At 41.1% G+C, this 288,358-nt stretch overlaps 3 protein-coding genes and 1 pseudogene across 9 annotated transcripts; 1 reads left to right on the plus strand and 3 right to left on the minus strand.

Annotated features, from left to right (window-relative positions):
* Window positions 1–54,354: 54,354 nt before the first annotated feature.
* On the minus strand, window positions 54,355–76,119 carry DIRAS3 (DIRAS family GTPase 3). Of its 2 annotated transcripts, XM_063624025.1 has the most exons (4): window positions 75,999–76,119; window positions 74,420–74,468; window positions 58,906–59,239; window positions 54,355–55,766 (listed from the first exon to the last, which is right to left on the minus strand). In XM_063624025.1, exon 4 carries the CDS (start codon window positions 55,699–55,701, stop codon window positions 55,012–55,014), a length of 690 nt encoding a protein of 229 aa, XP_063480095.1. In that variant the 5' UTR covers window positions 55,702–55,766; window positions 58,906–59,239; window positions 74,420–74,468; window positions 75,999–76,119; the 3' UTR covers window positions 54,355–55,011. The 2 variants fall into 2 exon arrangements, with proteins under 2 accessions (XP_063480095.1, XP_063480094.1); XM_063624024.1 differs by lacking the exons at window positions 74,420–74,468; window positions 75,999–76,119 and having other exon boundaries at window positions 58,906–60,371.
* A 31,012-nt stretch (window positions 76,120–107,131) lies between these two features.
* Window positions 107,132–239,322, minus strand: WLS (Wnt ligand secretion mediator). Of its 6 annotated transcripts, none has more exons than XM_063625285.1 (12): window positions 239,303–239,322; window positions 200,431–200,703; window positions 167,439–167,563; window positions 162,815–162,976; window positions 161,231–161,367; window positions 157,850–158,018; window positions 156,245–156,342; window positions 155,817–155,880; window positions 153,541–153,684; window positions 152,243–152,326; window positions 145,480–145,633; window positions 107,132–107,418 (listed from the first exon to the last, which is right to left on the minus strand). In XM_063625285.1, the coding sequence occupies exons 2-12, from the start codon at window positions 200,672–200,674 to the stop codon at window positions 107,297–107,299; spliced, it is 1,503 nt and encodes a 500-aa protein (XP_063481355.1). In that variant the 5' UTR covers window positions 200,675–200,703; window positions 239,303–239,322; the 3' UTR covers window positions 107,132–107,296. The 6 variants fall into 6 exon arrangements, with proteins under 6 accessions (XP_063481355.1, XP_063481352.1, XP_063481353.1 ...); XM_063625282.1 differs by lacking the exon at window positions 239,303–239,322 and adding an exon at window positions 238,439–238,783; XM_063625283.1 differs by lacking the exon at window positions 239,303–239,322 and adding an exon at window positions 238,439–238,767 and having other exon boundaries at window positions 200,431–200,697.
* On the minus strand, window positions 168,707–171,559 carry LOC129482829 (C-terminal-binding protein 2-like; annotated as a pseudogene).
* A 35,899-nt stretch (window positions 239,323–275,221) lies between the features above and the next one.
* On the plus strand, window positions 275,222–275,859 carry LOC134734605 (cytochrome c oxidase subunit 5A, mitochondrial-like). The gene has a single exon (XM_063628006.1). The coding sequence runs from the start codon at window positions 275,237–275,239 to the stop codon at window positions 275,687–275,689; it is 453 nt and encodes a 150-aa protein (XP_063484076.1). The 5' UTR covers window positions 275,222–275,236; the 3' UTR covers window positions 275,690–275,859.
* Window positions 275,860–288,358: the final 12,499 nt, after the last annotated feature.

Consider the following 288,358-nt stretch of genomic DNA (forward strand, 5'->3'; position numbering starts at 1 on the left):
AATTATAGTAATTAATATTATATGATAATTTATATACATATACATTTATATACATATTAAATTATAATATCATATAATAATTATATGCATATTATATAATAATTTATATACATAGGTATAATTATAATATAATACAATATAATATAATTATAATATAATTATAATTATAATACCTATGTATATAAATGCTATGTATATAAGTGAATATTGATGAATATATTGATGAACATAGATGCAAACATCTTCAACAACATACTAGCAAACCAAATTCAACATCACATTAAAAGGATCATATACCATGATCAAGTGAGATTTATCTTTGAGAGAAAAGGATAATTTAACATTTGTAAATCAATAGATACGAATACATCACATTAACAGAATGATCCTCTCAACAGATACAGAAAAAATTTTGACAAAATTCAACATCCTTTCATGATAAAAAGTCATATCAAATTAGGTATGGAAGAAATATACTTCAACATAATAAGGGCCATATGCGATGAAGCCACAGTCAACATCACTCTCAATGGTGACAACTGAAATCTTTCCCTCTTAGATCAGAAACAAGACAAGGATGCCGATTCTTGTCACTTCTATTTAACATACTACTGGAAGTCTTAGCCTGAGCAATTAGACAAGAAAAAGAAATAAAAGGCATTCAAATTGGAAAGAAAGACGTTAAATTGTCTGTTTACAGATGATATAATCTTATGTAAAGAAAACCCTAAAGACTCCACCATAAACTCTTAGAACTAATACATTCAATAAAGGTGCAGGATACAAAGTCAACATGTGAAAATTAGTTGTGTTTCTGTACACTAAGAACAAATTAGCTGAAAATGAAATTAAGATATCAATCCCATTTGCAATAATATCAAAAAGAATAATGTTTATGAATAAATTTAACAAAAGAGGTAAAAAAATCTGTGTACTAAAAACTATAAGATATTGAAGAAATAAATTGTAGAAGTCACAAATAAATGGAAAGATATTTCATGTTCATGAATCAGAAGAATTTATATTGTTAAAATGTCCATACTACCCAAAGTGATCTACAGATGCAATGTAATTATTATCAAGATTACAATAGCATTTTTCACAGAAATGGAATAATAAATCCTAAAATTTGTGTAGAACCACAAAAGACCTTAAATAGCTAGTGCAACCTTGAGAAAAAAGAAAAAAGTGGGAGGTATCACACTCCCTGATTTCAAAATATATTACAAAGCTGTAGTAATCAAAACAGTATGGTAATGACTTAGACCAATGGAACAGATTAGAGAGCCCCAAAATAAACTCATATATATATGGTCAACCAATCTTTGACAAGTGAACCAATGATACACAATGAGGAAAGGAAAATCTCTTCAATAAGTGATGTTGAGAAAACTAGATATCCACCTTCAAAAGAATGAAATTGGACCCCTTTTACAAGGCTGTTTTTATTTAAAAGAAAAGAAGAAATTGGACCCTTGCCTTTCACCATATGCAAAAATTAAGTCAAAATGCATTAAAGGCTTAATCCATTAATCTTAAAATCTGAAACCATAAACTCTCAGAAGAAAGTATAGGGAAAAACTTTCTTGACATTGGTCTTGGCACTGATTTTTGGATCTGACACCAGCAGCACAGACATCAAAAGAAAATTAAACAAGCTGGATTACATTAAACTAAAAAGCTTTTGCACAGCAAAGGAAACAATCAACAAAATGAAAAGGCAATCTATTAGAATGGGAAAAAATATTTGCGAATCATATATCTTACAAGGGACTAATATCCAAAATGTAGAAGGAGCTCAAACAACTCAATAGCAAAAACGACCAAAAAACTTAATTAAGAAATGGGCAAAGCACCTAGATAGACATTTTTCCAAAGAAGACATACCAATGACCAAGTATATGAAAAAGTGCTCAATATCACTAATCATCAGAGAAATGAAAATCAAAACCACAATGAGATATCACTTCACACCTGTTATGATGGGTATTATCAAAAAGTTAAAAACCCCAGGCATGGTGGCTCACAACTGTAATCTCAGCATTCTGGAAGGCAGACGTGGGTGGATCACCTGAGGTCAGGAGTTCAAGACCAGCCTGATGGTGAAACCATGTGTCTACCAAAAATATATATAAAAAAAAATATATAGCTGGGCATGGTGGCGCACGTCTGTAATCCCAGCTACTCGGGAGGCTGAGGCAGGCGGAGGTTGCAGTGAGCCGAGATCACGCCACTGCACTCCAGCCTGGGCGACAGAGCAAGACTCTGTCTCCAAAAAAAAAAAAAAGATTAAAAAGTAACAAGTGTTAGTGTATGGAGAAAAGGGAGCCCTTATACACTATTCGTGGCAATTGGTACAATCATTGTGGAAAACAGTATGGAGGTTTCTTTTAAAAAAAATAGAACTACCATATGATCCAGCAACCCCACTTTTGAATATGCACCCAAAGGAAGTGAAATCAGTATCTGAAAAAGATATCTGCACCCTCATGTTCATTGCAGCATTATTCACAATAGCGAAGATATTGAAACAACCTAAATGACTATCAGCAGATAGATTTTAAAAACGTGATTACACAGGCACATGCACAAACACATACACACTGGAATATTATTCAGCCATAAAAAAGTAAGGAAATTCTGCCATTTGGGACAACATGGATGAACCTGGAGGACGTTATGCTAAGTGACAAAGCTAGATGCAGAAAGACAAATACTATATGATTTTACTTATATGTAGAATCCAAAAAATGTCTAACTCATAGAAACAGAGAGTAGCACAGTGGTTAACAGGGGTTTGGGGGTGGGGAAAATGAGGAGATGTCGGTCAGAAGGTAAAAAGTTGTAAGTTGTAAGATGAGCAAGGTTTGGGAATCTAATATACAGCATGGATGGTGATGGATGTTTTAATTAATTTAATTCATTTGGTTGTGGTAATCATTGCACAATGTATCCATGTATCGAATAATCACATTGTACACCTTGAATATATACAATTTTGTCAATTAACATATTTAAATAAATAAATAAATAAATAAAATGTGACTACCAGAAAGTTAGGGAAAAAAAAAAAAAAAGAAGGGCCAAGGAAAACTGTCAATTCTGTCTGCGTCTGGGCTGGGCCAGGATCACCGTATGGAGTCCAAGTAAGCTGCAGGGGCCACTTCGAGGGAAACCTCTTTCATCAATTTTTTTCAAGTTTCAGCTTTGCACCCATACTTCCATCAGAACTAAAACATTTTGATTTCCTGGAGGCCACCCTAAGAGTCATGAGAATAACAAGGTCACATGGCCTAGTCTGCACTGCTTATGATTGGGACGACAGTGCAGGTATCTGATCTCTATAGGTATCTGATCAAACCTCTGACGAAATTTCCTCTTTGATGAAGGAAAACATTCTTGGCAAATGTTTTCCTCTGGTTCTTCTGGGCTACAAGAATTTCACCTCTGGCTGCACCATGCCAGGCATCCCCAACTGTCCCTCTAAGCATGGCTCCAGTTTTGAAAACCAGTGAAACAGAGCTGCAGTCTTATCACTTAATTGTGAGCCTTGGTATCCATGTGGTGTGAGACTGCCTTGAATATTCTTTTGTTTCCTATTTGTTTTTAACAATAAACACTCTGGGCCCCATGAGACACTCAGCTAAGTACATTAAAAAGGTCAAAAGGATTTTGAAGAGTCAGGAGGTGGAAACAGTATGTTTTTGAGCTTCATCCATGTTGTAGCATGTACCAGTATTTCATTAAGTTCTATTGCTCAGCAATGTTCTATTATATGTCTGTGCCACAATTTAATTATCCTTTCACCAATTGACATTGTAATTACTCATTCACCATTTGGCGGGTATTCGAATTGTCTCCCCTTTTGGTTATTGTGAATAAAGCTGCTATGAACATCCATGTCTAAGTCTTTGTGTGAATACATATATGTCACATTTCTCTTGAATATATACCTGGAAATACAATTACTGGATCATATGGTTTAAGTTTATGTTTAATTAAAAAAAAATTCCAAACGTTTTCAGTGTATTTGTACTATCTTAAATTCCCCCTAACAATGTCTGAATAATTCAGTTTCTCTACATCCTCCCAGCATTTGCTATTATTATTGTTTTTTATTGGAGGCATTTTTAGGGGTGTAGTAATATTTCATTGTAGTTTTAATTTGTGTTTCTCCAATGACTAATGATGCCGAACATCTTTTCATATGATTATCAGCCATCCGTACATCTTCTTTAATAAGTGTCTGTTTAGGAATTTGCCCATTTCCTAAGCAGACTTTTTAAAGTACTGAGTTGTGAGAGTTCTTTATATATTCTAGATAGAAGTACTTGTCAAGTGATTTACAAGTATTTTCTTCAAGCCCATAATTTGTCTTTTATGCTTTAGCAGAGGGTAGTTCATAGAGCAAGAGTTTCACATTTTGATTATCACTGATAAAAACATATTCATTTTTCCTTTAATAGATCAGGCACTTAGTGTCAGATCTAAAGACTCTTCACTCATTTCTAGGTCCCAAAGATTTTCCCCTATGTTTCTTTCTAAAAGGTTTATAGTTTTGCATTTCTCATTTAAATCCATGATATATTTTGTGTTAATCTTTGTATAAGGTGTGGAGTTTAGGTTGAGGTTTTGTTTTTTGTTGTTGTTGTTGTTGTTTTTTGCCAATACATGCCTACGTTAGTCAGCTTGGGCTGCCATAATAAAATATTGTACAGTGAGTGGTTTAAACAACAAAAGTTTATTTTCTAGCAGTTCTGGAGGCTGACAGTTTGAGATCAGGCTGCCAGCATGGTCAGGTTCTGGTGAGAGCTCTCTTCCTTGGCTTGCAGATGGTCTTCTCATTGTGTCATGACACCCTGAGGAGTAAGACATAGGAGAGAGAGGGCGCAGGGAGGGAGACAGCACTCCCTTTCCTTATAAGGCCATTAATCTTATTGGATTAGGATTCCACCCTTATAATCACATTTAACCTTAATTACCTCCTAAAAGCCTATCTCAAAATACAGTCACATTGTGAGTTAGAGCTTCAACATACAGATACGGGGAAAATAAAATTCAGACCATAGCAATGTCCATTGTTTACTCCTGCTCCACGTAGAAAAGGCTATCCCTCTTACATTGAATTGCTTTCAAATCTTTGTTAAAAATCACTTGAGCATATTTGTATGGGCCTATTTCTGATTCTCTATGCTGTTTCATTGATCTATGTGCCTTTCTGCCAGGACTACATATTGATTACTGCAGCTATATGTTAAGCTTTAACATGGAGAAGACTGATTCGTCATAATTTTCTTTATCAAAATAATTCTGGGCCGGGCACGGTGGCTCACGCCTCTAATCCCAGCACTTTGGGATGCCGAGGCGGGCAGATCACCTGAGGTCAGGAGTTCGAGACCAGCCTGACCAACATGGTGAAAACCCCGTCTCTACTAAAAATACAAAATTAGCCAGGCGTGTTGGTGCATGCCTGTAATCCCAGCTACTCAGGAGGCAGAGGCAGGAGACTTGCCTGAACCCGGGAGGTGGAGGTTGCAGTGAGCCGAGATCGCACCATTGCACTCCAGCCTGGGGAACAAGAGTGAAACTCTGTCTCAATAATAATAATATATTATTATTATTATATAATTGTATATATATTTTTATATATTATATATATTATAATAGTACAATAATAATAATAATAATAATAATATTATTTTGGGCATTCTAGGGCCTTTTTATTTTTATGTAAATTTTAAGAAAAGCTTGTGTCTACAACACCATGTTGGGGTTTTTATAAGAATTGCATTAAATCTATAGATCAATTTGCAGAGAATTGACAGCTTTATCTTGTTCAGTTTTCCAGTCCATGAACACGGTTAAGTGTCTCTTAGGCTTCCTTAGGCTTGCTTTGATTTCTTTCATCAGCATTTTGTAATTTTGAGCATATAGCTCCTATACATGTTTTGTTAGACTTATACTTAAGTATTTAAGTTTCTTTGGAGCAATTATAAATAGTATGCTTTTGATTTCAGTTCTATGTTGGCATATAGAAATGTAATTTATTTTCTTGTTAATCCTATGACCTTGCTAAATTCACTTATTAGTTCCAGGAAGGGGTTTTTTTGGTGGATTTCTTGGGATTTTTGATTTAGAAAATTATGTCATATTTAGACAGAGAAAGTTTAATCCTTCCTTTTCAATCTGATTGCCATTTTTTTCTTGTCTGTTGTGCTGCCTGGAACTTCTAGTACCACATTGTATGAGAATAGTGATACTGAATATCCTTGCCTTGTTCTACATCATAGAGGGAAAGTATTCAGTTTTTTTACTATTAAATATGATGTTAGCTGATATTGATATGATTATATAATCTGTCTTCATTAGCCTATTAATATGGTGAATTACATTTATTGATTTTAAATATTGAACCAGCCTTGCACAAGTGGAATAAATCCCACTTAGTTGTGATGTATTATTCTTATTACATGTTGCTGGACCTGATTTGCTAGTTTTTTTTTGAGACAGTCTTGCTCTGCCACCCAGGCTGGAGTGCAGTGGCACAATCTCGGCTCACTGCAACCTCTGCCTCCTGGGTTCAAGCGAATCTTGTGCTTCAGCCTCCCAAGTAGCTGGGACTACAGGTGCCTGCCACCATGTGTGGCTAACTTTTTGATATTTTTAGTAAAGATGGGTTTTCACCATGTTGGCCAGGCTGCTCTCGAACCCTTGACCTGAAGTGATCCGCCTGCCTCGGCCTCCCAAAGTGCTGGGATTACAGGCATGAGCCACTGTGCCCAGCCCTGATTTGCTAAATTTTTAATGGGGTTTTTGCATATAAGTTAATAAGAATTATTGGTTCATAGTTTTTTTTTTTTTTTTGGTGCTGTATTTGCCTGGTTTCATCTCAGGGTGGCATCAAACTCATAAAATGACCAGGGGAGTGCTTCCTCCTCTTTTATTTTCTGTAACAAATTGTATAAAATTGTGTTAACTCTTTAAATGCTTGATAGAATTCTCCAGTAAAACCATATGGGCCTGAGAATTTTCTTTATGGAAGCTTTTTAATTACAAATACATTTCTTTAGTTGTATAGGGCTAGTCAGGTTATCCTGTCTATCTTGGTATATTTTGTAATTTTTGGGATTTTGAATATTTGGTCCATTTCTTCTAAGTCGTCATATTTATGATGAAAAATTATTCATAATATTTTCTTATTGTTTTTTAATGGCTGCAGGGTCTGTAGTCATAGCCCCTATTTCATTCCTGATATTGATGATTCACGATTTTTTGATCATTGTATCTTTTTCAGTCTTGCTAAAAGTTTTTCAGTTTTGTTGATTATTTTCAAAGAACCAGTTTCTTGTTTCATTTATTTTTTCCACCGTTTTCTTGTTTACAATTTCATTTATTGCTTCTCTTCATGATTTTCTTCCTTTTGATCTTCTCTGGGTTTATTTTGCTCTTCTAGTGTCTTGAGATAGAATGATATCGCTTGAATATGTGTTCCTGCCAATGCCAAATCTCATGTTGAAGGGTAATCTCCAATGTTAGGGGTGGGGCCTGTGGGAGGTGATTGGATAATGGGGGTGGATTTCTCATGAATGGTTTAGCACCATCTCCTTGGTGCTGTTCTGATAACAGTGAGTGTGTTCTCACAAGATTTGGTCATTTAAAAGTGTGTAGCTCCTCTCTCCGCCTCTCTTTCTTGCTCATGTTTTTACCACACGATATGCCTGCTCCACCTTTTCCTTCTGCTGTGATTATAAGCTTCCTGAGGCATCCCCAGAAGCAGACACCGCCATGCTTCTCATACAGCCTGCAGAACCGTGAACCAATTAAACTACGTTTTTTTTTTAATAAATTACCCAGTCTCAGGTATTTCTTTATAGTAGTGCTAGAATGACCTAGGTATTGAATTGAGATCTTTCCCCTTGACTATGATAAATACTTAGTGCTATAAATTTTCCTGTCAGCACTGCTTTGACTGCATCCCCCAAATTTTCATGTCTTATCATTTTCATTCAGTTCTACTTTTTAATTTCCTTTTAGATTTCCTCTTTGAAACATGAAGTAGTTGTTTAATTTTCATAGATTTGAATAATTGGCTGTTGTCTTTCGGTAAGTGATTTCTAGTTTGATTTTACTATGATCAGAGAAGTATATCCCTTCTTATTTCCCTCCACCTCTCCTCTCCCTCCCATACTCCTTCCTTTATTCCAGGTTACAGGCTTCTCCAATGCCTGGAAAAAAACCAAGAAACTTACTTCAAGAAATATCTACCTTTTTTTTTTTTTTTTTTTTTTAGACGGAGTCTTACTCTGTCACCAGGCTGAAGTGCAGTGGCATGACCTCAGCTCACTGCAACCTCCGCCTCCTGGGTTCAAGCGATTCTTCTGCCTCAGCCTCCTGAGTAGCTTTGACTACAGTCATGTGACACCACGCCCAGCTAATTTTTTGTAGATTTAGAGATGGGATTTCGCCATGTTGGCCAGGCTGGTCTGGAACTCCTGACTTCAGGACTACCGGCGCTTGCCACCATGCCTGGCTAATTTTTTGTATTTTTAGTAGAGATGGGGTTTCACATATTAGCCAGGATAGTCTCCATCTCTTGACCTCATGATCAGCCTGCCTAGGCCTCCCAAAGTGCTGGGATTACAGGTGTGAGCCACTGCACCCAGCTCAGTCTACCTTCTTTTTTACACCTTTCAGAGACCTTTCATGATTGCCTGCTGAATTATTTTAAGGGTAGTTAATTGTATTTAAAGAGGAGGAACAGGGAAAAGTGTGTTTGTGCCATCTTTACAATTGATTTTTGTGTATTGATTTTCTCCCTCTCCTGGGACTTTTACTATCTATGTTTGGATGCATGAGGACTTTCAAATGTCTCTGAGGCTCTATCCTTTCTCCTCCTCCTTCTCCTCCTTCTTCTCTCTCTTTTTTTTTTTGCTATTGAGATTGGATAATTTCTACTGATTTATCTTCAAGTTTGCTGATTTTTTTATAAGCACAAATCTGCCATTAAACCTTCTTTCATAAATTTTTTATTTCAGTTATTGTACTTTTCAACTGTAGAATTTTCATTTTATGTTTTTAAAATAATTTTTATTTATTGACATTCTCTATTTGGTGAGTCATTATTGTTATACTTTTAAGTCTTTAAAGATGGTTTCCTTTAGTTCTGTGTAAACATTTATAAGTACTGCTTTCTTGGCTAAGTCCAAAATCTGGACACTCAGAGATGGAGTCTTTTTTCTGCTTTTTTTTCCTGTTAATGGAACACACTTTTCTATTTCTTTAGTTTTTTTTTTAGTGGATAACTTGATATTTTGAAAATATATTGTAACAATTCGGAATTCTGATTCCCCCAGGGTATCTGTTGTTGTTGTTTTTTTTATGAAGAAAGAGGTTTAATTGACTCACAGTTCCACAAGCTGTACAGAAGCATGGCTGGGTGGCCTTAGGAAACTTACAATCATGTGGCAGGTGAACGGGAAGCAAGCACATCTTACCGTGGCAGAGCAGGAGAGAGAACATGCAAAGGGAGAAGTGCCATTCACTTTTAAACCATCAGATCTCGTGAGAACTCACTCAATATCACAAGAATAGCAAAGGGAAAATCTGCACCCATGATTTAATCACCTCCCACCAAGCCCCTCCTCCGACACGTGGGGATCACAGTTTGAGATGAGATTTGGATGGGGACATAGGGCCAAGCTTTATCAACCACACTGCAGTTGGCAGTGTTCAGCAGATAACAAGACACCTGAGAGGTGGAGGCATGAGAGGCGTCTTGTCTCCTCTAGCTCCTCACACCTTACACACCAGGAGAGCCCAGTGTGTTTCACATTAAGGAAGAAAACATGGGAAAAGCTACTAAATAAATGATTAAAAACTGAAATCAAGACAGCCGCCATTACAAGCCATTTGAAAGCCCCCAGAGTTGTTAAATCTCAGGCTGGGAAAGAAGTTCTGTTCACCATCACTTCCCACATTGCCTCACGAAATTTTCTGTGTTTTTTTTTTTTAATACTTTTTAAATTCTAGGGTACATGTGCACAACGTGTGCAGGTTTGTTACATAGGTATACATGTGCCCTGTTGGTTTGCTGCACCCATTAACTCGTCATTTACATTAGGTATTTCTCCTAATGCTATCCCTTCCCTGAACCCCCCCAACAACAGGACCCGGGGTGTGATGTTCCCCACCCTGTGTCCAAGTGTTCTCATTGTTGAATTCCCACCTATGAGTGAGAACATGCGGTGTTTGGTTTTCTGTCCTTGTGATAGTTTGCTCAGAATAATGGTTTCCAGCTGCATCCATGTCCCTGCAAAGGACATGAACTCATCGTTTTTTATGGCTGCATAGTATTCCATGGTGTATATGTGCCACATTGTCTTAATCCAGTCTATCATTGATGGACATTTGAGTTCGTTCCAAGTCTTTGCTATTGTGAATAGTGCTGCAATAAACATACATGTGCATGTGTCTTTATAGTAGCATGATTTATAATCCTTTGAGTATATACCCAGTAATGGAATCGCTGGGTCAAATGGTATTTCTAGTTTTAGATCCTTGAGGAATCGCCACACTGTCTTCCACAATGGTTGAACTAGTTTACACTCCCACGAACAGTGTAAAAGCTTTCCTATTTCTCCACAGCCTCTCCAGCATCTGTTTCCTGATGTTTTAATGATCGCCATTCTAACTCATGTGAGATGGTATCTCATTGTGGTTTTGATTTGCATTTCTCTGATGACCAGTGATGATGAGCATTTTTTTATGTGTTTGTTGGCTGCATAAATGTCTTCTTTTGAGAAGTGTCTATTCATATCCTTTGCCCACTTTTTGATGGGGTTGTTTTTTTCTTGTAAATTTGTTTAAGTTCTTTCTAGATTCTGGATATTAGCCCTTTGTCAGATGGGTAGATTGCAAAAATTTTCTCCCATTCTGTAGGTTGCCTATTTGCTCTGATGGTGGTTTCTTTTGCTGTACAGAAGCTCTTTAGTTTAATTAGATCCCATTTGTCTATTTTGGCTTTTGTTGCCATTGCTTTTAGTGTTTTAGTCATGAAGTCCTTGCCCATGCCTATGTCCTGAATGGTATTGCCTAGGTTTTCTTCTAGGATTTTTATGGTTTTAGGTCTAACATTTAAGTCTTTAATCCATCTTGAATTAATTTTTGTATAAGATGTAAGGAAGGGATCCAGTTTCAGCTTTCTACATATGGCTAGCCAGTTTTCCCTGTTAGCCATATGTAGGGATTTATTAAATAGGAATCCTTTCCCCATTTCTTGTTTTTGTCGGATTTGTCAAAGATCAGATGGTTGTAGATGTGTGGTGTTATTTCTGAGGGCTCTGTTCTGTTCCATTGGTATATATGTCTGTTTTGGTACCAGTACCATGATGTTTTGGTTGCTGTAGCCTTGTAGTATAGTTTGAAGTCAGGTAGCATGAAGCCTCCAGCTTTGTTCTTTTTGCTTAGGATTGTCTTGGCAATGCGGGCTCTTTTTTGATTCCATATGAACTTTAACATAGTTTTTTCGAATTCTGTGAAGAAAGTCATTGGTAGCTTGATGGGGATGGCATTGAATCCATAAATTACCTCGGGCAGTATAGCCATTTTCATGATTTTGGTTCTTCCTATCCATGAGCATGGAATGTTCTTCCATTTGTTTGTGTCCTCTTTTATTTCGTTGAGCAGTGGTTTGTAGTTCTCCTTGAAGAGGCCCTTCACATCCCTTGTAAGTTGGATTCCTAGGTATTTTATTCTCTTTGAAGCAATTGTGAATGGGAGTTCATTCATGATTTGGCTCTCTGTTTGTCTGTTACTGGTGTACAAGAATGCTTGTGACTTTTGCACATTGATTTTGTATCCTGAGACTTTGCTGAAGTTGCTAATCAGGTTAAGGAGATTTTGGGCAAACAGGGACAATTTGACTTCCTCTTTTCCTAATTGAATACCCTTTATTTCTTTCTCTTGCCTGATTGCCCTGGCCAGAACTTCCAACACTGTGTTGAATAGGAGTGGTGAGAGAAGGCATCCCTGTCTTGTGCCAGTTTTCAAAGGGAATGCTTCCAGTTTTTGCCCATTCAGTATGATATTGGCTGTGGGTTTGTCATAGATAGCTCTTATTATTTTGAGATATGTCCCATCAATACCTAATTTATTGAGAGTTTATAGCATGAAGTGTTGTTGAATTTTGTCAAAGGCCTTTTCTGCATCTATTGAGATAATCATGTGGTTTTTATCATTGGTTCTGTTTATATGCTGGATTACATTTATTGATTTGCATATGTTGAACCAGCCTTGCATCCCAGGGATGAAGCCCACTTGATCATGGTGGATAAGCTTTTTGATGTGCTGCTGGATTTGGTTTGCCAGTATTTTATTGAGGATTTTTGCATCAATATTCATCAAGGATATTGGTCTAAAACTCTCTTTTTTGGTTGTGTCTCTGCCAGGCTTTGGTATCAGGACGATGCTGGCCTCATAAAATGAGTTAGGGAGGATTCCCTCTTTTTCTATCGATTGGAATAGTTTCAGAAGGAATGGTACCAGCTCCTCCTTGTACCTCTGGTAGAATTCAGCTGTGAATCCATCTGGTCCTGGACTTTTTTTGGTTAGTAAGCTATTGATTATTGCCTCAATTTCAGAGCCTGTTATTGGTCTATTCAGAGACTCAGCTTCTTCCTGGTTTAGTCTTGGGAGGATGTATGTGTCGAGGAATTTATCCATTTCTTCTAGATTTTCTAGTTGATTTGCATAGAGTTGTTTATACTATTCTCTGATGGTAGTTTGTATTTCTGTGGGATCAGTGGTGATATCCCTTTATCATTTTTTATTGCGTCTCTTTGATTCTTCTCTCATTTCTTCTTTAAATTCTTTTCTTTAAGAATGTTGAATATTGGCCCCCACTCTCTTCTGGCTTGTAGAGTTTCTGCCCAGAGATCCGCTGTTAGTCTGATGGGCTTCCCTTTGTGAGTAACCCGACCTTTCTCTCTGGCTGCCCTTAACATTTTTTTCCTTGATTTCAACCTTGGTAAATCTGACAATTAAATGTCTTGGGGTTGCTCTTCTTGAAGAATATCTTTATGGTGTTCTCTGTATTTCCTGAATTTGAATGTTGGCCTGCCTTTCTAGGTTCAGAAAGTTCTCCTGAATAATATCCTGAAGAGTGTTTTCCAACTTGGTTCCATTCTCCTCGTCACTTTCAGGTACACCAATCAAACATAGATTTAGTCTTTTCACATAGTGCCATATTTCTTGGAGCCTTTGTTCATTTCTGTTTCCTTTTTTTTTCTCTAAACTTCTCTTCTCGCTTTATTTCATTCATTTGATCTTCAATCACCGATACCCTTTCTTCCACTTGATCGAATCAGCTATTGAAGCTTGTGCATGTGTCATGTAGCTCTTGTGTCACGGTTTTCAGCTCCATCAGGTCATTTAAGGTCTTCTCTGCACTGTTTATTCTAGTTAGCCATTCATCTAACCTTTTTTCAAGGTTTTTAGCTTCCTTGCGATGGGTTCGAACATCCTCCTTTAGCTCGGAGAAGTTTGTTATTGCCGACCTTCTGAAGCCTACTTCTGTCAGCTCATCAAAGTCATTCTCTGTCCAGCTTTGTTCCATTGCTGGTGAGGAGCCGAGATCCTTTGGAGGAGAAGAGGTGCTCTGGTTTTTAGAATTTTTCAACTTTTCTGCTCTGGTTTCTCCCCACCTTTGTGGTTTTATCTGCCTTTGGTGTTTGATGCTGGTGATCTACAGATGGGGTTTTGGTGTAGATGTCCTTTTTGTTGATGTTGATGCTATTCCTTTCTGTTTATTAGTTTTCTTTCTAACAGTCAGATCCTCTAGCTGCAGGTCTATTGGAGTTTGCTGGAAGTCCACTCCAGATGCTGTTTGCCTGGGTATCACCAGTGGAGGCTGCAGAACGGCAAATATTGCTGCCTGATCCTTCCTCTAGAAGCTTCATCCCAGAGGGGTACCTGCCTGTATGAGGTGTCAGTCAGCCCCTACTGGGAGGTGTCTCCCAGTTAGGCTACAGGGGGACCAGGGACCCACTTGAGGAGGCAGTCTGACCATTCTCTGAGCTCAAACACCGTGCTGGGGGAACTACTGCTCTCTTCAGAGCTGTCAGGCAGATATTTTTAAGTCTGCAGAAGTTTCTGCTGCCTTTTGTTCAGGTATGCCCTGCCCCCAGAGGTGGAGTCTACAGAGGCAGTAGGCTTTGTGGAGCTGCAGTGGGCTCTGCCCAGTTCAAGCTTCCCCAGCCTCTTTGTTTACCTATTCAAGCCTCAGCAATGGCGGTTGCCCCCTCCCTTCCAGGCTGCTGGCTAATCTCAGACTGCTGTGCTAGCAGTGAGCAAGGCTCCATGGGTGTGGGACCTGCCAATTCAGGCACCAGATATAATCTTCTGGTGTGCCATTTGCTAAGACCATTGGAAAAGTGCAGTATTTGGGTGGAAGTGTCCTGTTTTTCTATGTACCGTCTGTCACAACTTCCCTTGGCTAGGAAAGGAAAATCCCCTGACCCCTTGTGCCTCCCAGGTGAGGCAACACCCCACCCTGCTTCAGCTCACCCTCCTTGGGCTGCACCCACTGTCCAACCAGTCCCAATGAGATAAACCAGGTACCTCAGTTGGAAATGCAGAAATCACCCACCTTCTGCGTTGATCATGCTGGGAGCTGCAGACCAGAGCTGTTCCTATTTGGCCATCTTGTAATGGAATCTGTTTGTTGTTGTTTTTATTTGTTTCCTTATTTTTTGAATTAATTTTTTTTTTTTGGAAGCGTTGTTTTGCTTTTGTTACCCACTCTGGAGTGCAGTGGCATGATCTCGGCTCACTGCAACCTCTGCCTCCCAGGTTCAAGCAATTCCTGCCTCAGCTTTCTGAGTAGCTGGAATTATAGGTGTACAACACCGCGCATGACTAATTTTTGTATTTTTAGTAGAGACGGGGTTTCATCGTGTTGGCCAGGCTGGTCTTGAACTCCTGACCTCAAGTGATCCACCTGCCTCAGCTTCCCAAAGTGCTGGGATTACAGGCGTAAGCAACTGTGCCCAGACATTTTTTGAATTAATTCTCTGGAGTCTGTTTCTCTCCTAGTATAGTCTCTTCTGGCTGCTCAGCTGCTCTCTAAAAAATTGTTTAAAAAATTTTACATCTGGCTTTCATGGGTTCACCCCTGAGTTGGCATAGCTTAGTGGCCAGCCAGTAATTCATCAGAAGTTTTGCTTAAACACCTTTGCCAGGGTCAAAAAGGCCTCTACCCTTTGAATCTCATCTTATGAGTTATGATGAGTGTATAAATCAGTGTTCAATCACAGAAACAGAACCAGTAAGATATATCTATCTATCTCAATAAATACATTTATATATATATATATATTTTTTTTTTTTTTTTTTGAGACGGAGTCTCGCTTTGTCGCCCAGGCTGGAGTGCAGTGGCACAATCTCGGCTCACTGCAAGCTCCGCCTCCCGGGTTCACGCCATTCTCCTGCCTCAGCCTCTCCGAGTAGCTGGGAAGCCAACTGCTTGCATTAAATCTCTCAATAAATATATTAAGAGATTTAATGCAAGCAGTTGGCTTAAGTGATCGTAGGGGCAGGCTAGACAAGTCAAAACCTTGGTCTTGATCCAAATCAGTACTTTAGTGCTCCATAGAGATGGAGTCGGGGCGATGGAGGTGGTAGTCTTGGCCTCTCTCTAGAGGCTGCCTTTCCCCCAAGCCCGCTCTAACTGTAACTAAATCTGTTTGCTTGTATTAGTGGAGAAATTGAGCTTCATAAAGGACAGGCCATGATAAGAGAAGCCTGGAAATCTAGGGAATGAGCTAAAGCTTCTGTACATAGGCAGAGTTTCTTCTTCATCAGGGAAGCCCCAGTTCTGTTCTTACAGCCTTTCAGCTGATTGAATCAGGCCCACTCAGAAGAGCTGGGATAATCTCCCTGATTCAAAGTCAACTGATTATGGACTTTAATCCTATGTATAAAATACCTTCCACAGCAACACCTAGATTCGTGTTTAATTGAATAACTGGGGAGTATAGGCTAGTCAAATAGGTAAAAGAGAATCACAGGGAGCCATTGAATGGTTTAAGCAAGGTAGTAATATGATCATGCTTGCTTTAGATAAACACACCCTGTGGTGGCTAGGTAGAGGAGGAAGGAGCTGGAGGTTCTTGTAATAGACAAATTAAAGAGATATTAATTGCCTAAATTAGCACTATAGCACTGAGTTTGAAGAGAAGGGTTGAATTATTTTGAAAGTAAATATTTATAAATGTATTTATATATAATTGTGGGTTCAGTTACACAGACAGTGCAGGGTTGGTATATAGAGTAAGAGTAATACTCTGCCTCACATTTTACATTACATCCTGTCTGCCGATCATCTATTAACCTTTCGGAGTTTCCATTTTCTTATCTGTACCTTTTTCCCATCAACAAATACGTTTTTTTCCAAGTTCTGACAGTAAGCCCCATGCTGAAAGCCCTGGTTATCTGAATTGCTTTCCATTTATCCTTGTATCTCCTGCACAAAACAAAGACCACAGGAAGTGAGTTAGAATACTCTGGAAGATGAGCATATCTCATTTCCTTAGGAGTATATTGCAAAAACCTGTCTACAGAAAAGTGACACTTATGGACTGACTAAATGCATGCCCAAGCTTACAGAAGCTGCAAGAACATGCTAAGCAATGCAAGAGGCCCAGGTGGCCTAGAATGCATTAATTTGCATTTATCAGTAGGAGCTCTGCTCCTGGATGAATGCAGGAGTTGAAGCTGACTCTGCTTCCCTGCCCGTGCTTCTAGAGCCTTTTGTGGGCTCCTGTGTTAGCAGTGCCAAAGTCCCAGAGAAATCAATCACAAGACCTGAATTTGAGTCCTCCTGTTTCTTTATGTGGTCCTGGGAGGTGGAAACTCTAAACTTTGGGACAAAGGACAATCTCCAACTACCACTGACTTTGGACTGCTAAGTTTCAAGGGCAAGATACATAGAAAATGAACCTGAACGAATGGTTTCTTTTCATTATCAGCTGTGATTTGAACCTAATTTCTCTATAGAGCTCTTAGTCCCAACGAGCAGAACTGGGAAAATGTTAAGGACTCTCTTTGCACTTTTAGCTTAATGTCTAGGCTAGGAAATGCCTCAGCAGACAAATGAAGCCTCCCTTCCCCTGATCTCCTATATTGTGGTACCCTTGTGGTGTCTACTTGACCTTCCCAGGACATGGATACCCCTTCCTTAGCCTCGTGAGAGAAGAGATATTTCCAAAGCCAAATGTAGAAGACAAAAAAGGGAAAGCTGAAGATCTAACATTCAGATTCCAGGGTTGTTTTTTTTTAATCATTTTCCTTATCACACTGAAAGCTCTGCTCCAGCACTGAGCCTCTATCCTCCTTGGTCTTCATCCAAATCAGTACTTTAGTGCTCCATAGAGATGGAGTCGGGGCGATGGAGGTGGTAGTCTTGGCCTCTCTCTAGAGGCTGCCTTTCCCCCAAGCCCTCTCTAACTGTAACTAAATCTGTTTGCTTGTATTAGTGGAGAAATTGAGCTTCATAAATCATTATGCAGTTCATGTGGGTGCTAACATTTAGGTAAGCTGCCTGACAGCTGAGCTACAACAAATCATTGCTTATTGCTATGCTGCTCCTTGGAGTCCTGAGAGAAAGAGTCTATAGGCTGCTGTGTGTCTTTGGGGCAGCCAGAGCCACAGCTTCTGCCTTTCAGTGGCTTTGTGCGGGTTGCCGTCAATTTTTTTAGAGGGACCCCTCTGTTCACCACCAAACCCAGCCCAACCCCCTTCTGTGAAGTCTTCACCGCCCCCATTGCTGCTCCCCCAGCAAAAATATAATGAATCACCTCCCTCCTCTGCCATTGCTCTAATAGCACTTTTATTATTGTGCTTCAAGCATGATTGCTTTCATTCTTTACCGAGCTACTGTCTACTTCATACTAGACAGGTTATTTAAGCCTTAAAAGAGATTCTCTCTGCCCTCACAAAAGTCCACAGTCTTTAGCATGACTCATCTGCCAGCCTCATCTTGTACCATGCCTCCCTCACTCTCTGTTAACTTCAGGCAGTGGGGAGCCAGGGAATGCTTCAAAGCGGAGGAGAAACCCAATCATGTTTGTGCTTTTTCCAGATGACTCTGGTGGTAATGGAGGATGCAATAGTTGGGAGGAAGAGCAGAGTCTAAGTTACTGTAAAGTGGTTCTTATCATGTGAAAGATGATGAGGTTGGATCCAGCACAGGGGCTGTCGGAATAGAGAATACATATACTTTGATTCTAATATGTTTAGTATTTTTAATGTAAAAACTGCCACTTAGATCTCTTCATCAGCAAAACAGAAAAGGAATTGCTGTGTATGGATGAAATGAGATAGGGCATGAACAGCACCTGGCATGAAGCCTGGCACACAGTCAGTGCCCAGGAACTGCTTTTTGTCTGCTCCCTTCAACCTGCAGCAGGCACAGCTCTGGGCTCTCATCCTTCTTCTGGAGGAGAGAAGAAGGGAGAAAAGCGACGTGGCAGCAAACCAGGGCAGTGACCTCATCAGTTACAGGTGAAAAAGATGGACCTAAATTGTTCGAGCAAATGAATGAATGGCCTTACTACTTTCACAGACCAGTGGTGTAATATATCTATTCATCCAAGATTCCGATTTTAACTAGGAGCAGCAGGAGGACAAGTTTCTACAGTAAAGACAGTTAGAATTCGCAGAGCAGAGAAGCTCTTTAAGAGACAAGATTCCTGATAGTCTTTTCACAGGGAAGAAGAATATTGATTACAAGAGAAGCTTCTACGTGTGTTAGGCCCTATGCCCTCCTGCCTCAGGAGAGGAGAGGGTGCCCTGTGAGCAACAGTTCCATTTGGTGATCTCTTTCATTTCTCACTGTTTCCTTCATTCATGGCTGCTTCAAGCCAGGACAAGGCAAAATAAAGAAATTCTGACCTTCAGCAACTTCTTTATGCTCTCAGAATCTGCTTTTTCAATCTGTAGTTTAGAAATAATCATATTTGCCCCACAAAGTTTTTGTTAGAATTGAGGCAGAAGAAAAGAAGCTATGCGACGTTATGTATCCACCTTAAATCCATGCATTGGCTACAGAGGTTCCTCCAAAAACACTAAACGGGTTGCTTAGCTTAAAGTATAATAAAATATATATATATATAAAATATATCTATAAAAAAGGAAATTGCTAAATCAAAATGAAAAAAAAGGGCTTCTCACTGCCCTTACAAAAGTCAACAGTCTAGAGCATAACTCATCTGCCAGCCTCATCTTGCACCATGCCTCCCTGGCTCTCTGTGCTTTGGCTGTATTGGCCTTTGTCGTTTGTGAGAGATGCCATGCTCTTGCCAGCCTAGGCCTTTGCTCATACTGTACCCCTGCCTGGCACATTCTTGCCTCTCCTCTCCACGTGACCATCTCTCGTCCCTCTTTTAGAGTTGATATGGTTTGGCTTTGTGTCCCCACCCAAATCTCATCTCAAATTGTAATCCCCAGGCGTTGAGAGAGAGACCTAGTGGGAGGTGGTCGGATCATGGGGGCGGTTTCCCCCATGCTGTTATTGTGATAGTGAGTGGGTGAGTTCTCATGAGATCTCACCTCCACTTCACTCTCTCTTTTGACTGCTGCGTGTAAGATATGCCTGCTTCCCCTTGTGCCATGATTGTAAGTTTCCTGAGGCCTCCCCAGCCATGCAGAACTGTGAGTCAGTTAAACCTCCTTTCTTTATAAATTACCCAGTCTCTGGCAGTTCTCTATAGCAGTGTGAAAATGGGCTAATGCAAGGATCCAGGTTAAATTCACTTTAGTCATTCAAATCACAAATATTTATTGAGTGCCTGCTATGTGCCAGGCACTTTTCTAGACAATGGGGAAAGTAGCAAATAGGAAGGCAAAGTCCTATGAATCTCATATTCTAGCACTGGGGAGACAGAGGGAAAACAAGCAAGCAATGAAAGAACAAGATAATGTTTTAATGGTAGTATTGAGAGGCAATACAAGGGCAATCAGATGGGGCAGGCCAGGCTCTCTTGAGGGTGGTGGTTGGGTGGGAGAGGGTGGTATACATTAGATTAGATCACTTCTTTTATTTTTAATTTTTAAATTTAATTTTATTTTATTTAATTTTTTTATTATACTTTAAGTTTTAGGGTACATGTGCACAATGTGCAGGTTTGTTACATATGTACACATGTGCCATGTTGGTGTGCTGCACCCATTAAATCGTCATTTAGCATTAGGTATATCTCCTAATGCTATCCCTCCCCCCTCCCCCCACCCCACAACAGTCCCCGGAGTGTGATGTTCCCCTTCCTGTGTCCATGTGTTCTCATTGTTCAATTCCCACCTATGAGTGAGAACATGCGGTGTTTGGTTTTTTGTCCTTGCGATAGTTTGCTGAGAATGATGGTTTCCAGCTTCATCCATGTCCCTACAAAGGACATGAACTCATCATTCTTTATGGCTGCATAGTATTCCATGGTGTATATCTGCCACATTGTCTTAATCCAGTCTATCATTGTTGGACATTTGGGTTGGTTCCAAGTCTTTGCTATTGGGAATAGTGCCACAATAAACATACATGTGCATGTGTCTTTATAGCAGCATGATTTATAATCTTTTGGGTATATACCCAGTAATGGGATGGCTGGGTCAAATGGTATTTCTAGTTCTAGATCCCTGAGGAATCGCCACACTGACTTCCACAATGGTTGAACTAGTTTACAGTCCCACCAACAGTGTAAAAGTGTTCCTATTTCTCCACATCCTCTCCAACACCTGTTGTTTCCTGACTTTTTAATGATGGCCATTCTAACTGGTGTGAGATGGTATCTCATTGTGGTTTTGATTTGCATTTCTCTGATGGCCAGTGATGATGAGCATTTTTTCATGTGTTTTTTGGCTGCATAAATGTCTTCTTTTGAGACGTGTCTGTTCATATCCTTCACACACTTTTTGATGGGGTTGTTTGTTTTTTTCTTGTAACTTTGTTTGAGTTCATTGTAGATTCTGGGCATTAGCCCTTTGTCAGATGAGTAGGTTGCAAAAATTTTCTCCCATTTTGTAGGTTGCCTGTTCACTCTGATGGTAGTTTCTTTTGCTGTGCAGAAGCTCTTTAGTTTAATTAGATCCCATTTGTCAATTTTGACTTTTGTTGCCATTGCTTTTGGTGTTTTAGACATGAAGTCCTTGCCCATGCCTGTGTCCTGAATGGTATTGCCTAGGTTTTCTTCTAGGGTTTTTATTGTTTTAGGTCTAACATGTAAATCTTTAATCCACCTTGAATTAATTTTTGTGTAAGGTGTAAGGCAGGGATCCAGTTTCAGCTTTCTACATATGGCTAGCCAGTTTTCCCAGCACCATTTATTAAATAGGGTCTCCTTTCCCCATGTCTTGTTTTTGTCAGGTTTGTCAAAGATCTGATGGTTGTAGATATGCGGCATTATTTCTGAGGGCTCTGTTCTGTTCCATTGATCAATATTTCTGTTTTGGTACCAGTACCATGCTGTTTTGGTTACTGTAGCCAGGTTAGATCACTTCTTAGTGATATGAGCTGTGAGCTGAAAGATTAAAAAAGGATACTCCCGAGAGAGATAGCAGCAAGTACAATGGCCTGAGGCAGAGATGAGCTTTGTACAGTCAAAGGGAAAAAAGGCCAAGTTTCCTAGAACACTGTGATAGAGTTAGAGAAGCATAAGATAAATCAAAGAGGTGGGTGGGGCAGAAATCTAGGGCCTTCTAGGCCATGGTCAGGGCTCAGATATTAAGTCTAAATGGAAGCCGTTGGAACATTTTAATTTACACTTACATTTAAAAAATATTACCCTGCATGCTAAATGGAGAATGCCTAGTAGAAATGACAGAGATAAATCACCGGGTGGCAGGGAGAGGGAGTTACGAGGGGTGGCAGAACCTTTTGGATGATCTGTACAGGATGCAATGTGGAGATATTGGTGACTCAGATGATACTACCCTTGAGGGGGTAATATCAATATCTTCTTCTGGTAGATAAGGGAATGGAAGAGAAGTGGGGTACACTTTGGAATTAAATCCTATAGATCTTGTTCATGGATTGGGTGGTAAAGGTGAAGAAAGGAGATGAGACAATAGGAAGAGCAAGGAAGGAAAACACTCTGGGGAGAAATGAAGATTTTGGCATCTGCTATATTAAATTACTTTCTTATGGAAGACTTCCCTGATCCCCAGTCCTGGTTAGAGCTTTATATTGGTTGCTCCCAGAGCAGCGTGTAGCTCTCCTTTGTAACACTCCAAACATTTTATCATTTGTCATTATTTGTTCCTTCACTAGACCTGAGGGGAGGAACCCACCTTTCTTGTTTAATGCTGTCTCTCCAGTGCTTTGCATAGTACCTGGCATAGTACCTGCATAGTACCTGCGTAGTACCTGCATAGTACCTGGCATATAATTATAATATAACATAACAAAACATATTATTATAATAATCTGACATCTAATATAATAGTATTAATAACAACACTTAAAGAGTAGTTTCTCTGTGTCAGGTCCTATTCTGAGTGCTTTACAGGTGATTTTCACAGCAGTTCCCTGAAATGGGTACTGATATGTTTGACAGATATTCAAACTGAGGCACAGAGAGAGTAAGTAAACTTGACCAAGGTCACACAGCTAGTAAATGCCAATAAGTGAATATTTTACAAATGATACATTGTTTATACGTCACAGCACCACAGTGAGGCATGTTTTTGTGTTCCTATTTTAGGTTTGAGCAAAGTGAGACATAAATCTGTTTGAGGTGTTGATACTGGGAAGTAGGGTTGGCAGGATTTGAACTGTCCACAAGCTGAGTGAGACAGGCTCACTCAGTTTGAGAATGTTGAGAGCATTCACTGTGGGGCCAAGGTGACAGTCTGAAATGTGTCCCTACCACTTACTAGCTAGGCTTGTGAGACTTTGGCTGAATTAAATGCTTTGTACTTCAGTTTCTTTATCTGTAAATTGACACTACTAATAGTGCTTGTCTTCATGAGGACTGGATGTAATATTTGAAGAGCCCTTAGAGTACATGTAGACTTTATGGAAAGGACCTATAGTTTGCCTATAGAAAAAGCCAAGGAAGGAAGGTCCGCTGCTCCCCAAGTCTTCTCCATGGGTCATTCATCCTGGATTAAGATGTTAGAACTAAACAATCACTGTGGTTACGGTTGACAGTCATCTAATTCACTGCCTCCGTTCATTATATGGATAAATAAGCTGAGGCGTGCTATGAGGGTAAGTGAATGAGATGGGGCAAGATCCTGGGGAGCCTCCTGAAAATCCTGGTACTTTCTGTATGTCCAAGGTTTTATAAAGATGAGTTATATAATCTCCAGAGCTAGAAAATCAGGCAGGCCCTTTTTGTGATTGAAAGAAAAACCTTCCTAATCATTTCTAAGACAAGCTCTCAATTTTCTTTGATTTGGGAATCAAAGAGAACAGGGAATATTATGCTCTTCACTGATGTTCTATTTTTTTCCTTCTGCCAATCAAAAAGGAGGCCTAGGCAGCGTTGATTTTTTTTTTCTTTTACTCTTTCTTCCAGACCTCTGGTGGAGGTGTTAATAAAAAGTGAATCGGTCAAATCCCAGCTTATCAGGAGGAGACAGAAAAGGGATAAAAATTCAGGGTAGTCAAGCTCCACATAATAGGGATTACCTGTTTTGAAGGTAATTTGACAATAAGGTGTCTGAAAAGTCAGTCTTCCATTTCTTTAAAGCGCTTTCTCTGAGTTGTATGCCTTTCTGTCAGGCAGTGAACTAACTCAATGACGTCAGACTTCGTTTCTACTTCCAAAACATAAGTGGTAACTTACCCAGTCCCTGGTCCACTGAGCAAATCTGGCTTCAAAAAGAAACTGTCCTGATCTGACACAATCCAAGTCAAAATATTTGAAACCCAATCTGAAACTGTGGTCTGGCGTAATCCACATGATTCAGGGCTAGGTTCTCAGAAACTGACTCAAAAAACATGCAATCTTCTGGTAGAACTTTTGCCCAGGGCTGGTAGACATGCAAATTATTGCAGTCTTTCCAGAAAGCAATTTGGAAAAACATATCAAGAAGCTTTAAAAGGCTCATATCTTTTAACCCAGGCTTGAGAAAATATTCAGAGACAGGACTAAGTTTTATACACAGTTTCTTCCTTGAAGCACTATTTGCAACTACAAAAACAAAACAGGAATCAAAGAAAATATCCAATAATTAACAAATTGCTTACATCATATTTCAATCATTCCAATATGTGTTTTCTTAAAAGAAATGTTTAATGGCATGTGGAAAACATTCCCAACATGAACAAAGAGAGAGAAAACCCAGGGTTACAAATTACAAATAATGTGATTTTAATTTTGTAAATCAATCCCATCCATGCATCCATCCATCCATCCATGCATCCATCCATCCATCCATCCATCCATCCATCCATCCATGCATTTGTCCATTCTTTATCTCTTTATCTATCTTGGGGATATAGGTCTAGAAAAATAACTGAAAATAAATAAATATGTTAACAGTAATTATCCCAGTATATTGGCCTCTTGAGTATTTTTCATCTTTGCACTTTTCCATATTTTCCAAATTTCCTGTGGTGACCATGTCCTACTTTATAATAAGGAAAAGAATTATAAAGACTATCATTTACAGGAAGAAGACAGCTCTCATCTCTTCTCTGAACTGCAAAAACACCTAACAACATACTCTCCTTCTCCTTCAATGTGTGCTACACCAGCTGCCATATTGATTTTTCCGAACCATTCTTTTTATTATAACATCCTTTCCCTTAAAGATTCTCTGGCTCCTCATTGCTTATATAAATAACTGTTAAACTACTTAACCTGGCTTTCCAGGCCTTCAGAAATCTGGCCCTGTTATACCATCTGTGGATTTTTATTAGTATTTTTTCTCCTTAAATCTCCATTCAACAGGTATTTATGAAGCACCAGATCTGTACCAGGCTGGCTTTTCTCCTCACCTCCCAAATTCTCCACAAGTGGCCTCTTCCCTGGCCCAGCCTCGTGTGCTCCCACCTGTAAGTCTCTGTTCCTTGGCATGCTCCTTACTGGATCCATTGCAAAAGATGCAGTGTGTGTGCACCATTCTCCCAGAGACTTCTGTTTATCCACCCGACTGTGGCACATGCTCTAGGGACTTAGGCAAGTGCCTTCATCCCTCATTGCCTTCATCTTCCCATTTGTATAATGGAAACCATAGTCGCAATGTGTAATCTATTCATTTGTTATGAAGATCCAAAGAGCTGATATGTGTAAAATGCTTAGGACAGTGTCTGGCACAAGGTAAGAGCTCAAGAAACATTTCTTATTTGTCTTGTCACTTCCTTCAAGGTAGGATCCTAGTCTCATTCCACTTTACAGCTCCCATGGAGCCTAAACACCTTGCTCTATCTCTAGCTGGATACTGAAGAAATTGTTGTTGAGTAATGTATGAATGAATGGCAGCTGCTGTAGACTGAAGGTTTATGTCTCTCCCCACTATTTATATATTAACACCGAATCCCCTATGTGATGGTATTTAGAGTGGAGGCTTTGGGAGGTGATTGGGTCCTGAGGGTATAATCCCTCAAAATAGGATCAGTGTTCTATAGGAAACCCCTTCTACTGTGTGAGGACACAGCAAGATAGCCATCTATGAACCAGGAAGCAGGCCCTCACCGGACACTGAATCTGTCAGAGTCTTTTTTTTTTTTGAAACGGAGTCTCGCTCTGTCGCCCAGGCTGGGGTGCAGTGGCGCAATCTCGGCTCAGTGCAAGCTGCGCCTCCCGGGTTCATGCCATTCTCCTGCCTCAGCCTCTCCGAGTAGCTGGGACTACAGGCGCCCGCCACCACGCCCGGCTAATTTTTTGTATTTTTAGTAGAGACGGGGTTTCACCGTGGTCTCGATCTCCTGACCTCGTGATCCGCCCGCCTCACAAGGTCAGGAGATCATGGACTTCCCAGCCTCCAGAACTATGAGAAGTAAATTTCTGTTGTTTATAAGCCACCCTGTCTATGGTATTGTTATAGAAGCCTGGACAGACTAAGACAAAATTTATATGAACTTTTACTGACCATGTATATCCCTTCTCCTTTTGGACACCCTGTCCCTGACTATAAACCGTACCCATATCATTCATCACTTGTGTGGTCAATGTTGGTGCTATTCACTGTAATTATGGCCAAACCCTCTGCTGTAGCTGCACAACTTGGCATCAGATTTCTTCTGTTCCTGAAGCACTGTGGTGGTAGATGCTTAATAATCTTGTTCACGAATTTCTATACTGTTCCCATTTTTCCATAGCAAGTTGCAGAATAGCTACCTTATGTTTTCCAACCTTAATTTTCTTGGCCACAAGCCTGAAGGAAATTGCATTAAGTCTTTCACTTTAAGTCCATGCATTGCATTATCCCAGATGAATGTCACTAATTCATTTGAAAATTAGAGAAAAATAGACAAATGATGGTATAAAAAAAAAAGTAACTGACTTATTTAGGGACCACTACGCGCCAGGTTCTGCAATAATCCCTTTCATACATTTATCCTGTTAAAAATGTGAAACACATTTAGAAGCTGTGTGGCCACAGTCAAATCAATTTGTCCCTCTAAGCCTTGGCTTGAGCTTTCCCAGGCTATACTATTGCCTGCCCAAATACCACTCCTGTTTTCTGCCCCATCTGTCAACAGTCTTCTAGAAAATTCTATTTACATATAAAAAGTAGAGTTAATTATTTCCTGTTTCAAACCTATTCTTCCTTCTATGTCCCTGCCATCCATTCAGCTGCCCAAGTCAGAAACTTAGGAGTCACCCGCCCGCCTTTCCTACTCCCACATGACTGCCCTGACTGCAATTCAGGCCACTTTCATGTCTCATCTGCTTTAGGGCAACAACCTCCTAATTGGTCCCCCTTTCATAACCCCTTCTCGGCTGATCTAATCTACTTTTCTCATTATAGCCATGATCTTTGCAAAATAAAAAAGTGGCCCTGTCACTCTCTGGCTTTTAAGCCCTCAGCAGCTCTTCATGAACGCCCTAAGATATCATCTGGTCCCTGCTTCTCTCTCAAGTTTTACCTTTTCAACCCATCAGTTTTCCGGTTATATACTTTGAATTTTATGTGCTACGTGAGGTTCTCAAAGTGTGGTTCTAGGACCAATGGGGTCTCCGGGCCCTGTCAAGGAGGCTTAGGTCGAAACTATTTTCATAATAATACTAACACATCATTTGTTCTATTCACTTTCATTTTCTCCTGAGTTTATGTTGGCATTTTCCAGAAGCTACGTGATATGTGCTATTGTAACAGATGGAATGCAAAAGTAGATATGAGAACCCAGATAACTGTCTTTGATTGAGCCAGACATTACAGAGATTTGCAAAGATGTAAATCTATACCAGCTTCTCACTATTTTTTTTTGTTTTGAAAAATATACTTGTTTTTTATAAAGGATATTTTTGTTAGCACGTAATGCGTAATGGGTTTATTATTATTTTAAATTAATAAATATACAGATTTAAAAATGTTTACCATTTCAACATTTAATATGGTAAATACCAATAAATATATCCCACATGAACAAAATATTTTGAGGGTGCTTAATAATTTTTAATATTATAAAGGGGTCCCAAGATTAGAAAGTTTCAGAACCAATGCTCTAACAGTTGACCCATTCAGAGTACCCCAAAATATGTTCTCTCTCTTTCTCTCCCAGCCCACTTGGTGCTTCTCCATCAGCATAATCATTTCTCTCTGCTTCTTCTTTGTCTGCTTAATTCTCCTGCACAAGAGTCACCACTTAGTGAAAGCCTTCCTTTGAGCTTTACAAGAGTAGCTACAAGGCTGCCTTTTGCTGAAGGCCTCTTGTATGCTAAGCGAATAATTGCTTTACCTGCATTTTCTCCTCCTTTTTCTTTTTCGTTTTTTTTTTTTTTTTTTTTTTTTTTTTTTGAGACAGGGTCTCACTCTGCCTCCCGGACTGGAGTGCAGTGGCACAATCTCAGCTTACCACAACCTCCACCTCCCAGGCTCAAGCGATTCTCCTGCCTCAGCCTCCTGAGTAGCTGGGATTACAGGCACATGCCACTGTGACCGGCTAATTTTTGTATTTTTAGTAGAGACAGGGTTTCACCATGTTGGCCAGGCTGGTCTCATACTCCTGACCTCAAATGATCCACCCACCTTGACCTCCCAAAGTGTTGGGATTACAGGTGTAAACCACCATGCCTAGCCCATTTTCTCCTTTTTTTTTTTTTTTTTTTTCGAGATGGAGTCTCGCTCTGTCCCCCAGGCTAGAGTGCAGTGGTGCGATCTCGGCTCACTGCAACCTCTGTCTCCCGGGTTCAAGCAATTCTCCTGCCTCAGCCTCCCAAGTAGCTGGGATTACAGGCGCCCACCACCACACCTGACTAACTTTTTTGTTTTTGTTTTTTTGAGACGGAGTCTCGCTCTGTCGCCCAGGCTGGAGTGCAGTGGCGCGATCTCGGCTCCCTGCAAGATCTGCCTCCCGGGTTCACGCCATTCTCCTGCCTCAGCCTCCCGCATAGCTGGGACTACAGGCGCCCGCCACCACGCCCGGCTAATTTTTTGTATTTTTAGTAGAGACGGGGTTTCACTGTGTTAGCCAGGATGGTCTCGATCTCCTGACCTTGTGATCCACCCACCTCGGCCTCCCAAAGTGCTGGGATTACAGGCGTGAGCCACCGCGCCTGGCCTTCTCCTTTAAGTTAGGCTGAGGCAAGGCCAGGGAGGGTCAGGGAGGAGGAAAGATAACATCAGTTCTAGTCTAGACCTAAGAAAACTTAGGCTCAGAGAGGTTTAGAAGCTGCTCAGGTCACAGAGCTAGTGAGTGGCACAGCTGACTTGAATTCATCCTCTTCCCACTCAGTGGTTCTTATAGTTCAATGTACTAGTGGTGTGCTGGTGAATAATAAACAACTGGCTCCCCAGTGGGACAAAGCCCTAGTTAGTAGTGTTTGGCAATTTCCATGGTATAAATGCTCCTGCAGTGGCCAGTTTCAGGCTGCCAACATGACATCATTGAACAGAGAGACCAAAAGGGGTGTGCAGTCGTCCCCATCATAGAGCATTTTCACCACACACATACAAATGATGAAAAACTCAACAGCACAGGTAATAGTTAAGGGTGGTAAAATAATTAGGAATTACAGTGATGAATTCCGAGTATTTTGAATTTGAGCATATTTGTTTTCAATATAATTTCTGTAACTGTAAGTTGATCTAATCTACTTGTTTATAATTGTTAATAATTGCTGTGTTTAGCAACCAACTTGCATAATTCCCAAATATGTAACAAATGTCTCTTGTACCTCAGAATTAACTTTCACCCTTTGGACATCACAGATGTTCAAGCCCTCTTCCAAACCTACTGAAGCCACCTCTCCAGGCTGGGGTCCAGGCAGCTGTGTTTTCACCAAGCCCTCCAATCTCATCTCATCATGCACATACAGAGACTCATTTGTTCATTCTTCCTCATTCACCTAGGCAGCACACACTGACTAAAGGCCTACGTTACGTCAGATACTGTTTCAAGGTGCCTGCCTCATGGTCCACATTCCTACCAGACGATACCCTCCTTTAGAGCAGGGATGGAGCCTGTCTCCCAGAGCTTGGTGCAGAGTCTAATGCATCATACAAACTTAATAAATGTTTGTGCTGGAACAAAAGAATAACAAGCCAGGTTTTACCTGGCTCAGCTCTGATCAGCCCAAATCTCTGGGATTGGAGAGCATAAGCATCAAATATGGGTTGGCATGGGATAGGTTTGGATTTGAGTCTGATTCTTGGACAAGTAAGTTAGTCTACTACTTTTCCATTTCCTCTGCTGTAAAAATACTAATACCCACTTTAGAGGGTGGTTATAGGAATTACACATAATCATGTTTTTGTTGCATGCTTAGCAAAGTGTCCTGGTCACATTATCTGAGCATCCTTGGCCACTCTTGGTTCCTTCATCCTGTGTTATTTTTCTTCATTATGCTCATCATTGTGTGATGTTATAGTATGTATGTATGCATGTATGATATTTACGTATTTGATTATTGTGTCTCCTCCCCATACTACCCACCCACTAGAATGGTGTTGTATCAAGGGAAAGACCCAGTTTGTTACATTCATCTCTGTATCCTCAGCACCTAGAAAAGTCCCTAATACCCAGTAGGCTTCCAGTAAATATTTGACAGATAGATGAATGGATGGACAGAGAGCTCAGTATTTGTTGGTTATTAGTAAAAACATTATGTTTTTTAAAAATACCTCCCTCTGAGGCTACAGTGAGCTGAGATCATGCCACTGCACTTCAGCCTGGGTGACAGAGTGAGACTCTATCTCAAAAAAAAAATAAATAAATAAAATTAAATAATTAAATAAAAATAAATAAATAAAGTTTAAAAAATACCTCCCTCTGGATTTGGGACCCTGTTGTGTGTCTCACTCGTTCTCCAGGATCTAGAATCTGCTTCCTTCTTGTACATGTGGCACATGCCATGGCCTCCTCCAGCTCCTGGCCTGTCCTCATCCTTGCAGTTCCAAGTCTTATAGCGACATCATCTTTTCTCCTATTGTGTTCCGGTATTGTAAGAAAGTTACTTGTGAACTTTTCTTCCTGATTCTGCCAGGAAATTGCTTGGTCTCTTACTGGTATCTGATGCCCCTGGAAGCTTTTCTGCTTCAGACCTGATGAGGTCGACCACAAAGTGAGAAGTTTCCCTGCAACATGAGGGTCATTGCATTTCTAAGCATATGTTGAGTTCTTATTTTTGATATGCACAGAAAAGTCAGTTGATTATTCTAACTTAAAAATAAAATTCTACCTTCATATTGGCTTGCCTTTCCTCTCCTTTGGGACAGGTTGGGAACTTGGGAAGCGGAATATGGGTCTGTGCTCTTGGCTTATGGTGGTTCAGAGATCAGGGCTTTTGGAATTGGGCAAATCTAGGCTTCAATCCCAATTTTGCTCCTTCCTAGCTCTGTGCCCTGGGAAGACAGTTAACCTTTCTGAGTCTCAATTTCCTCTATAAAATGTGGCTTCCTTCATTAACATGTATTTGTTCAGCCCCTAGTGAGTTCATACATTGTTCTAGACATTAGGGATACACCAGTGAGCAAGCATCACACATGACCTCATACTCATGAGTTGTCTTCTCTATCTGGTTGGTAAACTATTAAACAAGCAATGCTGCAAAGGGGAAGGACAGGGTTTGATGGGAACTTACAATGGAGATATAACCCAGTCTGGACAATCAGAGAAGGTCTAACTGAGGCAGTGTTAACCTGAGTGGCAAAGAACAGATGTAGTTGAGTGGGCCGTAAGGAAGGAGGAATGAAGGTTGAGTCTTTATTGAGCTATGGTTTACAACTAGAGGTGAAGGCTCTGTATTCAAAACAGGTTTGGCGAGACAAATGGAATACAACTTGGAATATAACTCCTCATATACCGTCATTTAAACCCCTACTTGCCTGCTATGGACCTTGAGTTTAAAATTCTATCATTTTAAAGATGAAAAAACTGCAATCCACAGAAGTTTCCACAGGCCACCAGCTAGTTAAGCATGGCAGAGCTGATATTAAAGTTAGCACCTTAAAGTATATCCATACCATCAGGGCAGGGGGCATTTTCACTCTGGGGGGCATTTTCAAGCAACAATTCCAAATACGTGAAGAACTGCCTTGTCCTCAAATAGCCCAGCTTCACAGCATGGCTCATTTCACATTTAAATTGCACTGGGAGCAAATACATTTCACAATGTTCAGCCTCAGGTTGTGAAGAATAACATACTAATAGAGAGTTGCAGGTACCAGTCATTTTCCTCCAAATCAGTCTCTTTTGGTCCCACTCTGGATTAATGACTACCTTTACAAAGAGGCCACATGAGCTTTCAGAGAAAGGAGTCAACAGGAGGACATGCGTTAACATGGCAGGCTAGTCATGTCCCACGCCTGAATGTAGAGCTTTTAGAAATGGAATTGTTAAGATGTGCTTCTTTTACAGATTTCAGATAAACATAATCTCTGAGGGTCCAGAGGTAGTGGGTGTTGGGTAGAATGATATTTTAGCCATGGAGTAAATATCTAGGGCAAGTAAAAAGTGAAGGAGACATCTAATTCATGAAACGGGTGGAGGATTTACTAGGTGTCAGGCACTGTAAACAATGATTTCATAGATGTTTTATTTCATTTGCACAACTCACTAGGTCACACACCAAGAAAGAAAAGACGTGAGATTAAACCCACGTTTTCTAACTCTGGGCTCATTTTGGTGACGTCAGGTGATTTGGGTGAGAATCCCAGTTCCAGCAATCTCAGCATGACTGGTACCTGCAACTCTCTATTATAAGTAACCTTGGGTTACTTATTTAACTGTTCTGAGCTTCGTCTATTTCTCATCTGGTAAATGCCACGTGCAGATGTACAATACATTTACAGTTTGTTTGTTTTAATTAGACCATGTGGCTCCTCACTGGGATTACTTTAATATTAAATAAAATTAATAAATAACAATATAATAATAATAAATAAAATTAATATTAAATAATATTAAATAAAATTGAAAAGCACGTCGTGAGTGAAGAGACCACAAAGAAAAGACTGCATGGGCTATTTGCGGGACAGCTAATTTTCCAGGCTGGTTGGGGAAAGGGTATATGGAGTGATGTGCTCAGAGGGAACTATAAAGGAAGTCTTGAGGCAGGACATGGGGGACCCCAGTGCTGTTTTGAGTTTGGGAAATCTCTAGCCCATGGCCATTCACTTACAGGACAGAACAGATGGCATTTATGAACCTGCCCACATACACCCACAATACGTCAAATAGTTCAATTTATTGACTCATAGTTGGCAAAATTGTGTTCATCTCCACACTAGGTTTCTTTCCACCACTTCTCAATATCAAATGGATGGTAGCTTTGAGATTCAGTATCAGTACCCTGATACTGACTCTATATCAATGCAATGGAAATACTTTCAGTTTTCATTCATTTTCAACCTTACCAATGCCCTGGAATCACTAAATCTGACCTTTTTTTTTTCTAAGCTCTGGGCCTGTGAGCCCAGGTTTATAGATGTAGCTTATAGATATGCTATTCAAATTCATTTGTATGCAAACATACCTCAGTGGATTTTGTTATACTTCTGTTCATCTTGAAATTCGTGAAATTCCTCAGACATCTGACAATGCATAGAATTTTAAATATATGCTATCATTTTTCTAAGACACTTGATTTTTGATCCTGTCTAGTGTATTTAATCAAACTCAAATTCGAAATTGGTTCCAACAGCCAGTCTTACAGATCAGCACTGATCAGTAGGAACACAAAGTGGGTCACAAAGATGAGCCATGTATATAATTTTAAATTTCCTGATGGCCATATTAAAAAAAGTAAAAAGAAACATGAAAGTAATTTTAATAACATATTTCATTTAACCCACAGTACTCAAAATATTATCATTCAACATGTAATGAATATACAAAATGATGAGATATTCTACATTTATCCTTTTCATACTAAGGCCAGACTGTATTTTATACATACAACACATTTCACTTCAGCCACATTTCAAGTGTACAATAGTCACATAAGGCTAAGAGCTGTAGATTCTAGCTCCTTAGAACAGTTAGTTCCTTCAAAGAACCGGAAGAATGATTTATATCCCCCTTCCTCTTGCTCCCATCCAAGCAGTAATATTGCAACATTTCTCTCTCATCTATGGATTTTTGGGGAGCTAGACCTAAGAGATTATCTTGTCCCAAACTTTTGTATTATGGTCAATGAAGCTGAGATCCATGGAGAGAAAGAGTCTTGGCCAATTCAACCATATCTCCTCTTGTGTTGGTGCAGTCTCCACTCCATGAAGTATGTCCATAGTGATTAAAGAGATGAGATAGTCTGACTGAGAATTGTAATAAGGAATGGCTTCTTTGGTTAATAGAGTTTACAGAAGTACATAATGTAGATTTGGGTGGTGTCTTGTGACAGAAACCACCAACTGTATCCACATATATTCTCTTCTTCCATGGTAACAAAACCCTTAACTTGGCAGGGCACATATCTTCTTTGTCCTAAAAAGATAAAGGATATATGTGCCAACCTCTCTGAAGATATGTGCCCACTTCCCTGAAGCCTGAGGAGAAGGGCATGAACTAAATTCTGACAGTGGGACATTTAGGGGAAGTGATGAGTGCAACTAAAGGAAATGTGCATAAAGGGAAAGAACAGTGCTGTTCCATTCCTCCCCTTCTTACTGACTGGAATGTGTGAGTGATGTTACAGCTTCAGCAACCTTCTCGAATCGTGAAAAGAAGAGAAGCAAAGTGGGTGGAGAAAGAAGATAGGAGGAGTCTGATCCTTGACCCTTTGGAGCACCACGCGAGTCCTAGACTGACTAGCTACAGACTTTTTGCCTATGAAGAAGAAATAAACTTCTATTTCACCTAAGCCACTGTCATTTTAGATTTTTCCATTACTCATAGCTTAACCTATATAGCCTTCACCCTCAAAAGTTTTCCTTGATTTGCACTACATACCCCTCTGTCCTATTACCATATGTTGGGTTTGCTGCCCTTCCTCTGCTCTCATAGCCTGCTGTATTACCATCAAAATAACTTACCACACTGTATTGTAATTATTTATGCATGTCTATCATTTTATTCATTGCAAATGTACTGTGTATTTATTGATCACTTGTGGCAAATTATCCACAGAATCTCTACACACTTGGAAATGAAACAAAATACTTCTAAATAACCTATGAGTTGAAAAGGAAGTGTCGAAGGATGTTAAAAACATACATAGAACATAATAAAATTGAAAATATAATAGATATCAAAATATGTAAGATGCACCTATAACATTGCTGAGAGAAAATTTTATAGCACCAAATGCTTACATTAAAATAAAAGTCTCAAATAAAAAATTTACATTTTTACCTCAATAAATTAGAAAAAGAATAATAGAAACTGAAAGCAAGTTTAAGGAAGGAAATAATAATGAGCAGAAATTGAAGAAATTGAAAATAAGAACATAATTAAACCAATAGGTAGTTCTTCAAAAAATTCAATAAAATATATAAACCTATAATAATACTGACAAAGATAAAAAGAAAAAAATACACAAATCATCAATATTAGAAATAAAAAATGGCTTATCACTACAGACCCTATAGTGATTAAAAGGATCGTAAAGGAATAATATACACAGTTTATGCTCAAATCCAACAACTTAGAAGAAACATACAAATTTCTCAAAAAACACATACTGCCAAAAATCATCTAAGATGAAACATATGAATGGTCCTAAACCATTAAATACATTGAATTTGTAATTTAAAATTTCCCTCAAAATAAATCTGCGGGCCTAAATGATTTCCCTAGAGAATACTACCAAATATTTAAAGATGATTTAACACAATTTTCCACAGTCTACTCCAAAAAATGGAAAAAGAGGAAACACTTCCTAAGTCATTTTACATAAGACCAGTATTATCCTGATGCCACAACAAGACAAAAAAAGTACCAAAAAACCTCAAAAAACTCTCACGCAGTATCTCCAGTATATCTCATGAACTTAGACATAAATCTTCAACAAAATATTAGGAAATGGAATCCAGTAATATATGAAGAGAATTATACTCTGTTAACAAGTAGGATTTATTCCAGCTATACGTGGTTGGTTCAACACTTAAAAATCAATAATGTAATTCACTACATTAACAGGCTAAGGAAGGACAACATGATTATATCAATTGAAGCAGAAAAAGCACTTTATAAAGTCTGACATTCAGCAAGTTAGTAATGAAGGAGAACTACCTCAACATGATAAAGGGCATCTACAAAAACACTGCAGCTAACATCACACATAATGGTTAAAGACAATGCTTTCCACCTAAGATCAGGGCTAAGACAAGAATGTCTACTGTCACCATTCCTAGTCATCATAAATCTGGAATTTCTACCTACCAAAATAAAGCCAAAAAAAAGTCACAATAATTGGGAAAGAAATTAAACTACTACTATTTCTAGATAATATGACTATGTAGAAAATTCCAAAAAATATCCTAACACTAATAACTAAGTATATTAGTCCGTGCTCATGCTGCTATAAAGAACTTCCCCAAGACTGGGTAACATAAAGGAAAGAGGTTTAATTGACTCACAATTTTGCATGGCTGGGAAGGCCTCAGGAAACTTACAATCATGGTGGAAGGGGAAGGAAACACATCCCTTTTCATATGATGGCAGGAGAGGGAAGTGCCTAGCAAAGGGGGAAGAGCCCCTTATAAAATCATCAGATCTCATGAGACCTCACTCACTATTACAAGAACAGCATGGGGATAACTGCCCCTATGATTCAATTACCTCTCACCAGGTCCCTCCCACAACATGTGGGGATTATGGGAACTACAATTCAAGATGAGATTGGGTGGGGACATAGCCAAACCACATCACTGAATTTAGCAACCGCCACAAGATGTAACATCAACACACAAGAATCAATTGTATTTCTATATACTAACAACAAAAATTTGGAAGCCAAAATTTAAAACACAGTACTATTTACAATTGCTCTAAAGAAAATGAAATAATTATAAACACAATAAAAGACATGCAGGATTTGTATACTGAGTTACAAAATGCCTATGAAAGAAATTATAGATGACCTAAATAAGTGACACGACATATTATGCTCATGGATTGGAACACTTAACATAGTAAAGATGTCAGTTCTCTCAGAAATGAGCTATAGATTTAATGTAATTCCCATCAAAATCCCAGCAAGATTTTTTGTAAACATAGATGAACTGCTCTAAAATTTATATGGACAAACACAAAACCTAGAATAGTTCCAACAATCTTGAAAAAAGAAGAAGAAATTGTGTGTTAGTTTCCTGTGACTGATATAATAAGTTAACACAAACTTGGTGACTTAAAACAATGCACATTTATTATCTTACAATTCTGGAGGCCAGAAGTCCAAATTCTGTTTCACTGGACTAAAGTCCAGGTGTGACAGCAATGGTTCCTTCTGGAGGCCCCAGGAGAGAATCTTTTTCATGCTTCTTCCAGCTTCTAGATGCTGCTGGCCTCATTGGCTCATGGGAGCATTACTCCAATTCCGCTTTCATAGTCATATTGCCTTCTCCTCTTCTGTAGTAAAATCTTCCTTTGCCTCCCTTGTATACGGACATACATAATTCATTTATGACCCACACAGATAATAAAGAATAATTGTCCCATCTCTCAAGATCCTTAATCCCCTCTGCAAAGTCCCTTTTCCTATATAGTTGATGCTTGAACAATGTGAGGACTACTGGTGCTGACACCTTGCACAATAGAAAATCTGCATATAACATTTTTAAAATTATTTCAGTAGTTTTTGGGTGTTTGGTTACATGGATAAGTTCTTTAGTGATGACTTCTGAGATTTTGGTGCAGCCATCACTCAAGCAGTGTACATTGTACTTGTACACCTTTATCCCTCACCCCCCTCCCACACTTTCCTCTGAGTTCCCAAAGTCCATTGTATCATTCTTACGCCTTTGCATCCTCATAGCTTAGCTCCCACTTATGAGTAAGAACATACAAGGTTTGATTTTCCATTCCTGAATTACTTCACTTAGAATAATGGTCTTCAATTTCATCCAGATTGCTGCAAATGCCATTATTTCATTCCTTTTTATGGATGAGTAGTATTTCATGGTGTATATGTACCACATTTTCTTTATCCACTTGTTGACTGATGGGCATTTGGGCTGGTTCCATATTTTTGCAATTGTGAATTATGCTGCTACAAACATGCATGTGCAAGTATCTTTATTATGTAATGATTTATTTCCCTCTGAGTAGATACCCAGTAGTGGGATTGGTGGTTCAAATGGTAGATCTACTTTTAGTCTTTAAGGAATCTTCACACTATTTTTCCCAGTGGTTGTACTAGTTTACATTCCCACCAGCAGCATTAAAGTGTTCCCTTTTCACCACATCCATGCCAACATCTATTATTTTTTTTTTATTATAGTCATTCTTGCAGAGTAAGGAGGTATCGCGTTGTGGTTTTAATTTGCGTTTCCCTGATTATCAGTGATGTTGAGCATTTTTTTCATGTTTCTTGGCCATTTGTATATCTTCTTTTGAGAATTGTCTATTCATGTCCTTAGCCCACTTTTTGATAAGATTGTTTGTTTTTTTCTTGCTGCTTTGTTTGAGTTTCTTGTAGATTCTGCATATTAGTCCTTTGCCAGTAGCATAGTTTGTGAAGATTTTCCCCCACTCTGTGGGTTGTCTGTTTACTCTGCTGATTATTTCCGTTTTTTGCAGAAGCTTTTTAGTTTAATTAAGTCTCATCTATTTATCTTTGTTTTGATGCATTTGCTTTTGGGTTCTTGGTCAGGAAATATTTGCATATAGCCAATGTCTAGAAAGGTTTTTCCAATGTTATCTTCTATAATTAATTTTTATGGTTTCAGGTCTTAAAGTCTTTGATCTATCTTGAGTTGATTTTTGTATAAGGTGAGAGATAAGGATCCAGTTTCATTCTTCTATGTGTGGTTTACCAAGGATCTGAGCACTATTTGTTGAATAAGATGTCCTTTCCCCATTTTATGTTTTTATTTGCTTTGTTGAAGATCAGTTGGCTGGAAGTATTTGGCTTGATTTCTTGGTTCTGTATACTCTTCCATTGGTCTATGTGCCTGTTTTTATACCAGTACCATGCTATTTTGGTGACTATGGCCTTATAGCATAGTTTGAAGTAAGGCAGTGTGATGCCTCCAGATTTGTTCTTTTTGCTTAGTCTTGCTTTGGCTATGTGGGATCTTTTTTGGTTCCAAATGATTTTTAGGATTGTTTTTTTCTAGTTCTGTGAAGAATGATGGTGGTATTTTGATGGGAATTGCATTGAATCTGTAGATTGCTTTTGGCAGTATGGTCATTTTCACAATACTTATTCTACCCATCCATGAGCATGGGATGTGATTCCATTCGTTTGTGTCGCCTATAATTTCTTTCAGCAGTGTTTTGTAGTTTTCCTTGTAGAGGCCTTTCAGGGATTCAGGGATGGTTTAACATACGAAGTCAATAAATATGATACACCACACAAACAGAACTAAAAGCAAAAATCATGGTTATTTCAATAGACACAGAAAAAGCACATTTGAGAAAATCCAGCATCCCTTTATGATTAAAACCCTCAGCAAAATTGGCATAGAAGGAACATACCTTAAGGTAATAAAAGTCATCTATGACAAACCCACATCCAACATTATACTAAATGTGGAAAAGTTGAAAGCAGTCTCCCTGAGAACTGGAACAAGACAAGGATGACCACTCTCACTACTTCTATTCAACATAGTATTGGAAGTCCTAGCCAGAGCAGTCAGACAAGAGAAAGAAATAAAGGGCATCCAAATCCATAAAGAGGAAGTCAAACTGTTGCTGTTTGCTGATGATATGATCATATATCTAGAAAACACTAAAGATTCATCCAAAAACCTCCTAAAACTGATAAATGAATTCAGCAAAATTTTAGGATACAAAATTAATGTACACAAATCAGTAGTACTGCTATACACCAATTGCGACCAAGCTGAGAATTAAATCAAGAACTCAACTTCTTTTATAATAGCTGCAAAAATAAATAAACAAATGAAAATACTTAGGAATACACCTGCATATAACTGTTGACTCCCCCAAAACTTAACTAGTAATAGCCTACTCTTGATGGAGGCCTTACTGATAACATGAATAGTTGATTAACACGTATTTTGTACATTTTTATATATTTTGTTCTTACAATAAACTAGAAAAAAGAAAATGTTATTAAGAAATTATTTAAAAGAGAAAATATATTTACTATTAATTAAGTGGAAGTGGATCAACACAAAGGTTTTCATCCTCATTATCTTCATGCTAAGCAGGCTGAGGAGGAAGAAGAAAAGGAGCATTTGGACTTGCTGTCTCGGGAAGAAAAGGAGAAGTTTCACGTGCTGTCTCGGGTGTCAGAGGTGGAAAAACAAGAGGAAGTGGAAGGGAAGGCAAGAGGCAGGAGAGGCAGGCACAATCAGTGTAACTTTGTAGAAATACAACATAATTTCTGTCTGACTTTTTGCTTTTTTATGTCTCTGGTAACTTTGCAGAAATAGAACATAATTTCTTCCTGACTTTCGTGCTTTTTCATTTCTCTAGAAATGCTGCTATAATACCAATACTTCTTTCACCATTTGCTTTAGTTTTAATGCCCTTTAGAAGGATCTACATCACCAAAAAAAGTATCAAAAGAGGTCTTGAATAATCAGAACTGTTGTGGAAGATTGTTTAACGTCAATTTGTTTTCTGGCACTGCTTCTTCTACATCTTCTTCCTCGTAATCTGGCACCAGTTCAGAAGCACTCATCAAGTTATCATCTGTTAATCCCTTTAGTGTAGTGTCTGTTAGATCTTGAATTTCCCCAAGATCCGTATCTTGAAATTCTTCATCCTCTACCTTTTTAACCATATCCACAATCTGTTTCATGATTCCGTTGACTGCCTCTGTTGTAAATCCTGTGAAGTCATACACAACATCTGGACACAGTTTTCTCCAACAGGAATTTATCACTTTGGATTTGATGATATTCATGGCTTTTTCTGTAACAATGATGGCATGTTTAATGGTGTAATCTTTCCAGAGTTTCATGATGTTCTCTCTATTGGGGTTTTCCTCCATAGAGTTGACAATCCTTTCCATAGTATACCATGTATAATTGGCCTCAAAGGTCCTCATGACCCATCTGTGGAGAATGAGATAGGGATATTGTGTTTGGGAGTCAAGGAGACCATTTCACAACTTTCAGTGTTGAACTCGTGGGGTTCTAGTGGCCAAGGGCATTGTCCAGTATTAAAATAACTTTAAAAGGCAGTTTTTAACTGGTAAGGGACTTCTTGATTTCAGGGACAAAGCATCAATGGAACCAATCCAGAAAAAGGGCCTTTGTTGTCCAGGCCTTCTTGCTGTACAACAATAAGAAAACTGGCAACTGGTGTTTATCTTTTACTTTCAAGGTTTGGAGGTTAGCAGCTTTATAGAGAAGAGCAGTCATTATCATCAACCCAACTGCATTTCCACCTCATCCCTTCCTGCCAAAAATCCTGGTGTTCACTTCTTTTCCTTACTAATAAATGTCCTCTGTAGCATTTTTTTCCTCCAGAATAGAACACTTCTGTCTACATTGAAAAGTCGTTCAGGCAAATTTCCTTTCTTTTCTTTTAACGGCATCTGGAAACTTGTCTGCTGCCTCTTGGTCAGCAGGAGTTTCTTCTCCTGTAACCTTGACATTTTTAGAGCCAAATCTCTTTCTAAAATTATCAAATGGTTCTTTGCTGGCATGAAATTCTCCAACTTTAGGTCCTTCATCTTCTTTTTCCTTAAAGTTGTCATATAATGACTTCACTATTTCTCAAATCACATTAGAGTCTATAGGTATGCCTTTCTTATAGCAATCCTGCGCCCACATTAAAATTGGATTTTCAATATGAGAAAGACATTTTACAGAAAGTACAGGTTTTCACACTTGAAGCAATAGCTTCACAAGTGTACTTTTCTTTGTTTACAACAGATTTATTTATGCTGGATTTATTTATCTTGAAATGGCAGATTGAGGTCTCAGTTGCAGCCCTCAAGCTATGGTACATATCGAACAATTCAACTTACTTTTTGTAATGTCAAGACTTTTCTCTGCTTCTTAGGAGCTCTTCCAGCATCACTAGTGACACTTCATGTAGTTCCCATGGTGTTATTTATGGTATTGCACCAAACATGATAAAAAATACATGAGAACCCCAAGAGATCACTTTTTACTGTGATAGGCAATTTACTGGAAAGACACAAACTGCTCACAAGGAGATGCTTAGCATCATCAGCATTTTAAGTGGATGGGCGCAACACTTGAACTCACAACAATATCAACAGGAAGTGGCCACAAAATTATTAAAGTAATATGTACTATAGTTAATTTTATGCTATTACGATTGAATACTGTTGTATTAGTCCATTTTCATGCTGCTGATAAAGACATACTGGAGACTGGGGGGAAAAAAGAGGTTTAATTGGACTTACTGTCCCACATGGCTGGGGAGGCCTCAGAATCATGGTGGGAGGCAAAAAGCACTTCTTACACGGTGGCAGCAAGAGAAAATGAGGAAGATGCAAAAGTGGAATCCCCTGATAAAACCATCAGATCTCGTGAGACTTATTCACTACCAAGAGAACAGTATGGGAGAAACAACCTCCATGATTCAAGTTATCTCTCACCAGGTCCCTCCCACATCACGTGGGAATTATGGGAGTACAATTCCAGATGAGATGTGGGTGAGGACACAGAGCCAAACCATATCAACTCTATCTTCATGTTTGTTTACATTTCTCTCAACTGTAAGTTGTCTGTTTGTACAGATTTTGATAAATTTTAACTTTTTATAATAAATTTGTGTATATTTTATTGTAGCAAATAATCAAATAGACTAGCATTTATATGTTTTGTGCATTTAGTACATGCATGTTTCTTAATTTTTTTGATATTTCTAGGCTGTGTGGTTCATCTTCAATTTTTTTCAAGTTTTCAGAAACCCCCCAATTTTTTCAATGTTTATCTTGAAAAATCCACCTGTAAGTTGACCCACACAGTTCAAACTAATGTTATGTAAGGGCCAACTGTATAAGGAACATTCACAGGTTTCAGGTATTAGGACCTGGATAGTTTTAGGGCCATTATTCAGCCTCCCAAAAAAGTGGCAGAAATAACTCTACCTAATATTAAGGCTTACTATATAAGCTAAATAATCAAGACAATGTCAAATTGGTGGAGAGATAGACACATAGATCAATGGTACAGAACAGAGAACTCAGAAATAGACACACACAATTATGTTCAATTAACCGTGCAAAAGCATGCACTAGGTGCAAAAGCAGTTCACTGTAGGGAAAATAGTTGATATGCGTATTAGCCTGTTTTCATGCTATAAAAAAAAGCAGCCCAAGACTGGGTAATTTATAAAGGAAAGAGGTTTAATTGACTCATAGTTCAGCATGGCTGGGGAGGCCTCAGAAAACTTACAATCATGGCAGAAGGTGAAGGGGAAGCAAGGCACCTTCTTCATAAGGCAGTAGGAAGGAGAAGTGCTCAGTGAATGGGGAGGAGGCCCTTATAAAACCATCAGATCTCATGAGAACTCACTCACTGTCATGGGAACAGCATGGGGGAAACCACCCCATGATTCAATTACCTTTACCTGGGCTCTCCCTTGACACACGGAGATTATGAGGATTTACAATTCAAGATAAGATTCAAATCGCATCTTGAATTGTAATTCCCAGTGCTTGGGGAGGGACCTGGTAGGAGGTGATTGGATCATGGGGGCAGATTTCCCCCTTGCTGTTCTCATAACAGGAAGTGAGTTCTCATGAGATCTGATGGTTTAAAAGTGTGTGGCACTTCCCCCTTTATTCTCTGTCTCCTGTCACCATGTGAAGATGTGCTTGCTTTCCCTTTGCCTTCTGCCATGATTGTAAGTTTCCTGAGGCCACCCCAGCCATGCATCCTGTACAGTCCGCAGAACTGTGAGTTAATTAAACCTCTTTTCTTTATAAACTACCCAGTCTCAGGTAGTTCTTTATTGCTATGTGAGAATGGACTAATACAATAGTCTTTTAAATAAATGGTTTGGGAACAATTAAACATCCATAGGCAAAAAAACTTAAAAAAAAGCAAACTTAACCTAAACCTCACACCTTATATAAAATTAACTTAACATGGATCATCCACTTAAATATAAAGCATAAACTGTAAAACTTAACAAAAATAGGAGAAAATCTTCAAAATCTAGGTGACAAGTTCTTAGACTTGACACCGAAAGCATAATCCTTAAAGAAAAATTTGATAAATTGGACTTCATCAAATTTAAAACTTCTGTGAAAGACCCTGTTAAAGAATGAAAACAGAACCTACAAACTAGGAGAAGACATTTGAACATCAGATATCTGAAAAAGGAATAAAATATAGAGTGTTTAATGAATTCTAAAAACTCAGACATAAAAAACAAGCAATCCAATTAGAAAATGCGCAAAACCCCTAAATAAGCATTTTATTAAAGAGGGTATATACAGATGATAAATAAGCATGTGAAAAGATGTTCATCTTTATTAGCCATTAGGGAAACAAAAATTGAAACACAATAAGACGTAACTACACAATTATCAAAATAGCTAAAATTAAAAAAAATAATTACAACACCAAATGCTGGTCATCACAATGCAAAGAAATTAGATCACTTACACATTGTTTGTGGGAAAGTAAAATGATTTAGCTACTCTGGAAAACATTTGGCAGTTTGTTATAAAACTAAACATGCAACCACCATATGACCCAGCAACTGTTCTCTTGGGCACTTATTCCAGAGAAATGAATATTATTTTCTCACAAAAACCTGCATGTGGACACTTATAGCAGTATTATTTGTAGTAGCCAAAACTGAAGGCAATCCAGATGTCCTTCAATGGATGAATGAGTAAACAAATGACAGCACATCCACATCATTCAGTAATAATGAGGAATGAACTATTGATACACACAACTTGAGGGAATCTCGAGGGAATCTCAAGGGAATTATGCTAAGTGAAAAAAAACCAATCCCACAAGCTTACATACTTCATGATTCCATTTATATAACCTTCTTGATATGACAAAATTATAGATATACTAGAACTGATTAATAGTTGCCAGTGTTTAGGGCTCAAAGTGTAGGGGGAGGGAGATGAGTGTGATTACAAAAGAGTAGCACAAGAAATCGTTCTGTATCTTAACTGCGGTGGTAATTACATAAATTGTGACATATGATAAATTGCATAGAACTAAATACATACACATACACATACAGACACACACAAGGATATATAAAACTGGTGATAATCTGAATAAGATTGATAGGTTGTATTCATGTCAATTTCTGGGTTGTGATATTGTACTATAGTTATTCAAGATGTTACCATAAAAAATTTGGAAATAACTCTGGAGATAATATTTTAATAAGAGGCATAAGCACACCTTAACTATAAAATGTTTCATCTTCAGAAAACATTCTGAACTGTAATAGAAATTTAACAAATGTGGAAAGGAGAGAACATGCTGTGAAGTTATTATCAACTCCTGTACAAAAATGTTAGGGCTCTGGCCAAAATCTCAACTCAGAATTGCCAACTTTCATATAGTCTGCAAGTAGAAACTTGTCACATCCATAAATGTAAATAACACTTCTTTCTTTCACCTCACCTGATTTAAAATTATTTACTTGCACTTTTCTTATACTTTACAAAGTATTTTCACATGCAAATTCTATTCCATTTTCCTAGTCACATGATGTGCCAGACAGAGCAGAACTTTTATCCTCCATTATAAAGACGAGGAAATTGAGTCTGAGAGAAATGATTTGTTCTGACATGAGGCTAAAAAATTGTAAAGTTAGGAGCAAAATATGAAATGTGAATCTTTTGACTCCTGATTGATGATGCTACTTGAAGGCGAGGAATAAGTCTTATAATTCTTAGAGGGTTAGTCTGGTGTAGGGGCAAAACAACACTGGATTATTAGTCAAAAGACATTGTTTTAAGCTTCAGCATTGAGCCAGGTCCAAGCTAAAGTTCAATGTAAGTTAGAGGCATGTGGTGAGAGAGGTGCTACCAAGTTCCATTAAGGAAAGCAAGGAAGGCTTTCAACAGATTTGGCATTTGTTGAGTCCTGAAGAAGGCCTTGAATTTTAATATGTGACTTTATTAAGAGAAGGAAAAATCCACGCAGAGTGTAGTAAAGATAGGGGATGGGGGCAGTGAGCAGCAGTATGGGGAAAAGAAAGTGTAATTTTCTCCTCCATTACCTTGGTATCTGGGTATCCTTATTGTGTCCGTGTATCCTGGATAGGACACTGCAGAAACCCCCAGGCTAGAACCACCGATAGGTGTACACATGCATGAGCATGTGCACGTGTGCGCACACACACACACACACCCTCCATTACCCACCTCCACCTTGACAGCAGCTGTATTCCCCTGTAAATTGCTCCTCTCTCTTTCTTCTCTCTTTCTGGGACTCTGGTAATATGAATGTTGGCCCTTGTGACACTGTTAATTTTCTTTGTTCTACTTTCTCTCTCTTGTTCAGATTGGGTAAATTATATTCATCTGTCCTCAAGTTCACTGATGGTATTCTCTGTCATCTCCACTCTACTACTGAGTCCATCTAGCAAGATTTTTATTTTGGTTATTGTACTTTTCAGTGTTATAGTTTCCATTTGATTCTTTTTATAACTTCTACTTCTTTGTTAAGGTTTTCTCTTTTTTTGTTAAAGAGAATTCATAATTGCTGCTTTAAAATTGTCTTCAGATAATTCCAACACCTTGGAATTCATCTTGGTGTTGCCTGTTCATTTCCTTTCTCATTTAAGCTGTGATTTTTATTTACTTATTTATTTAGTTAGTTAGTTTTGGTTCATAGTTGACGAGTGATTTCCTGTGGTATTCTAGACATTTGGAAGACTCTAGATCCTATGTAATCTTTTTTACCAGGCATTATCTCCACTGACATGTAGTCTGAGGGCCGAGTAGGTGTGTATTTTCAATGGAAGTGGTGTGCTCACACTGCCTCTTTGCAGAAGGGTGGACTGAAAGTTGAACTTTCTTCTCAGTCCTATAGAACTCTTCCCAGAAAATGTGGGTGCAAACTCGTACTGCCTTGTTGGGGTATTAGCTCAGATCCTTAGTGAGCCATAGTGATGAGATGAGAGAGGGAGGGAAGTATTAACTAGCTCCAGCTTGCGTAGCCTCATTCATTTTCACTGATGCCACTGACACAAACCTGTAAAGGGATTCAGAGCATGAACTCCCTGATCAGCTCATTTCAGATATAAGGGTAAAAAATTGTAAAGTTAGGAATAAATTACGAAATGTGACTCTTCTGACTCCTGACTGATGATGCTACTTGAAGGTGAGGACTAAGTCTTACAATTCTTAGAGGGTTAGTCTGGTGTAGGGGCAAAAACAACACTGGATTATTAGTCAAAAGACATTGTTTTAAGGCTCAGCACTGAGCCAGGTCCAAGCTACCACACTACCACTTACCACCACACTACCCTACCAGCAAGGAAGGGATAGAAGGAATCTGAAATAGAAGATTAGCTCTGTTGGGGTACAGAAAATGATTTCCCAAAATATGGCAGTTGAGTATGTTGAGTGCTTTTAAGAATTGCAAGGACTCAAAAATAAACCCTAGAATCAAGGTCTCTCTAACTTGTCTCATTTCTCCCTCCCTTCAAATGCAAGGTGGGCCCCTGTCTCCTCCCTCCTCTATGACAAAGGGGTATATAAGCTTCTGTGCCCCATTCGGGGGTTGGAGTAATCACTCTGATATGGTTTGGCTGTGTCCCCACCCAAATCTCATCTTGAATTATAGCTCCCATATTTCCCATGTGTTGTGGGAGGGACCTAATGGGAGACAATTGAATCATGGGGTGGTTTTCCCCATACTATTCTCATAGTAGTGAATAAGTCTCACGATGTCTGATGGTTTTATAAGGGGTTTCCCTTTTCACTTATCTCTCATTCTCTCTTGCCTGCCACCAAGAAAGACGTGCCTTTTGCCTTCCACCATTATTGTGAGGACTCCCTGGCCACGTGGAACTAGGAGTCCATAAAACCTCTTTTTTCTTTAAAAATTACCCAGTCTCAGGTATATCTTTATCATCAGCATGAAAACAAACTAATAAACACTCTGTGATTCTCTCCCATGCACATTAATAAATATGTATGCATTTCTAGCTATTAGTCTGCCATTTGTCAACTGATTTTCAGGAAACTTTTAGAGGATAAGGTGGAAGTTTTTCCTTGGCCCTGCAAAAGTTGTCAGGGCCAAAATGGTGTCAGCAAAGTTAAGAGAACTCTGGCAAATAAGAGCTACAGAAGGCCATGAAGAGAGGGTTCTCATGCTTGTATGCTTGATAATAACAACAGAAAAAAATCTCTACAAAAAATACAACCTGGCACAAAGGCCATCACAATCACACAAAAAAATACTTCTGCAGGACATATGACCAGCACTGTCTGTCCAACCTCAGGCTGGTGTCATACTTGTCATTGATCTTTGCAGCCAAGGATAATTATTTCAAGATCAATTGTGTAATGCTCCTCATTTCTTTTTTCTTTAGAAACCTTTGTCTTCCTTTACTTCAAATATACAAATAGTTTACTATTGCATGTATATTCCCTTTGTAATGCTCTATTCCCAAATAAACATAATTTTCTTTTAGAAAGCCTCTCTCTGTCATTTAGGTTGACCACCTCTATAGTTTCCTATTCTGTCCTGCTGGTAACAGTACCAGAAGAGGAAATCAAATCATTAGCATCTGCGTCTTCAGGGAAGAGTATAGTGTGGTGGAAGACAATCTTCCTCTTGGTGGAGGAAGAATAGAAGAGGTTTTGCCATTGGTGTTTATCTGGAGTAGCACAGATATTGCCAAAAAGATTTCCTCTTGTTAATTTGTCCTTTCTTGGCCAGGGGAAACATGCTTTTGTCAGCCCTGTGTGTGTGTGTGTGCGCACGCGTGCACATGCTCATGCATGTGTATACCTATCGGTGGTTCTAGCCTGGGGGTTTCTGCAGTGTCCTATCCAGGATACACGGACACAATAAGGGTACCCAGAGAATTCACTATCATAGCATTCCTTACATCCCAGGGTTCCTAGATCACCCACATTTTCCCACCTTTAAGTATTTTCCTTTGCTTATCTGTTATGCTATTTCCAGCGTTGTTTTAGTTGTAGGACAGTATATGGGAGAAATGAGGCTTCTCTCTCTTGGCTGGGAACAGAAATCTCTGCTAAGTATGAACAAGACTTTCTAATCCTTATCTTGTTACTTTTTTGCTGTGATGGACTACATGCTTTTCTCTGAAACACGTTTCTTTCTCAGTATTTACTGCTGTACATTGTGAGTTTCCTCCTATCTTTTGGTCACTTCAAAGTGCCCTTCACTGTTTCCTCTTTGTCAGTAGCTAAGTGCTTCTGTTCTCCAAGATTCTGCCCTAAACACTTTCATCTTGCCTCCTCTTCTCTTCCTCCACAGCCTTACCATCACCATATGTTGAAAACTCACAAATCATGGTCTCTAGTCTCTAATCCCAGTCCAGTTTGCACTGGAAACCTTCACCTGGTTGTCTCATAAACACCTTGCAACTTTGTGATCTAGAATGTAATTTATTGTCCACATGTGCATGTGCAAATAGATTTTCTCCCAAAATGACCCTTCTTTGTGCATTTCTGGACTTGGTCAATGACCCCATGACCCACCCAGGAATCCCACTCAGAAACATGGCAGTCACCTTGTTTCTCCCTGTATTCTAAATTCCAACATACCACCAAGCTTTGGCCATTCTCCCTACTAAGTAATTCTCAAGTCCATCCCCTTGTCTCTGTTCCCTCTGGCAATGGCTAGAGCATTTGTTCAAAATCTTATTCCTGGATGATTCTAATAGTTTTCTAATTGGTCTACCTGTCTTTCTCCATTCCCACAGAGGGTCTAGAGTGATCTTTTCAAAATGCAAGTATGATCAAGTCTGCCTAAATCCCTTCCTAATTCCTCATTAGCTCTAAAGAATGAATTCTAAACTCTAATTTCTCCAGCTCATCTTCCACAATTTCCTCCATCCATTTCCGGAATCATGCTGTGATCTCTCCGACCCTACATTTTGTCTGTGATTTTGTTCACTGTCCTGTCTGCCTGAAGTATGAAATATCTTCCTCTCCTTCCCTCACCTGCACCCACCCTACCTAAACCAATCCTACTAGGCCTGCAAGATTCCAGTCATGTAATCTCTTCAGGGAAAAGATTTCCCACTCCTCATTAAAGGTGCTTATCTTCCCTGTTTCTAAAACACCTTATGCATGTTAAATTTTTGACTTGCTTCTTTGCCTCCCATCTGGGATTCGGGAGAAACTCTGAGGAAGGTTCATTTTCCACCTTAGCATAATATGAATAGAGAACAGAAAGCTGAGCTCCTCTGCCCTTTGACTAGTCATCTTGGAGAAGAAGTGTACTACAGGCCAGGCGCGGTGGCTCACGCCTATAATCCCAGCACTTTGGAAGGCCGAGGTGGGCGGATCACGAGGTCGAGAGATTGAGACCATCCTGGCTAACACGGTGAAACCCCGTCTCTACTAAAAATACAAAAAATTAGCCGGGCGTGGTGGCGGTGCCTGTAGTCCCAGCTATTTGGGAGGCTGAGGCATGAGAATGGCGTGAACCCGGGAGGCACAGCTTGCAGTGAGCCGAGATGGTGTCACTGCACTCCAGCCTGGGCGACAGAGCGAGACTCCGTCTCAAAAAAAAAAAAAAAGAAAAGAAATGTGCTACAGTGGTCAAGAGCACTGACCTGGAGCAGAACAGTTGGGTTCAAATCCTGGCTCTGCTACTTACTGGTTTTGTGACATTGATCAGTGTCCCCCCATCTGTAACATAGGCATAACAGTATCTTTTTTATTGGATAGTTTTGAGGATTAAAGTAAGAGCATGTCAACGTGTAGAAAGATTATATACGTTCTACAGTTCAGAAACATTGGCATGTAGATTATAAATATTTGCTATCTTAAAATATTTTTATTTGGGGGCAGGACTTTGAGCTGCTCCACCCCACCCCCACCTCCTGCTGCCCACGCAAGAATCAGAACCACTGCTGGGCAGAGTGGCTCACGCCTGGAATCCCAGCACTTGGGAGGCTGAGGCTGGCAGATTGCTTGAGCCCAGGAGTTCCAGACCAGCCTGGGCAACATGGAGAAACCCCATCTCTACAAAAAATACAAAAAGTAGCCAGGAATGGTGGCTGTCATCCCAGCGACTTGGGAGGCTGAGGTGGAAGGATTGCTTGAGCCTGGGAGGTGGAGGCTGCAGTGAGCCAAGACTGTGCCAGTGCACTTCAGCCTGGGCAACAAGATGAGACCCTGTCTCTGAATGAATGAATGAATGAATCAGAACTATAAGAAAACCTGCTGCCGGGCGCGGTGGCTCACGCTTGTAATCCCAGCACTTTGGGAGGCCGAGGCGGGTGGATCACGAGGTCAGGAGATCGAGACCACAGTGAAACCCCGTCTCTACTAAAAATACAAAAAAAAAATTAGCCGGGCGTGGTGGCGGGCGCCTGTAGTCCCAGCTACCGAGAGGCTGAGGCAGGAGAATGGCGTGAACCCAGGAGGCGGAGCTTGCAGTGAGCCGAGATCGGGCCACTGCACTCCAGCCTGGGTGATAGAGCAAGACTCCGTCTCAAAAAAAAAAAAAAAAAAAAAAGAAAACCTGCTAACCTCTCCACATTGTTCCGAGCCCATTAATTTCCCAGCTGTTTTGTGGCCTGAAGCCCGCAGCCACCACAGAAACCAAGATTTGCCAGACAATGGTTCCTCCCAGTTCAAGTATGGCAGATGTTCGGAAGTTTTTTGCAAAATCAAAGCACGTGGTCGTCATTTCAGGGGCTGATGTTATTGCAGTAAGAGGGGTTCCACCCTTCAGACAAGCCGGAGGTCATGGGGAAAATGTCAGCCCAGGCCCTGGCAGCTCCTCTGGCCTCTGCCCACGCTTTTCCGGGTGCGGGATCGCCCCACTGCGGGTGGGAGGTCGGGCCGAGCAGGAGCCCAGCCCCGCACCCCGCCACCACCGAATGTGACGGCCTGCTGGGCGGACAGGGCCGCCGGGGCACGATCGTGACAGAACATCCGTGGGCGGCACCCAAGGCTGGCGCCAGGAACCTTCTGGAAATCCACCGTAGCTTATGTTAAACTCCATGCACCTCTTGTGGAGTCGTGTCTGAGAATTATGAGAGTCGGCTGGTCCACCTTTATCAGGAGAAGGTGCTGCAGGACCTGGAACTCAAGATGCCGGAATCCCGGCTGAGAAGCTTGCCGGGTGTGAGAGGCAGAGAGCAGGGGCTTGCCGCAACCTCACGCCCTGTGGTTTGGCAAAAATTTGGATCCTGCCTTTCTGCAGGAGGTTGACAGACAGCTCACCCTTGTGACTATGTCTAGTGGCACATACTCCCCTGTGGTATACCCCGCAGCTGTGTTTGCCCACTAGATGTCTGCCAAGGCAGTGCCAGTGACCGAATTTAACATGGAGACCCCCCCAGCCATGAGCAGATTCAGGTTTCACTTCCAGGGATCCTGTGTTGGATGCTTCCTGAAGCCCTTGCTGGTCATGAAAATGAAACTGTTTCTTAAGAATCCCGGGAAGAAAGAAATTATAGTATATCTAAGTACATCTAGGTGGCGAGCTGCATATTGGATGATCCAAAAGTATTCTGATTCCCTGGCTGGAATCCAACCTGTTGATAAGTGTTTAGGGCTCAGAAGTAGCAAGAGCAAAGGTATTCAGAAGTCAGAGAACTGCAAAGTTAATGCATGTTATTTGATTTGAACTGAAACATAAAAGACCTTTGATGTATTTAGTTGGTTATGGGGAGGGAAAAATATTGTAATTAGATTGCCTTTAAAAATGTAATTATTCTGATTATATTTTTCCTATTTGGGCAAAGATAGAAGTAGAGGGGTAAAATCCTGTTATTTATCACAAGTTTTAATGGAAAATAAAATCATTCTCAACTACCTACTTATATAAAGATGTTACCCCAGGAACAAAAATTCTTTTCTTTTCTTTTTTTTTTTTTTTGAGACGGAGTCTCGCTCTTTCTCCCAGGCCAGAGTGCAGTGGCGCGATCTTGGCTCACTGCAAGCTCCGCCTCCCGGGTTCACGCCATTCTCCTGCCTCCGCCTCTCGCGTAGCTGGGACTACAGGCGCCCACCACCACGCCCGGCTAATTTTTTGTATTTTTTTTTAGTAGAGACGGGGTTTCACCGTGTTAGCCAAGATGGTCTCGATCTCCTGACCTCATGATCCGCCCACCTCGGCCTCCCAAAGTGCTGGGATTACAGGCGTGAGCCACCGCGCCCAGCCCAAAAATTCTTTTTTTAACTATTACTTGTAACATTAAAAACATGTTCTTCCCTTTCTCAAGGTTAGTATTTGCCACTTGAATTTTAATAATCTCTTTGCTCACCTATTAGGAGCAACAATAAATGCAATACATTTTGAAGGAGAATTATCCTGGAGAATAACCAAGGTAGAGTATTTTCTTTTAGAAGTAGATTTACTCCATTAGGTACTAAAGCAAAGAATTGGTTTTTAGGAACAGAAATCATAAAAAGCTATATGGTAGAACCATTTGGGTATTTTCCAAGTGGTTGAGAATAATTGCTATGAAAATGAATAGGAAAATTTTTAAATAATTATTTAAAAAGGAGCTACTGAATAGATTTTCTAAGCTTGAAACTGTCTATAGTACCATGAAATCATGTTTACGGCCAGGCGCGGTGGCTCACGCCTGTAATCCCAGCACTTTGGGAGGCCGAGGCGGGCAGATCATGAGGTCAGGAGATCGAGACCGTCCTGGCTAACACGGTGAAACCCTGTCTCTACTAAAAATACACAAAATTAGCCGGGCGTGGTGGCGGGTGCCTGTAGTCCCAGCTACTCGGAGGCTGAGACAGGAGAATGGCGTGAACCCGGGAGGCGGAGCTTGCAGTGAGCTGAGATCGCGCCACTGCACTCCAGCCCGGGTGACAGAGCGAGACTCCATCTCAAAAAAAAAAAAAAAAATCATGTTTACGATTCCTTCTCAACAATGTGCTTCCCTCTAGAAACACATACGTTGTTCAATAGATATTTGTTCAATAATATTTTGTGGTGAAAAAAAATCACTAGATTAAGAGCCTCCCCTGAACCTCTCCCAAGTTAAAAAAAAAAAAAAAACTCTCAAAAGCAAGGATATGTATACTTTATTCCCTTGCTCAAAAAATTATATTCAAATGTAAAATTAACCTCCTTAAAAACTCCCTTATGGGGGAGTCTCTCAAATATCATTCCTACCCTTGTCTTCCTTTCTGCTCCCTATTGCCTATATCCAGTATTTCAGAATATAGGAAGAGGCAGAAGGCAGAGGCTTGCTTTTCACCTGCTCCCTCTGAGACAGCAACACTGTGACCATCTTCCTCAAAGATGCCTGGAGTTCTTCTGGATGTCAGACCAGGAAAGACACCAAACAGCTCTGCATTGCAGAGGCCTCGCTAAAACACCTCCCTCCCATATTGGATAGTTTCAACATGGCAAGGACATCCATGTGTGAAGTTCTTACTGGAAACTTTTAAACCATATCTGTTAAATTTTAATACAATCGGCAATGTTTTGTTTTCCGGTGAGACAAATTCTTACAGCTGATTGCATGCAGGAAAAGCTTTATTAAGTCAAGAAGCTGTTACACTTTTACAAACTGCTATGCAGAATACTCAAACATTTTTAAATGACATGGGAAACTACTAACATCTTTAGTGAGAGTTCCACTTTCACAATTTTCTCTGCTCCCACACCCCTGATGATCAGCTATAGCATATTCATTTTTTTATTTGTATATGTCACGCAGCAATTTATCAAAAGCTTTTGTGGTGAAAACACTTTTCTTAATTAAATACACAATTAAAAGATATGATTAAACACTTACAGGATGTGAAATGTTTAAAGGTAATACACAGCAATGGGGTTACCAAAAGGACACCTTCCAATTTTTCTTTCTATTCATTTTGATGTTTGGTTCTTTTCAAAACATTTTCTCTCATTAAATTTATTACTGAAGGCCTCACTTTAAATACATCATGCTACTTTTTGTTCTCCTCTTCAAATGCCAATGTTTTCACAATTTGAGTTCTCTGGCCTGGGAAAAAGAAAAGTTATCCACTTACAAGGTATATTTATTGACAATATGGATGTCACAGTCCAAACGACAGCACAGAATCAACCATGTACATGTAACACAGTGAGATGAGTCCACGTTTTCTACACGCTACAGGATAGGAAGAGCTGGCTCTTAAGGCCCGGGGCTCACATGATTATGCACTTGTCAAGCAGCTTCTCAGTGGTGTTGGGCATCTGGGATTTCTTCTCGGGCTCCTGGAGGCCGGTGGTGGGCTTCTTCTTGTAATTCAGCAGCATGTGGAACAGCTCCTGCACATTCACATCCGTCTTGGCCGAGATCTCCATGAAGGCGCAATTCCACTCCATCGCACAGGTGGCACCATCATTCAGGGCCACCTCCCGGTGGGTGTCATCACTTTTATTGCCCACCAGCACGATGGGGAACTTGTGCAGGTTGTTACCTTTGATCTTGCGGATCAGCTCGTAGAAGGCCTTCAGCTCCTCCAGGGTTTCCTTCTTGGTGACCGAGTAGACCAGGACGAAGGCGTGGCCGCGGGCGATCACGTGGCGCTGCAGCGCGCGGTTGCCGTCGCCACTCTTGCTGTCGGTGATGTGCAGGGAGAGCACACCGTGGCTGCAGCCCAGCAGCTGGCAGTAGGTATTTTCGATGGTCGGCAGGTACTCATGACGGAAGTTGCCGCTCGCCCACTTGTGCAGCAGCGTACTTTTCCCCACGCCGGCGGTGCCGACCACCACGACGCGGTAATCTCTGATCTTCCTGTGGGGCTTGAAGGCGCGGAGGACGAGCAGGGCGGGCAGAAGCCGCAGCCGCTTCAGCAGCTGGTGTTCCTTGGAGCCAAAGCTGGCGTTACCCATCGCTGGGATTCGGAGGGGAGACACGTGCACACGTTCTCCCACACTTAGCTGGCGGCAGGAGACCCCTAGGAAGAAAGTGGGGCGGTGAGAGATGGTGGTGGTAACGCACAGGGTTGTCACATCAGTCAGCCTGGCCAGCTGCTCCGCGAGGACTCTGGAGAGTCCACCCCGTGACGTAACGCGGTGCACACAGCAAGAAAATTCCCAGGCACACGGTTCAGCCTGCTAGACCGAGGGACCAGCAGGTGGTATATATTAAACAGACCTGGTGGTTTGCTTTTTACCATCTAGAAAGTGCAACAATACTACCTTTTGTTTTCTTTCCTTAAACTGTTTTATTAAATTCTCACTACACCCCCACAAGAAACACTTACTCTCATTTCCTCGCTTGTAAAATTAAGATTTTAATTGAAGAGGACCGAACAGTCAAAGAGAAACAGGTGGGGGAATTTTCCCCACTCGATGGGGCTGAATGCCAAGGTGACATTTACAGTGACACCGCCGCCCTGGTTAAAGCTACAGAGTCGTCAGTACAGGGGAAAGGAGGGGGTTTTTGGCATCAGTGGTGTGGGATGTAGAGAGGGGAGGTACTTGCAGTCAGCGCAGCCCCAGAAGAAGCATGGGGAGCACCTTTGCTCTGAGCATGCTGTCACCATGTGCCACCAAGAGCTGAGGGAGGGGTCTTAGTTCATGAATCCTTAGTCACAATGACAGTGGAGTTAAAAAAAAAAATATATATATATATATATATATGAACCTTTCTTTTCAGGATCTCATCTCTGCTTAGAAAAGATTGTAAATATTGAATGAGTTTTTCTACAGAACAGTGGTTTTTCTTTTGCCATGGCTACTACCTTTAACAAAGTACTTTTAATTCAGCCTTATGGAAATAGAGGAAATTTCAGGATTTGAACAGTCAATGAACTTTTTGAGTTCAGGAATAAACATAGTAGATTAGGTTTGTAAGAAACTTTTCTCATAGGTATATCCTAAATACCAGACAGCTGCCCAGGGGGACTGCTTCAGAAGCATCCTAGGTCAGATGGAAAAAGTTCTAGGCACCATGCCGACAGACCACATAGCTGGCCTCTGGACAGAGGTAGGAATAGTACAAGGCAATGTCATTCCTGTGGCACTAAGTATAGAAATTTATACATGTTTCTAGGTGATGATGGTCCTTAAAATGCACTTCTCTTCAGGTACAGCTACAATTGTGTCGTGTACAATACCAGAAAGAGAAGAGAGGCCTTTTGTGAATAGCACACTCCCTACATAAACTAGCCTTTCTTGCTGGCTGCGGAGTTGAACACATACTCTCCCAGTACTGGGGAAAAGGACCCTTCTTAGAATGTGCAAGTCCCATGAGAGTAATATGTCCATATTAGAGTTTCGGTGGTGGTTTTTTTTTTTTTTTTTTTTTGAGTCAGGGTCTTGCTCTGTCCCTCAGATTGGAGTGCAGTCATGCCATCGTGGCTCACTGCAGCTTCAACCTCCTGGGATCAATCAATCCTCTCACCTCAGCCTCCCAAGTAGCTGGGACTACAGGCATGTGACACCATGCCCAGCTAATTTTCTTATTTTTTGTAGGGACAGGATTTTGCTATGTTGTCCAGGCTGGTCTTGAACTCCTGTGTTCAAGTGATCCTCCTGCATCAGCCTCCCAAAGTGTTGGGATTACAGGTGTGAGACAACATATCCACCCCATATTAGAGTTTTCATTTGAAAAAAAAAAATGTTGTTGCTGGTTGTTATATCTTCAGACTTACTTGCTTCTAATTCTAGTCTGGCTTCTTTAAGATAGTGTGATTCTAAGAGTGTTCTAAACTTAAGTGGCAAAATTTAAGTAGATGATTTTATATTCTTGATTAAAGGGGGCCAGTGAGGTTAATACAATAAATATTTGGAATTGATATAAAATAAATACATACATATATCTAAAGCATTAATTTTTGCAGCTTTCAGGTAAAATCTAGCACTTTATTCCAGTCTATGAGATGTGGTTAATTGATATCATCTAATATTAAGTAATGATATCAGCTATCCAAATCCTGGGCACAATTCCTTTAGCAATGATGACCTTTAATAGAATTTAGCTTTAAAAACTAGGAGATTTCTGCTACAGTGATGCAATCTTTCACATCTTATTTATTAACAAAAATCAACAATCCAGCTTTCCTTGGGTCCTCACGCACTACGAATTCTCTAGTCACAGAAATCCTAGCCCTGTCTGCACTGTCCACAACTATTATAAACTCCATGTTAGTATCAAGTGTTCCAGTAAAGACCAAGTATCTCTTGGCCACCAACATCCCACATTAGGAAATGTGCATTACTAATTATTCTGTTTTACATTACTTCCTGCTGTAGGGGATGTATGCACAAATTCATTCATAGAAAATTGGTAAAGCAGCCGGGCGCGGTGGCTCATGCCTGTAATTCCAGCACTTTGGGAAGTCAAGGTGGGAGGATCGCTTAAGCATGGGAGTTCAAGACCAGCCTGAGTAACATAGGGAGACCCCCGTCCCTATCAAAAAGAAAATAAAAGAAAAAGAAAATTGGTAAAGGACACACATGATAACTGAAGTTTCCAGATGTGAAGAGAATTCTCATTCTCAAGCAGTGGACCCCCCTCCCCTCCACACTCCTTCCACCTTCCCAGGCCACCTGGCCTCAGGCTGAGGGGGAGGTGAAAGCTTCCAGGAACCAGAGGGCGTCCAAACCCTGCGGCCGCGCGGAGCTCAAGGTCCCGCCGCTGCCGCTGCGGCACCAGCCTGGCTCGTGGGCATCGCCACGCACCTGCAGGCTCAGGTCTCTCTCTGGTGGCCGTGGCGGCAGCTACCCTCCTCGCCCATTTCAATCTTACTTTCACACCACATGACTCCACGATTACTTCCCGAACACTAGCTACCTAAGCAGCTGTAACAGTGGACACCGTGTCAACCTCTAAGCTCGCACACTTACCAAACCTCGTTCTTCTGTATTAAAAAGTGCTAGCTTCCCAACGGGACTGTCCAAAGTGCAGTTGCAGGACCTGCCAGGAGCCCGCAGGGCTGCGGGTGGCTCTTGCGTCATCGCGCCAAGAAAGACCTGGTGCCAGTTTCAGGGACAACTCGCCCATAAACTTCTACTGCGCAACAGCATCTGCTGCTTTGTCTGGCACTTGTGGTTTTCAAGTACCCCTAAAAAAGCGAAAGAAAGACTTACCTTTCTCGGAGGCACGAACCAGGCAGCCTAGAAGACAAATGCGTGCTCGCAGAGACTGCCGCGGCAACCGACTGGACACCCCGAGAGCTCACTCCTCCGCGGCTTTATATCCGACTTGCGCACAGGAGCGGGGTGCGGGGGCGCAGGGAGTGTGGGCAACAGGCACAGATTCCGCTTGCGCGATGCGTGGTGCGAAACCAGCCGCGAGGGGCCGGCCCAACGCACAGCGGCCCGAGGTCCGCTTGGCATCTACCACGATCGAGGGGCCAGTCCAGAAGTTCAAGGCGGGGTGACAGGTTGAGGAAGAACTGTTAAACTGTGGACTTTTTCTCACCTGTTGGAATAAGCTTCGGGCAAAACTTTGCCAACAAAAACTGGTCCAGCTGATTTTTGACGAAAGTCCAAAAGCAGTTTAATGCAGGAAAGATAATCTTTTCCACAAATGACAGTGAAAAGATAGGACATCTATAGATTCCCGCCCCCCGCCAAAAAAAAAAAAACCCTTAAATAAAAATTAAGTGGCTAGATATAACTGTGACGCGTAAAATTACAAAACGATTTTAAAAAACAACAAACTATTGTCTAAGGCTAGGCAAAAGGTTCTTAAATTGACATTAGTGGCATGACCAGTAAAAAGCAATTTTGATGAATTAGACCCCATAAATTTAAAACTTTTGCTTTGTGAAAGACCCTGTAACGATACTGAGAAGGTTTACCTAGGAGAAAATATTTACAAGCCACATATCTGGCATACAACCAGTATCTAGAATACGTAAATAACTCAAAAATCAATTATTTTAAAAAATCCAATTAGAAGATAGAAGACATGAACAGGCATTTCACTGAAGATATGCAGATGGCCAATAACCATATGAAAAGCTTTCATGTCATTAGCCATTAGAGAAATGGGAATACGAGGCTTTCGTTGTTCCTCGCCTCCCACCAGGGCGGGTTGAGGGTCTGGCTCCAGCAGCCCCGGGTGCCCCTCACTCCTTGGGCGCACCTGCTACTATCCTGGCAGAAGCCTCGCCGAACCCTCGCAGGACGCCCCATCGGGTCCGCCAGCGGCTAGGAAGCCCGCTTGTGTCGTTCCTTTTTCCCTCCGCGCCTCCCACCGCCAGTCCCTTTTCCAAATGCGCCTGCGTCTGCCCTCCACATCTCCGAGCTCCGGCTTCTTTCTCCCTTGCCTGGGAGCGCCTGGCGGATGCACTGGAAGCTGCGCACCACCGCCTACCGAGCGTTTTGGGGAGTGTGCGGGAGTTGTTGGCAGCAGCTTGTGACAGCAGTACCCTATGGGCCTAGTCGTTGGCGGCAGCACCTGGTTTTGTGTGCCCCAGCCAGCTGAGGCCAGGCTGTGTGGGGTGGGCCGCTGGCACTGCTCTTCCGCCACTGTAATCCCTCCCCTACCAGGTACCTGGTGCGCAGAAGTCTACAGACCTGTGAGGTCTAGCCTGGCGCCTGCAATCCTAGAGAATAAGGAGGTTGAGGCCAGGAGTTAGAGACCAGCCTGGGCAACATGGGGAGAACTTGTCTCTACTTTAAAAAACTTTAGCCCAGTGTGGTGGCGGCCGCCTGTAGTCCCAGCTATTTGGGAGGCTGATGTGGGAGGATCCCTTGAGCCTCCCACATCAAGGAGATCAAGGCTGCGGTGAACCGTGATCACAGCCACTGTACTCCAGTCTGAGCAACAAAGTGAAAACCTGTCTCAAAACAAACAAATTCCAACCTGATTCTGGTATAGCATCACATGACAGGTGGCAGCCCTAAAGGAGATCAAAGTATTTTACCCCAAAATATATTTCTGACATATTTTGGAATGGTCTTGTGCAAAGCTATCTTTTGCAAGGGAAATGTGCGTTCTGTGGAGAATCTCCTTCCCTTTCCAGGTCTTTCCCTGATCTGGGAGAGATTTAACTAAGAGTCTGACACCGTTTAAGGTCATTTACCTTTTGAGGTACATATGCCATCTATTCTTTCTGAAGCATATTACAGGCTTCACATATGTAACAAGAACCCCGGCCTCCACAACCTCCCTCCTGCCACCACTGGCCAAACCCTTCCTCCTCCAAAATGTACCGGCTTTCCAGGTCAAACCAATGTATACCTTACATGTATTGACTGATGTTTTTGCTTGTATCTTCTGTCTTCCTAAAATTTATAAGAGAAAACTATAGTCCAAACACCTTGGACACATGTTCTCAGGACCTCCTGGTGCTGTGTCACAGTTCCTGGTCACTCATATTTGGCTCAGAATAAACCTCTAAATATTTTACAGAGTTTGGCTTTTTTCATTGGGTTTCCCCACTCATTTTATTAGCATTAGCTCATCTGCTTTCCATCCAATCGTATTTCTACATGGCTGTCTATATTTTGTTAATCCTAAGTTAAAAATAGACAATTTCCTCTATATGCTTGGGTCATCATTCTGCGGGCTCCCATGTATACATATTAAATATATTTGTAAGCTTTTTCTCCAATTAATCTGCCTTTTGCAGGTTGATTTTTCGGTGAGCCTTCACTAAAGTTTCCCTTTGGCCCCTACACTGGTAATTAACTCAAACTGTTTTACCAAAATTTGATTCATTGCCTTTATCTCATTTTGCCAGAAAAATAATTTGGATCCAACTGTTTTCTATAAACCAGCAAGTTTATATGTTTTACTATCTCACAACTAAAATTCTAAAATAAAAGCTAGAAGACCTTTATATGTATATTTGTTTAAATATATTTACACATATGTACATGTATTATGTTGTATGTTATGTCTACATAATAAAATTCAGTGTAGTAGGCCAAAAATCCCTTAAGAAATGTTAATCTGATTGGTTTAAATAGATGGGCACTCATACAAAAATATAGTAATTAACATAATTTTTTTAGTTCATGTGACTTAATCTTTTTTTTTTTTTTTTTTTTTTTGAGACGGAGTCTCACTCTGTCACCCAGGCTGGAGTGGCACAATCTCGGCTCACTGCAAGCTCCGCCTCCCGGGTTCACGCCATTCTCCTGCCTCAGCCTCTCCGAGTAGCTGGGACTACAGGCGCCCGCCGCCACGCCCGGCTAATTTTTTTTTTGTATTTTTGGTAGAGACGGGGTTTCACCGTGGTCTCGATCTCCTGACCTCGTGATCCGCCCGCCTCGGCCTCCCGAAGTGCTGGGATTACAAGCGTGAGCCACCGCGCCCGGCCGACTTAATCTTTAAAAAAGTAATTGGTTTTAAAATTGTTGATAAAATAAAATTAAAAACGTCTTTCTAATTGTCAATATATGTTTTTGCCTGTGTTTACTAGTGTGGGGGCTGTGGCTCTCGGCTCCTCAAAGATTTGCTGGAAAATCACTGACATGGGCCGGATTGATTAGTGAGAGAAGAGACATACAAATGTATTTAATGTGTATACACAGGAGCTTTCAGAATAAAGACTCAACTTCTCAATGAGTTATAGAAGCTTATACACTAGTCTTGAAATTACAGAAAGGATGGGAGGCTTGGATTCTGGTAAAACAGATTATGGGAGGAGAAAAGGAATTTATTGAGGGGCAATTAATGATTGGTGAGAGAATGATTGGATTGAGGAACAGATATTAACTTGTAAATAGTTTTCTTTGGAATTTAAATAATCCTTGGAGGCAGTCATTGTACTTCTATAAAGGTCTGCTTGGGTGTGGTCACATCTTGGTCTTCTTTTCTTTAACAGATGAGATAACAGGAGGAGGAGAACCAACAATTGCTCTCCTTGGTGGGTCTGGTTGTTAGGCAGATAAAGGAACTTCAGCTTCTTTGGGAAGGATGGTGGGGGTGGAGGAAAAGTCAGAGAGACCTTGAGGCTTCTTTAGTTTAGCGTGTCAAATACCATGTTTTGGCGTATCAGTTTCTGAGCACCAGCACTTGTCAGTTTTATATTTGCCTATGCTATTAAGGTCATGAAGCTATAAACCAGGCCTAAAGCAAAGTGATATTTGTTTATGCAATTTTTTGATAAATAAGATTAATTTAATATTATTTAACAAAAACAGCTGTGGCTGGGTAGTGACTCCCACCTGTAATGCCAAAACTTGGAGAGGCCAAGGTGGGAGGATCACTTGAGCCCAGGAGTTTGAGACCAGCCTGGGCAACATAACAAGACCCCATCTTCATTAAAAAATTTAAAAATTAGCCAGGCATGTGCCTGTGATCCCAGCTACTCTTAAAGCTGAGGAGGGAGGATCCCTTGAGCCCAGAGTTCAAGGCTAGAGTGAGCTATGATCACACCACTGCACTCTAGCCTGGGCAACAGACTGAGCCTTTGCCTCTAAGGAAAAAAAGAAAAGTTGTATTTTCTGAGTTACCTACAGATACCCATGTATTTAACTTTTGGCTCTTATGTCTTATGTGGATAAATACCTCATGTTAACAGGCTATATAATTATTTAATAAAAAAAACTTGAAATAATGACCAGCTCCATCTAATATCTCAATTTTTGTAAGAAATCTAGGTATAATTGTTAAAAAATAAATTAGCTGTAAATGAAATAAATGTTTATAAATGAACTCATGTAATTTAAAGTCTTAAAATTTATGTTAAATCATATATACAAAATAAATGTCTGTATCATAGTCAGATAAGATAAAATGATTGATTATCCCACATTTTAAAAAAAAGAAAAATTATAGGACTAAGAGGTAGGGGTTAGGAAAATAAAAGGTCTAAAGTTGAAGAGGACTTATAAAGGATGAGCTAATAAAAGAAGTTTTATGTGTTATTGACTTGGTTGGAATTAAAAACAAATTGTTTGTGTGTTTTTCTAAAAATTAAATGTTGTCGGGTAGGGGCCGGGGGGACGGGCACTGATATAGAACCAGAGTCTGGTTCCTTATATTTAAAACAACAAGATTTCTTGAAGTATTGATCTGATTTTAATAAAATTTTAAGGGGTTTTGATTTTTAAATTTATAATCTGTTTTTAAACAGGTATCTTCTCCTTGACATCTATTTAATTTTCCTAGTTTTGGGTTAAAAATGTTGTCTTCTTGGTTTAAAGTGGTAATTTCATTCCTTGAGGTAAAGTTTTTTTGTTTTGTTTTTTAATTTCTCAAATTCATATTGCAGAAGTTCACCTTTTGCAGACATGATTTGCAGGTCGATATGTCATTTCCTTCAGTTTTTTCTCCCCTGGAGAAGGCCCAAGATGATCATTCTCCTCTTTGACTTTTTCTGGTTCTAACATTGCTGTTTTGGCCTGACATTGGAATATTTATGTTGAAGGCCTAGAAAAGCAGCGTTTTTCTCCAGTATAACTTAATTTTGTGCTCTTGGCTTTTCTTGATATGTCTGAATTTTTCCATATAACCAGAAAAATTACTGTGGTAAAGTAACAGCATGCTGTTACTAAGAACCAGGTATTTCCCTGCTCAAGGTACTAGTTTTCTTGTTTATATTCCTCTATAATATAGTGCATACTTATAACCTTGGACATATTCTTCCTGTGTTTCATGACATTCAAGTACCATTTTCATCAGGTTCAACTTCCAGGTTATCAGAATGAGCTTCCCATAATGAAAACCAATCACACCAAAGAGGGCTTTCTTTACGTTTTTGGTAGCCAGTCTAAGAAACAAAGATTTTATGTTTTAGCAAACTGACTTTCTATGTTACCTTTATTAGGCTTTTGATTACTTAGAAAAAACTGAGTTTTGAAAGGGTTAAGGTTTCTAAATCCATGTGACTTTCTTATTGCTTTTGAAGTCTTTTGATTATGACACTGGTTAAATGAATAACTTATTTCACAGCAACCCATGATTCTGTTTTGAACCTTTTAACATCTTTGACAAATGTCTCCCAGGTCAAATCCTATATTAAGTCTTTTTGACCTAAAATTACTTTGAGATTTTTCAGTTAGGCTTCTGGAAAACCTTAAAAGACATATTTCTCATTTTGTAGAGATGACTAGGCTTATTTGGTGAATTGTATAAAAACATCACCAAATAAGTGATACTAGATTTTCTTTTAGTTACATTTATGAACATGTTGACATGAATGTTTCAAAAATTATATAAATTCATAGAAATTGAGTATGTTATCAGTCACAAGTCTAACATAACCTTTTGTTCAAATTATACTCATCATCCCTTTTGTAGAGCTGGACATTCTCTGCTGTAATTCAACCCAGTCATAAAATGTTACTCAATGGCTACAACAGGACTCAAGACTCAACCAGTTTCCCACATGGCCTTTTGATTTCTTTAGTTGGTTACCTTCAAGAGTAGGTTCATGGTTTAGCACCAGTATTTAGACCAGACTGATTATATTAGTGGGTTTGTGTGTGTGTGTGTGTGTGTTATGATTTTTAAACTTTTTTCTTATTACTAGACTAGTCTTTGTAAAGCCAGCTCTGCCAACAAGATAATGTTAGCCCAGCAAGTTGATTGACTAGACATAGCCAGGTAGAACAGCTTCTAGCAAGGGACACAGACAGCTGGTATATTCCTAACAGATCTTCAGAGGGAAGGCTGTCCCTACCACTTCCCTCCAAAAGTGGATGTAGGGAAGACACAGAAGCTGGGCTGAAGTGGGGACAAACCTGGGAACACTCTATGGGGCTACCGTGCACCTGGACTCTTTCCTTGACCCCAGTGGCTCTGAGGGCATGGGTGAGTTGAACTTGCAAAGAGCAACCCGTTCCTGCCATAGGCCTCTGGAACCCCACCAGGAGGAGACCCCTCAACCACATGGACACTCGAGTTGGCAGGAAGGGCTACTTAGAGAAGTGGCAGGGGCAGCAAGCCAGCTGATGTGGAGCGTGGAGGGTTTGGAGCAGGAACATCTGTAGTGGAGCATGGCCAGGGACACCCATCCCCCTTGGATCAACTTACTTCCATAGGAGACTTTAGCCCCAGGGGAACTGTTGGTCCTGAACTCTGTAGGGCGATCTTGCCCATCAGTTGGGGCTGGTCCAACCTGAGCACCCCTTGCTCTGCTGGCCTCCCCCAAGGCCCTAGCCTAGTCACACCTGCTTGCAGGGCAACCTCAGGTGCGTGGGGGCCCACATCATAGTTTCTGTGCTGGCAGACTGTGCCTGACTGGTAGAGAGCTCTAGCTGGGTGGCCCTCACAGCCCACACACTCCCTCCCCACATTGCAGCTTCCGCGAGGCCCACAGCAAGTCCCAACATTGCTTCGCTGGTGCATATCTTTGCAGGCAGGTTTTGCTTTCCTTGCCCTGCCATCTCACCAGTGTGTGTGCACCTTACCCTGCCACTGCTACGCGAGAGTGCAGTCTGACCCTCTCTCACTGCTGACCATCATTGCAGATGGAGCCTTGATGAGCACAGAGCCAACTCCGTCCCAACAGTGCCCTGCCCTTGCACTAACACTGCTCTGGGAGTGAAACTAGGTGCAGAGAACAACAGATCTCTTCCTGGCCTGAGCAATTACTCCTGCTTGTGGGGCACAGAGAAAGCTCACAGACCTGCACCTGCCAGCATCCAGCCCCCAAGCCAACACCACAACCAGTGCAGCCATGCACACCCTCACCAGGAGGGGCCCCTGCTCCCCCTAGCTGCATTGCCTCCACCACTATGGTGAACAACCTCAGGGAGGCAGGCACCCTAGTACCCTGCCACAGTTGCCACTACCACTGCTGCTGGTACCTGTGAATGAGAATGGATCCCACTATCACTGCACTACAAATGCTTTGGCTGACACTGTGGGCGGCAAGCCACCCAGGTGCCGAGGCAAGAGACCGAGGGCACGAGCTGTTCCAGTATAATAAAATATATAAAATAAGAATAGTTATACTAGATATAGATCTTAGATATGATTATATATGAATATCATTAATCGTTAGTTTGTAGTAATTATTCTTTATTCCAATATTATAATAATCCTCGCTCTACAATCATAACCTAGGAAAAACCAGGCCATACAGATATAGGAGCTGAGGAGACATAGTGAGAAGTGACCAGAAGACAAGAGTGTGAGCCATCTGTTATGCCTGGACAGGGCCACCAGAGGGCTCCTTGGTCTAGCGGTAACGCCAGCGTCTGGGACAACGCCAGTAGCCAAGTAGACCGTGGTCTAGTGGTAGCGTTAGTGTCAAGGAAAAACACCTGCTACTTAGCAGACCAGGAAAGGGAGTCTCCCTTTCCCCGCAGGAGTTTAGAGAAGACTCTTGCTCCTCCACCTCTTGTGGAGGGCCTGACATCAGTCAGGCTCGCCTGCAGTTATCTGGAGGCCTAACCGTCTCCCTGTGATGCTGTGCTTCAGTGGTGACGCTCCTAGTCCACATTCATGTTCCATCCTGCATACCTGGCTCTGCTTTTTAGATAGCAGTAGCAAATTAGTGAAAGTACTAAAAGTCTCTGATAAGCAGAAATAATGGTGTAAGCTGTCTCTCTCTTTCTCCTCTCTCTCCCTCTGCCTCAGCTGCCAGGCAGGGAAGGGCCCCCTGTCCAGTGGACACGTGACCCATGTGGCCTTACCTATCATTGGAGATGGTTCACACTCCTTATCCTGCCCCTTTGTCTTGTATCCAATAATTATCAGCACAGCCTGGCATTCGGGGCCACTACTGGTCTCCACATCTTGGTGGTAGTGGTCCCACAGGCCCAGCTGTCTTTTCTTTTATCTCTTTGTCTTTTGTCTTTATTTCTACGCTCTCTTGTCTCCAAACATGGGGAGAAACCCACCAACTCTGTGTGGCTGGACCCTACAGACACCACGCACTGGAGTGTAGTGACCAGTGTGGTCTGGGAGTCTGGGAGCACCTTAACAACCACCACCCCCCCAATCCCACTGCAGTGGGTTTCTAACTTTGAGGAGCCAGAAAACGAAGTCGGGGCCCAACACAAGTCCCCCAGAGTTAGAACACATAGTACAGGAATTGGGAGCTGACCCTCGGCTCCGTAAAATCTTCCAGAAATGAAGCCAGTCAGCTGAATCTACATTATACTATGAGCAAACCCTCAAGGACATCAAATAGAATAAAAGAAAAAAAAACATTCAAAGGTCAGCAACCTCAAGGACTGAAAGAACATAAGCCCACAAGGATGAGAAAGAACCAGCATAAGAACCCTGACAATTCAAAAAGCCAGAGTGCTTTCTTTCCTCCAAATTACCTCATCACCTCTCAAGCAAGGGTTCAGAACCAGATGAGATGGTTGATATGACACAAATAGAATTCAGAATATGGATAGGAATGAAGATCACTGAGCTACAGGAGTATGTTGAAACTCAATCCAAGGAAGCTAGAAATGATGATAAAACAATGCAGAAGCTGACAGACAAAATAGCCAGTATAAAAAAGAATGTAACCAACCTGATAGTGCTGAAAAACACACCACAAGAATTTCATAATGCAATGACAAGTATTAATAGCAGAACAGACCAAACAGAAAAAAATCTCAGCACTCAAATGACTGGTTTTCTGAAACAAGAGAGTCAGACATGAGTAGAAAAAAAGAATAATGAGGAAGGAACAAAACCTCTAAGAAATATGGGATTATGTAGAGATCAAATCTACAACACATTGGTGTCCCTGAAAGAGAGGGGGAGAATGAAACCAACTTGGAAAACATATATCAGGATATCATCCAGAGAACTTCCCCAACCTAGCTAGAGAGGCCAACATTCAAATTCAGAGAACTCCCAGTAAGATACTTCATAAAATGATCATCCCCAAGACAAATATTCATCAGATTCTCCAAGGTCAAAATAAAAGAAAATGTTAAAGGCAGTTAGACAAAAAGGTCAGGTCAACTACAAAGGGAAGCCTACCAGATTAACAGTGGACCTCTCAGCAGAAACCCTATAAGCCGGAAGAGATTTGGGGCCAGCATTAAACATTCTTGAAGAAAAGAAATTCCAACCCAGAATTTCATATCCAGAAACTAAGCTTCATAAGTGAAGGAAAAATAAGATCCTTTCAGACAAGTAAATGCAGAGGGAATTTGTTACCACCAGACCTGCCTTACAAGAACTCCTAAAGGAAGTACTAAATATGGAAAGGAAAGGCTGTTACCAGCCACAACGAAACACACTGAAGTACACAGACCAGTGACACTGTAAAGGAACCACAAACAAATCTGCAAAATAACCAGCTAACGTCATGATGACAGGAGCAAATCCACATGTATCAATTGTAACCTTGAATGTAAATGTGTTAGATGCCCCAATTAAAAGGCACAGTGTGGCAAGTTAGATAAAGAACCAAGACTTATTTGTATGCTGTCTTCAAGAGACCCATCTCACATGCAATTACACACATAGGCTCAAAATAGAGAGATGAAGAAAAATCTACCAAGCAAATGGAAAACAGAAAAAAAGCAGGGATTACAATTATATTTTCAGACAAACAGACTTTAAACCAACAAAAATTTTAAAAAGAGAAAGAAGGGCATTAATGGTAAAGGGTTCAATTCAACAAGAAGACCCGACTATCCTAAATATAGGAGGAGGACCCAGATTCATAAAACAAGTTCTTAAAGACCTTTGAAGATACTTACACTCCCATACAATAATAGTTTTGGAGAATTTAACACCTCATTGACAATATTAGATCATCGAGACAGAAAATTAACTAAGATATTCAGGACCTGAACTCAGCACTGGATCAAATGAACCTGCTGACATCGACAGAACTCTCCACACAACAACAATAGAATATACATTTTTCTCATTGCCACATGGCAAATACTCCAAAATCAATCACATAATCAGAAGTAAAACACTCCTCAGCAAATGCAAAATAACTGAAATCATAACAATCTCTTGGACCACAGTGCAATCATATTAGAAATTACGACTAAGAAATTCACTCAAAACCATAGAATCATGGAAATTTAATAATCTGCTCCTGAAGGACTTTTGGGTAAATAATGTAATTGAGGCAGAAACCAATAAATTATTTGAAACTAATGAGAACAAAGACATAACATACCATAATCTCTGGAACACAGCTCAGGCAGCGTTGAGAGGGAAATGTATAGCACTAAATGCCCACATCAAAAAGTTAGAAAGCTCTCAAGTTAACAACCTAACATCACAATTAAAGAACTTGAGAGTCAAGTGAAAACTAACCTCAAAGCTAGCAGAATACAAGGAATAACCAAAAATTAGAGCCAAACTGAAGGAGATTGAGACACAAAAAACCATTCAAAAGATCACCAAATTCAGGAGCTGATTTTTCTTTTGAAAAAAATACTAAAATAGACCACTAGCTAGAATAATAAATAAGAAAAGAGAGAAGATCCAGATAAACACAATCAGAAATGAGAAGGAGGATATTACCACTAACTGTACAGAAATACAAATAACCATCAGAGAATATTATGAACAACCTTATGCAAATAAACCAGAAAATCTAGAAGGAATGGATGAATTCCTGGATGCACACACCCTCCCAAGACTGAACCAGTAAGAAATTGAATCCCTGAACAGACCAATAACAAGCTCTGAAATTGAGTCAGTAATAAATAGCCCACCAACCAAGAAAAAGCCCAGGACCAGATGGAATCACAGCTAAATTCTGCCAGATGCACGAAGAAGAGCTGGTATCATTCCTGCTGGAACTATTTCAAAAAATTGAGGAAGAGGAATTCCTCTCTAACTCATTGTATGAGGCCAGCATTATCCTAATACCAAAACCTGGCAGAGACATAACCAAAAAAAATAAAAATAAAAATAAATTTAAAAAACCCTTCATGCCTTTATCCTTGAGGAATAGAGATGAAAAAATCTTCTACTAAGTAATGGCAAACAGAATACAGTAGCACATCAAAAAGCTTATCCACCACGATCAAGTAGGCTTTGTCCCTGGAAAATCAATAAATATGATTCACCACATAAACAGAACCCAAACCAAAAACTACATTCAGAAAAGACTTTCAGTAAGATTCAACTCCCTTTCATGTTAAAACCCTCAACAAACTAGGCATTGAAGGAACATACCTCAAAATAATAAGGACCATCTACAAAAAACCCGCAGCCAACATCTTACTGAAGGGGCAAAAGCTGTAAGCATTCTCCTTGAAATGCGGAACAAGACAAGGATGCCCTCTCTTACCATTCTTATTCAACACAGTACTGGAAATACCAGTGGGAACAATCACACAAGAGAAAGAAATAAAAGGCATCCAAATAGGAAGAGAGGAAGTCAAACTATCCCTGTTTGTAGACAACGTAATCCTAGATCTAGACAATCTTATAGTGTTGGCCCCAAAGCTTCTTAATCTGATAAACAACCAAGCAAAGTCTCAGGATACAAAAATCAATTGCAAAAATTACTAGCATTCCTATGCAGCAACAGCAGTCAAGCTGAGAGCCAAATCAGGAATGTGATCCCATTCACAACTGCCATAAAATAAATAAAATAAAATAAAATAAAATAATAAAATAAAATAAAATAAATAAAATAAAATATAAAATAAATAAATAAAATAAAATAAAATAATAAAATAAAATATAAAATAAATAAAATAAAATAAAATATAAAATAAATAAAATAATAAAATAAAATAAAAATAAATAAAATAAAATAATAAATAAAATAAAATAAAATAAAATAACCTAGAGATGCAACTAACTAGATACGTGAAAGATCTCTACAATGAAAACTACAAAACACTGCTGAAGGAAATCAGAAATAACACAAACAAATGGAAACACATTCCATACTCATGGATAGACTCAATATTGTTAAAATGGTCATACTGCCCAAAGCAATTGATAGATTCAATGCTACTTCTATTAAACTACCAATGACATTTTTCACAGAACTAGAAAAAAACTATTTTAAAATTCATATAGAACCCAAAAAGATCTCAAATAGCCAACACAATACTAAGAAAAAGAACAAAGCTGGAGGCATTACACTACCCAACTTCAAACTATACTATATTTGGGCAAAAGTATACTATAGGGCTACAGTAAACAAAACAAAACTGGTACAAACACATACACATAGAACAGTGAAACAGAATAGAGAGCCCAGAAATAAGGCTGCATATCTACAACTATCTGATGTTCAACAAGCTGACAAAAACAAGCAATGGGGAAAGAACTCCCTATTTAATAAATAATGCTTGGATCACTGGCTAGCCATATGCAGAAGATTGAAACTAGAATCTTTCCTTATACCATATGCAAAAATCAACTCAAGATGGATTAAAGACTTAATTTTAAAATCTAAAACTATAAAAATCCTGGAAGACAACATAGGCAATACCATTCTGGACATAGGGATGGGCAAAGATTTCATGATGAAGATGCCAAAAGCAACTCCAACAAAACCAAAATTGACCAATGGGACCAAGTTAAACTAAAGAGCTTCTGCACAGCAAAAGAAACTATCAACAGAGTGAACAGACAACCTACAAAATGGGAAAACATTTTTTGCAAACTATGCATCTGACAAAGGTCTAATATCCAGGTTCTAGAAAGAATTTAAATATATAAGAGAAAAACAACCCCATTAAAAAGTGGGCAAAGGACATGAATAGACACTTTTCAAAGAAGACATACATGTGGCCAATAAGCATATGAAAAAATGCTCATCACTGATCATTAGAGAAATGCAAATCAAAACCACAATGAGATACCATCTTACACCAGTTAGAATAGCTATTACTAAAAAGTCAAAACATAACAGATGCTGGCAAGGTTGTGGAGAAAAGGGAACATTTATACACTGTTGGAGGGAGTGTAAATTAGTTCAACCATTGTGGAAAACAAGACAGTATGGTGATTCCTCAAAGACCTAAAGGCAGAACTACCATTCGGCTCAACAATCTCATTACTGGGTATATGCCCAAAGGAATATAATAGTTCTCTCATAAAGACATATATGTACATGTATGTTCACTGCAGCACTATTCACAATAGCACAGACATGGAATCTACCTAAATGCCAATCAATGGTATACTGGATAAAATGTAGCACACATATACCACAGAATACTGTGCAGCCATAAAACAGAATGAGATTATGTCCTTTGCAGGAACATGGATGGAGATGGAGGCCATTATCCTTCACAGACTAATGCAGGAACAGAAAACCAAATACAACATGATCTCACTTATAAGTAGAAGCTAAATGATGAGAACACTTGGACATTTAGAGGAGAACCACACACACCAGCGCCTATTGGAGGGTAGAGGGTGGAGGAGGGAGAGGATCAGGAAAAGTAACTAATGGATGTTAGGCTTAATATATCAGTGATGAAATAATCTGTACAACAAATTCCCATGACACAAGTTTACCTATATACAAACCTGCACATGTACCCCTGAACTTAAAATAAAAGTTAAATTTAAAAACATTTTTAGAAGATAATGTTAGCCCAACACTTCAAGGTGATTGCTGTTGTCCATGCTATTGATAAGAGGAAACTGGATACTCTCCAGAGAAACCTACCCTGAGAAAATTTTTCCTTCTGGACTCTTTGTTATTCAAATGTGGCCCAAGTCCCTGACATAGACCCTCATGCCTTCTCTCCAACATGGGACAGAGACAACCAGGACAGGTTTATCCCAGCACTGAGGAACAATTAAGCCAAATTCAAGATAACTGATCAGTGATGCTTTCAGAGAAACATCTTGATCAAAAGAAGAAAATGTGAAGTTGATCATACCAATTGGGTCAATTTTGTCATACCCAACTAAATTATATTCAAGGGATCGAGGGGGAAAATCACTCAGAACATATAACATTGCTCCAAGAATGTAATTTTCTGAAATCTTGGCTTATGAAACTGCCAGTTGTAGCCTGAAACCAGTTTTATCTAATAGCTACTGAAACAACTTACTGAGATGCTAGACTAGGTTTATCCACCACCATCACTCACCAATCAGTACCTGCCAGCTCCCTAAAAAATGTTACTAGTGCCAATATCTTTCTTTCAAAGCAATATAAAACATTTCTCCTTCTTGTGAAACCTCCAACCTTCTTTTGCCTTCACACAAAAAGACTGAAGATCAACCAGTCTGTATGCATGCCCCAAATTGTAATTCTTACTTCCCTAATAAAGCATTTTGAATTTAGAAATTTGTCTCTATATTTTATTTGACTTCAACATATTCATATTATGGGATACTACTCAGGAATAAAAAAGAATTAGTGATATATGAAAAAACTTAGATGAATCGCAAAAGAATTATGCTGAGTGAAAAAAGCCAATCATGAAATATACTGTATGATTCTATCTTCGTAGCAATCTTGAAATGACAAAATTATAGAAACGGTGTATTAGTAGTTGCCAAGGGTTAAGGATGAGGGAGGATGCATGGGATGAAATGGATATGTTGTAAAACAGCAATATGAGAAATTATTGTGTTGAGAGAACTGTTCTGTATCTTGAATGTGGTTGTAGAGATACAAACCTACACGCATGGTAAACTTCCATAGAATTAAGTACATACACAAATGAATACAAGTAAAACTATCTGAAAAAATCAGTGGGCTGTATCGACGTTAGTATCTGGTTGTAACGTTGACTGTAATTTTGCAAGATATTACCATCACGGAAACTGAGTAAAAGTTACCTGGGTGCTCTGGATTATTTCCTACAACTGCATGTGAATCTTCAATTACCTAAAATTTTTTTTAAAAGGTAAATTTTAGAAAGCACTTGCAAAAAAAATGAAAACAGCCCAACTCTGATGGCTGCCCATTGCCTACAGAATTAGAGTTCAAACTCTTTAGCTTCACACTCCCTGTTCCCTGCAAACCAACTTTAAATTCCCTTTCGAATCTTACCTTCCAAAAGCCTTGTGCACAAACTGGCTATTCTTGGGAGGTCCTTGTGGCAGCTTGACCACTCAGCTTATGCATTCCTGCTGCCCTGCTCCCTTCCCCACCCCCATCTTCATCTCCTCATCCACTTACCCCAATCCTACTCTCCAAGGCTCGCCTCTAAATGGCACCTCCAGCTGGAAGGAATTTCTCCCTCTCCCACAGCCCTATTCCACCTCGTATTGCAGTTATGTGAGTATTGTTTCATGTTCTCTACAAAGCTATGAGCTTTTCTTGGACAAGACTGAAATTCAGTTATCTCTGATCCCCTCATGCTAGGAAGTGCCAGCATGTGTCACTCAGAGGCAGCCAAGATAGTGGGGAACATACATTCCACCCAGAGGGGTGGAGATCTCTGAAGGAAAGCCAGCTTTGGATCTAGCCTGACTTCCTCTCCAGGCCTGGTTCCACCACTTCTTTAGTCTGCCCTTTCACTCTATCCTAAGTTTCTGCAATTGATAATAGCAGTGTGTGAAAAAAGCACCTTCCTCAATACCTAGCACATAGTAGACACTCAGAAAGTGCAGCTGGAGTTTGGGGACCTAGTTTCCAGTTCCTGTTTGGTCACATATTAATTCTATAGGCTTAAGCAAACAACTTGTTTTCCTTTTACATTCACTTTCTCTGCCTGTAGAATGGGCACAAAATATTTACGTCTGAAGTAAGATTGAGTTATTTGTGTAAAAGTACTTTAGAAATGTTAGAGCACAATATTCAAGGAGAGTACTGATTGTGGAGTATGAATGAGCTAACAGTCACGTGAGTGTTGACCACAAGCCAGGCACTGCTCTAACAATTTTACATGTGTTAACTATTTAGATCTTACTATGATTGTGTGAGGAGGAGACCCTGCTATCCCTGTTTTATAAATGATGAGACGGCGTAGGAAGGTTAACTAAGTGGCAGAGGCCAGGAGGTCTAGCTAGCTGCAGGTGTAGAGCATTTTACACCACGCTGCCTTTCTATTAGGTGTTGTTGAAAGGACGTTGTTGGACCTTCATAATTATAATTTTGGAAATCTGTTTCTTTTCATGTCCTACAAGGTTCTCCCTACAAACACCTGTGCTTAAGCTCTATAGAAAACTAATGGCAGTTGTATTTCACACCCTTCACAACGAGTTAAGTATCTTCTTTACAATTTTTGACTTCCTGGATCAGGGTTACTTAAGAATCCCTTCCCTAATCCCATTCAAGTATCTTCTACTCCCTCCAAGTCTGTTCCCAACCTGTCTGCTTTCGCCTAGCACCCAGCTGCTCCAAATAGCTCCTCACTGGTAGAGCTATTATCTCCTGCTTCTTAGAGAAAGGAAGCCACCAGACAAAACTCACCAGCTCCTGGGCCGTGCACATTCTTGGACATTTTCTCTTTCCTTAGTCCATGGCTAATAGCTTCATCTGAGCCATGGATTGTTTTTCAATCTGTAGTCCTAGTATCACCTGTATTGGAATCACCGGGGATGCTTGCTAAACACCCAGCTCCAGTCTACAGATTCCGAATCTGGAGGTGGGGCCTGAAGCTGGGTGGGAGGGGTGTCTGGATTTTAATAAACCCCCTCAGGTGACTCTGATACAGAGGCAAGTGTGAGGCAGCTCTCTTTAGAACCTTGCTTAATCAATCATCTCTTTTCTAACCTACCACTCTCTCTCACTGTCAGATTCTTTCTCCTGGCCTGTAAATATACTCAGGTCTCGACTATTCTAATAAGAAAAAATGTTACATCATGGGGTTGTGGTGATGAACAGTGTTAATATACATAAAGCCAACAGCACCTAGTACATACAATACATATGTTGGCTATCTTTTTTCTTAAATTTTTTTTTAGTTAACTAAAGCCCCTAGTTTATTCGGATTTCCTCCGTTTTTACCTAATGTTTTTTCTGTTTTGCAATCTCATCCTGTGACATGTAATTGTCATGTCTCCTTAGGCTCCTCTTGGCCATGACAGTTTCTCAGACTTTCCTTGTTTTTGTTTATCTTGACAGTTTTGAGGAGTTGTAGTTAGGTACTTTCTAAGATATCCGTCTATTGAACTTTGTCTGATTTTTTAAAAATCATCATTAGACCAGGATTATGGGTCTTTGGGAGGAAGATCTCAGAGGTAAAGTACGGTTTTCATTACATCACATCCAGGGTACATGTTCATACTAGTGACATGATTTATAACTGTTGATGTTGATCTTGATCACCTGGCTGACGTGTTTGTCACGCTTCTCCACTGTAAAGTTATGCTTTTGCTGCTTTGCATACTCTTTAGAAGGAAGTCAGTACATGAAGGCCACTCAAGGAGGGGAGGTTTATGCTTACCTCTTTGAGGGCGAAGTAGCTACATAATTTTTAAAAATTATTTGGAATTCTTCTGTGTGGAAGATTTATCTCTTTAACCCATTTATTAATCATTTATTTATATCAGTATAGATTTAAGGATACTGATTTTGTACTTTGGGTTATAACCCAATGCTGCTTTATTAGATTGTAATAATTTGTTCAAATTGTTCCAGCTTTGGCCATTGGGAGTTCTTTCAGCTGGTTCTTATGCTCCTTTGACATTCTCATTAATGGACTGCAGTTTTTTTGTGTGTTTCAGCAATTCTTGGCATTATAAGATGCTCCAGACTCATCTTATATATTTTCTACCCCAGTGCTAAAGTTAACCATTTCTCAAGTGGAATGGTATTTAAAAAAAAAAAAAAAAAATCTATTATGCTGGTTTGTACTGGGAAGTCATTGTTCTCAGACTCCCTCAACTGAGAGGGCAAAGAAATATATGCATGTACACTTGTCCTTGTCTATACAAATATAATATAAATATTTCTATCTATATCTATTTGCATCTATATTAAATTAAATATGAGTTTTTACTGATGTCTCTGACTATATCCATTACTATATGCATCATTCTAGCCATCCTCTTGCAGATCTAAAAATTTCCATTCCCACAGTGAGACATCTGGCTCCCACCTTCTGCCATGTTTACCTAGTCATCCAATCCCAGTATATATGTATAGCAGGTTCAGAATTGTTAACTTCATTTCCCTGGGAAACATCTTTATCAACAAGTACGATGTTTATGTATAGTTCCTTGACTGTTGTCTTACATACTCCATTTATTTCCAGAATGACTTAGGTTGGTGTTTTCCAACCCCTTCGGTGGAGTTATAACAGAGTCTCTGGTTACAGTCTGCATTCTTTCCTAGAAGAATGTAGTGATTGTCACAATCTTAAGTAACACATCCATTGCCACCCATGATGTACATTAGATCTTCAGAGTACAGTGAGTCTTGAAATCTAGTCAGTCCTCCAACTTTGTTCTTCTTCAGTACGGTAAGTTATTCTGGTTTCTTTGCCCTTCCACATGACTTTTAAAATCGGTTTGGTACTATCCACTGAATAGCTTACTCAGATTTTGATAGGGATCATGCTGTACCTGTAAATCAAGTTGGGAAAAATTGACAACAATATTAAGTCTTCTAATCCGTGAACATGGAATATCTCTCCACTTATTTAGATCTTCTTTGACTTCCATCATCAGAGTTTTGTAGTTCTCTGCACACAGAACCTGTACATATTTTGTTAGATTTATGCCTAAGAATTTCAAGTACATCTAAGTATTTTGATGCTAATATAAATGGCACTGTGTTATATATTTCAAATTCCAATGGTTCATTCTTGGTATAAAGAAAAGCAATAGGGTTTTTCATGTTAACCTTGTATTCTGCAGTCTTACTATTGTCACTTATTAGTTTTAGAAAGGTTTATTGTGGGTTTTTCAAATTGATTCTTTGGGACTCTCTATACAGACATTCATATCATGTATGTCACATATAAACAAAAGCAGTTTAATTTCTTCCTCCCCAGTGGGTACACTCCTTGTTTCTTTTTCTTTGCACTAACTAGGACTTCTAGTACAATATGAATCAGGAGCAGTGAGCAGGGACGTTGTGCTTTGCACTCAATTTTAGGGGGAAAACATTCAGATTTTTTTTTTTTTTTTTTTGAGAGAGTCTCGCTCTGTCACCAGGCTGGAGTGTAGTGGTGCAATCTCGGCTCACTGCAACTTCTGCCTCCCAGGTTCAAGTGATTCTCCTCCCTCAGCCTCCTGAGTAGCTGGGACTACAGGCACCTACCACCACGACTGGCTAATTTTTGTATTTTTAGTAGAAATGCGGTTTCACTATGTTGGCCAGGATGGTCTTGGTTTCTTGACCTCGTGATCCACCCACCTTGGCCTCCTTTAAAGTGCTGGGATTACAGGCGTGAGCCACCGCACCTGGCCAACATTCAGATTCTTATCCGTAAGTACATCAGGTGTGAGTTTTTGTAGATGTTCTTTATCAAGTTGAAGTTGTTTTTTCTTTCTAGTTTGCTGACAGTTTTTATCATTAGTTACCATCAATTATGGATTTTGTCAAATGCTTTTGCTGAATCAGTGGTGATATGGTTAGGCTTTGTGTCCCCACCTAGATCTCATCTTGAATTATAATCCCTGTAATCCCCATAGGTCAAGGGAGAGACCAGGTGGAGGCAATTTTATCATGGGGGGTGGCTTCTCCCATCCTGTTCTCGTAACAGTGAGTGAGTTCTCACGAGATCCGATGGTTTTATAAAGGGCTCTTCCCCCTTCTCTCAACACTTCTCCTTCTTGCTGCCTTATAAAGAAGGTGCCTTGCTTCACCTTTTCCTTCCACCATGATTGTAAGTTTCATGAGGCCTCCCCAGCCATGCAGAACTGTTAGTCAATTAAGCCTCCTTCCTTTACAAATTACTTAGTCTTGGGCAGTTCTTTACAGCAGTGTACAAATGGACTAGTACAAGTGTTTAGAAGAATATTTTTCTCCTTTAACCTGTTGATGTGATATATTGATTTAAAAAAATTTAACCCAGCCTTGCATAACTGTGATAAACGCTACTTGTGACATATTCTTTTTACACATTGTTGCATTCAAATTGCTATTATTTTGTTGAAGATTTATAATCACAAGTGGTCTGCAGTTTTCCTTTCTTGTAATGTGTTTATCTGGTTTTGTTATTAAAGTAATGCTTTCCTGATAAAATGAATTAGGATGTTTTCTCTGTGCTTCTATTTTCTGGAAGAAATAATAGAAAATTGGTATTACTTCTTTCAGTATTTAGTAGAATTCAATGAAACCAACTGGAGTTGGTTTCCTTAATAGAAGATTGTTCATTATTGATTTAATTTCTTTAATAGAGACACATTCATATTATTTATCCCTGTATGAGTTTTTGCAGTTTGTGTCTTTCAAGGAATTTACCTGTGAAATATAAAATTTGTGGGCATGCAGTTGTTTACTGTAAGGCTTTGTTAACCTTTTAATGTTCATTGGAGCAGTAGTTATAACCCCTGTTTCATTTCTGATACTGTCAACTTGTGTTTCCCCTCTTTTTTTCTTGGTTAGCCAGGCTAGATGCTTATCAATTATATCGATCTTTTCAAAGCAAGTGCCTGGTTTTGTTAATTTTCTTTATTGTTTTACATTTTTAAATTTTATTTTTATTGTAATTTTTATTATTTAATTCTGTTTGCTTAAGGCTTAAATTTCTCTTTTTTTTCCCAAGTTTCTTAAGGTAGAACTTTGGGTGATTGATTTTTAGAGTTTTTCTTTTTTCCAAGATGGCAATTCAATGCTATAAATTTCCCTGTAATCACTGCTTTCATTGCGCCCAACATATTTTGATAACTTTTATTTTTATTTTGTTTTATATATTTTTAATTTTTCTGAAGACTTATTCTTTCATCCATATGTTATTTAGAAAAGCATTGTTATGTCTCCAAATATTTTGGAATATTCTATCATTTTGTTATTGATTTCCAGCTCAATTACATTGATGTTTGAAAATATAATTTGTATGATTTCTTATCTTTTAAATTTGTCCAGGTATGTTTTGTGACCCAGAATGTGATCCTGGTAAACATTCCATTTGAGAAGAAGGTGTATTCTGCTGTTGTTGGGTGAGATACTTTTTATATATTAAATTGCTAATTGGTTAATGATGTTGTTCACTTCAGCTGTATTCTTACTGATTTTCTACCTCCTGCAGACATCAATTACTGGGAGAGTTATTTTTATTTAAGTCTTCAACCATAATAATAGATTTATCTACTTCTCTTTTTGGTTCTATTAGTATTTGCCTCGTGTCTTTTGGTGCTTTGCTATCAGGTACATGTACGTTAATGATTATTACGTATCTTGAAGAATTAGCCCTTTTATCATTATGAAATGAAATGTCCCTGATAATTTATCCCTGATGATTTTCCTTGTTCTGAAATCTGATTTATTTGAAATTAACAAATCTACTCCAACTTTCTCTTGCTTAGTATTATTATGGTATACATTTCTCTATCACTTTACTTTTAACCTATTTGTGCTTTTATATTTTAAATGGGTTTTTTGTAAACAACATATAGTTAGGTCTCCTTTATCTACTCTGACAGTCTCTGTCTTTTAATTTATATATTCAAACCATTCACATTTTAATATGATTGTGAATATAGTTTAATAAGTACCATGTTTGTAACTGTTTTCTATTAATTGTAGTTTTTCTTTATTTTTAATTTTTCCCTCTTTTTCTGCCTTCTCTAGTTGTAGAACATTTTATGTCATTTCATTTTTCTTCTCTCTTAGTACAACAGTTACAATTTTAAAAAATTTTAATAGTTGCTCTAGAATTTGCAATGTATATTTATAACTTTATGTTCACCTTTAAATAAGACTATGCCACTTTACATTCAATTCAAGTACCTTATAACGGTATTTCCAGTTCATTCCTCCCATCCTTTATAGTATTGGTGTTATTCATTTCATTCATCCATATGCTATAACTGCTTGATACATTGTTAATATTATTACATTGAGCAGTTATCAGATCAATGAAGAATAAGAAAATAAAAGATTTTATTTTACTTTCATTTATTCCATCGCTAGCATTCTTCCTTTCTTCATTTCTTTCTTTTTCCTTTTTTCATTTCTTTCTTTTTAATTTTTATTTTACATTCAGGGGTACATGGGAAGGTTTGTTACATAAGTAAACTTGTGTCATGGGGGTTTGTTGTACAGATTATTTCATCACCCAGGTATTAAGCCCAGTACCCAACAGTTATCTTTTCTGTTCCTCTCCCTCCTCCCACCATCACCATCAAGTAGAGCCAGTGTGTGTTGTTTCCTTCTTTGTCTTCCTAAGTTCTTATAATTTAGCTCCCGCTTATAATTGAGAACATACAATACTTGGTTTTCTGTTCCTGCATTAGTTTGCTATGGATAATAGCCTCCAGCTCCATTCATGTTCCCACAAAAGACATGATCTCATTCTTTTTTATGGCTGCATGGTATTACATGGCGTATAGGTACCACATTTTCTTTATCCAACCTGTCATCGATGGGCATTTAGGTTGATTCTATGTCTTTGTTATTGTGAATAGCGCTGCAGTGAACATTCACGTGCATGGGTCTTTATGGTAAAATGATTTCTATTCCTCTGGGTATATATCAGTAATGGGATTATTGGGTTAAATGGTAATTCTGCTTTTTGCTCTTTGAAGAATTGCCATACTGCTTTTCATAATGGTAGAACTAACTTACATTTCCACCAACAGTGTATAAGTCTTCCCTTTTCTCTGCCACCTCAGCAGCATCAGTTTTTAAAATTTTTTTTTATAATAGCATTCTGACTGGTGTGAGATGGTATTTCATTGTGGTTTTGATTTGCGTTTCTAATGATCAGTTACATTGAGCTATTTTTCATGTGCTTGTTGGGTGCCTATATGTTGTCTTTTGAGAAGTATCTATTCATATTCTTTGTCCACTTTTTAAAGAGGTGGTTTTTCTCCTGTAAATTTGTTTAAGTTCCTTCTAGATGCTGGATGTTAGACCTTTGTCAGATGCATAGTTTACAAATGTTTTCTCCTCTTCTGTAGGTTGTCTCTAGTCTGGTTGGTAGTTCCTTTTGCTGTGCAGGAGCTCTTAAATTTAATTAGATCCCACTGGTCAATTTTTGCTTTTGCTGCAATTGCTTTTGGTATCTTTGTTATAAAATATTTGCCCTTTTTTATGTCCAGGATGGTAGTGCCTAGGTTGCCTTCTAGGGTTTTTATAGCTTTGTGTTTTTTTCATTTATTTTTAGTATTTTAAAAGTTTATTACTGTTCAGGAGTACATGTGTAGGTTTGTTATGCAAGTAAATCACATGTTTGAAGGGTTTGGTGTATGTTTTGTTTTGTTTTTTCACCCAGATAATAAGCATAATACCTGATAGTCTTTCAATCCTCACCCTCCTTCCACCCTCCACCCTCAAGTAGGCCCCAGCATCTGTAGTTCCCTTCTTTGTATCCATATGTACTAAATGTTTAGCTCCCATTTATAAGCGAGAACACGTGGTATTTTGTTTTCTGTTCCTGTGTTAGTTCACTTAGGATAATGACCCCCAGCTCCATCCATGTTGCCACAGAGGACATGATGTCATTCTTTTTGTGACTGCATGGTACTCCATAGTGTATACATACCACATTTTCTTTATCCAGTCTACTGTTCATGAGCATTTAGGTTGATGCTGTGTCTTTGCTACTATGAATAGTGCTACAATGAACATATGCATGCATGCATGCATCTTTATGGTAGAATGATTTGTATTCCTTTGGATGTATACACAATAATGGGATTACTGGGTCAAATGGTAATTCTGCTTTGAATTATTTGAGAAATTGCAAAACTGCTTTCCACAGTGGCTGAACTAATTTGCATTTTCACTAGCAGTTTGTAAGCACTTCCCTTTCCCTGCAACCTTACCAGCATCTGTTGTTTTGACTTTTTAATAATCGCCGTTCTGACTGGTATGAGATGATATCTCATTGTGGTTTTGATTTGCATGTCTCTAACAATTAGTGATGCTGAACATTTTTTCATACGATTTTTGGCCATGTGTACATCTCTTTTGAGAAGTGTCTGTTCATGCCCTTTGTCCATTTTTTAATGAGGTTATTTTTTGCTTGTCAATTTTTTTAAGTTCCTTATAGATTATGGATATTAGACCTTTGTTGAATGCGTAGTTTGCAAATATTTTCTCCCATTCAGTAACTTGTCTGTTGACTCTGTTGACAGTTTCTTTTGCTGTACAGAAGTTCTTTAGTCTAATTAGGTCTCATTTGTCAATTTTTTTTTTCATTGCAATTGCTTTGGGCATCTTCATCATGAAATCTTTGCCAGGGCATACATCCAAACTGGTATTTCCTAAGGATTTTATTAGTTTTTACAGTTTTAGGTTTTACTTTTTTACAGTTTTAGGTTTTACATTGAAGTATTTAATCCATCTTGAGTTGATTTTTGTATGTGGTATAAGGAAGGGGTATAGTTTCAATCTTCTGCATGTAGCTAGCTAGTTATCCCAGGACCAATGGGGAGTCCTTTCTCCATTGCTTGTTTTTATGAGGTTTGTCAAAGTTCAGATGGTTGTAGGTATTTGGCTTTATTTCTGGGCTCTCTATTCTGTTCTAGTGGTCTATGTGTCTGTTTTTGTACCAGTACCATGCTGTTTTGATTACTGTAGCCCTATAGTATAGTTTGAAGTCAGGTAATGTAATGCCTCCAGATTTGTTCTTTTTGCTTAGTCTTTCTTTGGCTATGTGGGCTCTTTTTTGGTTTCATATGAATTTTAGGATTGTTTTTTCCAGTTCTGTGATGAATGATGGTGGTATTTTGATGGGAATTGCATTGAATTTGTAGAATGGCAGTATGGTCATTTTCACAATATTGATTCTACCCATCCATGAGCATGAGATGTGTTTCCAATTGTTTGTGTTGCCTGTGATTTCTTTCAGCAGTGTTAGTAGTTTTCTTCGTAGAGGTCTTTCAACTCCTTAAGTATATTCCTAAGTATTTTATTAATTTTTTAATTTTTTGCAGCTATTGTAAAAATGGTTGAGTTCTTGATTTTATTCTCAGCTTGGTCACAGTTGGTGCATAGCAGGGCTACTGATTTGTGTACATTAATTTTGTAACCTGAAACTTTGCTGAATTAATTTACCAGTTCTAAGAGCTTTTTGGATGAGTCTTTAGGGTTTCCTAGATATATGCTCATGTCATTAGCAAACAGCAATAGTTTGACTTCCTCTTTACCAATTTGGATGCCCTTCCTTTCTTTCTCTTGTCTGATCGTTCTGGCTAGGACTTCCAGTACTATGTTGAATAGAAGTGGTAAGAGTGGGCATCCTTGTTCTGTTTCTCAGAGGGAATGCTTCCAACTTTTTCCCATTCAGTATGTTGGCAGTGGGTTTGTCATAGATAGCTTTTATTACCTTAAGGTATGTCCCTTCTATGCTGACTTTCCTGAGAGTTTTAATCATAAAGGGATGCTGGATTTTGTCAAATGTTTTTTCTGCATCTATTAAGATAATCATGTGATTTTTTGTTTTTAATTCTATTTATGTGGTGTATCACAGTTATTGACTTGCATATGTTAAACTGTCACTGGTGTGAAACCCACTGGATCATGGTGGATTATCTTTTTTATATGCTGTCGTATTTGGTTAGCTAGTGTTTTGTTGATGATTTTTTGCATCTATGTTCATCAGGGATGTTGGTCTGTAGTTTTTTTTAATTATGTCCTTTTCTGGTTTTGTTATTAGGGTGATACTGGCATCATAGAATGATTTATGGAGGATTCCCTCTTCCTCTATCTTTCGGAATGGTGTCAACAGGATTGGTACCAATTCTTCTTTGAACGTCTGATAGAATTCAGCTGTAAATCTGTCTGGCCCTGGACTATTTTTCCTTGGTTACTTTTTAATTACCATTTCAATCTTGCTGCTTGTTGTTGGTCTTTTCAGAGTTTCTATTTCTTCCTGGTTTAATCTAGAAAGGTTGTATATTTCCAAGAATTTATTCATCTTCTCTAGGTTTTCTAGTTTATTCAAGTAGAGGTGTTCATAGCAGCCTTGAATGATCTTTGGTGTTTCTGTGTTATTGGTTGTAATATCTCCTGTTTTATTTCTAATTGAGCTTATTTGTATCTTCTCTCTTCTTTTCCTGGTTAATCTCAAAAATGGTTTATTTATCGTTTTAAAAAACCAGCTTTTTCTTTCATCTATCTTTTTGTATTTTTTTGTTTCAATTTCATTTAGTTATGTTCTGAACTTGTTTATTTCTTTTCTACTGAGTTTGTGTTTGGTTTGTGACCTTAGATTGTCTATTTGTGCTCTTTCAGACTTTGATGTAGGCATTTAATGCTATGAACTTTCCTCTTAGCACCACCTTTGCTGTATCTCAGAGGTTTTGATAGGTTATGTCACTATTGTTCAATTAAAAGAATTTTTAAATTTTCCATCTTGATTGTTGACTATTATTGACCCAATGATCATTTAGGAGCGAGTTTTTAATTTCCATGTATTTGCATGGTTTTGAGGATTCCTTTTGGAGTTGATTTCCAATCTTATTCCACTGTGGTCTGAGAGAGTACTTGATATAATTTCAGTTTTCTTAAATTTATTGAGACTTGTTTTGTGGCCTATCATATGGGAGTGTGTTTCTCAGGCCAATGGAGTTATGTTTCCAGGGGGATTATGGCTGCCTTTTCTGTGTCATGCAGGTCGCGGGGGAAGTGGGGGAAAGCTGGCAGTTAAAGGCCTCAGCTCCCGTGGAGCCCAAAAGGCCGATCTCACTCCCACTGTGCCCACCCAATGGCACCAAGTTTGTTTCCAGGTAGTGGGTGAGCAGGGCTGAGAACTTGCCCCAGGTTCCCAGACTCCCAGTTGAGAAAGCAAACAGGGTTTTTAGGTTTTGTGCCTCCCTGCCTCCAGCAGCTTCCGAGCTGTGTCTGCACTCCTGATTCACCCCCTCCCCTGAGTTCTGTATGGGAAACTTTGCGTTCAGTTGAAATTGTTACAACATTCAGCTGGAAGTTTCCTTCTCCCTGGGGTCTTTTCCCAGTTCCTCTGGCAGCCCTCCCTAAAGATCCCTCTGAGACAAAGCCAGAAATGGCTTCCTTAGGGAGCGAGAGAGCCCACAAGCTCTTCCTGCTGCTGCTGCTTCTACTCCTGTATTTTGCTCAGCTCTCTAAGTTTGTCTCAGCTCCAGGTAAGGTCAAATCCTTCTATGATCTGGACCTTCAGGTTCCCCAGTGAAGGTGTGTGTTTGGGGGAGGATGGTTCCCCTTCCACACTTTGGACACTTGCAGTTTTTTGGCTGTCTCCCAGGGCCAGCAGGAGCAATCCACTTCCTTCAAAGGGTCTGTGGATTCTCTTAGCTTTCCTGGTATGTTCTGTAGTAGTTCTTGGAACAAAAGTTCATGGTATGAGTCTCTACATGCTGCTATGTCCACATGAGTGGGAGCTGCAATTTAGTCCTGCCTTCTATCTGCCATTTTTCTCCTCCTGCCTGGCTTCTAGTGCAGAGCATGAGTGGAATTACCTGCCCTGCCATCAGGGCATTTCCCAGGACAGTAGCAGACTGCACTGTGACTTAGTCCACACAAAAGTGGGGCCACTCTGCCAAAAGCTCTAGCAGATGTTGCCTGCCTGGGTACTAATGGCAGAAGTGGGTGGAGTCACACACCCTGACATCCAGGTACTACCCAGATCAACAGGAGACTGCACCATCCAGCTGAGTTCAGACACAAGTGGGACGGCTGAGTCAGAAGCATTGCCCACCTGGCTGCCCACTTCAGACTGAGGTGGAACCACTCATCCAGAAGTCGTCAGCCTGTTCTGGCATGGTGTGGATGGAGCAATCTTACTGTTCCCAGGCACCATATCTGTAGCCTTTACTGGGGCTATGGTATCAGGGCTTGTCTGCTCTGGGGCCCAAGGCTTGTAGAGGCCCCTTGGACTCAAGCGTTGACCCTGCAAAACATCTAGATGGCTCTCTGCCTCAGTCTAGAAGCATGGTTGGGGGGTGCAGTGGGGGAAGGGGGATTCTCCCATTCCCAGTCTTGCCCAGGTCCCGGTGGAGAGTGTGAATCCCTTACAGGGCTCCCATTCACTCGCCCTTTCCCATGTTAAAGAGGGTCTCCTGTCTCCATGCTGAGTCCAAGCAGGCTGGCACCCAGCTTCACTCCTCTCTGCTGTCTGTATCCCTGGTTGCCTTGATGGATCTCAATGTGCTTTCTCAGATGATTGGCCTGCAGGATCGGTGTTCACAAGCCCATCTGTTTTTTCTTCATGAGAGCAGCATACACGAGCTGCTTTTAGTCCACCATATTGGCCCCCTCCACCAAGTATCCTTTCTTTATTTAAATCTGAGTTCTGAGCTATATCATTTTTCTTCTCCTTGAAAAACGTCTTTTAACATTCCTGCAGGGCAGGTGTGATAATGATACATTTCCATTGTGTGTCTGAGAAACTATTTTTCTTCTTCACTTTTAAAGAATAATTTTGCTGGATATAAAATTCTAAGGATGGTGAGTGTCTTTCTTTCAACGCTTTAAAAATTTCACTGAATTTTTTTTTTTTTTGTCTTGTTTCTGGCAAGACGTCTAATGTAATTCTTGTTCTTCTGTAGATATGATTTTTTTCCCCTTCCATCTTTAAGATTTTCTCTTTGTCTTTGGGTTTCTGTAGTTTGAATATGATATACCTGGATTTTAATTTTTTGGTATTAATATTTATCCTCTTTGGTTTTCCGTGAGCTTCCTGGATCTGTGGTTTGGTATCTGTGATTAATTTTCGAAAACTCTCATCCATTGTTATTTCAAGTATTTCTTTTCCTATATTTGCTCTCTCTTCTATTTCTAGAATTCAAATTAAATACATCCTTTTCTATTTCTAGAATTCCAATTAAATATATACTTTTGTAATTGTCTCACAATTCTTGAACATTCTGTTCTTTTTATTATCATTATTCTTTTATTTTGTCTTTGCATTTCAGTTTGTGACATCGCTACTGATGTATCTTCAAGCTAATTCTTGTCTCAGCTGTGTCCAGTCTCCTGGTGAGCCTATAAAAAGCATTCTTTAGTTCTATTACAGTAAGTCCTCACTTAACGTCATTGATAGGTTCTTGAACACTGCAACTTTAAGTGACATACTGTATAATGAAACCAATTTTCCCATAGGCTACTTGATATAAACAAGAGTTAAGTTCCTACAGCATAGAGTACCTTTTTTTGCTTAAAGCTGCAATGTCTGAGAACCTATTGATAGCATAAAGGAAGAACTTAACTATACGTTATTTTTCACTTCCAGCATTTCTTGATTCTTAAGAGTTTCTGCCTCTCTGCTTACATTACCCATCTGTTCTTGCGTGCTATGTTTTTTGAATACAGCCCTTCATATTAAACCATTGATTTTAAATTCCCTATCTGATAATTTCAAAATCTGCATCATATCTGAATCCGATTCAGAATTTTGCTTTGTTTCTTTATATTATGAGGCAGTCTTTTTTACCTTTTTGTGTGATTTATATATTTTTGTTTATGGATATATTGAGTATATGTAATTATATTGAGTATTATATATAATGTATGTAATTATATTGAGTATTATGAAGCCAGATACATTGAGTAATTATAACTCAGATAATCAGGCCTCTAGTATGGAGATGTGCTGTTCATCTGGTTACAGGTTGGGCTGTGTTTAATGTTTGTTATAGCTATAGGTGCCTAAGCCTTTAGTTTCCTCTAGTTAATCCTTGTTTTATTTTTATACTCCATTTTCTTTGGGTTTCCCTAAGAAATCCTCCTAAAATAGTGTTGCAGTTCTTTCAGTTATGATCTACTTTTATGAATTTGTACCTCTGTTGATGTACTGATAAGGTATAGTAGAGGAAACGGTTCTACAATCTCATGTTTAAATCTGTTTTTTTTTTTTAGTGTGCCTGAGTCTCTAAGCTTCGGAAGTGTTTCTTTGCCTTTATTTTTAGTTTTTATTCATCTAGGTGAAACAGGAATGCTACAGAGGGCTAGAGGTGGCTCAGTGCTTTCACCCCAGGTAGACACAACTCTGGTAAAGTTGTTTCTCTATCTTGGGCCACAAACATATTCTCCTACTTTTTTCAGTTTAACTTTAGCTTTACCTTTCACAATAAAGTGTTTAACTTTGTATGTAAAATTAATATTTACATACAATTCCAAGCCCCTACATGATCCAGTCACCTCCTACGGGGGCCCCACCTCCACCACTGGGAATTACGTTTCAACATGAGGTTTGGGTGGGGACATAGTGCCAAACCCTATCAGACATTAACCTTGGTCATGCGGCTGAGGTAATGTTTGTCCGGTCTCTTCACTATATAATAATTCTCATCATGTATTGAGCTAGGTGTACTTTTCTTATGTGGTGAAGCAGGTTTCTCAGTGCTATCTACCAATTAGTTAGATGTGTATTTGTAATGGAAAAAAAGTATTGAGAGATTTCTCCCAAAGTTGGGGGATGGAGTTTGGGGGTAGGGCTGGAGGAATGAGGAAGAGCTTCACAGAGACCATGCTGTGCCATCTGAAGTGAACTTTGAAGGGAGGCGAGGACAATGGGGAAAGGCATTTCAGGCAGAAGAATGATGCCAACAGAGCTAAGAGCCAATAAAGCATCTATGAGTGGAATAGTAGTTGAATTGGAATCCACCCTAGAAATCACCTGTGGCCTAATTACCTCATTTCCTAGGTGAGTACTATAATTTGCCCAAGGTTACACAGCTGGAAGTTTGTAGAGCTGGGATTCAAACTCAAGAGAGTGACTTCAGCACTTACTCTTCCAACACAGAGGGAGGTTAAGACCTACTCAGGGTGGCCCAGCCAATCAGATGCACAGCCAGGACAAAGCCATCAGTTCCTGTCTCCCAGTTCCTCTACTTTCACAAGTATACACCCTGAAACATAATTAATGCTCAGAAATCCTGTGGGAATTTTAGTGATGGAGTTAACATAGTCCTCTGGGGTTAAGGGAAATAAGGTTCTGTGGAAATGAAATATTCTCAGGAGGCAGAGAGGATTTATAGAGTAGCACTAATTACAGTTTTGAATATGCTGCCAGCATAGTCTTCTTAATTAAATGAGCCAGAATACTACTTTGGAAACTTTCCTAGATGATCAGGTCTGTGTAAGTGAATACTTATGCCTTACACTCAAAGGAATGCACGAACCACCTAAAGCCAGCTCTCCCCTTGAAGAAGAGAGTGGTGGGAGGAGAGTAGGACTAGCAGAGAAGGGCCTTTCCAGGAGTGATATCATATAGCAATTAGAATTAGATTAGATGTTCACAGAACAGTACAAATGGATGTGAAAAACATAGTGTTTACTGAAAAACAGAAAAAGAGATGAGGTATATGGCACTTCATCATTTATGTAAATTAAAGAGGTATGCCCACAAAACAATATTATACATTTTTGTAGGAGCACATTCATACAACATACATACTAAGCACGTTAGAGCAGTTGCCCACAGGAGGCAGGGAAAGACCATGACCAAGCAGGATATACATATATCTTTATATACATCGATTGTGTTTGTGTGTCTGTGTTACGATCCTGAGCAATGACAAGGACAGCAGCATTAAATGATTTCTTTTAGAAGCCTTTGTACTTCTTGGCACTATTCAGATTTCCTCATGTTCTTTTTTTCTAGTGTCCTTTTTCTGTCTCAGGATCCTAATCATGTTACCACATTACATTTGGTGATCATGTCTCCTTAGCTGCTTCTTGGTTCTGACAGTTTCTCAGATTTTCCCTGTTTCTAATGATCTTAACAGTTTTGAGGACTACTAGTCAGGTATTTTGTAGAAATTGGAATTGGAATTTGTCTGGTGTTTTTCTCATGATTAAGCTGACATAATACATTTTTGGAGGAAGACCACAGATGTACATAATCATTCTCATCATATCATATCAAGAGTACATATGATCAATGAGACTTATCACTTTCATGTTGTATTACTCTGTTCTTACACTGCTATAAAGAAATTCCTAAAACTGGGTAATTTACATAGAAAAGAGGTTTTAATAGGCTCACAGTTCTGTGGGCTGTACAGGCTTCTGCTTCTGGGGAGGCCTTGGGAAAGTTACAATCATAGTGGAAGGCAAAGGGGAAGCAAGTACATATTCACATGGCTGGCAGGAGAGGGAGAACGAAAGAGGAGGTGCTACACACTTTTCAAACAACCAGATCTCCTGTGGACTCTATTACAAGACAGCATTAGGGGGATGGTGTTAAATCATTAGAAACCACCCACATGATCCAATTACCTCCCACCAGGCCTCACCTCCAACATTGGGAATTACAGTACAACATGAGATTTGGGTGGGGACACAGAGCCAAACTATATCAGATATTAACCTTGATCACCTGGCTGAGGTAATGTTTGTCAGGTGTCCTCACTATAAAGTTACTCTTCTTTTTCTCTTTCCATATCGTACTTACAGATTACTTACTTTAAAACTTTAAGGCTAATTAATAGGATTACAGAAGCCAATGTTAAAAATGAAGTGTTTTAAATTATTAATAACAAAAAGGTTTTTAGACAAGATAGAGAAGATGCTTCCTTTTTCCTGCACTAACAGTGGGAGAGATGTTTTCTTCTGACTCATAAAGCTTGTACAGAGAATCTGATTTGATAAAGTCTTGAGTTGACATTTACAAGGAGGTTGATTTTGTTTTCCTTTGTAATTTGGAGATGTAAATATTTGAAACTTTCCAATTGGTTCTGCTATTTGTAAATATACAGCTGTCCTTGGATACATACGGTGAGAATAATTATAGTATATCACAGTAACAGTGTAAGAGTCAAGGGGACTGATAAGCAAGGGACTGAGAATGTTGGAGGAAAGGACCATGTTAACATGGCAACTCAAGGACAGCTTCATGAACGGTTTAACATACAAGTGTTATTTGAAGAGGTAGAGGAGGCCAGTGGTACACCACTTGCACTAAGGAAAGAACATGACATATAGGCAGAGTCTGCCACGTGACAGCATAGGGTGTGTAGAACTTGTGCGACAGGCTGAAGAGTTTGCACTTCATTCTGTAATCCTGAGTGTGGAGGACAATGGCATTTTTGGGCAAGGAGAGTAATATGATCAGATCTGAGCTTTAGAAAAATAACTGGCAGCTATCTAAATGAAATTTGAAGGATAAGAGCCTGGAGAGAAACATAGGAGTTATTATTAAAAACTATGAAAGAATATATACAAAGGAGGGGATATTGAAAATAGGAGTAAAAATATGTAGAGAGATTATGGAGGCAGAATAGACAGGCCCTGGGGCCAATTCATGGCTAACAGTGGCAGAGACTGGCTGGATCCTTACCAAACCTATGTCTTCCTCTTCCTGGGCACACAGCTGGACTACATTTCCCAGCCTGTCTGGCATTAGGCACAGCTATGACTGACTCTCCAGCCAAAATGAACATTGTGGGTGAAAGCCATGTATACCACTTTCAGACCTATCCTTCCCCCATAAGACTGGAATGGAGAGAACTTTCGAGACCACTCTGAGAGTCATGCATAGAATATAATAGCACTATGAGGTAGAAGGAGCCGTAGCTCCCAAATTACTTCCTGGAGAATTACTCAGCCTGCAATAGATTTTGAGACAACTGAGAAATAAACTTTCCCTACTGAGCCTTTATATGCTTGGACTTTCTGTAATCACAGCATACTGTGGACTACCCTAACCAAATTAGACATTGATACTTTGAAGTGGGTGCTCCTACAACAGAAAACTAAAGCATGTGACCTGGGCTGGTGAGGGGACGAAATATTAGAGACTGGAATGTTTTGCTATGCCAAACTATTTGACAAAATGTTTGCCTGCCTAAAGGTCTAGAAAAGTAAGTCAGAAAGATAGTGTGTGCTGGCCACTATGGCTGCTTTGAGTAAGATATTACAAGACAAAGGTGTGCTTGGGCAAAAATTGTGTGTGGCAGGCAGAGGTGAAAGGAAACAGAACATCTAATGTTGGGCTTTGAATAGAAAAAGAAAAAACTGCTTCTAGTTCCTCAATAAAAAGAAATAAGATACAGGAAGCCAGAAAAGTCCGTTAGACTCACTTGGTAAAGATGAGATGAAGGGTGTTGCTGTCTCATGAGCCTGCTAGCTTCAAGTTAGTAAGAGAGGCATGGGGGGTGGTTAGACAGAGAAAGAAAACATATTTGAAGGGTGCATCAGAAAAGAAGTGCTGTTAATGACACAGGAAACAGATTAGCAACAAATGGAACAAAAACCTACTACTTTTTGAGGGAATTTTACCATCAAAGAAACCATAAGCCTGGTCTAGAAAAGTCTGTATTATGGAGAGTTGCTTTTTAAAGAAAATCTCAGGAAGAAAGTGAGTGTACTTGGGAAGGTCTACTCTAACACCCATGTTGGAGATGGACAAATATGAAAATGAACAGGGAAGAACTTCCCAAAAAACAAGACTAGGGGCCTCCCAGAACAGTGAGTGAGAAACATCATCCCACAGAGCAGATCACAGCCTAATTAAGGACTTCCTCGTTAGGGTAGAGAGCCTTTACGATGCCTGCCTAGTGGGACTTCTGAATTGCCAAGGTCCAGTGACCACAGTGTGCCTCACATTCTTCCTGTTTTCTAATGGGCGGTCATCATGGTTGTCTTATTCTTCCTCTGTAATCATGCACATGGTGAGTGACCCTGGGGGTAATGGGGAATAAATTTCCTTTTTCATTAATAGGTCACCAAACTCGAGAAGCAAAATCAGCCCCTGATGGCGATTGCTGCCCATTGCTCAGATCCTGGAATTGAGGCTGAATGCTGTGATGGGATAGGATTTGAGGCAAGGGCACAAGTGTGTTCTTTGTGGGAGAAGCAGAGTGAAATTGCTATTTGACAACCAGCAGGGGCAGTCTGTGTGAAAAAGTGACTAAGAGCTCACCAAGCCTGATTCCTCTTTCTAGGCACACATGAAGACTGCATTTCCCAGCCTTCCTTAGAGTTATCTGAGGCCACATGACTGAGTTATGGCCAATGGAATGTGAGTAGAATAACCCCTAAAATCCTGCACAGGAAATAAACTTCTGTTTTCAATCACAACATTCTTGGGCCTGTTTGTTACCACAGCAGAATCTAGCCTACCTAGACTAACACACTAGCATTTATAGATTTCAAGTATTTGCTACGTGCTCTATGTATGTTAGCTCATTTAACCAACAAAACCAACCCAATGAGATAAGTACAAGTATAATATAATCTCCATTTTACACTGAGGACACTGAAACTGAGAGGAGCCTCAAATCACACAAATAATAAGAGATAGATAGTTGTACTTGGGAGGGTCTACTCTCTAACACCCACTTTGGAGATGGACAAATACGAAAATGAATGGTGAAGAACTTCCCAAAGATCAAGACTAGGGGCCTCCTAGAACAGTGAGTTAGAGAGAGCATCCCATAGAGCAAAATCATGGACTAACGAAGGAAGTTATCTCATTTATCTAAGAGCACAAGAGATAGAAACTCTTCCCCACAATGCTCTATCACTTCTTGACGCTAAAGATAATTTCTATGTTACTTTAGAAGCTAGAACAGCAGCAGAGATAATAATATAATCCTAGAATATTGGGAAGGTCCCTGGCAATCTTGGGGAGGAAAGCGCATGCAATATTGGAGGCATGAGCTAGTGTGCAAGGGACTGGGGTGTTCACAGGTGGACATCCACAGGCTGCATGCATTGGTGGCTCCAGAATTTCTGATTAAAGTGGCTAAAGGGCTGTCACTGAGTTGGCATGAGGCTTGAAATGCATATGCATAGTACTTTCCATTAGATACAGAAAATGCCAATATTCTTTTCTTGAGAATGGGACAAGGAAAGCAACAATTTGAGGGCCTAAATCCCACTTATGCCAGCCCTGAGTACTTCCTGTATGCTTGTGGTCAAGCCCAGCCTCATCTCTCCCGGCTTCTCTTCACACACTGGAAGCCTCACCCAATCCAGACCCTGCCACCCTCCCCTTCTCACTTCTGTGAGCAGCCAGGTGGCTGAGTGGTGAGCGTGTCCTAAAGATTCATCCAGAGCCGAGTTTGAATTCTGGCTCTGCAATTTATTGTCACTAGTAGAACCTCGGGCACGTCTATAATAATACCTACCTATGAGGATTATCATGAGGTTTCAATGAAATCATGTATATGATGTGTTTAACATAGTGCCTGGCCCATAATATGCACTTAAACTAAAGAAAAAAACTTTTGATGTGTGAAATTCCAGTATTTTCAGCTTCAAACAACATCTCCTAGATAGCTGCTCACACCCATAAGTGGGAGACAGATTCTCTGCAGACCATGCATTCTGATTTAGGGTGTTGAAAAGAGCGTCAATACATAGCAATTGGGGTGCACAGGAAAGAGGACTCATCAGGGCCTGGGATGGTCATCAAAGCCGTCTGGAGGAAACTGCACTTGGATGCAGTTTGAAGGTGAAGTTGATTCATCCGGGAAGAAGTGAGTGGGCGAGACATGGACAAATGCTTAAAAGCAGGAAGCACATGGTATTTCGTGGTAGTGATTTTTATTTTGTTAATATAGGTTCCACCCAGGGTATCAATGAGAGCTATGTTAAAAAGGTAGCTTAGGGAAAGATTATGAGGGTCTTGAAATTTCTCCCTCCCTTCTTTCCTTTCTTTTCTTTTTTTTTTTTTTTTTATTATACTTTAAGTTCTAGGGTACATGTGCACAACGTGCATGTTTGTTACATATGTGTACATGTGCCATGTTGGTTTGCTGCACCCATTAACTCATCATTTACATTAGGTATTTCTCCTAATGCTATCCCTCCCCCATCCCCCCACCCCACGACAGGCCCTGGGGTGTGATGTTCCCAACCCTGTGTACAAGTGTTCTCATTGTTCAATTCCTACCTATGAGTGAGAACATGAGGTGTTTGGTTTTCTGTCCTTGCGATAGTGTGCTGAGAATGATGGTTTTCAGCTTCATCCATGTACCTACAAAGAACATGAACTCATCCTTTTTTATGGCTGCGTAGTATTCCATGGTGTATATGTGCCACATTTTCTTAATCCAGTATATCATTGGTGGACATTTGGATTGGTTCCAAGTCTTTGCTATTGTGAATAGTGCCACAATAAACGTACGTGTGCATGTGTCTTTATAGCAGCATGATTTATCATCCTTTGGGTATATACCCAGTAATGGGATCGCTGGGTCCAATGGTATTTCTAGTTCCAGATCCTTAAGGAATTGCCACACTGTCTTCCACAATGGTTGAACTAGTTTACAGTCCCACCAACAGTGTAAAAGTGTTCCTATTTCTCCACATCCTCTGCAGCATCTGTTGTTTCCTGACTTTTTAATGATCATCATTCTAGCTGGTGTGAGATGGTATCTCATTGTGGTTTTGATTTGCATTTCTCTGATGGCCAGTGATGATGAGCATTTTTTCATGTGTCTGTTGGCTGCATAAATGTCTTTTTTTGAAAAATGTCTGTTCATATCCTTTGCCCACTTTTTGATGGGGTTGTTTGATTTTTTTTCTTGTAAGTTTGTTTGAGTCCTTTGTAGATTCTGGATATTAGCCCTTTGTCAGATGGGTAGATTGCAAAAATTTTCTCCCATTCTGTAGGTTGCCTGTTCACTCTGATGGTAGTTTCTTTTGCTGTGCAGAAGCTCTTTAGTTTAACTAGATCCCATTTGTCTATTTTGGCTTTTGTTGCCATTGCTTTTAGTGTTTTAGTCATGAAGTCCTTGCCCATGCCTGTGTCCTTAATGGTATTGCCTAGGTTTTCTTCTAGGGTTTTTATGGTTCTAGGTCTAACATTTAAGTCTTTAATCCATCTTGAATTAAGTTTCATATAAGGTGTAAGAAAGGGATCCAGTTTCACCTTTCTACATATGGCTAGCCAGTTTTCCCAGCACCATTTATTAAATAGGGAATCCTTTCCCCATTTCTTGTTTTTGTCAGGTTTGTCAAAGATCAGTTGGTTGTAGATGTGTGGTGTTATTTCTGAGGCCTCTGTTCTGTTCCATTGGTGTGTATCTCTGTTTTGGAACCTGTACCATGCTGTTTTGGTTACTGTAGCCTTGTAGTATAGTTTGAAGTCAGGTAGCATGAAGCCTCCAGCTTTGTTCTTTTTGCTTAGGATTGTCTTGGCAATGCAGGCTCTTTTTTGGTTCCATATGAACTTTAAAGTAGTTTTTTCCAATTTTGTGAAGAAAGTTATTGGTAGCTTGATGGGGATGGCATTGAATCTATAAATTACCTTGGGCATTATGGCCATTTTCATGATATTGATTCCTCCTATTCATGAGCATGGAATGTTCTTCCATTTGTTTGTGTCCTCTTTTATTTCATTAAGCAGTGGTTTGTAGTTCTCCTTGAAGAGATCCTTAATATCCCTTGTAAGTTGGATTCTTAAGTATTTTATTCTCTTTGTAGCAATTGTGAATGGGAGTTCACTCATGATTTGGCTCTCTGTTTGTCTGTTACTGGTGTGTAGGAATGCTTGTGATTTTTGCACATTGATTTTGTATCCTGAGACTTTGCTGAAGTTGCTTATCAGCTTAAGGAGATTTTGGGCTGAGACAATGGGGTTTTCTAAATATACAATCATGTCATCTGCAAACAGGGACAATTTGACTTCCTCTTTTCCTAATTGAATACCTTTTATTTCTTTCTCTTGCCTGATTGCCCTGGCCAGAACTTCCAACACTATGTTGAATAGGAGTGGTGAGAGAAGGCATCCCTGTCTTGTGCCAGTTTTCAAAGGGACTGCTTCCAGTTTTTGCCCATTCAGTATGATATTGGCTGTGGGTTTGTCATAAATACCTGTTATTATTTTGAGATACGTTCCATCAGTACCTAGTTTATTGAGAGTTTTTAGCATGAAGTGTTGTTGAATTTTGTCAAAGGCCTTTTCTGCATCTATTGAGATAATCATGTGGATTTTGTCTTTGGTCCTGTTTATGTGATGGATTATGTTTATTGATTTACCTACGTTGAACCAGCCTTGCATCCCAGGGATGAAGCCAACTTCATCTTGGTGGATAAGATTTTTGATGTGCTGCTGGATTCGGTTTGCCAGTATTTTATTGAGGATTTTTGCATCAATATTCATCAGGGATATTGGTCTAAAATTCTCTTTTTTTGTTGTGTCTCTGCCAGGCTTTGGTATCAGGATGATGCTGGCCTCATGAAATGAGTTAGGGAGGATTCCCTCTTTTTCTATTGATTGGAAAAATTTCAGAAGGAATGGCACCATTTCCTCCTTGTACCTGTGGTAGAACTCAGCTGTGAATCCGTCTGGTCCTGGACTTTTTTTGGTTGGTAGCCTATTATTGCCTCAATTTCAGAGCCTGTTATTTGTCTATTCAGGGATTCAACTTCTTCCTGGTTTAGTCTTGGCAGTGTGTATGTGTCCAGGAATTTATGCATTTCTTCTAGATTGTCTAGTTGATTTGCATAGAGGTGGTTATAGTATTCTCTGATGGTAGTTTGTATTTCTGTGGGATCAGTGGTGATATCCCCTTCTTCATTTTTTTATTAGGTCTATTTGATTCTTCTCTCTTTTCTTATTAGTCTTGCTAGTGGTCTATCAATTTTGTTTATCTTTTCAAAAAACCAGCTCCTGGATTCATTGATTTTTTTTGAAGGGTTTTTTTATGTCTCTATCTCCTTCAGTTCTGCTCTGATCTTAGTTATTTCTTGCCTTCTGCTAGCTTTTGAATTTGTTTTCTCTTGCTTCTCTAGTTCTTTTAATTGTGATGTTAAGGTGTCGATTTTAGATCTTTCCTGCTTTCTCTTGTGGGCATTTAGTGCAATAAATTTCCCTCTACACACTGCTTTGAATGTGTCCCAGAGATTCTGGTACATTGTGTGTGTGTTCTCATTAGTTTCAAAGAACATCTTTACTTCTGCCTTCATTTTGTTATTTACCCAGTAGTCATTCAGGAGCAGGTTTTTCCGTTTCCATGTAGTTGTGCAGTTTTGAGTGAGTTTCTTAATCCTGAGTCCTAATTTGATTGCACTGTGGTCTGAGAGACAGTTTGTTATAATTTCTTGTTCTTTTACATTTGCTGAGGAGTGCTTTACTTCCAAATATATGGTCAATTTTGGAATAACTACGATGTAGTGCCGAGAAGAATGTATATTCTGTTGATTTGTGGTGGCGAATTCTGTAGATGTCTGTTAGGTCTGCTTGGTGCAGAGCTGAGTTCAAGTCCTGGATATCCTTGTTAACCTTCTGTCTCATTGATCTGTCTAATATCGACAGTGGGGTGTTAAAGTCTCCCATTATTATTGCATAGGAGTCTACGTCTCTTCATAGGTCTCTAAGGACTTGCTTTATGAATCTGGGTGCTCCTGTATTGGGTGCATATATATTTAGGATAGTTAGCTCTTCTTGTTGAATTGATACCTTTACCATTATGTAATGGCCTTGTCTCTTTTTATCTTTGTTTAAAGTTTGTTTTATCAGAGACTAGGATTACAACCCCTGCTTTTTTTTTTTTTTTTTTTTTTTTGCTTTCCATTTGCTTGGTAGATCTTCCTCCATCCCTTTATTTTGAGCCTATGTGTGTATCTGTATGTGAGATGGGTCTCCTGAATACAGCACACTGATGGGTCTTGACTCTTTATCCAATTTGCCAGTCTGTGTCTTTTAATTGGGGCATTTAGCCCATTTACATTTAAGGTTAATATTGTTATGTGTGAATTTCATCCTGTCATTATGATGTTAGCTGGTTATTTTGCCCGTTAGTTGATGCAGTTTCTTCCTAGCCTCGATGGTCTTTACAATTTGGCATGTTTTTGCAGGGGCTGGTACCGGTTGTTCCTTTCCATGTTTAGTGATTCCTTCAGGAGCTCTTGTAAGGCAGTCCTGGTGGTGACAAAATCTCTCAGCATTTGCTTGTCTGTAAAGAATTTTATGTCTCCTTCACTTATGAAGCTTAGTTTGGCTGGATATGAAATTCTGCTTTGAAAATTCTTTTCTTTAAGAATGTTGAATATTGGCCCCCACTCTCTTCTGGCTTGTAGAGTTTCTGCTGAGAGATCTGCTGTTAGTCTGATGGGCTTCCCTTTGTGGGTAACCCGACCTTTCTCTCTGGCTGCCCTTAACATTTTTTCGTTCATTTCAACGTTGGTGAATCTGACAATTATGTGTCTTGGAGTTGCTCTTCTTGAGGAGTATCTTTGTGGCGTTCTCTGTATTTCCTGAATCTGAATGTTGGCCTGCCTTGCTAGATTGGGGAGGTTCTCCTGGATAATATCCTGCAGAGTGTTTTCCAACTTGTTTCCATTCTCCCCGTCACTTTCAGATACACCAATCAAACGTAGATTTGGTCTTTTCACATAGTCCCATATTCCTGGGAGGCTTTAGTCGTTTCTTTTTACTCTTTTTTCTCTTAACTTCTCCTCTCGCTTCATTTCATTAATTTGATCTTCAATCACTGATACTGTTTCTTCCACTTGATCAAATCAGCTACTGAAGCTTGTGCATGCATCATGTAGTTCTCGTGCCATGGTCTTCTGCTCCATCAGGTCATTTAAGGTCTTCACTACTCTGTTTATTCTAGTTAGCCATGCATCTAATCTTTTTTCAAGGTTTTTAGCTTCCTTGCGATGGGTTCGAACATCCTCCTTTAGCTCAGAGACGTTATTACCGACCTTCTGAAGCCTACTTCTGTCAACTTGTCAAAGTCATTCTCTATCCAGCTTTGTTCCGTTGCTGGTGGGGAGCTGCGATCCTTTGGAGGAGAACGGGCACTCTGGTTTTTAGAATTTTCAGCTTTTCTGCTCTGGTTTCTCCCCATCTTTGTGGTTTTATCTACCTTTGGTGTTTGATGTTGGTGATCTACAGATGGGGTTTTGGTGTGGATGTTGATGCTATTCCTTTCTGTTTTTTTTGTTAATGTTGATGCTATTCCTTCCTGTTAGTTTTCCTTCTAACAGTCAGGTCCCTCAGCTGCAGGTCCGATGGAGTTTGCTGTAGGTCCACTGCAGACCCTATTTTCCTGGGTATCACCAGCAGAGGCTGCAGAACAGCAAATATTGCAGAACAGCAAATATTGCAGAACAGCAAATATTGCAGAACAGCAAATATTGCAGAACAGCAAACATTGCTGCCTGATACTTCCTCTGGAAGCTTCATCTCAGAGGGGCACCTTGCTATATGAGGTGTCAGTTGTCCCCTACTGGGAGGTGTCTCCCAGTTAGGCTACACAGAGGCCAGGGACCCACTTGAGGAGAAAGTCTGTCCGTTCTCAGAGATCAAACACTGTGCTGGGAGAACCTCTGCTCTCTTCAGAGCTGTCAGACAGGGACGTTTAAGTCTGCAGAAGTTTCTGCTGCCTTTTGTTCAGCTATGCTCTGCCCCCAGAGATAGAGTCTACAGAGGCAGGCAGGCCTCATTGACCTGTGGTGGGCTCCACCCAGTTTGAGCTTCCAGGCTGCTTTGTTTACCTGCTCAAGTCTCAGCAATGGCGGACACCCCTCCCCCAGCCAGGCTGCTGCCTTGCAGTTTGATCTCAGACTGCTGCGCTAGCAGCAAGGAAGACTCAGTGGGCGTGGGACCCACTGAGCCAGGCGCAGGATATAATCTCCTTGTGTTCTGTTTGCTAAGACCATTGGAAAAGTGCAGTATTTGGGTGGCAGTGACCTGATTTTTCCTGGTACACTCTGTCACAGCTTCCCTTGGCTAGGAAAGGGAAATCCGCCAACCCCTTGCACTTCCCGGGTGAGGCGATGTCCCGCCCTGCTTTGGCTCACCTTCCGTGAGCTGTACCCACTGTCCAACCAGTCTCAGTGAGATGAACCAGATACTTTAGCTGGAAATGCAGAAATCACCCATCTTCTGTGTCGATCACTCTGGGAGCTGCAAACCCTCTTTCCTTTCTTTTGTAACAACAGCAGCAATGGCAATGACAACCCCCCCCCCGGGCCCAGAAAAAATGGCCCAGTTATTAAACTGTGCTCTCAGATTAAAAATTAAAACCCAAATCTCAGCACCCACATGTAGTTGAGGGGGCCTTTGGCCACACAGAAGGGTTTTAGCAACTGTGTTCCTTTTACGATAAGGTGTCCAAGGACTGCATTCACCTAGGATGAATCACAGCAATTTGCAGCTCTGTATTGTTGGAGACATTTCAATTCTGCTATTAGCCAGCCAGAGCTCAAAGGGTTCTGCCTTCATCTGGTCCAGGATTAAGACAAAAGTGTCACTGGGACTGGAAGGGGGTGTAGGAGGCTTTGTGAACTGCAGGTGAGAACAGAGTGTGATTGAATGCCAGTGAAGCCTAAAGTCTTCAGTCCAGTTAGGGGTCCTCTAAGGAGTTTTGTCTTCATTGAGCTACCTTCTTCAAACTTTTCAGGGTATATTCTGCATGTAGATTTTCTTCAATGAGTAAAATCTTATTCATTTACTACCAGTTATAAACCATAGATTTCTTCCTATTGTTTCATCAGTGTTGCTTATAAATTGTCACATCAACTGTTACATTAGTTTAATAGTATAAAAAAAATTCTGTGAGCCTCGTCTGATTAAGGTATTGCTGAATTTTTTAAAATATTGAAATATAGTACACATAGTGTATACATCATTAGCGCATAGCTCCATATAATACATCACCATCATGCATAGGACATTTTCATCATCCCAAAAGCCAAGCTCAGGTTCCTTCCCCAAAACTACTCCCTATTTATTTACTATACAGACTTCTAAAGCTATGGTTTAGTTTCGCTTGCCTTTTTTTTTTTGAGATGGAGTCTCCCTCTATTGCCCAGGCTAGAATGCAGTGGTGTGATATCAGCTCACTGCAAACTCTGCCTCCTGGGTTCAAGCAGTTCTCCTGCCTCAGCCTGCCAAGTAGCTGTGACTACAGGCATGTGCCATCACACCTGGATAATTAATTTTTATATTTTTAGTAGAGAAGGGATTTTACCATGTTGGCCAGGCTGGTCTTGAACTCCTGATGTCAAGTGATCTGCCCACCTGTCTCCCAAAGTGTTAGGATTATAGGTGTGAGCCACTGCACCTGGCCAGTTTTGCTTGTTTTTGACCTTACGTAAGTGGAATCATTTATATATCATCACAGTATATATTCTTTCTTGTTGAATTTCTGTGCTCAAAATAATGTTTGTAAAATTTGTTCACATTGTGTAGTTTTATTCATCATAATTGCTGTGTGGCATTTCACTAAGTGAGTACACCACAATTTCTACTATGAATGGACATTTGAGTTGCTTCCATTTGGGGGCCATTACAAATACGGCTGTTATCAATACTCTCGTAAATATCTTTTTGTCCATATGTGCTTGCACTTCTGTTGGTATAGGCCTAGGAATGGAATTGCTGGGTCACAGGGTAGGTGTTTATTTCAATTGGTATTTTCTTGATGACTAATGAGGCTGAGCACCTTTCATAGGTATATTAGCTATTTGGTATCCTCTTTTTTATACAGGAGGCATCTTGAATTGTCTGTATTTTTATGTTTGTACGAGTTTTCTTGTGTTTTGGACACAAATTGCTCACATTTACATATGTTGCAAATATCTTCTACTCTTTGGCTTACTTTCCCCCTCTTTTAATAATGTCATTTGATGAACAAAAGCTCTTAATGTAATATATCCAATTTATCCATATTTTCCTCTATCATTAGTGATCTTTGTGTCATTTAATACATTTTTTCTGTAGCCTCACATCATGAAGGTATTTTCTTATTTTATCTGATGGAAGCTTTATTATTGTACCCTTTACATGTAGAGCTACCATGCACTGAGAATTGATTTTTATGTGTGGTGCGACATAATGATCAAGTTTCTCTCTTTCTACCCAGACAGTCACTCAATAAACTGAGCACTGTTTACTGAATGATCCTTTCTCTCCTGCTCTACAGTGCTAGCTTGCAAGATCGAATGTCCAGGTATGTGTGGATCTGTTTGAAAACTCTTTTCTGCAGTCAATTTGTCTATCCTTACATCAATATCACACTGTCTTAATTACTGTAGTTTAATTACCTATAAGTCTTGATATCTGATGGAGTAAGTCCTTAGGCTTTAGGCTATTTACAGTCCTTTGTATTTCCGTATATATTTTAGAAGCTGCTCAGAATTTTTTATTAAAAAACACTGCTGTGATTTTAATGGGGATTGCATATAATGGAGTTTATGTTTCATAGAGTTTTCTTCATTCTACCAAGATGGGATATTTCTCTATGTATGTAGGTCTTCAGTAATTTATCTCAATCTATGTTATTTTCTGTACAGAGGTCTTGTACATATTTTGTTAGATTTATTCAAAAGTATTTGGTAGTTTTGTTGCTACTATGGAATGATACCTGCTTTAAATTTTTGTTTTCTAATTTTTAATGCTGGTATTGATTTCATATCTTGACCTTGCATCTGGCAACCTTGCAAAGCTCACTTATTATTTGTGATACTTTAATTGTAATTATTAGGGATTTTCTTTGCATAGATAAATAACATTTGCAAACAATCATAGTTTTATCTCTTTCTCTCCCTTATACCCTTGGTTTCATTTCTGTTATCGTTGTAATTACTAGGATTTCCATTAGAATACTGTGAAGAAGTGGTGATTCTGGGCATACTTGCCTTGTTCCTAGTCTCAGAAAGCATTCAACATTTCACCATTTATTATGATGCTGGCTTTTTATATGGCCCTGATGAAATTATCTTCAAAGAAATTATCTTCCTTTCCTACTTCTTAGTCTTTTCTCATGAATAGATGTTGAATTTAATTAAATATTTTTTAACCTATTGAGATGCCAGCGATTTTTATCTTTCATGGTGTTAATACAGTGAATTACCCTGCCTGGCTTTTCCAGTGTTAAACTAGTCTTGCATTTCTAGAAATTATCCAACTTGGTTTTGATCAATTGTACTTTTTATATATTGCTGTATTGAGTTTGCTAATATTCCTTTTAGAATATTTGCATCTATGTTTGTAAGTAATATTGGACTGTAATTTTTTTGGTATCAAGTTGATGGTGTCAAAATTATAGAACTTTATAAAACAAATTGGAAAATTTCTCCTTTTTCCCTATCCTCTAGAATAGTCTGTGTAATTGTCCTATTTCTTTCTCATATGTTTGGTAAAATTTACCAGTGAAGCCCCTTTTCTTTGTGGGAACAAAATTGAATATAAAATTTAAAAAATATTCATAGAGATTATTCATATACTCTTTCTTCTTGTATCAATTTTAGTAAGTTTTTAAAGAAATTTATCCATAACATGTAAAAATTCAAGTTTATTGGCATCAAATTGTTCATGTTATCCTCTTATTAACTGTGTAGCATCTGTGATGAAACTTTGTAGTCTGTGATGATATCCCCCTTTTTATTTATGTATTTATTGAGACAGGGTCTCACTCTGTTGCCCAGGCTGGAGTGTAGTGGTGCAACCAGAGCTCACAGCAACCTTGACCTCTCAGGCTCAAGCAGTCCTCCCACCTCAGCCTCCTGAGTAGCTGGGACTACAAGCGTGTGCCACCATGCCTAGATATTTTTTATTTTATTTTTTGTAGAAATGAGATCTCATTATGTTGTCTCAAACTCCTGAGTTCAAGTGATCCTCCTGTTTTGGCCTCCCAAAGCGTTGGGATTACAGGTGTGAGCCACTGTGCCCGAACCTTTCATTTTTGATGATGGGTAATTTGCTTGCTTGCTCCTGCTTCTGATCTCGTTTCTTTTTCTTGATCAGTCTTGCCAGTTTATCAATCTTATTGTACTTTTTAACGAACAAACTTTTGGCCTACTGGTTCTCTTTATTGTCATCTGTATTATATTTCATTAATTTTTTTCTGTTTTAATTTTTTACCTCCTTCTCCTGTCTTTTTTATTTAATTTGCCTGTCCTTCTAAAATCTTGGGTGGTATACTTAAACTATTGAGTTCAACCTTTTTATTACGTGCATTTCAGTATTACATGCATTTCTTTTATTACATGATATTCTAAGTATAGTTTAGCTATATCCCACAAGTTTTGATATTATCAATGTTTACATTCAATTAGTTTCAACTATTTTAAAATATTGTAAGGGGTTTTTGAAATTTGCAAGTAGTTTTAAAACTTCCAAGCATATGGGTATTTTACATTTACCTTTGTAAACATTTTTAGCTTACTTCCACTATGGTCCAAATTTATCGGAGATTTTCTTTCTGATCTTGGCCCTGTGATTCTGCACTGCCTTAGTACTTCTCAAATGACTGTATTAAGCTGGGAATCATACAGTTGAAGAAGGCCATTACATGTGCTGGGAACACGCACCTTGGAAGGCTTAGCTAGTGGTTCTCAACCTATCAGATGCAACACTATCATTTTAAATACATATATTTGCAATATTCCTTTTTCTATCCTGAAAAATAGGTAATCTAAATTTTTAGAAAGCAATACAGTATCCCGTTACATGGAGGATAAATAAATAAAAAGTAATTTGTAACAAAACAATATGTTTTTCAACCTGGAAATGCTCAGGCATGACTACACTAGAGATAATGATAAAGTTGGCAGATGTTTTCTCTACGTACATTGAGTTAATGTGAATGTAAGAGAAGTAAGACAATACTCAAAGAATATTTATTGTTGACACTTTTTCCTTATATTTAACATTTTGAGATAAAGGCTAAGTGAGCGTATTTGTGTGTGTGTATACAAGTACAATCAGTGTGACTGTGACAACTGCGAATGCAAAGCTGATAAACGTGTGCTGCCTTGTTGACTCAAATACCAGAAGCTGCGTTGTCATTGATGAAGGAATATTTCGAAGTGCTGAACAATTCTTGATAAAGTTCCGAAACAAACAAAGCACGATCTTCCCTCGATTTACATGGGAGTTGCATTCCTGGAAAATTCAGTATATTTTAAAACCATGCAAAATATCCTTTTAAAAAAATACATAACATGGAGTTTAGGACCAAGGCTCAGGTAACTATAAAAATTTTTACCTACATAAATTTCTAGTGGAGTGTTTGAAATTTGTTTAGGACAGTCTCCTTCATTGTGGGACATTTGCAGATTTCTCCCTTGCCCACTAAATCTCAATAGCTCCTCCTCCCCCAATTATTGTGACAATCGATTCCTCCACATTCAACAAATTTTCCAACACCTCCCGAGCAGCACTGCCATCCTTGTTGAGAATGTGTATCTAATTCATCTTAAGATAGAACTGCTCCCCTTATCTCCACTTTCTCTCCCAAATTCTGTGAAAGCCCAGCACAGGCACTGGGGGATAGGATAGAGCAAGGCACTTAGGGGGATTCCCAACTTGTATCATTGAATCATCTTTAAATTTATTTTTATTATTTTTTTAAATGTCTTCTTCCAAAAAGGATGTTTTGGTGAACTGCAAAGAGATATAGTCGGAAAAAGATCTGGTAAGGTGAAGAATGAAAGAAAAACAGGCAGGCAGAATAAAGCTGAAAGCTGAGCCTTGTATCTAAAACACACACTCCCAGGACTTGTGTACTCAATAGAGTTGAAAAGTAACTGGGTTGTCAATTCAAAGAGGAATACTTGATCAGATATGCAATTCTATGTTGATAAGATTAAAAACAAACTCTAGTCTAGCTCCTTTCTGCTGCTCTGTCCAATATGTCAGCCTGGAGCTGGCCTGGGGAGGGGTGCAGAGAAGCAGCCTATTGTCTCTCCTTCCCAGAGTGTTCACAGGTTCCAAAATTCTACCTTCTCCCAACTGTTCTATAACACCCCAAACTCTCATTTCTTCCTAAGGACAGAGAGCAAAGAATAAATCAGGTGTGAATGACCCCTAAACTCAAACCCTCAAGGAATATGCAAACACATAGTAGAGTTCCTTTAAATATAATAAATCTTCAACTTTAAGGAAGAGGGGGAATGGGTAGGTGGGAGGCAAAGGTTTTAAATTTGGAATTTAAAATTGATTTGTCTAAACTGGCAAAAGTCTCACCACTTTCCAGTTGTGAGACTGCACACACAGTTACTTGAGTCTCCAAGCCTCATTTTTCTCTTCCGTAACGTCAAAACAGAGATCATAGGACTGACGGAATGGACTCTTTGTGGCAATAATATACCATATTACAAACAGGACCCAAGGCCATGCCAGGTAAGAATGAAGTCACACACCCTTACTCTTAAGGAATAAACTGTATTGTAACTGCCTCAAGGTTTTTTCTTTCACTCCAGCAGTTAATCAAGCACTGATAAGTCTCCAGCCCACAGTGAACATGGGACACATGCAACATGCATGCTTGCTTACTATGTATGCAAGCATCCCCCACTTCCTAAATATTTATTGCCCCCTGTAACCTGCTGAATATGTAAACGTAAACGTGGCCAAACAGTTCAGCATAAATTCCTGCTTTACCCCCCTCTCCCTTGAAGTGCCTGCTTTTGGTGTCTGCTGGAGGCTATGCTTCCCAGCCTATCAGGATGACCACCCCGCAGGCTGTAACCCTTTGTAAGAAGTAAAGCTCTCCTCTCCAAGTTTCTGAACCTTGTGATTCTTCAGTTAACAGTAACATAGGGATGATAATAATCAATGCCTTATGGGTTGTTGTGAAGAAGAAATGAAATAATACAAAGCACCTAGCACCATGCCTGGCAGAGAGTCAGGAGCCAATCACTGTTTATCATATTTGCTATTATTATTATTATTATAGGCATCAGCAATCTATCAGAAGAGAAATAGTTTTCCTTTGCTCTTTGAAGAAAGGAGGCCACCCTCCTTTATTGGTGTCTTCTTACTCCATGAACTTAGTTATCTTGTAGAGGGGAACGGGAATGTCTGGAAAGAAAGAACCTGAAGCTCAGTCCCGCTACGATCACATGAAGCATCACAAAGACAGAAGGGTTGCAGGGCTGAATCCAATTCAACCACTCACTCTAGTATGTTCCTGAGTGCTGTCTTCCCTCTCTGACCCTTAAATATGTCTATGTTCATTGTCCAGAATATGATACAAGACAGGGCTTGGTATGATTAAGATGCTGCTTACTAAATGGGGAACTCTGAGATATTGCACAAGAAATCTAGACACTTCATGAATTGGGGGTGAATCTCCCAGTGGTGAAAGTTCAGGAAGACTGGCTGCCAGGGGCTTGGCAAAATACATGCTTATAAACACTTTCTCGTCCTTTAACAAGGAAAATGATAAACCTTCATAGTTACAGCGAGAAATACTGGGAGACAAAAAAATGCCCTTAAAAATTCAATAACTTAATATATTCATTCTACTTAGCTGTTACGGGAGAGAAATCAAATATCTTACTGTTGATTTTAATTTTCCAAGGGACTTTGAACTGTATGTGTGTAGGTGGCAGTAAATGCCTTCGTTGTGGCTGCTGGAGCTGCAGACTCTGCACACAGAAGTGTAGGTGGTTACGCTTGTGTTTTCTGGGAAGCAAGGGCAAGAAAGGAGTGTACCATGGGCCAGCTACATGCCTCTGGTATCCCGTTCAACACCCTCCTCCCTGCGTTACAGGAGACATCTCTCTTCCTCCATTCTTCCCAGCCTGTGACAGGACTTTCTGTCCTCTGGGGGATTGGGAAGTTATCTCCTGCCCCTTCCTCTTCTGCTTCTTCCCAAGGGAAAGAAGGACTTCTCTTCTTAGGGAGGTTGGAGAAGGGTCCTAAACGGCGGGCTCTCTCGTTTAGGCTGACTGTGCACAGGGCGAGACACTTTTTTCACTGCTTCTGCTTTCCTATGGGAAGAACAGTTGACTCCCAGCCCGGGATCTGGAGGTTGATGTCTCTCTTCTTGCTCTCCAGAATTCATTGATTTGAGGCATGCATCTGACCTCCATGTTTCTGCACCACAGACTCAATTCTCCTCATGTGCAGATCCAGACCCAGCTGGGGTTGTATCATTTTGAAGGTCATCTGGTTGCAGGTCCACTTTAAGGGCTCCTACTCAACAACCAATAAAGGTGCTATATTCATCTGTATTTGCTGAAATATGACTATTTCTCAATTGGTTCAGAATCAGAGAAGCTCTACTACCCAGAAGAGTTGGAATGGGCCTTGAAATGTAACCCAAGCATCTTATTATGCAGGTAAAAAGCCAAAAATCGTATGCCTCTCTTGCCAGCTGACCTTCTCAGACCCCACCCAGGTCTGGCCACATAATAATGTGCATTGCCCAAGGTGGCTTGATAGCCTGGTCTGGCAGCTGGAGGAGTAGGTTCTGCACCTGACCTCACTGTGTCTTAGCTTTGTCCAAGTAGACCCCTTGCCTTCGATTGTTCTGTGCCTAATGTTTTCATTTAGAAACACTTGCATCTTTCTTCCCCTGGCAGTGCTCTGAACCCTTTTTTTTTTTTTTTGCTGGGGGCACTGTCACCAGCGTCTCGAGATATGTTCCTGTTCTGGATCTGACCCCAGTGGACTGGAACCTGCACGTAGGTCTGCTGCCTCCCTGCCTAGCACTCTTTCTGCTCCCACCAGGGTGCATACCTCTGTGAATTACATGGCTGGACTTCTCTTAACATCAGACTCTATTAACTAGAACAATAGTTTTATCTCATCCTGTGATTCAAAGACGGTTGCTAGGGAAACCAGTGGGGATATGTTTAATCTGTAAATCCTGTAATTGCCCTAAAGTAGCAACAATTCATGCGCATGCTTCAAAAGGATTTGGACTGAACTGACTGGCAAGCAGATGAGTGAGGAAGAACAATCACAGGTTGGCTCCCCTTGTGATCTGTTCACATTCCTCATAAGGTGTTTTTTTCCTGCTGCTTTGCCAAAAAGCTAAAGGGATTAAAGAGGGAGCACTGCGGTGCCCTTCTAATGGACCAGGAAAGCTAGAAAGAGAAAATTATACAGTCCTTCTCTTCTTATGGATTCAAGTGGTCAGAGCTGAGTGATTGGAGGCTGTACTGGTGGTGATGGAGAGAGAGAAGAGGATAAATAATCCATCTTATTTTAAAATGGATTCAGAATCCTATAATTGTAGTTTGTAGGGGGCTACTAACTCCAAATGAGGAGAAGCAGGGTATTTGGGAAGTCTTACCAGAAGAGACCAGGGTGGTCTAAGCATAGGAGCACAGAGTTGGGTTTGGAGACGCGCCCAGCATCATCCCCGCCAAGCCTTTCCTTAATCCACTGCAGTATTCAGTGGGTCACCCACATGCTGCTTGGGCGCTGCCAAAAATGAAGAACTTGCTCCTTCCCAGAGCAGCTCATTTTGTTTTTAAACAGCCCTGATTGTTAGAAAATCTGCCTTAAATTGAACTGAAAAATAGGGTGCCGGGGGCAGGGGGGGGCAATTTTCCTCCTTGACTTGGCTGATTGGCGGAGCTCACAGAGGTTTCTTCATAAGACATGCCCTACCTCTGTCACAGGGCCCACGCCCAGCAAGCCACACTGGCTCAAGGGCCCAGAACTATCCAGACCGTTGAAGAGTCCCACCTTGAGGCACAGGAGAGAAGCAGTAGGGAGAAAACTGAACATTCCTTGATGTAGTGTTTGATTAAGAATAAAATGCACGGCTTCTGTCTCTTGGGACCCTGCAACGTTTGTGATTTTTTAAAAAAAAAAAAAAAGCAAAATCTAAGTGCAGACCCTGTTGCCCAGGAGAAATGTCACGTGAAACTCTTTATACAAAATGGTTCTGAGAATCATCACTACCATTATCGGTGGAGATGACTCAGTATTCTAGACTTAGCTAGTTATGCAAAGTCCGGGGAGGTCATTGTGCTCTTTTGGAAACATAATAGTTCCGTTAACGCAGCTGAATATCACATTTGCTCTGAGCAGCTGCATCCCACTGATGACTCACGTTGAGCTCTACAATCAGTGAAAACTTGGAGGGTATTTCTCCTTTGTAGGTGCGATATCACGTGATCCCTAAGCCCAGCTCTGTTGGGACTATGGGTGTCCAGGGTCCCTCCTAGCTCCTTGCCTGCTTTTGCTGTCAAGTTTGTAAGTTCGCCTTCTGTATTTTAAAATTCAGGATTGCAGGCCGGTGCGATGGCTTGCACCTATAATCCCAGCACTTTGGGATGCTGAGGCAGAAGGATCTTTTGAGCCCAGGAGTTTGATCAAGACCAGCCAGGGAAACATAGGGAGCCCTCATCTCTACTAAAAATAAAAAAATAAAAAAAGTAGCCAGGTGTGGTGGCGCATGCCTGTAGCCCCAGCTACTCAGGAAGCTGAGGTGGGAGGATGGCTTGAACCTGGGAGGCCAAGGATGCAGGTAGCCATGATCGTGCCTCTGCACTACAACCTGGGCAAAAAAGCAAGACCCCTGTCTCAGTAAAATAAAATTTGGGATCGCAAGGATTGCACCCTCCTGTCTCTGGTTCTTTGTTACCTGTCCTGATCTGTGGAGTCAGGCAGTCACTGCCTGTGCATAGCTGAAGTATCTACATGGTCCCATTCTCTTCAGCTCTGATTTATCCAGTCCAGCATGTTTAATAAGGTTAGATGTCTGATCTACCCTTTATTTATGTCTATTCTCTCTTTTCCAATTCATTGACAAAAAAGTTGGAGGAAAGTCAGGAGCCCCGGGGAGTTTTGCTTTCTTTGATCTGTTGAAGCAGCATAATTAGTTTACCTAATAGTATACTGCCCTTGTGAGAGGTAACATGCAAGATTTTGGAAAAAGACATCTAACCTGAGTGCTTATACTTTGCATAGCCCTTTTGCATTGTTTAGTACTACTGGTTTTTATGCTACTTAATTGTTTTAAAACAGATTTATAAAAATAGACACAATTTGCTAAATTCTCATTCAGTTCAGTCAGTCTTAATGGAAAGTCTAGTTTTATATGCCACAAAGCCATAACCAAGGTGCACCTCATTGTAGAAAAAGAATCCAGAAAGAAAGAAATGGTTTTGAGTAGCAACTTTGAAAATTCCAAACTATGAAACAAAGGCAGAAATCACTGTTAGAAGGTCCTTGGCTTTCCAGGAAGTCCAAAACCCAAATGAAAAAGGCATCTTGATTTTTCTCTCTGAACTCTGCTCAAGGTTTACTAAGAAACTACCTACCACGTATAAATGGGAAACACACAAAAGATGTATTTCTTGGAAGGTGAGGGGTGTTAGTGATTTTTGGCCTCACATTAAGGGAGCCAGAACATGCCTGAACTGCTGGAAAGGATTGTAAGGGGTGGAAGGACAGGACTGGGTTCTGGGGCTGCATCCAGGGAAAACATGTCAGTACTGTACACCTAACACCAGATGAGTGGACAGAGACACGTCAGGAGAAAGGAGGAAAAAGGAACGCTCTGGGCTCCAAAAAGGAACGGACACAGGATTGGTGTAAGGGTATGAGAGATGAGAGAAAAGAAAAAGATGGTGATACATAGTCACTTTTCTCTTTCAGAATAAGGACCTACAACTTAACATTGGTCACTGCAATCAAAGTTTTAATATGAAAAACGAAGTACATGGCTCTGAAATTCCAGAATTTCTTGGTGGGGAGTTAGGACTAGGAAGAATCACAGCCAAAACAACTAACAGTAACTCCCATAGCAATGCTCTATGTTTAAGATGTAGATACATCCATAACATACACACTCTGGAGTAGTTTATTGAAAGACACTTAGAGCCATTCATAAAGAAATAAATGATAGTGCAAGGCAGCCGGACTCAACGGCCAGGAGGGGAGTTAGCAGTGAGTGCTCCTGGGGAGATGCTGAGGCTGGGTGGGCAGAGGGTACTGCGAGGGGGGCCTAAGGGAGCCCTCAGTGGGCCTGGGGGATAATGTCCTCAGCCTTTCCCAGTGTGTGTGACCTCTGCAGCTTGAGTGTTCCTAAGGGAAGTTTGGAGGATAAAGACAGCATCTCTGGGCAAGAGATGACACCATACCAGTGTCCTTCAGGTCTGGGACCTCACAGAGCAACAGCTGGGAAAGTGTACTGTCATTGGAGGCAAAGCAATCCAAATTCCATTCCAGAAACGTGTCCCTTGCAAATCTGTGTGCCCGCTGCTCACTGTTCAATGGTGGCAGACGTTTCAGTGTAGGCAGCTTGGTGCTTCCCACGCATAGACAGACTGCTTCCCACTTCCCCACCCAAGGGGCACCTGGAAACGTGTGTACATGTGTTTGTCACAGTGTGTGTGTGAGTGTGTGTGTGTGTGTGTGTGAATATAGAGGCTACTGGTATGAAGTTTCCAGGACCAGAGATGCTTAATGTCCTGCAACACGAGGTCAGTTCCTCAGAGCAAATATGGATCCCATTATAAAACAATGTGCTCTGGACCCTGTCAAGAGGAAATTCCCTTATAAGAACTAAATATACTTTAAGTTGGTTTCAGTAAGGTATACATTTGAATGTGTATATTCCAATGTTTTCTGCTTTTAAATTTAAAAGCTCTTAAAGTTAGAAAATAGATTAGCATAAAGAAAATGATCAAAATAATCCTCATTCCTACTATTTAAGTAATTATTAATATGTTGGTATTGATTAATGTATCTTTCCGTTTGTGAAAATAAGACAAAATTATACATAACTATGTTTTTAGTCAGCTCTTTTTAATTACTATATCGTGAATAATCTTCATTGTCTTAAATAGATCCTTTTATATATAATTTTTAGTTGCTGCCTAATACTGTATTTTATGTCTGTACCATTGTTGAACTATCCTCCATTGTTGAATAGCTAAATTTTTTTTTTTGCTATTAACACAATGTGGCAATTTATCTTTGAATGGTTTTTTATTGTCAGAGAGCAAAAGGATACTTAACAGCTGGACGGTAGGAGGATAGATAGAGTGACAAGAGTTTAGGGTCTGCAATGAGAAGACATTGCTTCAAGTCCCCACTCTGCCACTTAATAACCATGGACCTTAAGCCAGTCAGCTCAACTTCTTTGCCTCAGCATCCTCATCTGCCATATGAGAATAACAATACTTACCTGGCAGGATAGCACAGGAGATTAACTGAGGAAATACACATGAAAGTACCTTTTAACTGTACCTCACTCTGAGAAAGAAGGGGGAAAAAACATTATCTTCCATTTCCCGTGAATCTCTCATATGCCAGGCAGTTTCCTATGTTTTACATGCTTTACTGCATTTGATCCTCATGGCTAACCTGTAAGACAGGGGCTATTTTTTATTACCCACGCATTACACAGAAGGGAAATGAGACACATGGATAATCTACCCCATCATGGGCACAACGGTAGAAGCAGCAGCACAGAGATTCAGACCCGGGTCTGTGGGGCACATCTCAGGCTCTGAGGTGGATACAGTGCAGAAGAGAAGCGCACTCCCTCCCCAGTGTGGCAGACGGACAGCTCCAGAGCCTTCCGGACCCAGCTCCCGGGGAGATAAGATGAATCGCCAGCTGGGGACAATCCTGAGGCCAAAAAGCTCCTGACGGCCTGCTCAGTCTTGAGTCAACAGGTCTTTTATTAGTCTTTAAAGTGGGAACCACAGTCCTTATATGCATACAATATTCGTGCATTCCAGAGCTCTTTCCCATCCATTCTCATTGTTCCTGACAATAGCTCTGTGCTGTGGGTGGGGCAGGAATCGGCTTGTGAAGCATCGTCCTATGTGTTAGGACAGGGAAAATTGGAACTCTGGATGCCTGGTCCCAAATCATTTGAAATTGGAATAATCCCAGCTTATTGGGAAAGGAATCCTGTCTTTTCTACTTGGTATCTGTGTAGCTTTGGGTAGCTCATTTCATTTCTCAGATTTTCAGTTTCTTCATCTCTTAAAAGAGACCAAAAACAGGAATAATGTTTATGTCAAGGATTGTCCTAAAATCCAAATGAAGTCATGGAGGATGTTAAAAATGCCTACCGCTGTGTCCCTCCCACCTCTAAGGCAGTGTACCCACTCCAGCCACCCAGCCCCTAGTGTGCTATGGTCTACACCAGATGCCCCCTTCCCACTCCACTGTGGGTGATTGGACTGAGGTGGGCAGTGAGCTCAAAGAGTAGTTCACTGGCCTTAAGGGAATTCATCAAATGCTGAGCTGAATCACCTTGATTCTTCTTTTGTGGTTTTTTTCACTGATAACTGAATTTTTAATTCTACTTAGTTTTAATTAATTTTAATTTAATAGCCACATGGAGCTAGTGGTGACCATAATGCACAGCTCAAGGCTATAAGCTTATTCTCTGGGGAAAGTAAAACAGAAGTCAAAGAACATTAAAAAATTGAGAGCTTTTCTTATGGGGAAAATTGGCACACTAAAGATACCATGGACTCAGAGAAAGGCCAAAACATATATATACGAGGGAAAGAAATGGTAATGCCTGGAGGGGCCCATGTTAGTAGAATTCAGTATGAAAGTATTACCACTTCTGGTACTATGAGGAATGAAATATTATGAAATGTTTAGTGCTATAATATAAAGACAACCTGACAACGTATACTTTTAATTTTATTCCTGGGCTTGCAAGAAGTTATGTACTACTTATGCACTACCACCTTCACCCCCAAAAAGACCTGAACGCACAGCAATAAGTGCTAAGTATAGGTGAAAGGCAGGGTTGCCCTGCTGGCAAATGCTGATGTTAAAACTGCAATCAAAAGCCAGCTAACAAGATGGAGAGATTGAGCCTGGGATCCCAGCAGTGGGCTAAAGTTTCCACAGGTGGGTAACCCTCTGGCTCTCAACAAAAACAAATCTCTAGAGAAAAGCTTCCTTAATTTGGGTCCTTAGATTTCCATGGATTAAGCAACAATATATGAGCACTCAAAATATGATCAATGAAATATAATCAAACACACAAGAAAGCAAACCACTATAAGCAAGAGGTAGAAGAGATGAGGTATGCCAGACTTCTAAGAACTTTAAATATTGGAATGAGAATATTTGAAATGTATAATTATTATAAAATTCATTCAAAAAATATGAAGTCACAGAAATAAGCATGCAATGCTAGACTAGAAAAAGTGAAATGGTAGATTTGAAAAAGACTTAAACATAACTTTTAGAAATGAAAAATGTTATTAAAACAGCAGAGGAAAGAATTAGTGAAGTAGAAAATAGAGTTGAAGAAATTAAACAGAATATAGCACAGGAAAAAAAGATTGTAAATAAGAAGGATCAATAATCATGATAGGTTCCAAGTAAAGAAAATATATCGAACACATACAGCTAATTTTACTCCCTTCTCCAAACTTATTAAAACTACAGCAAAGGGATTTTAAACAATCATATAAACCCACGAGGATGGGCAAAATATGAGATGAGACACCAGCAACAAACTTCTGGAAAATGGAATATAAATGAAGAATTGATAACAATGTTACCAGAGCTAAGAAAACCAAATCGTGAATTGATGGTGGGGAAGTCATTGAATCAACTGCATTTGCATTGGAACACAATACAAAAAGTAAAAAAAAAAAAAAAGAATATAATACAGTAAGGGGCATAAATTAGTAGGAATTAAAGATGAAATAGAGAAGAACTACCAAATCAAAAGGTCTTTAAAAAGACTATTAAAAATAGATTAATCTTTAGTAAGACTGAGAAAAGTGAAGGTATATGTATGAGCAAAGGAACATATCTACAGATAGGCAAAATTAAATTTTAGAAAGATTTTTTAAAAATTTAAAATTAAGTTTAAAAAATATTTTAAGTGCCAAAAGAGATAGTAAGAATAATCTATACTACTTTATACATTGGAAGCAATTTAAAATGCTCAGAAAAATATAACTTGCGAAACCAATTGAAGAAGAAATGGAAAACCTAAATAGCCTTATAATCATTAAATTAAAACGGTAGTCTAAAATTTTTCTGCAAAGAAAATAGAAGTCTCAATAATTTTAGTGAGATGTTATTATTGCATTAAATAAAAACCAAATGTCCAAGAAGAGCCAAGACATTCTGAGGACAAACAGGATGAAGGAATGTGCTTTTCTAGATTGCAAGCCTTATTAAAAAGCTAAAGTAATTAAAACAGTATGGTTTTGAGGTAAGGATAATCAAATTAGCCAGTGGAACAGACTAAGAAGCCCCCCCAAAATCTCTGTCTCTCTCTCTCTCTCTCCATATATATACGTGTATATATATGTGTATATATATGTTTGTGTATATATGTGTGTGTATATATATATATATTTGCTCGATAAAGGATATTGTGTTGTAGATCATGAGTGGCTTATTCAATAAATGGTGCTGAGAACATTAGTTATCCATATAGGAAAAAAATTAAAGAAGCTCCTTATTCTCTTACATACAAAAATTTTTGGTGGAACAGAATCTTATGGATGGCAAAGGCTTAAAACTTTTTGAAGAAATTTAGAATATTTTTATAATCTTGAAATTTATTTAAATAATTTTTTAAAAAGACATACGTACCCATTAAAAAAGAAAATATTGTTAAATCAAGTACACAAATCATCAAAAGGTACCATAAATGAAGACATAAGGAATTCATATCTAGATTAATCTTGATCATGGTCTTAAGACTTCCAGCCTCCTGAACTGTAGGAAGTAAGTGTCTGTTGTTTAAGCCACTCTGTCTGTAGTATTTTTGTTATAGTAGCCTGAGCTAGGACAGCTTTATATAAGCCTGTGCTAGCTGAACTACCATAGCCTGACCATAGATGAACTACATCGCTTGGTTCTAGCATGTTCTGTGGTTTCAATGCAGAAACCTAGAGAATAACTAAGGCTGAGAGAAAGAAGGACCACACTGGTGGGAGAAGCTGGTGACAAGTGGTAAGGAGTGGGCAACCTGGGTACTAATTCTTGTTTTTTCTTCCCCGGCCTTGTGGTCCTGGCCAAATCACCGGGCCTGTTGTCTTTTCTGTAAAGAGAAGGGCTGCTCAGTTCTCATTTGGATCCAACCTTTCTAATGGAGCATTTAAACATGGAGGAGGGATTTTTTTGGTTGTCACAAGGACTGGGGGACCCTGCTGGCTAAATATTCTCCAATGTGTGAGACAGTTGCACCCTAAATGCCGGTGTGCCCCTATTGAGTAACTTCGTCTCTAACAGTCCTTTGAACGAGCCCTCTACATCTCTGTACATATACATGATGTTTGCTGGTGGGTCGGGAAACATTTGGATACTTTATGAAGCATGCAGCTCTCCACCCAAACCCACAGTTCAGATGGCTGCTGTCCAAACTTTAGGATCTTTAGGGCTGCAGATGAGGTGCTCTGTTCTGGTGTATGTCCTGCCTGGGGGGCTGCCCCTACCTTGCCGGAAGAAGATTTAGTTGAATTCAATTGAAGTGTACTATTACAAACCATTTGCTCCCTTGTTCTGACAGCCAGCAGGAGCAGAAAACTAGCTTGCTCTGGCACTAACTGCATTCTCAGAACCGTGCATGCAGTGCTTTAGTGTTCTGTTCAAAGCTAAGCAGTGCCCTCCTTGGGACACTCTGGGAATGTACAGTATTCATTGCTCTAAGAAAATGCCTTGGCCACAAGGAGAAAACATTCTCTGGCTGTGGCTTGAGCCAACTGGGTCAGCTCCAGCCTGTGCAGATGTCTTTGTGGACAGGAGTCCCTCTGGGAGAAGGCAGCCCATGCTAGGGTGCATAGATTGATGAGACGAGTGACAACTGTATTTCTCTCCTTACTTGCTCTCCTGGCCAGGTGCTCTTATGCAGTGCACTAGCTGCACAACAGTACCTACTGGCTGGACCCTCTCATTCTCTACCAATTCATCAGTCTACTCTTGGCTTCATTCAGGAGGCTGTCTCCCCGTGGTTGCCTGAACCCAAAAGCAAAATGTGTGGGTCTCACCTACTTCTCAGGCTCTAGTTCTAAAGAATGGGCCCAGGTGTCCAGCCTCCACGGCCTGACATTCAATGCTGTGTACACTCCGGTTCCAAGTTGCTTTTCTGCTTACTGCACCCCAGACTCTCTGTAAACAGGCTACTTTAGTCATTGCCACCCAAATAATGCCTGTGAAGTTGCATCTCCACACACTCATACTCTTCCCTTACCCTCACCTTTTATCCAACTCTTTCAAGGCTTGGCTCATTTTCAGTCTTCTGGGAAGCTCTCTCAATCGCCCCCAATCAGGAGTTACTGAAAAGCGTCCTTGTACCTCCCACTGGTCACTGACTGCACAGTTCATGTATTGGGAACCTTGATTGTCAAGATTTTAAGTCCTTGAAGGTGGAAACCTAATGAGAAGACTTGCCCTTCAGGCTCCTCTACTTAAGAATCATTCCAAAACAAACAGACAAACTGTTAAAGAGCAAGGAATTTGGCTCCCTGCCTAGATTGGCAGTGAGAGCATCAGAACAAGGTTGAGGCCAAATCCATGAACCTCATTGAGTTAGTTGCCCATGAACTTGGCTTGGAATGCCTTGGCCCCATCTTAAAGTCCTTCATTCTGGGGACACTGGTCAGCCTGAGGCCCGTGCTCCTTAGTCTCACCACAGGAAGCCTTCTCTCTCCATCTGTCACTCTGAGACCATACTGGCTGAAGCTCTGGGCTTACTCATATCCTGAGTCATCCAACCTCGCATGTCCATAAAAACATCCGTATCCTTATAGGTGGAGGCCTTATAGATAGGTTGCTGAGTCAGATTTATGAGTTTGAGAAAGAGATGCTTTGGATGGTTTTAAAAACCTTTGGTGAGTTTGCAGAAGTCCTGGACTCAAATCTACCACCACTCAGAACAGTGAATGCCAGAAAATGCCTGGAAAAGGGCATCTCTTTGCTGAATGACCCTAGTAATGTACTCATTCCCCAGGTAACTACTGAGCCACTCTGTGTTCCAGGCACAGTTCTAGTTTCTGGAAATATACCTGAGAACAAAACAAATTCTGCCCTTATAAGCCTCCACTCCAGCTCTTGGCCAAGTCTGCTTTTCATATGATCCAAGCACTTTGGCAGGTGTTAGGGCTGTAAAAGGGATGGCATGAGAGCCCCTTGGGTAGGGGACATGGCAGACACATCTCTTAGAAATATTGCCACAAGCCTCACTGTTCAAGTCTGGTGTGTGGAGCAGCTGCATCAGCACCTCCAGGGCGCATGTTAGAAATGCATCGTCTCAGGCCCTCCCCAAGACCTTCTGAGTAAGAAACTGCACTTTACAATATGATCCCAGGTGAACTGTCTGCAGGGAAAGGCTTGAAAAGCCTTGCTACAGGACAGCAAATCCCACAAGCTGTCCTACAGGGAAAGGGAGCAGGATGATAATGTGCATTTGAGAAAGAGCACATCCCATGCCTCCGATTCAGAAAGGTGGCATGTTCAAGACTGAGATCTCCTCAGAAAGAAATGTGCTTAAAAATCCAGTGCTCCTCAGCTGTATTTGATGGCTCAACAGCAAACCACTGACTGTAATCACTCAACAGAACCAGCATCCTGTGAAACACCTTGAGAAACCAGTAGTGGAGCCTCTGGCATTCCCAGATTCAACTTTCTTGGCTTCAGTGAGTGCAGATGGAGTGAGCCCATGGGGTGATAACTGGCGGTTTTGCTGAGGAACAAATCCGAATCATGCCTACTGCCAGGCCGAGGCTCTGGGCCAAGGTCTCAGCTTGGGGTAGGGTGAGGATCGGAGGGCTGCAAAGATAGAGGGACTCGGAGACTGCCAACTACTGGTTAACTTGTGGCATAAGGAGGATATATACAGAAAACACTGGATTCTATAGCTGAAATGTGTCATTTGGAGAAATTTAGGAGCCAATATAAGCATTCCTTATTTGTCATTTGGGGGATTCAAGAAAGTCATGGGCTATATATATTCCACAGGTGTCAAGAATCTATAATGATGGTGATGGCAAAGACAATGATAGATGCCTTTTGAAAACTTGCTATATGCCAAGCACTGTCCTAATTCATATGTTCCCAACAGCAATGCTAAGTGGTATAATCCTCATTTCTGCAGATGAAGAAATGGAGGCACAGAGCTGGCTCCTCGTTTTAATCCCTTTCATGCTGAATGTGACTTCTGAGACCTAGGTGACAGGTAACTGACTGGTGCAGACTAAACTGGCCAGATGACGGCGTGAGCACTGGTCCCCTTTATCCCCCGAGCCAGCACCCGAAGGCTGAGAGACTTGCTCAGAGTCCCACCCCAGAAGTGGACAAGATTCGCTTGCCCTAATTGGGCAGGTACAGGCTAGAGTGACCTCAGTGGTGGGCCTGGGAGGGGACACCTGGTTTGCTCTGGGGCAGTTGAAGGCTCAGCGCAGTGCAGGACTGCAGGTGGGACTAAGCTTGGATTGTAAGGCCTGGGATCTTCTCACAATGCTGGTCTATACCCACTGTGTGGCCTGTGACAGGCCTCTTTCCCTGGGTCTTTGAAAATAGTCTTTGAAAATAGTGATACACCCCCCCACCCCGCCACACCCAGTCATGGACTGCACCTCGGGTTTCAACTCAATGACTGCTTTTCAGGAGGTCCCTCTGGGGTTCCTTGGGGTTATGGCTGCTCCAGGCTGGCAAATCCAGATCATGCGAGAGGTGGCTTAACCCTCCCTCTCAGCGACACAAAGAAGATCTGTTGCTTCCAGACTGCACCAACACACATGCCTAGTACCCCAGTAATGAAGCTGGAACCTCTGCTGTGTGGTCAGACAAACCCAAGGATAAATTGCCCCTGCTTCAGGATTCTTCAGTAGGCAGTCCCTGGGGTCCAGAGCCAATTCAGTCAGTTTAAGATTCCCTCCCTTTGAGACAAAGTATAGGGTGGTGATAATGAAGTCAGTCGGGCACAGGCTTGAGTGCTGGCTGTGTGACACAGGGCAAGTCACTCAACCTCTCTGAGCTCCAGCATGCTCATTGGTAATTGGTATAAATGAAAGTACCTATATCATGGGACTGCTGTGAGGTGCCGGCACATTATCAGTGCTTTGTAAAGAGCAGCTATTACTCTTGTTGTTGCTTGGACATTTGTTATGAGGGGGGAATGCTTTTTGAAATTTGCTTTTTAAAAACATTTCTGAAGGCATTTTCAAATGAGACTTTATGTTTTTCTCTCCTTATAAAGTTAAAATTTTTGTATGAGGTTAGGCATAATTTTTTTTTTTAAATTAACAAATAGCAGTCAAGGGCTTCTAAGCAATTCCAAGGACCCCCTTGCCGCTCAATTCCACTAGTATTCCACCCTCTCCCTCCCGGCAGCAGTCGCTGGCATTTTTGTATGGCTCACCCTGGAGGCTGGCAAGCTCTGCACCTCCTGTTCGGGAGCTGCCAGCTGTCCCCTGCAGCTGTCCTGAAGTCCTCTTGTCCCAGAGCACTCACCCTAACAGGGAAGGCCCTCATTTCCTCATTAACTTCCAGGTTGCTCCCTCCCCATTAGTGCTGAGCTGGAGACGCAGGGCTCACAGGACCCTACAACAGGAACCAGGAGCAGCAGCTCGGAGATTCAGGCCTTTGGCTTCCTTGACCCTCCTGTCCCAGAGCCAGCATCAGGGAGGGAGGAAGAGGACAGGGGGGGGACAACCATCAGGGCCCGTGTCAGCATACACTTCTTATGGACGATTCCTCTGACACCCACACGGGGTAAGGCCAGGCTCACAGTCACACAGTGGCTGAGCCAGACGACCAGTGTTTTCGCTTTTCCATCTAATAATGGCTCCGTCTATAGAAAATTTGGGGCAGGAAGGGCAATGCATCTATCAGAACTCCCTGGTGACAGGTGCAGCAGGAGCTAAATTGGCCGAGTTGAACCAGGCTGTTACTTCCTAGCTGTGTGACCTTGGGGAAATCACCCAACCTCTCTGTGCCAATAATTGCTCCTACCTCATAGGATTCATTTAAGGATTAAAGAAGTTGATAAATATCAAGTGATTAAAATCCTACCTGGCACATCCATAGCAAGGATGTTACATGCTAGATATTTTAATTGTTGTTAAGCCTCATGAAGGCAGGAGTCTTTGTCTACGTTGGTTACTGGTCTGTGTTACAACAGTAGCTGATACTTAATAGGGGCTCTATAGACAGTTGTTGGGTGAATGAATCTATTTCTTTCAGGATAACTCTTTTGCAATGCAGCCATTGTTTATCTTGGCCAGCAGAGGGCAGCAAATAGCTGTGACTGATTAATTGTGGGCAAGGGTGGTTTTAATTCTGAAGGCTAACAGAACTATCCCTCCTGAACCAGTTAGGGAAATAAAAGGTCGCCACGTACCAGCACGACTGGCCCTGACCCTCCCACTCACCTTTGTGCGGGTTAGAATGATTGTCAGGCATTCAACTCACAAAAAGTCTTGGTTCCATTTCTTCTCAATTTATTTTCAATTTCCTCCCTCCCTCTCTCCCTTCCACTATCCCTGCTTTTCCCCCTTTCTCCGTTTTCTCTAATCATATTTCCCCCTGCCCCCACACTCACTCCTCTGCATCAAGCTAGTATACTGTACACACTCCCAAACTTTATCTGTACAATTGCAGCTTGTACTGCAAACCATGACATCTAGAGTGGATCCTTATATAGTATTCTTCCCAATGAATGCTGCTAAACCTAGTATAATTTTTTAAACAACATGTAATTTGATAACTAGACCCAGAGAGGTAGTACAGCTTGGCCAAGAACACACAGCAATTAGGGGTAACGTTGGAGCCCTAGCCAAGGCCTTCTGCTGTCCATTATACAGCCTCATCACCCATGTTCTCTTTTGCCAACAGGAGGCTCATGTGGTCCCTGTTTGTCATCCAGTCAATACAGCCATCAGCTTCTGGCACCTGACACCTTTCCTCTGCACTGTGGCACCGAGGAGCAGACTGCTTTGGAGGGCAGCTTCCTGGGAGCTCCAGGGACCTTGGCCAGGCGGCCACTGCCACTGACTTCTTCCTTGGCACACTGAGCCCCTGCCTGCAGCTCTCGTGTTTCCTCTGCGCTGCAGTGGACGCTTATCTTCCCCCGATGGCACATTTCTTTGTCACAGGCAGGACCCTCACTGGCAGTCGGAGGTGAGTTCCTGGGGAGCTTCTGGGTCATGTTGGTGCCTTCTGGCACCACTTGTGGATGGGACGGCTCTGACACCCAAGCCTCACCACTGTTCCAGGGGTCACCCAGTGACATGATCTCCCCAGCTTGCTAGATCCTGTCCTTCCCAATTATGATCCAAAAAATCATGCTAGGATAACTGTCTGGAAAAAATATTTAATTGGTCTTCCAGCTGGGAAACAAATTCTATATGAATTGATGAGAAAACAAAACAGAATTTTTAAAACTAGAAAAAATATGGGTGACCTATTATCTTAGGGGATATTTCTTTAAGCATGAAAGCAAAACTAGAAACTATAGAAGAAAAAATTACAGGTTGACTACATAGAAATTAAAAAGCTCTATATCCTGGTAAACATCCAAATCAAAATAAAAGCTAGTGACAAATGGAGAAAAGTTGAGCTACCCATGTAACAGACAAAGGATAAATATACTAAATCAGACTCTCAAGAAAGTGGATAAAGAATCTGAACTGACAACCTAAAAATATCAAGTCATAGGAACATGAAACACGCTCAGTGCTACTGGTAATGGTAATGAAGTAAATGCAAAATTCAATCTCTGCATCTTGAAGTTGCAAGTTTCAAAACTACGTAGCGTCAGTGAGGATGTGGGCCACAGGTTCTCTCATTCTGCTGTTGGCACAGTTCTGGAGGGCTCTGTATGCTTACAGGTGTCCATGATAAATGCTTTTCTTTGTAGCCTTCATCGCTATCACCATACTACCTATTGCCTCCTCCCTCCCGCCTTCCTTTACCACATCAGTATACTTCACGACGATAGGGATATTGTTTACTGATCTGTCCCAAATGCTTACAATAGCACCTGGCCCGGCTGGGCGTGGTGGCTCACGTCTGTAATCCCAGCACTTTGGGAGGCCAAGGCGGGCAAATCACAAGGTCAGGAGTTCGAGACCAACCTGGCCAACGTGGTGAAACTCCATCTCTACTAAAAATACAAAAAATTAGCTGGGCATGGTGGCAGATGCCTGTAATCCCAGCTACTCGGGAGGCTGAGGCAGGAGAATCACTTGAACCTGGGAGGTGGAGATTGAAGTGAGTTGAGATTGCACCACTGCACTCCAGCCTGGGTGGCAAGAGCAAGACTGTTTCCAAAAAAAAAAAAAAAAAAGCACCTGGCCCAAAATTAGATGTTCAACATATCCTTATTGAATGAATAATTGATCTTTAACCCAGTAGCTCTTAGGAATTGATACTAAGGCAACAATCAGTGATGTACAAAAAAGATTTATATCCAAGGATGCTCATTTCAACATATATTGTAATAGTCAAACTTTGCAAACCACTGAAATGTCCAGTAAAAATTATGAACCATCCATATTGGAGACTATAATAGTAAAGTCATGAAAATCATGTTATAGAAGACAACATAATAACATAGATTTCCTACATATACTTTGAAAAGGGCAGGTTATGTAACTGTCCAGAAATTTATTTTCTATGTATAATACAATCTTAATTTATATAAATCTGCACATATATGCATGGAAAAACTTGTGTAAGAACATACATTTTAACAGTATTTATCTTTGGATAGAGTAATTGTAAAATGTTTACGTTTTTCTTTACTCTTTCATGTATTTTTGCAGAGTTTCTGCGATAGGACCATTTTGTTTTTGAGAATGGATTAAAAACAATGCAGCAGAGGCCACGGGTGCCTCACCCACCCATATTCCTCAAGCTGGCCCTGGGTCCAAGTAGCTAAGAGCCTGGGGGTGGCCCTCTACCTACAAAGGGTGGGAGTGAGTGGCTCTCTCTCACAGCTTCCTCAGCCCCAGGGGACAACTCTGCAGCCTGTTCCTCACAGCTTGGCAGACGCCCTGGCAATGCACCTTGGTGGCTGTTCTTTGCGTTCCCTTCGTCTCAGCCTCGCTTCTCCATGCCACCTCAGTGCTTCCTGGAATCACCTTTCAAGCCAGCTACTTGCACACAAATCCTTGTCCCAGAGTCTGCTTTTAGGAGGAGCCCAGGCTAAAAGGCACAAATGCTGTTTTAAAAATTCTGCCCACTCCGTGTAAAGAAATCAGCCAAGCATGGTGCTATAGAAAGAACTCCTGTCTTGGCTGCTCCTGTGTGTAGTTCACTTTCAATCTCTCAGCATCCCTGAGTTGAAGAGAGATCTTGCTTAACTGGGAGGGAAGGCCAAAGGGTTTCTGGATACAGGAGCCACCTTGGGGATCTTAGGGCCTCAGAAGAGGCAAGGATGTAAGTTATAAGAAGGGGCTGTCCAGATAATAAATGAAATGAATAAACCACCCCTGTGATGCCAGCACATGGCTCACAGCAGAACTGCATCAGGTGCCCACCATTGCCATAGGGTGCCATTAACACCTACTCTCCCTTATGAGGCTTAGAATCAGGGCTGCTGAGGACTTCAGAAGTCATCTCATTCAGCTGGGATGAAGGGGGTGGGTAGCTTCCCTGAGGGTCCCACAGCAAGAGTTAGAGACAGAGCCAGGACCAGAGCTTACTGAAAAGCAATAGTCCAAGGTCTGACTTGGGTTCTGAAGATTTGCTCAGTGATCGATGTCATTCTCGATTTGGCCTGAAGAGGGCAGACACTTGCCATTCATGGAGGTGAAGAGCTTGTTTCTAAGGCTGGACTAACATCTCCCAATAAGGTCATTTGGTTCTAGTGAGAGTTGCAGCTCACAACATTCTTGACTCTTCTGCTGCAGATATGCTACTGGAAAGACGAGACTGAAGTTCCTTTAGTTCCAACTCTGGCACTGTAATAGATGATCTTGCGCAGGTCACTTCACCTCCCTGAGTCTCCCTTCTTGTGAAGTAAGATCTCTACTCTGTGACTGAGAAGGTAGTATTGGGGGGAGATATGTAACTTACAAAGTTGCATATTACAACACACATCACTGCTGTTAAATTCTGTGTCTGTGTGTGTGTGTGTGTGTGTGTCTGTGCACACATGCACACTTGTGATGGAGAGAGCTTGACAAAGGAGAGGCCTAGGCCAAAGGAGGTTTTTCTGGCCTCAGGTGAATATATATTTCTAAATTCTCTAGCAATTGGAACCAATTCATTTTGTACTTAGAAAAGACTTCACTGCTTTTACTTATATTTCAAACTGTACTTTTTTAAAAGCTAAAGATGTCCCTTAACCTAACTGGTGTATGGGGAAAAAAAATACATAACAGGGATATATGTAAAGTTCTACCATTAAGTCAAAAATATTGCTGAATACAGAGAAGGTATTGGTAATATAAATTTTTAAAACTAAGTATTTAGTGGTTGGTCATGAGAAGCAAAAAAAAAGTGAGAAGTGAGTATTTTTAAAAATCCTGTACCATTTTCCTAGGACATCAAGCCCCAGTACAGGAAGGGACATTTTCACACTAACCTGTGCCAGCTGGAGCAGTCCTGCCATCTGAGCATCACATTTTGGAACATTGAGAAGCTAGGATGCAGTTAACAGGTAAGTAGTAATGGGAGAACTTTCTAGAAACCATTTCTGGAGGGAGGGTTCAGGAGCTGAGATGCTGAGCCTGGGGAAGGGAAGACTTCCATGGGGCAGGCCCTACAAAAAGGGGTTCTATCAATCCAAATAAGTCACAAACGAAAGGTCTGGTCTCAGTAGCGAAGGGCATTCTTCCCTGAGCGATCAGTGTGTTGTCACAGGAGACAGGAAGCTCTGAACACTTCAAGACATGCTTAGAAGGCCCCTCGATGTCAGCAGACAAGGGGCTGCTAATGTCATTTCAGAAACCAAATTATCCCCATACAACAAAATCAATCACGTATCAAAACGTGATGGAGAGACAGCCTGCAGAAGTCAGATGCTTCCCGGAGCACTACAGGATAAAAAGGACCTTGAAATACAGAAGACAAAGTACAGGCTCATGAATGTCTGGACGCCACCAGCAAGTTGAGCGTGACCAACTGCACTGACATCCTGATGAGTCAGCTTGAATCAAGAAGATGGCTCCCAAATAATTCAGGGTCACGTGGCAGAGAGAGATGGGGATCAGGCAAGTGTGTTCACTCTCTCACTCACCAACTCTCCCTGATGGAATTCCCACACTATGCTAGGCACTTTTTAGGGAGCTGTGTGTATTTTCTTTGGAGGGCACAGGGTTAGGAGGACATTATCTCGTCCAAGGACACCAGTTTCCCTGTGAATTTATTCCTTGTCTACCAAAAACCTTCTGTTTCCTCTTTTAGCCTCCATGGTTACCTGAAAATAATAGGAAGGAAGGAAGTCTACGATGATGGAGCCACAAGATCTATGCATTCTTTACTGTAAAAGGTCACGCAGAAATTCTAGTTTATAGATTCCCCAATGTTACTATTCAGCCTTTGGGAGCCTGATTCAATTTGAAAGAGTAGATAACATATAGTTTCTAGAACTGACAAGGTTAGGATGAGACCCAAGACCAGGGCGTGGCCACTACCCTGTGAACCCTGGGAGGTCCTCCAACCTCCCCTGACCTTTCTCTTGAACTTCTCAAAGTTACCTGCTGGGACCCCAGAGGCGTGAGTTCCAAGGGCCCCATCAGCTCTGAGATTATAGGCTGAACTCAGGCATCAGAATTGTCAGAGCTTTATCTCAGTTCTGAGAAATGGTTAAAACCACCCTTGAGAGTCACACGTGGAATCACTTATTACTATGGACATTTTCTTGTAGGAACAATACACAGTGAAAATCCACTGGGATAGCCAACATAAAACCGATTTTGTTTTCCATTTGATATAGCAATTGCATTTTATTGGTTTATCATAAGTATTGGTAAACTTTATTTTTTAAAAACAGACACCTGTACAATTTCATACTTTTTTCCTATAATATCCTTTAAAGCTGCTTGAAAAATGTTTATTATGACAATGTATAAAACTGGTATACGTGGCCAATAATTTTTTCTCGAGTTTCCACTTCTCTTTCCACTGATTGAAATGGGTTGCATGCAACCTGCATTCTTGAAACGGAGACTTCTTTAGTGAAACTCCAACGCCCACTACACATCGGTGGAGAAGGCAGAACAGCCCAGGGACATACTGCAACCCCTCTCCTCTGGACCTCACTCTCCTCCACTGTCCATTTGTTGTTTCTCTCCTGTCAGGACGAAAGTGTCCTTTCACTCCTTCAATGCTAACTCATCAACTTGTACTTTTGCTCCTAAAACTCTGATTTTGCTTGTGGCTTACGTTAGCTCCTCATGTTTCCTTCATGGCTGGACCTCACCCTTCAGGTGTACAAACTTAGTTCACTTCTCTGCAGACTAAAAAACACAAGCCTCCACTTTACTCTGGCTCCTCTCGGAGCAACTACTCTACTTCCTTCCTGCCCATCACAATTGCCCATTGACTGTACTCCACTTCTCTGTCTACTTTCTGCCCTTGCCACTTAAGAAGGTCACACAGATCCAAACCACCAAATCCAAGAGACTTGGATCCTTAAATGCTGCTGAACCTCTCAGGACATCTAATGTTGTTTTTTCTTTTTTCCTTGTGAATCTGGTTCTTTCTTTGAAGCCCCACATTTCTCCGATTTATCCCCCTCATCTTCTTCCCCTTTCCTATAGAATATGGCCATGTCTGGCTCACTACTCTTGGTGGTCATCTGCTTTATGTTTGTTTGGCTGCTCTGCCCAGTCGTCCTTCTCCCTCTCAATGGTGGTGGCTGCCCAATCTGCTGGACCCCTAAGTTCTAATTGTTAGCTCATGTCCTCAAAGATGGCTTTTAAAACCCAGCCCAGGCAAACCCAAACTCATCATCTTGACCACTGTGCTAGATCTTTTCTGATTGTTTGCCCAGTTCAAAATGGATTCTCCGTTCTTTGGAAATGGACACCGATCTATAAGGTGGGCCCCAAGCAACCATTTGAACTTCCCGGTCACAGGTGACTGGCACAGGGGCAGCCACCTGCCTAAGGCTCCTAGTTTTTGAGAGAAACAAGAACTGGACAAAGACTCAGTAGTGAATGGTACTGCTCTGTGAGAGAAAGGTGCATGGATTCCTGGTGCTAGGGGCCCTTAGAGCTGCCCCACTTCCCATCTTCCTGGTTAATTCAACTCTTCCACGGATCTTTCATATATGCTAGGAAAGTTCTAGTATAGCTCTCTCTTAGCTAAGCTTGCTAGAGGTGGCTCCTACTTAGAAAACTTTAAGTAGTGGATCCACTGACACTCGTCATCCAAGAATCTCTCTCTCTGTCCGAAACCCCACCATTCCCTTCCCCAGCGAGGGCTTGAAATTTGACTCTGATCTTACTTTCTGTGCAACCCACATCCAGAACATTCAAACCTTGTGCATTTTATCTCCAAAACAATCCTCTCCTCCAAGTCCTCTGCTACTGTCCTGGTTCCAGTCTCTGAGCACTGGAGCCTGGAGAGGCTGGACAAGCCCAGAAAAGAGAGCACATTCAATCGTATCACTTCTCTGCCTAATATCTGAGGCTGAGTCTTGTAACTCTTACTACAGTGTTAAAGACCCCCTCCATCTGGCTCACAGGTGCACAGGGCTCATCATCTGCTCTTTCCATTTCTATGTGCCAGCCAGGCCTGATCGCCGACCTTATCCAAACATTGTCCATGCTTTGCATTTTGTACTGCTGATCCCTTTGCCCGTTGGCTCTGGTAAAATCCTTCTTCTTTAAGGTCTATCTATCTCAGGTCCTTTTCCTAACCCAGGGGATACAGAAACATTCCCTCTATCTTCTGGGACAGGAGTTCCCTACCAGACTGGGAGGCACAGCTCCCTTTGATTCCTGGCACTGCAGTGGTTAATTGGTAAATGGATATTGAGTGCACAGGATCGTACACCATCCAGTGTCCACCAGGTCAGGAAAAGGCCTAGAGAGAACGCCAACGTCAAAGCATTTTCCACTGTCACTGCTTACCACGCTTTAAGCCAAAGTGAGGCAAAGGCAGGCTGGGGGTGCTGAGTGGTGAATTACGTGGACTGTGCCCCAGACCTCCAGACCTCAGTGTCTGAAAAACAAGTTACTCAAAACACATTTATGTGGCTTGTTGTTCATAAAACACTTCCATATACATGAACTGACTGAAATTTTCACTGTGACCCCAGTAAGCAGTTAAAGTTTATCAATATAAGTGAGGAAATGGCTAGGTCAGATGTAAATCACAGACCTTCGACCAGAAACAGTTCCTTCTCTCGGCTACCTCCAATGCAAGTGTTAAAATACAATGAAAAAGGCTATTGGGGAAAGTCTGAATAGGACAGGGGACAGCTCTGCTTCTAAAGGACGTGATGTTGTCCCCACCTTTGTTGTCACACATATGAGCGTCCATTGCCAGCCTAGGGAGGCTAACCACACAGGACAGAAAATGTCACCCTTTCTCCAGGAATAGAGATTGTCCCCAAACACTTTAATTTGATGATAAAGTATATCCACTTTTCAGAAACCTATTTCCCCCATCAACTCCCCACCCCTAGGTTCAACCTGGAGAATAATCTATGCAGATTATCATGCATGTGTATGAGTTCTAGCAGGAGGGGGTATGCATGTAGACATAGGCATATACATACAGGTTTATTTAAATGATTGGATCTATACTTTTGGAGGCTATTTGAAGGATCTTATCAAAATAAAATGCATTTTAAGCAAGAGGTTAAAAAGGCTTTTCAGACCCAAAGGCCATTTAATACAGTAAATCTTACTTGGGTAGTTTAGCAAACATTTTTTAAAACCCACATCCAACAGATTGGTTAGTATTAGATATACAGATTTGGTTTCAAAGCTGAAACACCCCTGGTGGAATAAATCTTCTCAGGAAATTCAGTTATTTTATATTATGCCACAAAACAGGGACACATATCTATTGACAACTTAAATATTAACTCAGTAGCTACCTGGTGATATAAATAGGAAGAAAACAGTGGTCATGGATTAGGAGTGAGAGGACTATGACACCAGCCTACCTTGGACTGGGACTGCAAAAGGATGTTAAAATCTATCCTAGAATTTAAAACAGGAAAAATGTCAAATATTCCACTCCCCATTCGGCCCAAACCATCCCCCAAGGAATACACCCCCACCCCACCCCCACCAGGTTTACTAACCACCTGCTACAGATGTTACTATGTCACTAATGAATAATGATCACAGAAAATGTGTCATACCAGAGTTTTTGTTATCATACACAACGCATGAGTGGCTGCAGGACTCTTCCTCCAAAAGCTACCGTCAGAAGGCAAACTGACAAATGTCCATGCTGCTGGTCCAAGAAGCCACAGCTCAGAGCCACGAGGCATTCATTTGTACATTGAGCTCTCTGTGGCAATGCTCCCCACTCTAGTGAGAGAGGCTGGGGTATGGAGAGACTGTCCCAGCCGGGCGCTGCAGCCTCCTACTCCTGGGCCTCCTTGCGGGTCAACTTGTAGATCTCAGTGGGTCCGTCCACATGGGTGATAGTGGTGGTGAGCTGGAGTTCTTCCCCACTATGGACACCCAGATCGCCTGAAACAGGGTTTTCGGTGTTAGATGCATTCAAGGAGGAAGGAGAAGCAAGCTGGGGTTCATCTCATGGACAACTGCCCTGACACCAGCCCTCTTTGACATTCTGTGCACAAAGAGACACCTAGGGCACACAACATTCAGAACAAGGACTAACTCCAAACCTGTTAGCTTGAACTTTGCAGAACTTTTTAAAATATCGTTTTTGGCTCCCAGATGACAGTCATTAAGATACATGAGTCAGCTCACTGCTGAAATTATTCATCGTAATCATTAACATTTAATGAGCATTTACTTTGTGCCTGATGCTATTCTAATAACTTTGTAAGTGATCTTCTTTAATCCTCGCAGAAGCCCTCTGAAGCAGGCAGTATGAATGTACCAGCCTTACAGATGAGGAAGCTGGGAGGTAGGCAAGGTAATTGTCCTGGGTGGAGGAGCAGGCCCACAAGGGAGCTGGCAAAGGGATGTCTGACGCCAAGACCAATGTGATGGGCTGAACCAGCACAACACACCTCCCGACAGATGGGTCAGTCAGGCACCAACACATTTGCTGTGAATAATTTACAAAATAGGAGCCAGGTGCAGTGGCTCAGGCCTGCAATCTCAGCTACTCGAGAAGCGGGGATAAGAGGACTGCTTGAGGCCAGGAGTTTACGATCAGCCTCGGCAACAGAGCGAGACCCTGACTCTGAAAATTTGTTTTAATTACCTGGGTGCAGTAACTCACACTTGTAACCTCAGCTACTCAGGAGGCTGAGGCAGGAGGATCACTGGAGCACAGGAATTCGAGGCTGCAGTGAGCTATGACTGCACCACTCACTCCAGCCTGCGTGACAGAGTGAGACTTTGACTCTAAAAAAATAAATAAACTACAAAGCATCTACGTCACGTGAAAGCAAATAAGACCTGCTTATATCTATCCACAGATTGGGGAAGGAGCCATATCTAACACATCTAGGAACAACGAGGGGCTTTATTCTCCAGGGAAAAGAAAGTGCCAGAAACGTGCCGTGCATTTCCTTCTGCCCTCAGGATCGTCCCAAGTGTTCTGAACTCATTATCAGTGGACAGTATTCTGCTAAAATGCAATAATTTGAACTTTTCTAAATTAGTAGGAGAAAAAAATTTTCTCTACCTGCCATAAGAAAGTGAATGTATAAACAACAAAGGGAAGATGGAAAACGCAACCACACCCAGTCTGACTGTGTGTGGGGGCGCACGTGCGCACACATGTTTGTGGGGAGGGGTGCTGGGGAATAGAAAGTTAAACTGTGTCAATGATTTTTATGTTGTGCACATATATGTTTTCTGGAACTGAGGTTTTTCTAATTTAAAGCATAGAATTGTAACTAAATGCTGTTTTCCATTGAAATGCCATACCATAACTTAGAAGAAGCCTTGGCCCTCCCCTTAGGACTAATAATCTTATCACTAATTTAAGAACTGCTGGGCATCAATGAATCTGGTGGCCTTAGAACCCCAGAGGTCACTCCCACCCACTGGCCCGGCAGGCTGCTTGGCTGGTTCCCTTCACGTGTGCCACGCAGTATTAGTTTCTCATTGTAGACCCATTTCTCTGTGGCTGCACAGCAAAATCAGTCCTATTATTAAATGCCACCCTGTAAACTCTCTAACCCAGGAGATTCCCTGGCCTCAGAAGCAGGCTCATTGGCTGCTGCAGAGGACTGCTGAAGACATTTGGGGCTGTTTTGGCAAGGGTCTAATCCACAGGACTATGGGTAGAGAAGGCATTAAAGGGGCATCAGTCCAGCCTCCAGCAACATCCACATTCATCTGCCCTCAAGCCAGAGCACAGATGCCAGGTAAGGCTGGTGAGAGGCTTTAGCTGGGCTACTTCGGGCCAAGCTGAACCACTACTTGTACAGTGAACAACTACTCCCAGGCCGATAACTTGTATTCTCGCTGCTGCAACATCTAGTCCACACCTCAGTCAAGCACAAGCAGTCTAAGCTTCACATTTCTCAGTCAAAGCTATTTCTGAATTTGCATATCTGGGCTAGCCCATCAGAACTTCAAAGCCAGTTGCACGATCTGCATGTCTGTGTGAGTCATCAAAAGTTCAAAGGGTCCGACCACCCCCAGTGGACCCATTAGCACTCATAACCATTTACCTAAGAAATCCCTTTCCCTGAGGACTTCTTAGAAACAGACACTAGAGAGTAATTCTTCTCAGGCTTTGAACCAAAGATGTTAATTCTTTAAACTTAAAATATGACTCCAATTAGCAGATCCTAGAGTATGCATATGGTCCTACAGATCACTTGAAAAAACAGCCAAAATTGCTTTGGCTTCTTTATTTCAATGGATACCTATGTCATAATGCTTATCACATGCCCGACACAGTTCTAAATACTGTGCAAATATTAATGCACTTAATTCTCATAGCGGTCCTCAGATAGAGGCACTATTGTCATCACTCCTATTCTGCTGATGAAGAAACTGAGGCACAGAGAGGCTAAGTAACTTGCCCAAGGCCCAAGCTGCTAAGTAGTGTGTGGGATTCAAATAAATAGGTGCCAGGCTCAAATAAATAGGATACAGGCTCTCAACTTCTGGGTTCTGCTGCCTCTTCTTAAATATTCAAGTTTCCAACAGCCAGTGAGACTGCCAGTGAGGAATGAAGTCCACATACAGAGCATTCCAGTTAAAAATATCCACATACGGCCAGGTGTGGTGGCTCACATCTGTAATCCCGGCACTTTGCGAGGCTGACGGCGGCAGATCACTTGAGGTCAGGAGTTCGAACCAGCCTGGACAACATGGCAAAACCCTGTCTCTACTAAAATTACAAAAATTAACCGCGTGTGGTGGCGCATGCCTGTAAGTCCCAGCTACTCAGCAGGCTCAGGCAGAAGAATGGTTTGAACCCAGAAGGCGGAGGTTGCATTGAGTCAAGATGGTGCCCTTGCACTCCAGCCTGGGTGACAGAGTGTCTCAAAAACAAAACAAAAAACTACACATAATTTGAATAAATTCTTTAGCATATTTACTTTGCTTTTGTATCTGATAAATTTATAGCATATAAATCAGTGCACTGACAGGAGAGCTGTTATGTATGAGTATTGGCCATATGCACTGTTAGGGGTTTAGCATGCCCTGGATTTTCTTATATGATGGGAAGCTACTGTGGCATAATTAATTTCTCTACTGTGCTGGATGAGGACCCAGATAATGGGACTCCATGCACCAAAATCTGTGTTTCACATGTGATTTTATTGTACCTTGAAGGCCAACTGTTCCCCTTGGGGAATGGGTGTGCGAACGTGGCAGTAACATAGCACGAGTGGAGATCCCTCCACTTGCCTCCTAATTCCATCACCTCCTACTTCTGCCAAGGTCTTGCTCCATCTGTTAATTCCCCCCCTCTTGGCTCCTGCTGCTCAGTGCATAAACATGCTCAAAAGTCTCTTCCCATCTCAGACAAGAAAAACCCTTCTGGAAATGTGATATGTGTCTTGGGGTGAAAAAGAGTGAGAAAGAAAAAAGAAAAGAATGCTTTAGTTTGCAGTAAACTTCTCTCCCTGGTTATGGCATCAATTCATCACAGCTCATTAACAATCAGATGACGGTTTATTTCTTCCTAACCTTGTGAAATGAGACCAATCTCTGGCACAGGTTTCATCCCAAAGGACTATGGGAAAGCATCCCTGTGTGTGGAGTCACATCCACAGGTGTGTGGCTGCTGCTTGGTTGTAACTGCCTGGAATGCCTAATGAGGATGAAGAAAGCCACATGCACTGGAGACAGCTTCTTAGGACTGGCAGTGTTTTAATGACAATTGTTTGTGTATCTGTGCCCACTTCAATAAAAACGACAACTGCTATTCTCATTCTGAGGATGTATTACAGATTCCAGGAGAGATCGGAGGTACCACTAGAGGTCTTCTAATATTAATAAGGACTACCTACTTCCATCCTCACTACCACCAATGCAAATTAACACCCCACTGCCCAAGTGTGAAAGCCAGGGAGCCCCCACACCACGAGTTCATATTTGTTCTCAAGGTCATACACAAGGTGTGCTGGAGCCAAGATTCCAAACCATCTGTGTCTACCTCGAAAGCTTATGTTCCTTCCAGAACATTCATGACCTATCCTTTTTTGTGGAATTTTTCCCTAGGCCCACACCAACCTCTCCCCTATTCACCTTCAAAGCTAAGTTGAAATGATAACTTCTCGTAATGAAGCCTGGTTCACGGCAGAATTAGAAAAACAGGAAAGTGTAGTATTTGTAAAGCCAAATTATTTTCATGCAAAGAACTGTTTAAGAATATGTCTGCCTCACGTTTTTGGTGTTAATATGATTGTTATGTTAAAGAACAAAATAGTGTGGCTGGCACAGTGGCTCACATCTGTAATCCCAGCACTTTGGGAGGCACAGGCAGGAGGATCACTTGAGCCCAGGAGCTGGAGACCAGCCTGGACAACATAGTAAGATCTTAACCCAAAGAAAAAATAATAATAAAATGGTGAATGGTAGGTTTCTTTTTTTTGTTTGTTTTAGATGGAGTCTCGCTCTGTCACCCAGGCCGGAGTGGAGTGGCGTGATCTCAGCACTGCAACCTCCGCCTCCAAGATTCTCCTGCCTCAGTTTTCTGAGCAGCTGGGACTACAGGCGCACGCCACCATGCCCCAGCTAATTGTGTGTGTGTGTGTTTAGCAGAGACGGGGTTTCGCCACATTAGCCAGGATGGTCTCCATCTCCTGACCTCATGATCCAACCGCCTCGGCCTCCCAAAGTGCTGGGATTACAGGCATGAGCCACCGCGCCTGGCCTGTTTTTTTTTTGTTTTTTTTTTTTTTTTTTAAAGAAAGTAAATACCCAGGACAGTATGTGGTATATAATAACTGCTCAAAACACCCAGCAAAGATTTGCCTGGTGCAGGCAAAGGCAGTTCGTCTGTGCTCTGCATGGCTGGGTCTAGACTAGCATATCGGCACTGGTGTTCTTCCCTCCTGGCATTTAGGAAAACACCCTCAGTTAGAAAATAAGTGTGCCTTGGGATAGCTCAGTTTTGAGGATCCCTTCTGGGAGATGGGGCAGAGTGGCTTTGGTGGACAGGGTTAGGAACCCTGGGTCCAGTTGTCTGTCAGTGCCTGTCAACCCCAGAGGTCATTTATTCCAGGCTTGGAGCAAGCCATTGCCCATGGACCTCCAAAGTACCTCCTGACACTTGCTGCCAAGCAGTAACTGCAAGTGGGAGAAGAACACAATGCAACTTAGTTTGGGGGTAAAATCTTGGTGTTATAGGCTGAATTGTATCTCCCCGAAATCCTCAAATTGAAGTTCTAACCCCTAGAACCTCAGAATGTGACTGTGTTTAGAGATAGGGCCTTCTTAAAGAAGTAATTAACAATGAAGTCAGTTGGGGATGGGCCCTACTCCAACAGACTGGTGTCCTTTGAAAGAAAAGGAGATTCGAGTATAGATATACACAAAGAGAAGACCACGTGAAGACACAGGGAGAAAGTATCCATCTACAAGCCAGAGAGAGAGATCTCGGAAGAAACCAACGTTGGTGATACCTTAATATCAGACTAACCTCCAGAACCATGAGGAAATAAGCTGCTGTTGTTTAGGACACCCTGTCTGTGGTATTCGTGTAGCAACTCTAGCAAACATTTAGGAAGCTGAAGGTTCTTCCCAAGAAGGTAACTGAGATGTCTCTATCATGGTGGGGTGACAGGAATTCTAAGACTCAGATAAAATGATTTTAATTGACTGGGCCAGGAAAGGTCAGGTCACTGGCAGAGCAATAGCCCTGGAAGAGGCAGGGGGCAGAAGACACCTGACTACAAACAGCTGGGCAAGGGGTGCCAGGCTGGTGACAGTCCGTCACTTGGTTCCCACCTTCACTGGGGAATGGGGAAACGCTTTTAAGACCTGCTTTAGGGTCTGGGTCCAGCCTGTGTGACAAGACCAATCCCATCAGTGCTCATACACATCAAGAAGCTCAGCCGGCCATGGGCAGGTCATCTAACCTACAATTAGGGGGATGGCTTCAAAACAAGGGGGCAACCAATGTCAGGGCCTCAGGACTTAATCCAACCCTTTACTGAGGCAACAAAGCCAAAGCCATCTTTCCTATGAAACGAGGGGCAGGAGACCTCAGAAACCTCCAGAAGTAAAACTGACATCACACAGTAGCTAGCTGCCAAGACATGGAACCAGTGTTGCTGCTTTTGCTCCCCGCAGAGTGGGTGCATTAGACAGAAAATGCTTAGCGTGAACAGAAATAGGAGGGAATGGTGGCAGTGAGGGCGTCTTGTGTTCCCTCTGCCACAGTCATCTAGTTGGGAATTCTGTGTCTCACTTCTTTTTTTAAAACATTCTGACAAGAGTTTTATAATCAAAAGAACACAAAAATCAAAGCCATTATCAAGAATTGTCTGACTTCATAAGCAGCTCCAACTTCTTATTCCCACCTGAATTGTGGTTGAGTGAGTTTGGACAGTTTTTCATGTGTGCAGGGCTTTGCTGCTGGAGCCCTCGGAGGTGGTATTTTTGCTCTGAGAAGCGGGTTCACTTTAGCCTGCTGCAATTCATATCTGCCCGGGAAGACATCCAGAATGATTCACAAATTGGTTATGGCAACAGGTAAAAAGAACAACTGTCATGAAAAGGCAGCAGCAGGGCAGAAAATGTAAGTGTTCCTTGAAGGAAAGGTAACTAAAATATCTTTGCTAAATTTAAAAATCTATATGTGCACATGTGCACGTGTATGTCTACACTCAGACACACATATGCATAAAATGATTACACATATAATTCTATGTACATAAAAATAAAATGATGAATGTGAATGAGTTTGCACATTCACTGCCGCTACGGTCCATCAGCCAGTAGGAAGGAACCCGGGGGAAGTCCACGAAAGCCTGTGGCTATGAAGAATGTGGCGCCGCACTCCCGCAGCACCTGTCTGCTGCTGAAAATGCTCCAGTGTGGAGTTGTCCTGCCACCTTTCAAGAGGTGGATGAGGAAATCTTGTCCCCCAGACCAGGCTAAAGACTCCTTGAGAGCAAGGACTATGTCTCTGTCACTCCTTCGAGCTTCACTCCGTCTCATTCAAGATGGCACAAGGCTAAGTACTAAGGAACTAAGGCATGAAGTGTGAGCTAAGTACTGAGGTGTGCAGTGGTTCATTTGTAAAGGGTCACTTTCTGATCCATACTATGAAAGAGAAACAGAAATACATGAGAAAATGCTCTTTGGAAAGTGACCTTGTCATGAACCTGTGGCCCACTTTGTTCTTCTCTGGCCATTCTGTGACCAAAAGAGAGAAGAAAAAGTCTATCGTGAAATGCCCAATGATTCCATTTCCTTCCTATCCACTGCTACTTCCTCCTGACACTTGGCATGTCCCTCCAGCTCACGTACCAAACAACCTCCATCAAACATTCTTTCCCTTTTCTTACTGCCTTTGGCATCAGAAACTGCTTGTCTGTGCTCCGTCCAGGATCCATCTAACAAAGGCTGAAGCCCCGCACACCTGGGATTCACTCTCTGTAGCAAGAGGTCTGAATTCCTAGCTCTGAAGCTTCAAAGCAAAGGAGAGAAAGAGACAGGGAGGCAAAGGCCAAAGCCAACTTAAAAATAAAAACTTTCCATGAGAATGGAAAAGGAGCATGGGAATGCTGGAGGTGGAGAAGGAGTGCCATCCAGAGACTCAGAGAATGTAAAGACACACGTATCCTTCCTTGCAAGAGTTCATCTTTGAGGTTTCACGTAATATTCCAAACTGGGTCTTTCCAAGGAACTTTGAAATCTTGGCGAATGCTCCGTAATTCCTAGGATACATTGTGTGATCTGGTGGCCGATGAAGAGATGAAAAGTGAAACAAAATAAGAAAAATGAGCAGAATGCCCAGCATGGAAGAGACCCTTTCAAAATGCACAAGGTCACAGCACCATGCAGGAAAGGGAAGGGCTCACCAGCTGCTAGGGGGTCCCGGGGGTGCTGGGAAATCACAGATCACGTTACCAAAGGGGAACTGCTAAATCTTATGACTTTTGTATTTAGGATCAGCATATGGTCCCCAAATAGTTTGCCCACTAAATTGCCTGAAGAATGTTTTTTAAGAGGTTCTACTTGGCATTTCACAGGCAGGTCATTTCTTTATGACAAGAGCCTTTTTTTGCCTATTGAACAACATTTAGTAGCACCCCCTAGAATCTGGACACTAAATGCCAAAGGCATATCCCAGTTATAGTGACAAACCGAAACAACCGTGAACATTTAAAAACACCCACTTAGCAAAGGATTCAGGGGATATGACCTCTTGTTGAGAATTACTTGCGAGTTTTCCATGAAATTACAGATCAAGCTGTCTTCGATGAAAAACTCTGATGAGGAAGAGTCAAGTGCTTTTCTCAATTGCAACATTTCAAGCCTAGGAGACTGGCTACTGTGTAGGGTGCGAAGTCCTGATGGAAGCTGCCTAATATCTGGCTCAAATCTCAAGAATCTGTCCAACATGGTGGTCTATAGTCATCCTGCCTCTGCAGGGTTGGCCACGGCTCTGGGCTCCCACTTGCTGAACAGTGTTAAAGTTGGACACATTCTCACCAGTGTTTGGAAATCCCTTACCTATGACAGATATCACTCTCTGGGCTGCCACTTAGTGGCAAGAGGTATTCTTCTGCCCCTTCCCTGCTAATAGGAAGAAAGACAACCATGGACTTTCTTTTTTTTTCTTTTTTTTTTTTGAGACAGGGCCTCCTCTATCACCCAGGCTAGAGTACAGTGGTACCATCATGGCTTACTGCAGCCTCAAACTCCTTGGGCTCAAGGGATCCTTCTGCCTCAGCCTCCTGAATATCTGGGACTACAGGTGCACACCACCATGCCTGGCTTTTTTTTTTTTTTTTTGTAGAGATGGGGTTTCACTATGTTGCCTAGGCTGGTCTCAAACTTCTGGGCTCAAGCAATCCTCCAGCCTTGGCCTCCCACAGTGCTAGGACTATAGGTGTGAGCCATTGCACCCAGCCTAACCACAGAAAGTCGTAGTTCAAAAGGACTTTGGGAGATCACTTACATTTGGGAGCAGTGGTGCACAGAGGGTTAAGTGGTTTGCCAACAGTCACACAGTAAAAACAACCAAAAGAATTTATGTACATAAAGTGCTGTAGCACACAGTCAGTACTTGATAATTACTTCCCACTGGTATTATCATTCCATCATCCAGGAAGTTCAGCCATTGCTTTAAGTGGTATTTCTCTGGAAGGTAGAAACTCTACCTACTCACATCAAGGACAAGGCCACATGGTTTACTTCAGTGTCCCCCACAGGATGACCATGGAATGAAATCAAGATTCTTGTCCACAAGCCCAGCAGTGCTTGCTGCTCGTGTTGTGGAAGTTCACTGCTTGACAGGCTGAATGCTCCCATTTTCCATGTGTAAAAACACCACGGCCGGGCGCGGTGGCTCACGCTTGTAATCCCAGCACTTTGGGAGGCCGAGGCGGGCGGATCACGAGGTCAGGAGATCGAGACCATGGTGAAACCCCGTCTCTACTAAAAAATACAAAAAATTAGCCGGGCGTGGTGGCAGGCGCCTGTAGTCCCAGCTACTCGGAGAGGCTGAGGCAGGAGAATGGCTTGAACCCGGGAGGCGGAGCTTGCAGTGAGCCGAGATTGCGCCACTGCACTCCAGCCTGGGCGACAGAGCGAGACTCCGTCTCAAAAAAAAAAAAAAAAAAAAAAAAAAAAAAAAAAAAAAAAACACCACTCGGTGTTTTTAAATGGAAATGGAAAGGAAGAAGGCTGCCTAGCTCACAAGCCTTCTAGCAAAACAGTCAGTCAAACCAAAGTTGGGCAGGGGGTAGGTAAGTAAATATTCTGTATTCTCACCTCAGACCAGAGATGGGCTTGAAACTGACTGTGACAATATGTCTACTCCAAAGAGGTCAAGGGGTGAGGGAAACTCATGTCTGGCATGCTCTCACATGGACACGGCAAACACAGAATGAAGACAAACAGTGGCTGAGACCACTCCACGTCCCTTGACCCCCAGGACAGATGCCTTCCTCTCCTGCTTCACTTCATCTCATCTGTCAAGTTACTACCCCCATCCCTTCTCCCCACAAGATCACTGAAGGCTAATCTAGAACTCTTACTTCTAAAGCATTAATTCACTCAACATTTTAAAAGTATCCTTAAGAACTAGTCCCTGCCCTGAAGGAGTCGATGATCCAGCAGGAGCATAAAGGCACAGATGACTCATCTTCCACCTCTACACAATAAATGTCATGTGGAAAGTAGACTCATGATCCCCTAGGCATACATATTCCTTAGGACAACAGTTTCAAGAGATACACCTGCCTAAAGAAAGGGTGCCAGGGCCAAATGATTAATAATTCTGGAAAATGCTGTTACCACCCCCCGCTCTGTAAAGACTGACACTACAAATTAATGTACTAAAGGCATTAACATGTATTGCAGTGAAAAGCCTTATTAGTACCGATCAATTCAATCATTCTGAAGCATGTTTGACTACCTAAATTTATCAACATTTCATGGAGACAATATTCCATTGAATGCCATTTGCTGGATTCTAATTGGGGTGATTTGGAATAGGTGTTAAAGAAGGTGCTGCATTTTGACTGGGCCCAAAAGATGAGTAGAGTTTCATTAGTCCCAGATGGAGGCAGAATGTGCAATCTACTCATGCAACACACACTCACTGAGTACTTCCTAAAAGTGAGGCCAACCCTTGGCTCTGGGGGGCTGCTACCCTGGTTTCCACTGCAAGGCAGAGTGAAAGGCACTAGAGCACCACTTTGAGAAAGGGCTTCCTATGTTTGGGGAATCGCAAGTGCATGGCTAGAGTAAAGCAGCTGTAAAAAGAGAAAGAATGAGGAATAAGGCTGAAGCCAAACAGAAAAAGCATCTATTAGATCAGTTGTTTGTCAGGCCACCTGTTACCTGTGAACAGCACTGGCCTAGACAGCGTTAATCATTTCTGTCTGCTGTGGCTAGTGAAGAAACCTTGAGCGAGATCTTCCCTTCTCTTTATCTATAAAATGACCGGATTCTCTAAGGCTACTTGCAGCGTCCACATCTCAGTGCTCCGTGATTATAAGATATAAAAAAGCAGCACATACCAGCACTAAAGGACAGGAAGATTCTGGGGACAGGAGAATAGCTACTGGTTTAGACATACATGAAAAAATCACCTTGAAGAAAAATGAGCAACAGAAAAATGAAGCCTATTCCATCTTCAGCTCTCAGGCCCCAGACTCCCTCCACCTGACATCTTAGGATTCTGCTTCTCAAATGGGAAGAATAAACACGGCCTAGTTTCCAACAGTCAATTGTGCTCAAAAATGTAAAGAAAGCAAATTTGACTCGTACTAAAATCAAGACATATTTTAGACTAGCATGCAATATTCTCAGTGTATTTTAGAGATTTAAAAATGAGGACTTAAAGATCTGGCTTGTATGGGCTTTTTGTCTTATGGCTGAGTCCCCTGGGTGCTCATTCACTGTCTCCCAGTGTGAGGAGTATACTTGGAGGGAAAGTTTCACTGGGCATCTCAGAGCTTTAGCCATTTAAATCTTGTAAAGACAGAGGCCTATTTATCTTGACTTAAGCTGTTCTAAAGAGACAGAAACTCACCATTGGACTGGTCTTCTCCATAGTTTTTATGGGATGGTGCATACAAGAACATCAGAGCAAAGACATACAGGTTCCACATCCCATAGATGCCCGTGAAAAAGGCACTGTTCACTTGGACTGTGACGCCGCCCCATTTCCAATGGCCTTCCGTTACCTGTGGAGAAAGGATGGTGATATTCAATTGAAACAGAGAAGAAACAGAAGAAACATAACACCAACAAAGGAACGAACCAACACGAAAACCAAGTCTCTTCTACACATGGGAAACGTGAAGGGCCACGTAAGGCTCCGTCTTTTAATCTGATGGTATAAATAATTTCGGTATAAATTAAGGTCAACTGAAGGTTCTGTAGCTAACTGTCAGGCAGAGTCGGTGGTCCTCACCTTGGCTACAGATTAGTATCACCTGGGGAGTGTCTCGTCCTAAAAACAGCAATTCGTTGCTATCCCTAAGTTAAACAAACTGTGTCTGAGCCCATCACTTATTCACAATTTTAATTCCTCTGCTGTCTGTCTTCCCAGCTAGATGTCAATTCCCTGCAGGCAGAGACCAGTTCTCTTTGCTGCCATGTCTTTAGGGCCTGATGCACCATAGATTAATACAAATCCAGTGTCTACCACTCACTCTGCTTAATGTAAGACCAGATGAAGACTCCAAACTTCAGAACCTCAGTGTCCGTAAGTGTAAAATAAAAGCTTGCAGGTTATCGAAGATAATTAAGTAAAAATATTTCTAGGAACAGCCTGGCATACAGTAAACACTCAGTAAATATTAGTTATTTCTATAACATCCCTTGAAGTAAGCCACTCACGAAGATAATTATGAAGCTTTCATATGCTTCGAAATTCTGCAAGAGATGTTTTGAAGCTACTTTTGTCTATGTTAATGATTTGGTCATTGTCTTAAGGGCTGCCTAAACGTATATGGATTACACTAAGAACTGTCAACAGAGCTGCTGAGCTGAGTGACTAATTTGTGCCAGCTCTGAGACAAATGAAATGATTTTGACCACTTCTGCTTACTACAGGACACTTAAAATGGAAACAGAAGAAAGTATTGGATAAATGTTCCTTTGACAGCTGAATGAGGTTGCGTTGTATAAACCTTCTCTAGGAATCACTTTGAAACTGTAAGATGGCAGGCTAGATTGAAATGTTAAGAACTTAAGCAGGTGGCTTTCATTGCCTGTTTATGATACAGTGGGTCTGTGTTCATTATCTTCTGTATAATCCATAACCCACTTGGGGCCCTAGGCCAAATTAAGGTCTAAGTATAGGTATTTTCTTCTGAAAGACCAGGAGTGTCAGTTAACCACATTAACCAATTATAGACTTTAGCAGTTTTAGTTTGGCCTTGGTGATACATAATCCTTCACTTTTTGTGACTCATAAACAAACCATGAACTCTTATTTATTTTGGAAAATAATGCATCTTATATAAAATGCCCAGAAGTGTTTTTTGGCAAAGATGGATTTCATAACCATTACTAATTTTAGGACAACGTACCAGCATTCAAGCTACTTAGGACTCTTAGAAATGTCTCCAAATGTCGCCCTTCTTTAAGCGTAGAATATACTAACTTTATAAAAACTATATTACTTGAGCATCTTATGATTTTTATTGCATATAATGGAAAGGAAAAGAAAGCATTAAGGTAGTTTCCAGAAATACATGTACCTGCTGTCATAACACAGAGAACTCTTCTGTATGTGATTAAGGAGCAGAGGGTAGGCTGTCCCCCATCCTAGCTGCAAGAGAGAATGTGGCAATGTGGCAGCTCTCCTACTCTGTCAAGGCAGTGGACTCTTCAGCTCAGGGAAGGGCCAGTAAGAGACCCTATTCCTGCGACAGAAGTTGGAAATACTCAGTACTGACAATTTTAGTGACACTGATTCTTGCTAGGATTGACATGACTGACCCATCTAAGGAAACACCAACCCATGTGCCTCGTACACAGTGGCGCTCGATAGATGTATGTTGAATGAAGAGAGGTAAAGTACAGGCGTGTGGAGCGACTCCAGGACAAATACATGGAGGTAGAAAGTGGAGATGGAAACAACCACTCTTAAAAGTACTTGACTGAAAAGTAAAGACAAAGTATTACAGTCCACAACAAGTCATAATAATTGAATCTAAAGGTGACAGGAGATGGCAATGTGTGACAAGTGTTCTTCATTTAAAATATTGCTTTCTGTTATACTCATTTAAGTGGTTAACACAAATATTAGCAAAGCTAAGATTCTTTTGTATTCATAACAAGGTTAAGCGTATTTATTCAGTGCTAATGATGTGCCAGATACAATACTAAACCTTTTACATGAAACGCATTATTTAATCTTATTAATGACGCTGTGAGGTAGGTAGGTAATATTTCCATTCGACACATGGGTAAACTGTGGCACAGAAAGATGTAGTATCTTGCCCAAGATTGCTCAGCCAGAAAGCCATGGCTCTGACTCCAAAAGAAGGTATCCTTAACCATTATACAACACAAGGGTAGGAATGTTATCTTAAACAGGGGTTGATCTCTTAGGTAGCACATGCTCTGAAGGTAGCACATGAGGCAACGGCTGTGTAAGGTCAAATTTCCTTTTGGAATTCACTTCATTGCCCATGATGTACATTACAAATACAACATACACGCACAGGTTTGTATATGCAAATCTGTATAGTATGCACTATATATCCTGGACATAGTAACGTATGGTATAAATAAACTGGATATATAAACAAAATAAAAACTTACAGTAGAACCACTGGAATGAGATGCCCATAGTATGAGAGGCACACACCAAGCCTGACAGGAAATATCAGACTCATGCTCCCATCTCATACTTGCTCTGGGACACGTGCACATTATTTAGAGTGGAGTTGCAGAATTACACACCCTACTGGATGTGCAATCTGTAAATGTGGTGTTTCTTGCTGTGGGCAAAGAGTTGGACTGCAGAAATAACGGTATAGATGGTGTAACTCTGCTCTTCGGTGGCTGGCTTGTTTTTCCCTCTCCTCTCCCAATTATTCATGCCTGAGACACCCTCAGCTCTGAGCACATTCCCACCACTATGTACCACAATGAGCAGCCTCAACAGAGCAGGCCTTGTAAATCCAAAATCTTACTAACGCCAAGGCAGAGGTAATAGTCTCCCCATTTTAACTTTGAGAGAAAAATCAGGTAGCCCCAGCCCCCCTCCGCCAAAAAGCACCCCCCCAAAAAATCCCCAAATCTCACCCTCTGCATAAGTCTTATTTCTAAAAGTCCCTGTTTTTCCTGATTTTACATTTGAACAATTCACTTTTGTGTGAAACCACCCAATTATACCCCTGGAGCCAAGTGAAGGTCAAATCCCTTTACACCCAGTAGTCTTGACAACCAACATTCCACTTAACAACAAGATTCCAAATCCCAGACACAGGCTGTCTTACCGGAAACGTTTCCTCTGTAAGTAACAGAATGAAGTGATCACACACACACAAAAGAGCTGGGGACAGGCTCTCTGGGAGTTTGCTGCATGTGGCTTGACCTGAATGTCAGGCACCTGGGGGTCCCCTTAATGAAGGTCGGTGACCTTCTCCCCTGCACTGCACTTCTGTTCCCTACTGCCGCCACCTCTAAATGGAACGCCTCTTTCTTTTCCAGAGGGAAGGGGCTGAAATGCCAGACTGCGATGTACCATCTCTTGGTTGCTAGGACTGAGGCCATTAAAATGGCAGGCATTAAAAGACTGCACCTCAGTACCCAGCTACAAAGCTTCAAGGTCACTGCATTCCACAGCTTCCCGTCGCCTTTCATTCCTGGCCTCAGAGCTTCAATATCCTGGCGAGATCCCCTCGCATTATATTTCATGAGGCTTAAATGCAAGCTCTCCCACAGCAAGCCCGAGAGTATAATGGGGGTTTTAATACATTCCTTTTACCTAAGGCTGGGATCCATTTCAAAAAGTTACCCAATAGGTTTCCTTTCAGGTGAGCTCATTGCTCTGACATTCCAAAATGACATTAAAAAATAAATCCTCTGATGACTATATTAATACAGTACCTGGGACACTGAGAGTTATGCCGGAAAACGTCTTAGATGTCTATAAATAAATCTTAGAAAAGAAACCCAGCAGGAGGAATGTGAGGAGCTAATGGAATTCAAAAGGCCTCATTGCCACCCCCTTAGAGTTGAAATCCACTCCGGGCCGACTGTCGCAGCAGATATAAAAAGCCAGCCACAGGCTGAAGCTGTATTAGAAAATACTGAGGCAATGGAATATTAATCTTTTTCTCCAAAGAAAAGCCACAAACTACGGTCCTTGGAAGATGGCTTCCTTTGCTGTAAGAAGTACACTAATTAAACATGTACAAGGTTGAATCCTGGCAACATGCAGCTGCTTCAGAAATCAGTCCTTCTTGACTTCAGGTGGAAGGCACTCCCTGCAGAGGCAAGACATACATGAGGCAGTGTGGGGAGAATGACGTCAGCTTCCCAAACAGGCACAAGGACCTGTGTGTGGCCTTAGGACCAAAAGTGTCCTTCTTTCTGCCTTCCTGAAAACATATCTTGAAATTGCCTTTTATGCCTCAACCCATTTTCCTTGAGATTCTGTTTCTCCAAGGAAGTGCTCTGTGCCCTCTCAGCCTTGCAGATCTGGCTGTGTCAAGTGCCGCTGTGCACTACTGAGGGACTGGAGGAACTGAAAAGCATCTTGGTCATAGAAGGGAATAGCCACGGGAGAAGTCAGGCCTCAGTCATTCTTGTCTGAATATGGATGTTTGAGCCTTAGCTGGTAGAATAAAAAACTCTTTCAGAGTTCGAAATAGTTTTACTGCAAGTGGAGTGGAAAGCGAAGTTTCTAAGGTTTTATAAACAAACAACCTGATACAAACACAGCAGTGTTATAGGTCAAAGCAGATGTGGTGAACAGAACTTACAAAGACATATATGTGTATCAGTTTTATTTTTTCCATGTTCATTTCAACCTCAGCAGAGCTAGCAACACTAACACTCCCCAGTGGCAGAGCCAACAACAGGGCTCTAGAGGCTCCAAACTTGGGGTCCCCTTGGGTGTTCTTGGATAGAATTCAAGGGGTCCATAAACTAGAATAGAAAAAATTATATCTTTATTTTCACTACTCTCCAGCTGAAAGATAATGTTTACTTCAATTATGGATGTAGAAAAATCCCTATAGTGTTAGTACTGCTGTGATTTTCCCAATAGAAATCATATTTTCATATCAATTACAGTTGTAGATATAAATCTGTAATATACCTATAGCATCTTTTTCACTGTAAATATATATTACATATAATATATAGAGATGATTCCCCTTGAAATTCAAAGTATTTCACTTTACTTATTTGAAAACGTTCTAAGAGGAGACTTGTAGCCTTCTTCAGGTTGCTAAAGGGGTCCATATACAAAAATGGTTAGGAGTCCCTGTACTAGGGAAAATTCCCAGCAGAACGGAGCAAGTCATGTCCTAAGACACTATCTGCACCGCTGAAATCCTCCATTTTGGCTAAATGCCAAAGCACTGGCAAAAGAGTCAGAAGGACTGGGTTCTGATCCCTAACTTATTGCATGTCCTTTGGCAAGAAAGACATTCAACCTTCTTGCTATTCATAAGAACACAGCTATTCATGCTTACAATGTGCCAGGTGCTCTAACTACATTTGGGTGCCACAATGATGGTTCAGCCAACAACAGACCACATGTATGATGGTGGTCCTGTAAGATTATAATACCATATTTTTACTGTATTTTTCTATGTTTAGATATGTTTGAAATATACAAATACTTACCATTGTGTTACAATTGCCTACAGTAGTACAGGTTTGTAACCTAGGAGCAATAGGTTACATCATATGGCCTAGGTATGTAGTAAGCTATACCATCCAGGTTTGTGTAAGTACACTCTGTGATGTTCCCTTAATGAGGAACTCACATAATGATGCATTTCTCAGAATGCATCCCTCTTTGTAAATATTACTTCCTGTAATCATTACAGCAACCTTCTGTGGGTCTATTGTAATATTTATTTTGCAGATAAGAAAATTAAACCTTAGAACTGTTAAGTAATCCATCCACAGTCCTATCCAGCTAGAAAACAACATAAATGAAAACTTTCTCCAAAGCTATTAGGTATCATATTCTAGCAAGCTAGGATAACAATTCCTGCCCTACTTACCTCGTAGGATTTTTGTGACGCTCAAATGAATAATAGATACATTAGATTTAAACAGTACTTCCCACCCTTCAAAACAAGTTATGAATATTTTAAAATTATTGTTATTGAGATTTTCAAGTATAGCAAAATTTCGAGTGTTGGAAATAACCAGTGAAAAGACAAGATGCTATCAAAGAGACTTTTGAATTACATTTCATATTTAAGTGGCAATATAATTATTACAAGGAATAGCTGATGGACTGTGTAAGGATCTATGTTAATGCTAGATAAAAACAGAATCAAATGTATGCTTGTTAGTGTTGTGCTACAGGGCTTGATAAGTTTTTCTCATAAGTAAATAAAATATGTGCCCTTCAATCTGACTGTAGGCTTTTATTTAGAAACTTTTATCTCCTACAAGGTTTTATGGAAAGAGAAAATTTAGTCCATTTGGCCAGGTGATATCAAGACTCAGAAAAATATGGCTTGCCCAGCTGTCCAGAATTATGGCCTCTCTGCTCCTTTCCTCATGGCTCTATCGAATTTCTGTGCAGGGTAGAGGGACCTCTGCAGAGACATTCTCACCTTGACGTCTCAGGGTCCACTTACCTGACTAACGATGAAGAAGATGACAGTCATGGCAGCGCAGGCCAAGGTGATAAGCATGAGGAACTTGAACCTAAAAATTAGCCCCTATTAGAAAAGAAAGAGTAGTTGAATACTCCATCAGCTACCAATCCTTTTCTCACTATGTAAATCTATAAAAAGCTTAATTTTAAAGAAATCTGTAAAACCAAATCCCCAAGAATGACAGTAAAATGGTTTCCCATGGTAATATTTCTTCTGCAGAGGTGAGTGTGGCTGAACATTTCTTGGGCCAAGTGTTTCTTATGTTCTTATCACTCATAAAGCCTTGATACGAGAGCCTGGGAAATTATATTCACAACACGTCGTGAGGCTGCTAATTTCCCCGCTAAGCTGGTTATGCTTCTCTGCAAGGGTTCAAAGTTACCAAATCCAAGTTTTCTGTGGTTGTAATAAAATTCTGCTCCAGTGAACAAAAAGAAATGTGCATATTAATCAACATGAAGTGGATTTGGTTGAATTTTCTCATGTCACTCCAGCTCTGGAGACAGGCAAGCCTTAGAAAGTGCCTGTGGTTTCCTAAGAGCGGGATTTAAGAGAACCTGTGTTTCAAGGAGGGAGGCCTATTATTTAGGGGCTCTTCTGTGCAGATCTACTGCATATAAAACTCTGAGGTTCTGTAGTGTCTGCTTCTCTTTTCATACAGGAATTAGGCTTGTTTCTCCAAGGACAGCCGCTTAGGCACGAACCCAAGGGGTCCCTGATAAATCAAGGATGTGTTGCTTGCATTGGGGATTTGAGGATGTTAAGTGTTTCTCTTAATGAGGAACATAATCTATAAACAGAGATTACTGAACTCTGTCTGAGCATCTGCTGGATATTTTAGGGGAATGTGGCCTGTCAAGAGTCTGGAAATCAGATCACCTGGGCTAAATCCTGCTTAATTACAGGACAGGGTTGATTCTAGGACAGAACTTTGACTAAAGCCTCATCCCAAACAAATCCCAATTCTGCCATAGTCCAATCTCCCAGCTAGTATGTAACCTACATTCCATCACCAAGCTGAAGAACTGGCTGAGCAAGTTTACTCATTACTGAAAATGGAAACACATTTGTACCACAGAAAACACCAAGATTTAGGCCAGCCAGATGCTTCTCAGAGTAAGATTCGGCCTCTAATTTTGCCCAGAGATCCTACATGAGAATCTCTCAATGTGTATTTCCAAGTAAAGGCTTTCTGTCTCCGGGGTGTGTGTGTTTGCACATCAAGCGGAAAGATCGAGCAAGCACCAGTTCCAGAACGAGCCAAGAAATCTGCCCACCTCATAGTGGAGCCGCCGGACTCTGCTCATAGCTGGCAGGCTGGACTGCTTCCCACTGATGTTCCGAAACACCTGAAACACCATGAAGCATAGAAACAGGAAGTAGAGGCAGAGGCAGATTCCAGCCACAATGATGAAGGCCATCTGGTGGTGTCCGGTAAAGGAAGCAACGGGCTAGCCACGGCCAAGCGGAGCGGGTCCAGGCCCTTCTCCCCAGGTCTGTTGGCAATAGTTGTTTTGTCTCCAGATACGTAGAAAATTTTCAAGGGGATAAAATATTAAAACCTGACATTCTAATGCCAGTGATAGGCTTCTTGACACACTAGTACCACAGAGGGAGGTGTTCAATATTGCTTTCTAAACCAAGTAAGAAAAGAAATGGTGTCTTGCTTGTTAGAAATGAAGAATCTAGGCCCTACCCTAGACCTAATGAATCAGAATCTACCTTTTAACCAGGTCCCCAGGAGATCCGTTTACACAATAAATTTGAAAAGCACTAATAAAGCCTATATTGGTCACTATGGATCAGATGAAAAACCACATTAAATCACCAGAAGAGTTCAAATGTAGATCCCCAGGTCCCTCCCTAGATATATGGAATCAGATTTTCCAGGGCGAGGACATCAAGTATGACTATGTTTGGAAACCACTGGGCCAGTCCTTGGAGTTTTATAAGAATGAGATTGAGATGCTGTGGCATAATTGGAGAGGAGATACGTGGGGGGTCAGTGCAGAGGACCTGGGCATGGGCTTGAAGGTCTTAAAGTGAAACCAGGGATGAAGGACTACTTGCAATCTTCTGTCACCACAGAAAATCTTGTCCAACAGAATGGGGATTGAAGGACACATGGCACAGGTGGGAGTTTGGGTTGCTGCCAGTATCCTTGAGACCCACTAGGGAGGCTGACCTGCCATTAGAGCCAGTCTGAGAACCACCAAGGCTTAGGATGGTGTGAGCTGCCTTGGAAGGCAGATGACCTGATTCCAACCCCTTTCTGCTATAACTCTACCCAAATTGCTTTTTTTTTTTTTTTTTTTTTTTTTTTTGAGACAGAGTTTTGCTTTTGTTGCCCGGGCTGGAGTGCAATGGCACAATCTTGGCTCACCGCAACCTCCTCCTCCTGGGTTCAAGCGATTCTCCTGCCTCAGCCTCCCGAGTAGCTGGGATTACAGGGATGAGCCACCACACCTGGCCCTAATTGTCTATTTTTAAAAGCATTTAATAAGTATGAACTTGGCACGCATAGTTCATTAAGTAATGTAATATCTAACGTGGTTTATCCTTCTTTCCTGTAATGAACAGCATCCTGGAATGAAGGGAATATAGTTATTTTCTGCAGGACTTGAAATTTTACTCACTCCATCATATCTATAAAATTAAAAAACTTGAACTAGATTTAACATTATAAACATTCTCCTTGTTGTGCAGCTAACATTTGGTGGGGTAAATGTTAGAGGAAGGGTAGAGCTTCTCTCTCATCTTTGAGGTAATGATACTACTGATTTAGTTTGCTCACAATGTTCTTGTGACACTAAGAAATCAATATAAACATCATGGCAAGACAAAGGATATTCCCTCGCACGGAGCAAGACATGAGCCATCAAGGAAGAATACAACCCAAGCCTTTCTCTCCACTCCAGAGAGAGTCTTTTTCTCCCAAGAGCATTTCACATACTATTCCGGAAGATAAAATATTTAAATCCAGCATCCTAAAAGGGATAAGCTAAGACTGTCACTTCTGCTTCACGAAGATGACTTAGAGTTTATGCCAACCAACCAGAAGCCTCGGCGACTCCTCTGGAATTAATCACCTTAGCCTTATCTCAACTTGCTCTCAGGAATGAATAGCAGCAGTGTGATTTGCCAGCACACCAAGGTCACTGTAAGAAGTCTCACACATAGGCAGTGTCAGAAACAGGCTCTTCCACAGGGGCCCAGAGATGAACCTCCATGGCTCCAGGGAAAAGCTAGTCATGCTTCAGTCTGCAGTAAACTGTATAACAGATAAGTCAGACAGGCTGCGCTAAGCCCAGCAATTCGGATCCCTCTGCTGTGAGGATGGGCTGCGACCTTCTCATTTTGCCTGCTCTCACCCAGGCTTGAAAGCAAGCAGTAATTCTTCTTATTAGCCTTAATTGTGCTGTTATGATTGGCCTGAGAATCAAAGCCCTGGCTGAGTACATATGGGGAGCATCAGCAGAGCCTTAGAAAATGATCTTGGGGACTGGGTGGCCAGGGGAAGAAATAAAGCCCTGAGCCCGTCAAGGAAGGATACGGCCAGCTCTGTTCCAATGTCTGTAGTCCAGATACTGTAGAAAGGATTCGTGAGTTGTACCCCTCTACAAAGAAAACGAGATGGAAAGGCAAGACACAATTAATACAAAGACAAACGGGAACTTTCCTTTTCACATATTCTTAGCCTTTCAGCTGCAGGGGTGAGGGCTGTATTTAGGCTAAAAAACATTACAGAGATCCTAAAGAGAAATGAAGCTTGTAGAATACATCAGCCCAAACATTTTTCAACTGTAAACATCTGTGCCTTTGATTTGATCCCAGACCTTGTCTGAGGATGTGACCACGTCCAGTGCTTCCATACCAAAGGTTGCCGACCACCATTCTCCTTTTCAAACACTCCTCCTAAAGTGACAGGAGTGGGCGTGATGATGCACAGTTTGGCTCAGTGTCCCACAAACACTTGCTCACCTCTCACACATGTCAAATATGAAGAGGCAGAAGGAGCCAACGGCAATGGGTCCAACTTGCTTCCAATACCCTGCAATGTGGTTCCGCTCGTGCTGATCCTGAGGAAAACCAAATTGAGAAGGGAGATGGAGGGGAGAGGAAGGCCAAGCAATTCCATGGGGGAGTCAGCATTCGAAGGACACTTGCTGACCACCTATTGTGTATCAAGCACCATGCTAGACTCTAGGTATGAGAACCTCTTCTTCAGGAGCACACCTCTGTGGGGGAGTCTGGCACAGACGCAGAACATGACAAAGCCCAGCCATAAGGGCTCTGAGAGGAATAAGAACAGGATGCCACGGGAACACAAAGAAAGGCCTCGGCTCCCAGGCAGGGGACATTTTGTGGTCCACAAAATAACTCCTTCTGAATTAAATTTCTACGTGAAATTTGTAACTTGTGTTTATAAAAGTGACTGATCCTCAGAAGACAAAGACATTAAAGCATTTAAATATGTAAAGTGTGCCTCTTACGGTGAGGAAAATAGGCATATTTTCTCCCCATCCTTATTAAAACCAGGAATGAGTCCCCTTGATAAACAAAGACACCAAGAGAAAGAGAAGGAAGGAATGTAGAATGAGAAAAAAGGGAAAGCAAAGATGATCTTAGCCTCCAGGTGGGGCCCCAGGTGGGTCAGTCCACACCAGCTCCCTGTGGACAATCCTTGGCTGGCTTCCTGGTGCTGGACCAAGTTCCATCCACTCCCCCGCCCTGCTGCCGAGGCCTCATTCTCAGCGCATCTCTGCTGGAGGACGCCTTACGGAGAAAGACCCCTTAATGTAGACAGTTTAGCAGTAGGAAGAAGCCTCTCTCTGCTCTCACACTGCTCTCCTGGAATGGCAGCAGGACTTCAGAGGTCTGGTTTTCATGCTTGAGCCATAATGGAATTTAAAAACAGTCCACTCTGCTATGAAGCCCATGTGCCTGACATGAAGACCAAGTTCCAGCTGGCATATCATCTTAGCCACAATGTGATGATGACACCATTCTTATTTTTAACCATGGTACCTTCGATCCCTCTTGAAATATGATTTGGTGTCTGTGCAAACTGAGGAGACTGGGAAGGTCTGTATTTCAGAGTAATAGAGGTTACCAGGCCACCTGGACACATTGCCAGCTGGAAAGAGCCAGGCCCACATTCTCTGGTGGTTAACCTGTATTCCTGGGGACAGGACAAGCAGGGCAGAAGCCAGCAGACAAGAAACTCAAGCTCAAGGGCAAGAAATAATACTAATCGTTAGAATGTGTGTGTTTATCTTAAGTTACTCACATTCTGTCATTTAATTCTCACAAAAACCCCATGCATTAGGTCTTTACATCCCATTTTATAGATGAGGGACCTGAGAATCGGAGTGATAATGTCATTTGCCTAAAGCCACTCAGCTGGTCAGCAGGTGGTGAAGCAGGAATGTGAACCAGAGGGTCTGCCTCCAGAGTTCCCACTTCTAACTACTAGTTTATTCTGTCTCACCCACTGCTGACTAGAGGCACAGGGGGGCAGGTGTCAGCTTGGCAGCCTGCACGGAGCAGCTGGTACAGACGTCTGTCCCTCCCGGCGGCTCTTACCATCATGTGCTCGCCACAGAAGATGATCCAGAAGGACAGAAGCATCGCATAGAAGATGCCCTGTCGGATGTCACCAAACAGCAGCATCCAGGTCCAGTCAAACCCGATGGAAAACCATTCCACTGGGATATTGATAAAGGTCATGGAAATCCCAAGAGCAAAGATGACTCTGATGGTGAGAAAATATCAGGACAGCCACTTTATTCATCTGGAAGACAGATTTTTAAACAATTCCCAGAATTCAGTTTTGAGACATGAGATGTTACTTATTGGGTCTGAAGCCATATGATCAATTTCTTCTGCACAGAGATGCAAAATGTCCTATGTAGTTGGCACTGCTGCAGAATGAGGCTGTGCTATGCCAACCTTTCTATGGAAGTGAACCTGACCTCCTTAATGCCCCACACTTTACTTTGGTACCACTGCAGATGACGAGCTTCCTATAATGTTTGTGTCCCCTTGCCTTCTCACCCAGGCCTCAGTGAGTATAATTGTCCTCTTTCACCTGTTCAGGTTATCATTCATCTGATCATTAAGAACACTCATTATTACTGTGATATCCTCAGCAACTATGAATTATATAAGCATATTTGTTTCAATAATACATGACTCCAAACACATTTGAAATGTAAATTCTCTTGACTGCTTGTTGAGCTTTTATTTTACTCTTCCCCTGTCACACTAAGAACTGCCAATTCTCTACTAAAATATAATTCTTATGTCACTGATTTATTCATACTTTTTTGCATCTCCTTGAAACACATATGTTAATTAAGCACAGATCACATACCAGGCATTGTGTTAGCACTATCGAATCCTAAATGAACAGGACCTGTTTTTTCACTCATGGGAGATACAGTTAGTAGAGGAGCCAGATAAAGAGACAACTGAATAAATTAGGATCAGGAACATCATAGAGTTTTAAAGCATAGAGGGCTGCTACCAGGACTTCCGACTAACACAGACAGGAATGGAGCTGACTTGTGAGTCCAGGTGAGGGAAGTGGAAAGGGTGTTTGGAGGCGAGGGCAGAGCCTGGATGGAGGCATAGAGGCCTGGAAGAACCTGCTGCATTTGGGGATCTGCACGTGGCACATCAGGAAATGACAGGACATGAGGCCAGAGAAACAAAGAGGGCTGTGCTCATGAAGAAACTTGCATACCCCACTAGAGAACTGAAATTTATCTTGAAGAGACTTTTTATCGGAATCCAATAAAAAGTTTAAACAATGGAGTGACATGATTCATTCAAAAAATATTTATTAAACTCCTATGTGTCAGTCACTATTCTAAGATGCTGGGAATATAACTGTGAACAAGAAAAGCAAGGATTGTGCTCTTGTGATGCTTGCATAGAGATGCAGTGAGAGAGGGGGTACAAGAAAAAGATAATAAATAAATGAAGAATGAGCATCACGGAAAAAAAAAAAAGCTAGGGCAAGAGAGTGGAGAGCAATGGGGATGTGATTTTACATAAGGTGGACAGATGAAGAGATCAGCAGGTGTGAAGGCCCTGGGACGTGGGTTTGAGCACAATAAAGGGGGCTGGTGAGTGGTGGAGAGGACAAGTGACAAGATCAGAGGTGGAAGGCGCCCAGTCATCAAGGGGCTTATAGGTCAGGGCAAAGGAGATGAAAAGCCGGTGGAGAGCTTTGAGCAGAGGAGTGACAGGATCTGATTAACACTTGAAAGGGGGCACTCCTGGCTATCCTGTGAATAGGCTGCAGGGAGGCACGTGGTGGAAGCAAGGAGAGGGGTTGTGAGGCTGTTCCCACTGATCCAGGTGAGAAGCAATGGTGGGTTAGTTAGATTAGGGTGGCAGCAGTGGAAATGGTGAGATTTCCCGGTGAGGTGGATGACAAGTGTGAAAAACAAAGACATACGGGATGACTCACTGCTACATTTCCAGTCTGAACAACTGAAAGGATGGAGTTGCCATTTACTGAAATGGGGACCCTGGGAGGGAATAGGTTGGAAATGGGACACAATCAAGTGTTGTCCTTGGTACATGTGACATTTTCAATGCAAATGAAGACATTAAGTAAAGAGCTGGAATATTTGGGTCCAGAGTTGGGAGAGGCTGAGGCTAAAGATATAGATTAAGAGTCATCAGAGAATAGATGATTTTTCAGACCACAAAGGTAGGTGAGATCACCCCCCGCCCCAGGGAAAGCGCAGCTAATAAAGAGAAGAGATCCAAAACAGGTGCCCCAGTCCCCAAGTCTAAGAGTCTGGAAAGACGGAAGGAGACAGGAAAGGAACCTAAATGCTGGTCAACAAAGAAGAATGACCAACAGAAGGGCAGAGGAGACTCTGGGAAGAAAAACTGATCAATTATGTCAGATGCTGGGATGAATAAAAAAAAAAAAGTGAGGACTGAAAAATGACCTTTGGATTTGGACTACGAAGGTTGTTGGTGATCCTGTGAAAAGCAGTTTTAGTAGAGTGGTGGAGATGAATCCAGACTGGAAAGGACTCAAGAGAGAACAGAGGAGAAGACATATGCACAAGGTTTTTGCGAAGCATTGCTGTAAAGAGGAGCAGAAAAGGGTATGTGGCTTCAGGGAGAAGTGGGAAATGGGAGAATTTTGTCTAAGAATGGGAGCTGGCAGGGCATGTTTGTATATGAACAGAAAGAATCCAGCAGAAAGGGAGACGACAATGATGTGGAGAGAAAGCAGGTACCTCTGCAGGAGCGCTGTCTTTCTGTAAGTGAGAGGAGCTGGGCTTAGGGCAGTTTCTTCACTACAACACAGACAAGTATCTGATTCAGACCACGGAATACCCCGAAGAGCAAAGACAGGTTAAAGAGCCAGAAAGGTCAGTTGGGTGTGGTGGCTCACACCCGTAATCCCAGCACCTTGGGAAGCTGAAGGGGGCAAATCACTTGAGCTCAGGAGTTCGAGATCAGCCTGGGCAACATAGGGAAACCCTGTCTCTACAAACAATACAAAAAACTAGTGGGAAGCATACACCTGTGGCTGGGAAGCATACACCTGTGGCTGGGAAGCATACACCTGTGGTTCTAGCTACTGGGAGGCTGCGGTGGGATGACCACTGGAGCCTGGAAAGTGAAGGCTGCAGGAAGCTGAGATCCCAGCACTGCACTCCAGCCTGGACAACAGAGTGAGCCTTGTCTGCAAAAAATAAATTAATTAATTAAAAAGAGCCAGAAAGGTGAGAGAGGTAGAACCCTGAGGATTTATTTAATAACAACTTGCACACGAAACTGCAGGAGAAAAAGAAGTCGAGGATGACTCCTGGTCAAATCACTGGCCTAAGCCACACGCTGGCTGCTTGAACTGGACACCAACAAAAGCAAGAGCTTGGCAGATCATGAGAAGCCAGTATTCCTGAAGAGCACTCCAAAACCAGCTCTTACTTTTCCAGAAGCACTGGGGGGCGGGACATCATGGTGATCCTCCTCCAATACCACACCATAATGATGAAGATGCTGGGCGTAAGGAAGGTCTTCATGGCAAACCACACCTTGGTGAAGCCTCCATTTTGGTGGATCCCCTAGGCAGAGACCAGCGATAATTTTGAAGGTGAATATTATCTCAGCATTTCCTTCTACTAGCAAATGCTTTTGTGGGAGAGGTAAGTGGAGAGAGACCTTGTCTGTGAAATGTTCATGATCAAGAGCTTTCACATTCAGAGCATGCACTGTCCTCATACACCCTTGGCCTCTCCTCAGAGAGAATAGAAATACATATTAAAAGAGCCCTGTGCTATGGACCTGAGACCAGAGAAATAAAGAGGGCATCCCGTTCACAGTAATGGCTTTCATGCTCTGGGGTCTGAAAGAAGAATATGGGGCTTTGGGGCAGGGTCACTATTTCCGAGAGACTTTGAATTATCTTACCTTGGACTCATCCCACTGATATTAAAATGCTAATACCTAGAGGTACACTTTAGAGGTACGGATTAATAGGGCAAGTATGGATTAACAGGGCATACAGGGTGCATGATATCTACCCAGCTACCACCCCCACAGTGTACCCCCCAAAAAAGCCACATTTGAGGTAGAACCAGAAATTTCAGGTAAAAAGCAGAGATATCCTCTGTCTCTTACCACCTCTCTTGGCCGTTGAATCCTCATTCGACCCTCGTATCTGACTAATCTGGTCTACTAAGGCTGCAAGAGCTTTTTCCCTATGCTAAGATTACGATTAAGTACGTGATCAATTTTTTTTGAAAGCTTTTCATTAGAAAGTTGCAGATATCCTAGATGGTCAATATGTTGAGATTGGTAAGTGTTAAGGTAAATCTATTCTATAAAATGCTAACCAATATTGGAAAGTATATTTATATTACATTCACCAATTTATATTATATATACCATTAAATAAAGAAAGCAAGGAAAAAAGTCAGTTCAATAGGATCCTACTTTTTGTAAGGGAATTACTATGTATAAAAAAAAGCCTGGAAGGAGATATATCAAAACCTGAACAGTGACTATTTCTCTAAATAGTAGGACATTACAGGTAATTATTATGCTTTTCTGTGTCTCTACACAATTCTTGTGGGACTTTGTTGAGATTGAAAAGAAGTGGCCTCCTTGCAGCAAGTTCTAACTTTTCCCCAATTAAACAAATATGATGGAAAGAACCTAAACCACCCCTATTGCCTTTAACATTTGTGCTTGCAAGGTGAAACACATAAAAAAGAAAATTTACTTTTATCTCGGTGTTATTCATTATGCAATCATGACTATATCATGATCTTATCATTGTAATGATCTTAAGTGATCTTAAGCCCATTTAAAATCTTAAGTGGGCACAATAATTGCATGGTTTCCCATTTCTGTAATCTCTCACACAAATTAATTCACTTTATGATCTCAGCCATCATGAGTATGTTATTATTCCCATTTCTCAGATGAGACAGGCGAGGCATAGAGGTGCCAAGAGTGAGATGGGGTTCCCCTCCAATACACATGCCAAGATCAATTACATTCACTTACCACCAACCGGATATCCTTTATCTCCCCAATTCCCACATTGATTTTCTTCTTCTCATTCACAGGCAGCCGGATGTTTAAAAGGTAAAACTTATGGGCCACAGACCCAATTTCCATGAAAGGAAGGACATCACATTCATAGTAACGGCCCTCATGCTCTGGGGTCTGGAAGAAGAGCAGAGGGTTGGAGGCAGGGTCACTATTTCCAACAGACTGGCTCTGAATTCTGTTGCCCTGGACCCATAACACCAACTGTAAGCAGCTAATGCTTAAAGGTACACTTTAGAGGTACAGAGTAACAAGGCATACTGGAGGCACGGTGTCCACCCAGCTATCCTACCCTAAAAACAAACATCATCAACAACAACAACAACAACAACAAACAGCCATATTCAAGGTAGAACCAGAAATTTTAGGTAGAAAGCAGAGATACCTTCCTTCTATCTCCTAACACCTTTCTAGGCTGTTTAATCTTCATTAGAACCTCACATCTTAGGAATCTCGTCAGCCAAGGCCACAAGAGTTTTTTTTTTTTTTTTTTTTGAGACGGAGTCTCGCTCTGTCGCCCAGGCTGGAGTGCAGTGGCGCAATCTCGGCTCACTGCAAGCTCCGCCTCCCGGGTTCACGCCATTCTCCTGCCTCAGCCTCTCTGAGTAGCTGGGACTACAGGCGCCCGCCACCACGCCCGGCTAATTTTTTGTATTTTTAGTAGAGACGGGGTTTCACCGTGGTCTCGATCTCCTGACCTCGTGATCCGCCCGCCTCGGCCTCCCAAAGTGCTGGGATTACAAGCGTGAGCCACCGCGCCCGGCCGGCTACAAGAGTTTTTATCTGCAGCGTGTCATCAGGGACCTCCAAGGCTCTGTCGAACAGTCAGCTGCTTAAACGTTCAGGTGGAAGCTCTTGCTGAATCATTACACTCTCGAATGACGGCTAATTATTCTCCTGATTTTGGCCTGAGGGAGAAGCTAGAAGAAGCTGAGAATATCTTCTTTTTATTCACTTTCCAGGAAAAAAAAAAAAAAAGACACAAGGAGCCCTTGGTATTTCGGGAAGGTCGAAATGGAAGAAAGAAAGGTGATAAGATTAGTGGCCAGAGACACCCACTAAGAATTTTCTGCCTCCAGTGCTTCCTAACAGTCCAAGATGGCAGAAGGGAACAGAAATTTTAATGAAATAAGAATTTAGCCCAGTGTCTAGGAAAGCCTCTTGGACTTTGTGCCAAACAATTTAAGAGATACTGCCCAGAGCATGGTGGAGGGAAATTGGACAGTAGGGACACAGCTTTTTTTTGAAAACTAAATTCTGCTCCACCTCACCAGGACTCCCGGCTGTGTACCTGCTGAGGGGTGGGGGCCGGGGTAAAGACGAGCATGGAGAGGCATGAGCTTCAGCAGGCTGGGACTTTTCCCTGATACAGAAGATGAGAGTCTACCATCAATGTTGGGTTTCTACATCAGCTTCAACGTTTCCTTGGCACCTCCTGATCAAGTGATAGGGGAGATCTAATTTGTCGTTCCTACGCCTGAATTTGCAAGACCTCCATAATTTGTCACAAATCTTCAGAGCAAAGATCCACTGAAGAAGTGAGAAGAAAGAAAATAACAAGGAGTCCATAGTCTACGAGTGTGTAGGAAGGGGCTCTGCCCCTTCTGAGATCTTGGCTGGTGGGGAGGGTTCCTTACTGGACAGTTAGGGCTTAGAATGCAGTAAACGGACCTTTGTACAGAGACAGAGACACACATGGCAAGGTAGAGGTAGGGAGGTGCTTCTGCCTCCTCTTCCCCACCACGGCACACATAACCAATCAGTCGTCAACAGTTTTTATCCCTAAGGTGTGAGCGGCTCTTGTCAGACACACCGGTTGATTAGAGTTGGCATGTGAGATTTTTAAAAATTCTTCTGTAGAAAGAATGCTGCTTTTTCAAACCTTAGCTGCAGGTCGGATGATTCTTCCTATATAGATCATCTTTCTCTCCCCTCCACTCCTTTCTCTCTTATACTTTCTAATCAGGGAGGATGGGGGCTCTGCAGGTACTACTGAAAGTTCACTACAGGCTCTAATTCTCCCTCAGATTAAGCTGCAATGAGGAGGCTGATTATCCTCTGTGGTAACAGCAAGAGGGCATTTTCTGATTTGTTTCCAGTTAAGGTCTTATTTTATTGATGGAAATGGAGAACTTGAGGGCGGAAGGGAACAAAACCTACTTAGTCTAATTCCATCTGGTGTGTGTCTCTCCCAGGGTCCCGAAAGTAGTAGCAGAATTGGGAGAAGGACATGGGCCCTGCCCAAAGGCAGGCATTGTGCTGTGATAAAGACTCCTGAACTGTAGGCCAGGAGGCTGATTCTAGTCCTGACCATGTTCCTTGCTGGGTATGTTGGGTCACCCTGCCTCATTTGGCCTCAGTTTCCTCCTAAGTCAGAAAGTTAAGTAAGATGATCTCCAGGGTCACTTCTAATCCCCCACGATGGGTCTCTGGGTGCCCCACACTTCCCTGTCACTACTGAGTGAGTAACATGGACACCCTTGACACAAATTTACCTAAGTTCAAATTAAAAGAGACACATTGGCATCTGGGACACTGGCTCAACCTTCCTGTCTCAGAGACAAATTCGTTGTATCCTGTTAGAGATTTCTCTTCATGCACTAAAGTCCTGCCTCTGCCAGTATTTAGGGCATTTAAGAAGAAAGATTCCTCTCTCGCTCCTTCCTTCCCCCACCCCCAGTTCTCCCCCAACTCCAGCATGAGACTGGCTAATTAGGACAAATTACAGCAGGTGGCAACTTGACTTTTTTTTTTAACTTCACAATCCACCAGGGACTCAAAAGCTTTAAAGCAATTTCTCATTTAATCTTGAGACTCAAGACTCAATTTCACTGCAATCAAAAAGCAGAGACTTGATGATTCATTTCCTTCGTACCTTGCAAGGTTTAATATCTTTCTTGCAAGGGATCAACACATCCTAAAGATAATTAAGCATTAAGAAGCAGTTGCAGGCAAACACCCTTCCCCCTAGCTACTCAGTGCCCTCCATGTGTATAAATATCCCTTTTCTAAGGATACAATTCTGTATCCAAAAGCCATCTAGCTTAGATGTTCAACCAGTATTTCAAAGATGCAGTCAACTTGCAGAGATAGATAGAAAGGTTAATTTGCTTGGTTGCATGCAAAGATCTGAAAATGTTAGCTATTCCTCCCTCCTGCTTCCTCTAGTTTCTATCATTCATTTCTACCTACAAATGGCTTTCTCTGGAGGACAGCCCTGTATTTAGCACTCAGCAGAGAGTCTAGGGCAGTGGCTCTCAAACTTCATTGAGTTTAAGGTAATAAACTGAAGGCCTGTTAAAACACAGATTCCTTGCTCCTATACCCTGAGACATTGACTTAATAGGTTCTGGGTGTGCCCTGGGAATCTGCCTTTCCTAAAACCTCTCAGGTGAGGCTGCCACTGTTGGTTCTCAGAACACACTTTCTGTAGCTTTGTTCTAGGAAACCTGGGGGAGGGAGACTCCCCTAGTGTTTCAAAAAACACTGCAATGGGTACTTAGGTTTACCCATGGGGGCCTTAGTTTATATGTTTTCTCCTAGTGGCCCATCTGGTTAATATCCGCTTTGACTCTCAAATATGTCCCAGACAAGATGTTAAATTATAAGGTCATCCTGCCTACGTTCATTGTATCATCTAGTCCAGGGGTGTCCAATCTTTTGGCTTCTCTGGGCCACACTGGAAGGAGGAGAATTGTCTTGAGCCACACATAAAATACACTAACAATAGCTGATGAGCTAAAAAAAAAAAAAAAAAATCACAAAAAGACCTTATAATGTTGTTTTTTTTTTTTTTTTTTTTTGAGACAGAGTCTCGCTCTGTCGCCCGGGCTGGAGTGCAGTGGTGCAATCTCGGCTCACTGCAAGCTCCGCCTCCCGGGTTCACGCCATTCTCCTGCCTCAGCCTCCGAGTAGCTGGGACTACAGGCGCCCGCCACCGCGCCCGGCTAATTTTTTGTATTTTTTTACTAGAGACGGGGTTTCACCGTGGTCTCGATCTCGTGACCTCGTGATCCGCCCGCCTCGGCCTCCCAAAGTGCTGGGATTACAAGCGTGAGCCACCGCGCCCGGCCTAATGTTTTAAGAAAGTAATGAATTTGCATTGGGCCACATTCAAAGCCGTCCTGGGCTGCATGCGGCCTGCAGGCAGCAAGTTGGACAAGCTTGATCTAGCCCTTAAAAAGACTCCCAAGGTAGGCACTCTTATCTCATCTTGCAGAAGAAAAACTGCAGCTCAGACAGATGATGTAAGCTTACCTGAGGTCACACCGTCAGTGATAAAACCACCTAATCTTTCTCCTCTTTAGGAAAAAAATGGCTAAAGCTGGGGCAAGGTACGCAGAGGCTTCAACCTCATGTTTTTACAATTTCGCAGGAAATCTTCACAGTAATAGGCAAAAGCAAAGTTAGGAAAGGGCCGTGGCAGGAGAGAAGAGGAAATACAATGCTCTGCAGAACAGGTATGACCAAAGCTGTCCTCATGCGAAGAAGGGACACACCTATGAAAAGTCAGCACATCTTTCCACATACCTGCGAACCAGATAAAAACTCGGTCAGCTTAGACAGCAAGGGGTCATACCTTGGGAGATGTGAAGGTGCATTTGAGTTTCCGTGGTACTCTCTCATGGGCCATTTCAGTCCACTCAGCAAAAGCATCATCACGGTAAGCCAGGGAAACGTCCATGGAGACTTCTGCATTTTCTCCTGCAAGAGAAAGGATGCACGTTTCAGAAATGACTTTCGGAAAGATATTTTAGAAACAGCTCAAAAAATTCTTATAGGCTTTGCCATGGAAACCAACAAGACAAAAGAGAAATATTAATTTCTATCAAACTCCAAACCTGAAGACTTAGAAGTCATACGATGAAAGTCTAAGCCAAATGCTGGGTCCCCTCTCACGTCCACTCTGCCAGAGTCAAGAGTCTCCATTTGAACTCTTCCAGAGACAGGGCCTCACTCCCTCTGAGGGAGCACAAATGGTCAGACCTCATCCTCCCATAACTTGTACCACGGGTCCTTGGTCTGCCTGTAGAAGCCACATGGAAGGTGATGTCCTTCCTTCTTCCATAAAAAGTGCCTTATGTTCTTGAAAACCATACCACATCTGCCTGCATTCTCTTTCCTCTCTGATAAACATGACCAAGTTTTTCAGCCACCCCTCAGACACGTCCCTCTGGGGCTCTTCTCTGGTCACACTCTGTCTGAAAACATCCTTCTCAAACTTATTCCCGAAAGTTCTCAAATATAGGATTTGCTACTTTTCCAAAAGTCAAAATCCCTTCATATCGTGGATGAAGTTAATGTAAAAGGCAAAGTGTTTTTCCAAAATTAAAGACTTATACACAGATAGGAATAATACATAATTGCACAAATGAATGTTCACACATACTTCCATAACAGTAGGACTGGACCACGAATGAGTTAAACTCACCACAGAACTCATTAAGGAGATGAGATTAATAAAACATTGCACCTATTAATTTTGTCTGTTTTATGCTATGATCAGCAAGCTCAAGAGCAGAGAAGTCTTTTTTTTTTTTTGCGTATAAAGGTTTAATTTTATTTAAAAAGAAGATCCATTAAATCAACTTCAAGTTCTTAACTCATGGGACTTTTTTGCAACACTTCTTTGTAAATATCATTTTGTTAGGTTATTGGCAAAAAAGCTTCAAAGTTCACTTCCCTCCCTTGAACCAGGTCCAGGTCATTTTGCTCTGGGGTAAATTAAAATCAGAATTCTAAAGGTTGAGCAACTTTTTTTTAATTGACTTAGCTCTAACCCACCATTACATCTTAAGGATGGCATGACTTGATAATGATGGACTTGTGTGAGGTTTTGATTTTTCAATTAAACTTTGTATCACATGAGGTAATTGTCAGCGTTCTTGAGTCTGGTTATGGAATAGGCAGATAGAACCCTGTAGTAACAAGAGTTGGAAATTGGCTAATTGACGACGCACTTGCCTTAAACACCTCAAGTAGAGAACTTTTACATTAGTGAGATGTACTTGAATTTCAGAACTTAACAAATTTTAATTACTTTCTATTGAAAACTGCAGTGAACGCTAAATGTCCACGTTTACAATAAACAAATACAGTAACGGTAACTCACACTAAAACAAAACATAATTCTGATAGCCATTATTTTTCTGCTTGGGACAATTTTTAAAGTTTTTCTTTTGTCACAAAAACAGGAATGTATCCAAACAAGGACTCAAAAGAGGCCATCTTTTCAAACAAAAAGGCAATGATTCACAAAAGACTATGAATAGAACATGTAACTAGTTGATACAAATCTAATAGGATTTGTTAAAATCAGTCACATCTAATACATCTGAAGTGCTCTTGTATAAAATATCACGTGAAGAAAAGAAGACTTTATCAATGTCTAAAAAAGTGGGTTTGTTCATAGACAATCTGACAAGTTACCATAAAAAGTATTTCCTGAGACATAAGGAAATGCAACATTATTCTTCTTGAACCCTTTTAGCTCGACTTTCCACTCAATAAAACAGCAGAGGATCTGAAATTGAGAAAATGTATTTGAGTACAAACAGCTTGTGAAACTTTTTTTTTTTTTGTATCAGAGGGTTTTACTGAACTGACAACCAACTTGCCCGCTCAGTATGCAGTTCAGATGTAAGAGACGCTTCTCTGTACAGGAGCCTGTACTGTCTTCAATCCTATGTGTGCAGGTGTCTACCACAAGCAAACAGTTTTCCCCCCATTCTGTAGTAATGTAATTTTCCTATTAGCAAAAAGAGGTCACCAGCCCCTGCAGACTTAAGGGACTCAAGTCACAGGATGGGGATTTCCTCTTAATATTTTTTATTTTGTTGTTTGAACTCTTGATGCAACATTGCAGAGTAGGGTGTTCAGGACCTGCTGTGCCCAAGGGGCTGATAAAGGAAAAAGCTCTATTTATTCTTTGTGATTTGAGGCACAGATGAAAAACTTAACACACAATAACAGAAGTTGGTCGTTAATAAATCACATCCTAGTCTTTCAGCGCTTCCGTAAGCAGACGACATCTTCAGTTTTCTAGCTCTTGTAGTTTCAACGCTGCAACATCAATGATGCATATGTCCAGAATCAGTTACAAAGACCATCCGATTCTTTTTCTCTGAGTTCATCTATTTTTCACTGTCTCTTGGTCCCAAGTGTATCTGAATGATTACCTTCTGGCATTCTCTGCTATTGCTCGTTGGAGTGCTCTCGATTGTCCCCGTGTTTTGTGGGCTGGTTGGGAGACGGCACCTGGGAAGGATGTGCCACAGTTGGGAGGTTGTGAGTCACTGGGATGCCTCCAAGGATGATCCCTTCCGGGGCTGCAGGAAGTCCTCCTGGAGCCACACCCACGATGCCTGGAGCCACGCCCACAATGCCTGGAGCCACGCTCACGATGCCTGGAGCCACATCCGCGATGCCTGGAGCCACGCCCACGATGCCTGGCGGATATCTGTACGTGGCACCATTGAGCTCAGGATGAATTGCTTGCTGGTCGATTACTGACCAAGGCGCTGACGTGACAAAGAATTCCTTGTTCACACAGTTTCTTAAGCTTTCTGGGATGCGACCTGTGATGGCTTGGCGGATCTCAGTGGCAGCTGCCTCCCTCATCTCCAGTGACGCCTGCTCGCTGTACCAGGCCCTGTGAGGAGTGCAGATAAGATTCGGTGCATCTTTCAACAGACCCTGAGCAAAGCTAAAGGGCTCCGACTCACGCACGTCAAGGGCTGCCCCTCGTATCCTGCCCTCCTTGAGAGCTTGTGCCAAGGCTTTCTCGTCCACCAGGCCACCACGGGGTGCGTTCACAGGGAATGCTCCCTGCCTCATCTGCTTTACGGTAAAGTCATTGATGAGGTAGGTGGTGGTTATGTTCGTTGAGATTGCAGTGCAAGGAGGCGCAGTCGCTCTGATACAGCAAATCCTGCAGAGTGTAGACCCTCTGCACGCCCAGGGGCCGCTCGATCCCATCCTGCAAGTAGGGGTCATAAAATATGATGCTGAGTCCGAAGGCCTTGGCTCGAACCGCAACCGCCTGCCCCCTGCGATCAAAGCCCATGAGGCCCGGCGTCTCCCCACGGATGCGGGCCGCTCCCAAGGCCACCTCGCGGATCTGCTCCACGCTCTGAACCCGTGTGCCTTCCCGCAGTGCCTGCTACAGCCACGCGTTCCTCCGGTACAGACTGAGGACGTGGCAGGTGGTGGAGTCCGCTGTCCCCTCCACGGCTGCAGACGGGATGTTGCACACCGCAATTCCGAGCTCGCCGGCAGCCTTGATGTCCACGTTCTCGTAGCCACTGCCTATCCGCACGATCACCCTCAGGGCCTGGAACTTTCCTAGGTCCCCCCTGGTGAGGATGATGGTGTGGTACATCATGGCCCCCACGGCTTCGTTAGAACCTTCTCGTGGATTTCCTGCGTGGACTGCGCGTCACAGAAGGCCACAGTGGCCAGGTCCTTCAGGGTGGGCACGTGCACAGTGCAGGGGCGGGAGTGCAGGGGCCCTTCATGATCTGGGGGCGGATACTTCACGAATTCTGTCCAATCGCTGTCTCTCGACTTTGTGCTTATCCACGAGGGCCATTCTTTATGGAACTTTGCAACTCTCAGATCAAAAGGCAAAGCAGTCCTCTAAGAACTTAGGGGAACTCGCAGGAGTCCGCGTGCATGACGCCGCCAGGAACCCGCTATAAATCTGTCCACAAACTCTATAGTTCACACGATGGGCTGTCCGTCTTTTTAAGGGAATACAGCTTCATTGGTTCAAAACCATTTAAGGTGATGAAACCCTCGTCCCAGACGGTCGGCGTCCACGGCGAAAGGCGCCCACCCTGGAGGCGGCGGTGGCGGCGGCTCCGGCCCCTCCCACCCCACCCTGCGGCGGTGGCTGCGGCTGTGCGGCCCCCCCTCAGTGCGGCATGGCTCCAGGTTCGGTCCCTCGCTCCTCCGGGCCGCTCCCGAGCCACCTTAAAATGACACACGCACAAAAACTTAATCTCTCCAGCTCCCCACCACTCCCCACGCTCCCTCCGCTACCCCCCTCTCCCCACCCTACCCCTCCAGAGAAGTCTTAATGAGGAAAAACAAAAAAAGCACAAATCACATTTCCGAAATGACTGGAGATCCTGCCACCACTAGGGTTATGAAAATGGGCACAATTTTAGGCTCTGGCTATTCAGCCTTGAAGAAGTCTCAGTATCCAGGCACCTGAGTTTACTCATCTAAGTAATACCCACCTCCTCCAGCGCTGCAACAAGGGTTAAAAGTCAAGTTAGCAAAAGCACTGCATGCTGCCTAGTATGCAGTAGGTGCTTAATAAATGTTTACTAAACCTGAACACATACAAGTCACAAGGGAAACAGGAATAACTGCCCTCTGAAAAGCAGGGCTTTTCTACGGTGGCTTAAAGCTGACATGGCAGCATGGCAGATCCCTGGTTCTCAGAGGAAATCTAGGAAAAGGAAGAGACGATCCATGGAAGAAGGAATTTGAGGCCATTCTGATATAGAGGAAACCCTCGATGAACATCAATACCCACTATTCTATTATTCCTATTTTTATCCTCAGTTAAACATAGTGAATTGGCCACTGTGTTTTCCTCCTGAAATTCCACAAAATAAAGACAAAGACAGTAAAAAGAAAAGCAAAAGATATTAAATCACAAGGGGAAAAAACTAACTGTAGACACATGAGCAGACAAGAGATTTCAATTTTTTTTTTTTTAAGACAGAGTTTTGCTCGTTACCCAGGCTGGAGTGCAATGGCATGATCTCGGCTCACTGCAACCTCTGCCTCCCGGGTTCAAGCGATTCTCCTGCCTCAGCCTCCCAAGTAGCTGGAATTACAGGCGTGCACCACCATGCCTGGCTAATTTTGTATTGTTAGCAGAGTCAGGGTTTCTCCATGTTGGTCAGGCTGGTCTTGAACGCCTGACCTCAGGTGATCCGCCTGCCTCAGCCTCCCGAAGTGTTAGGATTACAGGCGTGAGCCACCGTGCCTGGCCTCAAAATTTTTTTAAAAGATAAAAAATACATGAAGTAGGGTTTCCTGGCAGCCACAGCCTACACTCCTATAGAGGGGATATTCTAGAAAAGTGAGCCAATATGTCTGCAGGAACCTGAAGCCACTCAGAATTTGAAAGTACCAGGGGTTGCAGAAGACAGAACAAAGCATGGCACTGACAATGGGGTGACTGGGTCAAAGTCTGCACACAAACTGCTGGACCTCAGTTCTCCCACATCTTCCCATCTGTGCATGATCCAAGGAGAGACTTTGGACTTGAGGACACCAGGGGAATACATAGACCCAGGACTGGAGGTGGAGAAGAACAAGAGTCTGTAGAAGAAACTGTACCACTCCCAGCTTGGCAGAAACAATGCGCAGAGCTGGAATCTCCCCCTGGTCAGGGACCAAGCTGGCTACAACTTCTCCCCACTTAGTAGCCTCAGTGGTCAACGGAAAGAATCAGTCAGAGATCCCATGAAGCCAAATCTTAGGCAATAAAGTACATCCTACTTCTAACGCCGGGAGTAGGAATTGGGACTTTCAACCGTGTTGAAAAGGGTGCTTGGGGAAACACAAGAGTATAAATATGAAAAGCTGTAAAAAACGTCATCAGCTCACACACAGGTTACGAATTACTCGCAGGTTGTTCTCCTTGGAGCTGCAGGGTTCAGTGCAACACTAGCCTTAGACACAGGCAAGAGGGGCCTTTGAAGTTTGGGCCCCACACTTTTAAAGGGTCCCACTCTGTCAACTGTTCCCTTCTTTATAGGACAAGAAGACTCCCAAGTGAAGGGGATATATATACCCAGAGCCTGCAGACCCCCTCACTTCTAGACCATGCTCCGAGATGTCAGACTCCAGAACATTCTGCCTAGACAGCTCTGAACTCTTATCTTACTTCCAAGGTCTGTGTGGCCTCTTTCCAGGTCTGGCTTCCCAAGAAGAACGAGACAACCACCTGTATACTCTTGGATGGTCGGGCGGGTGGGAGTGAAAAGGCTGCTATTTGTTGGAAGATACGAACCGAGCTTGAGCTCGGAGGTTAGGGTGTCCATGTACAAGCATGCAAGGCCCCTCTTTTTATGGGATGGAGCCAGAGGTGGGGAGAAAAGGGGTGTAGGGGCCCACACTTCCTGGCCAGTCACATCTTGGCACAGAATTCCAAGTCATCCATGAGTCCTCAATTTGAACCTGGCCATCCTGTTCATTATGCAAGTAACTCATCATCAGAGGATGCAACGTACTTGGCTTAACAGTGTCCTGGCCTGATTTATCACTTCTAAATATTTAGACACAGGATAGGCATGCCTTCATTCATACTGTCTCCCCGAGCCAGACAGATGTTTGTGGTGGGCCTGGTTCAGAGCAGGTGCCTCAGAGAGACAAGGCTGGACAGGATTGCTTCCTTGCCTGGTCCCAGCTTCAAAATTATTCTAATCTGTTGATGATCCTCAAAGGAAAAACTATTTTAAAATATGCGGTTTAAAACGAAAATTGCACACAGTCTTTTAATGTTCAATTACTCCATATTAAGCTCCTGTGGTTTCTGTGCTTTAAATTACCTTGTTTAATGTTCCCAACAATTCCATGAAGTGGACATGAATATTTTATTTTAATTAATGAGTAAAGATCTTAAGGAACTTGTATAAAGTCATTGAAATTGCCTTAAAATAAAATCACTTTTTTTGTATTGCTTAAAGAACACTGGCTAACTTGTGATAAAAGAAGCCCCTCAAAGCAGTCACACAATATGAATAGGCTAAGTCTTTATAAGAGCAACAGCACTCCTTCATCAGAGGCTAACATGCACCAGGCTTCTTCAGGCCTCACATCCATCCTGGGAAGAAGACGTTATATAAATTGCCCAAGAATATATGGCTAGTAAACAGCAGAGCTTAAGTCTGGATCCTGTGAGGGCCCCACTGCACTCTACTACCTTTGTTGGTGAAAACAAACAAACACAGTAGAATTCAAAAGAAACTAACAGCTGAATCAAGCATACTTGGTCAAAGAGCCACTCAACACAAACTAAATACCTTTCCAGCTTTCTACAGGAGAGAAACAGGCAGTGTTCCCGGGAGGCTGCAAGTATGGCTCATAAGAATGTCTGGAATTATCTAATCTAAGCTTTCTAAAGCCATCTATTATTGGTTGTTGAAATTATAGCATGTTCTGTCGTCTCCTCACGTTATCATCTCCTTACTTCCTGTGCAATCCGAAGCAGAGGTGTTATTCCTGTTTATGAGGTGAAGACGCCATAACGCAGAAAGCCCTACCCTAGAAATACCAGACTCAGGACCCTAGAGCTTCATAGCCAATAGTCTCATAGCATCCTGCCATCTTTTATGATGTACATAAAAAACAGAAACCACAGGGAGGATGGCCTGTTCAAGTGACCTTTACTAGACTCTGACATCACTCCCCACCCCCAGACAGATAGCACATGAGGTAGCACAGGTCAATCTTAGCAGACCTGGTTCCCTACCTGTTGGGATAAGACTTGACGCCTAGAATTTCATGATTATTACACTAGTTACTGCATGAAGAAATGCTCAAGACAGAGCAGAAAGCATGAAGGGTAAGGTATTGTTGTTGACATTTTATTAGGGAAGTGAAACTCTTATACTTATCCTTAATTCAAAATTATTACCAGGTTTCAGGAACATGGAGCTTCCCACTCTGACTCCCTAATCCAAACCTAGATCACAAAACCCAGAAACAGGAAAGCACTAGACAGACGAACACAGTAAAACTGCGAAGCCGGTTACCTGAATTTTCTCTTCTGCCTCCAATGGACTTGGAAATAAAGTTCAGCATTAATGATGATGTTGCATTTAATAAAACACTGGTTTCATGACTCCTGGGATACTGCGTGGGCAATACTTCCCCTCCACCCCCCAGAGGTAATGAAGGCGAAGAATCCAATTTGAACTCCCTGGGAGAATGGCAGGAAGGCTAAGCTACATTTAGCACTGGAGAACGTTCCCTATAAAACAAGGACACTGGTTATACCAGTTTCGTGGGGGTACAGTTGTAAGGTATCAGCATATGGCATTTATAGATTTGAAATCCATGGTTTTCCATATCTATACTATACCAGCAGCTTTGGTATAGAAGCCCATAGGTCCTATGGGCTAGCCAAGCTTCACATTTCTCAAATAGCTTTGGAGACATATTTTACTTGGGTGGAGAATTCATTCAGAGGAGGAAGGGAAGTGTGGAAAGGCACTGTCATTTGTTACACTTACCATTTCCATCCTGTTATGGGGCAGTTTCCCCTATGCTCCAGGGTTCCATAGGAGCAGACCTCGACTGCAAAGTGTGGTTACAGACAGAAAGATCCATGCCTTTCCATATTGGGAAGCATCAACTAATTGTATCCTTAGGAAGTCTGTCTCTATGCCAGTTATACTGCCCTGCCCTGCTTGAGAAAAGCAAAGCCAATCAGTTTTTCTGCAGGCAAGTGGAAAGTCCCTTCTATAAGGCAGAAATGGTGGGAGGGGGGTGCTAGAAATCGCTAGGGAAGAGGTCTAGTGTCCCCAAGAAATCTAGGGCAGCTGCTTAATGTAAGAATGGTCCCTGGGGTGGGAATGTGGTGAGAAGGAAAAGCAGTGAAAAGGCCACTAGAACCTTAATTGCGGAAGACATCAGAATGCTTCTCACCTGAGCTCTACACCTTCTATATTTGAAGCAGGTATTTGCCAGCCAGGATAATACAAAGTGTATAAATTGGGCACCGAATGGATCTGATTTTGAATTCTTTTATGACTTCCCACCTGAACAACCTTGAGTAAGTCTCAGTTCCCACCTTTGCAGTATGGAAACAGCGGGAACTGCTCCCTAAGGCTGTTAACCAATACCAGTTCCCTCTCCATCTAGTCACGGGGTGGCTGGGTTATATTGTTGACCTATTAACTGGAATAAAAGCGGAAAAAGGAGAGGACAAGATATATTAGAGGAAATCAAGAACGATTGTATGGTTTTCAAAAACTTTTAGGTTCCTAGAGACACTTTGAATTTCCTGGGCCTTTGCCCTGGGAAAAAAATTAAAGAGGTTTCAATGCTCGTGTGCATTCCCACATTACACAGGGGAGCTGCCAGTCACCAGAGTTTGTTTGGGTAACCTCAGAAAGAGGCCGCAGAGACAAATCTCCTCCCAGCCTCTGGCAGACATATAATCTCGAGTTATTTATGCCAGCATTCCTTCCCCAATAAAAAACTCTCTGACCTGGCTTGAATTTTTCTTGACGCTTTCAATTAAGGAAATAACAAAACAAACCCTGTCCTATACATGGTTAGGTCTGGCAAAAATGGACTCAGCTAATTATAAATTTGGCCCTAGCTGTTTTCTTAAGATGCCCTACAGGCCTGGGTGTGAGTGGTTATAAAAATGAATGAGTACAATTATTTTGCAAACCAGCCTAACAGTTTAGTTCACATTGCTTCTCTTGTCTTTCCTCATCAAACCAAGCATTTGAATTGCAGAGAACTTATCTTCTACATGTAAGAAAACATATTTCTAAGCATTGCAAAACTGGTTCCTTGCTGTATTCTGATGCATTATCATCTGGTTGAAGTCACATATCTGTCTATGGAACATGACGAGGACAAGGGAGAATGGTGCTCACCTTAGGTTCTCTTCAAAGTGACATGCAGTTAGAAAACATCCACTTACCCCTATTGCAGCCAAGGCTACGAGTGCTGAAATGCTATACCACTGAAAAAGTAAGTGGAGACATCAATTTTTGTTAATAAATGAATCTGAAGTACCACAGAATACAGAAAAAAACCATATCTATTGTTCACCAGGTCAGAGTAGCTCTTTCCTCATCTAACTCAACACGTTCACCCTGAAGGATTTCATCTGCTCCTGGGATGCACGTCACCCTCTCCAGTCCAGATTTCCCTCTTGATATTTGAATTTGCATGTTCACTTTTCACCAGTCTCTCCTCTTTCATGGTTTAGAAACGCAAACCACCACATTTGGTCAACTCTATTAGGTGTCTTTCAGATTTAGCCACCTCTCTCTCCCCACTGATATGCCGCTTGTTCAGGCCACCACTATCTCCAGCCTCCATGACTAAAACACCTGCTCTGTTCCTGTCTAATTTTCACACTTCCTGCTGGAGAAATGATTTCTAAAACACTTTCAATGCCTTTATATTGTCTTCAGGATGACATCAAAACTCTTTAAATGGCATAATTGGCTACGATGTTATGTAGCAGCCTAGGTTCTAGTTCTATGAATGTTCACTACCCCTTCTACCTAGGTTGGCCACTTCAAATACAGCCCCTCTCCCCTCCAGCCTTGGAAGATGAGTAAGAGCTCAGCTTTGGAGACAGACAAGCTGGGACCACAGCCCACCTTAGCTACTTGGTGCCTGTGCAATGTTGGGAGTCACTAAATGTCTCTATCTGTAAGATGAGGATAGTGGTACTGGTAATGCCCTTCTCCTATCACTGTGAGGAGTAAATGAGATAACGGGTACCAAGCAGTCAGCACAGGCCTGGCATATAGTAAGCACTCAGTCAGTGCTGGCTACTATTTCTTTTTTTCTTTTTTCTTTTTCTTTTTTTGAGATGGAGTTTCGCTCTTGTTGCCCAGGCTGGAGTGCAATGGCACGATCTCCGCTCACTGCAACCTTCGCCTCCTGGGTTCAAGTGATTCTCCTGTCTCAGCCTCCTGAGTAGCTGGGATTACAAGCATGGGCCACCACGCCTGGCTAATTTTTTCGTATTTTTAGTAGAGACGGGGTTTCTCCATGTTGGTCAGGCTGGTCTTGAACTCCCAACCTCAGGTGATCCACCCACCTCGGACTCCCAAAGTGTTGGGATTACAGGTGTGAGCCACTGCGCTCGGCCGCTGGCTGCTGTTTCAAGGCTATTACTTAAGGTTATCTACACCTGCTATACTCAGGGTTCCCATAATCACACCAAATTTTAAAGAGATGCCTCCTTTGAGAGGGTGAATTACAAAAGGCTTCTTTATCTGGGCTGCAGACAGTGCTTGGCATCCCCACTTGTGCCAGACTCCTACTCATCTTCTGGAATTCCCCCCAGATTTACTCTTGCCCTCTTTTACTCACCCAAACTCAATATAGCACCCCTCCTCTTGCTCCCGCAGCCCCTGTTCACCCAGCAATATGACACTTATGACACTTATTCTCCATGGTGCTTCTCCTGACTACTTATCCCCATCTCCCTCCCTACCCATCTCCTATTTAGGCGGCATTCCTGAAAGCCGGGGACTGACTCAGTCTTGTTCACAGTTATATCACTCATGTCTTTGCACAATAGATATTCATTAAATATTTACCAAATTAATGATTATCATCCTTCTTTCTCCAAATAACTCTTACAAACGTAAGTTTCCTGTCACTCTAACATCAAACAAGTGGTTTGCTCTATTTTGGTGACATTCATACTTTCTTTCTCCATCACCTGCGTTTTTACTTCTACCCCCCCAAAACCCCTGCACACACACCCCTGAAATCCCTGCTGCTAGATGAACCATCCAACTCTATTTTTGTTTCCACCAAATATTTTTGAGCACCTACTGGTTTCCTTGCACAAGACTGGACGTAAAGCCTAAAACCATAAAAACCCTAGAAGAAAACCTAGGCAATACCATTCAGGACATAGGCATGGGCAAAGACTTCATGACTAAAACACCAAAAGCAATGGCAACAAAAGCCAAAATTGACAAATGGGATCTAATTAAACTAAACAGCTTCTGCACAGCAAAAGAAACTATCATCAGAGTAAACAGGCAACCTACAGAATGGGAGAAAATTTTTGCAGTCTATCCATCTGGCAAAGGGCTAATATCCAGAATCTACAAGGAACTTAAATTTACAAGAAAAAAAACAAACAACCCCATCAAAAAGTGGGCGAAGGATATGAACAGACACTTCTCAAAAGAAGACTCTAATGCAGCCAACAAACATGTGAAAAAAAGCTCATCATCACTGGCCATCAGAGAAATGCAAATCAGAACCACAGTGAGATACCATCTCACACCAGTTAGAATGGCGATCATCGAAAAGTCAGGAAACAACAGGTGCTGGAGAGGATGTGGAGAAATAGGAACACTTTTACACTGTTGGTGGGACTGTAAACTAGTTTAACCACTGTGGAAGTCAGTGTGGCGATTCCTTAAGGATCTAGAACCAGAAATACCATTTGAACCAGCCATCCCATTACTGGGTATATACCCAAAGGACTATAAATCATTCTACTATAAAGACACATGCACACGTATGTTTATTGCGACACTATTCACAATAGCAAAGACTTGGAACCAACTCAAATGCCCAGCAATGATAGACTGGATTAAGAAAATGTGGCACATATACACCATGGAATACTATGCAGCCATAAGAAAGGATGAGTTCATGTCTTTGCAGGGACATGGATGAAGCTGGAAACCATCATTCTCAGCAAACTATCACAGGAACCGAAAACCAAACATCACATGTTCTCACTCATAAGTGAGAGTTGAATGATGAGAACAGATGGACACAGGGAGGGGAACATCACACACCAGGGCCTGTCGGGGGATGGGGGGATGGGGGAGGGATAGTATTAGGAGAAATACCCAATGTAGATGACGGGTTGATGGGTACAGCAAACCACCATGGCACGTGTATACCTATGTAACAAACCTGCACATTCTGCACATGTATCTCAGAATTTAAAGTATAATTAAAAAAAAAAACTCAGAGAAGTTCCAAATCTTATATATAAATAAATACAAATCTGATATAGAAATAGGTTTTGGAACTATATACATGTATATAAACATAAAAATGTATGTTTATATATGTCTATAAAGAGTGAAACAATTAAACTTCTATAAAAAAAAAGAGTAGGGATAAAAAGGCATATAAGGCAAAGTCACTGCCCTCAAATTGTTTACAGTAAAGTGGGGAAGGCAGGTATATACATAGATAAGTATAATTCCATGCAGTTTGTACTGCATTAGAAGTATATATGAAGTATACAGTCAGCACAAAAAGATCAAGAGTTCTGAGTATGAGTAGAAGGTCAAGAATCGTAGCACAGAAGACGCAATCTTCTGGCTCACCCTATTGAGAAGAGGTGATATTTACCAATGAATTGCAGAATACGAGTTCACTAGGCAGCAAGACAGGAGAAGGCATTACAGGCAGAGGAAGCCCCACGTATAAAAAGTCACGGCTGGGCGCGGTGGCTCAGGCCTGTAATCCCAGCACTTTGGGAGGCCGAGGCGGGCGGATCACGAGGTCAGGAGATCGAGACCATCCTGGCTACCACGGTGAAACCCCGTCTCTACTAAAAATACAAAAAATTAGCCGGGCGTGGTGGCGGGCGCCTGTAGTCCCAGCTACTCGGAGAGGCTGAGGCAGGAGAATGGCATGAACCCGCGAGGCGGAGCTTGCAGTGAGCCGAGATTACGCCACTGCACTCCAGCCTGGGCGACAGAGCGAGACTCCGTCTCAAAAAAAAAAAAGTCACATAAGCACAAAATAACAGGGTGCAGTCAGGGGAAGCAACTGTATCAATATGTCAGGGAATGTGAGAGGGAGTGGAGGGAACAGGGAAGGCTAGAGAACAGGAAGGGTCTGATGACAAAGGGAAGAAGCTTGCCCTGAGTGCTGCAGCATTTTGATTAGAGGATGATAAAGCAAAGGAGGAGATTCTGACAGCTGTGTGGAAGACGGACTGGGATGTGGGGGCAGGTAGACAAAGAGACATCCCAAGGAAACTTTGGCCCACTGCTAACGCAGTTCTCAGTGTGCTTAAGACGATTTAACCTTGTAGAAAATACTGCCAGGAGGATATTTTCTAAGGAATTTGTTTACCAAAGAATCTGAACTCAATGATGAACCGATCTTTCGCTAACAAAGCCAGAGAACGCACAGCCATCTAAGTCGGCAAGTGTTAAAACGCTGGAAAGCAAATGTGGCAACAGCACTTTCCTATTTGACCATAATCAACATTAATGTGGAAAGAAAACAAACCTGACAGCCAAGGGAGGAAAACACACAGTGGGTTTCTTTGCTTTCTCTCCAGGACACTGTCGGTACACAGAGCATTTAGAATAGCTGATTTGATTGTTGTGAAAATCTTCCTGCGTGCTGCTCTCTCTCTCTCTCTCTCTCTCTGAATGCAATTAGAGAAGAGAGCTTCATTCACACTGTGTCTAAAAATAGATGATGGCAGAGTTCACAGACTGACAGCTGCATTCTCATAGAGTAACCAGGAAAGGAAAGGGATGGCTAATTTAACTTAACAACTTCCAAAACAAACAGTGCAGAGGGAGTCCAGGATAAAGAGAAAACACACAGGTCAGTTCTTCAAAGAGCTGGAAGAGGGATGGGGTCGCTCCATGGCGGTTTATTAGTCCTCCCAAAATCCTGACGAAAGCAGCTAAGTATTTTGCCCAGATCTACCCAGAGTCCTTCAGACGAGAACTCTGGCAGAGGAACCGCTACAGAGATTCAGGCAGTATCAGGCAGCAGGGCCAGGACTTTCCCTGCTGACTTCTTCATACATCCCCTGGACACAAGTAAGCTAAGAGTCACGACGTTTTGCTAGGCAAGATAAATAAATGAGTTTTTTTCCCCCTTCACCATATCTAAATTATACTCTGCCTAGCCCGGGGCATTTAAAAAAAAGTTATCCAGGAAATAAACATGCATCATTAAGGGGCAGAAACCAGGTGTCTAAAAGAAGCAAACCATTTCTTTCCCTCCCCTCAGTCCTAGAATGTTTTCCATTTTCCTCCTCAGTCTGCCTTGCCCAAGGAAGGGATTATGGTTGGGCTTCAAAAGAAACAAGGGAATAATGCCTGTGGACGGGTAGCAGATTCTCTCTGCAGCTCTCCCACAGCTCCACGTTGGCTCTCAGCGCTGCTGCCAGCCAGCTAAATGCCAGATCACGACACTCCAACATTCCCTCACCGCATACCTCCATCGCCCTGGTGACTAAGCTGTTTCAACAGCTGTGTTATTGCTGGAGTCAGGCCAGTGTTATTCACACGGAGTATTTGTTTCATACGGCTTATGTGGGGAATTATTGCGCTCAGCTTTGGGGTTCTATTTGAAGATAAGGTCCTTCCCTTGATCAATCAGCCAGGACATTCCTGGAGTTGGGCTCCAGGAGACAATGGGACAATATTCTACTGCCACCCGGGGTTCCAGATAATGGACAGATTCATCATACTCTAAAGAAGGTGGATGAAGCATATGTGTGTGTGAGAGAATGGGAAGCATAATGGGCAACCATGGCCCTTGGTGGAGCCGTGGAAGATCTCTGCTGCTCCTCCCTCATCAAAAGCCACCCACAACACAAGAGTGTTAAGCTGGACTCCCTTTCTGCTCTTCTTCTCCAGCCATCGCCCTCAGCCTTTCCCTTAAAATCATTGCTCTTTCCTTTCGGGTCACGCTAGCGCTGTTGCGTGGGTCTCTACATGCATCACTCCACCACCTGCCCCTGAATGCCGTCTCCTCCCTCGGCCTTTGACTTCTCCGAGCTCATCAAATGATTTATGACCACTGATGTTCCTATCCCGTAGGAAGCAAGTTGGGCCTGTTGGCCTGGTGACCTCCTCCACTACCCCACATCCTCTTCTGAGTGTGAGTAAGACGGGCTGCGTTACTAACTGCTGAGTTAATCAACCCAAACTCCCTTATGTGGAGGGACAACTGGGAAAAGGAAAACGCATCACATCCATGAGCCTTATGTCCTGTGGGTGGGACTAATTTCTATTTCTAGCTCATTCTAGGCTGAATCTCCATCAAAGAGGCCTACTGGCCTGTTCTCCCTCCAAAGTTCTTCTCACCAAGAGCAACTGGGCACCATTTTCTGATGCTGAAAAAATCTCAGAAATGTGTTTTCTTAAAAATGAAGTATTTTTAAAAGAAATAAAACAAGGATTCCTAAGAGCTCACAATTTTTACTGCCTACTATGTGTAGACATTTTCACCCATGCAGATGCCAGCCAGATAGAAACCATCAGAGGCAATTTCAAAGTGAGGAAACTGAGGCCCATGGCCATGCTACCAATGTGAGAGGGAGGCAAAATGAGAACCCAGGTTTGCCTGACTCAGCAGCCTAAGTACTTTCCCCTTACGTCTCTCAGTCATGGGGTAGGAAAGTTAGGACACCCGCTTCTTGCTCTAAAAAGGCCATTATTTAGCATTACAATTTGAGTAAGTCACTTTACATAATGTATTATTTCATGAAATACTACAGCTGGATCATAGGCTTACTAAGATCCTTTCTAGTTCTAATATTTCATGAATGTAGAAATCTAAAACACCTCCAGCTGTTTACTGCCTTCTATACTTAAGGCAGCGAGGCCAAAACAAAGAACTATAAAACCATTCCTGTCCTCGGGGCACTTATAATGGAGTTTGAGTGACAAAGGATAACAACTTGAGTTTGACTAATGGAAGAGTTAAACAATTAACAAATACAAAAATACCAGAGAACCAGACTGCAGGGCAGTGCTTGAGAAATCACACCGCATACCAGCATAACTATACAAGGAGAAAAGTAGATTTCAACAATGGTAACACCCCTAACCCCGAAAATACATTTGTGCTGCCAGCAGAAAGAGAAGAAGAGACAGAAAGCTCTTGCAGGAAAAGCCAGCTACTAGAAGGGATTTCGTCTGTCTCACAGGAAAGCTTTGTTTCTGACAAGTTTCATAAAGGAAAAAGTAGGCTAGAACAAGCTTTTTTATTTCCAACCCACCTTTTCTTCGTTCCCATGAATGAGGAGGGGATACAAATGAGAGCGGGCAGCCAGGGACAAAAATAATATGGCTGGTGGTTCCTGACCTCTTGGATTCCTGCCAACAGAGAAGCCTGAGAGGCAACATTTAATTGTGGAAAAACCAGCCTGGCTCTCCTCTTATCTTTTTCGTCTGCGACTTAAACCCACAATTACTGGCAACCCCTAGATTCCGAGTCACCCAGCTGGTGGTGGCAGCAATGGCTGTGTCTGTAGCTGAAAAGCAAAAGGGAGTCAGATTTTACCTGCCTCCGAAGCCAGCCCTGTGAGCACAGCCCTAACCCAGTTTGATGACTTCTCCCATTAAAAGGTTCACAGATGCCCTCCTGTTGGGAAAACCACCAAGTGAGGAGTCCAGACGGGAAAAAAAGAAACACGATTTTCAGCCACTGTATAATTCAAAGGACAAGCTACGAGTCTCAAATCCTGAATTCCACATTTTATTTCAGCACTAGAGATGTGATGTTCAATTCCTTAAGGATCAAATTTCTTAGCTGGTCATCAAGGCAGCTCACCTACCAGCCCCTCTGTCTTTCAGCAGCTCATCTTTTTTCTCTAATACGGACACTTTTCTACAGCCCAACAAATGGGCTTACCGTCCTTTGCACATATGTTATTTCAGAGCATTTCATGATAGAAAAATATGGTCTTAGTCCTCACTTTCTCACCTTGAAATCACTTTGGAGAAGTCACTGAACTTCCATAATTTCATACTTGTTTAAATTTAAAACTTGTTCTCCAGTAATAGCCTCACAGAGAACAGCAGAGATTTAACCTTGAACATCTAGCATTGAGCCTGCATAAGAGATGCATAATCAACGTTTCCTTCTCTATACCTGAGGCCTTTGCTGAGTTACCTTCATCCAAAACAATGTTCCCATTGCTAACTCTTGTCCTGATCCTTCCTCACCACTCTTCTGCTCCAAGATCTTGTCTCCCATACACCTCTGCTCCCATCTTAATATCTTCCATTTCGAAATATTTTAATTTACATGTTGCTATGTTTATAGTCAAATATAATTAAATCATGCCTGTGGGCACATTCTCCTAAGGATGCTAAGAATTTCCCACATCTTCTATGTTAGGACTTTCTCCAATTGCTTCAGTGCTGATCAGCATGCATTTTGGTAGTCATGGGGCGTACCCTCATCGGGATTCATAAACCTCTGAATTCCATGGGTGAGCTTCAGGGCTTCCATTGAAATATGAACACTAAACGTGCAAATGGGGTCTATGCATATATGTCTCCCAAGGTTAAAGTCCTTGACCTGAAGTTAATAACCACTGTCCGGAAGTAATGAAAGGCCTGTGGCTAACATCCACGGGGTCCTTGTTCTGAACACTCAGCCCTGCCACCTATGTTTCTGGGCTTCTATGCTCTCTCCGGAACACAATTCCTCCTTGCAAGTCCAAGAATAATAACTACTCACTCTTATTTATTTATTTAGAGACAATCTCAACCAGGCAGGAGTGCAGTGGCACAACCTTCTGGGCCCAAGCAGTCCTCCTACCTCAGCCTCCCAAGTAGCTGGGACTACAGGGGCACACCACCACATCCTGATAATTTTTGTATTTTTTGTAGAGACAGGGTTTCACCATGTTGCTCAGGCTGGTCTCGAACCCCTGGGCTCAAGCGATCTGCCCGCGTGGGCCTCCCAAAGTGCTGGGATTAGAGGTGTGAGCCACTGCACCCAGCCAACTATTCACTTACATTGAGCATTTACTATATGTATCCAGCACTTACTATGTAAAAGCCTCACATACACTATTCTAGTTTAATCCTTACAACAACCCTATAAAGGTAGTACTACTATTCTCTCTATTATATAAGTGAGGAAAATGAAGTACAAGGAAGTTTCAAAAACTTCCTTGCCAAGGGTTGCATAATTTATAAGCAGCAGGCCAAACACTCATAATTTATGATTCAGCCCAAACACTCTGGCTTGAAAGTACTTAACCCAGTGCTGGAGTTGTCTCTCCAAGCTCTTTCACTTTCCAGAAAAAAATAAGACTGTCCTTGGACTGTTTCTTTGCCTTCGCATTGTAAGTGATCACAGATTCCAACATCTTTAAAACCCCACCTTTGACTCAATCAAACATTGCCTTTTCCGTGAGTTAATCATTTCCCCTTCTAGGTTTATGGACTCCTTTGGGTACTTAATGCACTGAACACACTGGTGTAATTTCTTAATTCTCTCTCCATGAACTAGACTGTGAGCTCCTAATTATTTTGAGTACACACGGAATATTTACCGTGCCTGGAATTGTGCTAAGGATATAACAAGGAACAACGCAGGGTCCCCGCCTTTAAATAATTCACTCTTAGGCCAGGAGTGGTGGCTTATGCCTGTAATCCCAGCACTTTGGGACTTTGGGAGGCCGAGGTGGGCAGATCACAAGGTCAGGAGTTTGAGACCAGCCTGACTAACATTGTAAAACCCCGTCTCTACTAAAAATACAAAATTAGCTGGGCGTGATGGCACACGCCTGTAATCCCAGCTACTCAGGAGGCTGAGACAGGAGAATCGCTTGAACCTGGGAGGCGGAGGTTGCAGTGAGCCAAGATCACGCCAGTGCACTCCAGCCTAAGCAACAGATCGAGACTACATTTCAAAAAAAAAAAAAAAAAAAAAGAGAGAGAAAACTAAACAAAAGAGGGTTATGATGGTTTCTGAAATTGTATTATGAAGAATAAAGACTTATCTTTATTTCTTAAATCCTGAGCAAAATGCTAGCATGTAGTACAAGTCCCAATAATGCCTATCGAATGAATGAATGAAACTGGGAAAGGGTTTTCAGATGCTGAACTGCTAAACTGAAAGATGTACCATCCCATCATGAAACTCTTTGAGGTTATTTATACACTGACTCACCTAAAAACTGCTTCCTGTGTTGGTGTCTATGATACATTTTTTAATGTCAGACTAAAAATACACTTCCAGTACACCAACCCTGTCTGCCTACCTAAGGAGTAGAAATGAACACAAGGTCGCATGTAACAAAATAAAAGAAAATTCACTCATTTCAACACTAAGCTCACCCTCTAACAAGAGCGTGTGTCTTGACTGAGCACTATCTTCTAGAACGGTTTTCACTTGAGGGTCTCTGAAGTCATCTATTTACAAAACCAAAGGGATACCAATGAGATTTTTTATAAAGCCAGAGAATCTTAAGTGAGTCATGGACTCTCAACTTCAGAGAGTTAGAGTAGATGGGACCTTAGGGGTCATCTAGTATAATTTCCCACTCAGAACAGGAAGCACTCCATAGCCCTATCAATAGACTCATGGTGGGATCAAGGCACTGGAGTCCTAACGTCATGTACACTCATAGCCTCTCGACTTCCCAGCTGGGAGACTGGCAAATCATGTAAACTCTGTCATCCTCAGTGTCCTCACTCTGCCAGATATAATTGTTCAGATGATCAGATGAAATAAACGTTGTCTTAATCAGCAAACATTTGTTTGCAAGTAACAGGACTTCACCCCCACTAACTTCACCAGAAATCCGCTGGAGGGATACAGGAGTGCTTTAGGAAAATCAAGGGCAGAAAATGCTGAGAAGCTGGAGGGTCTGAAACCAGGAATAGAAAGCTGTCAGGAGGAAAGTCAACTCTTACAGTCTATTGTAATTATACTAATAGTCTTCATCTCCATTTTCCTCTTTGCATCTGGTCTTCCCACTCTGCCAGCCAACAATCACGGCTTCTCTGTGCACGTGTAGAATGATGACTGCCCAGGTGGCTCTCACGGCTTTTCAGCTTAAGTGCTAATAAAGGTAGATCTCGAATTACCGAAGTGCAATTTCTTATAAGAGAGAATTTGATTGCTTCCCCTTTGGCCAAGGGACCACTGCTAGTCTGATCAGTTATGGCTTGGGGACTGATCATATGGCCAGTTGCCCATTCAGTAGAGGTGGTGGAACATGCTGAGGGAGGGGGAAGTTAAGACCAAGTTCGGGCCAAGCAAATGACTGGCAACAAAGACAAGCAACAGCATCTCTAGTGCGATGGTACTTTGCAAAGAAAGCACTGCCCCATGCCAGCTATCACTGTGGCCATCCTTATGATCCTCACCGACCATCTTCTGCTTGACCACTACCAGTAACAGGCTGCTCACTACTGGTAGAGGCAACCTTTTCATCGGCAAACAACTTCAGCTATTAGAACTCTTTTCCATGTGACAGCAACTTAAGATACTAAACTGAAATATTTGTAATCTTCTCCCAAGCCTTACCTTTAATGAAGGCATAATCTTGCTTCTTAGGTCAAGCCTGGGCTTTTCTTTCTAGTCAAAATATGAACAATAGGCAAAGCAAGATGTCGAGGAAAAGCTGAGTGTTGGGAGGGAAACCGAGGCAGAGCTTGCATAATGTCCTCGGGAATGTGTCTAGACTTGCTGGCTCCTTACTTCTAGCCCTCCTAGGCTCCTATTCCCATTATCTCAAGTAGCAGAACATGTTCCATATAAATGCTAAACCATCACAGCTGTAGATCATGCGCCTGCTCTTTTGACCTCCACATTTTCACCACCTGTTTCTTTGTTAGATTACCAATAAATAGCGTGGGCTCCCAGAGCTCGGGGCCTTCGCAGCCTCCGTACACTAGTGATGGCCCCCTGGTGTCCCAACTTTCTCTCTCAAACTGTCTTTTTCTCAATCCTTTGACTCTGCTGGACTTTGTCACCCCCACAACCTGGTGTTGGGTCTGATCACCCCAACACAAGAGAGAGAGATTCACTATGCAATTATTTTAGCAAACAACCTAGACCAGAACAACAAAGCCAGAACCTCTTCTTCCTGTAAAGAATTACTACTATCTCTACTAACACCATTACTAATAACTCACTAAAGCAAAAGAGCATCTGGAACTGTTTCTAGCATCAGTGTGTAGACAACAGGTAGGGCTGGGGAAAATGGTTTCCATGTAGAGTCCCTAGCACTTTTGCATGCAGAATTCTGCCTTGCTCTCATTTAACTTCCTTTTGCTTAGAAAAATATAATCCAGAAAATAATCTTAACTTCATTTTTTTTAAGTTAACCAAGATAAAGGTGTGAATTCCCCATAAAAGAACCTCACAACAGCTGTGTTATGACCAGCTGGCATTTAAATACTGAAAGACCCAAAGTTAGAAGAGGAGGTGAAAACAAAAAAATACCTTCTATACGTTGGGTGCACCATTATGGGATGTGCTGCTTCTGGCTTCTCTGCTCTTCACATTAGTCAATGATGTCACCAGGTTTTTATTTTAGTAATCAGGATACACTTGTATGGATGCAAAGAGAATATCCTCATTTATATTCTAAGCTCAGAGCAGGAAATGAGACACGTGGGTGATCTGCAGCTGTGGCACTATAAACAGGGCCAGCCTACCACCTAGGCTGCACTTCATTCCCTGAAATACTGATTGGGAGATTTTAAAAAATTGAAAATATCATCATTTTAGAAAGACCAGTGCATCTTCCGTGCAAGGATCTTAGAGTCCGCTGTTTGGTAGAAGGCTGACTCACCTGTATGGGGTGGTGCATGTGTTGTTGGGTACCATCTACCTATCTACACCACTGATGTACAAAGAGGAGATCCTGCCCTGGCTCCAGCCAGCTGTGCCGCTGTGGGCGAGTGCCACGGAGTTCAAGCTTTCTCAGCTGCTAAATTAAAGGATTAGTGCTTTAACTTGGGTCAACCACCCATTTGCAAACCTGACAAGAACCACAAACACTCTTACTTCAAAAATGCATATAAGCAAATACCATGGATACTTTATATAGAGTATCAAGGGGTTGTCTTAGCCCTTACACTCCAGTCTAAACTGCTTGGTTGGTGGTTATTAGAGCAGCAGCCCTCTAGTATTCCTTTTAGCACTCCAAGCTAAAATAAAACAGCTGATGTTTAGTCACAATGTCTGCAAATTATTCAACACGATAGAAGAGTGTTTCGTTAAGACTAGAGACTAATCTAACACAATCTACTCGCCAATGTTAAATTGACCAGTAACCAATAGATGACTGGAAGAAAGTGTATGTAACTAGATATACCAAACTGTAAATACTAATTTTAAAATCTTGGAAAGGTTTTGGAGGAGCCTTACTCTATGTTTGAATGGGAATTTTTCATTTGCAAATACTTAACCAATCCACCAAGCCAGATAGAGCTCTATAGCGAAGCCTACGGAGGAGCCTTATAATGACGTTGTCCAAGTAATGTGCTTACCAATAATCACTCAAGCCAAAGGCTAAAGGTTCCCATGCTCCTGCCAATATAAACACGCTCACAATGGTTCATTCCAAGGGAAGAGCTGTCAAGATGTGCCTGAAGATTTCCTCAAAGGGAGAGATAATTCATGAGCAAACAAACATCATGTCCTTAATCTCTTCTATCCTGGGGTAAACCCAATATAGTTTTCTCCCATGATTTCAGTTGCTTTCTATACCAAGTTAGTAAGTAAAACTGATTCATACTGGTAAATTCCAGGTTCCAGCCTTGGTTTGAAGGGGCACACAATTCAATAAGAGTAAAGGAGACTGGCCATGTAAGCCCATCCTGAATACTGACAACTTTCATACCATTTACCTAACACTACAAACCCTACTCCATTTAAGTCTCTGAGATCTTTTTGCTGTATTTTGAGCTTTTCAACTTACCTTTTTTGGTGGGAGAGGAGGGAGGAGGAGAACAAAGGGAGAATTTGAAGTTTTTATTTCTGCTTGCATTCACTCAAATTGTGGTAAAGAAACTTAAAAGGTAATTTTAAAATTCTAGTGTCACTAGCCAACAATAAAAACTATCTAATTAGAAATGTTAGAGGTTTTTTTTGTTTGAGACAGAGTTGCTCTGTTGCCCAGGCTGGAGTGCAGTGGTGCGATCTCGGCTTGCTGCAACGTCCACCTCCCAGGTTTCAAGTGATTCTCCTGCCTCAGCCTCCCAAGTAGCTGGAATTACAGGCACATGCCACCACACTGGGCTAATTTTTGTATAGACAGGGTTTCACCATATTGGTCAGGCTGGTCTTGAACTCCTGACCTCAGGTGATCCACCCACCTCAGCCTCCCAATGTGCTGGGATTACAGGTGTGAACCACTGTGCCCAGCCAAAATGTTAGATAGTTTTAACACTGGCTATAACATAGTCATAAATTAAAGAAGACATGGTCGTAAATGAAAGAAGACCTCTTTTTGGTGGGGGGAGTAGTAGGGGTGGGAGAGTAGAGTTATACATTTCTTCTTAGCAGTTGCTTCAACATAGTTTATTAATAAGGACTATCTGCTGTAGCATAGAAATACAATTATGTGAATACCATACTACCAATGGCCTGTTCCATCAAAGCAGGGATAGTTCTTACAGTGTATAAAATCCTCTGCCCCATTCAGCTCTCTTTATGGAGCTTTCCTCAGAAGCATCAGAAAACACAGAATTAAATATCACAATTCTTGTTGAAGGCCAAAAATTAGTCCCTAGAAGGATTCTTTCACTTTCATCCTTCTACAAATTCACCCATCACCATTGTAATAATGTGAGGGGTGAATTTGTAGAAGGATGAAATTCAGAGAATTTTTTTATGGTCAATAGATTGTTCCTTTATTCCAGTTGTCTTCCCTTGATGTCCGCCTAACGTTCCATAATAAATGGACAAATGGAAAAGCACAATTACTCTGCCAAAAGTCAGTCAACATTCTCCCAGGACACTCAGCCATCTAACTTGAAAACTGACTGGTAATAATATCATTCTAATTACTTTAACTAGAAATTTGTTATACAGAAATGCTTTCAGTGTGGGGAAAGAAAAATCACTTGCCACTTATAGAAAGAATTCTGCTTCATGTGACCATTTGCAATAATGAAACAAGTAAGACTTAACACTGGGTTCCAGTGTACAGCACAAGGATCAAGGCGAAACATAATGCTTTCATTACGTAAGAATAGGACAGACATTATTCTGGCTTTCCCCTACCCTTCATCATTTACCAATATTTCTTCAGTCTCAGGAATTTTTCAACCCCTGAGACTCCTAGATTTACTACTCAAGACACAGCTATCCATCTTGAGGCTTTCTGCCAATGGCTCTAGTGCTTCTATTTCAACAGCTTATAGATTTGAAAGCTGGAAAGAGAGATATGTAAACAAATCCTCTAACTTTGATCTACGCACCCAGATTCCTCAAAAGAAGCCCTTGGAGAGTCTGGGGTATACTAACTATATGACTTGCAGTTGTAATCATTAGAGTGACAACCCATTTCCAGTGGGTACCATTTTAGCTAACCCAAACCTTTCTTTTCCTAATGAATAGAGTGACTTTTTAAAAAATGGTATATTTGGGAAAGTATTTTAGAATGGCATCTGTTAACAAAACAAAAACACTCAAGTATATTTTCAAATAACAGAACTTGGCCTTACCAAGAGGTCTAAGAGCAACAGGTAAGTAATCATTTTTATCAATGATTCATAATACATCCAGACTCCAAATGTTAAGGCTGACTTCTGACACTCTTCTCCGCCTACTCATACTCCATTTCCTAACTCCTTTGGAGTAAAAATTGAAATCCCATATCCCTAACAACTAGACAGAAGCATCATGTTTACATCATGACAAATTCATTAATTCTGTACCTCTGAAATATTCAGCAAAAAGCCAGCACTGACTCAATCATGGATTTCCACAGACAGGTCTGTTCATATTTGTAATTGGTATTCACCGAAAGGTCAGTGACTCCTGTTCCCAAAAGCATCTACGAGTCTCTAGATTTTCTTAATTGGCCTCTTTTCCTCAGCTCTTACAGACTATTGTTTTAAAACTACCACCATAGTGAGGGGAAAAACAAACAAACAAGCAAACAAAAAACCACCTTTTTTTGGCTCCCACTCCACTCATAATCAACATAACACAGACTGCTTCTGACCCAGATGTGATGGAAAGAGAGGGGCACAGAGTTGGGGGAGGTTTCTCCACACACCAAGCAAGCAATCAATCACTTCCACAGCAGACATCAGCTGGGGGTCCAAAAATTCAGTTCCATTTTGACACCACTTACCTGGAAATAGCATCAAGTCTCATAGGTTGAAAGCTCAGTCCCATATGACTGTCCCCCACTTCAGATGCCCATCACAAAGACAGGTTGTGGCCTGTTATAAATAGGTGTTCCCATGACCTTCCTCCTTAGGATTGATCTGCTACTGAGGCTCACAGAACTCAGGGAAACACTTTACTTATGCACATGTTACAAAGGATATGACAAAGGATACACAAGGACAACCAGATAAAAGACTCACAGGGTAAGGCATGTGATGTGGCAGGGATCCCTGACCCTCTGGCAGCAGACAGATACCAGTCAATGGCCTGTTAGGAACTGAGCCACATAGTAGAAGGTAAAAGGTGGGTGAGCAAGTATTACAGCCTGAGTTCTGCCTCCTGTCAGATCAGCCGGCATTATATTCTCATAGGAGTGGGAACCCTATTGTGAAGTATTCATGCAAGGGATCTAGGTTGCATGCTCCTTATGAGAGTCTAATGCCTGATGATCTGAAGTGGAGCCATTTCATACCCAAACCATCCCTCATCCCCTCATCTGTGGAAGAAGTGTCTTCCATGAAACTGGTCCCTGGTGCCCAAAAGGTTGAGGATAGCTGTGATAAGGCACAGAGCACCCCTGTCCTCTCAAGGGCGCCATGCTCCGCGAACCTCTGCAAGTTCAGCTATCTGGAAGCTCCCAGAAGCCAGTCCTTTTGAGTTTTTATGGAGGCTTCATTACCTAGGCATGACTGATTACATTATTGGCCATAGGTGAGTGATTCAATCTTTAGGCCTATTCCCTCCTGGCTGTTGGTGGGTGGGGCTGAAATTAGTTCCCCGCCCTTCTAATCATGCCTTGGTCTTTCAGGTGACCATTCTGAAGCTATCTGGGAGTCCCCAGCTATCAGTTGACTTATTAGCATGCAAAGAGGCATTCCTATCACTCAGGAGATTCCAAGAATTTTACAAGCTGTGTATCAGGAAATTTATTACTATAAAGTACCTTATAATGCCATTGTTTTTCTCCCAAAGGCACCAGCTTGATTAAATTCAGCAATTAAAACAATGGCCAACTTCTATAGTGTAAGTCAATGCTTTTCTAGTTTTCTGAGGGTTTGGAAACTCAAATCCTAGCTAAAACCTGTATCACTTTCAAATTGAAAGATTTAAAGGGAATAAACATTTAACCCCAAGTGACTAGAAGTCATTTAAAATATGTAGTCCTTAGATTATTTTATCTACTCAAAGACTCTTCAAAAGCAGATGAAAACACTGCCCAGACATATATCATAAACCCAAGCTTTAATTTCAGAGCCCAAACACGAAATCTCTTCTCATTGTTTGAAATCTGAAACTCATTTCAAAGACTGCCTAGAAAAGTTAAAAAAAAGAAAATGGATTGCTCGTGACCTTTCCTTACATATGAAGTAATATTGTTACAGGTGAATCTGATAAGCAGGAAGCCATCATGTGTAATAGGATCTTATTTGCCACACTCCCAAACTCTTCTCTGAAGTCCTGTTCATTGCTGTCAGAAAGGAATCCAAAGTAATGGTAAACAATATAAAAAGTAGAGAGTCTCATGCATTCTTAATACCAAAATCAGAGAGAAATCTAGACCTGATGTGCCTGTTACACTAAAATGTGTGTATATGTATACTGCTGAATATACATAATATATATAATCTGTATAATCAATGCCTTGCTCAGTGTCCATCAGCAAAGGCAGAGAGGATAAATTTAAGGAAATGAATATTCCCACAAACACAACATGTAACTTCTCATATAAAAGCAGCCGGCCGGGTGCGGTGGCTCATGCCTGTAATCCCAGCAATTTGGGATGCCAAGGTGGGCAGATTACGAGGTCAGGAGATCAAGACCATCCTGGCTAACACGGTGAAACCCTGTCTTTACTAAAAATACAAAAAAATTAGCCGGGCATGGTGGCAGGCGCCTGTAGTCCCAGCTGCTAGGGGAGGCTGAGGCAGGAGAATGGTGCGAACCCAGGAGGCGGGGCTTGCAGTGAGCCGAGATCCCACCACTGCACTCCAGCCTGGGCAACACAGCAAGACTCCGTCTAAAAAAAAAAAAAAAAAAAAAAAAAGTTAGCAGCCAAAATGTGTTGCTGCTACTCATGAAAAATATTTTTTGGTGTGGTTTTCTTGACAGCTCCATTAAGAAAGTTATTTTATACATTTATCAAAGGAATAATTAGTGGTCCATCTTGTTAACTTTTTAGTATGCCCCCTATTAAGTGCTAGTTCTCATGTTATAAGAAAATTAAGGATTATTTTTAAGATAGAAAGCTTGAGTACAGTATTTTTGTAGATGAAGATAAAATATTTTAGAGCATGAGATGTACATGAGAAAAAAATAAGACATTCATATTTTATTTACATATAGAAATGTTTTAAAGCTTTGCCAACATGGGCATTTTTGTTGTTTAGGATTAATATTTGCTGGGAAGTAATTCACCTGTGAAATTATTTAACAGGTAGAATTATTTCTTAGTTTCTGGTTTGGGAGAAATGCTCAAGAGTTGAGCTTAAAATCATTTTATTCACACTGCTAAAGCTGAAAAATGTAAATAGGGAGCTTTCAATACATTTCAAATGAGTTTGGAGAATTCTAAAATATTCAATCCATTTACAATGAATACAAAACATCATTAGAAACTGGCCAAAAAAAAAAAGCTAAAAGTATTCGAGTTATTTCACATTACTGGGAAAGTTTCTTTTAAAAAGTTCAGTTATAAATAACATTCACTAAACATATTTAACCTTTTTTCAATTTTGGTGGTATAATTGTAGAAATTTATCGTTGACTTTTAAAATTTCACCTAAACTTACCTGAGGCTCTGCATTATGTTACTCAATGATTCTGATGCCAAGTTTTGAAATCAAATTATAGGCCAGTCACCTTCAGTGATGTCAAAGGTAGAACCACAAGATAATCCAGCACTTTCCTCACAACCTGAAAACGGAATCTGTGGCAAATACCTGCCCAGGTGTCAGACTATGCTCTAAACAACTGCCTGTCATGTAACAGGCTACTTGGAAGTAGCAACATACAACTCCTATAGTCAATTCTTAACTTCTTAACCACAATTTCATCAGTGCAAAAAAATATAGGAGCAGTGGGGACCAGACTTATATATACTGAAATGTTAAACAACAAAACTCTTATTTTGAAGTGTGGGAGGGGAGGAAGCACCTCAATCAGTTGCTTTATGTTCCTTTTAGTGGCAGAAGAATGACACAATCCAATATTTTCATCCACAGCTTCCTAAACACAAAGCTGTGGATTTCATAAATGTAAACATACTGCATAATCTGCCCACTGGGAGTTCATAGTTTAGTAAGGACTCAGAAGATAATTCCACTGTGCAGACCACAAGGCTGATAAAGTAAACAGCACAAGGCCAGTAATGAAGGATGTGTAAGGAAAGACAGATTATATCCAAGAAGGAATGAGGACGGGAGATAATATAGAAAATACCTAGGAAGACTCCAGGGGTATGTAACATTTGGGATGTTGTGAAGAATGAGTAGGTTCTTCTGGGAGGAGCCCTTCATTTGTGAGAAGAGGAATCACGAGAGAGGAAGAGGTAGGCAGGATCGACATCAGCGAAGACGCAAAGGGAGAAACTCTCTGGATGTGTTTACAGGGCAGGAAACTACTCCTGTTGAGGATGCAGAGAATGGTTACAGGTCAGCAGTGAGGAAGGAGGCTAGAAAGAAGCCTTGAGCCAGGAACGGAGAGGACTCTGAACACCAAGTCTCATTTGTTAGTCACTGAAGATGTTTTGAGCAAGGAAATGATAAATTAAAGCTAAAAGAGTCTCCTCGTTATCGGAGGTTTCACCTTCAGAGGTTTCAGTTAGCAGAGGTCAACCACAGTCTAAAAATATTAAAGGAAAAATTCCAGAAATAAACAATTCTTAAATTTTAAATTGCGCACTGTTCTGAGTAGCATCATGAAATCTTGTGCTGTCCCCCGATAAGAATCACCCCTCTGTCCAGCATCTCCCCGCTCCTGCCTGTTAGTCACTTAGCAGCCATCTAGGTTACCGGATCGACTGCTGTGTGCCACATACAGTACTTGTGTGCAAGTCATCGTTATTTTCTCTCATTATTGCCCCAAGGTGCAAGAGTAGGGATGCTGGCATTTCAGATGTGCTAAAGAGATAAGTCAAGTGCTTCCTTTGAGAAGATGAAAGTTCTCAACTTAAAAGAAAGAAAATCTTATGCTGAGGTTGCTGATATCTACAATAAGAATGAATCTTCTATCCTTAAAATTGTGAACAGTGTATTTTTTGTTTCATTATTAATTATTGTTGTTAACCTTTTACTGCACCTAATTTATATTTAAACTTTATCCTAAGTATGTATATATGTATAGGAAGAAACAGCATGTATGTATATAGGGTTCCGTGCCATGATTTTAGGCACTGGGTGGTCTTAGAACATATCCCCTGTGGATCAGAAGACTTATCTCTACTGTATGCTTCTTTTATAAAGACTAATCTCACTAACCAAGGTGTTGAAGTAAGAATTGGAAAAATGGATGAATTTCAGCAATAAGGATAAATATAATTGGATAATTTTAATAGCTACTTTGAATTTTTAATTTTTTTAATAGTACTTACTATGTCCAGGCTGGGTGTGGTGGCTCACACCTGTAATCCCAGCACTTTGGGAGGCCAAGGTGGGTGGATCACCTGAGGTCAGGAGTTCGAGACCAGCCTGGCCAACATGGCGAAACCCCGTCTCTACTAAAAATACAAAAATGTAGTCCCAGCTACTCAGGAGGCTGAGGCAGGAGAATCTCTCGGACCCGGGAGGCAGAGATTGCAGTGAGCCAAGATCACGCCACTGTACTCCAGCCTGGGTGACGGAGGGAGACTCTGTCTCAAAAATAAATAAATAAATAAATAATAAGTACTTACTATGTCCTAAAAGTTTTACATAAACTAATTTATTCCTTAGAGTGAGTTGGTTAATTAGGCATTATTATCCAGACTTTACAAGGGAGGAAACTGGCTAAGAGCGGTTCTGTAACTTGCCCAATACTGGAGAGCTTTTAAAAAGTGGTACAAGGATTTGAACCCATTGCTGTAGGACTCCTAAGTCCATGCTCTTAAAAAACTTTCTATCTTACCCCCTAATCTAGATATAAATCAGGGAACATATTTCAAATGAAACCGTGACTCCATTGAAAAGTATGCCAGCAGGTAGTCAGCCTCTAAGATGGTCCTCAATGATCCCCATCTCCTGGCATCCATGCCCTTCTGTAATCACCTCCCTTGAGTGTGGGTTGAACTTACTAGTTCACTTCTAACCAACAGAATACAGCAGAAGTGATGGAATGTCGCTTGCGAGATTCAGCGGTTTCCCTCTCCAGCACTGCTTGGGCTCTCTCTCGGCTCATCATCGCTGGGGGAAGCCTGCTGCCATGTCGCGAGGCAGTCTTATGGAGAGACCCATGTGGGAGGGATGGAAGCCTGCCAACAACCATGTGAGAGAGAGCCTGGAAGCAGATCCCCCTCCCCCGGTGGAGCCCTCCTGCCTGATGAGACTGCAGACCAGGCCAACAGCTTCATTGCAACCTCGAGAGAGTTTGAGCCAGAGACTCCCAAACTAGATTCTTGACCCACAGAAATGAGGAGCTAAGAAATATTTATAGGTGGCCAGGTGCGGTGGCTCCTGCCTGTAATCCCAGCACTTTGGGAGGCCGAGGAGAGTGGATCACCTGAGGTCGGGAGTTCTAGACCATCCTGGCCAACATGGAGAAACCCCATCTCTACTAAAAATACAAAAATTAGCCGGGCCTGGTGGCGCATGCCTGTAATCCCAGCTACTCAGGAGGCTGAGGCAGGAGAATCTCTTGAACCCGGGAGGCAGAGGTTGCAGTGAGCCGAGATTGTGCCACCGCACTCCAGCATGGGCAACAAGAGCGAAAAAAAAAAAAGAAAAGAAAAAGAAATAGTGTTTCGATCTGTGGACAGGCCCTAGACAGAGCTGCCTTTAACACATCTTTTTCCCTTTCCCTCACATGCTTGATCCCATATCAGTCAAAAAAGGAAGAAAAAAAAAAGTTTTCTTCCTTCTCAGCCTAAGATTCCTGATACTGTCCCCAGATGCCATACATGTATTGGCCTCCCAGAAATCACCCAGTGATTTTCTCCCCATGAAAAGTTTATATGTCTCATGCCCTCAGAGTTTTCAACTGCAAATAAGCTAAAAACAAACAAACAAACAAACAAACAAAAAACCTGGTTTGGTGGGGAAATGGGTGCTCATGGGTTGGCATTTCCATTTTGGTAGGGATCTTTTTCTAAGGCCATAGCTTTACTCAAAGCCCAGTGGAAAAAGACATTTAAAAAAAAAAATAAAAACCTTCCAGGAACCCCCAAGTCACTCCATTGGGGTGAACTCCCCTGTGACACTAGAGAGGTGATGAAGCTTGGTAGTTAGGGCAGTTTTCTGAGTCAGAAATCTCAGCTTTTCCACTCTCTAGTCTTCAGATCATGAGTAACCTCACTGGTGCCCAAGTGTTCCATCTGTAAAATGAAATAATAAGACTACCTCAAGGAACCTGGTGGGAAGATTAAATGGGTTAATACAGATAAAGTACACAGAAAGTGCCTGCTAAGTAGTCAATAATTGTTTGCTATTACTATTACCATTTTTACTTTTATTAGAATTGGCTCAGAAAGAACCCAAAGAGGGAAATGCTCAAAGGGAAGAAAGGGATGAGAGGAGAATACACTTAACTGATTTGGTTGTTTAGCTTGAAGGCAATGTCCAGCTGCAGGATCAACAGCATGAACTGGAACCAAGGACTCATCTCCATGTTGGGGAGGGGAATGTGGACGGAAAACACGATGTCATTGGCTTCAATTTCCCTTGGAATGGCTTCTTCGATGTCTCGGATCTTGTCACAATGATTGGGTCCCCAAGGCATGAACCATTTTGTCTTGTGATGGTTCTTACGGGCATCCACACATTTCACCGACATGTAGGACACTGCCGTCGTGGGCCCTGGGGCTGAACAGAGAAAGTTTGTTTTAGAAAAACCATCTACTGAAACTACTGTTTCTGGTTAATATTCTTTCCACTACTGTGTTCCCTCCAGTTTTTGTACCGCCTTCTACAACTGGGGCTCAGCGATACTTAGGGATCTTCCAAACCCCGGTGAGGATCTTTCAGTGACCTCCAGAGGTGTCGTAACAGTATCCTTGAAAACCTTCCCATTATGTTTTCAATTGCTGTGAAAGAATACATTTGTAACCAATCTAGTTATACTTCCGCACTTCAAAACAATGCCACAAAAAATCAACTGTGCTACAGTTCCCACCTGATTAAGGTCTTGGAGAGCTCTGGTGCTTCATAGAGAACAGTATCTAAAGTCAGAAGACCTTAGTCTTCAAACCGGGATTCGAAGCCTGGTTAAAAACTTACTGTCAGTGAATCTTGGGTAAGTCAGTTAAATCTATAATAGCTTCAGGACCCTCATCTGAGAAACGAAAGAGTTTCTAAGATTCCTCTTGGCTCTAAAATTGTACAACATTGCTTTTGCTTAAGATAAAGAACTAGGGGTCACCACTTAGCTTGGTACCTAGCAGAGAATGGGAACTCAAACACTGACTGATACTTCAAAAGTGTACTAAAATATAAATGATGCACTTCAAGGCAGCAAAAAAACTTTGACATGTGTAACTTTAAAAACACTATTTTGTGATTATATAATGGTTATATGATTATAATATTAATAACTTGGAAAATACAGAAATTTTAAGTTCAAAACAACATTTACCCAAAATCCCACTAGAGGGAAGTAACCACTGTTGGAAAAACGTCACAATGCCATCTGTCTTTTCTATGACTGTGTAATTAGATAAAAAGTTCACACATGAATTAAATTGTGTAACTTTAAAATATACACAAATATTAACACATTTATAAAATAGTTATATCATGCATAGTTTTGTAGTCTTTTCTTTTTATTCACTTAGAAAAGCAGAGTAGTGTGTGATAACACCAGCTCTGGAGGCAACCTGTCTGGTGTCAAATCCTGGCTCTCTCATTTTTTGTTGTGTCACCACAAATCCACACTAGGAAAGTTTTGGGCAAATTACTAAGCATATCTCTGTATTGGTTTTATCTTCTCTTAGATGGCAATAATAATAGTACCAATCTTTCCAAGTCATTGCATATTTTAAACAGGTTAACATATTAAAGCACTCAGAGTAGTGCTTGGGCACACACAAAGTATAAAATATTAGCCATTGTATCATATTTTCTTTATAATTAAAATCTTTCAATTAGTAGTTGCAAAATAGTCACTCACACAATACACCAAAATCAACTTCTCCTTCATCAGTTTGTAAAGGTTATCTATAAGAAAAATCCTTTGCCTAATATGTTTTGTTGGAAATTTCTCCTAAATTTTCCATCTGCTATCTAAATTTGTTTATGCACAGTTAAATAGAGAAGTTCCAGATCTTATATGGAATCCCTCTTTTATGTTTTTTCCCCCATGCTTTTGTGCTTAGAGAAACTGACCTTCTTCATCTCAAAATTCAATAGTCATCTATATTGACTTCTATTTATTTTTTGCAATTTCATTTTTTCTAATATTTAAACAGTTGATCCATCTGAAAATTGCTATAAGAGATGCGGTGAGGTTCTAGTTTTATTTCTTAAATATTTAAATTACAGTTTATTGAACAGACCCTCCCTTTTGTTGATTTACCATTAAACTGTCAATTCACGGGTCAGCGAAACATTGCTTTGAATTCTATAAATTTATTATTTTTATCAATATCTGCAGTAACTCTCTTCCCCAATCCATTTCACATTTACATCTTTTTGCTAGGATATTGAAGATTAAATTTATAAATAATAAATACATAATAATAAATTAATGTGGACAGAATTAGCATCCTTCCCCAGCATTTAGTTTTCCCATCCAAGAACAGTACTTGCTTCTCCATCGTCTACAATCTGTTTTTAAATTCCTTGGGAAACTTTCATTGTTTTCTTTATGTGGGTCCTACCAGTGTATTTTAAAATAGATACCTCTACAAACCTTTGAAAGTTAGTAGTTAAAAGAAAATGTCATAAATTATGGTTTATGTGTGGGGTTTAAATATGTGTATTTCTGTGCATCTGATACTTGGTATATTATGTTTGCAGAAATTCTCTCTTATTTAATAGAGATCAGATAGCAATGGAGAGACATGAAGAGCAAAAAGAAAGTTATATGAGGCAAAAATGTGTATTATTAATATTCTGCCCTACTTCTAATGTTCGAATCCACATTATTTTTCTATTCTATTAAATATCTATTTTAATGACACATTTTTAATAAAGTGTTATGTTTGTAAGAAGTTAGGACAATGCCTATTAACACTTACCAGAAAACTCAACACCACTAAGCTCTAGCTGAACATCCTTCATGTAGAATGCTGAACACTGCAATACAAGTTGCCACTAACCCCTGCTACAGACGTTTTTCTTTAAAACTCAAAACTGTATCACAAAGACCTCACATCTAATCCATCTAAAATCAGACATCTGACTTATTCTTAGAAATATGAGTCAATCAAACTTTGGTTATCCTGACTCAGCTAAATAGCCCACTGACATTAGAAAAGCCAAATGGCACATTTAACTGAACCCTTTTTAATGTGGTTGGAGAAATAAACAGTGAGACAAAAGTCATGAATTCTATTTTCGGCTAACGTACTCAAACTGACTATTTGCTGCAGAAAATAGTTACTACATTTTAAAACTTCTATTCTTCCAAAATGAACCTAACCTTTTTTTCTTTATTTTTTACCTTCTTGAAAAACAAGTCTCTCACTTCTCAGACCAAAACGAAAAATAACTGGCTGAGTTGCTCAGCTAAGCTCCAAAACCACATTCCAAACTTAATAACAGAGAAGCTGAACACTTTACGGTCACAAAGGCAGCATTTTTAATGAATGCAGTGAACGCCTGCCTTTTTAGGGGCCTGCATTATTTTCATCCTCTCGTTAGTCTAGTGTTTCTTCTATAAAGAAAAGAAATCCCAGAAATACTAATATTTTCATAAATATCATGGCAGTGAACTTGGAGAAGCCTCAAGTGCATCTCAAGCTATACTATGAGAATCACAATTTTTTTCACTTGAATAAATTAGTCCTCAAGTCTCAAAAATGTTTTCCATAACTTCAAAACCTGAAGATAATTCAACATTTTCCGTTTTTCTAATAGTGTTCAAAAGAGAAAACACATGTATTGCTTGAGAAAGTAAACAGACATCCTGATATTCAAACATGGACAGTTCCCCCAGTAATATATTCACAGCTCAGTGCAATGTCCTACTCCAGCTAAAAGTGAATTCCCAAGCGTTTCTTTATATAGACAGCATTATCAAGTAAACCAAAAGCAAAGCTTATAGCTGGTAGCTGGTCACCTACCATAGAAGGTGTTTTCATTAGCTATAGTCAAAATTTTAGCTACATGGGTCACAAATTGTGTCTAGAATCAAAAAAAGTTTGATCTGTCTTTAAATTTTTTTAAAGTGTGTGGGATTAACAGAAAAGAGCTAAATGGAGGAAGTTTAAATTATCTTCAACCTTTGAACAAGCCACAATAACAGGTATTTGTAATGAAGGCCTTACTTAGTCACTTGGGTGGTTCTAGGGATTAATAGAGTTTGTGTATTCAAGAGGGGGCTGGATAAATTCAGGGCAACAAACTGAGTCATGTTTGCTCAGGTGAAAGCTAAAAATAACCACTCCCCAGTATTCCTAGGATAGTAATGCAATATTACCCAGCTGCCTCAGCACACATTATAAATGTCTCCTCCACCCACCCATAGCATAAGGTTTAACTGAAAACAAGTAGGCCAAAAACTACTTCTACACCAGACCAATTCAATGACAGAACGATTTGGCCAAAACTAAATATGCCTAGTCACTGTAAACTGGTTAACTCACGGCTGGTTAAGATAGCCTTGGGAATATGCACAGAAGTTATAAAACCATGAGCTATTTATCAAAAATGCAGTCCATTATGAATTCAGTTCTTTTTACTTTATCAAACATGACCATTTTATTCTGTCTGTATTTCAATACAGTATTTTTGGCCTCCACTTTTCCACTATAGTACACAAATTGTGAAATGTGATTCTACACAACATTTAATGTTAAAGTGATATGAAATCAATAAGACTTCTAACAAATTCAAGGTGTGAAGAAATGTACAACCACAACTTGAGGTCTCTCTGAAAATTCAGTGGTCCGTCAGTTACACAAATAATTACTATGGCTCACAGTATATTGTCCAAATTTGTCTTGAGTATCTACCATGCACTAGACACTGCCGGTGCTGGAGTAACCCTAATAGGCACCAACCATATGGAACGTACAAATAATGGAGGAAGCAGACAATAAATAAACAATTTCAGGAAAAAATAATTTTGATGAATATTATATGTAAACTGACATTCCCTGAGAAAGGGCAACAGCCAGATATTTGGGAGGTGGGAGAAATGAATACACTATAATGACAGGAAAAACCCAGTCATCGTCACAACATAACCTTGAATAAAAATGTAAGTGAACAATGACTAAACCTGTAGTACTTCTTTGGGAAGAATATTCATTGACTCCAGTCAGCTTCCTGTTATTTCACTTCAAATGGCTATCCAGTTTACAAATTACTATCTAGCCAACCGCTAGCATTTATCATGCTTAAAATTGAGTCAACATTAAATCATTAGCCCCCATTCCTTCCAGAACCTGTAATTTAAGAGTTAGACAGAGAGAGATACAAGACTTGGTTGCCTCTTAGAAAAGTTAAAATAAAACTAGAACAACATGCTGACATGACACACGGTCTGCATTTAAGCCAGCATAGACTATTTATTTCTTTGCTTTATTATGAGTAATGAGCATTTCTTTAGCAATCACCTAGGAGCATTACTATTACGCAGGTACCGTACTAACTAAAGACAGAGACAAATGGCCTCCCAAACCCCCATTTGCTCACAGGCTAGTGTGGGAGGCTGAGAAGTTCACACAGAATTACATCCTGATTGGAAATTTCTCCGACAGAGGTTTGCACAGATGCTCCAGGTGTAAAAAGAGCTGAGGGTGGCTTTCGGCAGGGCTTAGCCTTGGAAGAGAGCAGGTAATAGCCAAGGGAGAATGGGGGATGGCCAAGGAGGGAAGGTGCTGGGGTAGAGATAGAACATGTGCTGGGTCATAGACTATCTAAAACAATCGTATTTTCTGCAGATATCTGTGCTTGAATATTAAAAATTAAAAAGAGATCATTTAACAGGTGAAAACTGCAGTACACTCTTATCTCTGTGTCCACCCTTGCCTTTGCTAATCAGTGGTCTAGTTCCAACTAGAGTGCCTTGGCCTCTCCTCCCGATAGTCCTGGCTGTACTCTATAGAGCACCATAAAGAAGGAATAATAAACAGACCCACACATAACAAAGAACTTTTATTTGGCAGGAATGTTTCCTTTTATGACACCTATCTCTGCCCTGTAACTAGCCACAAGGCCAGACCAGAGATCTGCTGGAGAAGGGGGAGTGAGAGGGTGGTCAGGTGCGAACGGAGAAGCTCCCCGTCCTGTTCCCACAAATGGCCCCAAAGAGCCTTTGAAGTCTCAGTCATCAGGTGACAACAGCCTTCCTCTAAATTAGAGGAAGAATGTCTGCCTTGCAACGAAGATGATGTTTACAGAATACTCTGCTTTGGGGTACAAGGGGAAGGAATGCGGAGAATAGACCAGTTGAAAAGGGAATTCCTGTTTATAAGAATTAATAATCAGAACACCACCATTTTAAAAAGTAAGGACTTAAAGTAAAAATGGTCAAAGATTTCAGAAATGTTTTAGAGAATTTTATGTTTACAATAGAATTTATCTAACAAAAATGATAGGAACAACAATACACACTGATTTAAAAACATACAAAAAGTTGGTAGCAGATACTTTCTCCTCTTGACTTGAGACATTGATTTAACACCTGAAAACTAATCTCAGTTAAAAAGCTGCCACCACCATCTCTCCACCTGTAAAAATGTGAATGTTTATTTATATTTTATAATTTCATTTTATTTATTCTCTATCTTGTTCCATGAAACATTTTAGGGTACTAGAAGTGGTTAGTAGCCTTTATTTTTTAAAAATAATTGGGACTGATTTCAAAGGATAGAATTAATGTTGGGGCGAGCTTGGGCAGAGACTACAAATTACTTGGTCTATGTCTATATCTTCTAAAGTTTGGGGAGCTGATATTCTCCAGCTATTGCTTTTTTTTTTCCGGCTATTGCTTTTGAAGCAACAGCTGGGAAATATAAGCTCCTCAAACTTTTGAAGCAATAGCTGAAAAATGAATATAAGATCCCAAAACTTTTACCTGATCTATGAAGTTGAATGGCTCAATATCCATTTTACTTTGAAATGTAGAGAAAACCTCCATTGCACTATGAATGGTATTTATAAGAACAAAAAGGCATATGCCCAAATTGGTTCTAAGCTCTGCCTATCTAAATATCTCTGCTTGCATTATGAGAACTTATATAAAACATATTGAGCACTTAAACCCTTGGGCAATTGCAGAGTGTGCTTTGGATTTTTTGATGTATCAAGGTGGGGAGGGTCGAAAAGAGGGAGAAAGGGAACACAGGTGTCAGAAAAGGCTAGATGAATTCCTGTTATATAACTACATTTTTTTTAAATGCCCCCAGAGTACTTATTTAACCTAAGAAAATCTTTAGCTAAATTTAGAAATTAGCTTTAAATATGCTTGATTTTCCTTAGACATTCCACATGCCTTTCGCCAGCTCAAAAGCCTTAATTCTGGTTAAAAGGAAACGTGAAATATACTGCACAACTTAAGTGGCCAGATCATATTAACTGGCTGAGCTGTGAGGTCTTACAGGCCAATCCTGCTTACCATTCACTGAAAGTCAGGTCCTAAAAAGATTTCTTAATATCTGCCATACCACTTATCTAAGTTTTGGATGGCTAATTAGAATGAGCTCTTCAAAAAGTTCAGCTAAAGAAAGTGCAAATATTTGCATTAAATTGACTTAGTACTTAAATGATTCAGTGTGTTAATTCTTTTACTGAAATTGCTCTGAAGTTGTAGTAGACACTTATGCTATCTCCACCACCTACTTTGAAGAGAAGATTCTCCTATATTTCAACCATACCCATTAAATCTTACTAGCTTACTAAATGAAGTATTATTTCACAATTCAATCTCCATTACTGGAGAGCTGAAAGTGTGTCTACAGAGACTAGACCAGAAGTGATTTTTAGAATTATCAAAGTTATGCCCTTGTGCATGAAATGGGGTACGCTACGTGAAATGAAATTCATTCTTGCCAGCCATTTTCAGCCAGTTAGTTATGCTAACATCTGTTCTAGGAAAGCTAATTTTTTTAATAGAGCAGAACATTCCTTTACACTGAACCACTACCACCAAAACAGACAAAACACACATACTACACAGCAGAGTTGAATGCAAAATAACTTGTACCGTACACACACAAGTCAAGCACTTATTTAAAAATAGTTCTCTACAACATAAACTTATGAAATTACAGACATTTTTACAGCAAATTTCCAAAAATTGTAGCAAACGCTTGTATAATACCTTCCGACTCAAAAATATTGAAAAAATCATATGTTTACGTTTTAGGCAGATGAGGATTTTAAATGCTTTGCCTACAACGTCAATTGTTGTGGAACCGAAGATGTAACAGCTTTGAAGAATAGAAGAATTACCCTATATTTGTCAGGATCTATGTGGCAAACAAGGGCCATTTGGCTTACATTACCTGCCTGGCGTGGATCCCATGGAATGGAGGAGCACTGGAACCAAGAGGAAAAAAATTAAAGTGCTTTGGGACAGTGAGCCAAACTCTTACACAGTATTTGAAATGGTGTGGTAAACATGAAATTATTTTAGGCTCAAGACTGGTGCTAGTTTTTTTACCCTCTTTTTGAAAAAATAATAAAATGCACATAAAGGGCCCTGCCAGAGGTTTAGCTCATAAAATCTGCCAATCATTAGATGTGTAGCAATCCAGCAGTGGCCTGGATTAGGACTCAAAAACTGACCCTTACCACCCTTGGTGTCCTGCAGCAAAGAGAGCCTACATCGAAAAGACTGACGGAAGTACATCAAATTACGAGTTTCTCTATCCCTGAAAAATGCCTGCAATTTCTGTTTCTCCATCACTCCAGAAATACTCAAAACAGCAAAAATTAAATACATATGAAGTGAACACAAAAGACCTCCACAGAAAAACCAGTGGCTCATCTGTTGACACTACTGCTCATTGCTCAGCTGCCCAGTCATCTGGGCTAAGTTTTGACTTTGGGCCAGTGCTTCAAAATCAGCAACCTTTCAGCCAAAAGACTGTGGAATGCGGCCAAGACCACCTATGGAAAGTGAATTATAGCATCTTTAATTTACCACCTTGGGCTATGATCTCATAAACCCAGCATGGAGGGTGCACCAGTTCTTGTGTGGGAAATCTCTCAGAGCCCCCGTGGAGGCCCCCAAAGTGGCTCTGGCAAAGCTGTAGGGGTGGACGTGACAAAAAAGGGGACACCTGGCTCTCCTCCTTAAATAAGCTCACCATGGGCACACGTTTATATTGGAATTTTAGGATCAGAAAATACCAAAATTAAATTTTCTAGAAGACACACAGTCAGTGGCTTTGTTCTAAAGTGCCTATTACGCTCTACAAGTTTCCAACGTTTGTTATTTAAAATAATCAGACATCTATTATTCATAAATTACATATATTCTTTTATCAATATTATTAATAATAAACATGAACCACAACTAGTATGTGAATTGCAAAGAACTTTCACATACATAGATTATCAAATCCACCTAGTTAACAAGTCACATAATTAGCACCATTGCATATTAGAAGATCAGTGGTTTTTGTCTCATCAGTAAATAGAGCTAGGACTGGAACCCAGATCTGATTTCATATCCAATGCTCCTTCCAATACAACTATCTGTTTATTTATTAACGCTGACTATTTATTAGCACTCTCAGATTACCTGAGATAGTTGCAGAGCTGAGGGATGAATGAAGGCGATTGTGGCCGTAAGTAGCTTGCGGAAGCTCCATAGGCAAGGCACTACCAGCACTGGGCTGGCGTCACACAAAGGGAGCCAGCAAGATGGCTTTTCTGGGAGACTTACAGTCAGGGACAGAGTACCTCTAAGACTTCCATAAAGAAATGATGGAGTAATAGACTCCTGAAAATGCACTAAACTGCCTTGAATCTAACAGATACTCTCCCCGTTTCTACCAGGTCTTGCTTATTACTTCATATTGCAGGTAGGCAGTGTTTAGGATGTTAGCCTAGACAAGATCTGACTCAGGAAGACAGCGCTGCCATGGAAGTCTATGACAGCACTTGCAGGCATAGTAAGAGACAGGGATTCAAGTCAGAGAAAATCTGAGTCCAGAGCGACCTACGGAAGAATTACTGATAATTCAGGTAGGCAAACAATGGCACAGTTTGACTCAGGAAAGGGTGGGTTCCTTATCCACGGAAACATTCGGGAGGTAAATGGATAGATAAGAGCAAGAGCCTGAACTAAATGTAAGTTCCTCTCAGTCATGCCAAAATGATGAAGTCTCCTATCCATGCATATGGTATGCCAAGGAATGGAGAAATTAAGGTCCAACAAAGAGCTGCACATAGTTTATTGATTTGTTTTCTACTTTCTGACCAGTTCCAGATAAACAGATAAAAGCAATTAAAGTACAGGGCCTTCTGAATGGTCAAAAATTTAGTGTTGTACATTGTAAGTTAAGCCTAAGGGCAAGTAAGACCTGTTAATGTCTTTATCTGGAATTTCACAAATGCCAAGAATAAGCATATTTCCTTCCCTGATTATTCAAAGAAAACACAGGCCCTTATAATTTGCAAATTTCCTAGAATTGAGGGTAGAGGTACATTTTAAGGGTAACTTGCAGTTTTAACATTCACATTCTTAGGAATTATTTTTTTAAAAACATTGAAATCACAAAATTAAATAGTCTATGCAATTATTAAGTACTTTAAATTTCATCAGTTTCAGGTTCTAGCTCAAGGGCCGTCTCTCCTTCATTTAATTTGTTAAATGCCTATAGTGTGCCAGCTGGAGGCCTCCTCTGATGTTCCTTCAGTTGACAAAAGATCCTCACTTCCTCTCGTGCCCTGGTGTATGTCTTTATTATAGCATTCTACTTTATTTGCAGGCATCACTTCTGAACCCTACAAAATTATAAGCTCCTAAGAGGAAGGACTACATCTTATTCTGCCTTGTGCCACTAAGCACAGAAACTTAAACATGCAAGTCCTGCAGACTTGAACTATTTATTATATGGCTTTTGTGTCATCAACATATCAATGTAAGTTATGCTCAATGTAACTGACAAACTTATCAAATGCCTACTAAGCATCATTTTTTAAATGCCATAGTGGTTTAATCCTTGTCCCGCCTGTATCAAAGTACATTTAGGCCGGCACTCAGTGACAGTTTGGGAAGAAGCCAGAGCTGCCTTCCATGAGGCCAACCTCCCAAGGTCACACATGTGCTCAAGAGACTCACTTCCTACAAATACTTATGACCGTTCTTCCAGATCTGTGTCAAGCAATATATTAAGTGAAATACTGAATTTTGAAGATCAAAACGAACTTTTCCTAAACTATAACCCAATCCACAACAAGAAAAGTAATTTACACATCAAAAGAAATTAGATAGTAGGCAAACAAAAAAATGGTAATTTTTTTAAAAAACTGCTCCCAAAGGGTTTGTGGCCAACATTAATACTGCAGGAACATGTTTAGATAACTGCTGTTCAGCATAGTTCCTGGAAATAGTTTCTCAAAGCCAGGACTTACGGTTATTTACCTTCTTCCAGCACTGCCCTGAGGGTTTTAAGGCCAAAATGAATAGAAAGTAAATGCGGGGACAAAATGAGATAAAATGTTCACATCTCAGCCTTTAGTGTATATAACTAATGTTTGAAGATTTTGTGACAAAATCTGTATTCTTAAGGACACAGGTAGGGAAGACTTTGGCCATTTCTTTAACACCCTCTAAACAATACCTACCAGAGAAAAGGTAAACACTCCCTTCTAAAAGCATCAATATTCTACTTCTGAGATCAAAACTACAAAACAGGCTCAGACAGAAACCTGGGCAAAGGAACCTTCTGCTGCACGTATGTGCTATTTTCCAGAGATGTAGATGATTTTTTTCTCTCTGCCCCAGTGAATCACATATGAAAGTTCTCAAAGAATTAGTAAAGAAAAACCGTGAAAATCTTCTCGGTGTTGAAGGAAGAGTGGAGTGTAGCTGGTATCAGAAGTCCTGAAGTGACTCAGAAATTCAGAAGGGTGACAGGCAGGGGCAGTTTTTACTAGAGGAAAGAGCGATGTAGGATGAACAATTTACTGTCCCTGTTGATACACATAGGATGTAAGTACAAGAGAAGTCAAGGATGTCCCCAAATTTCTTGCATAGGCAGTAGATGAGTGATGTCATTCACTAAGACAGGAATCAAAGAAAAATGAATGACATGTCATATCACAGGTAGAATTTGTAGAAGCTGGAGGTGTATAGCTTGTTTAAAAGGGGGGCTTAGTACAGAGGGTTGAAGATAAAAGGTCAAATATGTGAATGACTAGATGTGGAGGAGGAATTAGATTTACCCTGAGTGATTCCAATCTTGCAAGTTCTCAGGAAGGAAATCTGAGATCAATAAAATGCAACTGGCCCACAATTCACCACACCAGTGGAAGAAAATGAGCTGCCGGCACCTGTGTGAGTGGAGGTGCTCCGCAGTTAACACTTGGTGAGTGCAAAGAATGCAGAGGACATTTGAGCACCGGGTAGGGATGGAAAGGTGACTTTTAGGGTCTTTGCTATCGTTATTATTCTATGGGCATTCTTCATGTATAATATTTAGAGCTTCAATTCTGGGCCACAAGTTGACCTGCTATTCCTGAACTACTACAAATTTGAGCATAAGAATCTTGGCAGAATGAATTATCCCAGGACTCATGATTGCTGGGTTCTAGCAATGGATATGCATTAATCAGGCAAATTATTCAATCAATCTTGGGCCTTAGCTTTCTCAACTGTAAAAGGCAGTATTTAAACTGTTAAGCACTTTTAACTCAGCAATTATAGGATTCTAAAAAGAATGTATGTACTCTATGTTATGATGAAAGTTATTCATTTAAGTTTAAAAAAAAAAGTTCCTTCAAATTAGTACTTTGAAGAGTTCTGGCTGCCCCTATCAGGCCCCTCCTCCCCTCCTTGTCCTTATATTCTCACATCTGTTAGAAGAACAGATCTTAATGGTCCTGCTCTTATTCTGTTACTGTTTGGGATCTGAATGTGTTCTGTGTGTTTTCTGTCTTCCAACAGCTGGAGAGATCAAAGAACTGTTCCTAAAAGCAAGGACAGTGACAGCCAACTGCATAGGTAAAATTTCATACTGACGTATTCAGCACAGTGAATTATACCCCCATAATTTATACTATGAGAAGGTAGGTCTAATCCAATAATAATAAAGACCTTTAGGGGAAAACAAAAAACACCATTCCAGCTTCCAGCCAGTGGTCCATATACTCACAGTCTAATACAACAAAGACATTCCAATACAATGAAATAATTTGGATCATGTCCAGCCTCTATTTTTTAGGATGATAGAAATAAGCTCAAGAGAGCTAAGTCTATTTATTATTCAGAAGAAATGAAAGTCATAGCATACACTTCTAAGCCAAGAGATCATTGACAAAATTTGCTAATGAAATCAATTCATAACTTTCTTTCAGATTTTCATTTAAACTGCTGGGTTCCTAATATATTTCAAAATTTACCCTGATTACCCTCTACAAAAAGTATGTCATAAGAGAAAACAATGATTACAGGGTAGCAAGGGACTTACTTTCACAGGAACAGTTCTTTATGTTGCTGAAGGCAATTACAAAAAGAGAGTAAGAAAAATTAAAAGCAAGAGCTAGAGCTCAGAAAAACTTGGGTTCAAATCCCAACTCTGTTACTCACTAGTGATTCAGTGGGGCGGCTTACCTAGCCTTGTGGAATGCCAGTTTCCCTTTTGTAAAAGTGTACTAAAGGTACTCACCTCATAAGTTTATTTTGAGAATAAAATGATTAATATAAAAACCCTATTACAGTACCATGAAAATAGTGAAGCCTTAAGGAATGTTAGCTGATAATAATAGTGCTGTCAACAAATGAGAAGAATTGGAATCTGGTGGGAGATGAAGGCCTACTCCATGTTCTCTGTTCTGTCTTCTTGCCCTGAGGGGTGTGTGTTCATCAACATTTAAGGAACTAGAAGGTGTGCATCTTGGATGTTAAAAACAGGGGCTCCCCTCACCTATCAGTGAACAGCCCCAATACCAGAGATGATTCTATACAAATTTTCACTTGAACATCTAAGATATCCCTAAGAAATATCCCAGGCATATCTTAAGCAGACTGTTATTTGAGGGAACACAGAATTAACCCTTGGTTTTATCCTTAGAAAAATGGGATTATTACATCTTTTTTCACAATTATCTTCACAAATTATTATAAAATAATTATGGCAGAGCAAAAACTATTGACACGGGTATTTGCTACCCTTTCCCCTCCTCTCTTCAGATAAAGAGAATGCTGGTTTTGCCTCTTCTGTCACAACCCCCTCACCTGCCCCACGATGAGGATTCAACTATTGCTAGATGGATTCTCTGAGTTTTCATGATGCACAATCAAAAGACAGGGGATAGGCAGAAGACGTGGGCTTGAGGTCGGCGGGGAGAGGGGGGCGGTTTACCAGCGGGAGTGTTGGGGAGATTTTGAAAGAGACACGTTAGAAACATCAAAGTGGATGGGAAAGAAAATAGGGATTGCTAGAAGTACTGCTAGAGATTATCCATCCCCTTTACCGTGCTTTGACAGTTAAAGAACAGAAGTTGTTAGGTCACTTTAAATTCACCTTTGGTTGACTGCCTGTTTCTCTGACAGAATCCCTACTTGGAGACTGGACCAAAGAGGCCACGTCTTCCATAGAGGCAACATAAGAAAACAAGAGGTGCAAAAACATCACGCAAACGTTCGACAGGATTTATTGTGTTCGCACGTGACATGGGGAACACTGAAAGGACTGATGTCTTAGGCATGCTAGGAGTGTGGGTCTAGAATGCATAAGGTTAGAGATAGGCCTGCACTGGGCCATCATCTTATTTTAATATTTTGTCCAAATTCTGGGCTTCTCACAATCAGAGAGCTATACCTACCAATTTCCTCTTATTATTCTTGGCTGCCCGGTCCCCATCCCTCTACTCAGGGATTTTTCAAGCTTTGCACTAATGGCATTTTGGGTTGAATAACTGTTGTGGGGGTTTGGCTTGTGCACTGGAGGATATTTAGCAACACCCTTGGCTTCTACCCACTAGCTGCCAGTAGCATCTTCATCCCCACTGCTGACAAGTTCAGGGGGGCTGTGGGTGGGGGAAGTCTTCTCCAAACATTGCCAAATATTCCCTGGGGAGCAAAACTGCTTCTGGTGGAGAACCTCTGCTTTACCCCAATCATCCAGGCTTACAAGAAAAATTCATACTCCATCAAGCCATTCTACAACACTTCCTTTGCAGAGTTTCCAACTACAGAGATTCCAAGTTCTCAGCAATTCATAACCATTACAGTCTGCCTCATGTTACACTGACTGCATCAGGCTGTCATTTAGAAATTATAATAATGGCTACCACTTGTTGGATATTTTTTATGTGCTAGGCATCGTGCTAGGGACTTCACAGAGCGATTTTCATTCTTATACAGAAGTAAGTGTGGCCGGGCACGTTGGCTCACGCCTGTAATCCCAGCACTTTGGGAGGCCAAGGCGGGTGGATCACCTGATGTCGGGAGTTTGAGACCAGCCTGACCAACATGGAGAAAACCCGTCTCTACTAAAAATACAAAAAATTAGCTGGGTGTGGTGGTGCATGCCTGTAATCCCAGCTACTCAGGAGGCTGAGGCAGGAGAAATCACTTGAACCTGGGAGGCGGAGGTTGCGGTGAGCCAAGATCGCGCCGTTGTGCTCCAGCCTGGGCAACAAGAATGAAACTCCGTTTCAAAAAAAAAAAAAACGAAGTGGTAGATATTATTATCTCCATTCAGAGATGAGTAAAATGAGGCCCTGAAAAATTACAATAACTCATCCAAGGTCACAGCCAATAAGTGGCTGAACTGGGGTCTGTCCGAGGTCCACAGTCTCTGCTTGTCTCAGGCCACAGTTTCTCCTGATGAGAAAAACTAATGCAGGGATACACAAGAAATACATTTACCCAAAGTTATATGAGTTCAAATGGCAAGTCCAGTGTGTGGACTATTGTAGGGGTTGTTGATCTCAGCACTATATGGACCACCGGCAGTATGGATGTCTTTGTTCTGGGGACATCAACAAGCTGATTTTTGAATTATGAATTTTCTATGGGAAATAGGAAAATGGTGCTTTCCTTTAAGTAGAAACAACAAACAGTAGCTGGTTGCCATGGTAGCAGAGGTAAACTTAACCTTGACTGGGAAGGCAATCACCAGAAAGGGACAGCAAGTATGGTCAGGAGTCGAAACCAGACCAGGGGTATTTTAACTGGAGAAGAGAAAGTCAAAGGAGAGAAATGATAGTCATCTTCAGTTATTCGAAAGGCTACTGTGTAACTGAAGTGAAGCATACATTTGAGATTATTCTAAATGGAAAACCCGGAATTCATGAGTGGAAATTACAATGCAGTCATGGAAGCCAGTTTTCCACTGAATGATAAGAAAGAACATTTAACCATCGAAAGGTTCCAACTGGATTGAAAAACTACACAAGCTGTCTAGAGAGCAATAAAGTCGCTAAAATAGAAAGATCCTAACAGGAAGGTCTTCTCTCTTGGGAGACCCAGTGCGGGTGAGACTGGGCTAAACAAATTCTCAGGCCCCCTCCCTCCCCAACCAAAGTCTCTGTTTCTCCAGAGAATTAGTAAATTGGGGTTCCCTGTTGAAAACAGACAAACGGAAGTTCCACTGGGTGGAAAGCCCCAGCCGCTCGTCACTGCAAGAGGAGAGGTAAACTACAATCTCACCTGGGAAGAAAATGTTGTTTAGGTGACACAAACCAAGGGGAGGAGAACTTTGTGGAGGATTTTTCACCTCTGTTCTGAATAGATGATCAAGGGATAAGGCAATAAGGGCAAAACCAAAAACAAACAAAACAAACAGAAAAAAACCCACCAAGAATCAAGCAGCTTGCTGCTGTCTTCCAATCCTCAGACACTCTGATGCCTCTTTCTTGGAATGTACTGCCACCTCCCACTGCTTTGGCCTGAAGACTGCATTTAATTTTAAAAAGAAAATAGGCAACCATCCAGCTAGGGGATAGTTAGAGTAACAGTTGATTAGTCCTTTTCTAAACACTATCTTTTGTTTCATTGCTCTTTATTTGCAGTACACCAACAATTCATTAAAAACATCTCACCACTAGATTTAGTGAATGGATAGGACAAGTCTAAACCCAAACATTCCTCTTGGAAAACCGACTACATTATAAATCTGCAGACCTGTCCAGAAAAGTAACTGTTACAAAGTCAACCTCTACTGAGGCACGCAGCCTCCTTTGTAAAAGAAAAAAAAAAAAGAGAGGTGCTAAAAAAAAATGACAGGTTTTTCTTAAAAAACAACAAAAGCTTATTCATCTTTCCATATTCAGCATGAAGAACACCTAAGAGAATTTTCCCTATCTCCTCATCTCCGGGGCACTCAGAGCATTTACAATCTCATTATTTTATACAACACCCATTAAGTGGGCACCAGAGATTATTACCCTTCTTTGATTTCTAAGAAAGCAACTACAGAAAGATTAAACAAGTTGCCCAAGGTCGTTCAGTAAATTGAGATGCCTGGATTTTCTGTTCAGTGATTGTTCTAGGGACATAGTGCAAAGTGACTGAATCCTCTGAACTCACCAAAACCCCTAAGTCTTACAGATCTCTTCCACCATTTCTCACCACTCATCTCATCACAAATCTGCCACCATGTGGATCCTGGACATGGGTATCCTACCAGGCCAGTGCCATGTCTGCAAGAAGCCTAGCGCTACACCTGACAGCTTTCAAATCACCATCAAACGATTCCTTTATCTAGTGAAGTTGATTCTGCGTGGCTGCATCTGGGAAATTTTTAACCCCTCGATTAGCCATTGCACAGTTGGCTTAACTTGGATGAGACAGAGGACAAAATCGTGGTGGTTTAAAAAAATACCTCCCCCATTCTGACTACAAAGGAGGCATGATTAACGAAGTACCCTTTGTATCCAGGCTCCATTCTAAGAGAAAGAGAAAGAGCTTTCCTTTCCCCTTTTTTGATCGCTGAGTCTTTTCCTACTTGTCTCATCACCCACACAATCTGTTCACAGCCCAAACAGACAATCCAGCCAGTCTGTGGAGAGTTCCTAAAACATTTATGTCGTGAAAGCAGACAGGATGAACAGGATCTCATCTCGACAAAGGATGATGGGACATTCAGCAAAAGAGTTCACAAAGGGAAATACAGACGGAGTCCCAGAGCTGAATGAATTTGCCCACCATGTCTAACACAATGCCAGTCCTTACGGGTACTTGTAAACCTTCTGGTCAATTTACAGCCACCGCCAGGTTTTATCCCCCAAATTCCATTACTTTTAGAACAAAGGGTTTTAAAAGAAAATACAATTAACAAGTTAAGGAGGTCCAAACCAGTGCTTTAAGGATCCCTCAATTTCTCTAGATCTTTAAACATAAAAATAGCAAGTTAGATGAAGATTTTACTTCCAACACTAGCAGATCGGGAGTTGACATAATGCACATAAAATACTTAATACATTGCCTGGTGCATACTACGTACTCAAATACTATTACCTAATATTTTCATCTTATACTGCTCTATTTTATTAATGATGTTTTTATATATGTCATTGCCTGTCTACTCAGCTAAATAGTTCCCCCTTATCTGTTTTTGGTATAATCCAAAAGATAAATGCCTTCATATAATTATCTTATTTAAGCTTTCAGATCTATAGTAGGTTACAGATAAGACAGGAAAAGCAAGACTAGTTCTCATAGCTGGCAAGTGGTAGATTCCCATACTGAGATCTCAACTCACTAATTTCACATCCAGTGCTTTATTTCAATAACACCACAGATGAACAGATTATCATCTCTTGTGCCTTCAGAATTTAGCTAAGAGCTAAGATATACCTTAATGATCATCTAAAATAAATTTCTAATGATAGGTAACCTAACATCTCTGAAGATTTATTTTAGTGCCTTTAATAAGGAAGAAAAGAAATGGGTAGAAAAGCCCAACCATATTTGGCTTTGAGGAAAGACATGCCTCTGTTTTTATTTTCCAAGGGAAAGCATTACCAGGTCCATTTAGAAAGACAAGAGGAAGTAAGGCCGGGCGTGGTGGCTGACGCCTGTAATCCCAGCACTTTGGAGGCCGAGGCAGGTGGATCACCTGAGGTCAGAAGTTCAAGACCAGCCTGGTCAACATGGTGAAACCCTGTCTCTACTAAATATACAAAAATTAGCCAGGCATGGTGGCGGGCGCCTGTAATCCCAGCTACTCAGGAGGCTGAGGCAGGAGAATCGCTTGAACCTGGGACGCAGAGGTTGCAGTGAGCTGAGATCGCGCCATTGCACTCCAGCCTGGGCAACGAGAGCGAACCTTCATTCCAAAAACAAAAAAAAAAAACAAAAAAAAAAAGAAAAAAGGAAAGACAAGAGGAAACATGAGGGATTCAATGATATACCAAGGAGATAAATGGGGCTAGAGCCAGAACTCTTGATACTCTGCTCATGGCTTTCTGTATTAAGTTCATTATTAATTTAGCACCTTGAGTGAGATGAATCTTGTCTTGGATTATGCACATCAAGTTGTGTTTCAGATGACTGTCCCATACTTTAAAGGCCCATACCAAACCCCCATGTATCAAAAAAAACAAAATTATCTGATCTAAAAAATGCCTAGAACCCTTAACCCTTAACAACAAACTGTCTTATTTTATGGATCTTGTCTTCCCAAATTTAAGTTGCTGGAGGGCAAAATCCATGTGTTTACTCCTTCTGTAGCCCACGGCTAACCTAGTTCAGGACATGTAGCAACATGTGCTGCTCATTGCTTCCTCTGCCTCACAGCCTCCTAGATGTCCCAAAGAAACCTGGAGTCATCATAACATCTACTGAATTTCCCAACCATCCCCAGCACTACTGCTCGATTTGGGCAGTCATTAAAGCTTCTCTTCTGCCTTCAGGATCTTCATTTCAGCTGCTGGGACATCCTGTTGCCATCCATTTCACACAGACATCCAGCCCAGCAGGAACACGTGTTGCAATGAGCTTTGCTTCAAAGCCAGCAGCCTGGCCAAGTTCCAGGAATTGTCACTAATGATCTTCACCAGCAACTTGGTGCTCGACAGTGATATCTGAACACACACACGCACACACACGCACACCCCATTTCCAATACTGCTCTAGTTAGAGGAGCTGCCTAACAGAGGTTGGTTCCATAACTTATTTTATTCTTTAATTGTTACAGAGGACTTATTTCATCAAAATAAGCTAACAGTCCAAATACACTTCGCAATGCAGCAGTGGCCTCCACCAACTTACTCCTTTTTTTTTTGAGATGGAGTCTCGCACTGTCACCCAGGCTGGAGTGCAGTGCTGTGATCTCGGCTCACTGCGACCTCTGCCTCCCAGGTTCAAGTGATTCTCCTGCCTCAGCCTCCCAAGTAGCTGGGACTAGAGGCACAGAAACCACACTCGGCTAATTTTTGTATTTTTTAATAGAGATGGGGTTTCACCATGTGAGCCAGGCTAGTCTCAAACTCCTGACCTCAGGTGATCCGCCCACCTCGGCCTCCCAAAGTGCTGGGACTACAGGTGTGAGCCACGGCTTCTGGTTCCACCAACTTATTTTTAAACTGAAGAAGGCGTAACAAGTGCATCAGTTTCTTTTGGTTGCAAGAGACAGGAAACCCTGCTCAAAGATACTTGGGCAAAAGCTAAATTAGTAAGATGATACTGAAAAATATCTAGAGATAAAGCAGTCTCTAGTGGTTGTTTTGAGAAATCAGATTATGTCAACAGATCTCACTTCTCTACAGTCATTGAATTCCACCCTGTGTTTTATTAGCTTCATTCTCAGGCTTCATTGGAAAGACTCCAACAATTCCAGGCTTATATTCTGTGAGTTCAAATTCTGTAAGAAAAAGAGAGGACATCTCTTCCTGGTGGCCTCCACACAAGTCTCAGAATTCACTCTGATTAGACTAACTTGAGGCATAGATCCACTGTGGCCAGTGCTTGGCTTGGTCACATGTCCATCACTGGAATCAGAAGTGAAGATTCTCTTAAGGCACATGGACTGAGAGGGGGGAAAAAAATGCTCCACAAAGGAGATTCAGGCAGATCCTGCTGCCAAAACAAATAGGCGAAACACTAGGCAGCCAAAAACACCAGTCATCCTACCCAATAAATCTTCCTTCTTTTCCTAATCTCCAAGAAGTTGTATTACTGGGATGATCCAACTTTGAAAATAGTATATTAAAAGAAAGGAACAACCACGCAAGTCATATAAAAATATATGTAGCCAGTAGGCACATGAAAAGAGGTTTACCATTACTATCCATCAACGAAATGTAAATTAAAAGAATAAGATATTATCAGCACATTGGGAAACATTTTTTAAACAAAAGTAATCACCAGTACTGGCTAACATGCAAAGAGATAGACATTCCCAGATGTGGCTAATGCGTGATATGATGATTATCACTGACCATCAAAATCCTTAAAAATATACATTTCATTTTACCTAAGATAAATTCACAAAAGTGAATTTACTAACGAAATAATAAAGGATGTACATAAGAATTTAAATACAAAGAAGGTTTCTCCAGTATTGTTTATAATAGCCTTAAACTGGAATAGACTGAGCAATTTAATTATATCCAGACTATGGGTTATCATTCTGACACTAAAAATGACCTTTCAATGCATGTTTATTAGCATGGCTTAAATAAGTAAAAAGGCACAATACAAAAGAATTAATAAAGTGGGCAACAATAGCATCATTCACTAACTAAACCTAGTAAATTAGTTTCACCCTCATCTCCTAGGCACTCCCTGGTTCCTTCTTTAAGATTTACCCTAGGGTTCTAAAGACCCAGATTCCGCCCGGGGAAAGAGAAAAACTCTAGACACCCTCAGCAGGCTAAAATGTGTTGAATAAATATGTAAAGACAGAATCAACAACTGTTTATGGGAATGGCTTGCTACACAGAGGAAGGTGAAGAAGATGGACCACAACTGGCATGTACTTGTCCTGGAAGAGAGCTCAGAAAGGAATGGCCAATACGCAGTGATTTCCATCACAAATAATTCATATTTTTTAAAACTACTCTTTTTTCTTGTTCTTCGACTTGTCATAATGTAGCAATTAATATTTAAATCCCAAGAGTTATTCCTTCCACAAACATAGCTACTGCCTTGCCAAACAAACCATACCACAGTTACTCCCCATCTCAGTTTTCATAAGTTTAAAATGTCAATATGCCTGGTGGACTGGCCTATCTTAGAGTGTTGTTGGGAAGATCAAATAAGATGATGTCTACTAAAGTACCTTCAAGAAGGATAAAAGCACTATACAAATGTGAGGTATCAGGCACATCAATGAACTACCTAGATTTAACAAACACACAACAAAGCATGGGAGAGTTCACGGCAAGCCTCTGGCTCCTCCATAACCCTCCGTTCTTTTCCCTGCAGTCATTTCAGAAAACCAGAGGTCTGTTTGCAAAGTTCCTCTGCAGCAAAAGGGCAGGCCCCCTCTACATTCAAATTGGCTGAAGCTGGTGTTTCTAGCTGTTGAAACTTAGGCAATAATGGGGGAAAATGCCAACATTAATCCAAAAAGCAGACAGGCACACTTTACAGACTGGAGCCCTGAGACGGGAAAAGGCAGCAGCATGAACAAGTAGAGGGTTAATGGTTTTCATATTATTTAATTCAAGCCGCAACAATGACAAATCCTAAAGATATAAACTTCTGAGAGTGAGCATTCTTTCAGAATTAGTATACAGGAGTCCTATTAGCAATATTTTATAGTACTCCAAATATCTTCCCAAAGGAAATCACTGCTGAAAAAGACAAAGTTGCTTGTTGGGAGGGCTGTGCTTTTATACCATGGACTTCAATACTTTTCTTCTACAGTCTCATTTTAAAAAATGGCAAAAAATTTAAATAAAACATGGATGGAGCAATAAGAAGTACACTGAAGTTCTTAAATGCCCTTCTTTTTAAATCCCCACCCCAATTACATCCCTCCCTTGAGGATATTTACAGTCCTCTATGACACATGCTCTGTACCTTCTTGGTTCAAGGAAAACACACCTACAGCATTTCAAATTAACTACTGACCCTTACTCTCACACTATAAACAAACCCTTTTCACAATCTCAATTGCATTGTGTCCACATTGATTAAAGCTTGAAGCCTGGTGACCTCATGTGGTGTTAACTTCTCCCATGCACCAACAGCATTCCGCCTTTCTACTCAATTACCCCCTTTGGTGCCAGAGGATCGCTACCCAATGAACACATACAATGGACTTCTGCTTCATTACACTAACCAACAGCAGGATAGAAATAAGCAGAAGAGGAATAAACAAGCTAATTTATCATGAGGACAGAGCAAGCTTTCACCAGTCTCGCCACGGAAAACTTCAGTGGTTAACGGGAACATCAATAGTCTGGGGGTGGTGTTTATGATCTTACAGATTATGGACGAAGCCATAACAGAACCCCAAACTGACTGAAGAACTCTGCAGATTGGCAGGTGTGAACACACGCACACAAAACCCATGCCTTAAAAACTCCGGGGTCCTACATAAAACCTACTCTAATTATTTTGGGAAGCATAACCCTGGGCTTTGGATAACGTGGGCTGACACTCTGGTAATTTGCCCCAAGTGTTCAACCTAACTGTGGGGCCCCTCTTATTTATCTTTGACAAGGTGGTCAGGAGGAACCCAGCCCCTTTGTGAGAGGGGTCTGGTTCCCCACCCCCCGCCCCCCGCTTCATTAGGCATGGCAAGGACACAGCGGTTGATTAAATTAACAGCTTTGGAGGGTTTCAGTCCCAGTTCCCAGACATTACCACCATCATCCAGAACAAATTAAAAGTCTCACAGCAATTAAGCAGATTTTGAAAATGAATTTCCCATGGCTCAATGGCTCAACCACAATCTTGAGGTAAGTATCAGAGAAGAGCATTGAAGGAAGAGAAGAGGAACTGGCTGCTGAACTTCCAAAGTAAACACACACCTGGGAGAAGCAGCACACACAATAACCTTCAGAGCCTCTGCTAGGCAGGCGTATACATTTCTTTCATAGAAAATTGGAAGTATCCAGTCACAGAAGGGGAAAGAATAAAACACTAACATAGAATGGTTGTATCAAAATGGTGGATTTTTTTTCTTTGTTTTTAATTCCTTTAACATCATTTTATTCTTGTTCAAAAATATAAATAGATATTGAGAGGGGACAAAAATACCTCCTTCCAGTCACGGGCTTTTAAATTTAAACAAGAAATTGTGGCCGGGCGCGGTGGCTCACGCTTGTAATCTCAGCACTTTGGGAGGCCGAGGCGGGCGGATCACAAGGTCAGGGGATCGAGATCACGGTGAAACCCCGTCTCTACTAAAAATACAAAAAAATTAGCCGGGCGTGGTGGCGGGCGCCTGTAGTCCCAGCTACTCGGAGAGGCTGAGGCACGAGAATGGCTTGAACCGGGGAGGCAGATCTTGCAGTGAGCCGAGATCGTGCCACTGCACTCCAGCCTGGGCGACAGAGCAAGACTCCATCTCAAAAAAAAAAAAAAGAAAAAAAAAAGAAATTGTGCATCCAAGTCTGGAACTGGAATCATCTATATTTCTCTGAACCAGTACAGCTAAGTTCACAGCAGGCAAAGAACTTTTATGCCAGCCTCCAAAGAACCCTGGGTGGGTGATTTACTTCTAAGAACTCATTTCTGGATCAAAAGAATAAGATTAATGATAAAACCATACCTCTCACATTCTAGGTGTGTACTCTTTGCCAGGCACTGTCGTTCTGAGGCCTTGCCATACTTGCTTCCTTCGCCTTTCAGCTTACGTATGCTCCTTTAATCCCTGTTCCCACCTCGCACCTCTGCCTGGCTCTACTTGCAAGTCACAGGCCTGGGTTCCTCTTTGCCTGCAGGCAGACATTGGCACAGCTTGTGTGCAGGAACCTGGAGGAATCCTGAAGGAATGTGCGAATGAATTCATTCCCACTCACCACATCTATAAGCTGAATACAGTGGAATGCAGAGGTAGTTACTTGAATGAACTATATTTTCCTGTCAAGGGCATTTATAAAAGCTGACATCATAAATACATTATTGGTCTCTAAGTACAACCGTAAATAAATCTACAAAATTCTTAGAAGGATAACTTTCAAAGATTTGTTTTTCATCTTTAAAAGTTTATAGAAAATTAAGCAAACTATGTGGATCTTCTAAAAGAAGCCCCTTCAAAATAGCCCTCATGGAACAGAAGAAACACATTTACTTCTTAAAGACAGTAAATCCCAAAATTTGCATTACAGTTCAACAGTTCCATTTGGATATTCAAAATTTGGAAATATATATACTTCTGTGTGTTCCCTTCTTCCCACTAAACTTTAATCAACTAGTATAGACAACCAGCCACAGTCAATTATCTGGCTTTATGGCCAAATAGGGACCAAAATACATAGCCCAGACATAACAATCAACACAACAGTAGGCATAGGTAATGAAACTCTCCCCTAGTGGTCAGAAAGCTCGGTTCAAATCTTCTCTCTCACTAGGTCTTCCTTGGACCTTAGTTTCCACAATATAATGGAAAAAGGTCTCTTTCCAACTCCAAAATTATACCATTTTAGAAATGTAAGCATGTATATTATGAAGCTAACACAATCTTTTATGTTCAAGTGAATAAAACCCTCCCCCCATTTAAATAATAATAGCCTGGAATATAATGTTATAAAACTTAGGGAGGGCCTCAAAGCCTTAAAGTAGAAGCATTTTAATTACCGCCACAATAGGTCCAAAATGCAAGGCATTCATCTATTCACCTCTTCCACCGATATTATTGGGTACCTACATTGCATTGATCTGTAGTAACACCATAAAGGTGAGTATATTAGACCATCCTCATTCTCATACAGCTTACAGTTTGACAGAGGTTATATTTTAATCATTATTTTTTGTTTAAAATTTCTTATAAACTATAATTCTAGCTAATGTTTCAGAAGTGATTAATATTTAATTTTTAAAAATCATTTTTCCTCAAAGTCAAAGTTTGACTTTAAGAAGTCTTTGTCATTTATGTTATTATCTAGAAGCAAAAAAATTTCCCAGTGGATGATGACTCCAATTTTATAATGTAAAACAGAAGTACAACTGGGATTCACTTCACAGCAAGCAAAGAGGGAATAAATCTCTTCCACACAATGAGTGATATCCATTTAAAAGTCATGCTACCTGAGCTTATCTATGCTCTAAAGAGCCACGAATACTGGCCCAGAATTTTAAAAGACAAACATTTAGATTCAAATTAAATGTTGGTTAAAAAGAGGAAAAACAACCCAAGTTAATTACTCTAATTTACCGAATATATGAATGACCTGCTTATTGGACTATTGGCTAGCATAGATCTGGCCTAATAGGAGGGCTATCAAGCAGGGTGGCTGGGTTTCTAATTTTATCCAATCCATTAAGAGGCAGAAATAACCTGCCATTGACCTTCCGGGACACAGGTTGACTCCAGAATAAACAAACAAACAGACTTGAAAAGTTAATTATGGGCAACCTCTCCTTCAGAGAAATGGCTCACATATATTAATTGATCTAACACCTATGTGCAGGCTCCCAAGAAGATGGAACTCATTCTGTCATTTAAATCCCACAACCCCCTGTGACTCAGAGATTTTTGGTTGAGGAAACTGAGGCTCACAGAATTTAAATGGTTAGTCTAGGTTACAAAGCAAGTTTGATACAAAGAGATAAATCAGATCACTGCCATTGATCAACCATAAAACCACATTCCATCAGTTATTATAGAAATCCAATCACTTTGAATGGAGGGATCAAGTTTCTCAAGGATTAAGCTTCTCATTTAACACGAACTATCAAATGGAAAACCTCGAGCCAACACTTATTTTTATAGAGTGACTATTTCTCAAGAATCCTGCAAGAAGCTCACATCATCAAGAGGCAACTTTCAAAATTACTAAAATTTCAAAAATTTCAAAATTACAAAAGCAACAGTTCTGTCAAGTGGGAAGAGTTAATGCCTTTCCTTTACAGAGCTGCTTTAAGTAACTAGCCAAAGTTTTAACCCAGAAATATTACTGTCTCATATATACATTAATCCTGACTTTGTTAAAACCCCAAACATACTGCTCATCGATCTCCTAAACTTTCTCTTTTTCAAGAAGTAGGTGGGGGAGGGAAGGAAGGTACTGGAGGGTAGGAAGGTACTGGAGGAATTCTTCTGATATCTGTAAAAAGACAAACAAATGCTAATTAAAAGATGACCTTAGTGCCCTTTCAGTTTAAAAATCTTGAGCATTTACAAATTATCTTTTTTTTCCTCTTTCAACAACTATTACCCAGAAATACCACATTCTCATAGAGCAAAGCTCTGTCCTGTTTGGGCATGTTCAAAGAATAGTGCCAGGGATTTAATACTGGCTTGCTTATGGACCTGCAAATTCTAAAATTCAGGGGGAGGCATGAATAAAAAGATAGCTGAGGTCCCACAGTTGCCTGTCACAGCCAAGCCCCACCGCACCCACTTCCTCATATGATCCTCAAGAAGCAAAGCCTTTCTGAGATGTTCTATAAGTGACAGCAAGGCCCAATGTGCAGCCTTTTCAAAGCCTCAGTAAAAATCTTATCTATGACTTCACTTAGCCCAGACGCACAGGAGCTAAAAGGTAGAAGCCTGGTTCGCACAAGCCAGAACTAGCTCAACAGAACCGAAAAAAGAAAGGAATGTCTTTTCTATGTCTTTTCCACATCTGAGGCATTCTGCTCTGGGGCAAATTACAACCTAAATAAGAACAGATAAAATATGTGGGAACTGAGTAAAAGAAATAGAGCCTCAAAAAGGGCTGCTCTGCCTCGAAAGAAGGCTGGAATTCATAAAACGTGGAACGTAACTTTTTTAGTGGTGATCACCTGAAGGCAAGCCTGTTAAACAGAGACTTAAAAGTCAAGATTCATTTCAGCTAAATTAGATGGTGCAGAAAAACATGGTGCTTCGTGACTCTGCTCAGTTTCAACAAAACGAAAAGACAGAGGAGGAAGAATTTACAGTATAATACTTGCACCACTGAAATCACAAAAATACGCTTGTTGGTCACAAAGGAGGGCCCCCAGCAGTGTGAGCCTTATTTTGGCAATGTGAATTTTCTGCTTGCAGTTACCTTCAAAGTGAAGAAATGGCAGAGACCAAGAATGAGGAATTTTGTTGCTGCTTTTGTATGTAAATCCGACCAAAATATATAGGGCTATGTGACTTTACCCCAAGCTCACTACAACTTTGGAATTATGCCTGCCACAAACATCCTCCGAAAGCACAAAAATTAGTCATAGATTTTTTTAGTCAAGGAAGCCTCAGACTGATAAAGTCTTAAAACTAGACACAAGGACTGTGCTTTGGATTGGATAAGTAATACGTGGTTTTGGTGTGTTTTTTAGAGTTTTAAATTTACATTTCCCCAAGCAGGAGGAAGGGAATGTACCACGCCCTCAGCAAGCAAGGAAGGAATTTAGGTTTTTTTTTTTTTTTTTTTAATTCCGTAGTGTTCTTTAAAATCCACATAGCATAGCATAACATTCCATATAATTCTGTTGTTCCATAAGGGATTGGCTAAGTATATTAAGGATACAAAGGGAAGGGGGAGATGACAAAGTTATTGCTATTTTATTTTCAAGTAACAGAAAAATCAATCGAGCTATAAGAAGCACCAGTTGGGAATGTTCTGCACATTAACTCTTTAATAGCCTTAGACAGAAATCAGATGATCTTCACACTCAAACTCTGAAGGACATATATCTTTGGGGCACTGAGTAGCATTAGAAACTGCATCCAAGCCATGGCTCCACCTCTAATTGCATGAACTGAATGGCTTCCCTTTCCTGGGACTCAAATTCCTTCTAAATTAAGGTAGAACAAGATAGTCTTGAAGGCCCTTTCATCCTTACGATTTAATACCGACAAACTCTTCAGCTTCTGTTCAGGCCAAACACCACCAAAGTGTATGGATACAATGGATCCAAGTAGCCACACTCATGGACAGTGACAAAATCCCACAGCTTTAGGGTGGGATCAAGTATCCTATTGGCCTAGAAAGTATTGATGCTGCCAAGGTGCAGGGTCGGGTTGGGGGTGGGGGCAGGAGTGGAGGTACCACTGATGTGTGAAACGACTTGCCTAATAGCCCAGAGGCCCCTGAATCCCAGGCATTCTTATTTTGAATAGAGACTTTTAATCGATTCCTGGTCTCTTCCTATGTCCTCATGTTACCATACTTCTACAAGTCTGTGCTGCCAGTGACGGTTGGCAAATCATCTCAACTCAGAAGGACAGACTTACAAAATGGTATAAATGGTATAATCAAGCTTCACTAACATTGTATATAAAGCAATAGATTGAGTAAAAGCATGAGAGATTCTCTTGGGAGTAAAATGTGCATGCTTTAGGAGAAGATATGGACTTGTGTTCTTATTGTTAGTTTTCTGCAATAACATTAATATTTATCACTTGGGGGAGATTCATAATGAAATACTTGGTTATAGACAGGAACTAATGTTAGTAAGCAGGATGACCTCCTTAAACTTTCAAACCCAAACCAAGTAAGGTTTTGGGTCATTCCCATTCCTTCTGCCTCAACAGATCTACAAATCTGTAGGTGTTGGGCAAAGTGGTGGTGACTCAAAGAAGGAAAAGAATGGATAATAAACAGTGTCATGTGTAAGTTTCCCCAGATCTAGGAACAGAGAGGGACAAAGAAAAGTAGGAGAGATGGATTTGGGATTAATCAAATGGTTTCAGTGCAAAGTCCTTTGGAAATCACATCTCTGATAGGCCTGGCTCAATGAGACACTCCAACAAGTGCCAAGTCCTCAAGATAGTAGATTCCAGTGATATTTTATGCTTGTAGCAATCCCCATGGGGAAGGAGGGCTCTGTTTCACATCACAGTTGAGAGAGGAAGTCAATGAGATTTTATGACTTTTTTGGGATCACTGAGGCCACAGGTTGTCTGCAGAGTCCTAGCCAAGTTTCTCTCCACTAAATGACGCTGCTTTGAGACCAGAAGCTCTCTCTTTTGGAGGGTGTCAGCCAGGACTAAGGCAGCAGTTAACTGGCCTCCAACCAACTTTCATGAGGCTGGCCTTATTAAACTAGGTCTGAAGAAAAACTGAGTCAACCATTTACAGACTTATTATCTTCTTTCTAAAGGAAAATCATAATGCCTTGCCAAAACAAATGTAATAACTTGGCCTTTTCTTTCAATTACCTCTGCTTTCTTGGAAATGTGTATCTGTGGATAAAACCTCTGAGTTAACCCAAGGAATTAACCAGATGTTTAAGAAGACCCTGTAATTCCTGTGGGCCAGCAAAGAAAGAACACCCCTTGGCCACATTATGAGAATGGAGTACTAAGGAGAAAGGGGGAGCAGAAAATTAAACTTGAAGGCCCAAGATTTAAATAGGCATAGCAGATAGAAATGTTAGCTCAGTTTTGGGGGATTGGGTGGCACTGGAAGCAGGTTTTGGAAATCCAGGCACAAGCTGTGTCCTTGAAAAGACAGTCTCATATATTTCCAGAGCCCTTCATTTTATTTTCTTGAGTCTATATTCTACCCCCATCTTCCTATTCCACAACCTCATTAAACTCCCATTTCTTCAACAGCTACCTTCAGGACCTACGATGTATGCTAAATCCAGGGAGCACTCAGTGGGCCCACTGTCTTCACAAATTTCCTATTACAACTCTAAGCCATCTTTTGCTGTATGCAATAATTTCCTCTGGGGAGTGTTGGCATGTAATTTTCTCAGGTTCAGTCCTCCCTAGCATGGCCCAGAAACACTGGTCAATATTTACAATGGCTGGTGTAGGCGGTTCTTATGTCTTAGGAGTTGGGGATCCCTTGTTTAGGAAGTAATAGGCCAATGATCAGTAACCATGCAGTGATGTGAGTGCATGGTTTGGGGAAGGGGTGGAAGCAAAATGAAAAGGGGGGGGGGATTGAGCTTTCATCTTCTGCTGAATCTGTGTAGAATCAATTTCACCACACTCACCCCTTTGTTTCCCATAGAACTGGAAAGGACAGTGGGAGGAAGGTGGCATTAAGCTTAAGAATATGGCTTAGGATTCAATCAAGGACTGTGGGCTTGAGTCTTGGCCCTCTCATTTACTGTCTCTGCACTCTTATTTACTATCTCTGCAACCTCAAAAAAGGTTCTTAAATGAGCCTCAGATTCAGGTGAAAATTGAAGAAAGTAAAGTATTTACTTCTTTGGGTTGATATGATCATTAAGTGAATCTTTACATGTGAAATGCTTTCCATAGCCCCCCAGTCTTCCAATATGATTACTGCTTTTGCTCCCCTACAAGATTTAGTCAGGGATAGAATGTGGGGGGTGGGGGGAAGAGGTGGTAGTAAGAAGCTATAGAAATTTAGTATTTTTATATTATAAATTATATATCATTATTTTCTTTAATTTAGCAATCCTTTTAGATTCATCATTTTACGAAAAGAAAAGTTAGAAAACACTAAAGGTTGAGATCATTAAGTTTGAGAATTGGCATGTCTCAAGCTCCTCCTCTCCATTCTCCTCCTCTCCTTCCCACATCCCCGTGCGGGCACTTTCTCTAGAACTGTGCAGAGCTGGCACCACCACAACCCTTCAGAGAAAAAGTAAGACCTAAATGAAATAGTCGTGATCATTTCATGTCTTGATGCTCCCTGTGTCCCATTACCTCTCAGGGTCTCTATCAAAATCAAGGGCTGCAAATCTTTCAATAGAGAAATCTATTAGCATATTTTCCAAAGAACAAAATGTACCTATTCCTGCTGTCAGGGTGGCTGTTTGTAGGAGTCTCTGGTTTAAAATGCCCTCATTATTATGCATGGGTGTGCACATAAACAAAACTTCTCCGCAGGGGAAAAGAATTTTCAACTTTCAGTAAGAGGCTCTTTTCTCAATTCCTCCACCATCACTGCCCACCCACACCCTCTAAAAACCTCTCCAACCTCCACTGATTCTTTCCTTCCTCTCCTTTGAAAAAGTCTAGACTTACTGTATAACTACATATATGTTAAAATCACCAACTAGAGAAGATAAAATTGAGTAATCTTCTTGCCAGTAGCAGAATCTCAAACATTTGATGGTTAACAAACTTGGCTGCTTTAGTCACTTGGATGATTCATACAATTATGGGGACTGGTTAGAACTTGAGTGGAATTGGCTGGACGGGCACAGGCAAACTTCTCAAGACTTGCCCTCCCTCGGCCTTGGCAAGGCACTTTTTGGGTCTGTACAGCTGGACTCCATTTCATTTATCATCACATTTAATATTTTCTTCCTTTTGATGTTACCTGATTATAAAAATGAGAAATCAGTTTCAGTGCTATTCTCATGTTTCCCTGTATTCAGATTTTTATTCAGGCCTAAAAGTCAAGGTTTTGGGGAAAGTGGGAGGATCACCCAAAGCTGATAATCTAGGCTCTGATGTCTGATTGACTGGAGTTCAATCCCAGCTTTGACCACGAGTAGCTAGGTAATCTTGTGCAATTTTAATCGATCTTTCTGCACCTCAGTTCCATTACGTGTAAAATGGGTACAAAAATACCAATTTGCCAAGGTTTTGTACAGATGAAATTAGACAGGTTTTGGCACGTGTTGCACATTCAATACATGCTAAACATTTTATCATTTTATTAATATATCTATTTCAAGGTGAAATATTAATATAATTAGTTGACGGTGTAATTAGTAGGAGTTCTAATTTCATACATTCTGGAATTCCCAATAAATAAGTGAAAATTATCTTGATGCTAGAAAACTACATCCTAGGAAATCTTTTGTTGTAAACTTAGATGAAGAGGGGCTCTTTTCTACCCACAGCTCCCCTAGTTTACTCAAGCTCCATGTCTCCTCTTTACTAAGCCCGTCTCGGCATGTAGCCCCATCCTGAGCACACAGTACACCCTAATAGATATTTTGCAAATCAGGCAAGTAGCACCCAGGAGCTTTAAACTAAGGACCTTTATATAATTTCAACAAATTCAAAATTCTAAATCGCCACAGAAACACCTTTATGAGGAATATAAGGTAAGAAATATTTCTGCAGTTTATATGGATTTAAAAATTTTAAGGTCAAATCATTGTAAAATGTCATGTAGGAAGAGAAGGCCTTAAGTCTCGATCGGGGTTTCAGGCAGGGAACCTGAAAACCTCACAAAGCCACACATAACACTATTAGCTCAAGGAAATGTTTCTTACTGTAACAGGAGAAGGGAAAGCTCGAATAGAAGTCTACACAGGCTGTACTGAAAGAACGATCAGATTAAAGAGCAATTCAAGCCGGGCATCTTGTGCCTGTAATCCCAGCACTTTGGGAGGCTGAGGCAGGTAGATCTCCTGAGGCCAGGAGTTCGAGACCAGCCTGGCCAACCCGGTGAAACCCCGTCTCTACTAAACATACAAGAATTAGCTGGGCGTGGTGGCAGGCGCCTGTAATCCCAGCTATCGGGAGGCTGAGGCAGGAGAATCACTTGAACCCGGAGGTTGCAGTGAGCCGTTGCACTTCAGCCTGGCTGACAGAACGAGACTCCCGTCTCAAAAAAAAAAAAAAGAAAGAGCAATTAGAGATTGTTAGCACGAGCGTGATTACACTGCAAGAACCAAATAGTTTAGTTTTTTTTAAGTCAAATATTGTAATTTCAATTACTAAAAAAAATTCATGCTCTTTTAAAAAAGATTAATTTGTAAGGTTGCACAGTACTCTTACAAACCACATTAGATACTTCTAGTAGTTAACAAAGAGGAAAACAGTGACATTTTACAAAATAAAAAGCAGAATCGAATACAGAAAAATATGGCTTAACATCAACCAAAAACCAATTGATTAATACTTGTCAAGATTCTCACCAGACACCCAAATACTGAAGGATTACAACTATTGCACCATTAAGATATATTAAAATAACTGCAACAAGCTTAAAATCTAATAATTCGGAGAGTAAACACATATACTCTGCATAACTGTCATTTAATTTCTTAAAATTCTGCAACTTCCAAATAAACAACAGCAGCAGGAACAAAAGCTCACATAAATGGGTCACAGTAAAGACCAGTTGCCTCCACTTAATCAATACTAGCACAGTGTGGGCTACATCATTGAAAGAAGTAGATAATCCATGCACAATCTGAGAAAATTGATTACATATGTGTGTATGTTATATCTTATACACTATACATTACATCCTCAGCATTAAAAATTTAAAAAGGCCACTCACATAAGTTACGTTTTGGAAGAAATGATCTTTTCTAAAGAAATAGTAATTGGTGATTTGTTGATGCTTGCAGTTTATGTTTGGAATAGTCTCATTTATGGGTAGGCTGAAAACAATGCAACAATTTTCTATTAATCCAGTTCTGATCTTCATACTCTTAGCAGTTTTAGAATAGCTGAGAACAGTGACCTGCTTTTTCAACCATCATATTCCTGAGACATGACTAATTTGAAGCTAAGCAAATTGCACATAATGGGATTCAAGTTCATGATTTTTAGTCTGCACTCTCTTTTCAGGGTACATGGTCTCCTTCCCCTCCCTGCTTCCACCACCCCCAAAGCTGCCTTTTCAGGAGCTAAATTCACCAAACATGAAATCAAAGGAAAATTATTTTTAAGTTTTCTGCAGGCTTATTTTTAAGGAGGATAAAGTTATATTTTAAAAAATATTTATCTTTTCCTTCAGGCACTATTGCATTTTAAAATAATTTCTAAATATTTAGAACGTATTTAGATGTATTTAGAATACTAGATGTATCAGATGTATGGTTTCATAGTGGCTCAAAGTTTTTACAAAGGCATTATATAAATCAGTGAATTTATAAATATCCCAGGTTCTACTATGTAAGATGTTGCTTTCAGAGCCTTTTTGCAAAATCCCATTAAAGGTTTAGCTTACAGACACTGGTGCCAAAAAAAAAAAAAAAAAAGCAAGCAAAAAAAAATGTGGGTTTTTTTTTTTTTTTTTTTCCCGGTAAGAAGGACATTGAAATAGGACAATATTTAAGCTGGCTAAACCAAAGCCAATCCCTGGAAGCTAGTTGCTTTTATAGTGAATGTTTAAATTTTCTCCATCAAATTTAGAAGATTTCTCCATCAAATCTACAATGAAACAATAGTCTAAATGTCATGTACGATTCTCTAAGTACTGAAAGAGTTACACAATTTTAGAACCGAAAGGGACCTTAAACTCCTTCCTCTACCAATGAGGAGCCTGAAGCCTGCTAGTTAACTCACTTGCCTGATCACTTTGGGGCTCATGGATTGTCATTGTTTGGTGGGGTGGTTGTTTTTGTGCTGTGTATTTGTGTGTGTGGTGTATGTGGTACTTACACCCTTACAAACAAGAGCTTTGCCATTTATATTCTCCCCTTCCTAAGTTGCTCTTGCTAAGTTTACTTTCATCAGCAAAAGGAGTGATCAAAAAGAAAAATATATTCTGGCCAGTTCAGAGGGGACATTTCTTTTTCTCACTTGGCCTAGTGCAGATATATTAGAGAGACACTTCACACCCAGGACAGCTGACTTCTTAAGTAGCAGGAACAATGAGCAGCGGAGTTCTCTTCTCACTGGAGAGAGCAGAGGAGGTTTCTGAACTTTACCTTGACTTTCCAGCCTACAAACTGTTCCTTCAGCTACTGTCTCCGCTTGCCCACTTTGTCGCTCTTCTTTCCTTAGTTTCCTTTGTTTTCCAGCTTAGGGAAGTTTGGTGGGAAAATTTTTCACTTACATTTTGTTGATATTTATTTCCCATATTTGGGTCCTATCCGAATTTTTAGATGTTTAAGAGCAAAAAAGAATTACTGTTTGAGTGAAAGAGGAAAGGCTAAGTCACTGTTCAACATGGGCTGGCTCTGACCTGAACTGGTGACACAGCCTTTGCAATTGAGGAAGGAGAGGAGGTAAGCAGTAAACTTACACAGTTTCCCCCAAGAAGTGTTATACATAGATATTTTTCAAGGAAATTGGAATAAAGCAGTTTATTAATTGAGGGGAATCTAGTTACAGTTAGCACCTGCCACGGACTTTTTGAGGTTGTCGTCATTAACCAAATTCTTCGGGAAAAACAATCTTTGGCACCACTTATTCCAGACAAACCCTGTTTGGAACAGACAAGTGTTCTGACCCTATAGTCACTCCAATGTCCACCAGCCACTCACGAGTGCCCTTAGGGCTTCTCCTTGGTGGTAGCATCCCAGAAATCCTACTAGTTTCAGAAGTGCCCTAGGAAGCCTACATCATGGATAATGGGCTCTGCAAAGCTAGGAGATCAGCCTAGAAAAAGAAAAAGAAACACACCAACAAACACCAGGAAACTATGTGTAATGGTTTGCTGCTTGCGCAAAAACCTCAAAGAGGATGAAGGTCAGACAGGGATAATAGGCCAATTTAATTCTGAAAGCACAAGGTGCAAGAAATTTTAATTATGGTCTGCCACTGAAATCACACAAGATCCAATGGCATCTAACTGCAACTGCTCATCAAGGGAGACAAGAGGTGTAATTGTAACCGCTGCATAATCACTGCGAGGGCACAGGGAAGGCTGCGTTCAGCTCCCAGCAGAGAAGGTATTAAGAGCCTCGAAAAATCCAATACGGGGAAACGAGATTGCATGTAGCCAAACAGAGGCTCCTAACACAAAAGCCAACCCGTGTGTGTGTGTGTGTGTGTGTGTGTGTGTGTGTGTGTGTGTGTGTGTGTGTGTTGAGGGTTCCAGAAAGAAAATATGAAGCTGTTTGGCCCACACTGGGGATATGAGATTGTTTGAAAACTCTGAACCCCTTTATGCTTTGTGGATAAATGCACACACAGAAAAGAGCACTGTCTCCTTTAGGGATTTCTCTCCTTGATGAAGCTTCACCCGCTCTCCTTTGTTTAAGACAATTGGCTTGGATGTTCCCGCGATTTACAGTACCAAACTCCCTTTAATTTGTTCCCATCAAACCCAAGTCTGGAGACGAAACGCCACGCACACGACTGGAGGTGCCCAAGCCTGTGCAGCTCTGGCCGCGACGCCGCCGGCGCCCCCGGGCGTTTCCCCCGCACCCCACATCGCGTGGGCGCCCGCAAAGGCACGCGCGGAGAAAGCCCCTCCGTGGACTCTCCACTCCGCAAAGTTGAACAAAGCCGTGAAGTCAGGAGAGCGAGCCTCCCGTCCGCGCCCGCTGCAAAGTTGGCATTGAAGTTTGTGCCGGGCCGTCCCAAATCTTGAGGGGCGGGGGCGCGAGCGTGCAGAGAGGCGGGAGGACGGATGGGGACGGGGAGACAGCGAGGGGAAGGGGGTTTTTCCGAGTGGACGGTCCGTGAGGCGGTTTTCTCCACCCGGAAGCCTGTTTGACTCACAGAGGTCCGGGAGGTGCGCGCCAGGGGAGGTCTCCCGGGGCGGGCGCTGTCGCCGGGGAGGCCGCGGAGCTGTCACCTGCGGGGGGCCGTGGTGGGAGCGGGGGGCGCTCTAAGCGCCAAGCGAGGACGCGGAAATCCACAGTCACCGGCTCTCGGGGCTCCAAGAAGTGGGGGGGAGGGATATTCGCGAGTGGGCAGGAGGCCAAAAGCAACACCTTTCGGATACGCTTTTCCCCTCCGGCCTCTCCAACTTCCCGCGGCGCTGGTCCAGGACCCCCCCCTCCCACCTCACCCCATCCCACGCAACCTCCCGGCCCTCAGTTCGGACCTGGCCACGGCAGAGCGTGGGGTGGAGTGCGGCGGGAAAGCAGAGGGCGCGGACCCCAGATTGCAAACCCTCAGCCCCCAGCAAAGACGAGCAAATGCATTTACAACCGCGCAAGTGTCTCAGCCTTGCGACAGGGCTCGGGTTTGCGCCGGGCGCAGTTCCCCGACTCTTCTGTTGTTCCGAATAAAGTCGATTACGTTGCCCTCCCGGAGCTGACTGGAAGGGAACGGAGAGGAAAAGGGGGGGGGGGAACGCGGGAAAAAGCTGGGGGGGGCGGCGAGCAATCAACTTTGTAACCCGGCGCTTCCTCGCGCGATCCGTCGCCATGCTTAGCATTCCCACCCCCGCCGCCCCCCTCCTGCCTTTCAAGTGGATACTGAAACTAGGCCAAAACTTTTTCCCCTCCTTTTCTCTTAGCCACTAGACTGGATTGTGCCCCACGGAGCCCCATGGAGCTCTGCTTTCTTAAGCACAATAGCCGGACTAATTAGATCATAGAAGCAAGGCAGTGATACTGTAACAAGTAGCCCAAGAGGCAGCGAGGGAAGGGGCCCGAAAAGACAGAAAGGGGGAAAAGTTTGCAGCTCTCCGCACTTACCAATCAAGCCTCCCACCAGAAAGGCGACGATCTGGAACGCGAGCAGAATCCCACCGACAATGCACAGCTTCTTGGTGCTCATGTTTTCTATAATTGCCCCAGCCATTTTTGCGCCCCCCCCTATTTCTTTTCTCCTTGAAATGAATGTTTTAGGGTGAGCTTTTTGCCCCCTCCTCTCACACACTCCCTCCTTCCTCGCCTCCCTTCTGGGCGCTGCAAAACTTCGGAGGTGCTGGAGCGCGGCGAGGATGGGACCGGGACGGGGCGCCCGCACGGATTCCCCCGGCGCGGCCGGCTGGGTTCCCCCAATGCCCGGAGCTGTGATTGTGGCCGCTCCGCCGCCTGTGGACGCTTAAAGGAGCAGGGAAGCGGATCACATGACGCCGCCTCCCTCCCTTTCTCCCTCCCTCCCTCCCGCGCTTCCTCCCTCCCTGCCTCCCTCCCTCCCTCCCTCCCTCTGCCCCTTGCCCACCAGTTCGGGGCTCCGAGCTGCGGCGCGTGCTGGCGCCCGGCTCCCGGGTCTGGCCTGCAACCTGCCCCTCCAAGGTCTGATGCCATTTCGGGGTTGCTGTTGATGTTAAGCGGGTTCCCCTGCCCGGCTTCTCACAGGTTTCCTTTTCTGGTTTCCGAAGTGCGAGATTTAAATCACCGGTGGACCGCCTTGCAGACCTCTAACTTACGCGTGGACTTCAGGAAACGGCCCCCACCCCACCCCCAACTGCTAGAACTCTCTTTAGGAAAGACGAGGAGAATTTTTTTTTAAAGGGCCCAATAGATGCCTAAGTCAAAACACAGCGATGCGGAATAAAGTCTCAGCTCGACTTCTTTCTACCAGGTTCCCAGCCTCGGTTATTAGGCACTTACCCAGCTACATTCCCCACGGCGCCCCTTGAGGAACCTTGCTCTCCAGCCAAATCAGACCACTGTTCCTTACTCTAGCGCCTGTGCTTCCACAGCCTTAACCCTGCTTATTGCCTTAAAGAGAACACGTTCTACTCCGTCCGTGTTAAACCTGATCCAAAACCAATTAGTCTAAAAACACCTTTCTAATTTTCCACACCACCTGCATGCAGTATCTCTGGGAACTGAGGCCCTACAATCCTGTATTTACATTTTTACCTCCTGTTGTAAGGATTTGTGTACACGTTTGTCTCCACCACTAAGCTGTAAACTCCTGGGGAATAGGGACCAAGTTTTTTTGTTCTTTGTACCCCCCATGGTGCCTAACAAAATGCTAGCTCTAGTAGGTGCCCCCTAATCTTTTGTGGAATGAATAAGTGAATGTGAAAGCAAGCCCACAGTTTGTATTTCAAAAGTCTAAAGAGATCTTAGTTGGTTTAGAGGGTACCCATATTAAGTCACAATGTTTGTTGTCTCTTTGTGAGAAATCGTATATTTATATCTATACTTAACTTCCATAAAAAGAGGGGTGGGGTTCCCGATAGGGATTTCCTGCTCTATCAACCCTCAATTTCTGGGCCTGGTTTTTCCATATTTCATAAACTGGCCACTTGGCCAACACAACTCACCTTACTCAACAGACCCTTGGTTTGGTGAATACCCCACCCTGCTCCCCAAACGTGCAGTTTCTACCACCACCACCCACACATCTCGTTTCTTGTCCCTCCCATCCTTACACACCCTCTTCATGCCAAGAGACTATTTTTCCCAGTCCTCTCTCCTCCTCTACTCTGTTCCTGAATTCTCATTGCCCTTATAGAAGATGTCATGCAGGTTACACTTAATAGAGGCATTCATTTCTAATCTCCAGGTAGAACAGAGATTTGTCAAGGACAAGCACCAAACTTTATGCATACAAGACTCCATCTCTTCAACGTCTAATGGTTCTCAACACTTCTGAGGATATACAGTCACGTGTCACATAAGGATGTTTCAGTCAACAACGGACCGTGTATGTGACAGTAGTCCTATAAGGTTATAATACCGTATTCTTACAATACCTTTTCTATAGATATGTTTAGATATACAGAGTACTTACTATTGCATTACAGTTGTCTATAGTGTTCAGTACAGTAACATGCCAGACAGGTTTGTAGTCTAGGAGCAATCAGCTACACGGTGTAGCCTAGGTCTGTAGTAGGCTATACTACCTAGGTTTATGTAAGTGCCCTCTATGACATTTGCACAATGACAAATCACCTAACAACACATTCTCAGAAGGTATTCCCATCATTAAGTAATGCATGACTGTGGTTGCGTTTATCTATTCTCTCATTCAACTCTTTATCCAAGTCACTTATTGAGACTTTAACATGTTCCAGGCTTTCTTTCTTGAGCACTCGAGGATACCAAGATGTCAAGGTACTTGCACCTGCCCTAAAAGAACCCCAGTCCAATTGTTATTCACTGAATAGTAATTAATTACCTCTACTTTGGCAAACACCAGGTACTATCAGAAAGCATGAGGTAGACAGAATTGTTGTCCTTCCAATGTCCTTCAGTTCAAAGTACTCAGATACCTTGGGGTATCATGTTCTGAGCCCAACACTCCTAAGGGCCCATTTATCTTTCCTAAAAGTCATTTGTTTTCTCATAAATACCCTTCTTCTCCTATTAAGATAGTATATACGCTCCAAATTCGATTAACCACTGCCTCCTTGAGTGGTTATGAATGCCCACATGCATTTGATATATGTGAACAAAAATTTGTCTTTTGCGTTGCTAATCTGTCTTTTGTCAGTTTAGTCCACAGACCCCCAAGCACTATGCATAAGAGAGTAGAGAAAAAATGGCGGGTTTTTTTGTTTGTTTATTTATTTGTTTGTTTTTTTGAGACAGTCTCATTCTGTTGCCCAGTCTGCAGTGCAGTGGCACGATCTCGGCTCACTGCAACCTCTGCCTCCTGAGCTCAAGCAATTCTCCTGCCTCAGCCTCCTGAGTAGCTGGGATTACAGGTGCCCACCACATCTAGCTAATTTTTCTATTTTTAGTAGAAATGGGGTTTTGCCATGTTGGCTAGGCTGGTCTTGAACTCCTGACCTCAGGTGATCCGCCCACCTCTGCTCCCAAAGTGCTGGGATTACAGGTATAAGCTACCATGCCTGGCCCCCATCCACTTCAAATATAAACTAGATCCATAAAAAATGTCTGGAGTGGTAGAATTGATTTATTCAGATTAGTGAACTCCTTGACTTAGTTTTTAATGAGCTACTACAATACACCCGACCCCCTCTGCTCCGAAATGCATCTCTGCAGAGTAACTAGCCTAACTCCTTAGGTTTCCGTTTTCTCATCTGGAAATGAGATGCTGGTTCTCCACCAAGATGATCCCCTGCTTTAAAAGAGCACTTATTAAATAGTTATTTTAATTAAAAAGGGATATTTCTAATTGCTAATCAGTACTTCTGTCATGAGGTTACCAATAATGCCCAACTGGGTGGGATGTAGACACCTGTAGTATTCATCACCATGGGCTGCTTTAAAAAAATAGAATGTCTATCATGTCTTTTTAAACATTAAAAGTGACTGTGAATCTTTATTTCCCAAGCGGACAACACAGGTGAATAGAAAAGAACGTAACAGTTAGAGTCAGCTGGATCTGGGTTGGAACCCAGATCCCACCTGCCCCTTGTTTCATGTGATTATAGGCCATTATAGTTACCACCTCTGAGGCCTCTGTAAAAGCTTCACTGTTTACAGAAGAGTTTTCTCTTCCGTAAAATGGGAATAATAGTACTATTTCATGGTATTCTTGTAAGATATGAATATTTATTATTATATTTAGGAAACTAAGGGAAATCAATAATTTTGTGTTTAAAAACTAGTAAAACTAGTGAAACTGATGACTGAGTATTGCTCAGCCCTAAAATTTGTATCATATTATGATTACTCTTTGAAGCATATGTCAGGAGAAGTCTAGGTGGTTAACTTTACTTACAAGTGTGTTAATAAGGACAACATCTAGTATTGAACTTTGACAATACTCAGTGGTTTTTAACATAGAAACATCTGTTCTAAAAACTTCCAACTGCCAGGGAAATGTTTGCTTTGAGTCATCGTCATTAGGTAGATTATCCCAGAGACTGAAATAATCCAAGGGTAAATCCAACTCTGTCAATAAAAACTGATCATTTCAACTCCATTCCACTAGACTTTAAATTAGGTATTCTGATTTATTCATCATTTTATTCAAAGTGTTCGGGATATGCCGGGCATGGTGGCTCACACCTGTAATCCCAGCACTTTGGGAGGCCGAGGTGGGCGGATTACCTGACGTCAGGAGTTCGAGACCAGCCTGACCAACATGGAGAAACCTCGTCTCTACTAAAAATACAAATTAGTCGGGCATGGTGAGGCATGCCTGTAATCCCAGCTACTCAGGAGGCTGAGGCAGGAGAATCGCTTGAACCTGGGAGGTGGAGGTCGCGGTGAGCTGAGATCACGCCATTGCACTCCAGCCTGGACAACAACCGCAAAATTCTATCTCAAAAAAAAAAAGTGTTTGGGATATGGAAGGTCACAGTGATGTTCCATGCATATGTATTGAATAGATGAATGAATGCATGAATTCATGAATGAATGAATGGATAAATGGATATCTAACTGAAGGTAGATATAACTCCTCCCTCACCCCCAATTCCTATATATAATTGACTGACTATATTCCTACCTGGCACCTATACACTAGGCTGCATTTTACACATGTATCTATATATGTGATGTGTTGTTACCCTAACTGGCTTGCAAATTCCTTCAACACAAGGAGAGTGTGATCTGAGCCTTTGTGTGCCTCACAGTCCCAGCACAGCACCTTGCACAGAGGAGGGCTCAGATTCTGGAGCTGAGAAAGCCTCCTTTGGAAGCCAAGAGCAGCATATTGTTATTGGCATTGCAGTAAATGTAATGTAGGGATCTCAAAAAATTGAATACATCTCCTTAAACACCTCATTTACTTCCCAGAGTGACCTAACGAGAGGAATAATCCCACTCTGAGTCGTCTCATTCTCATAAATAGCTTTTATCCATAAATGGCATCCCTATGGCTCCATGGTTGTTGGTATTTTCTGGTAATTGGTGCCTGTGAATGTGAGCGAGCACTGTGGGTTCACACTCTATTATTCAGTGTCACTTTTCACCACACACACACACACACACGCACACACAACTTCCTTTAAAATGCTTTTTTCCCCCAAACAAAACCACCCCTCCCTTCTTTTTCTGCGGACCCCATTGTCTTATTTTGTATGGAAATACAAGACCTTTCTTAATGCCTCCTTTTACACAATAACCGTGGGTAGGAACTATTCAGAAAACCAATACTTCAACCTGATCTTCAATTGCTTAATAAATACCCCATGTCCCACTCCTGTTTTGCATCTCCACCTCCTCTGTAGATCTTCATTTCACCTTTTCTTTTACATTCCACAAACATTTCAGTCATTAGGCTTATTCAGTCACAGCTTTATGTCTTGCTAGCTGTGTAATAAATGTGGGGAAATTACCTTTCTCATTTCTTACAAAGAATAATACCAGTCTTATGGGTTGTCATCATTAAACAAAATAAAAAGTGCCTAGCACAGTGCCTGACACAAAGTGAATACTCAACAAATGCGGCATGTTATATGGGAGGAGGGTTCTGTCCCCAGAGAGCGAAACAAACAAAACAAACTATAAAACCCCTAATTATAGTCTCTCTTATAAAATTGCCTCTTTGAACCCAAGCAACCTGGAAGGGCAGGTAAGAAACTTTACAGGTTTCCAGAGGCCTCTAGTGGGAGGCAATCAACAGTGTGAAGTAGCCAGCCAGCCCCCTGTTCCTCAGGCTTGAAAGAAGCTGCAGCAGAGAGCTGAGAAGGCTCCAGTGTTTAAGCCTTTGAGATCACCTGTGCTGGGTTCCTCCAGCAGAGGTGGGGAAAAGAGCTTTTTCTTTTTGCCAGTTTTCATAGTATAAGCCAAATGGGGGCTGAGCTGACGTCTCCTTCATGTCATGATGGCTCTTCTTCCCCATCTCCCCCTGAACTTTCTCATGCTCACAAGTTCCTTGACATCTGCTTCTCTCTTTGCAGAGTGGCGATAGGTGGAAAATCCGGGAAGGCCCAGAAACACCTGCCCCGGACAGTGGTTCCTGTGATATGCAGACAACACCCAGTGCCGTGGCAGACTCGGCACACAGATTCTTGTAACGAATGATGACGAACGAACAAGTTCCAGTCCCTGGCTATGCAGGGCTTTGGGGAGACCTCCCGTAGACGGCCAACGCCAGGAAGGGAAGCTGAGGCTTAACCTCAGCCTTAGCCTAGATGTGTTAAGAATAGACGCTGACTCAAGCCAAAGCCCAATCTTTATCCCCATTGCAGATTAGCTCAAAATCATCATTAAGTAGCTCAGCATGAAGGACAACGTACCATAAAAACAGCTTAGGATGCCTATATGTAACATGGAAAAGCAAAGGTTGCATGAGGATAATATGCATGAAAATCAAGGACCTTTCCTACTTTGCATTAGTGAAAAGAAACTCAAATGGCTGGGAGTGAGGGAGGACATCATTCCTCAAACATCAAAAACAGTGGCAGTTAATAGCTCCTATGAATAATGCCAATAATTATAGCAATAACAAGAATGAGAACTTATGTTGACTACTTTCTATGTACCAAGCACTCTTCTAAATGCTTTACCTATGTTATCTCCATTAATCCATGCAACAATCCTGTAAGGTAGGTGCTATTTTAATCACTTCAAAAAGAGGAAAACTGTTTCAGAGAAGGAATATTCCCTTGGCCACATTGCCAGCAAACTGGGAAGCTGAGAATTTTTTTTTTTTTTGAGACGGAGTCTCGCTCTGTTGCCCAGGCTGGAGTGCAGTGGCGCCATCTTGGCTCAGTGCAGCCCCACCTCCCAGGTTCACACCATTCTCCTGCCTCAGCCTCCCAAGTAGCTGGGACTACAGGCACCCGCCACCACGCCTGGCTAATTTTTTGTATTTTTAGTAGAGACGGGGTTTCACCGTGTTAGCCAGGATAGTCTCAATCTCCTGACCTTGTGATCCGCCCGCCTCGGCCTCCCAAAGTGCTAGGATTACAGGCATGAGCCACCGCGCCTGGCGACAGGCATTGTTTTAATGTTTTTTGCCTGCTCCTCTGTTCATATGTTCAACTCTGTTCTCTTCCTCAGTACGTAACTCCCACTCAGAGCAAACTCTCTCCCATTAAGCCTTAAATTTTTACAATCTGTCTTTGCTGGTATTGCTGCTAAGGGCTTTTCCAGTTTGAAGATCAATTTTCAAGTCAAATGACTCATGAGAGAATTGTTAACCATAATTCTAGAGTGTTTTGAGGACATTCTTAATATACATTAGCAAAAGACATGTAATACATAAAATTAATTTTGTCTTAGGTAATCTGCAAATTCAGTCTTATAATATTTCTGTTTGTTTATTTTGTTGTCATGATATGAATCCCCAGTGAAGACCCTCTTTGCCGAGTTTGAGTTGTTTTATGAATACTATTCATCTGAAGACAACAATGTATGAGGGCAACATTTTCCTATTTCTGTTATATGTTGCTGTAGTTTGGCTTATCTGATCCCTCCAAATCTCACATGGAAATCTGATCCCCAAGGTTGGAGGTGAGGCCTAATGGGAGGTGTTAGGGTCATAGAGGTGGATTCCTCAGGAGTAGATTAATGCCCCTCCTGGGAGTGGGTGGTGAGTGAGTTCTCACTCTGCTATTTCCCAGGAGAGCTGGGTGTTACTTCCTCTCTCGCCATATGATCTCTGTAGATGCCAGCTCTCCTTTGCCTTCTCCATAAGTGGAAACAGTCTGGGGCTGCCACCAGATGCCCAGTCTTCCAGCCAGCAGAATTATGAGCCAAATAAACCTTTTTTCTTTATAAATTACCCAGTCTACCTACAGAATGGGAGGAAATTTTTGCAAACTATGTGTCTCACAAAGGTCGACTATGCAGCATCTATAAGGAACTTAAACAAATTTACAAAAAAAAACCTTGTTAAAAAAAAGTGGGCAAAGGACATGAACAGATAATTTTCAAAAGGAGTCATATATGCGGCCAATAAGCATATGAAAAGAAGCTCAGCATCACTGATCGTTAGAGAAATGAAAGCTACAATGAGATACCATCTTACACTAGTCAGAATGGCTATTAATAAAAAGCCAAAAAGGCCGGGCGCAGTGGCTCATGCTTGTAATCCGAGCACTTTGGGAGGCTGAGGCGGGTGGATCATGAGGTCAGGAGTTCGAGACAAGCCTGGCCAAGATGGTGAAGCCCCATCTCTACTAAAAAATACAAAAATTAGCCAGGCATGGTGGCGGATGCCTGTAATCCCAGCTACTCAGGAGGCTGAGGCAGGAGAATTGCTTGAACCTGGGAGGCGGATGTTGCAGTGAGCCAAGATCACGCCACCACACTCTAGCCTGGGTGACAGAGCAAGACTCCATCTCAAAAAAAAAAAAAAAACAGATGCTGGTGAGGTTGCGGAGAAAAAGGAGTGTTTACACACTGTTGGTGGGAATGTAAATTAGTTCAACCATCGTGGAAGACAGTGTGGTGATTCCTCAAAGATCTAAAGACAGAACTTCCATTTGACTCAGTAATCCCATTACTGGGTATATGCCCAAAGGAATATAATCATTCTATCATAAAGACACATGCACATGTACGTTCATTATAGCACTATTCACAATAGCAAAGACATGGAATCAACCCAAACGCCCATCAGTGGTGGACTAGATAAACTGTGGTGCATATATACCATGGAATACTATGCAGCCATAACAAAGAACAAGATCATATCCTCTGCAGGAACATGGATGGAGTTGGTGGCCATTATCGTTTGCAAACTAATGCAGGAACAGAAAACTAGTAAATACTGCATGTTCTCACTTACAAGTGGGAGCTAAATGATGAGAACACATGGACACATAGAGAGGAACAACACATACTGGGGCCTATCAGAGGTGGAGGGTGGGTGGAGGGAGAGGATCAGGAAAAGTAACTAACGGGTACTGGGCTTAATACCTGGGTGATGAAATAATCTGTACAACAAACCCCCATGACATGAGTTTACCTATGTAACAAACCTGCACAGGTACCCCCTGAACTTAAAATAAAAGTTAAATTAAATTAAAAAGAGTAACACTAAATATAAATAAATAAAAATAAATTACACAGTCTCATTTACTCCTTTACAGCAAAACGAATGGCCTTGAACATATGTCCTATCTGATACCTGAAGCATGAATGATTTGATGAAGCTCTCTTTCATTTATTCCATAAATATTTATAATGTGTTGACCATATGCCAGGTATCTGGCAAGTGCTGGGACACAAATGCAAAAATGACAGATACCTTTTACTCTCACAAAGTTTATAATCTCATGTAGATGAAAGGGTATTGGTGATACAATGACTCTATTAGCTGAGAGGGCAAGTCTTAAAGAATGACTGCTGTGCCGGGCGTGGTGGCTCACATCTGTAATCCCAGCACTTTGGGAGGCTGAGGCAGGTGGATCACTTGAGATTGAGAGTTTGAGACCAGCCTGACCAACATGGAGAAACCCCGTCTCTACTAAAAATACAAAATTAGCCAGTCATGGTGGTGCGTGCCTGTTAATTCCAGCTACTCAGGAGGCTGAGGCAGGAGAACTGCTTGAACCCGGGAGGCGGAGGTTGCGGTGAGCCGAGATGGCACCATTGCACTCCAGCCTGAGAAACAAGAGTGAAACTCCATCTCAAAAAAAAAAAAAAAAAAAAAAATGACTGCTGTAAGAGGCGTAGAAGAGACCTCAGAATGGAGAACGCAAAAGGACAAAGATTGCTCTCCTTAGCTTGATGCACCAGGTCCTCCATGCTCCGTTTGACCCTCACAGAGACAGCATGGTTCAGAGCATGCGCTTCAGACCCAGATCACCTGATTTCGCCACTTACTAGCTGTGTGCATGGGCGAGTTAGGTTAAATGTTTTGTACCTCAGTGTTCTCATCTGTAAATGAGATTGTAATGAATATTAAGAGGGTTTATTTGTATAAAGTGTTTAAAACAGGGCCTGACACATAGTAAGTTTAATATAAGTAAGTGTTCACAAAAAAAGAGAGAAAAAAGTGAGATTTTTCCTCTTCTGCCAATCCCATAAGGGTACCTTGGTTTCTGTCCGTTTTTTAAATTATTATTACTATTATTTTTATTTTACTTTAAGTTCTGGGGAGCATGTGCAGAACAGCGTTCTGTCCACTTTAAACATTTTAATAACCGCCCCCCCACAAGCATCACGTGTTGTTGGACATATATCCATTAGTTATTATTAATGTCCATCATAAATTTATTGGACATCTCCTATATGCCAGGTCCTGTTACTCAATTATGAGAGGCAGTATGAGAAGGAAGGATTTAGGATCAGAGACTTCAGGAAAGTAACTTAACCTCTCAGAGCCTCAGCTAAGTCACCTGTGAAACGGAGATGATGTTATCTTCACAAAATCTGTGATGAGGATCAAATATATTCAATATATAAAGAGTTGGCTGGGCGTGGTGGCTCACACCTGTAATCCCAGCACTTTGGGAGGCCAAGGTGGGTGGATCACCTGAGGTCAGGCATTCGAGACCAGCCTGGCCAACATGGTGAAACCCCATCTCTACTAAAAACACAAAAATTAGCCAGGCATGGTGGTGCACGCCTGTAGTCTCAGCTACTCAGGAGGCTGAGGCAGGAGAATTGCTTGAACCCGGAAGGTGGAGGTTGCAGTGAGTGGGGATCGTACCAATGCATTCCAGCCTGGGCGACAGAGCAAGACTTCGTCTCAATAATTAGATAGATAGATAGATAGATGATAGATAGACAGATAGATAGATAGATGATAGTAAAAATAAAGAGCTTAGCAAAATGCCAGGCATTTGATAAGCACTGAATAACAAGGAGAAACTAGAGGAGGTGGAGGAGGAAAAGGATAATCTTGGAGGTGGATACTGTTATTTAATTAGAAAAGTGAGGTTCAATGCCCTCAACCCCTGCCCTCTCATCCTGCCCTGGTCAGACTCTTTCTCCTCTGCACTACATTACGTTCCTGTCAACTCCAGTTTCCTCTTAATCGCTATCAACAATGTTTTCATTGAAACTTGCTCTTAGTAAGCTGTCTTTTGGAAAAATATTAAGACTCCTGGATTGCTTGTTGAAACTCTGTCTTTCAAATATTTCACATACTTTGAGATGCTTTTGATCCTTCTACCCCATAACCTGACGCAGTGTCTCCCTTGGTGAACCCTCATACAACTAACTTTCTATGTCTATTATGTCCCTTCACACATATTGCCCCAGATTATAGTTATCTGGGCACTTGTCATATCTACTTCAGTGTATTATACATTTTTTAAGGTCAAAGGACTGTGTTTTACTCAGAAGTCTTTTTATTTAATTCTAATAGAACCCCAGTGGCTCTTCCAGGTCTTGGCTTCTAAGCTTTCATGCTTCTTCATCTTTCTCTCTCGATAGATGTTCTATTTTATGGGACAAGGAGAGGTGGGGGCCATTAAGTATAAACATTCTCAGCCTCCAAACTGATAAGTATCTTCTCTGCCTTGTCTCCAAGGAAGCAATGAACCACTTCTTGGACAAAGTTCTCAGACCCATTTTAGAGAGTTGGTCAGTACAGCTTAATGGTGAAGAGCATATTCTCTGCAACCAGACTGCCTGAGTTTGAACTTCTGGCTCTGCAATTTACAGTGCCAGCTATGTAACTTTGAGCAAGTTACTAAGCCTGTCTGTACCTTGGTTTCCTCCTGTGACAAATGAAGACAATAGCAATAGTCCCTGCCTCCAGGATGATAGTAAGGATTAAATGAGTCAGTGAGTGAAAACTACTCACTACAGAACGTGCTTAGCGCATGGCGCGAATGTAGTAATGGTTAGTTGTTATTATTAATTACCTCCCGTCACCTTCTATGATATCTTCAGAGATCTTTCTTCATACCTTTCCTCAATCTTACTCTCGAGTCTTCCTCATCCTAAAAAAGATCTTTCCCTTAACTCTACGGCTCCTTAACCCATTGCCTTCATGGGCTTCTTTCCTTTACTGTAAGACTTCTAGGGGCCAGGCACGGTGGCTCACGCCTGTAATCCCAGCACTTTGGGAAGCTGAGGCGGGTGGATCACCTAAGGTCAGGAGTTCAAGACCAGCCTGGCCAACATGGTGAAACCCTGTCTCTACTAAAAATACAAAAAATTAGCTAGGTGTGGTGGTGGGTGCCTGTAATCCCAGCTACCAGGGAGGCTGAGGCAGGAAAATCGCTTGAACCCAGGAGGCGGAGGTTGCAGTGAGCCAAGATCACGCCATTGCACTCCAGCCTGGGCAACAAGAGTGAAGCTCTGTCTCAAAACAAAACAAAACAAAACAAAACAAAACAAAACAAAACAAAAAAAGACTTCTAGGAACAATAGTTCATATTTGCTGGCTTTATAATCTCACTTCCCATTCCCTGTCTGGCCATCTGCAGAAAATCTAGATTCCACAGCCAGCATTCTACTGACTGCTCTGATGAAGCTCATGGAGTGCCCTTGGTGCTTATCCTACTAGAGGTCTCTGAAATGTAACCTTCCTCCCTCCAGAAAAATCTCTCCTCACCTCCTCAGCTTCAGTAACTTTTTACTCTCGGTTCCCCTCCTACTTCTCTTAACATCTCCTTCTCTCTCTCTTTTGCTGGCTCCATTTTCTCTACCAACTCCCTGAGAGTTAATACTGTATTTTGGAGTATTCTCTCCTTTACCTCTTCTTTTCATAGGGTCTGTGGGCAAATCTTTGTCTATAGCCCTGACCCCTTGTCTGAACTTTAGACTCATATAACCAACTGCTTCCTAGACTTCTCTGCCTAGACAAACCACATGCACCTCAAAATCAACCAGACGCCTTCCCTATCTCAGAGTCTTCCTGACTCTCCAACTAGCCACCCGACTTACATATCTCAAGGCCATCCTAGATTCATTACCTACACATGCAGTTATCTTGACCAGACTGTACCTACCTTATTCATAGTGAGCTAGCATCTCTTCTCCATCCTCACTGATCTGCAGGTCTAGACCCCTATAATATCTCCAATTTAGACTACTGAAGACCTTCACTATCAGGCCTCCAATCTCTGGTTTCTTATGATAGATAATATAGTTTGCAAACTGTTTTCAGAGTGTGGTCATTACAAAACACTGATCTGTTTTTCTCTGTTCTGAATAGAGGTTGGCAGTATAATCTGATTGCCTATAAATAAAGCCTATCTTTTTAAGCCCATATCTAGCAAAATCTCACAGAGTACTCTGAGATCTAGTTACTTTAGATTATCTTTTGTTCCCGATTCATCAATGTGGGACCTTGTACTTTGTGGTGTGTAACTCACAGCCAAGCTCAGATCTTTCCCCTTGTAACATAATCGTTGGGACAGATCAGTTCACTCCTAAAGTGATACCACCAAGATGTGATCCCATGGTATTCCTCCTTTGTATTACCTGTTTTAAACTGCTGGCCATCCAGAGGCCCAAGATGAAAACCTAGAAATCATCCTAGACTTTTAAATTAATGTAGTCAACAGGTAATGAACATATTATTTGTCAGGTGTCATAAATAATATGGCATAATAATAACACCAAACACATACGTGCTAAGTGATGGGCACTTTTGAAGTGAGATAGACAGACAAGTAGACAGAAGAAATATATTCATATATAACACTTAGAAGCAAAATAGGAATAGTATGCATCTCAAATACTTGTGAGGATTAAATGTTCTAAATAAACTCATATATATCACTTAGAACATTTTATCTTCACCACAACCATTTGAGATACATATATTATTATTCTATTTTACATACTGGAGAAACATTGGCTTAGAGAGGATTAGTAACTTACCCAAGATCACATAACTAATAAACATGGGAGCTAGGCTTTGAATCCAATCAGTGTGGTATCAAAGTCCATGCACTTAACAGTTACTGTCTTCTGTCTTTGATTCTAATAACAGTAACGGTAATATTCCTTTAGTTTTTCTATGTACCAGGCACTGCTCTGAATATATTACATGTTTTACTTCATTTAATCTTCACAATACCTGCTGTGAGGTAGGCAATACTTTTCTCCTTGATTATCTTTGCAAATGAACTTTGCTTAAAGAAACCAAAATAAAAATTCAAACGTTTTCCCAGAGAAACCTGGAAGTGAATATTCACCACAAAAGAGTATGTATGTACTCTTCTAAGAAACTTGTTTCAGAATTCCTTGAAATTCTAGATTCCTCAGACTATTTAATACAAATTTGAAGGCATGTTTTCAGTATGAAAGTGAAGGTGTCTCTATTGAATAATATACCATTTACCCATTCAGCAAAGGTTTATTGAGCACCTAATATGTGCAAGACACTAGATACATCAGAGAATGTTTCTTCCCTGAAGAACATAAAAGTCTAGAAAAGGAAAAGAGGTTAAAAAGCAAGAAGCACAATAACGAGACAGGTAGAATTGCATAGAGGTTAAGAGAACAGATGCTAGAGCCAGACAGACTTTGTCCAAAGCCTGGCTTTGCCATTTACTTCCTGTGTGACTTTAGGAAATGCATTTAAACAATTTATCCCTCTTTTTTTTTCATAGTATGAACATCATATGATTGCTGTCAGGATTTCAAGTTTTTATATATATATATATTATATATATATATATATAATATATATATATATACATATGAAGAACTTAGATCAGTGCCTGGGACATGGTAACATTAGGGGGCGGCTATGGTTAGCAGTACTAGAAGTCATCCTCATATTTCCACATGAGGCAACATTGGTATTGAAAGTAGGAACAAGGAAAGAGTGGCTTATTTTATATTAGAGGAGAGGAAAGAGTTCAGATAAATCTTTAGAGTTCTAGATAAGTTTTGAAATATGAGTAGGTATTCTCCAGATAGACAAAAAGGAAAAATCTAAACAAGCAAGGGGTAAAATCAGGGAGCAGTAACTCCTAAAGACCATACATCTAGCTGAAGAGTTAGCACACACCTTTGTGTCTCCAGCATATTGCTTTGGAGATCTACGGAACATAACGAGGGTGGAGAGATGATGTTCTCGTTAAGATTAAGCCATGTTTATTACTGAAGTGGGAAAAATGATGCCTTCTGTATTTGTATAGCACCAATTTTAAGATGCTATCTTAATATTTACAACCTTGGAGATCTGGCTATTTATAATTATCACCATTTTCTGTGAGGGCAACCAGAAGTAGAAGCATCCAACGTTGTTCAAACAATTATCAGTAGATTAGAAGACAGACCCTAATTTATAGCTCACTGAAGTGCTCAAAATAACAAGATTATAGTAATTCTACACTCTCCCACCATTTCTCTTCTTATCTTTAGAAAAATACAGCAAAATGCAACAGCTGAAAAAGCTAAGGTAGAGTTAAAATACAATCAGAAATCGTAATGGGCCATGCAGAAAATGACGAATAAACTATGAGACAGGTTTGTGGTGAAGAGTAGAATGGATGTGTTAGGAGTAATTTGAGCTGTTTGCTAGAAGAAAACAATTAATTGGTTGCTGTATAACTTATATACAGTAAAGTACACAAATCATAGGAGCACACATTGATGAATTTTTACATATGAATACTGTATTAGTTTGCTAGGGCTGTGTATTATTCTGTTCTCACATGGCTATAAAGAAATACTTGAAGGCTGGGAGTGGTGGCTCACACCTGTAATCCCAGAACTTTGGGAGGCCAAGGCTGGTAGATCATTTGAGGTCAGGAGTTCAAGACCAGCCTGGCCAACATGGTGCAACCCTGTCTCTACTAAAAATACAAAAATCAGCCAGGCGTGGTGGTGCATGCCTGTGGTCCCAGCTACTCAGGAGGCTGAGGCAGGAGAATTGCTTGAACCCAGAAGGTGGAGGTTGCAGTGAGCGGGGATTGTGCCAATGCATTCCAGCCTCGGCCACAGAGTGAGACAGAGTGAGATCATGCCACTGCACTCTAGTCTGAGCAACAGAGTGAGATCCTGTCTCAAAACAAAACAAAACACCAACAACAAAAAAAGAAATACTTGAAATGCGTAATTTATAAAGGAGAGAGGTTTAATTGACTCACAGTTCCACAGGCTGTACAAGAAGCATAACTGGGGAGGCCTCAGGAAACTTACAATCATAGCAGAAGGCAAAGGGGAAGCAGGCATGTCCTACATGTCGGGAGCAGGAAGAAGCGAGCAAAGGGGGAAACAACTAGATCTTGTGAGAACTCACTCACTATCATGAGAACAGCAAGGGGGAAATCTTCCCCATGATCCAATCACCTCCCACCAGGCCCCTCCTCCAACATTGGGGATTACAATTTGACATGAGATTTGGGAGGGGACACAGATCCAAACTATACCAGGCCACAATAACAAAACATCACAGACTGGGAGACTTAAACAATGCAAATTTATTTTCTCACAGTTCTGGAGGCTGGAGGTCCAAGAACAAGCTGTCAGCGGGGTTGGCGCCTTGGATTCCTGAGGCCTTTCTCCTCAGCCTGCAGATGACCACCCCCTTGCTGCCTCTTCACAGGGTCTTTCCTTTGGGTGTGTGCTGTACCCCTGATGTCTTCTCCCTGCTCCTTTTCTTTGAGATGGGCTCTTGCAACGTTGCCCAGGTTTCATGGACTCCAGCGATCCTCCTGCTCCAGGTTCTGAAATAGCTGGGTTTATAGGTACATGCAACTGTGCCTGGCTTCCTGTTCTTCTTATAAGGGTGTGAGTCATATTGGACTATGGCTGTATTCTAAAGACCTCTTTTAACTTAATCACCTCTTTAAAGACCTTGTATTCAAACATGGTCACATTCTTTAGTATTGGGAGTTGGGATTTCAACATATAAATTGGGGGAGGGGCACAATTCAGCCCCCAACAAATAAATATATAAGATATGGAACCACCCAGATCAAGATACAAAACATTTCTACCATCTCAAAAGGCTTTTCTGTGCTCCCTCCCAGTTGATTATTCCTTCTTAATCCTAAAGTTGTGTGAACTTTTTTCACATTTCTCACCATCGATCTGTTTTTCTTCTTTTTGAGCTTCATTATATGTATTTGTATTCTTTTGTAACTAGCATTTGCTGCCCAACATGATGTCTGTGATACTTATCTTTGTTATTGCATGTAGCAGTATTTTGCTTATTTCATTTTGCTGTGTAAATATTATCACAATTTATATGACATTCGAGTTTCTTCCAGTTGTTTGCTATTATGAATAAAGCTACTGTAAGCATTGTTGTATTTGTCTTTTGGTTGACATGACTATTCCATTGTGTTAAATATCTATGCAAAAGAAGAATTGCTGGGCTACAGAAATATGGGTGTATTTAATGTTACTGTATACTGTAATAATTTTCCAAAGTAGATATGCCAGCATACATTTACACTAGCAAATCAAGTTCCAATTGTTCCACATCTTCATCAACACTTAGCAGTGTCAGTCTTTTTAATTTTAGCCACTCTGGTGGGGATATACGAGTATATGATTAGAGTTTCAATATGTATGCTATGATGACTATGCTGTTGCCTTTTGTTCATTGAGATATCCTCTTTTGTAAAATGTCTGTCCAAGTCTTTTTTCTGTTTTTTAAATTGATCACCATTTTTGTCTTTACTTATTTGTAGAAGTTCTTTGTATATTCTGGATGCAGATACTTTTTCAAGATTTGTATTGAAAATATCATCTCTTGGTCTGTGATCTGTCTTTTCTGTTTTTTTTTTTTTAATGGTGTTTTTCAGGAACAGGCATCAAGTTTTCAGGAACAGGCATCAAGATGCAAGTTTATTGAGCTTGCAATCAATAAACATGTGATTTCTTCCATTTGATTTAAAAGGGTCTTTTAGAAATTTTTCTTGGCCATATTTTTTCTTTTCTTTTTTGAGACAAGGTCTCACTCTGTTACCCAGGCTGGAGTGAAGTGGCACAATCATAGCTCTCTGCAGTCACAATCTCCTGGGCTCAAGTGATTACCTTGCCTAAGCCTACCCCATAGCTAGGAATTCAGGTATGAGCCACCACTCCCAGCTAACTTAAAATATACATATATATATACACACATATATATTTTGAGGTGGGGTCTGGCTATGTTGCCCAGGCTGGTCTCGAAATTCTGACCTCAAGTGATACTCCCGCCTCAGCCTCCCAAAGTGCTGGAATTACAGTCATGAGATGCTGCACCCAGATTATATTTTATTATTTTTAAGGAAGAGATATTGTACTACTTTTATTACTTTTATACCCAAACACAGAAAATTCCAGTGCTATTATAAAAAGTATTAATTTTTTTTATTTTCTAGTTGTGTAGTACGTATAAATAAAATTGATTTTCTATATCAACCTTCTATCCACTGACCTTACAAAATAAATGTATTCTTATAATTTGTTTGTAGATTCTTTCAATTTTTTACATAAACAATCATGTCATATATGAACAATAATAATTTTACTTCTTTGTTTCCAAACTTTATAGCTTTCATTTTGTTTGCTTGCTTTATTGTATTAGTGAATTTCTCTAGTACAATCTAGAACTGAAATCACCATTATTATTTGATATTTATTTTGGAGATGCTGGCCATTGCAATTGAACAAGAGAATGAAAAGAGAAACAAGAAGGAAACAAACTTGGAATTATGTGTGATTGATATAATTATAAATTTAAAAATTCAAATAAAAATAACTCAAGCAATAATAAAGCTAATCACAGTAATTAAAAGTCAATTACTTGGCTGGATGTGGTGTCTCATGCCTGTAATCCCAGCACTTTGGGAGGCTGAGGCAGGTGGATCATGTGAGGTCAGGAGTTCGAGACCAGCCAGGCCAGCATGGTGAAACCCCATCTCTACTAAAACTACAAAAAATTAGCCGGGCATGGTGGTGTGCACCTGTAGTCCTGGTTACGTGGGAGGCTGAGACAGAAGAATTGCTTGAACCTGGGAGGTGGAGGTTGCAGTGAGCCAAGATTGTGCCACTGCACTCCAGCCTGGGCAACAGAGTGAGACTCTATCTCAAAAAAAAAAAAAAAGTCAAGTACTTTACTTTAGAATAATGATTACCTGCTAGAAAGTAGAATGGAAAAGAATATCTCATTCACAATAACTATTCTAGGAATGAATCTAATAAGAAAGCATGAAAATTTAAAATTTCACTGAGGCAAAATTTTTAAAAATGAGTTAAATGAAAAGACATCTTTTGTTTGGATAGATGAATCTATCTATCTATCTATCTATCTATCATCTATCTATCTATCTATCTATCTATCTATCTATCTATCATCTATCATCTATCTATCTATCTATCTATCTATCTATCTATCTATCCTCTATCTATCTATCTATATCTATCTGTCTATCTACCTACCTATTTTTTAGTGGGATTAAGTGGTTTATTCAAAGTTATCTGATTAGTAACATTTTTCTAAAGTTTATGTTCCTATATCACTTACCTGCATACAATTTTGTTTTTACTTTAAGTTCTGGGGTACACGTGCAGAACGTGCAGTTTTGTTACATAGGTATACACGTGCTATGGTGGTTTGCTGCACCTATCAATCAGTCATCTACATTAGGTATTTCTTCTAATGCTCCCTCCCCAGGCCCCCACCCCCCAACAGGTCCAGATGTCCGGACGTGTGGTGTTCCCCTCCCTGTGTCTATGTGTTCTCCTTGTTCAACTCCCACTCATGAGTGAGAACATGCGGCGTTTGGTTTTCTGTTCTTGTGATAATTTGCTGAGAATGATGGTTTCCATCTGATGAATCAATATTTTGAAAGACAGTTATTTTTGAATTAATCTAAACTATAATGCAATTCCTATCAAAAGTATAAACAAAGTTTTTTGAAGATTTTTGAAATTTGAATGAAATGATGCTAAAATTTATATGACAGAATAAACACATAGGAAAATATTTGAAAAGAGAAGAATCATGAGGTGGGTTAAGTACATCAGATAAAGTGTTGCTTTAAAGTATCTGAACTTTCTTTCTGACCACAAATAAACAAAAAGAGCAACGAGATGGATGAACAAATCCATAAATAATCTGGAGTAATTATCTGAGTTTAATGATAAAATGATTAAAGTCACATTTTTAATAAATGAGAAAAATATAAATTATTAAATAAATAATGTTGGTAATACTGACTGAACATTTGAAAAACATAAACCTGGATTTTACCCTTCCTTCTTCTCTATTAAGATGTGAATAAAAGAAATCCCAAAATAATAGGCAAGAACATGAATAATACTAATCCAAACACAAATTTGGTATGGGAAATGCCTTTCTAAACTTATTTCAAAGTCCTCAAGCCAAAAGAAAAAGATTAATATCTACATTTTAATCTTAACATTTTCAATTTGTATCAATTTTAACACTCTGCAGTGAAAAAAGTTCAAATAGAAGACAAACATTTTGGGAAAAAATATTTGCAACAAATACGACAGGGCACCTTAATATAAAAAAAATTCTTTCAAATAAGTAAATAAAAAGTAAGGCTGAGCATGGTGGCTCAAACCTGTAATCCCAGCACTTTGGGAGGCTGAGGCTGGAGGATTCCTTGAGGCCAGGAGTTTGAAACCAGCCTGGTCAACATAGCCGACCCTATGGCCTCTACAAAAGAAAAATTCAAAAATTAACTGGGAGCGGTGGCATGTACCTGTAGTCTGAGCTACTAGGGAGGCTGAAGCAGGAGGATTGTTTGAGCTTCGATGTTTGAAGCTACAGTGAGCATGATTGAACCATTGCACTCTATCTGGGCAGCAGAGTGAAACCCTGTCTCCAAAACAAAAACAGAAACAAAGATATATAACCCAATAGAAAAAAAATGGGCAAGGGAGTTCACAGAAAAAATATTAGTGCGCAATTAACACCTGAAAAGATACTTAACCATATTAATATTTTAAAATACATAAACTGAAGAACAAAGTGTATTTTTTTATCCAATTAAGAATATTAAAAGGTTATGTAAGCCCAAAGCTGAAGGGAACTATGCAGGTCTATATATTGTTGATAGAATAAATTATTACAAACCTTTTGTAGGAAATTTATCAACATCTATCCAAATTATTGCTGAGCATACTCTTTGACCCCCAAATTGAAATTTATCTTACCCATATGCCTGCAAAAGTGTTCAAAGATATGTGTACAGGAATTTCATCATTTTGCTGTAGCATTGCTTGCTTTTTAAGATAGTGTTATGGGCTGAGCAGTCTTCTCCTAAAATTTGTATGTGAAAACCCTCACTCTCCATACCTGAAAATGTGACTCTATGTGGAAATAAAGCTTTTAAAAAGGTTGTTAAATTAAGATGAGACTGTTAGTGTGGCTCCTAATCCAATCCAACTGGTGTCCTTGTAAAGAAGAGGAGATTAAGACACTGGAGGCACACCAAGGATGTGAGCAAACAGAGAAAATCAGTGTGAGGGCTTAGAAAGAAGACAGCCAACTGCAAGCCAAGGAAAGAGGTCTCGGAAGAAACGCAACCTGCTGACATCTTGACCTTGGACTATTAGCCTCCAGAACTGTGAGAAAATAAATTTCTGCTGTTTAAGCCACCCAGACTGAGGTATTTTGTTATGGCAGCCTGAGCAAATTAATATAAACACTGAAAGTGAAATATTCTCAATGGCTATAAATGGAAGAAAATGTTACCAGAGGTTACATCCATGGTTACAGAGAAGGAAAAGATAGAAGGTAGGGAAATTTGGTGTTTTAATTTATACTTTCTTATTTTATTTTAAAATTTCGAACCTTATTGCTGCTGTGATAAAATAAACCAGCTAATTTTACAAAGTGATAGAGAATTTGTGTCAACTTATAAAGTCCCAGAAATATGCCCAGAAATCTCCTTTGAGACCTACAAAGCTTCCATTGATTTATTTATCTTTGATTTGTCATTTTTTATGATGTAGGTTTACAAATAAATTATTTATTTAAACTTTTGTTTGGTTCAGTTGCCGGTAATTCAGCAATTTTCTATTGTTCTTGTTTCATAATCTTCGGGTTTATTTCATCTTCCTTCCAAAACTTAAGAAACCACGATTTTGTCACTCAAGAATCACACTGGGACATCAGAAAAATCCTCCGAAGTTAAGTTGAGTTATTTATTTCTGAAGAAGACATCAACCAACCTACTGTAACATGAAACAAATAATAACCATCCAGTTGTAATAGCTCTCTATTTTAATTACACTTTAGGCCAGAAGAGTTAGGGAAAAATACATAGCAGACAGCACTGTTATTGGGCAATGTTCCACTTTAAAGACAAATCCACAGCCGTAGTTCAAACCTTCTTAGATACATGATTCTCAGACAATGAAGGGAATAGAAAAATAGTAGAGTCACTAATTACTTGGTCTTAGATGTTAGTATAACTCTAATGCCAACTTTTCCCCCCTTTATTTTAGGAGACTATTGTTGAAGTCAAAGTAACTATCTCATTTTGTTTAAAAATGTGGAAGTGTGAGTTATGAAATAAAGAGACAACGTGAAGTTTGATTAACACAGCTGCAAACTGTGAAGATATTCTTGAAGAAGAGAGCACTTCTAGAGTAGGAGTGGATGAGATGCAAGAACCGAATGACAGAAAATGTCCTTAAGACTTAGCATCCTCACACCTTTTCATGCTTGGCTTGCAATTGGGTCTACAGCCTTCACTGATGTTATAATCCAATTGAAGAAGCATTTCTCTTATGGGTTTCCTATGGGTCAGGAGCTTCTGTTAGGTTCTGTGAGGGTAACAAAAGAAGTATGTGACATACATGCCTTGAAGGACATTAGGAGACATGTAGCAACAGTAGCTTTTGCCAGCCTTAAGCAGAGGGAAGGCCATCCTTACTGAAGCACTTGTCTCAGGGGTAGGAATTACAGAGTAAAAGGACAGGAGAGGAAAGATCACAAGAGCTTGATGGAGATTTTCATCTCAAATATAAAATCCAAAAGGTTCCGAAAACCAAACTATCTTGGGGTTATTTATAATTTGTATTTATCCCACTGAATGCAGAGATATTCATATGTTTTACTGAAGAAATGTTAGTATATTAATTTTGAGTATTTTATAGCAACACTTCACCTACTTTCTCCCCCATGGGAAGAAATATATTTCCCTAATGTTGTAAGGGAGGAAACCACCTCTCATATTGTCTTATGCCCAATTTCTGCCTCCAAAGAAAGAAAAAGTAAAAACTAAAAGGCAGAAATGAAATCCACAAGCAGATAGCCCGGTGCCACATCCTGGGCCTGGTAGTTAAAAATCAACCCGTGACCTAATCGGTTATGTTATCTATAGATTACAGACATTGTATAGAAAAGCACTGTGAAAATCCCTGTCCTGTTTTGTTCCAATCTAATTACCGGTGCATGCAGCCCCCATTCACGTACCCCCTGCTTGCTCAATCAATCATGACCCTCTCACACGCACCCCCTTAGAGTTGTGAGCCCTTAAAAGGGACAGGAATTGCTTGCTCAGGGAGCTCAGCTCTTGAGACAGGAGTCTTACCGATCTCCCTGGCCAAATAAACCTCTTCCTTCCTTAACTCAGTGTCTGAGGAGTTTTGTCTGCGGCTGGTCCTGCTACAGTTGGACTTAGTCATATGACTGGCTTTGGCCAATGGAATGTGAGGGGAGCTGATGAGAGCAGAGGCATTAAATGTGCTGATGAGATTTGAGTTTTTCGGGCCTTTGGCCTTCCCGTAATTCACCATGAGAAGGCCTGCCCCAGGGAATCGGTGATCCTGAAAGAATGAGAAGAAATACAGAACAGCATCTCCACAGAGCTATGAAATAAGAAAAACGTGGTTGCTTTTGTAAGCCATCGAGTTTTGGAGTGTTTTGTTATGATGAATTATTGAGATAATAGCTAACTGATACAATGTTTTAGAGTTTAAAGTGCTACCTCAGACTCTGCTGGGGATGTTACGTAATATACAGTATGTACACCACATCTCCTTTGTAAACATGCTGTCCAAAATTTTTGGTACTTTTTATTGAGATATCATAGTTATACATATCTTGTGGGTACATGTGATATTTTGATACACATATGCAATGTGTAATTATCAATCAGGGCAAATGGGGTATCCACCACCTCAAATATTTATCTTCTCTTTTTATTTGAAACGTTACAATTCTTCCCATCTAGCTATTTTGAAATATACAATACATGATTATTAACTATAATTTCCCTACTGTATATCAAATACCAGAACTTATTCCTTCTACCTAACAGTATTTTGGTGCTTATTAACCAACTTCTCATCATCTCCACTGGTTTCCTTACAGGCCCCTGGTCACCACCATTCTACTCTCAACCTCCTTGAGATCCATTTTTTTAGCTCCTATATATGAGTGAGAATATGTGATATTTGTGTATATGTGCCTGGCTTATTTTATTTAACATGATGACCTCCAGCCATGTTGTTGCAAACAGGATTCCATTCTTTTTTATGACTAATATTCCTTTGTGTATATGTAACATTTTCTATATCCATTCATTCAATAATGGACACTCAGGTTGATTCCATATCTTGGCTATTGTGCATAGTGCTGAAATACACATGGGAGTGCAGATATCTGTGCAATATACTGGTTTCCTTTCTTTTGGATATATACCTCGCCTTGGGATTGCTGGACCATATAATAGTTTTATTCTTAATTCTTTGACAAACCTTCATGCCATTTTCCGTAATGGCTGTGCTACTTTACATTCCCAACAATAGTGTACAGCTGTTCTCTTTTGTGGAATCCTCATAAAGATTTGTTATTTTTTGTCTTTTTAATAATAGCCATTCTAACTGGGATGATATTGTATCTCATTGTGTTTTTGATTTGCATTTTCTCGATGATTAGTGATGTTGAGTGTTTTTTCATATACCCATTGGTAATTTGTATGCTTTCTTTTGAGAAAAGTCTATTTAGGTCTTTTGAAATGTCTATTTAGGTCACTTTTAAATTGGATTATTTGATTATTTGCTTTTTTGCTATTGAGTTGTTTGAGTCCCTTATATATTCTTGTTAATTCCTTGTTGGATAGATAGTATGCAAGTATTTTCTCCCATTCTGTAGGTTTCTCTTCACTTTGTTAATTGTTTCCTTTGCTGTGCAGAGCATTTTGGCTTGATGTAATCCTATTTGTCTGTTTTTGCTTTTGTTACCTATGCTTTTGAGGTCTTACCCAAAATATCTTTGTACAGACCAATGTTCTATATTGTTTCCCCAATGTTTTCTTCTAGTACTTTTATAGTTTCAGGTCTTACATTTATGTTTTTAGTCTATTTTGTGTTGATTTTTATATATGGTAGAAGATGGGAATCTAATTTTATTCTTCTGTGTATGGATGTCTACTTCTCTGCACACCATTTATTAAATAGACTCTCTCTTCCTGAATGTATGTTCCTGGTGCCTTTGTTGAAAATGAGTTAACTGTAAGTAAGTGCATATTTATTTCTGGATTCTCTATTCTGTTATATTGGTCTGTGTGTCTGTTTTAATGCCAATTCTTTTTTATTTATTTATTTATTTTTATTTTTTATTTTTTTTTGAGACGGAGTCTCGCTGTGTCACACAGGCTGGAGTGCAGTGGTGCAATCTCGGCTCACTGCAAGCTCCGCCTCCCGGGTTCACGCCATTCTCCTGCCTCAGCCTCTCCGAGTAGCTGGGACTACAGGCGCCCGCCACCACGCCTGGCTAATTTTTGTATTTTTTTAGTAGGGACAGGGTTTCACCGTGGTCTCGATCTCCTGACCTCGTGATCCGCCTGCCTCGGCCTCCCAAAGTGCTGGGATTACAAGCGTGAGCCACCGCGCCCGGCCTTAATGCCAATTCTATGCTGCTTTGGTTACTATAGCTTTATAGTACAATTAGAAATCAGATAATGCGATTCCTCCAACTTTGTTCTTTTTGCTCAGGATTGCTTTAGCTATTGGGGATCTTTTGTTATTTCTGTATGAATTTTAGGATTGTTTTTCTATATCTGTGAAGAATTATTGCTGGTATTTTGATAGGGATTGCACTGAATCTGTAGGTTGCTTTGGCAGTATGGATATTTTATTTTATTTTTATTTTATTTTATTTTATTTATTTATTTATTTGCCCACTGTCGCCCAGGCTGGAGTGCAGTGGTGCAATCTCTGCTCACTGCAACCTCCACCTCCCAGGTTCAAGCAGTTCTCCTGCCTCAGCCTCCCAAGTAGCTGGGATTTCAGGCGCCCACTACCACGCCCAGCTAATTTTGTGTATTTTTAGTAGAGACGGGGTTTTGCCATGTTGGCCAGGCTGGTCTCAAACTCCTGACCTCAGGTGATCCATCCGTCTCGGCCTCCCACAGTGCTGGGATTACAGGCGTGAGCCACCATGCCAGGCCTGGATATTTTAATAATATTACACCTTCTAATCCATGAACATGTGGTATCTTTCCATTTTTCTGTGTGGTCTCTTCCATTTCTTTCATCAGTGTTGTATAGTTTTTCTATTAAAGATATTTTACTTCTTTGGTTAAATTTATTCCTACAGGGTTTTGTTGTAGCTATTGTAAATAAGATTACTTTCTTGATTTTTTTCAGATTGATTACTGTTAATGTATAGAAATGCTGCTTATTTTTGTATATTGATTTTGTATCTTGCAACTGTACTAAATTTATCTGTTCTAACAGCTTTTTGATGGAGTATTTATATTTTTTTCCAAATAAAAGTTTATATCATCTGCAAACAAGGATAATTTAACTTCTTCCTTTCCAATAAAAAGCCTTTATTTTTCCATAAAAAGCCTTTAATTATGTTGAGGTATGCTTTCTAATTTAAAAAGTAATACCAATTTTAGCTGTAAGTGTGAGAATCAAAAATTTTTTTGAAGTAAAAACAAAGCAATCAATTACAATGTCACATTAAAAATAAAAGTGAATATTTCAGTGCGTTATGGAAAATATCAATAGAATAATGTGGCAGATTGGAGTAAACTTTATTCTTTATTCATTAAGTTATGCCTAAGCTTTGACAAGATAGTGGCTTAAAAATTATTGTTTTGATTCAATTATGATAGAAATGACTGAAATTTATGAATTTCTTTTCTTCATACTTTGGCTTCTATATGTCTATATATCTGATATCTATATGCACATAGGATAGGGAAGTAATTTCTGAATTTACTGGTTTCCCCATGCTGTCTTTTCTTTGTGTTGCTTAATGGAAAAAACAATTATCAGAGGCCAGGAAATGGGCAGTGTTTCTAATGTCTGGTTGAAAAAGCTGAGAAATCAGCCAGGTGGGGTGGCTGATGCCTGTAATCCTAACACTTTGAGAGGCTGAGGCAGACAGATCTCCTTGAGCCCAAGAGTTTGAGAGCAGCTTGGGCAATATGGCGAAACCCTGTCTCTACAGAAAATACAAAGATTAACCAGGCACGGTTACACTTGCCTGTAGTCCCAGCTACTCAGGAGGCTGAGGTGGGGGGATTGTATGAGCTGGGGAGGTGGAGGTTGCAGCAAGCGGTGATTGCACCAATGCACTCCAGCCTGGGTGACAGAGCAAGACCCTGTGTCCGAAAAAAATAAAAAAAGAAATGAAAAGAAAAAGCTGAGAAATCTTAGTTTTATTAGTCACTACCTTAAATGTTTCAAAAACCAAAACAGGAAACTAATATACCAATTCACAAATTATCTCTTCAAACACTTTTGAGTCAAGTGTATAATCAAAAGACACTATATATATATGTATATATGTCTATATACATATATATATAGTCTTTGTTTAGAGCTTTTCAAATATAAACAGAAAATGTAGATATTCAGGAGTACCTTCAAGAAAATGAAAAGGATTACGTGTATCCATCTGTTTGTATTCTTTGTTGAAAATGGATCTTGGGAAGACAGCTGCATATGCTGCTTATGTCAGTTAACAACAAAAGTTAGTGCATTAATTGCACTTGCTGGTTTTGTTTGTTGAGTTTCTTTGCAGGGCAGGGATCAGGAAAGGAAGTTGTTTATTTTATAAGAGACCCCAACACCAAACCAGAGCTTAAAACAGTGCTAATACTCAAAGGCAAGTCTATACAATTTAGTCAACTTATAAATGATTTGTTTGGGGAGCTGAAAAATATATCTGTCTTTGATTTAACTCTGCCAAACAATATAAAGATGTATTAAGTCTACTGTACCTCCATCTGTAATGAGTGTTTGAATTGATGTTTTCTTTTTTAATGAGAAGTTTTCTGTTAGCATTGGCACAGGTATCCATCAATCAGAAGAGAGGCCAGAGACTTAAACCACCTGATAGGCTGAGTTAATGTTACCCACTGACTATCAGCTCGACCTGTCAGGATTCCTCAATCTGTTTCTCTTTTTGCCAACGTAGTATTGGCCTAGAGAATCTTCATACAAAGTTCAGGGCTAAAAATAGAAACAATAATATAAGCCATATTAAAAACCAAAAAGATAAAAGGACTATCCCCTCTGAATTGGATCTGAGACCAAGAGTAATGTAGACTGGAAAAATTAAAAAAAAAAAAAAAAAAAAGTAAGTCGAGTGCAGTGGCATATCTGTAGTCCCAGCTACCTGGGAGGGGGAGGTGAGAGGATCCCTCAGGCTCAGGGATTTTTTTTTTTTTTTTTTTGAGACGGAGCTTAGCTCTTGTTGCCCAGGCTGGAGTGCAATAGTGAGATCTTGGCTCACTGCAACCTCTGCCTCCCAGGTTCAAGCAATTCTCCTGCCTCAGCCTCCCGAGTAGCTGGGATTACAGGCATGCATCACCACGCCTGGCTAATTTAGCATTTTTAGTAGAGACGGGGTTTCTCCATGTTGGTCAGGCTGGTCTTGAACTCCCGACCTCAGGTGATCCACCCGCCTCCCAAAGCGCTGGGATTACAGGCGTGAGCCACCGTGCCTGGCCATGGCTCAGGGTTTTGAGACTAGCCTGGGCAACATAGCAAGTTTCCATCTCAAGAAATAATAATAATAAAGAATAATGTTATAGAAGTCTTGCATATTCATTAAGAAGAATCCTATTATTAATGCTAAAAATATTCAGGAAACTTTGGGTCTATAATCTGGGGCTTGCTATATCCCTAAAGAGCTATAAATAGTCAGGGTGTAGTGGCTCACCACTGTAATCCCAGCACTTTGGCAAGTCGAGCCAGGATTGCTTGAGCATAGGAATTTGAGACCAGCCTGGGCAATATGGCAAAACCCTATCTCTACAAAAAATTAAAAATTGGCTGGGTGTGGTGGCATGCACCCATGGTACTCAGCTACTGGAGAGGCTGAAGTGTGGAACGCTGGCATGAGTCGGGGAGATGGAGGCGGGAGCGAGCCGCGATTGCACCATTGCACTCCAGCCTGGGTGACAGGCCAAGACCCCATCTTAAAAGAAAACACGAGAAAGAGTTATTAATGTTAGGTTTTACTCTAATATTTTTGATTGTCTTGTCCTCGTTTTCCAAAATCTATGTATAAATTAGAATATATGGATTTATCAATGCTAATATCAGTGGTGTATTAGTTTTATTCTTTTTGATACCAGCGGTTACTTGAACAAGAAAATGAAGGTGGTCTAGCCCATTGATAGCCTTCTCTTTCACAAAGGTTTATAAGGACAATGGTGTACATACACAGCATCTCACTGATTGTCCCAACCCTGTGAGATGAATTGTCCCCAGTCACCATGGAGAAATCTAGGCTCAGAGATGGAGTGACTTGATACACAGCACATGTGCAGTAGTGGTGGAGCAAGATCTTGAAGGCAGCCTTCTGCCTTTCAGCACACAGCATGTCATGGCAAGACAGTGAACTGGGGGCACAAAGAACCTTACTGCTGCATGATCAGGAAATCCCACAGAAAACCCACACTCCCATGCCCCCATGCCCCACTGGTTTTTTTTTTTTTTTTTTTTTTTTGAGACGGAGTCTCCCTCTGTCGCCCAGGCCTGAGTGCAGTGGCTCAATCTCCGCTCACTGCAAGCTCCGCCTCCCAGGTTCATGCCATTCTCCCACCTCAGCCTTCCAAGTAGCTGGGACAACAGGCACCTGCCACCACGCCCAGCTAATTTTTTGTATTTTTAGTAGAGACAGGGCTTCACCATGTTAGCCAGGATGGTCTCGATCTCCTAACCTCGTGATCCTCCCACCTGGGCCTTCCAAAGTGCTAGGATTACAGGCGTGAGCCACTGTACCCAGCCTTTTTTTTTTTTTTTTTTTTTGTGAGACAAAGTCTTGCTCTGTCGCCCAGGCTGGAGTGCAGTGGTGCAGTCTCAGCTCACTGCAACCTCTGCCTCCTGGGTTCAAGCAATTCTCCTGCCTCAGCCTCCTGAGTAGCTGGGACTACAGGTGTGCACCACCACACCGGCTGTTTCTTGTATTTTCAGTTGAGATGAGGTTTCATCATGTTGGCCAGGATGGTCTTGAACTCCTGACCTCAAGCAATCTGCCCGCCTCGGCCTCCCAAAGTGAGTGCTGGGATTACAGGTGTGAGCCACCGCACCTGACCTTCTCTTTTTTTTCTTTTGAGATGGCATTTCACTCTTGTTGCCCAGGATGGAGTGCAATGGCGCAATTTCTGCTCACTGCAACCTCCACCTCCTGGGCTCGAGCGATTCTCTTGCCTCAGCCTCCCTAGTAGCTGGGATTACAGGCACACGCCACCACGCTTGGCTAATTTTTTGTATTTTTAGTAGAGATGGGGTTTCGCCATGTTGGCCAGGCTGGTCTTGAACTCCTGACCTCAGGTGTTCCGCCCACCTCTGCCTCCCAAAGTGCAGGGATTACAGACCTGAGCCACTGTGCCCAGGCTCCATGCCCCATCTTTAGTATTTTCTAGCTGGTAACCTTGACTGAGGAAGCCAGTCTTCTGGGGAGAAGTAAGTCGGTATCACTGAGGATATTACCAGCTTGGGTGTGGGGGTTGGTTTGTGGAGGTGGGGAAAGAATTGATGCCAAATAGACAGTCCCGTTGTTGGCAACATTACAAGTACAGACAGTCCCCGACTTACATGGTTCCACTTACAATTTTTTGACTTTACAATGGCATGAAAGCAATATGCATACAGTGGAAACCCTATTTCAAATACCCATACAGCAATTCGGTTTTTTCACTTTCAGTACAGTATATAATAAATTACACGAGATATTCAACACTTTATTATAAAAAGGCTTTGTGTTAGATAATTTTGCCCAACTATAGGCTAATGTAAGTGTTCTGAGCATGTTTAAGGTAGGTTAGGCTAAGCCATGATGTATGATGGGTTGAATGTCTTAAATGCATTTTTGACTTAAAACATTTTTCATTTACAATGGGTTTATTGATATTGCATAGGTGTGCTTCACCTCTTCTGCAATGCGGTTCTTATTCTCTGTTGCTGGCCTCAGTTGCCCCCAAAGTTTCCTAACCATAGAATCACTCCAACTTTCAGTGACTAGGAATGGTTCTGCTGATCTACTTGACTTTTCTTTTCCCTTAGTCCTACAAATAAATATTGCTAGGTACTTGATCACTTTGGAAATAGACAAAAGAAACTTAAAAAACCCTCATAAGAAGATTTGCAAGAATAAACACAAATTATGAACAGTGGTCACTTCTGGGGATAGGAAAATTTTCACTTTTTACCATTTTTGAAGTATTTGAATTTTAATGATTGCATATTAGTTTTCATTAAAAAACACAATGAGGCCGGGCACGGTGGCTCATGCCTGTAATCCCAGCACTTTGGGAGGCCGAGGCAGGCAGATCACGAGGTCAGGAGATCGAGACCATCCTGGCTAACATGGTGAAACCCCGTCTGTAGTAAAAATACAAAAAATTAGCTGGGCGTGGTGGCAGGCGCCTGTAGTCCCAGCTACTCCGGAGGCTGAGGCAGGAGAATAGTGTGAACCCAGGAGGCGGAGCTTGCAGTGAGCCGAGATCACACCACTGCACTCCAGCCTGGGTGACAGAGCGAGACTCTGACTCAAATTAAAAAAAAAAAAACACACACACACACAACGAAATACTTCGGAATCTATAAAAGCTCTATAACTACACAATGAAAAAAATAGTATTTCTGCCTTTTGACATTTCTTTGACAATAACTCTTATTGATACTTCTACCATTATTTTCCTTTTTATAAATTTATATGAAAAGCAGTTTGAAAGACATCACAGAGTGGTAGAAATAACCTACCATTTGCAGTCAACTGACATGGATTTGTGTCCTGGTTCCCTTGATGACTTGCTATGTGACCTTAGGTAAATCATTTAACCTTTGTGAGCCTTACTTTCCTATGATATAAGGTTACTAAATAATGCCTACAGGTTCCCCCTAGTCATTCATTGATAGATTAAGTTATTATTTCTATTATATGGCATGATTGCTAGTAATCTCCTAGTATCCATTCTTTTTTGTCCTTTACTATGATATGCTAGACCCTACTAGAGCTCCTGGCTACCAAAGATATTCCTCAGCCTTTCTTGGAGTTAATGGGATATGAGCAGAACAAGAAGCAAAAAGCATGCCTCGCCCTTGAGCCCTTCCCCCTTTCTGCTTGGTGAAATGTTGACGGAGGAGATGGGTTGGGAATCTACCTTCCACCATGTAGTAGAGGATACCACCACCCAGAATGCAGAGATAGAAGGAATTTGGGCTTTTAACTTCATGAAGCTGTCTTACTGTCCCATATTGTTAGACTGTCAAATGAGAGAGATACACACTTCTATCTTATTTATACTACTTTTCATAAGTTGGGCTTTTGTTTAGCAGTGAAAGTTGGAATTTGGAATTGCAAGGGGAAACTAGGCTTATTCTATTTTCCTCAACTATGATGTTTTAATTAGTCTTTCTTTAATTCTCCAGTTCAACGATGTCTACTCTTTTTTACTTTTTAGTGGCACCATTTCTCTGTGATTTAAACAAACAAGGGATGTCCTAGTAGGAAACCATAATACATTCTCAGCATATTCTAATTATGACTGATAGTCAGCTTGTTCCTGTGGTTGTTTGTAAATATACAATGCCCCGAGTTTGTTTTACTAGAGAAATGTCCATGAGTTCTATGTCCATGCTGCAGTCATTTATCACTAGCAGCTTTAACGACATGCTGTAGTCAGAGTAAATGATCCTCAAGTATTTTTTTCTATAAAAAGTTCACAACATCTTCAGTGAGTCAACCCATCCTTGTGCCCTGGCCATTATTGATTGAACAAGACAAACTTGATGTGAGGGAGGCCAAGTACCTTGAGAAGACTTGGCAGAATCTCTGCCCAACAGAGGCACACGGAGAGGAGGAGACAGTGGAGGCTTTATCCTGAATTATGTTGAATTTTAACCCTGTCCTACATCCTATTCTTTAAAGTACAGGATTAGGGTCAAAAATAACTGATGCCACAGCCGGGTGCAGTGGCTCACGTCTGTAATTGCAGCGCTTTGGGAGGCCAAGGTGGGCGGATCACTTGAAGTCAGGAGTTCGGGACCAGCATGATCAATATAGTGAAACCCCAGCTCTACTAAAAATACAAAAATTAGCCGGGTGTGGTGGCAGGTGCCTGTAGTCCCAGCTACTTGGGAGGCTGAGACAGGAGAATTGCTTGAACCCAAGAGGTGGAGGTTGCAATGAGCCGATATAGCGCCACTGCACTCCAGCCTGGGTGATGGAGCGAGACTCTGTCTCAAAACAAACAAACAAACAAACAAGCCAAAAAACTGATGGTACAGCTCTCCAGTCATAACCTCACCTTATTTCCATTACCTAAATTATTTGCAACAAACTCTCATTACCAAGGTAATCTATTGACTATTCGTTTGCAATCTTTTCGTTTTTTTGTTTTTTTTTGAGACAGGGTCTTGCTTAGCTGCCCAGAGTAGAACATAGTGGTGTGATCACAGCTCACTGTAGCCTCGACTTCCTGGGCTCCAGTGATCCTCCCACCTCAGTCTCTCGAGTGGCTGGGACCACAGTCATGCACTACCATATTCGACTAATTTTCTTACTTTTTGGAGTGACAAGGTCTCACTGTGTTGCCCAGGCTGGTCTTGAACTCCTAGGCTCAAGCGATCCTCCCGCCTCACTTAAGGAAAGTTAAGAAATGAACAGTGCTGAGATTACAGGGGTGGGCCTCCACACCTGGCTATTCATTGCAATCTTAAAGAACCTTACTCACAAATACATTAATGTCTGCTACTTCTACCTAAGAATTGAGGAAAAAAGATAAAAAGAAAATACAATAGGTACAACCTAGAGTTAGAGTTATACATCCTGGGCTACCCAGGACAGTCATAAGTTACACAACCGGATTTATATGCTGGATTTATACCCAGCATAATTGTTAATAATGCCCCGTTCAGGCTCAGAAGTGTTTCAGATGGTCACTCTAACGAGATTAGATGCAAAAGAGATCTTGTGTAAGGCAGAGGATAATTACATGTTGAATTGATGTGGGGATGACAGAAAAAGTTATGAAATTTTCTTTGCTGGAAGCTTCTAAAATTTATTATGCAACTCAATATTCTAAGAAAATGTGTCATATCCAAGGGGCTGAACGATAAATTTTGTTTCTGATGCTGTTAGAAGCAGGTAAGTTTTGAAATGTGTTCTGGGTAAACTGTTGGCCATAGGGATATATAAATTCATGTTAAATATTAATATATCCAGAAGCTCCTAATTCATGGTTGGATTATTTTAGTATTTGACCTAATGTCTTTAATGAAATCTTAGCTATGCTCTTGATTTTTGTTTATATTTGTTTTTTCTAACCATAAGCACATGTCAGAGTCCACTCAGCGTCACTAAAATAGTCTCAGAGTCATTTGCTGCTACCTCTCCTATCATCAGCAACACTTATGAACAAGTCACAGAGGATGTGCAAGCAAAGCATGCCAGAGATTGAAAATTAAAAATGGAATGCTATCAATGATCCTTGACTTCTGATCCAATAGCTTTTTGCTAAAGCTGTTTTCATAGGTTTCAGTGCAATATCTGGCCCATACATCTACTTCTTGCTGTTACATTTCATTTCTATTGCTTAATTATAAGCTCCTGGCTCCTTATTTTTCATAGTGCAAACTGCTGACTGTTTCCCAATATATCAATTTTCTCCTTGTCTATGGTAATGTCAATTCCCTTCTAGATGGTAATATGGCTGCCCAGCTAGAGACTAAAGACATCCGTCAGTCCCTTTGAAGCCAGGTGTGGCCATCTCACTAAGTCCTTGACTATTGAATATGAAAAGAAGATGTGTATATTATCTCTACCTTGTTTACTCAGTGACGACTTCTTGCCCTAGACTTGTTTTCTAACCCCTTACTGAAAACTGGAGAACAGATATGCCAGTCACCCAGCTTTGACCATTAAGATGATGACAGTGCCCTGACACCTTGCTACTTAGAGTGTGCGCCTTGGACTAACAGCATCAGCATCACCTGGACGCTTTTCAGAAATACAGAATCTCAGGCCCCATTCCAGGCCTGCTGAATGAGAATCTGCATTTTAGCATGAGCCACCAGTGATTTAAATTCATGTTAACATTTGAGAAATACTGCCTTAATAGGGTATAATGGAACAACAAAATGGAAGGAATCTAGGTCTATTAATTATTTTGTTGAGCAGAGCTATCCACTAGCCTGGTCTGCCCACCTATAGACTGTTATGAGAAAGCACAGTGAAATTCTATCTTACTAAATCATCGAATTTTGGGGTATCTTTTTGATCTCCATTCTAACTTATATAGTTTTTATTTCTTGTCATAAGAAACCTACTTTTTAAAGCTCTGCTAGAGTCTTGTGGAGAAAGAGATGAGAAAGAATGTTATTTCCTTTTGGACTGTTCTGGAGTAGTCCCTCCACCCTTTGGAGCAGTACCTAAATTTAACTCAGGCTGTGTTGATTTATCTAGGACTGGATGAGTGGGGAGTGCTCTTACCCCATCCTTCTGAGCATTACTCTCCATATTCCAACTATCATTTTTGGCCTCCTTGAGGATGCTGAGTTAAGAAACTCAATATAAATATTAAATGAACTGAATACAAAATGTCTCCGGAGATGGTTTCATCATTTTTTTTTTCCAGAAGACCCAAATTTGAGCTGGCAGCATTAATCAAATAAACCACATTTATTACAAAGTACATTAGAGCATGCATGCTTTCCTTTTAATATATAGACTCTCACTCACTATTTAACAACCATTTTCTCCTTACTTCTTCCTTTCCATTCCTAGTTTGGTAAATGTGTCCTCTAGACTTGCAATTCCCATACTTCAAACCAACAAATATTTACTTAATGCCTCTTAAGGCATTGTGCTAGGCATTAGGTTAGATGCTAGATATACAGTAGTGATTAAGAAAAAACAGATCTGAGGCCAGGCATGGTGGTTCCCTCCTGCAATCCCAGCACTTTGGGAGGCCGAGGCAGGCGGATCACCTGAGGTCAGGAGTTCGAGACCAGCCTGGCCAACATGGTGGAACCCATCTCTACTAAAAATACAAAAATTAGCTGGGTGTGGTGACGCATGCCTGTAATCCCAGCTACTTGGGGGGCTGAAGCACAGGAATTGCTTGAACCCGGGAGGTGGAGGTTGCAGTGAACCGAGACTGCACCACTGCACTGCAGCCTGGGCATGACCTTGGCTCACTGCAACACTGCAACCAAAAAAAAAAGAAAACCAGAAAAAGAGATCTGGCCTCTGGCCTCACGCATAGCTTACAGTCTAATTGGGCGGAAGATCAATGAACGAGTAATTACACAGCTGAAGAATTTTAAGAAATGAAAAGTACTTAAAAATTTTGTAGTAACGGGAGAGCTTACACCGGCTTCTCTGTCCTCAGCCTGCGCGCCGCCGTCGCCGTCATGCTGGGCGCCGCTCTCCGCCGCTGCGCTGGGGCCGCAACCACCTGGGCCGGCCCTCGAGGCCTCCTGCGCTCCGCCCGGACCCCCAGCCCCGCCGCGACTATCCAGTCCGTTCGCTGCTATTCCCATGGGTCACAGGAGACAGATGAGGAGTTTGATGCTCGCTGGGTAACATACTTCAACAAGCCAGATATAGATGCCTGGGAATTGCGTAAAGGGATAAACACACTTGTTACCTATGATATGGTTCCAGAGCCCAAAATCATTGATGCTGCTTTGCGGGCATGCAGACGGTTAAATGATTTTGCTAGTACAGTTCGTATCCTAGAGGCTGTTAAGGACAAAGCAGGACCTCATGAGGAAATCTACCCCTATGTCATCCAGGAACTTAGACCAACTTTAAATGAACTGGGAATCTCCACTCCGGAGGAACTGGGCCTTGACAAAGTGTAAACCCCATGGATGGGCTTCCCAAGGATTTATTGACATTGCTACTTGAGTGTGAACAGTTACCTGGAAATACTGATGATAACATATTACCTTATTTGAACAAGTTTTCCTTTATTGAGTACCAAGCCATGTAATGGTAACTTGGACTTTAATAAAAGGGAAATGAGTTTGAACTGAAAAAAAAAAAAAAAAAAAAAATTTTGTAGTAACGTTTATTGACTGAATAAATGGAGAAAAATAAATTGATAATTAAGCAGCTTTCCTCCAAGCCTCCAGGGCAACAAGGAACACTCCTTTATTTCCCCTTTCCTGCCTTCCTTCCTCATTGCTTGGGGTTCACATTGGTTCTTGTGCCTGTGAAAGAGAAGTTAGATAATTAATCAGCTAAAAATAAGGATTCACAGTTAATGCACTTGGAAAGGGATCGAAAAGGAACTTGGCAAGATAAAAATACAGTCTTGTACCGTATAATGTCATTTTGGTGAACGACAGACTGCCTATAGGATGGTGGTTCCATAAGATTAAAATGGAGCTAGAAAATTCCTCTTCGCCTAGTGACATTGTAGCCATCATAACGTAGGAGCAAAACACATTACTCACACGTGTGTGGTGACGCTGTTTGCAAACAAACCTATTGTGCTGCCAGTTGTATAGCACATATGATTATGTGCAGCACATACAATGATGTGCGGCATATAGTACTTTGATAATAATAATAAACTTACTGGTTTATGTATTTACTGTACTATATTTTTATCATTATATTAGAGTGTACTCCTATTTATAAAAATAAAAAATTAACTGAAAGATGGTCTTAGGCAGGCCTTTAGGAGGTAAAAAGAAGGCACTATTATCACAGGAGATGGCAGCTCCAGGTGTATTATTGACCCTGAAGAACTTTTAGTGGGACAGGATGCAGTGGTGGAAGATAGTGATATTGCTGATCCTGACCCTATGTAGGCCTAGGTAATGTGTGTTTTTGTGCTTAGTTTTTAACTAAAATGTAAAAAAGTTAAAAAAAAGATAAAAGTAGAAGAAAACTTACAGAATAAAGATATAAAAAATTAAATATTTGTGAACAGCTGCAAAATGTATGTTTTAAGACGTGTTATTACAGAAGAGTCACAATGTTAAAAAAACTGAGTTTATAAAGTAAATAAGTTACAGTGAGCTAAGGTTAATTTATTATTAGCGAAAGAAAACTATTTTAAGATAAATTCAGTGTAGTCTTAGTGTAGTGTTTGTAAAGTATGCAATAGTGTGTGGAAATGTCCTAGACTTTCACATTTATTCACTGCACACTCACCAACTTACCCACGGCAATTTCCAGTCCCGCAAGTTTCACTCATAATAAATGCCTTATATAGGTGTGTTATATGATATTTTATTTTTACTGTATTTTCCTATTTTACAATTTTCCTATGTTTAGATACACAAACATTTACCATTGTGTTACAACTGCCTAGAGTATTCAATACACTAACATGCTGTACAGGTTTGTAACCTAGGAGCAATAGACTATACCTTATACCTGAGGTGATAGCAGGCTATACCACCTAGTTTTGTGTAAGTTCCCTCTATGATGTTTGCATAACAGCAAAATTGCCTAAGGATGCATTTCTCAGAAGGTATCCCCATCATTAAGCAATACATGACTGTAGTTACATTTTGGTGAAAAGCTCGTGGCTTACTTTATTTTCCTTGATATTAGCATATTTATTGTACAATATATTAAAATTGGGAATACAAAAGGTGTGTTTGTGTATGTGTTAATCTTTTAAATCACTTTCTATGGGAAGCAAGGTTTCATTTCATGTGCACGTGCCAATCTCTCACTGTGGCTCACTGGGAATGACTAATACCATGTTTCTTCCTTCTGGCCTAATGCAAACAAGCCACTGTGACATCCAATTTTTGATTTTTGGTCAATAGAAGGCTCAGATTTCTATTTTTGTATTGCCAAACAATTTGAAGCTTTAAATATTATTTTTGTTTAGTATTCACACATGATAATTTTCTTTGGAGGTATCAGTCAGAGGTCAAGGTCTTTTCCACACAATACCACTGACCTTCCTTCAAAATCCATGGATGCAAAAGGACAGATAGTGGAGTGATAATTGGTGAAATAAAGAGAGAGTTGCTCCAGACAGGAGACGAAAGTTGCTGCTATTGAGACCAAGAAATGAAACCAAACTGTTTGAGTTATCTATTACTGTATAAAAAGCTAACCCAAAAGGTAGTGGTTTAAAACAGCCATATTTTTGCCCATAATTCTCCAATTTGGGCAGGGCATGGTGGTGGCAGCTTATCCCTGCTATGTGGTGCTAGATAGGGTGACTCACCTGGGCTGGAGAGTCTAAGGTGACTTCACTCACATGTCTGGAGCTCCGGTGGGGGTGGCTGGAATGTGAGGTGTGGCTGGGCTTGTTTCTCTTTCTACAGCCTCTCTGTCCATCAGGGTCACTGAAGTCTTTATCAAACGGCATCCTATTAAATCATTTGATTCTCACATTAATCTGAAAGATTGTATCTTAACAACTGAAAAAAAACGGAGGCCTTTTACTTAGTCTTGTTTTCCCACTCAACCTGTATTTTTCTTGGAACTTATATGTATTTACATATTTCTGTATGCAATTTATTTAGTTTATTGTAGGTATTCTTATAAACAGTCCTAATTCTGCAGTATAGATACAAAGATAAATATATGGTTTGTTACATAAATATGTTACTATTTATCTATCTTAAATCAGGCTCAGGGAGGTTTAGTGACTTGATCAAGGTTATATGCCTAATGCATGACAGAGCCTAAGTTGGTACTCAACTTTTCTGAACCTGTGAGAGCTAAACAATAAAATCCTAATCATATTATCTATTTTAGATTTTCTTAAGCTCCTAGGTTATAGAAGGATCACATAATTATTAAACAAAGAAAAAAATTGAATATAGCAAATAATTTTTTTTTTTGAGACAGGGTCTTGCCCTGTCACCCAGGCTGGAGTGCAGTGGCACTATCTCGGCTCATTGCAACCTCCACCTCCCAGGTTCAAGCATTTCTCCTGCTTCAGCCTCCTGAGTAGCTGGGATTACAGGCACCTGCCACCACACCCGGCTAATTTTTGTACTTTTAGTAGAGATGGAGTTTCACTATGTTAGCCAGGCTGGTCTTGAACTCCTGACCTCGTGATCCACCTGCCTCAGCCTCCCAAAGTGCTGGGTTTACAGGCGTGAGCCACCGCACCCGGCAGCAAATAATTATATACATTTTTAATTAGGTATAGTCATCATGTTGTACAATAGAGCTGTTGAATTTATTTTAACTAATTTGAACTTACCTAACTGAAATTTTGCATCTTTTGATCAACATTTTCCTAAGCCCCCTACCCTCTCCAGCCCCTGGTAACCACCATTCTACTCTCTACATCTCTGAGTCCAGCTTCTTTAGATTCCACATGTGAGATCACGTGGTATGTGTCTTTCTGTGCCTGGCTTATTTCACTTAACATAATGTCTTTCAGGCTTATTCATCTTGTCACAAATGACACAATTTCCTTCCTTTTAAAGACCAACTAGTATTCCATTGTGTACATATACCACATTTTCTTTATTCATTCATTCATTGCGGGACACTTGGGTTGATTCCATATCTTGGCTGTTGTGAATAGTGCTTCAGTGAATGTGGAAGTGCAGCTGTCTCTTCTATTGCACATACTGATTTCATTTCCTTCAGATATATACCCAGTAGTGAGATTGCTGGATCATATCATGGGGTCTATTTTCAATTTTTGGAGGAAACTCCATATTTTTTTTTTCATAACGGGTGTTCTAATTTACATTCCCACAAACAGTGTATAAGGGTTTCCTTTTTTCCACATTCTTGCCAACATGTTTTCTTTCATCTTTGCAATAATAGCCATTCTGATAGCTGCGACGTGATATCTCTCACTATGGTTTTCATTTGCATTTCTCTGTTGATTAGTGATCCTGAACATTTTTTTCATATACCTGTTGGCCACTTATGTGTCTTATTTTGAGAAATACCTATTCAAACCATTTACCCATCTTTGTATTAGATTGTTTTCTTACTATTGAGTTGTTTGAGTTTCTTATATATTTTGAATATTAACCTCTCATCAGATGTATAACAGATAATTTTACAAAGTAATATCTTATTTAAACTTCAGTTTACTTGAATTCCATTCAGTAAATACTTATTCAATGATTACTCCATGCCAGGTGCTGATCTGTGTGCTTAGAACACATCTCTGAACAAAACAGATATTCCTGCCCTTGCAGAACTTACTCCCTAAACGTGATACTTAGTAAACAAAACAACCAAATCATTTTACTGTGGGAAGAAGAATTTGCTAATGTTGTTGTGCAGAGATAGAGCAGGAACTTACAGTGATGATTTCATGGTTTTTTTTTTTTAATTTTAATTTTTATTTTTTTTGAGACGGAGTCTCGCTCTGTCTCCCAGGCTGGAGTGCAGTGGCGCGATCTCGGCTCACTGCAAGCTCCGCCTCCCGGGTTCACGCCATTCTCCTGCCTCAGCCTCCTGAGTAGCTGGGACTACAGGCACCCGCCACCACGCCCGGCTAATTTTTTGTATTTTTTTAATAGAGACCGGGTTTCACCATATTGGCTAGGCTGGTCTCAAACTGTTGACCTTGTGATCTGCCCGCCTCAGCCTCCCAAAGCGCTGGGATTACAGGTATGAGCCACTGCACCTGGCCGGTAGTAGTTTTTAAAAATATTTTTGTTAAAGAAAAATTGAACTCTGCCAATCTCTACTCAATTGAGAAATCTGTGTGAGCTTTACCCTTGGCTATGTCTCTTTAAACCCTTGAACTTCTCTGTCAATGATTTTTATGCAGATTCACAATTAAAAATCTAAAGTGTTCTTCATGTCCCCACCACTACTCCTCTCATCCTAGGCTGACCCTGAAAAGACAGACTTCCAATGCTTCATGCGTGACCCTTAATTTTATTCTTACCCTTCACAATTGAACACAAATATCAGCTTAAGTCCAATAATCATCTATTTGAAATGTAGATCTGCCATTTAGGGGATATCTTTTATTATATCACAATCACTTTTTTGTTATGGCTTTTCACATATTAGAAGGGCAAATGCAATTAGCTATTCAAATAATAGAACAAGCAAAAATTGCTGCATAAAGATAATGATGCTATCCTAATTGAACCCAGGAATCCTGGACGAAGGCACCACTAGTTGAGAGTTCAAATTCATGCTCATTGGGTGATGTGTGGAAGCTGATATTAATTTGGTACTTCGAGTGTCAATGTGCAATGTATAAGATTTCACACATTAAAAAGATACAAATTTGAAGTATGGCACAGTGGCTCACGCCTGTAATCCCAGCACTTTGGGAGGCCGAGGCAGGCGAATCGTGAGGTCGGGAGTTCGAGACCAGCCTGACCAACACGGTGAAACCCTGTCTCTACTAAAATTACAAAAATTAGTTGGGTGTGGTGGTGGGTGCCCGTAATCCCAGCTACTCAGGAGGCTGAGGCAGGAGAATCGCTTGAACTTGGGAGGCAGAGGTTGCAGTGAGTCGATATTGTGCCACTGCACTCTAGCCAGGGCAATAGCGTGAGACTCCATCTCAAAAAAAAAAAAAAAAAGATAAAAATTTCGAAATTTGAGAACCATCTTTATGAGAGCAGCTCCTGATCCTGAAGTTCTTGCAATTCAGCTATGAAGGCCAGATAGATATTTTAAAATGTCAGGAAACAATAAGGCCAAGAGGGGAAAAACCAAAGAAATGATACAAGGACCAAACCGATGGATGGAGTGGGAAACAGGATATTTTGATGCAGATGATATACTAGGTGCTTGATAACATTACCTCATTTAATCTTCACGACAACACAGTTTTACTAATTAGAATTTTGAATAACATGCAAGGACCATTAAGGAACTTTCTTATGGACATATAGTTAGAAAGAAAGAGGCGGGGCGCGGTGGCTCATGCTTGTAATCCCAGCACTTTGGGAGGCCGAGGCGGGCGGATCAAGAGGTCAGGAGATCGAGACCACAGTGAAACCCCATCTCTACTAAAAATACAAAAAATTAGCTGGGCGTGGTGGCGGGCGCCTGTAGTCCCAGCTACTCGGAGAGGCTGAGGCAGGAGAATGGCGTGAACCCAGGAGGCGGAGCTTGCAGTGAGCCGAGATTGCGCCACTGCACTCCAGCCTGGGCGACAGAGCGAGACTGTCTCAAAAAAAAAAAAAAAGAAAGAAAGAAAACCAGTTTGCCTACCTTTAAAGCTCAAATGATGAACATTTAAATTGATTAACAATTCAAACTGCACTGAATTCAATTGAATTGAACATTTCCCAGGTCTCTCCAGTTTTTTCGTAAGGCTTTGAAGATACCATGAAGGAAGGTACTTGGAATTAGAACCACCGGATTTTGAACCCTGACTGTGCTACTTCCTACTGGTAACACTTTGCATCAGTCAGTTTCACATCTTCAAAATAGAAAGGACGATACCTACCACATACGCAGCCTATGGGTACGTACTGGACACCTCTGTGAATGGGGTCAACAAGGTGCTTGGTCCACGGAATGCCAAGTAAAAACATGCAAGGTGAACAAGGCCCAATCATTATTCCTTCTCCATTTGAGGCTGGAAACAGTGGAAGATCAACTGTCATCCCAGTCTGGTTCTTACAGGTTCACGGAGAAGAGGAGTAGTTATCCTAGTCTGGTTCACAGGCTCAAGAGATGCTTGAAACAGCTTTCTAAATGAGGTTTGGGAGTTCTTGTGGATTTCAATTACCCATCTTATTGCTGGACCTCATTAGCACACGTAATTGGAAACTGACTCTGTATAATAAGGACAACAGGAGTCTCCAGCTCTGAGGCAGTTACTCTGGTATTACTCACTCTCCATCCCCTCATGAACACCCCAGCAGTTGCTCCTCAGACACAACCTCAGAAGCCAGGGAGAAAGAACCAAAATTCTTCCATTACTATATTTCCTGTGGGAGTCTATATGGGAGATTTTTGTTTCACACCATGTATTTGTGACATATGGATAAACAATAGCAATATAAAAGATCTTACAGAAATCTTCAATATTGGTTTCCTCAAAACACACATTCTTAATGGGGGACAATGTTGCCACCACAGAGGTGAAAGCAGGTTATTAGGAAGGTTAAAAAAAATCGTAAATATAAAAATGTTTTGTGGCCCTTCATCATACATAAACAGATATAAGGCATATATGTGGTATTAACATTTCATGGGGAGGGAATGATCAGAAAAGATCTAAAAAGTCTACTTAATGGGCAGAGAGTAGGGATAAAAGCGGGAACAAAGGTTGAGATAACATGGCCTTAGAAACAGCACGAAGTTGTCCAGATCAGTTTTTGGCTCCAGGAAAGAGGCAGAAGATAGCGATTCTTGCTGCTCCCTTCTGTGTTACAGATGGTTCTGGTTCATCATGACAATGATTAAAGGGGAGGGTTCTGAAGACAGGCTGCTTGTTTTGAAGCTCAGTTCAGTCAGATAGATCTGTATCATCTTGAGCTGGTTAATTAATGTCTCAATGCCTCATTTTTTTCATCTGCAAAATGACCACTGTAATATCGAACACTTCACGTTGTTGTGAGTGATGTAGGACTAAGTGTACATTTTCAAAAAGATAGGAGCAGAAGACATTCTATCTTTGTGAAAGAGCTCTGATTCCCTTTAATCCACATTCTCTAGGTGATCAAATCCTTGCAACATACTTAAAAAAAAAAAAACAACTTTGGGCAGGGTGCGGTGGCTCGTGATTGTAATCTCAGCACTTTGGGAGGCCGAGGTAGTAGGATCACTTGAGGTCAGGAGTTTGAGCCTGGCCACCATGGTGAAACTCCGATTCTACTAAAGAAATACAAAGATTAGCTGGGCGTGGTGGTGCATACCTGTATTCCCAGCTACTCAGGAGGCTGAGGCAGAAGAATCACTTGAACCTGGGAGGTGGAGGCTATAGTGAGCCAAGATCGCACCACTGCACTCCAGCCTGGGCGACAGAGTGAGATTCCATCTTAAACAACAACAACAACAACAACAAAACAACTTTGATGATTTTGAAAAATAGAAATATAGAGTAGCTAGAAATAGAATATATGGTTGGGGCGGCAGCTCACGCCTGAAATTCCAGCATTTGGGGAGGCAGAGGTGATCCCAGCCTCAAGGAATCCCTTGAGTCCAGGGGTTCGAGGTTATAGTGAGATACAATCACACCACTGCACTCCAGTTGGTGGCAGAGCAAGACTCTGTCTCTTATGAACAACAACAAAAAATATAGAATATAGAAAAGAACAGACACAGTATATATTTCCATAACATGAAGAGTTCATTCATGTTAGTATTTGGTCATATTTATGCTCTATCTTTATTGTATAGAATTTAAAATTATGCAAGTTATATATATACATATTTACACACACACACACACACACACACACACACACACACACACTCCCTTTGTTCCTTCTATATTCCCGGTCCTACCATAATGAAGCACAGTTTTTGAAAGTGCCTACTGACTGCCTGGTATGATTTACTGAGTGATGTTCTTTCTGAATGGGTAGCCTGAGGGACCAGCCATCTCCAGATTCATAACTCTTTACCCAAGCAAGATAAATGTTTCATTCAGATGAAGGCCAAACTGGCATTTTCTCCATTAATTGGAACAAAATTTCTTATGCACCTATTATATGCCAGACATTTTTGAACTGGGAGCAAAACTGTAGCTCCAGGCCTAGACATTAGTTTTTCAAAATGAAAATCCAGGTAGCTGGAGTGAGTTAAGTCAGTCTTCATACTTGAGGTGACATTCCAGGTATGTCTCACAAATGCTAATGGATAACTCACTTCTCCTATTAAATCCTAAAAGCGAGGTGTGATGACATGCACCTGTAGTTCCAGCTACCCAGGAGGCTGATGTGGGAGGATCACTTGAGCCCAGGAGTTCCAAGTCAGCTTGGATAACATAACAAAAGCCTGTTTCTAATAAAATAAACCCCAAATCTCATGGTGGCATTGGAATTATTTGCAGACAACTCAGTCCTTTTGGCTTTCAAAGTAGGTCTCAGCAAAGGAAGACGTAAGCTACTGGTTTAGGATTAGACCGGGGGAATCACACTGGTCTGGACACTTGGTTTGTCAAGCATCCTGGTAGTGGAGAATTCTGTGACTGGCAAATGCCTAGCAGGCAAAGGACTGAAAGTCTTGAGTCCTGAGAGAGACAACCTTTGGGTTCCTTAGGCAGTGGCCCAAGGGACTGGGATCTTATGTAAATGGCGGAGCGCCCCAGGAGTTTCAGGTATGCTTATCTGCTCATCTAATGGAGCCAAGGAGACAATCTGTTTAGATAACAGGTTGCAAGAGTTAATGGACTCTGCTGGGAATGGCATGTTGCCTGCTGGGGGGTAACCCTTAGATCTTGGAATTTGGCTGAGAGGAGGAGGCAATGCATGGTGGTCCTGCAGAGGTCTGAGAGACAGCTGTGGAGTGCCTCGCATGGTTTTCATCATGGCCTGGAAGTGTTCTCTCTCTCCATTGCCCGCCCCACCCCCCAACCCATTTACTCTAAAAGTAAAAATAAATGTTTTAAATACTTTGGAACCACCCACTAAATAGTAATTATAGATGGTAGTAACAAATTACACTATTATCTATCATGTTTTAAGTGCTTCTGGATGGCCAGACCCAGTGTCAGGCTGCTCTCACCACCCTGAGAATCCAGAGGAGGGGTCTCCATGTGACAGATGAGACCTGCACAGGTAGAGAACTTCATTCTTTCATTCACTTGCCCACTATTCGGGAAATGTTTGTTGAGTCTTTTCTATATTCTAAGAAACTGTGCTGGTGCCTCAAAGAGTTTGTAATTTCCCACAACTAACAAGGGGACATGATATAACTAAAAGTTACATTTGATTTGATTTTATTGAAATTGGTGGAGAAGAGTGGCCTTTATACCAGAGAGGAAATGCTGCAGCACTGGGTTTTCAGCACAAGTCAAAAGAAAAAAATCTCCTTAAACAAACTCTGGGGTGGAAGGAGGTGGGATGGGGAATATATGGAGCTAAATGTATTTTTGGAACCTGCAAAGAAGAAAAAAAACAAAACCAAAAAGCCCAACTTACTACTTCTTTTTCCAGGGTTCTTTCCTTGCTCTGTTTCCTAGCATCTTGTGCTAACCTCTATCTTAGAAGAGTATTTGTAAAATACTTATACTTGTCTGTTTCCAACAAACTGCGAACAGATTGTAGTCCTTGCAGGTAGAGGATATTTTATTTAACTTTTTTTCTCTAGTACCTGAAGCATTTTAAAAAGCTCTTTTAATTTGAATGAAATGAAAAGATGACTGACTGAATGAATAAATGGATGGATGAATAGATGGTTGGAAATCTCTTTTAATTTAAATAAAATGAACGGATGACTGACTGAATGAATACATGAGTGGAAGCATGGATAGATGGATGGATGAATGGATGGATGGATGGATGGATAGATGGATGGATTTCTCTGGGTGATTCTCCTGTACACATAAGCACAGACATACAGATTCACACAGAGAACAAAATCACACCAATTTATGTATATTCCTAGAGAAACACACATATGAAGACATTGTTCTCATTACCAAAGCCCTCCTTTCTCTTGGGCTAGCCATCTTATGTGGCCACCTCACCCATCCCCATTCATCTCCTAAGCTCAATTCTATCAGCTAAACCCCCTCCACCAGCACCGCCATTCTAACCTCCCTCTCTCAGCTGACACAGGTAACAGTGAGCTGAGAAGTTGATCTAACAGTATGCCTAGAAGACCAGGGGAGCTTCCAGAAGTCCTGGCTTTTTGGCTCTCTATGGCTCTGGAAGGGATTTGTCCCACCTATCTTGTTCTTATTTGGGGCAATTTTAACCTGGGCAGGAGAAAGGGAGGCAGGCTCCTGAAAGTGATATTCAGATAAGATGAAGATGTGAAGACCACTGAGTTTCCTCAAAGTACAGGCCCCTGTTAGGTGTGAAGGAAGCAGAGAGGAACTAACTTTATAGAGTGTCTTTGATGTCCCAAACATTCTGCTAGATGTTTAAGTGAGATGGCTCATCTAATCACCATGAAAATGAAAGTTTCCACAGAGGTGCTATTATTCTCATTTTGCAAATGAGGAAGCTGAGGCTGAGAATGAAAAGGGACTTGGCCAAAGCTAATAGCTAAGAAGTGACTGCCACCAGCTTAGGGACTATTCAGACTCCTGATGCTGAGGCCAACAGCATCTTCCTTCCAGGCCATATTCTTTCACTGAATATTTACCAAGTGTCTATTAGATATACAAAGTACTGGAAACCCAAACATGGGATAGAACCAGTCTTTGTCTTTAAAACATATATATTAGGCCAGGCACGGTGGCTCACTCCTGTAATCTCAGCACTTTGAGAGGCCAAAGCGGGAAGATCATTTGAGCTCAGGAGTTCAAGACCAGCCTGGCCAACATGGTGAAACCCTGTCTCTACTAAAACTACAAAAATTAGCCAGGCATGGTGGTGGGTGCCTATAATCCCAGCTACTCAGAGGCTGAGGCAGGAGAATTGCTTGAGCTCAGGAGGCAGAGGTTGCAGTGAGCCAAGATTGCACCACTGCACTCCAGCCTGAGCTACAGAATGAGACTCCGTCTCAAAAAAAAAAAAAGTAGGCCGGGAGCGGTGGCTCACATCTGTAACCCCAGCACTTTGGGAGGCCGAGGTGGGTGGATCACGAAGTCAGGAGATCGAGACCATCCTGGCCAACATGGTGAAACTCCATCTCTACTAAAAATACAAAAAATTAGTTGGGCATGTTGGCGTGTGCCTGTAATCCCAGCTACTCGGGAGGCTGAGGCGGGAGAATCGCTTGAACCAGGGAGTCAGAGGTTGCAGTGAGCCAAGATCGTGCCACTGCACTCCAGCCTGGCAACAGAACAAGACTCTGTTTAAATATTTATATCTCTATCATCTATCTATCTATCTATCTATCTATCTATCTATCTATCTATCTGACTATGACACAGGAAACAAATGGTACATTATCGTAAGATATATGAGGGAAATGCTCTAAAAGAGATATCAGCAAATTTCTCAGAAGGTTGGAAGAAGGACAGAACACTTCCTATTGAAGGAAAAATGCAGCATTGAGCTGGGTCTTGAAGGGTGAGTCTTATTTTCCCAGAAGGAGAGGATGCTGATGGAGAGAAAAAAGCTTTTTCTCTACCGTCTTATGGTTAGTTCTTGAGGGTCTGCATATTAAACTGACAAAGGACAGATTAGCAAAACAAAAGACAGATTTTTGTTCACATACATCAAATGTATGTTGACATTCATAACCACTCAAGGAGGCAGTTGTTAACAGAATTTGGAGGGTGTATACTATCTTAACAGGAGAAGAAGGGTACTTATGGGAAAAGAAATGATTTTTAGGAAAGATAAATGGGCCCTTAGGAGTGTTGGGGCTCAGAACCTGATACCCCAAAGTATGGCACCTTGGCATGCTGAGTACTTTGAACTGAAGGACATTGGAAGGACCTCAGAAACTGGGTTTCTCTGACCTCTTCCTACCTTCCTATCTCCTGTCTCTTTTTCTTCACCTGAGTAAATGAGCCATAGAAACCAGAA

Source organism: Symphalangus syndactylus, chromosome 12 (genome assembly GCF_028878055.3).
Source record: "Symphalangus syndactylus isolate Jambi chromosome 12, NHGRI_mSymSyn1-v2.1_pri, whole genome shotgun sequence".
Lineage (NCBI taxonomy): Eukaryota > Metazoa > Chordata > Mammalia > Primates > Hylobatidae > Symphalangus > Symphalangus syndactylus.

Bases quoted from the DNA above. Each gene is read 5' to 3' on its own strand.
- DIRAS3 (XM_063624025.1), bottom strand. From the start codon at position 55,701: ATGGGTAACGCCAGCTTTGGCTCCAAGGAACACCAGCTGCTGAAGCGG.
- WLS (XM_063625282.1), bottom strand. From the start codon at position 238,544: ATGGCTGGGGCAATTATAGAAAACATGAGCACCAAGAAGCTGTGCATT. The intron at 156,343-157,849 runs GTAAGAGCCGCC...GGTTTTCCTCAG, and splicing joins TCTGTGGCGAGCACATGATG to GATCAGCACGAGCGGAACCA. The intron at 145,634-152,242 runs GTAAGTGGACCC...CTTTCTCCACAG, and splicing joins TCTTCTTCATCGTTAGTCAG to GTAACGGAAGGCCATTGGAA.
- LOC134734605 (XM_063628006.1), top strand. From the start codon at position 275,237: ATGCTGGGCGCCGCTCTCCGCCGCTGCGCTGGGGCCGCAACCACCTGG.